The 288,358-nt window shown below is 38.1% G+C and overlaps 1 protein-coding gene across 1 annotated transcript; it reads left to right on the forward strand.

Moving 5' to 3' along the window:
- Nucleotides 1-77,437: 77,437 nt before the first annotated feature.
- On the forward strand, nucleotides 77,438-218,705 carry NXPH2 (neurexophilin 2). The gene is made up of 2 exons (XM_056117653.1): nucleotides 77,438-77,689; nucleotides 217,173-218,705. Exons 1-2 carry the CDS (start codon nucleotides 77,639-77,641, stop codon nucleotides 217,917-217,919), a joined length of 798 nt encoding a protein of 265 aa, XP_055973628.1. The 5' UTR covers nucleotides 77,438-77,638; the 3' UTR covers nucleotides 217,920-218,705.
- Nucleotides 218,706-288,358: the final 69,653 nt, after the last annotated feature.

The raw sequence follows: 288,358 nt of genomic DNA on the forward strand, positions 1-288,358 counted from the left end.
ATATTCCAAGAGTAAACCACCACATTTGATAAGGTTTAAAGTAGAAGGCAAGCAATATTAAGGGGAAATGTATTTTAAATATATATTTAAATGTGCATACAAGGCTCAACCTTTAATAACATGTTACTAAACTCTTATACAAGGGCTTAATGGCCCCTGTTGAAATAGAACAATCTTCACATTCTTTCCTCTAAGGATGCTTTTTTAATAGCATTTTCAGCAGTTTTTTATAATGAACAATACAAAAAATTATTTTGGTTCTGCTTTGGGGCAGGATGAAAACATCTGAAATATGGTGGTGGGAAGGTGTAATGGTGGTGGTATTCGTGTTGGAATGTTAAATGTAATCAATATTGTGAACTACTTTATAAAAATAAAATAAATTTTTTTAAAAAGAATAGATACCACCCCTCAATGTCAAGCAAATACAAGAATGTTGCAGAAAAGCAGTCGCAACAACTGCTTTGTACTCGAACAACTTTTCAATGCAACAAGAAGTTGTTTACTTTGCATCTACATAAAGGCACAGAGAACAATAAGAATTCACTTTTTAACCATTCTTAAACGTGTCTCACATCATCTTAATTTCACAGAGATAAATGTAATTTTATAAGTCTGAAAATGTTGAGTTATATAATACTATGAACAGCTGAGTTCATTGTAAATTTAGCAATAATGCAGTTTAAAGTGGGATATGGGATTTCTATTTGCTTATTTTAATCGACCAAATTAGCAAAAATTGAAAATCAAATTCAATATTCAAGGGGATATTAAGCTACTTTTTATAAATTATACTCGGAAATACATATTAATTACAGTCATGTAATACCAAAAATTAATAATATTGAAATGTCTGTCCTTTGTCACAATAGCTCCAAATTTCTAGGAAATTTATTCTTAGTTACATAAAATATGTGTATGAGAATGTAATAAATAATTGTAAATACAGGGCTGGAGCGATAGCACAGCGGGTAGGGCGTCTGCCTTGCATGCAGCCAACATGGCCGACCCGAGTTCGATTCCTCCGCCCCTCTCGGAGAGCCCGGCAAGCTACCGAGAGTATTCGATATGCCAGACACAGTAACAACAAAGTCTCCAATGGAGACGTTACTGGGCCCGCTCAAGCAAATCGATGATCAACGGGAGGGCCTTTACTTTACTTTACTTATTTATTATATCAAAAATTTTAGAAGACCTACGTGTTAGATAAGGGAAATGAGTATTATAGCTTGACACACCAACTGTGGATTTTATGTAATTAAAATATATCTATAAATAACTTTTAATAAAAAAATTTATACTTCATAAGTAAATAATAAAACCTTGATACAAAAATCATAGAGAATAATCCTAAGTATATAATGAGGGAAGAGTGAGAAAGAGAGGAATTCACAACCTCTACCCACATGGGCCACCCAGGAAGTGTCTGGGGAAATCTAGAACTGAAAAAATTTTTCTATCAAACTCCTGCATAGTAAGTACAGACCACATGTCTCCCCAGCCCCATGAGGCAGCCATCAAGCTGCACCTGAAGTTCACTTGTGCACAGCAGAGGAAATGATTCCTGTAATTCCGCCGGATTTTGCAAAGAGCCATGGACTCAAGACTGGAGCAAAGAATTGATCACTGCAGGAAAGGAAAGTTAGTCCTAAACCTTACCCATGCTGTTTTGTTTATGTTTCCTCACAGAAAATTTGTTTTCAGGAGGAGACAAATAATAAAGTGAAAGCTTTATTTTGAGAGTCTGAGGAAGGGAACACACACACACACACACACACACACATGTACATGCATGGGGAGCTGGGAGGGATGAGAGAGAGAGAGAAAGGGAGGGAGGGAAAGAGAGAGGGAAAGAGAGAAAAAGGGAGAGAGGGGAGAGGGAAAGAAAGGGGGGGAGAGAAAGAGAGAGAGAGAGAGAGAGAAAGAAAGTGGGGAGAGAAAGAGAGAGAGACAGAGAGATGCAAGCTGTCTCCAGAATGGGGAGGGCTTCTGCTTGCCTTTACAATATGTTTTATCCCACACTGACCCCACATGGGCCTTTCTACCTAAATAACTTCTTCACTTATCACTTAACTTCCCATTAGTCGTCGATTTGCTCGAGCGGGCGCCAGTAACGTCTCCATTTGTCCCCGTCACGTGCTAGTGTAGCCCAATGGCATCTGTTCGCTCTGGGAACATGAAGAGCCTCAAACCGATCGTTCATGTTCATGATCTTGATGAAGAAGTCTGACCATCTGGTAGGTGGGTGGCCACGCAGTCTTTTGACATCTCATGGAATCCAGTCGGTAACAGCTCTAGTCCAGTGGTCGTCTTTAAATCTCATTACGTGGTCAGCCCATCTTATTTTTGACACCTTGGCAAATGAGACAGCGTCCCTGATTCTTGATCGTGGATGGATGTCGGAACTCCGGATTCTTTCTCTCATTTGAGTGAAACGTGATATTCCAAGCATAGGTCTTTCAATTCTTCTTTGGGAGACCTGGGTACCTCCACTACCCAGCCGCCTCCACACTCCAGGACGCTTTCCGGACCCGCGTGGTCACAAAGCGGCCACGCGACACATCATAAGACACTAAATACCCATCTTCCGGAATTGTCGTACCAAATTTGATAGGGTTAAAATATGGTAACACCTACGAGGGCGATTAGAGGTCACCCCAAAAGCCTCTATCCCTCTCGGAAAGACTGGCAAGCTACCGAGAGTATTCCGCCCGCACGGAAGAGCCTGGCAAGCTATCTGTTGTGTATTCAATATGCCAAAACCAGTAACTACAACTGATCTCATTCACCTGACCCTGAAGGCTTCACCTAAATAACAGTTCATTATTATGATGTTGTTAAGGAAAAGAGACTGAAACTTTTGGTGGTCCACATTCATGTCCTTATCAGTACCCTTTGTTCCTGCTGGATCTTCTCCCTGGAAGGGAATACAGGCTTCTCTGGTCCTGTGCTGGCCTCAGTTAGCATCTTATTAGGCTCGTATCCACACAGTTGGTCGCAAAATAATGTTTTAACTGCTTTAGGGCTATTAACAGTAACTTCTTCAAATCCCATCTTGGTTTTATTATGTCCCGAGATCTAATTGCCAGAGGACCTCCCTATCTAACTGTATGCTTTACTTAGATTGATAATCAAAGTGTGAGAAATAATTTTCCTTTTCTGATTTTTCTGTATTTCCAAATTTCTTAAACAAAAACTACCATTCATTTTCTTTATAGAAATAACAATGCTAAAAAAAAAAAAAGGAAAAAAAAAAGAAATAACAATGCTTATCACTCACCTTGATTATCCATACAACCAGTCAGTCCCCAGGTAGATGCCACATTAGTAAATGTAAGGAAAGGTAAAGGTAAAGGCCCTCCCGTTGATCGTCGATTTGCTCGAGCGGGCCCAGTAACGTCTCCATTGGAGACTTTGTTGTTACTGTGTCTAGCATATCGAATACTCTTGGTAGCTTGCCGGGCTCTCCGAGAGGGGCGGAGGAATCGAACTCTGGTCGACCATGCTGGCTGCGTGCAAGGCAAACGCCCTACCCGCTGTGCTATCGCTCCAGCCCAAATGTAAGGAAATTTTCTAAAATTATTTTATAAAAAAAATCCTAATGAAGTATTGGGACACTTAACACATCAGGATGTAGAGTCTCCCTCTGCAGTGGGCTCTAAATTAAAATGGTTGAAGTCATAGAACAAAAACTCCATTTTTTAAAAGTTCAAAAGCCCTATGGAGTAGTAATATAAATGGGCTTTAAATCACCAAAACACTATTTTTTAGTCTGATAGAAAATCATAAATGATTCCGGAGACTGAAAATTGTGCTGCTTTATAGAAACTGCATTTAATTTGGGTAGAACTTAGATGAGTTTCACCTGAAAGTTCAGACTGTAAAATGTTTTACGAACACATTCAAATTTATCTCAAGAAGCATTTACTTGAGAGCATGAAAATATTTTGTAAACATGTGCTAGAGAAGGCTAATGAATATGTTATATACCCAAATTGTGGGCACAGCTCTATCAATGAACCACAAGCAGGAGCAATTCAGAAAAACAAGAATGTAACTTATGTAATAGTGTTAATATTATTAATAGTAATGATAAATAATCATGAAATATTTATATTCTACTATATGTATAATAATTTATAATTGACTTTCACTTTATTTTTTATTGAATCAATGTGATAGACCCTTACAAAGCTGTTCAGTATTAGGTTTCAGTCATACAGTATTCCAACACCCATCTTTCTACCAGTGTACATTTCCCACCACCAGTGTCCCCAGTTTCCCTCATATCACATCCCCCACCCCCAGACTGTCTCACTGTCTCTGTCTCTGTCTCTCTCTGTCTTTGTCTCTTTCTCTCTCTGTTTCTCTCTCTCTCTCTCTCTCTCTCTCTCTCTCTCTCTCTCTCTCTCTCTCTCTCTCTCTCCTCTCCCTCTCCCTCTTTCTCCCTCTCTCTCTCTTTTCTTTTGGGCATTGTGGTTTCCAATACAGATAATTAATTGATTTTTATTCCTACTATTCTTAACCTTCTTACACTCCTTTCCATGGCTTCCTTTCCATGGCTGGTCATTGTATATGTATCTATTCAAAATCTCTGTTCATAATATTCTACAAAGGTCAGGATGTCCAGAAAAGATTGTACCTATAGTACAAACCCTTCAACCAGGTTGTACTTCAATTTTCACTTTCGAAAAAGATAATTCCAATGAAGATGCTGTCTAGAATATGCACAGTTTAAAGATTTTATAAAACAATGCAACTAGACTAAGGTGACAAATTGACAATTGTTGAATAGACCATTCATTTTTCTTAAAATAACTCAGCATCAAAAAGATCTTACCACACATTTTTGGTTTTAGGACCACACTGCAATGCTCAAGGGCTAATCTTGGCTCTGCACCCAGGATAAAAATCTAAAATTCTCTCAAAATTCAACCAGAGGATTCATAGGAATGAATATTTATACTATACAAACTAGTGCCTTCTGTCTATAGTCGTAAGAAACCATATCTAGCCATGTCACTGAAGAATTTTCTGTAACTGGTTTTCTGTTGGAAACAAAATCAAGGAAAATCAGCATTAAAAAATGCTGCCATTTTCAGCAAGCAACAACATGATAAGACTTTCGGGGGCAGAAGAGATAGCAGAGCAGGTAGGGTATTTGCCATGAAGCTGACCTGGGTTCAAATCCCCAGCATCTCGTATGGTCCCTCAAACACCACCAGGAGTGATTCCTGGGTGCAGAGCCAGGATTAGCCCTCGAGCATTGCAGTGTGGTTCTAAAACCAAAAATGCGTGGTAAGATCTTTTTGATGCTGAGTTATTTTAAGAAAAATGAATTGTCCATTCAACAAATTCCATTATTTAATGAACGGTTGACTGCCATTCATTCAAAATTTATAGATTCCCTATTTTTCACACTTGTTATCATTTTACATATATGCATAGGACTGTTTTTAACCAAATATGCAGATGTGGCATGCCAAACATGCAGACGTGGAATGCCACTCCACATATGGTTCCTTAAGAAATGGCCTCAGCCAGCCACACATGCTGGGGGAGAAAGCAGCTCAGATAGAGAGGGGAGCACCAAGTAAAGGATATTGGGAGGATCCTCCCAGGATGAGAACTGCATGCTGAAAATAGACCAAACATCATTGCAACTCGATGCCTCTTTTGCAAACCACAGCACCCTAAAGGAGTGAGAGAACAAAAGGGAATGCCCTGCCACATGGGGTAAGGTGGGATGGGGGGATGGGGGGTGGGAGGGATACTGGGAGCATTGGAGGTGGGGAATGGGCACTGGTGGAGGGATGGGTACTCAATCATTGTATAACTGAAATCCAAGCACAAAAATTTGGAAGTCTACCACTGTACCTCATGGTGTTTCACTAATAAAAATTTAAAAATATACATTAAAAGAGACTAAAGAGACATGATAATTGAAAACAGCATGTGAGTCAGGATTTTTTTCTGTCAGTAGAAAATGTGGAAATAAAATGTGAAAAAGCCTGTAAAAAAAAGAAAAAAAATGGCCTCAGATTTGGAATCAGATAAATTACTAGAAAAGTTCTTAATATTAACTCTTATGAATAAAAAGGAAGAAATCAAGATTGGGCGAAAGAGGAAAAGAGCAGTTTCAGTTAAATGACAGATTTGGTCAATCTTTGGTTAATTTTCCTATGTAAAGGAAAATGTAAGGTAAAAGTAAAATTTGCTGGAAATCTATATTCTGGGTAAGTTAGAGAAAGAATCTGAGAGATAAATGAGAATCTAAAAATAACAAGAGGTTAATAGATTTTTTTTAAAGGGGGGCGAGAGTTGAATCCAAACTATAGTAATTTTTGGATTCAAATTGTGAGGAACCCAAGTTTACCAATTCAATTTTAGATAGTGAACTTCAAACTTAATTATCCCATTTCATTGATTCCCTGAAGTGTTCTGCATTTCTGTCCTAATTAGAAAGGTTGCTAATTTAATTTGAACCTGCTGACCAAAAACTTCTAATAGGTATTTAAACTCACAATGTTCAGTGACAACCATCTTATGGGTTTTTTTTCTCTAGAGTGCAAAAGAATAGAAGCATTTAAAATTTCAAAATCTTTCATTAAACAATTTCTGAATCATAAAAAAATTTTAAATTTGCACAAAATATAAAATTTTCAACTTCAAATATACATTCAATAATTAACTCTAATTCTGAAGGTAGAAACCAGATGTCACATGAAGTGACACAGTGACCTTATTCTTATGAAAGGAGCATTTACAGAAAATATAAGGCCTGGGGAGAAACCCAAGATAGTATTTCTAATTATGTTATTGTCTTGTTGGTTGACCAACTACTATATTTGCACACTAATATTCAACACAAAGACCTTCCACAGACAAAGAAAAAAATAGAGTATGAGACACCACAGAGATTATTTTCAAATTGTGTTCCATGACTTTTAGAAATTATGTGAATTATTCAGGAGAGTCACAAAATAGTGAAAAAGTTGCTTGATGGAATAGGACTTCTAGCCCTTAGCAGCGTCAAGTAAAATCACTAACATAAAAGAACCCCAAGTTTTAAACATAGTTTGTAAACTATGCCCATGAAGTGGCCTAAATTGCAACTAAAGGGAAAATAAAAGAGAAGTTTATGCCATTTTCAGACACCTAAATATAGGTATGTAGAAGAATTGAGAACTCATAAATTGATAATTTATGGTAATTTAGACCTAAATGCATGATCATATTGACCTTTTCACTACGTGTAGAGAAAAAATAGGTCAGCAAAGAGAAAGAGTAGTCAAAAGGAAAGGTTTAGGAGAGTGACCCAATTTTAAGCCAGCTTTGCATATAGTTTGATACAAGTGATTATGATTAAAGAAAGAGAAATAAGACCTTATTTTTGGTCAATAAAAAGTCAAATTTAAATAGCTATTATAACATGAAATGACATATCAAGAGTATCTAATACAGGATGTATTTTATTTTACTGAGCATAACCTCTCAATCAAATATGAACTAACGATACCTAACTACGTGCTAAGCTAGATTAAAAACAATATTTTACTAACTACGATATAATTATAAGACAAAATCAGAAATATTAGATATTGGTGACCTTAATGTACCAAGAGCCCCTAAATTTAGGGGTATATAAAGGAATATTTAATCATAAAATATACTTGTATTATTGGGAAATATCTGAGAAATCCGCATGCACACATCTGAGAAATATGATGCAAAATAAAATTAAGCCCCCAAACAAAGTCAAACTGCATGAACTCTTAAGTTTCAAACTTCTTGAGAATTGAAATTATTATCCTTTCCGTCAAAGTATTTATTTTCACACTGAGATATAAAAATATTATCTATAAAAAATGTGTTTTATAGAAAAAAATGACTGATTCGCTCTTAGAAGAGTCTATTTCCCTAAAATCATATTTGAAACTTATTAAATTTGAACCTAGATCTGATCAATCCCTCAATTCTAACTTTCAGCTTGCAGAATAAATAAAATGGGAAAACTTAAGCCACAATACTACGGAGATCCAAGAAGCAATACAAAGAATATTGATAGCATTTAACATAGAAAGGTCTCTTTAGGGGCTGGAGCGATAGCACAGTGGGTAGGGCGTTTGCCTTGCACGCAGCCATGGCCGACCCAGGTTCGATTCCCAGCATCCCATATGGTCCCCCGAGCACCGCCAGAAGTAATTCCTGAGTGCATGAGCCAGGAGTAACCCCTGAGGATCGCTGGGTGTGACCCAAAAAGCAAAAAAAAAAAAAAAAAAGTCTTTTTAAAATAAAATTAAACAAAAGAAAAAATTTCAAGAAAAGAATAAAGAGCATTCTTTTTTAAATGATTTTTTTATGAAAACAATAATTCAGAATTGAAGATAGAAGACTGGTAGCTCCTCTTTAACCAACCAATTGTTTCATGTAAGACAATATAGCAACAAAATTCTCAGACCAAATGCAGGAGATAGTGGAAGGTCAGCTCTCTAAGCTCGCTCTTGATTAAGAAGCAATGTTCTGGGGCTGAAGCTATAGGCACAGTGGGTAAGGTGTTTGCCTTGCACAAGGATGACCCAGGTTTGATTCCCAGCAGTGTTCCTATGAAATCTCTCCCAAATTCAAACCGTGCTTTCTCTTCAAGACACTTGTACCCAGGTTGTTTGGTGGTCTTGCTGCTTACGTTCAGATTCAGGGAAGAATGAAGAGAGCATTCTTTGGGTTCTTAAAGCCGTTTTGGAAGAGGCAGAAGTGGATCTCACATCTGTCTGCCTTAGGAAGGGGCCACGGTGAATCTGACGTAAGCAGCAAGACCACCAAATAATCTGGGTACAAGTGGCTTAAAGAGAAAGCAGGTTTGAGTTTGGGAGAGATTCCATAGGAACATTGCTTCTTCTCTTTTTTCCTGCTTATTGGGCCACACCTGGTTATGCACACTGGTTACTCCTGTCTCATGCACTCAGGAATTAGTTCCGGCGGTGTTTGGGGAACCACATGGGAGGCTGGTGAAGCAAACCTGTCCCCTTCGTAAGACAGACAGATGTGAGACTCAGTTCTGCCAACTCCAAAAGGGTTTTAAGACCCAAAGAATGCTCTCTTTATTCTTCCCTGGCCTCGAGGTTGAGAATTAGACACACAGTGCGGTTCCTGAGCTTGAATGGGTTTGGTGGGAGCCATAAAAAACAAATTTGTTTATAAAATGGGAAATCCACCTGCATAATCCCTAGACATTACATTTTAGCTACAAGACAAATTTCTCTGCATAGATTACCATGAAGAAGTTTACTACGTTATTTATTCACCTATAGAGTGAAAAGGTGTTATGTTAATAATGGTATAGAAAGACACAAATGCATGAATCATGATATAAATGAGACAATTACATATACTGATAAAGTCTAATGCTATGCAAAGGGTTTGGGAAAGTCAGTAATTGAAGTACTTCTCCCAAGGAAAAGAGAAGAAATATTTTAGGAGATACTATACTTACATTTACTCAAAAAATATTTCTTGTAAGCATATTTTTCATTTTAGTGACAGTTTCTGCACACACAAGATATAGTAGTGCTTTATTAATTTAGCTACTGTTAGAGAACAAAAGTTCTGGTATTGGATTTTCCTGATAACTGTAGCCTGTAAAGCTTGTAAAGCTCTGCTTGTAATTTTCAGATTTATTATCTCACTTAAAATTTTCCCTTCCATATACAAAAGCAAAACTTGCTCACTGTATGAAAAATCAAATAAAGAAAGCACAAAAAGAAAAAAATGTAAATAAATTGTGTAAGTTTTAATAACACTTTTAATTACATCATTCAGATTTTTTGCCCACATAAATTAATACACATGTTAAATTATTTAAGTTAAGAAATAGTTTTTAAGTTTTGTGGTCCAATTTTGATATTGAACATTATGTAAAGAAATATTGAAAGAGATTTTTAAAGGGTATTCTTAATTAAGCAATAATATGTATTACTTTTAAAATTTTATTATTATAATCTATCTGGCTATAACTATATGCACATAGGTTTTTGCACATACATTCTAGCATTTCAATAGAATATATTTCCTTGAGGTAGTATTTCTGAATCAAGTGTATGCTTGTTTAATAATTTGATACAAATCTCTTAAAGAACTAATATACAGATCCTAACACCAGGTGAATGAGAATGATTATGCCCCAATACTGGCACCAACTTTATTTTTTTCAATTTGGATAGTCTAAAAAAAGTTGATTTGATTTCCAGTGAATTTGAATAAAATTTTGTTCCCAGCAAAGTACTTCTGTTTACTTTTTTTTAATTTTTTTTTATTAGTGAGACACTATGAGGTACAGTTGTAGACTTACAAATTTTTGTGCTTGGGTTTCAATTATACAATAATCAAATACACGTCCCTCCACCAGTGCCCATTTCCCACCACCACGGATCCCAGTATCCCTCCCACCCCCCCAACCCCCACATTCCACCCTGCCTCTGTGGCAGGGCATTCCCTTTTGTTCTCTCTCTCTTATTGGATGTTGTGGTTTGGAAAAGAGGCAGTGGGTGACAATCAGGTTTGGTCTATGGTCTACTTTCAGCATACTTCTCCCATCCTGGGAGGATCCTCCCAACACCCTTTATTTGGTGCTCCCCTTTCTATCTGAGCTCCCTTTTCCGCTAGCATGTGTGGCTGGCCTCCAAACCATGGAGTAAAATTCCTGGTACTAATCTCGGCCATTCTTGGGTATTAGTCTCCTATTTTGTTACTTTATGTTCCCCAGATGAATGCAATCTTTCTATGTTCATCCGTTTTTTTCTGAGTCATTTTGCTTAACATGATACGTTCTATGTAGGACCACTTGTATGTAAATTTCATGATTTTGTTTTTTCTAAGAGCTACATAGTACTCCATTGTGTAAATGTACAAAAGTTTCTTTAACCACTCATCTGTTCTCGGGCACTCAGGTTTTTTCCAGATTCTGGCTACTGTAAAGAGTGCTGCAATGAACAAACAATTGCAGATGTCACTTCGACTATACACTTTTGCCTCTCTGGGGTATATTCCCAGGAGTGGTATTGCTGGGTCAAATGGGAGCTCAATTTCTAATTTTTTGAGAATCGTCCATACTGTTTTCCAAAAGGGCTGAACCAGTCGGCATTCCCACCAGCAGTGAAGGAGGGTCCCTTTCTCGCCACATCCTCGCCAACACCAGTTGCTTTTGTTTTTTTTTTTTTTTTGGATCTGGGCCAGTCTCTGTGATCTGAGATGATATCTCATTGTGGTTTTGATCTGCATCTCTCTGATGATTAATGATGTGGAGCATTTTCTCATGTGCCTTTTAGTCATTGGAATTTCTTCTTTGAGAAAGTTTCTATTCATTTGATTGCCCCGTTTTTTGATGGGGTTGGATGTTTTCTTCTTGTGGAGTTCAACCAGTACTTTGTATATCCTTGATTTCAACCCGTTGTCAGATGTGTAATTGGCGAATATCCTTTCCCATTGTGTAGATTGTCTTTGTATTTTGGTCACTGTTTCTTTGGAATTGCAGAAGCTTCTTAGTTTAAGTAGTCCCATTTGTCTATCTCTGTTTTCACTTGCTTGACCAGTGGCATGACATCTTTGAAGATACCATTAGCTTCAATGTCATGGAGGGTTTTGCCAACTTTTTCCTCAATGTACCTTATGGATTCCGGTCTGATGTTGTGGTCCTTAATCCACTTTGATCTTACTTTTGTACATGGCATTAGACAGAGATCTGAGCCCACTTTTTTGCATGTAGTCGTCCAGTTTTTCCAGCACAATTTGTTAAAGAGGCTTTCCTTGCTCCACTTCACTTTTCTTGCCCCCTTATCGAAAATTAGATGCTCTTATCCTTGGGAGGAGATGTCAGTATATTCAACCCTGTTCCATTGGTCTACAGCTCTGCTTTTATTCCAGTACCATGCTGTTTTAATTATTACTGCTTTGTAGTAGAGTTTGAAGTTACAGAGGTTGATTCCCCCCATTTTCTTTTTCCCAAGAATTGTTTTAGCTATGTGTAGGGGCTTATTGTTCCATATAAATTTCAGGAGTATTTGCTCCATTTCTTTGAAGAATGTCATGGGTATCCTAATAGGGATCACGTTGAATTTGTACAGTGCTTTGGGAAGTATTGCCATTTTGACAATGTTAATTCTCCCGATCCATGAACAGGGGATATTTTTCCATTTCCTCGTGTCCTCTTTTATTTCCTGAAGTACAATTTGTAGTTTTCTTTGTACAGTTCCTTTACTTCCTTAGTTAAGTGGATTCCCAGGTACTTGATTTTCTGGGACACAATTGTGAACGGGATTGTGTTTTTCATGTAGCTTTCTTCTCTCTCACTGTTTGCATATAGGAAAGCCATGGACTTTTGGGTATTGATTTTATAGCCTGAAACTTTACTATGCAAGTCTATTGCTTCTAGGAGTTTCTTGGTGGAGGTTTTAGGGTTCTCTAAGTATAGTATCATATCATTTGCGAATAGTGAGAGCTTGATTTGTTCCTTTCCTACCTGGATGCCCTTAATATATTTTTCTTGCCTAATCGCTATTGCAAATACTTCCATTACTATATTAAACAGCAGTGGAGAGAGTGGACATCCTTGTCTTGTCCCTGATCTTAGAGGGAAGGCTCTCAGTTTTCCCCATTAAGGATGATGCTTGCTGTAGGCTGGTGGTAGATTGTTTTAACTATATTGAGAAAGTCCTCTCTATTCCATTTTGGCAAGGGTTTTCATCATAAACGGGTGCTGAATCTTGTCAAATGCTTTCTCTGCATCTATTGATATGATCATATGATTTTTATCTTTTCTTTTGTTGATATGATGGATTATGTTGATTGATTTCCAGGTGTTGAACCATCCTTGCATCCCCGAGATGAATCCTACTTGGTTATGGTGTATGATCTTTTTGATGAGTAGTTGAATTCTATTTGCTAATATTTTGTTGAGAATCTTCGCATCGTGTTCATCAGGGATATTGGCCTGTAGTTTTCTTTTCTTGTGGTTTCTTTGTTTCCTTTTGGTATTAGAGAGATATGGGCTTCATAGAAACTGTTTGAGAGAGTTTCCGTGTTTTTCAATTTTTTTCAATTTCCTGGAAAAGCTTGAAAAGAACTGGCTTTTTTTTTGAGAAAACTTTTGATTACAGTTTCAATTTCGTTGATGTTAATAGGTCTATTCAGATACTCTAGATCTTCTTGATTCAGCTTTGGGAGATTGTAGGAGTCCAGGAATTTATCCATTTCTTCTAGGTTCTCTTGTTTCGTGGATTACAGACTTTCAAAGTAGTCTCTGATGATCTTTTGGATTTCTTTGGTTTCTGTTGTGATATCCCCTTCTCATTTCTGATTCGGTTTATTAGGGTTCTCTCTCTGTTTCTTTGTGAGTGTTGCTAGTGGTTTATCTATCTTGTTTATTTTCTCGAAGAACCAGCTCTTGGTTTCATTGATCTTTCAAATTGTATCTTTGATTTCCATGTCATTGATTTCTGCTCTAAATTTTCTTCTTTTTTAAAAAAAAAATTTTAACAGTGAGATATCATGAGGCACAGTTTCAGACCCACACATTTTTGTGCATGGTTTTCAATTACACACTGATCAAATACCCATCCCTCCACCAGTGCCCACTTCCCACCACCACGGATCCCAGCATCCCTCCCACCCTCCCATCCCCCCCACCCCCCCTCTCTCTGTGGCAGGGCATTCCCCTCTGTTCTCTCTCTCCTTTTGGGTGTTGTGGTTTGCAAAAGAAACATTGAGTGGCAATCATGTTTGGTCTATAGTCCACTTTCAGCATGCTTCTCCCATCCTGGGAGGATCCTCCCAACCCCTTTATTTGATGGTCCCCTCTTTATCTGAGCTCCCTTTTCCCCTAGTGTGTATGGTTAGCCTCCAAGTCATGGAACAAAATTCCTGGTACTAATCTCGTCTACTCTAAGTTTTATGCTCTCTTTCCTTCTGCCTGATTTAGGCTCTTTCTGTTGATCCTTTTCTAAGGTCTTGAGCTGTGACATCAAGTTGTTTCTGTGCATCCTTTCTACAGTCCTAAGATATGCTTGCAGAGCTATAAATTTTCCCTTTAATATGGCTTTCACTGCATCCTATAGGTTCTGGTAGCTCGTGTCTTCATTCTCATTTGTTTCCAGGTATCTTTTGATTTTGTCCTTGACTTCCTTCCTGAACCACTTGTTGTTCAGCATTGAGTTGTTTAATTTCCTGGTGTTTGATTTGGTTCTCCGTGTCTGTTTGTGATTCACTTCTATCCTCAGTGCATCGTGGTCTGAAAAGATGGTTGATACTATTTCTATCTTCCTGATTCTGTTGAGGTATGTTTTGTGGCCTAGCATGGTCTATTTTGGAAAATTTTCTGTGTGCACTGGAGAAGAATGTGTATTCTTTTTTGGGAGGGAGTATAAAGCCCTGTATAGGTCTTTATACCCTTTCTTTTCTATTTCTTCTTTCAAAGCCAATGATTCCTTGCTGAGTTTTGTTCTTGTTGATCTATCCAGAGGTGAAAGGCGATGTTGAAGTCTCCAACTACTATTGTGTTGCTAGCAATGTCCTCTTTAAAATCTGTTAGCAGTTGTTTTTGATATTTAGCTGTTCCCTCATTAGGTGCGTATACATTTAAGAGTGTGATTTCTTCCTGTTGTACGCATCCCTTGATGAAGAGAAAATAGCCTTTGCTGTCCCTTCTAATCTTTTTCAACCTGAAATTAATGTTGTCGGATACTAGTATGGCCACCCCAGCTTTTTTGAAAGAGCTGTTTATTTGCAGGATTGTTTTCCATCCTTTGGCTTTGATTATGTGTTTGCTCTGGCTGTTGAGATGAGTTTCTTGTAGGCAGCAGAATGTTGGGTTCTGTCTCTGTATCCATTTTGCCACTCTGTATCTCTTAAATGGTGAATTTAGATGGTTGACATTGAGAGTGATTACTGTTATGGGGTTTTGTGTCATCCTTTTGTAAGGGTCTATTGTGGTTGTAAGGGTCTATTGAGTTTGTTTTGTCTTATAGTAGCCCCTTTAGCCCTTATTTTAGGTTTGGTTTTGAGTCTATGAAGTTCCTGAGCTGCTGCTTATCTAGAAAATAGTGTACATTCCTTCAATTTTGAGTGAAAGTTTAACCGGATAGAGTATCTTGGTGAAGCATTCATTTCAGTGAGTTTTTTCACTATATCTCGCCACTGCCTTCGGGCTTGGAGGGTTTCCTCTGATAGATCTGCTGTGAATTTAAGGGGTGCTCCTTTGTATGCGATCTCCTTCTTTGACCTTTGTGCTTGCAGTATTGTGTCTCTATTGGCAGCATCGATCATTCTAACTATGATATGTCATTGAGTGTTTTTGTTAGGGTCTCTTTTAGCTGGCACCCTTCAGGCTCCTTGAATCTGAGTGGTTGCATTGTTGAGCTCTGGGAATTTTTCAGCAATGATTTGTTTAGCCATGGCTTTTTCATTGGGTTTGTTTTCCTGAGCTTCTGGTAGTCTAATGATTCTAATGTTGTTTCTCTTATAATTGTCTCCTAGGATTCTGATTCTCTGTAGAGCTATTTTGAGGTCCCTTGCCACTGTTTGTTGTTGCCTGTTGGCTTGGTGCAGCTGATCGTCCAGCTCACTAATTCTTTCCTCAGCTGTGGTCATTCTATTTTTGAGGGCACAGACTGAGTTTTTCATTTCATCTATGGAATCTTTTATTCGTGACATTTCTGTGCATAGCTTTCCAATTTCTGCTCTCATTTCTTCCTGTATTTTCTCAATTGTGCGATCCATTGTTTCTTTCATGTCATATTTCAATTTACTAGATAGCTGTCTGACTCTTTCATTGATTTGATTGAACATCTTCATGAATTCATATCTGAATTCTTTGTCAGAGAGGTCCCTTAGGTGAATAGCACCTACTGAGGCTTCTGGACTCGTTTCATCATCCTCTCTCTCTGGTGGGGTTTTGCATTGTTTCTTCATGTTTGTGTGTAGGTATAGGGGGTAGATTTCTTGGTATGAGTAAACAACCAAAAATTAGGCCACGCCCACTTCTTTAAAAGCCACGCCCACTTCTAAAGTGGCCACACCCCCATGGGTATCTGGTGTGTGTGGGGGGAGTAAAGACTGGGTGGGGGAGAAGACCAGCTCAGCTTGGGGGACGAAAAGGAAGAGGCAGAGATGCTCAGAGCTGCTTTGTCTCCCAAGGTACAAAGGACACCTGGGGGTCTTGCTGGGTGAAGTCCAAGTCCTGGGTTTGAGAAGCGCAGATAAACTGACCTGGGTGGAGAGAAGAGACCAGCTCAGCTTGGGGGACAAAAAGACTCTGTTTACTTTTTAAATCATGTTAATATCTACATAGATTTTTTCAGGATAAATTTTAACAAATATTTATAATAAACCTCTATAATATGCTTAGCAAAATTCATTCTTGTGTTTAATTTGTTTTTTACTTATAAAACCACCATATTTAGTGATATCTGTAAATATTTTTGTTCCCTTGTTCTAATATTTGTGTCATGCTCAAAAATTTCTCCTAAGAGAGAGAACAAAAGAGAGTACCCTGCCACAGAGGCAGGGTAGCATGGGGGGATGGGGGTTGGGAGGGACACTGGTATTAGTGGTGGTGGAAAATGGGCACTAGTGGAGGGATCGTACTCTATCATCATATAACTGAAACCCAAGCACAAAAATTTGTAAGTCTACAATTGTACCTCATGGTGATTCACTAATAAAAATTTTTTTAAAAAATTCTCCTAAAAGCCAAGACCCTTCAAAAGCTCATATGACACAAATAATAAACATTTCCAAATAAATTAAGGGTTTTCAAGCATTACTTAGAATGCCTAGGGCCTAAACCCAGCCAACTGATCCAGATAATTCAGTGCCCAGGCACAATCACGTGGGGTCGTATGGGCCTAGTGGTGCCAAGAGCCCATCACGAGGCTTGCAGACTATATTGGTGCTGACTGAGACTATCCAGTGCTAGGGATTAAGCCTGGGACTTTGCACGATCAAGTCAGGCAACAAATAATTTTAAATCATTTTAATTCATTTTTGTAAAGGCACAAAGCATTTTAATAATTTGCCAATTTTGCCATTTTTATTTAATGAGAAATTTTTCTTCATCAGCTTGAATGTTCTTCTTTATCATATCATCACTGTATCACTGTCATCCCATTGTTTTTCGATATACTTGAGCGGGCACCAGTAACATCTCCATTCGTCCCAGCCCTGAGATTTTAGCAGCCTCTCCTTACTCATCTTTCCCAAAGTATTGGAGGCTCTTTCAGGGTCAGGGGAATGAGACCTGTTATTATTACTGTGTTTGGCATATTAAATATGACACAGGGAGCTTGCCAGGTTCTGCCATGCGAGCAGGATTCTCTCAGTAGCTTGCTGGGCTCTCTGAGATATATACAGATAGAGATAGATAGATAGATAGATAGATAGATAGATAGATAGATAGAGCTATAGATATAGATGATATATAAATATGGTGTGTTAATTATGGAAAATGGGTAGGGAGTGTCTTATGATGTATCCAGGAATATGTTCGCTCATATGTGAGGCTCAGCCCAGCATGTGGGAAGCAGCCTCGAGCGTGACGGCAGTTGGGTAGTGGAGGTCGACTGCCGGGGCTGGGACCCTTGGGACAGGGAGGGCTCCGACCCGCCCCGCTCTGGGGCACTCCCAGTGAAAACAGCCTGGCTTAGAGTCTGGTAGCATGGTTCTGGGAGCCTCCTTTTATACTCCCAACTGGGAAGAGCAGCCGTGAGTTCTGAAGGGTGGCGAATGAGGAGATTATCTGGTGCCAGCAGGGTGTGGCTTATTGGTTATGATCCCTGGATCACCTGGAACTGGGGGAAGCAGGTAGAGAATCTCTACTTCCTGTCTAGAGTCTAAGGTCACGAAGTTCCGGGACTACCCTCCTGCATGAGGCTCAGCCCGAGCCTCCAGAAAGGGGGCTGGAGCATGGGGGCGATTGGGTAGTGGAGGTCGGCTGGCGGGGCTTGGTCCGTTGGGGCGGGGAGGGCTCTCACCTGCCCCCTTCTGTGGCACCCTAAGTGAAAACAGCCTGGCGCGGAGTCCCAGGCTGTTTTTACATACCAAATCATATTTATGTGTACATTTATTCAACATTATTTGCACATTTATAGACACATTTGTGTATTTTTATACATGTATTCTTATGTACATATTTTCCTGATTTAAAATTGGATTTTACTTTTTGGTGCTTGGATTACACTCTGTGCTATTCAGGGGTTTCTCCCAGCTCTGCTCAAAAATAACTCGTAGAGAAGCTCAGAGTGTTGGCTGTAACTGGGATCTGCCACCTATAAGGAAAGGGTCTTAACTTCTGTTATGATCCCTCTGGACTTCAAAATTGAAATTTTTATTTGTATTATAAAATGGTATAGATTGATTTTTACAATAATGTATACAGCATTTAATCTTACCATTTCAAGGCATAAAATGTGCTTATATAAACATGTTCCTTGTGTATTATTTTCATGAACACCATACAAACTATATTCATAATAGAATGTTGGCTAACCTGTTTGGGATGTTTTAGAAACTCCTGAATTTTGGAGAGTTCACTTATAACCAATCATTTTATTAGAGTATCATTATTTATAATGAGTTTCAGTATAGTCTCTTTATTTATTTCTAATTCTCTTAAAATTATTAAAATGTTTCTCTAACTTTATAAGTATTTACATGGGGGAATTACTTTATTGTGGATTCATTTTATTAGATTGCACCAGCCTAGCCAGATTATAGGATGAGTCCTTGAAGGCTGACCCTCAAGTGGCCAGAACCCTGGACCCCACTTACGCACTAGCGGGGGAGCAATGACTCGTGAATACAACGGATCTGGAAAGGATTAATATTTTTTCCCTTAGTGGCCTCGGCCTTCCTCTAACTCCTGGCAGTACAAAGAAGTGGCCCTCCTTTTCCCACACATCACAGATCTGGCTTGGCTTTGGAATGCAAACACTCTTACTTCATGCTTATTCCAGACCCCAGGTGTGAGGAGGACGTGATTTTTGAAGGCACAGAGCTACGTGCTCAACCTTGCATTCATCCCGGGAGACTGTAACCGTTCGCTTCAGTACAATGTACTTTGGTGTCATTATGAGATATGTTTAGTCTGTGTCCTAACATTCTGCCATGATGAAGTTAGTAAGATGCAATTGATAGAAAATAGAATAAAAGGTGGTCTCTGGCCCTTGCTCTTTGTCATGAGCCATAATCGATGCCATGAACTTCCGTGCTAATTCATTTCTCTCCCATGTCTTATTTCTGCATCTCCAACTGACTGATATCACTTCACACAACAGAGTATACATTAATATTTTGAAGAAGGAATTATTCTAAATTTCTAATTTGTCTCGTTTTCTAAAAGTCACGCTGATAAATGGAAGTACACATGGCATTTTTACTAAAATTAATAACTTTGAACTGTATTTCAATTTTACTTGCTATTCAGTCCAATCTGTTACCCAATACCTCTTAGCTATGACTATTATATTTTTTAAAAATTCTTATGATTAATTTGTGATTTTTGTTTTCAAATTGGTTACGCTAGCTTGAAAATATGCTAAAGCTTATTACTATTAATTTAATTAAGATGAACTGAAATATTCAAAATATATGATAATTACAGTATTTGAATTTTGGATCAGGATATTTCTAACACTTGTTTCCACTGGGATTTCCCTGAGTATATATTGGGATATAATTGATGAGTAATATTGTGAAAGTGTATGGTTTGCAATGTGATCAATGATACACATTTCTCTTGTGATGAATTTGCCATAGTAAGAATTATTAACAAATCCTTCACTGCATATAATTACTACTTTGTTCCAGATGTTATGGAGGCAATATTAAAGCTCTTACAACTTTTAAGTATATGATACAATATGATTAGCTATATTCACAATGGTAAACACTGATTCTTCAAAATTACTCACTTTATAACTTAAAATTTGTTTGCTTTTTTTATTGTGTTTGCATTTCCACTACTTCCCAGATCCTGGAAACAACCATTTTATTCTATTTTAAGGACTTTGGTGTATTTTTCCTTTTATGTTGTGAAATTATGCATTATGTTTTTATTGTCTTATTACGTAGCACAGCGGGTAGGGCGTTCGCCTTACACACGGCCAACATGGCCAACCCGAGTTCGATTCCTCTGCCCCTCTCGGAGAGCCTGGCAAGCTACCGAGAGTATTCGATATGCCAAACACAGTAACAACAAAGTCTCCAATGGAGACGTTACTGGGCCCGCTCGAGCAAATCGACGATCAATGGGAGGGCCTTTACCTTTACCTTTACCTTTACTTAGCATAATTGCATTGATATTCATCACAAATGGGAGCATTTTTATTTTCATGGTTAAATGATATTGAATTCTATAAACATATATATATCATAATTTTCTTTACCTTTTCACCTGTACATGAGCACAGGTTGTTTCCATATGTTGTCTATTTTAAGTTCTGTTTCAATAAAATGGGAGTAACAACATGTTTTTAAGATAGTGATTTCATTTCCTTTGATAGAAATGTAGAAATGGGGTTACTATGTAGCAGTTAATTATATTGTAGTTTTAGTTTTATTATTTTGGAGCACCCCATGATGTTTCCAAGTTGATATATGAATTTACAATTTCATCCAGTATACAGGGTTCATTTTTCTCTACATCCTTGCCATAATGTATACTCTCTCCTGTTTTAAGGCTACCTCCAGCACTACTGGGGATGGGCAGAATCACTATAGCTCTGCTTCACCTAGTAGTGCGGGGTTCAGAGTTCACTACAATTACTCATATTCAAGAGCCATTGGGGTCTTCTGTGGTGGTGTTCAGAGGGCTAGAGTCATGTGGTGCTGGGTATAAGACTTAAAGCTCTGCATATGCTAGTGATGTGCTCTAACTCGAGTTATCTCCCAAGTTCCTCTCATCTTTTTAAATGAGTCACTCTAATGAGATTTAGGTTTTCATTTGTATTAGTAATGTAAGCACTCTATCACTATTTAGTGGATAATTGTGTAAGTTTGGGAAAATGTCCATTTTATTCTTCTGACTGTTTTAAAGTTAGACTTTTCTTCTACTGTCTAATAATATACTCTTATACACTTTGGGCATCATTATATCAGAAACTTTTATCAGCAAACACAATTTTACTTCTTCCTTTTTGATTTGGTACTTTGATTTCTATTTCTTCCCTAACCTTTCTGCGAAGTATTTCTAGTACTATGTTGAATAAAAGTCATGAGGATCAGCACCTTTGTCTTCTCCTGACCTTACAAAGAAACTTTCATTCTTTCACAGTTCAGTTTGCTATTCTCTATGGCATCCATTGTGTTGAGGTTATATTTGATAGTTTGTTTTTTTTTTATTATTCTTGGATAATCTTTTGTGAGAGTTCCTGAGTGCTAGGATTTTCTTTGTTCATTGCCAGCAAGAGAATGTGTCTACTCCATTATCTACCAGATGTCTGAAAGCACTACAAGAAGTTAACTTCCCAATCCATTTTAATGGATAAAAGCTCCTTGAACAACCAAATTACAAAATCTTAGAGCTGAATTCCCTTTCTTCTTCTTTTTTTTTCCTGTGTCACTCAAGCCAGGGTAGCTTGCTTTTCAAATTAAGGTATGGAGTTGAGTAATGTCTACATTTTTCACATTCAATAAGGAAATGATACCCAGATAATTTGATTTTTAGTTTAATTTAAAAAATCATTTCAGCGTACAAGGGTAGCACAAATATTATATGGAACTTAATTTTGCAATATCAGGATCTTTATTGGTTTTCTTAAATTAAAATTTAACTTGTGTTCCTATCATCTATCTAGCAATCTTAAAAAATGTTTGTCTGCACTTATTGTGGCAGTCATTCTCCCACAATCCTTGGGTCTTCCCTTTTCTCCTCTTGGCAAGACAAAGAAATAAATTTGAGTATGTTGCATGGGCAAATGACTTGGGTAAATGTCTTATTTGTATTAACTTCCTCAAATTGCTGTGGTTGCTAGCAATTCCCGCCTTAGCTTGTCAATGTTTTTACAAACTTGGCTTTTGCTTTAGGTGACTGTAATGGCTTTCACCCAGCATTTCTTGTCATTTAAGTAGGAGGATTGACCTGAATAACTTCTTTGGGCATATCTGAGAATTTGGCAAGACTGTTTTCAGTGACTTCTAAGCAATGTGCATTGTAGTTACCTATTAAGGATGTGAAAGCAGGAGTTCTACAATAGGCATATCTTTTTCAGGCAGATATTTTCTCATACTTTAAGCATTAGTGAATTGAAATGTAAAACTGGAGCTTTCATCCCAGCTGGAATTAATTACTCTTTCCTCAGGGCTTTTAAAGCAATTTGTAACTCTAATATGGCACTAAAATTTCCTTTGTATGTACACATCTGCTTTTCTTTTTTGATTGAAAGCAAATCATCAAATCATTTGATGATGTGGTTTTCTGTTCTCGCCTTCAGAGCCCAACCAGTCCTCAGGATGGTGAAGGCTGATATGCTTTCAGCACTAAAGCAAGTTGTGGATAAACTATATTGAATGAAAGAGAAATTGGCAGAGACTTTTATCCAAAACAGGAAGTATTAAACATTCAAATTTTTTTAAAAGAAATATGGGCCAGAGCTTGTAAAATATTTGCCTTTTATGTGCCAACCCTGATTTGGCCCCACCATCACACATTGTCCCTAGATCCACGCCAGAAGGATCCCTGAGCAGAGAGCCATGAATAATTTCTAAGCACAGTTGAGTGTGCATCAAAAATCAAGGAAGAAAAAAAAAGAAATGGAAATATGTAAATAGGCAAAATAAGGCTGAGTAAATCATTATATGTGAATATTATCTAAGAAGGACCACAAAGATAAATGCTATTGACGCTAATTTGACAATACTTCAAATTCATTTGTCAAATCAGTGGCCCAGTAGACCGGTCCTTGATGAAGTGACAATTTGGACAAATATATGTTAATGATGATGGAAAAGGGGGCCTCCCTGGAACCTGAGAGATCATATGACCTATTGTAGAATCACAGTGAGAGACTCTAAAAAACATGGGACTACAGAAGAGAGATAAACTAAGAAGTAAGATGAAATAGTATGCAAGGGTGTATTGAATTGGAAATAAAAACTAGAGTTTTTATTTCACTTTCAAAATTTGAATTATTCCTAATTTATATAAACATCTTCAGGTAAGTTTCTAATACTGGCAAGTAGAAGCAGAGAAGAAAGTTGCTATAAGGGAAGGAGTTTCAGAAAATTTTAGATTAATATAATCAGTATTTCTCTTCCTGTCAAGAAATTTAAGTCCTGGGAACCTATTTGCTCAGTCACCTGTAAATACCTCTGTGATAACAGTAGTATTTTTTGCCATTTGTTAGATCTGCCTTGATCAGGGTTGGTAGCAAGTGGTGTTTGAAGGTAAACTACTGCTTTAGGCCCTCAGAGATTAATATTAGATGCCTAACTACTGAGTTTTGATAAAGAGATGGACATTCTTTTGACCTTCTCCATCAACTTCTTTCAGGTCCATAAGTAAGAAGCAACCATTGACCTATCTTCTACCATTATGGATTAAATATCTCCTTTCTAGAATTTCAAATAAATATAATGGTTTATGCTCTTTGAGTCCTGTTTCTTGAACTCTACCTAGTGACTTTTCTGATGAGCTTATTTTATGTTTATAATTTGTCCTTTCACACATGCCATATGTAAAGAGTTTGGTCATTCTTATTACTGAGTAGTATGCTATTTTTAGATAAACCATATTTGCCTATCTACCAGCTGATATTCATATAGGTTTTAACCCCTTTTTGGAGCGTTTAAGAAAAAAATTGCTATGAACCTTTGTGTGAAAATCTCTATGTGGACATACAGTTTCAATTCCCTTGACTACATAGAAGTGGGATGGCAACATTATATGTTGGTTGTATTGGATACATTTAATGAAACTATAGCACAGTGGTAGGGCGTTCGCCTTACAAGCGGCCAACACGGCTGACCCGAGTTCAATTCCTCCGCCCCTCTCGGAGAGCCCGGCAAGCTACCGAGAGTATTCGATATGCCAAACACAGTAACAACAAAGTCTCCAATGGAGACGTTACTGGGCCCGCTCGAGCAAATCGACGATCAAAGGGAGGACCTTTACCTTTTACCTTTATCAAACTTTTGACTGTGGTTAGAAGACCATTTCACACCTCCACTAGCAAATCTTAAGATCTCTGCTGTGAGAGTCAGAGAAATAGGAGTTACAGTGCTTAACTTGCATACTGCCAACTCTGCTTTGATCCCCAACACCACATATGGTACTGAGTACCTCCAGGCGTGACCCCTGAACACAGAGGTAGAAAGAGCCTACGAGCACTTCTTTTTTTCTTTCTCATAGTAATTTGCCTTTTGCTGGTTATCCTATTTATAACACTCATATATTGATGTATTTGCTATATTCTTAGTAGAATCAATACTTTATATATGTATATACATATATGTATATATTTATTTATATGTACATGTGTTAATTCATTCAAACATCTGTATAAAGAGCAAAAAATTCGGTCTATAATTACAAGCACTTAAATTAAGGTTTATCATCAAAGTGCTGCTTAAACATTTGTCTGTTTTTTCTTTTAATTTAGTTGTAGAAATGTCTTTCAAACTTCTCTATACACAGGACATTCAAATCAATCATAGAAATCAAGGAACACAAATAAGCAGTAAAAATGTCTAATTTTTTAAAAATCTGCTGATGTATATTTTCGAGGATAGCCTTATATTATAAACAATAGGAAGCAAACTAATATCCGCTCCATTATGTTTTGTGTCTCTTAAGAGAGCATGCAATGCAAAGAGGAAATTGAAAATTCCCCATTGCCCTCCTCTCCTATTCATGATTTATTTGCATTACAAGTATAACTCTTAGTGCCTCCTTAGGTTTTTACCATAGCATGGTCAGAAGCACAGTATGACAATCTACTGTACAACTGAGCCTGAACTCTGATTAAGAACAACAATAATAAAGTCTATTGCTCTTAATTATGGTTTCTAGTGACTTAATTTCATATTTTATTTTAGCCTGCCAAGCTACCAAGAGTATCTCACCCGCCCAGCAAGGCCTGGCAAGCTACCCGTGACATATTCGATATGCCAAACACAGTATCAGAAGTCTCACAATGGAGACATTACTGGGCCCTCTCGAGCAAACCAATGAACAATGGGAGGACAGTGCTACAGTGCTACAGATGCTGGGAAGAAGATCAATGGAAAAGTTGTGACAAACAGAATATCTAGGGTAGACTCTAAAGAATTCTGGATTTCCAATGTTTGGGAGATCAATTCTACACCTTAATCAATAGGCAAAACAGCAAATATAAAGTAAAAATAATTTTAAATTGCTGTCTTTCTCTTCTTGCTCTCAGAAGTATGTTAAATCAAGCCATCTAAGTGATTTCCAACCAGATTTTACTCCCTACTCCTTACTTTCTAGTACATTTGAAGTGTGCTATTGTGGATCTACGGGTAACAAAACATTTTTAAAAATTAGACCAAGAATGGGTTACAACAGTGTAACCTGTTTATTTTTTTAAAAAAGTGAAAACATATTTCTGATGACTCTTGGGCCAGGTTTTCAAAATTGAATTCACCAAGTACTCCTATTCATCTCTAATTCAAGATGGCCCATTTTTATTCCTTTCCACAAACATTAGCTAATGTCCTATGTCTCTTCATGTTATTGTGGACAATGGTGTACATACACAAGTACACCAGGCGATGTTTTTGCCAGTATTGCCTCATTCACCTAAAACAAAGTATCTATGTACATAAGGAGAGTAGAATTATGAGCTGGTACCAGATAGATTTATCCCCATATAAATCATCAATCTAATCACTTATTTCATGCATGATTTCATAATGATCCTTTATCATTATGTCTAATCATTGGATAAAGGATCATTAGACATTAAATTCTTCAGTATGTCACTAGATTTTTTTCAAAAATTTCCTATAAATGCTTTTGGTCCACAATTATATAAGATAAATGGATATTTTAAAATTAATGGGATTTTAGGATAAGAATGAAATTTACCCTAATAATGGAGAAGTGGGAAAAGAGAAAAGACAAAGAAACAAATAAAAAAGTCAAGTACTGTTTACTTGTCTAAGTTCAGTATTTGGGTAACATGCAAGTGATTTGGTCATTCTGAAATATTGTTTGGGGTTAACTGTAAAATAGCTACACTAAAGTTCTTCTTCCTTTTTATTTTTATTGTTTTCTACTCATTTGCTTGTTTCCCTCATGTAAGTCTCATTGATTCATCTCTAACTCTTTGTTTTTTATCTCTTTTTCTTATTTTCCTTCCTTCCTTTTTTTACAGTGATAGATAACTTTATTTGATATGAAGCTTCTTGTTTCTCATCTTTTTTTTCCTTAAATTTTTATTAGTGAAACACCATGAGGTACAGTTGTGGACTCACAAACTTTTATGCTTGGGTTTCAGTTATACAATGATCGAATACCCATCCCTCCACCAGTGCCCATTCTCCACCACCACCAGTCCCAGTATCCCTCCCACCCTCCTTCCCCCCACCCCACCCTACCACTGTGGCAGGGCATTCCCTTTTGTTATCTCTCTCCTTTTGAGTGCTGTGGTTTGCAAAAGAGATATTGAGTGGCAATCTTGTTCGGACTAATAGTCTACTCTTATCACGCATTTCCCATCCTGAAAGGAACCTCCAAACACCTTTTATTTGGTGCTCCCTTCTCTATCTGAGCTGCCTTTTCCCCTAGGGTGTGCAGCTGTCCTCAAAGCCATAGAGTAATTATGGCTATGGTACTTATCTCGGCTATTCTTGGGTGTTAGTCTCCTATTTTGTTACTTTATGTTCCCCAGATGAATGCAATCTTCCTATGTCTGTCCCTCTCTTTCTGACTCATTTCACTTAGCATGATACTTTCCATGTAGTAGCACTTGTATGTAAATTTCATGACTTCATCCTTTATGACATCTACATAGTATTCCATTGTGTAGATGTACCAAAGCTTCTTTAACCAGTCATCTGTTCTTGTGCACTCAGGTTTTTTCCAGATTCTAGCTATTGTTAACAGTGTTGCAATGAACAGACAACTGCAGATGTTGCTTTGACTATACTTTTTTTACTATACTTTTTTGCCTCTCCGGGGTATATTCCCAGGAGTGGAATTGCTGGCTTCTGCACCTCAAAAGAAACAGTGACCAAAACACAAAGACAGTCCACAGAATGGGAAAAGATATTCACCAAATACACATCTGACAAGGAGCTGATATCAAGGATATACAAAGTACTGGTTGAACTCCACAAGAGAAAACATCCAACCCTGTCAGAAAATGGTGCAATGAAATGAACAGAAACTTCATCAAAGAAGAAATCCAAATGGCTAAAAGGCACATGAGAAAATGCTCCACATCATTAATCATCAGGGAGATGCAGATCAGAACAACAATGAGATATCATTTCACACCACAGAGACTGACCCACATCCAAAAGAACAAAAGCAACCAGTGCTGGTGCGGATGTGGCGAGAAAGGGACCCTCCTTCACTGCTGGTGGGAATGCCGACTGGTTTAGCCCTTCTGGAAAACAGTATGGACGATTCTCAAAAAAAACTAGAAATTGAGCTCCTTCCTTCCTCTTTCCTTCCTTCCTTCGCTCCTTCCATTTTTCTTTCCTTTTTTCTCCCTCTTTTCTTCTCTCTTTTCTTTCTTCTCTCTTTTTCTCTTGATGATTGCTTGTTTTCATCTTTTTATCCTTATTTCCATTATTTCTATCTTTTGAAAATTAAAATATTTTATATACGTGAAATACTTATGTCTATTTTGCATGTATTTCTGAGTTTCTTTGTCATGGTGCTCTATCATTTTACTTTTCATACTGTTTTTTATCTCCTCCTCTTAGAATTTTTTGATTAATAACATCAGCAAATTCTTTTTGTCAGTCTCTTTCTTTTCCCACCTGTTTCATTGTCCAATCAGCAAACATAGATATGATGTTATGAAAATTTCTACCCAGCCTTGTGTCTCAGTAAATCCTTATACTTTAAATGAGAAGCATTAAATAAGCTAAATAGACTAACATTTGTATAAAATTATGTAAATGTATTAAAATGATTGCATTATAAAGAAACAATCACTTTTCAAATGACAGTGGATTGTCTAAACAAATTTATATTCATCATATTTTCTAAAGTTGACTGCAGGAGGAAATTCTCTTTATAGTCCTGTAACATAACTAAATATTCACGGCTTAATTTAATAGACTCAGTGTATTTCATTAACAGTTAAGTGACATCCATTTGATGTACACATCACTCATTGATCATTTTTTAATCCTGAAACTAAATTTGAATTACCTGTGGATCATTTGGGAACTTCAAAAATATTCATGTATTCTATTCTTGCATCTTTCAAGTCTTAAGAAGATCAAAGAGATGTGTTCAACAGTGAAAACCTTCTTAAGAGCTTTCTAAGACTATACACATCATACACATTTCACATATCAGACAAGACAGGATAATTTGGGCCACAGGGATATGAATGTCACATTCATTCACTTAAATACAAATAGTATATATTCTTCTATTACAGCCTTGATCAATTTTTGTTTTTTGATGACATACAGACACACACAGCCTATTCACGGAGGTTAGAGCTTAGTAAAGTATGCCAATATGACTAATTTAGGGAACTAAAGGTGAGAATGTAGAAAGGTAAGGGAGAAGAGAATTCTAGATAGAGAGTTTCCATTTAAATAGTATTTTAAAATAGACTATCTGATGATCATTTAGCACAGTCACATTTTCTTTGGCAAATGAGAAAATTAAGATCCAAAGTTTTGTGGTGGCTCACCATCTTCTTGCGTTTCTTTTTGTAAATTAGGATATCACCCATATCATTTAGTATATGCTACAAATTCCTAAAAATTAACAGTCTGTGTTCTACGAGGCTGAAAAACAGGCTGAAAGCAGGGAAAATTTTCACAGCTGGTGAGTTTTTGCTCTGCAACTTGAAAAGAATTGCCTGGCTGAACTGGACTTTAAAACTGTGGTTTTTATTTGTCCAGGCCTATGATTACATCCATATTAGAACATGAGAAGCATAACCCATTCACTCAGACCAGGTGGCATGTTTCTCAAAATGACATGGTACCAAACATGTATTCATAACTTCATGTATAACTCTTTGACTTTCTATTGTTGAGGGATGCAATAGAAACTGTTAAAGTTTAAGCCCTTGCTCAGTTTTCTGCCCCAAGTATGGGGGGTGGGGAAGTAACAATTTAAAGAAATCAGGAGATGTCAGAACTTAAAAGGATCTTCTTATCTATTTTCTCACCTGACTAACATAACTATTCAGGCTTTCACACTGAAAAAAAAAGCACTTGCATTGACAAATGACAAGGAACAACAAAACATGTTAACAGTTATAATACCTCTATGTTATGGTGCTATATTGTCATTGCAACAGTAAAAATTCCCTCTCCCCAAGACACTTGTATCAAATCCTTCAGGATACTGAGGATTCACATGTTTTATGTAATGACTTCCTGCTGAACCTGAGTGCCATGTTTAAATTCAAAGCAGAGGTCTTCTTTGCAGAGTGGCTGTTAACAGTTTCTATGTCCACCCACCCAGTCAAGTGAGGTATGAATCTGAGTGGTTTTGGTGACCGAAATCTTTGGCTAAGCAGAATAAATGAGATTCCAACTTTTTTTGTGTCTGTATAGTCAACAAAACTCAGTAAACTGGAACAAATTAACATATGTACCAATGAACAGCTAAGAAAGGGCAGAAATCCTGAGATAATCGGCATTTATGAGAGAACAAGGAAAGGAGATACATATAAGTGAAATAATCCTCAAGAGTCCCAAAAGAATCCCAGATCATCTACTGGTCTATGAGCATGAGAATAATGAAGTCAGATTTAGAGGTTAGCCCAAGAGAAGGACTTAGCCAACTTAGCCAATGATTTGTACATCTGAAGAAAAAAAAGCATGATGGCAGTGCCTATGGTTAGAATAACTAAATAGTGCCATGAAATAAAATGACATTCACAAGATGTCATTTTATTTCCCTTTATGTCCACGTTTTTTATTAGAGTCATTTGATCTCCTGCTTTGAATAGTAGGTTTTCATAGTTTAGGGTTGTGAAGGGAAGAAATTTTCACCTTACCCATTGAAGTAGTTGTTGGTTTTGGCTTAGTTTGAGGAACTATTGCCTCCTCTTTTTCAGTATCACAAAAGAAATCTGCTGTTAGGAATGAGTTTGTGTAAGGGATTTTTAAAGGACTATTAATAGTTTCCTTGGGTTTGTCCTAATACAGATAAAGCTAACATCTGATCCTAAGGATACTGGATTTCCTGGTATAGTTCAGCCAAGTGTTCTTTCAGGATCTAAATAGTTTCCATACCTTTCCAGAGGAAGTAGTGGCCACCAAGCAGCTTGAAGACGGTGCTTAATTCCCAGGCTAGCTACTGTGACCTGAGAGATAGCTATCACAGAATATAACTCACTGTCACTCTAAAGAGATCTGGGGAAACTGAATAGGGGATAATCTGTTTTCGAAAGACCCATCAACATTGCTGGAGAGTAAAAGCATCTATACCTCAAGTACAGGTTCCATGGAAGTCCAGGCTATAACTCAAAGTATTAGCACCATAAAACAAGTGTTGGCATCATGCTTTTCACTTAAAAGACCTGGATTCAATTCCTAGAACTGCATAATCCCCTGAGCATCTTCAGGAGTGATCTCTGAGTAATAGGTTTGTGGTAAACTAAGCACTGTTGGATATGGCCCAAACAAAACAAGAACAAAATCAAGTTTTCCATAAAAACTAGCAATTGTGAATAACCTGCATCCCTCATCCTGAGTGGTTATGTCAGTCTACTTTAGACAGACTACACAGTCTAGGTGCTATACACATTTGATGACAGGAGAGGCCTAAGTTTGAAATTTAAGATTATTCGGAAACAAAGCTCACAGAGTAGCAACTGATCAAGTCAGGATGGAAAAGTGGGGTCTTAGGAAGTTCTTGAGAGGCTCTTTGCTAAAGTAATTGTTATTTCTAAGATTCCCTACCAGTTTCCAGGTCATAGGGATGTGAGGAAACTAGGATAATATTTCTCTAGTGAGTTTGAGGTTTTTTACCACCATTTTGCTTCAAAGTCTACAGAGATTTTTCCCTATACCATAAAGCCAGGGTATTAAGTCATCCATGGTAGTGAAAAGAAGTCAGTTTTAAGGGTAAATTTATTGCTTTTACTAGTCTGAAGATGATATCTCAGTGTTAAATAAAGAAAGAATTAAAAATTATTATCCTTCTTCCTTTCCACGCCACTGGCATAGAGGATAATGAAAATATACTTAGATTCAGTATAAACATCGATGTTCATGTCATTTTCTCTCCCTAGAGCACAAGTGAGACATAGGAGTTATGTTTTTCGAGACTAAGGTTCTGACAATATCCCATCACTTTGCACCACCCCAATATTACTGACATTAATATAACCTGCCCGCCATATTTCCAAAAATACTTCCATCAGTATATCAAGTAGGGGTGTCCTCAGGGTCTGAGTGATCTAACAGGTCTATGCAGGTGGAAAATAAATTTTTCTCTATTTAACACTGAGATCTCATCTCATCTGATGTCACTCTGGTGAGTGACACTAGGTTAATAGCTTGACAGGCCATAAAGTAAATGTGAGGGAAGTCAAAAAGAAGGGCCTGATAACTAATCATGAGGTTTCCTGTCATCCACAGACTCACCTGGGTCATTTGAGAGGGGATACGGACTCTCATTAATTGACTCACAGTAACTTTAGAAACCTTTGTTAACAGGTGATGGTAAACATAGGTGTTTTAGCCATCCCTACCCACCTCCTTCTATTATTTAGAGAGGATGAAGGAGATCTGGAGCGACAGCACAGCAGGTAGGGAATTTGCCTTGCATGTGTCTGACCCAGGTTCGATTACTCTGTCCCTCTTGGAGAGACTGGCAAGCTACCGAGAGTATCCCACCCACACCGCAGGGCCTGGCAAGCTCCCTGTAGCGTATTCGATATGCCAAAAACAGTAACAAGACTCACACTGGAGATGTTACTGGTGCCCACTCGTGCAAACTGATGAACAGTGCGAGGACGGTGTTATAGTGCTACCAAATGATAGTGCTCACTGTGAACAGGCCCAGACATGTCCCCGATTTCATGGAGTTGCCATTAAGTTTGTGGCATGAGGATCTATTCCACTAATGCTTGGGTATCAAACATTATTCTTTCTGTATTAATAATGAACCCCAGATACCTGACTTGAGTTTTACAAATCTGAACCTTTTCTGGGGTTGCTAATAAAGGATACCTATACTGGGTCGAAAATTTTCTACTTAAATCCATGACTTTTCTCTATATACTGGTCATAAAAAATTGTGCAATATTAGCAAAGTGTGGCTGATAGTGAGAGAAAGTAAAACGTAGGACGGGCTAGTTCATGGCAAACCCATGGGGGAACTGGGAAAATATGGGTACAGACCTTTATCTCAGATGCTTAGGGCAGAGAGAAGGTAGAAATACAACTCCAGCGTAAAAATATTCAAGAACCACTCAAGACCATGGGAAAACTAATTTATTATCTCTTTCTGCCTCTTTCCCACCCAAAAAGACACCTTAGTAATGATGCTTAGACTAAAGCAACCTAAGACAAGTGAATGGTGCACTTATTTGGGCTTCAGTTGCTTTTGCAAATTTCCCAAAAGTAAGAACAAGTGAAAGAAAGAAGAAAAATAATATAAATTAGATTCACGCTGTGGTCTTATGGATGTCACTTTGAATGATACTATATAACTAATGATACATTATATAACTAATGTAACTCAAAATTTCATACAACCGGGTGTTTAAGCATCACAAAATACTTCCTTTGGGCAGATAATATGCAAAACAGGTTTATCCTAGCCACTTGCTAGCCCATAAAGGTTGGTGGAATCTCATCCCTGTTAGAAGTGCCAAGAGTCCACCAATTCATTCCTTCCAGAACCATACCGAAACTGAATACCCAAACCAAACACCATAGTGTAGTGTAGTCTGCCACAAATCAGACTAGAACCAAATCATCAATGAAGTTCCAATTATCCCCCTTGTCAGCGCTTCATAATCCTATAAAGAAGGAATGCAGTAAGCAAAAGAAAATAGAGTGAAAGAAAGAACTACATGTGCAGACTAATGGACAGACAAATTCTATTGGCTCAGAAAAAGGCAGCAGAATTTCACTGATGTGAGGTGCAGATAGAGATTCAGTGTCGAGTAATCAGCTAAAGGTTTTTGCCCTCCACTGAGCAGCAAATTCATCAGTGGAAAGTACTTTCACAGATACTTTCTCAATATTTTCTCACTGGACTCAAAAGCTTGTGTTTTATTTCTCTAAGTTTTGAGTTACATAAACATTCAAATAGAAAAAGCCCAAACCTTTCACCAAAATATTAAGGCAGGTTTCTCAAAAATGACATAGTATTATAGGACTTCATTACATCTTTACTTGGGATGTATCCAAGTGGTGATACTGGGCTTAGCATTTTATCGACTGGGGTGAGCTGGAGACTGGTGGGGGAAATGGAAACTGCTAAATGTAGTCTTTGTTCAGCTTCCAACCCTGAGGATTGTGGGGGGGGGGGGGGGAGATAACAGTAGTCAGGATTTTAAAAGGTCGTTTCATAACCTTTTTGTCTGACCAACACAGTCGTAATTTCACTTTGAAAAGGCCCCTTGGCACTGACTCTCAGTACATAATAAAGGACAACAGAACATGTAAACAGTTATAACATAATAAAATAATAATAACACTACCAACTCCTTCACCTTATTAAATCTCAAGTCAACATACTTTTATTCTTGTAAGAAAACTGAGTACCTTAACAAATAAAGTAAAATTATGAACTCAAATCAATCTCTAGATATCTGATAAATAGAAATGCAGAAGACATATATGTGCTCAAACATATTAAATGAAAACCATGGATACAAAGCTAAATACTTCCTTATGCAGAGGCTCAATGAAGCAGGATTAAATAATGAAAAGTAAATAGACTCTGACATTAACCATACTATCAAAAACAAATGAATTTTAATATCTAATCTAACTCCTAATGGTTTTATGTCATAGAATAAATAATATAACAAAGTTGACCCTGTCTTCTCTCATGCTTAAAGTAAATATGCTAATGTCTATCTTAAGCAGCTGTAGTGAAGATTATAAATGATAATTTGGAAAAACAGTAAAAATCCTGGCATATAAAGTACAAAATCAATTTTACTTATAATTTTTATTACTAATGTCATCATTTTGTATCTTTGTCAATTACAATATGGTTGACTTGTCTTAGAAAATCACCTAGTCCTTGCAGGACTTCAAGCCTCATTGTTTTTCCACTTAGAAAATGACAAGTGATTTAGATATTAGAATATTAATCTTTTAAGTTAAAATAAAAATTATCTGCAAAGAGATGGTATCACTAAGTACATAAGATATACCAAATTATATATCAAGCCATGTTTGATAAGTAGTTGTGCAAAACGAACTGGAAAATGATAAATAGCAAGCCTCAATTGGATGTTTATTATGCGTGGCCCAGTTTTCTCACATGATTTATACAAATCATGAATTAGGCTCTACCATTACCTCCACTTCAGATACAATATGAATTGAGGCAAAAAAAATCAGTGTCTTTATCTTGTTTTTTAAATATATCAAGTAACATCCAAGAAGCTGAACACAAGCTTCCCACACCATTAACCCACACATATATTTACTACATTTCCAGTAAATAAGATACTTGAGAAAATATTTGCCTCATCTATTAGTTATGATATGGACTATAAAAGAAAACAGAGATTGAAAATCATAGTGGTTCTTCAAAATTATTTTATTTTTGAATTATATGAAAGTCCTTGCAAGTATACAAGTCTGATACTGTTGTACCATTATCATCAGGAATACAGCCCCTTTTTCTTATTATTGACCGGAAGTGCATAGACTTTCCTCTACATATTTCTTTGTACAATACTACAAGATGATTGTTCTAATTCCCGCCTGCTGGTAAGAATAAGGGGATTAAAGCTCAGTGCACCAAGTGCAGAAAGATGAAAGTCCCAACACAAAAACAGAGAGTGAATTCTTACTGACCACCTTTGCTCTACCCAGGCCTCAACATGCTGGATGAGACACACAAATAGAAAAAGTGATCTGCTTTACCCAATCCATCAATCTAAATGTAATGTCATTCAAAAACATTTCACCTAGAAATTTAGTTCACCATGTCCCAGTCAAGTTGACATTTAAAATTACCCATTTAAAAACTAGGGATATATCGGGGTGCAAAGATAAAAGTAGAAATTCTCATAAGGTAATTTCTAGTCTTTGCTAAAATGTTGAGAAGAGAAGGCAACAATATCTTAAGGACTAAATCTCCTGGATTGCATTCAAGAATCAACAATCTGTGCACTGATGAGATAAGATCCAAAGTCAACTCCTAACCTTTAGGAGAAAGAGACCTTTTCTTTCTAAAATAAAAATGTAACAGTTAGTAAGAAAAAATATGACAAGTATAAAACTGTTCTACTCATCCTGGATTATTTTCATTTTTTTCTTTTTCTTTACTTAGGCAGTATCTATCACAAATTCATAAAAAATATGTCTAATGTCTCATGATAATAGATTTCAAAGTGATCAAGTTGTCTCATGTTCTTTAAGCCAGTGGTCTTCAATCTCAAGTAAGTCCTTGAGTGTAGAAAATTGAAAACTACTACTTTGGTCGAAACTGCCAGTTCATGGGCTAACAGACAGGACTGATTCCCCTCTCTAGGTATTAAAAGGTTCAATAATGGTCCTTTAAGCTCTGGGAACTGAGAGAGTATCACCACATTCATAGATCAGGAATTCTACCTGTAGAGAATTTAAAGGATCTAAACGCATTATCTCTAACAAGCAAAATTTACTTAGTGACTTCTCATGTTTACTCCTATAGTCAGCAAACAATGCAATAATCTCACTTCAGTCACATCATTTTTAGCTAAAAATCAAATGGAGAACTAAGCAATACCACTACAGACTTTTGAACAAAATAACAGGGACTCTTGACCTCACTCTATGTAGGGCTTCAAATATCCCCGTTATGTTTTTCAGAAATAGAATTAAACATTGCTCGGTAATAATCAATGTACTTTCAGCTCTCCAAAGGCAGTGCACTTATAAACAAAATGTGGAATGACACATAAACTGGGTCTAACAGCAACCCCAAAAGAGACCTGGGAGTGTCCCCAGTGAAAGTTTCCTCTGGCCTAACTAGTGTTACATGTACCCCATAGAAGAAGAGGAAAACTTTTGGGCAGATTATCCCCCTGAAAAAGGTTGCCACCTGTACTGGCTTTACTATAAGAATTGTGCATTTTCAGAGGTTTTCTTAAGGCTGCATAAAGGGACATCGTGTACTCAAAAGGTTAATATTTTTCATGGCAGATGATAGACCCAGAGGGAAATGGCAGTGCCATAGATAAATGAAGATACAAGTAGTCCTTGCTGGAAGTTGACAGCAGCTTGACACAGTCTAGTCAATTGTGGCGAAGAGATTATTTTATTGAACATAAAGGAGAGTGTCAGTTTAACGCCCTTGGAAACCAAATTACCTGGGGACTGGGATGCTGTGGCTTATTGGATTTAGGTTATCTGAAATATTTTTATATTTCAACCTGGTAGTCCTATTATTTGAAGTTGGAAGAGTCAACTTCCAATTTGAGTACATATTTTAGAATTATAATGAAGGTAACTGCACTTGACAATGGGAATTTGGCATAGGTTCTTGAATAGCTAATAGTAATGGATGAGGAACTAATGAAGAATTGTCACTAAGAAATACTGACCTCCAAACATACACCAAAGGCAATTGATTCATTAAATAAATAATTATTGAATATTCCCTGCCATACCTAGAGAATATGCCTGCATAAGCATAGGAAAGGAAATTGACAAAATATTAGACAAAAAAAACTATAGACCCTGTATTATTTTTTTTAAAAAAGAGAGAAATTGACAAAACATAGTGAAGTCTCATGATTTATAGATCATTAGGGAAAACATATTGCTGCTGATCCTTAACTGAGTTTTAACAGAAGGTATAGTACTCACAATGATTTTTGAAGCAAAAATTCTGATATTTTCAGTTCTTTTGTATAGCACGGTAGCACTGTCCTCCTGTTATTCATCGAGTTGCTCGAGTGGGCCCAGTAACATCTCCACTGTGAGACTTGTTACTGTGTTTGGCACATTGAATACGTCATGGGTAGCTTGCCAGGTTTTGCCATGTGGGCAAGATACTCTCAGTAGCTTGCTTACTAAAAATCAAGTCATACAAATTTTAAAACATTGAGATCCCATTTCTACATTTCATACTGAGAATGACTAAAATAGGCCTCCAAAATACAATATATAAGCTTATACCTTTTTTACCATTGTCAAATCTTGTATTCAAACAGCATATTTTATTAGATAAAAATGGTTTCAAATACTATATTTGTTTCAGTTTGTATTTCTGATAGTGGAGCTGAGCATCATTACAAATATTTATTGGCCATTTGCATGGTCTCTTCTGAATACCCTGGGTATAAACAGCATTCATATTTATCTTTTTCAGATATTATTTTTTGAGGTATTGTGATTTATAATTCTCTTAATGGTAGTTTAGTTTCAACATCATATCCACCACCAGGATACCTACTTCCCACAATCAAAGTCCCAAAGCTAAGACCTGTGAAACAGTTCTCCATTTCTGTTGACTTTGGCCATTTTTTTTCTCCCTTCACTGTAAGTCCAACATATGAGAAATCATTTTCCATCTATCTATTTCTTCTGACAGACTTTACCAATATGATAATCTCTAGTTCCATTGATGCTAAGGAAAATTGAATGAGTTTTGTTCTTTTTTGCGGCTACATGGTATTCCATTGTGTATACGTACAACAGCTAATTGTTCTACATGGGCATTTGGGTTGCTTTCATATCTTCTCTATTGTACTAATTACTATAATTAGTACTGGTGTGACTCAGAATTAAACTTTTATTTAATGTTTTGAAATTAATTTTGAATTAATGATTTTTGTAATTTAGAGGCAGTTGCCAAAAATAATATTGCTAAGTCATATGAAAATTCTATCCCTACTTTTGTTGAGAAATTTATTGTGTTGCTTTCTATAGAAAATGAACCAGATGACATTACCACCAACAGTGAATGAAGGTTCCTTTCTCACCACAAAACCACCAACACTGTCTGGTCCCAGACTTTTTGATGTGTGCTATTCCCACTGATGTAAGATTATATCTTGATACTGTTTTTCTTTTCCTAATGATAAGTGACAATGAGCAGTTTTTGATATGCCTAGTTGCCATCCATGTCTTATTGGGAAACTGACCATTCATCCCTTCTCCTCACTTTTGGAAGTAATTGTTGGACTTTTTTATTGTTGATCTTTAGAAATGTTATAGATCTTAGCCCTTTGTCTGGTATTATGTTCAGATATTTTCTTTCATTCAGTAAGGTGTCTTTTTATTTTAACTTGTGATCCTTTTTTTCTTCCTTGCAGAAGCTTTTTAATTTGATGTAATCCCATTTCTTTATTTTTGTTGTCTTTGCCTGTGTGGTCATCTCATTGAAGGTATCTCTGAGGTCCACTTCCTGGAGAGTCTATCTATGTTTTCTTCAATATATTTAATGGATTCTGGTTTGCTCTCAATGTTTTGATCCACTTTGAATTTGATTTTGTGAATGGTGTGAGGTATAGTTCAAACTTTTCATTGCTTTACATGTGACTTTACAGGTTTTCCAGAAACAATTCTTTAAAAAAATTTTCTTTATTTCAGTTCACATATTAGCTTCTTTATTGTTGAATATCTTCCTGTAAATAGGTTTGTCTCAGGACTCTTAATTCTTTTCCATTAGTCTGAAAGTTTATATTAATTTCAGTGTCAAGCAGTTTCAAGTAATATAACTTTGTAGTAAAATACAAAATTTTCAATGCAATACCTTCTTTTTCTTCCTTAGTGTTGCTTTGACGATTCAGCCTACTGTTTCCACACAAATTTTAATAGAATTTGTTTCAAGTCTTGGAAGAACATCATTGTAATTTTAATGGATATTTCCTTGAATCTGTAAAATGCTTCGGTTACAAAGGTCATTTTACATGTTTATTTGTCTTATCCATAAACTTAAAGCATCTCTGTATGTTATAGTGTCCTTATCTACTTTTTAGCAATTATTCACTGTTTGCACTGTATGTCTTTCAACTTCTTTTTCTAGATATTTGACTTTTTTGGAAGACTATTTTAAAAGAAGTTCTCTTGTTAATTTATTTTACTTCCAGTTTATTATTTGCACTCATAAATGACATATTTTTGCATAACAATTTTGTAACCGACCAGAGTTCAATTCCTCCGCCCCTCTCGGAGAGCCCGGCAAGCTACCAAGAGTATTCTGCCCGCATGGCAAAGCCTGGCAAGCTACCTGTAACGTATTCAATAAGCCAAAAACAGTAACAACAAGTCTCAATGGAGACCTTACTGGTGCCAGCTGAGCAAATGGATGAACAACGGAGGACAGCGCTACAGTGATACAGTGCAATTTTGTAACCTGCTGCAACGTTACTGTAACGATTGTTTCCGAGATTTTTTTTTTGTTTTGTGGTCTTTAGAATTTGTTATTTAGGAGAGCTTGGGGTTATATTTTCATAATCTTATTTCCGGAGGAATTTTATGATCTAGGGATTTTATGAAGCTTATGATCTGATTCAGTACTGCATCAGGTATTTTATTTCAGTGCAAAACTTCTAGAGTAAGTAAAGTAAATGTTGAAAAGAAAGTGATTGTGTAGCAAAACTTCTCTTTGTGATAATTTTGACTTGAGATGATAGTCTTATGCTTACTTATCCAGAACAAAAACACCTGTTCTTATTGTTTCCCTTTCTATTTTTCTGTCCGGTAAATAATTCCATTTTACGGTTTCAAATAAATTTGCAAAACTGCATCGTTTCTTGAATTCCAGTAGATGGCAGCATAGAGCTACAGTTCCTTCAGGGATACACTTTAGGTTCTTCAGAGCTCAGTAAAGTCAAACAATATTTGGTCCATAATAGAGAAACTGAGGTGGGTGCGGAAGCCAAGTCAAACCCAATTAACAATTATAACATCACCAAATTTCCTTGGATTAGTTAATAGCCACTTTTTAGACAAGAAAAACAAATGCTTCTTACATGCTGTTAGTTTTACTGGTCTCATTTGTAAAAGTACTAAGAACATTTATGAATTTGAATATCTTTCCTATGCAGTTAGAGAAAAGGGACTAGCAGCCTACGTACTTCCTCTTATTACTATAGTACTAGAAGAAAAATTAAGGATGCTTGCATGTGTGCTGCTTTGATACAGGACTCCCAGTCATCAGAAAATGATCAACCACAGGATGCATAGACTGGTCCCCATACATGTTTGAGGGCTGATACTCATGTGGCATAGGAGAGTCCTGACTGTCATCCCCAAGTCTCCTGGTTGTCACGAGACTTGGGGATGGCTCCTGTTTTGTCCTAATAAGTTCCTTTCCTGAATCTCAATTTCCTCACTTGGAAAAAATTATTAATTGATTCTCTGTTTCTCGATATAACTGTGAAGTGGACTGGAAGAGAATAAATGCACAATTTCCAAGTCTAAAGATAAGATGAAGCATCAGAACCTGGTAATACCAGGTTACCTTGTAATACTGGGGCTCTACAACTGCTGACTGGGGGACTTGAACTTATCTTCATTTCAACTCTGAAGAAATGACTCAGGCTCTGTAAACCTCTATAAGTCTACAACACACTGTAATAGAGGTCTAAAATAACTAGTTTGTAAGGTTGGGATATATTGAGTTTGTGTTCTTTACCCAGTACATTCTACTTTTTATTAGGAAACAAATATGAATTGTCTACAAGAAAAAATCATATGTAATTTGCCACTATGTGGTTGGAATTAGAGGATATCATAAGAAGTGAAGGTAGTCAGAAGGAGAGGCAGATATTCCACACAACTTATGTTGTGTCCCATAATATGGGACAATAAGAGGCAAAGACAGCAGAATCTGAAAACTCTTTTATAGAGTTGAGTTCACTGAAGGTGACTGTGGATGGGGGTGGAAAGAGTAAGGGGGGAACTTTCAGACAATGATGGAGGGAAATGGACATCCAGGTGGGGATGTGGTGCTGGATCACTATAACCCTGTCCACTGTCCTGTAGCACTGTCCTCCGTTGTTCATCGATTTCCCCGAGCGGGCACCAGTAAAGTCTCCATTGTGAGACTTGTTGTTACTATTTTTGGTATATCAAATATACCACAAGTAGCTTGCCAGGCTCTCCCATGCAGGCGGGATGCTCTCAGTAGCTTGCAGAGCTCTCCAAGAGAAACAGAGGAATCAAACCCGGTCAGCCGCATGCAAAGCATGCAACCCACTGTGCTACCGCTATATGTATAAAATCCATTATATAAAGTATTGGGGCTGAAGCAATAGTAGAGCAGGTAAGGCATTTGCCTTGCACACAACGGACCTGAGTTCAATTCCCCAGTATCCCATATGGTCCCCCAAACACTTCCAGGAGTAATTCCTGAATGCAGAGCCAGGAGTAACCCCTGAACATCACTAGATGTGACCCAAAAAGCAAAAAAAAAGGACTTTTAACCATGGTTTTATATATATATAAATATTTATATATATATATAAAACCATGCTTAAAATATATATATATATATATATATATATATATATATATATATATATATAGTTCCTGGAGCAAGCAGACACCATTGGGCTATAGTAGCATACAACAGGGACAAATAGAGACGTTACTGTCTCCCATTGGAGCAACTCGCTGAGCAACAGAATGACAAGTGATACAAGTGATATATATTTTTTAAAAAGCATGGGTATGACCTCACCTTGTCTTTAGCTGTCTATATGGTCTATATGAACTTGGGTAAATCACAATGCCCTCAAATTCTCAGCCTCCTAGTCTCTAAAATACAAAGGCAAATTTTATATGAACCTCTATACGTATCTGATTAAAATATGTTGCATATACATTTTTATTGAGTCACCACAAAGTAATTGATAGTGAGTTTCAGGCATACAATATCCCAACATCAATTCTATTCTTAAATTGAAAAGCAGCAATCAAGAAATACCATTATAAATGAGAAATACCTATACTACACTATGTGGAAATCTGGAAAAACTGGATCAATTTAGCTCTCAGAGGTTTTCAGGAAAGTCGCTAAATCAGAGACTCAGCAGTGAATCCTGCAAGACAGCAGATCACTGGAGATCTCTCTGGGCCCCGTAGATCATCTCTCCGGACCCCGTACTTAACCAATTCCACCACGGCACCTCAGGTAGAGTGGATGTCCCCTCTCTGCCCATGCCTGATGAACCCCTGGTGGCAACATGTTTCCAGAAGGAAAACCTAGAATACACGGAAACTGGGACTAAGACCCCAGACCATAGGCGCAACAGAGACAGGATTGGCCTGCCCATCTCTCTGCTGGCTTGGGGTCCTGGCTGTCACACCCACCACCTGCCTCCTCGTGTTATCTCAGTGCATTAACGGTCTTGATCCAGAAACTCACAAATGAATATCAAAGTGGATTAACTCCCTGCAGAGATGTCTCTGGACCCCACTCATTTACAATTTTAGAATTCCAGAAGTGCACGACCACAAAAGTGACTGTGCACCCTCTCATGATATTCATAATAAGCAAAAGAAAATAAATTATCTAGCATCTGCCCCTGGTAGGCAGACTTGAATGGTGGTGGAAAAATTTGAAATAATGGTGGTGGGAAGGTGTGATGGTGATGGGATTGGTGTTGAAATATCGAATGTAATCAATTAATGTGAATAACCTTATGAAAATTAAATTTAAAACAAAAAAAAGAAAGCAGCTAAATTTTGGATTGAACTAATTGGTGGCTCATTCTCATGGTTTCTTAACAGCTCAAGGTAGTCAGAAGACAACCACTCAATCAAGGATATTAAACAGTAACCCGGGGCCGGATAACACCAAAAGCAAATAAGCCTTAAGCATGAGCCACAACTGGTCCAGTTGGCCTTTGAACAGCCTCAAAACAGTTCCTGAGTTGAAGAAGTCTTCCATGCATTCCTACTTTAACCACCTATACTTAGAGAAGACCGTGTCATAGACTTTGTTTCAATTCCATAAGTGTTAAACCCTATTCTTACCTGGGTGGGTGAAGGATAAGGATTTGCATTATTCTCTCTTTCTCTTAAAATTAGTCCCATGTGTTGACCTGGGATATTTACAGCTCAAGTGTTGAACGTATCAAGGTTTTGTGGCCTTTAGCATAAAAGAAATGGACAAGAGGCTGAGAAAAAATCAGATTTTATTTATTGTTTGTATGCATGTGCATGAAAGAAGCAGCATGTGATAAATTGCCATGGTTTGTTCCTTGAACAAAGGATCAGGGGAAGTTTTAAAGGGGTAGATGTGGGAAAGGAAAAGGAGTGGTATCTAAGGATATATGGGCACAGATAAAGTAAATTGGATTTGTAGGTTGAGTGGATAGGACATGGTTCTTTATAAATCCCTTAGTTCATAGCATACTAAACCTCCAGGCCAGAACATGATTTTTGGCATTGAAATTTTTCAAAGTATTAGCAATGGGTCAGCACTGGGATCTATCTTGGCACATGCTCTCTGAGTCTGGCTTTTCAGTTGTGGTAAACACACTCCCTCTGATTCTTCTGTAGCACAATGCTCAGAGACATAGACTTAGCTTTTCATTTTGAGGTGACACTCAAAAATACAAGATTTGTAACTGCAACAGAAAAGTGAAATCCCAAACAAATCTCCTAATCTCTATCACAGGTTGTACTCAGGGCGAAACGCACCTCTTAATTCTGCAGACAAGCAAAGCTGGATGGCCTTTGGAATTGCTGGAGGATTTCTTGTTATCACTTCACAGGTGCTCCAGCCTGAGAAAATATCCTGCACCATGAAAGGGCATGAAGCAGAGATTGGTGGACACCAGCGGGGAGCTTCAGTTGTGTGGAGGAAGAGAACACCCCTGGCAAGTACAAGGGAAATTACTCAAGATGAAAGAGAAGCTGGGTCAAATGGCAGATCAAATTCTAATTTTTTGAGAGTCGTCCATACTCCTGGGAATAGATCCCAGAGAGGCAAAAAGGTATAGTCGAAGTGACATCTGCAATTGTTTGTTCATTGCAGCACTCTTTTTTTTTTTTTTTTTTTTTTTTTTTTTTTTTTTTTTTTTTCTTTTCCCTTTATTTTATTTTATTTTTTTTAAAGTTGTAGATTTACAATTTTTTGTGCTTTGGTTTCAATTATACAATGATCAGATACCCATCCCTCCACCAGTGCCCATTTTCCACCACCATGGATAATATCCCTCCCACCCCCATCCCCCCATCCCCCCATCTCTGTGGCAGGGCAATCCCCTGTGTTCTCTCTCTCCTTTTGGGTGTTGTGGTCTGCAAAAAGCACTCTTTACAATAGCCAGAATCTGGAAAAAACCTGAGTGCCCAAGAACAGATGACTGGTTAAAGAAACTTTGGTACATTTACACAATGGAGTACTATGTAGCTGTTAGAAAAGATGAAGTTATGAAATTTACATACAAGTGGTACTACATGGAAAGTATCATGTTAAGCGAAATGAGTCAGAAAGAGCGGGATAGACACAGAAAGATTGCATTCATCTGGGGAACATAAAGCAACAAAAAGGGAGAGTAACACCCAGGAATGGCTGAGATTAGTACCAGGAATTTTGCTCCATGAATGGAAGGCCAGCCACAGGCTCTAGGTGAAAAGGAAGCTCAGATAGAGAAGAGAGTACCAAATGAAGGGTGTTGTGAGGGTCCTCCCAGGGTGGGAGAAGCATGCTAAAAGTAGTCGATAGACCAAACATGATTGCCACTCAAAGCCTCTCTTGCAAAACACAGTACCCAAAAGAAGAGAGAGAGAACAAGGGGGAATACCCTGCCCCAGAGGCAGGATGGGACGGGGGGGGGGGGGGGGGGGGGGAGGGGGGATGGGGGGGGGATGCTGGGACCCATGGGGATGGATGACGGGCACTGGTGGAGGGATGGGCACTTGATCATTGTATAACTGAAACCCAAGCACAAAATTTGTAAGCCTAAAAAAAAAAAAAAAAGATGAAAGAGAAAATAAAACTCACCAGCACTTGCCAAGACTGCCTAGTTGAATCTCTCAGCACTAGTGTTAAAGAATTTAGTGATCATCTAAGGAGATGATTGAAATTCCTGATAAAACTGATCAGAGTTGATCACAACACCCAAAAAGAGAGAGAAAACAAAAGGGAATGCCCTGCCACAGTGGCAAGGGGGGATGGGGGGAATGGGGGGGGAGGGATATTATCCTTGGTGGTGAAAAATGGGCACTGGTGGAGGGGTGGGTATTTGATCATGGTATGACCGAAATCCAAGCACAAAAATTTGTAAATCTACAACTGTACCTCATGGTGTTTCACTAATAAAAAATAAATTCAAAAAAGAAAAAGTTTGGCATGGGATGGCGTTAAATGTGAATTAAATGTTAGATGTTCAAAGAGAGATGTTAGATAATAAACTGAAAATAAGAGCCTTGAAAAACAAACCAAAAAACTGATCAGAGTTGTTAGGTTTCAGCCAAGAGCAAATTTCATTTAAAAAAAAATCCTTTAAAGAGCTTAATAAACCCAGAAAGCTTTCTAAAGAGTGTTGCAATGAGAGCATAGAAAGACATCTTACATGGCCCAGGCTAGGATGTTGAGGGCAGCAGCACCTTACCAAACCCTCCAGGTCCCATCACTGAGGGACACTTGGTCTCAGCAGAGCCCTACCATACAGCATCAGTTCATGAGGGTGTGGCAGGGGGAGGCGGGGGGGGGGGGGGGGGGAGAAGAACTTCTTGCTCACAGCCAGTAACACATCAAACTGTAATGATCTTCACTGGTGATCAGCTTCTTGCTCTTCCCCGCATTCTTTCTTACATGCCACCAAAGACATTTTCCTGGATTTAATCTCTTATTAATGCTAGGAATACTTTAGGAGTACTTACAGACCATTAATATTTATTTACTTAATCCTTATAGCCACCCTATGAAGCAATCAGCCCCATTTTATTTACTGTTTTGCTTTGTGGGTCACACCTGGCAATGCACCTGGTATACTCCTGGCTCATACACTCAGGAATTACTCCTGGTGGTGCTAGGTGCTCAGGGAGTCATATAGGATTCTGGGAATTGAACCTGGGTCCATGCAAAGAAAATGCCCTACCCACTGTGCTATGGCTCCAGGCCCAAGACATATTATTAAAATAACTTGTCCAATGAATGTTATTGATCTGAAAAAAGATCTGAACCCATAGACTTATTCTATAATCAGCCCTTGTCCTTAATGCCACAAAAAAGGCAACAACAAAGCTACATCTTATGTATAAATTAAGTTGAATGTTGATATTGCAGTTAAATGCATGCTTAACATCCCGTCACCCAGTCCCATCTTCACTCCTCTACACAGTTAGACTCTGAAAGTACACAGTTATCAATCTAATTATTTGTTTAGTTACTAAATTAAGCAACAAAAGCAAAATCCTTTGTCATACTGAAAGCTTTAAATATTGATATGCATGATGTTCACTCAAAGTCAACAATCAAGGTATGAAATCATGTTTTTATTTCATTCCAGAACTACCAAATGATAGGGGTATAATAGTGATTTTGCTCCAAAAAGCATTTGTTTCCTCGACTTCAATCCCAGTTGCCCTTACATCCTAGTCCTCAGAAAGCAGGGTCCCGACTAGGGACTGGATGCACCCAGGGCAAGCTAGGAGCTACCCTGGAATCAAAATGGGCCAAGCCTAAGAGGCATAATACTTAAATATAAGTTAAGAGCATGGACATGGACAAATTCTGTCATGATTCCAAAAGTCACAACTGATTTAGGACCATGCTAGGGTTACATAAAATTAATCTGGCTGAGCACTGTGGTCTGAGATTTATAGCGAGATGCTCCCAGGAGAGCCATGCTTATAAGCTCAATGTATCTCTTACTGTGTCCATAGAAAATGACTAATATTAAGAAGTAGAATTAAGATGAATGTCTAAATGGTTATTGGACTAAGAAAAGCAGAAAAACCCCAGTTGGTAATTCACCCTTGAGCAGATCTCCTGGTTGCAGGCGATTAGGAAGGGTTTTTCATATGTTGACTGTGTTACCCTGGTGCTGTTGCTATCACCAAGGCTGGGAGTTGGGAGAGACTAAAGGAGAGATGAGAACAGCAAGACAGAAAGTGGAATGACTAAGCAAGGGGGACAGTGAGACAGAGAGTGGAGAGACTAAACAAGGGGGACAGCGAAACAAAGAGTGGAGGGACTAGCAAGGGGTCAGGAGGAGATGGGAATGAGGGGCAGGTTAAGACTGGAATGGGGAGTTTAGTGAGACTGGAACAGGCAAGTGGGGACAATGGAATAAACGGAAACTGATCACCAAAAAGCCTGGCCCTCGTTTCCTCCTTCATCCGCCCATGGCTTCAGCCATTCTGGACGAGAGAGCAGCCCAAGACCACAAAACACAGGTGGTGCTAGAGAGTCGAGGTTTGTTATTCATTTTATGACTACACAATCATCAAGGGTTAACTATTTTTTTAAAATTTTATTGATTTTTTAGCCCTGTAACGCAGAGCTAACTTCTGGCTCTGCACTCAAGGATCACAGAGAACCATATGAAGAATAAATCTGGGTCGGCCATGTGCCACGTAAATTCCATATGTGAGATAGTTACAAGCTTTCATGTTTGTGTTACAATCACACAATGATCAAATACCCATCCTTCCACCAGTGCACATTCCCCACCACCAATATCCCCGGTATACCCCCCCCTTTCCCAACCTCCCCCTGACTCCATGGCAGACATGACTCCCCACAGTCTCTTTCTACTTTTGGTCGCTGTGGTTTGCAATACAGACCCTGAGAGGTTATCATGTTTGTTCCTTTATCTACTTTCTGCACACATCTCCCATCCCGACCGATTCCTCCAGCCATCTTTTTCTTCGTGATCCCCTCTCTATTCTAGCTGCTTTCTCTCCTTTGATCATGAGGTAGGCTTCCAGCTATGGAGCAATCTATCTGTCCCGTGTATCTACTAAAGTTTTGCAATTACACAGTCATAAACTAGGGTCCTGAATATGAAAGAATTACAAAGATACTACCCAAAAAAATGTAATAAAATGATGAAAAATTACAGAATATAGTACAGATACATGTATGTCAATGACAATTCACTCTGGTGGGATAGACAAAGAAATCCTGAAAATGAAGCAAGGATGCAAAGTTAGTCTGAGGCTGGATCAAGTACAGGATGAAGTTCAGCCTCCAGAATCAGAAATTTTATTTGAAACATGGCAGGACTGCAAAAGACATCAACAACTTAGTCCTGAGGGTGATCCTTTATTAAAAGGATGGAGAGAGAGTACACTGGGTAGGGTGCTTGCCTTATACGAAGTCATTCCAGGTTTGATTCCTAGAACTGCATATGGTCACCTGAGCATAGCCAGGAGTGATCCTTGGGCACAGAGACAGAAATAATCCCTGAAAAACCACCATATATGTTCATAAAATAATTTTTTAAAAATTATTTTTAAAAAGTCAAGGGGAATGACTAGAACTCAAGACTACATTAGAAAGTATCTTATGCAACATATCCAGGACCAATTCTTAGTCACATCATTTTCTTTGATGTTATTTGTTTGGGCTTTGGGCCCACACCCTGTTACTCAGGGCTAACTTCTGGCTCTGCACTCAAGGATCATAGAGAACCATATGAAGAATAAACCTGGGCCGGCCATGTGCCAGGTAAATTCCCTACCCACTGTACTATTGTTCTGGAACCACACATCTTAAAAATGATCTTAGCAAAGACTTGTATAACTTGTATTATGCACAACACATAAGCATTCACATTTGCCTCAACATAAATAAAAGAAAATGCATGCATTATCTTCAGATATGAATACATGAAAGAATTTCCAGATTTACATTGTATGACTAAAATGCAATCATGAGCAATTTTGTAATGCTCTATCTCAAAGTGATTCAATAAATTTTTTTTTAAAAAAATAGGGGCTGAAGCGATAGTACAGCAGGTAGGGCATTTGCCTTGCATGTGACCAACCCAGGTTCAGTTCTCAGCATCCCATATGGTCCCCCGAGCACTGCCAGGAGTAATTCCTGAGTTCAGAGCCAGGAGTAACCCCTGTGCATCGCCGGGTGTGACCCAAAGAGAAAAAAAACATTTTAAATAATAATAATTTCCAGGTTTTTTATGGATCTGAATAACAATATGTAAAAAATACTTAAGATTACAGTCCTCTTAGATTTGTATATTCCAAAGAAAACTTTTGGACATAATTAGGCACAGTATTCTGACAACTTGGTTTTACTAATTTCAAAGCATTAAGCTAATTTTTTCATGTAAAAATATCTTTTGTTGCAGGTAAATTTTATGAAGTGGGTAAAAGAGAAGTGACAGCCTTGAGGTGGGAATCTGCCACCTTTTTCTTTACCACATTGATCATCTGGGAAGTTCCTGGTAGGTTTAGGATTGATAGTCTGCTGTGAGCACCCACATGACACAGACCTTGAATCTCACCAGTTCCACAAGTCAGTTATCAAACTCCTCTGTTTTCTTCACAGAGCACACTTAACTTAGACCACCTGATTTCTTGGAGAGCTGTGGGCTTGAGCTGGAGTAAGGAATTGCTCTTTGCAGAAAAAGGTAAAAAATAAACCCTGTTCTCTGTCCCATCTATCACCCAACTTGTCAGGAAAGAACTTCAGAAAGCAGATGAAATGTGAGACAGGAAAGTTTAGTTAGAAAACAGGAGTTAAAGAAAGAAATGTGTATCTTAGGTGGAGATGTTGACAACCCCAAGATTGAGGAAATGAATGCCATAAAGTAAAAGAAGACACATCTCAGAAAGAGTTATTGGTAGTAACCCCCTCACACACACCCAGAAAAATGCACACCTTTTTTTCTGCCATGATTTTACTATATAGTTTTCACAAAGTCTACAGGTAGGGTGCAGTCAAGGTTCAGAGCTTGGGACAGTTGAAGGTTTTTCTCTTATACTCTTATCATAATATCTGTTACAGCATTGGAGCCTCTCCTCCAAGACAGTTTAACCAGTTCTCTAGACCTGGAATTCTGCATCTTAAAGGCTTTCTGGACTCCTTGGATGGAATTGGCATGTCAGAGGCCTTAATGCCTTTGGGCTGGTTCTGGTTCCTGACAGTTTTTCTTCCAATTTATCTATATCCAAACCCTATATCTCTACCTCCAACATTTTTATAGTTCATCAATTAGTATATTATTAACTTTAATATTACTAAAAAAAATATTACTAAGTTTTAGAATCATAATAAAAACTACAACTTAGGAACCTACATAAATGACTACTGATAAGTGTATGACTAGTTGAGGGGTAGGTAATTATACACTGAATTAGTGAAGCAGTGTAATTGTGAATCTCAGTCAATATAAAATATTTTATAGGAAAATAAATGAAGCTATGGGCTGGAGAAATAGTACAGTGGGTAGGTAACTAACATTACGTGTGGCCAACCCAGGTTCAATCCCCAGCACCCCATATGGTCCCCTGAGTCCCACTATGAGTGACCCAAGCAGAGAGCCAGGAGAAAGCTCTGATCACCACCAGGTGTAGCTATCACACAAAGAAAATAATAAATAAAGCTTACAAGTTAATCAAGTGAATTGGTTAAAAGGAGTCATATTTGGCAATACCTACAAATGTTTTCCTCAAGTTCTTTCATGATATTATGCAAAGTAAATATTCCTCTGCACCAATTTGTTCTTACCCTAAAATGACATAGTCTTTTATCCTATCTTGTGTCTTGACATATTGTTTATATACATAGAGCTAGGAAAATTTGATTGAGCTAGGAAAACTTTAGATAAAAGTCTCCATTCTCCTGATTTGTGTTTTCCAATACAATTATAATAAAGTGGGCTAACAAGATAGCTCAAAAGGGTAGAGCACATTCCATACATGCCTAAGGCTCGAAGTTCAAATCTTTATATCACATATCACCCCCTCATGATCCCCCCATAACACACACACACACAGCCCTGGAGTGGCCATAGGTTATAATGTTTACCAGAATTGCCAAACCCAAACTTGAGTAGCACTGCATTGGTCCAAAAACCTAAGCCTCAGGCATGGCACCTCCAGAATAGTTATCATCAGAAGTGAACCCCTGGCCCCTTAGCACTACTAGAGCAGGTATGAATATGAATTTGATTATGTTCACATAGGTAAATTTCAATTGTATAATAATCAAATTTAAAAAATAGAGGAGTTAAGTAAAATTTTATAAATACTTTTGACACCCAATGTATCCAAGCTACTATCATTTAGCATGGAAACAATATGACACCAATTATCAAAAAATAACTTGCATTTTTTTGTACAAGACTTTGAAACCTATTGTATTGTTTGCTCTTATTTTATCTCAATTCAAATAGCCATGCTTCTAATGTCTACAGGCAACATGTGACAAGTTTTTGCTCTGGTTATCAGTGCAGTTCTAGCTGGTTTAAGATGAAAACTTTCTGGTTTATGAAATTTAAAAGCCATCTCAACATGAATTGTGCTAGTTTTGTGCCCACTCCTAACTCACCATCTTGTATGAGAAACATAGATATTACCAAATTAAAGACCTTTTAAAGATCTAATGACTTACCTACTATTGTAATTTCTGAACATAAATTATACAGAATGTGAAAAAATGAGAAACATAAATAAGGAAAGATAGACACCTTAGAGTATGATGAAAAATTAAAAAAATAAATAAACCCTAACCCTATGGGAAATATCACATTGATGTTAAAATAATTGAACAATAGAAATATTGAGTTTAGTTTTATTCCTCTTTTTCTTGTGCTTTCATATGTTTTGTTCTTAACTCTCCTTTTTATTATAAATTGTCCTCTTTCTACATTAAAAATGTACATTTTTTTAATCCTACTATCAAGTTAGCAGCTGTCCAAATATCAGTTTATTAGCAGGAGGGCAGAGAAACACAGCCAGGACCTGGCATTATTGTATATTTAAATACTTCTAATGATCCAAATGTAGGCCTGCCAGAGTCTTCCAGCTGTTAAGAAAGGCAGATGCCAGGTTTATAAATTCATCTACCCTGGATCAATTTATTTTGAGTAAAATAATTTTTCAATGAAATAAAACACCCTTTATCAGGACATACTTAAATATGTCCTTGTAGCATATTTTACTTTAACAAATATATAATTCAATAAATTCACAATTTTGAAATAACAAAAGTGGGGAAATACATTTAATATTAAGTAAATTTAGAAAAAATAGATCTAGGAGAAAACTCAGAACATTAAATTACATCAATAGATAAAAATGAGGACACACTAAAGAATCTCAGAACTGAGCAGCTTGCTGCAGAGATGCCTCCAGACTTTGCACCAGGCTGATTTGGCTGAGGTCCCTCAGTTGGGAACAGGCATCGTCCCTCCACCTGCCCCCTAAGAATCCCGGCGGCCACCAATTTTAGAACCCAATGAGAAGAGCAAGTACACCGGTTCAGTGAAGGCAAACCCCAGCCCTCAAGGGAAATGGGATGACTAGGTCTTTGCATCTCCTCATTCCTATGGGACCCTGGAGGTCACACCCACAAACTGCCTCCTGCTGCTATTTAAGCTCCTTAAAGGCCATGATCCAGAGATACACAAAAGAATCTCAGAACCAAGCAGCTCCCTGCAGAGATTTCTCCAGACCATAATCATCTAAAAGTTTAGAATTCAGGGAGCATCTTATGCTATTTATCACAAGTAATACAAAAGAGAGTATGGGGGAGATTGTCTGCCATAAAGGCAGAGAAAGGGGTGGGATGGGGGGGATACTGGGGGCATTGGTGGTAGATGTGCACTGGTGGAGGAATGGGTGTTCGATCATTGTATGACTGAAACTCAAACATGAAAGCTTTGTAACTGTATCTCACAGTGATTCAATTAAAAAAAGAGAGAGATAAAAAGGAAAATAGGTCAAGTGAGTTAGAGGTGGTGAGGGGATAAGTGACTTATTTCTAGCTAATATCATAGAAGATAAAGTGTACCCAATGGTGACAAATTCAGCAAATACTAAATGTTTATCTTCACTGGTGCCTCCTTGCAGCTAGGGAAAGCACAGACTTGGAAGTAGTGTGCAAGGGAGTGTTATTGACCATATTTGTAGCAGGAAACAGAGTTCTGTTTCTAAAATGCACCCTATCATCAGCCAACAAAGCCACTCCCTGAACTGTGTGGTGAGGCACGTGGAGCCAACTTCTCTCACAGCCAACTCCTCGCCATGATTTATCATAGTTGGCTTCATATTTCTCAGTCTGTTCTAGCACATATTTGACCTGGCTTTGATTGTGCATTTAAAGACGATCTGTTCTGACTAGGACTCTCCAGCTGGGCAGAAAGATTTCCTGGCAAGTGTCCATGCAAAACAGGCATCTCTGCTAACAGACCTTCCGCAATTGTTTCACCATGTAGATGAAAGCAGGGAAATCCTTGCAGTGGGGTTTCTCCTTTATGTTTACTGGCTCCTAGTGTTTGAGGCAATTGTTCATTAGAACAGTTTTTGAGTCATTTCTATTATCCACTGCAATTAGCTAGACAAAGAGCTAGTCTGAGACTCATTTTTATGAAATTTACCATCAGCCTTACCTCTTCATAAATATTATATCAGATCTATCTAATCACTTTATTTAATATCACTTAACTATTGCACCGTAGCACTGTCCTCCCATCGTTCATCGATTTGTTCAAGCGGGCACCATTAACATCTCCATTATGAGACTTGTTACTGTTTTAAGCATATCAAATATGTCATGGGGAGCTTGCCAGGCTCTGCCATGAGGGCAGGATACTCTCGGTAGCTTGCCGGGCTTTCTGGGAGGGATGGAGAAATCAAACCTGGGTTGGCTGTGTGCAAGGCAAATGCCCTACACGCTGTGCTATCACTCCAGTCCACCCTCATACATAACTATTATAATTTTAAAATACTTGTTAATGTATGAAATTTCTTTGTATCACCTTTCTGGGCTCTTTAAATTTTACCTCTTCTTCAAGTGTTGTATGCCAAACAAGAAGCCGCCCTGGAATTTCTTGTTCTGTTTGCCCTGCCCAGGTTTTGAAGTCATTGACTGAGAGGAAGTGCATTATTTTTATGACTAAGCAACTCCTATTTTTAGTATATTAACTTCCTCTTCTTTATTTCCTTAAGTTCCCCGATATTTAGTGTACACAGTACACACAGGCATTGCTTTTAAATTTTCAGAATGATTTAATAAAGTCCACCAATGACATGCAATAACCAGGAACACAGGGAACCTTTTGGAAAAGTAGGATCCATGAGAATTTATTTAGTGAAAATGACTGTGACCTGCCTTCAGAACATTCATAGCATGTTATCTAATAATGCAAGTTTATGTGAAGGGATTCATTCCTTTATCCTAAATCAGAATTTAAGGACTACTTCAGAGGAAGGAGAAATCTTTTCTTAAACCTTGCATCTTCATTTCTTTTTATGCTAGATTTTGATCTGGTATTAAGCACCAACAACGCTAACAAGGAAAATCCCAAACACTCTTTTGGACTTCATGCAAAACTAAATCTGAAAAATAAAAGCCCTAAATTAAAAATGAATGCCCCTCTTTGTAATGTACTAGAAGTATCAGATTTTATTTATTTGGGTTTTTTCTTGTTGCTTTGTGACCTGAAATGTCTTCAGTCGGGAGAAGGTTTAAGGAATAACACCAATCTTCAGGCAGTGTGGCAAAATGTAAGAGCAACAGAATTAACTGTTTGAGTTATAGAAAGCAATATTTGAAGGTGGTAGTTATAGTATTCTACCTTCACATATTCTCTAGGCAGAAACAACAGTTTAAATCAGACTGAAGGAAGTTCACTCTAGCCCACCTCGAATACAGAAAAGGAACAGAGAAGGTATGCCAAAAAAGAAGAAAAAGGGATAAAGATCTCTTTTCTTTTATCTGCAATACAAGTACTATAGCACTGTCCTCCCATTGTTCATCGATTTGCTCGAGCAGGCCCAGTACCCTCTCCATTGTGAGACTTGTTACTGTATTTGGCATAAACAGTACATCACAGGGAGCTTGCCAGGCTTTGCCATGTGGGTGAGATACTCTCGGTAGCTTTCTGGGCTCTCCAAGAAAGGCGTTAGAATTGAACCCAGCTGGACTGGCTGGCTGCAGGCAAGGCAAATGCCCTACCCCTGTGCTATCGCTCCCTATTAACATCACATACAAGGAAACCACACTGTAAAATAAAGTCCTCACTACTCACATAAGGACCCACCACAGCCTGTGATGCTGGATGCTTCATGGACTTTCTACCAGGATCCAATGAGAAGTGATGAGGTGCATTTTCAGAGTGCTTGGAGCAGAGAAGTAGAACCAAGAAGGCCAAAGAGTCAAACCCTTAACCAGTGTTTTCTCATGAATATGAACATTGCAAAATTTTAAACAATAATAGGATCTGGCCCAAGGATCCCTCATATGGAAGAGTCCCAAAACTCTTAGTCATGAATTCAAGGAATGAAGAAAGACTGCGTGAAATCAAAGAAAGCAGCTTGGTAGCTGGAGGAGGAGTTTGGAAGCTGTAGGACACAAATCTCAATTGCAGGCTTCTAAGGCACAGAATGCTGCCCTGGGAAAGAGGAAATGTACTCTGAGTTCCCAACTACCTAATTACAGAGTTCTATTTTTGGACCCTCTGAAGGAAAGACAAGAGACACAGATATCAGAGCCATCATCACTTTTCAACTCAGTTGCCTCTGGCAATCTGGATTGGAGACCCCATTCCTGAGGAGAACCCCAACCATCCCAAGCCAGTAGTAGAGCATGCTGAGTGGCACTGCTTAGTCTAGTCAAAAGATTCTTCCCTTTATAGACCATAGGTAACTGCTAGCAAGCCAGCTTCACGTCCCTTAGCAATTCAAGTTCACAAAGGACCCTTTCCTGCTGTGCAGATATTCAGCTCTGGAAGGCATGCCTGTGATTTTGGCTTCTCAGTTGCCTCTTAAACCCACCCTCAGCAGGGTTGCTCAAAGACTGCTGGATTCTGCAATCTTGAGTCCCTAAATGCTACTGCTACTCATTGACTTTTAGCATACATATTCAGATGCCTTGGCCACTTGTAATCTGAAACCTAATGCCCCAAAGCTGAACCAACTTGACACAGGTGATCTTTGGGTATTTATAAACCTTGTGACTGAAATTTTCTAGCAATTATCAACATCCACACAAATAGTCACTCTCAGTTTGGTCATTCTGATCCCCTGATGCTAATCAATCTGGCTTGTTTCAATTTTACCCTTTGTCATATTAAAGAAATGGAGACATTTACTGACACAAAAAGATCTAGGTAAAAGTCAAAAAAAATGACCACCCCCCCAACACACACACACACACACACACACACACACACACACACTCACACACACACACACTCCAGAATTTTGTAAATTCTTCAAAACAGACATCAAAGCAATATTCTTATCAATGCTCAGAGAAATAAAAATAAAAAGAACTACAATTAGAAATTACTTTAGAAATTTCTAAGGTTTTAGAAATTAGAATGGACTTAATTGGGACAGAGAGAGCTTGAAAGAAAATCTAAACAGAAATCACTAAAGAGATGGTAATTGATGCAACAAATTCTGGTTTGATCCCTGGCATTACCTATGGTCCTTTGAGCACTACTAAGAGTAAATCCTGAGCACAGAGACAGAAATAGGCTAGAGCACTAGAAAGTTAAAGTTGAAGACTTAACAGTGGAATTTAAAAATATATATATTTTGTAAAAACAAATCACAGGAATAGATGTAAACACTGTAATCAAATATCTACCTCTAAACAAATGTCCAGGGTCAAATCACTAACTTTCAAGGACATAATGCTTACCTTTTCAAACTCCTACAAAAATCAGAAGGAAAATACAATTACTTTTAGACAGAGAAGTGGGAAGGAATGGTTCTCAAGAGATGCTTGGAGGCAAGGGCCTCACCAGCAGTGCTGTGCCAATGGAGTTGTCATTTCACTGCAAGGCTAGGATATCATGTCACTTGGGTCCTGCAGTGCTAGACATAAAGATGCCAACCAATGATAATGTGGACGTCCAGGTGTCTATAACTAGGGTTCATGAAGTACTAAGAATCAAAACCTTGGTCATCCACCACCTAGCTCCTCATAAACATTCTATAAGGCAAACATTATCTGATTCCAATAAGAAACCCAAAAAGTAAGGCATAACAAAAAAGAAAATTATATACCAAAGTCTCTAATAAGTACAGATGCAAAAATCCTCAACAAAATCATAGTAAACAAAATTCACCAGTATAGAGAAAGAATTATATTTCATAAGTAAGTGGACCTTATTCCAGAGATGTAAGGATGCTTCAGTATTACAAATTAATTAATGAAAAACATCACTTCAACAAAAGAAAAGATTTTTTAAAAATCATGATATTATAAATAAATAAGATTTAACGATTTTTATTTATATTAATACATTTTATTTATATTAATAAATTGGGAATGAGACCCGTTGTAGTTACTGGTTTTGGCATATCGAATACACAACGGATAGCTTGCCAGGCTCTTCCTGCATTAACATATGCCTCAGAGACCTGGGCCCTATGCAAACAGGTTGAGAACGCTATTCAGGTCTCCCAAAGAAGAATAGAAAGAGCTATGATTGGAATATCACGTTTCACTCAAATGAGAGAAAGAATCCGGAGTTCCGACCTCCATCCACGATCAAGAATCAGGGATGCTGTCTCGTTGGCCAAGATGTCAAAAATCAGATGGGCTGGTCACGTAATGAGATTTAAAGACAACCGCTGGACTAGAGCTGTTACCGACTGGATTCCACGGGATGTCAAAAGACTGCGTGGCCGCCCACCTACCAGATGGTCAGACTTCTTCGTCAAGATCATGAACAATCGGTTTGAGGCTCTTCATGTTCCCAGAGAGAACAGATGCCATTGGGCTACACTAGCACGCGACAGGGACAAATGGAGATGTTACTGGCGCCCGCTCGAGCAAATCGACGACTAACGGGAAGTTAAGTGATAAGTGATTAAGAATAAATTGGGAAAAGAAAGATCATACCTCAAAATAAAAATGTCGTATATGACAAACCCCAGCTAACATTGTACTCAATGTTATAAAGAAAATAGAAAACTTTTACTTTAAATTCAGAAATAAAATAGGAATATTCAACCTCCGGTATTATTCAACACAGACTTGGAAGTACAACCCAGTGCAATAAAACAAAAAAAAAATTACAAAAGAATCTTACATATTGGATTAGAAATAGTAAAAGTATCAGTTTATAAATGATGATAATACACATAGGAAACTCCAACTATTCCACAAAATACTAAAATTATAAACATATACAATAAAGTGGCTTGATATAAACTCAGCTAGAGTCTACTTCATTTCTATATATTATGAATTATATGAAATAGGAATTAAGAAAGAAAATCTATTCAGAATTGCATCAAAAGGTCTAAACTATCTGAACTTAACAAAATACATAAAATACCTACAGGTGGAAATAAGATATAGAAGAATATGAGACAAAGGGAGAAAGAAGACATACCATGTTCACAGTTTGAAAAAATATTGCTAAGATGTTAGTATTACCTTAAATGATCTATATATTTGACATAATCCTTAACAAAATTTTAATGGCACTTCCCAGGAAACAGGACAAACAATGCTGCAATTGGTATGAAAACATATAAGACCAAGACCAGCCAAAGTACTCCTGATAAAATAAAAGAAAAATGGAAGCATCACGCTTTCTGGCTTCAAACTATATGAGAAAGCAATAAAATGAAAATTATATGATACTTCAATCAAAAATAAACATGAAGGTAGTTGGAATGGTTCCTGTATTCTACAGAGACACCAGTAATAAATTTACATGTGTACAGATATATAATTTATGGCATAAAAAGCCAAGATCATACAGCAGGGAAGCAAAGGCCTTTTTAACAAGTAGTGGAAAATCTGAATTTCGCAAGAGAAGAAAGGGATAGAAGCAGAAGGAGGAGGACAGGGGAGGGGAAGAGGAGAACAGCACAGAGGAAGAAATGTAGGAAGAAGAGGTGGAAAAAAAAAGAAAAGTGTTAGCATGTATATAGAGAAAAAAAAAAACCTCATGCACACTATTGATGAAAATGTTAATTGTTGCATTATTTATGGAAGACTATATGGAGAGTCCTTTAAATTTAGAAATAACATTTGATCTAGCAACACTACTCCTAGGAAAATGGTATGAAGAAACCATTTTAAATAATATTTGGACCACTGCTTTATTCTCCATAGCCAAAAATGGAGTTATCCTTAATATCCATCAATAAATGATTGGGAAAAAAATAGTCATGGGATATATACTCAAAGGAAAACTACTCTATTATTTTTTTAAAAAGTTGAAATTGCACCTTTCATGAAAACAGGTAGAACTTGAGATGATTATGTTTAGTAAAAAAAAAATCAAGAGAGCAAGAGCCAAACACCAGATGATTCTGTCCATATAAACAAAATATAAAATAAACTAAAGAGAAAAAATAGTTGACAATACATATGTAATGTTTTTATTGACCTTGTGAAAAAAAATGGCTATTACCAGAGTAAATAACAGAGGTGGGTGGAAGAAATTAGTGGGGGAGGTAATTTTTTATGGGGTGATGGACCGAGAACCTTGGTAATTAGTGTAATGAGGATTAACAGAGGTGTGAAGTTTTATTCCTTAAATTTTAGTATTGTAGACAATGGTAAGCCAATAAAATTGTCTGAAAAATATTTTAAAAGATAATGCATGGGGAGGTTAAAATTGATCTCTTTCAATGTAGCTCTATATACAAACTTTGGGTATTGTAGAATCTCTTTCCTGATCAAAAAAATATGATGACCCAACAGACAAAATCCAAACTGGAAAATTAAGATTTTCTTACCCTAAAATTTTCATTTGTTCACTAATGATTCTTTTAGTTTTTTTTTTTAAATCCCCTCCCGTTGATCATCGATTTGCTCGAGCGGGACCAGTAACGTCTCCATTGGAGACTTTGTTGTTACTGTGTCTGGCATATCGAATACTCTCAGTAGCTTGCCGGGCTCTCCAAGAGGGGCGGAGGAATCAAACTCGGGTCGGCCATGATAGCACAGCGGGTAGGGCGTCTGCCTTGCATGCAGCCAACATGGCCGACCCGAGTTCGATTCCTCCACCCCTCTCGGAGAGCCTGGCAAGCTACCGAGAGTATCTCGCCCGCACGGCAGAGCCTGGCAAGCTCCCCGTGACGTATTCGATATGCCAGACACAGTAACAACAAAGTCTCCAATGGAGACGTTACTGGGCCCGCTCGAGCAAATCGATGATCAATGGGAGGGCCTTTACTTTTACTTTTTTTTTAAATCCACACCTGACTGCTCTCATGGGTTAGTCTTGACTCTGCACTCAGAAATCACTCCTGGTGGTTCCTGGGGGACCCTGTGGAATAGTGGGGAATCAAACCCTGATCAGTCACATGCAAGGAAAGCACCCTCCTCACTGTGCTGTCTTTCTAGCCATCACCAACGATTCTTTAACTTTTACATCTGGAATACAGTTGGTGTTTGTGTAATATTTTTAAATTAATTCATAAGTATATTAATTACTTCTGAGAAAATGCTGCGTGACTATAATAAGATTAGAATGTGAATATCAATATGACTAAAAGTAAATGATTTTGGTGAATTTTATCTTGATGCAAATTTTCTCCAGAAACTTCTAGAAAAGTAAAAGTTAGCCGGATAATAAATGAGTGGGTACACAGGAAGCAGAGGACCAGCACAAGAAAGAGGTTATAGTGTTCTTTGTCTGAGGAAGAGAACTTCCAGGCCTCTCTGTGCTTCAAGAGAACAGAAAAGAACTGGAACAAACTGAATGAGATATAGCCTCCTAAAGAGACATCCTGAGGAACTAAAGTCAAGTGACTACAGTTTGTCTAAGAGAAAAGATGTAAGTAATTGGGGGTATTTGCATTGCAACTATCAGTAAGAACATTAAATACCATATAACTTAATTTTTTGTTTTGGGGTCACATGTAGTAGTGCTCAGGGCTTACTTCTCATGTTGTACTCAAGGCTTACTCCTTGCTTTGTGCTCAGAGATTACTCCTGGAAAGACACAGGAGACAATATGTGGTTCCAGAACTGAAATCAGGATGGTTACATGCAAGGCAAGTGCCTTACCTGCTGTACCATAGCTCCGACTCCAAAACATGAAAATTTAAACAAACAAAACTGTGGATCAATTACCTCTAGAGGTGAAGGGAAGTTGACATTGGTGCTGTGATCAGGGATGGGGCATTGTCTGTCAAAACCTCAACTATGAATAACTTTTCAACTCATGGTACTTTAATAAAATAATTATTTTATTTTTAAAAAAAGGAAAAAAGTGTAATTTTAATATAACCTAGCAAAAAAAGACTACAATATTCATAAAGCTATCAAGAAAATTTAAGGTTTTCATGTATCTATATCAAAGAACTAGTAAGACAAGAAATAATGAAAACAGGCCTTAGCTTTATCTCCAATGGAGGACGTTGATAGAAAAATCCTTCTATAGAAAAACTAAAAAAATTCAATGCAATTATTTTATTTATGGATTAGAGAAAATGGGATAGAAGCAAAAAAATAGAAAAAATAGTGTGAGGAACAGCCCAAAATGGACCACCAGAATTAATCTAGCTTAGTTTAACAGGAACCCACATTGCAAAATAACTGGTTTTTCTGCCCCTGAGCAAGGAATTCAAATATAGCTGCCCCAAGTTGCAAGTCACGAAAAGGGGGAGGGAATCAGACCAGATAACCAGATGTCTCTCACAAGACCCAGGACTGTACTAAAAAACCAGGACGTTCCTAAGTACTGACACAAATGCTGATCTTTAAACTATAGGCTAAGAAGTGATGTACCCTTAATTGGATTGGTTAGGAAAGTATCTGTTATTACAAATCTATTGGCTATGAAATGCGTGGGCTCTGCTGTAATGGTCAGTGAAGGCCTATATAAGATCTCCTTTGGAGAGCTCGGGATCTTTACCCAACCTGCCCGACCTGCGTGTCTGTGCAGGCGGTTGGACCCTGGCTAGCCAGTCTTACAATAAACCCTGCTTGCTGTTTGCAGTCTCTGGGGTCTCTTTGTCGTTAAAGGGAAATTCCAATCCGCGTGCTAACAAGAGTAAAACAGAAGAAATCTAATAAATATAAATGCTAAATACAAATGATAAGGTCAGAATATAGGCTGAACTGTTAAATATAAGTGCTTGGCATGCATGAAAGATGGGGCTAGTCTTTCTTTAGCACTACCAATAAAAATGATAATAAATAACACATTTATCAGACAAATATAAATTGAAGCAATGATGGGGACCAGGTAGATAAGACAAACGATATGTATGAGATTACTTATAACAAAACAAAATACCTTACAGACTCTGAGAAAAACATGATTATAAGATGGAAGAAGGTTGCAGGGGATGATGAAAGGGAAAAAAAAGAGGAGGTCAAGTTGAGTGCAGTGAGGTCTATATACACATCAAGGTATAAACCTGTTTCTGCAAGACATACAAAGTATTGTGAACCGATAGTAAGTCAGTAATAATTTTAATTCATTTTGGGAAATGTGTGGTTTGAGGCATATCGAATAGGGTTCTGGGATTTCTTCTGACTCAAAGTGGGGCGTAAGGGACCACACGTGGTGCTGGTGATTGAATCAGCTGCATGCAAAGCAAGTATCTTAACCCTTGTCCTATATGTCCAACTCCAAACATAAAGTAAAATATAAAGTATAAATATCATTGAAAAAGGTAAGACAGAATTTTGAGACGATATGGAGAACGATATTTGTCAGCTCCCTTGCTGTCATTCTCTGAATATATTAGGTGAAAGTTGGTCACAAGAAACAAAAGACGTGACGTAAAAACTGCATGCTGAAGGTTGTATGTTTGCGGGACTTGGGCTCTCTGGATGGCTCTGTCTCACCTCCGGCATTCGGTGCTCTGGATCCACTGTGTGTGGCCTAGATCTGGCCGGCTGTTGGGCAAGGGCAGAGGAAGGAAGGGAGAGACAGGCTGGTTGGTCTTAGTTGCAGTTTATTCCAATCCTCTCTTCATTCACTCCTGTCTCTACTCTTATCCCCCTATCAGGTAGCTCAATCAACATAAGAAAGCCCTTCATGAGGGTCCACCAACTTCAAAGGGAACACTACCTAAAAGGCATTCCAAGGCCCTTCCTGACTGCCCAAGGGCAAAATACCTCCGAAGGTCTTTTTCTCTTTTCCTCAGTCCGATAAATATCAGCATATCAATACTAGCTATTTTTGTATGGACACAGTAAGAGATAACATTGAGACTTGTAGGGCAGCTCTCCTGGGAACATCTTGCCACAGACTCAGACTACAGTGCTCAGACCAGATTAATCATTCCTAACTCTAGCAGGGTCCAAATCTAGTTATTACTTTTTGGATCATGACAGCCTTTGTCCATGGCCAAGCTCTTAACTTAGAGTTAAGCATTATGGTGCTTTGGCCAGGACCATCTCCCAGGGTAGCACATAGACTACTGCTTGCCCTGGTTCCACCCACTCCCTCTTCGACCCTGCTTTTGGGAGTGCTAGGATGAAAGGGCAGCTGAGGCTTAGGTGAGAGAACAGATGCCCAGGAGGGAAATATCACTGAGAGTCACATTACAAAAGCATTTTTGTGTCCATACAGAAAGGACATTGCTCTGAATAAACTATGCAAAGGACTTAAGGAGAAGAGAAAAACAATATTTACAAGTCAACAGAGCACAAAGAAAGAAGTTACAAATAAACACAAAGAAATGGGAGTACTGTGATGGGAACAACCCAATATACCTAGACTACCTGAGGCTATGCAGGAAGGACAAAACAGTGTTATCCTACAACATTAGATAGTGGTAGCACTTTTACCTTGTACACAGCCAAGCCAGATTCCATTCCAAGCACCACATATAGTCCCTCCAGAACTGCCAGGAGAGATACCTGAGCACAGCACTAGGAGTCAGCCCTGAGCAACATTAGGTGTTGCCCAACATGCTCTCCACCAAAAAAAGAAAGAAACAAAAGTCATTCCCTGCTCTAGAGAAGAATCAATGCATTGAGTCTGACCTTTCAGATAAGGTTGTTTGTTCAGCAGCTGCAACTGGCTCTATGAAGCAAAAACCACAATGATCATCGAAAGGAACAGAACCCAGAAAAGCCCAGGCACTCAAGTGCAGGAAGTGTCTCTGATTGTGAAGAAACAAGCCCTTTTCTAAAATCTTCAACTCCATAGTAACTAGAATGATGAACTTCTTGCTAATAGAGTTGGACCATATTTAAAGTGTCAATGGAAATAACACCAGAGAGAGTGTTATGAAAGATTTCACAGTGCTTCTTGATTAATTGGCTATAAGGAATCAGGACAGAAAAAGTTCAGCAGAATGCTGTGAATGCATAAATATATATTTGCTTAAACTATAAAATGCTTTACAAAGTGCAAATGCATATCATAAGTCTCTAATTCTTAAGGCAGGCTCTGAAGGACAGGTGAAAAATGCATGAGATGTGGAACAGAAAAGATAGTGCAGAGTATAGGGGATTTTCTTTACACAAAGCCTTCTGATAGCCTATGTGGTCTTCTGTGCTCTGCCAGCAGAGCTGGCACTGAGTAGAGAGTAAGACCTGAGCACTGTCAGGGGTGGCTCCAATCCCCCTAAAAAAAAGCAAAAAAGCATTAATTGTAAAATAAACCTCTTATGAATTTGCTAGATGTTGAATTTTCTCCATTCTTGTCTTGTCCTCTCTTATAAAATTTCTAAGGCTATACATGCCAGCAAGTCATGGTACATGGTACAAGAGACCAGGTTTTAGAAGTAGTCAGATAGATATTCAAACGTCAACTTTACTACTTTATCACTTTAAAAAAAAGTTCTTTAAATGATCTCTGCTTCTGGAATAGAGAAGGGACCACTAAGTAAATGATGCTTGAAGGGGTCATTTGGGATGAGAAATGCATGCTGAAAGTAGACTATGGACCAAACATGATGGCCACTTAATATCTGTATTGCAAACCATAACACCCAAATAGAGAAAGAGAGAGTAAGAGGGAATGTGCCTGCCATGGAGGCCAGGGGTGAGGGGTGGGATTGGGTGGGGGGTGGCAGGAGGGATACTGGGAACATTGGTGTTGGAGAATTGGTACTGGTGGAGGGATGGGTGCTCAATCATTGTATGGCTGAAAAGTAATTATGAATGTATGTCTATAACTGTATCTCATCGTGATTTATTTAAAAAAAAATGTTTCTCATGTGTAAAAAAAAATCATCTCTGCTTGTTCTTATGGGGAAAAATTGTAAGTAATACCTAAAAGCTAGAATACTCTAAAGAATATTGAGAAAATTTGTATTAATCACATAATACTATCTCTGACATACAGAAAATGTTAAGTAAACAATTCCTATTACTATAGTATTAAGGAAGTATTATTTTTTTAAAAGGGGGAAAATACTAATATGCCCAACGTGTTCCTCATGTTCTAGAAATAACATGTATGCTTTTATCTAAACATCATAATTCACTCAAGGTCACAAAGATGGTAACTGGTGGAGCTTGGATTCAACATAGGCCTACCTCACTTCAAAAGCCTTGCACTTTTCACTGAAAATTCCTAACCTGAATTCTCTTAGTCTATCATCAAAGTTAAACTATCAGATCAAAATCCTTTCTCTCTTTCTGATCTCCACACATCGCTTAGAAAGAAAGGGACCTTTGAGGACACAGTACAGCTGAGATAAAGTGTTTGATCAGAAGAATGAAATAAGCAAAGCCCCAGAAGATGTGTCCCTATGCAGAGGATCTAACATAGGGGAGCCCCAAGTACCTGATGTGCTCACCAAGAGTTCGGTATAGTGAGCAGATGAAAAGAAATGAGAAGATAATAAAAGAGATAATTTAGAATGATGGAGATAAATTACATAAATGTCCCTACACAAATTTGATCAATTCCCAGGCCAAATATTTAAATTTGAAGTCGTATCGGGAGTCTTAACAATTTATTATTAGGGAATCAAATTTGTTCTTTGTTGATATTCTCTAATTAATACTTAGGGATATTAGTTATGTGCATTGTGTACTCTCATTCCCGTAGAAAGAGAAAACAACATAAATGCAGTCTGTAGTTTAAGAAATTAGATGAAGTAGTACTTTTGGGCTGGGCTAGAGCGATAGCACAGCGGTAGGGCGTTTGCCTTGCACGCAGCCAACATGGCCGACCCGAGTTCGATTCCTCCGCCCCTCTCGGAGAGCCCGGCAAGCTACCGAGAGTATCTCGCCCGCACGGCAGAGCCTGGCAAGCTCCCCGTGACATATTCGATATGCCAAACACAGTAACAACAAAGTCTCCAATGGAGACATTACTGGGCCCGCTCGAGCAAATTGATGATCAATGGGAGGGCCTTTACCTTTACCTTTACCTAGTACTTTTGATAAAATAGTCTCAGATTTAAAACAGGTGGTAGAGAGGTGAGGTTTATATATACATATGTATATAGATATAGATATATATGGGGCGGAGGGGCTGGAGCAATAGCACAGTGGGTAGGGCGCTTGCCTTGCATGCAACTGACCCGGGTCAACCCCGGGTTCTTCCGCCCCTCTTGGAGAGCCTGGCAAACTACGGAGAGTATTGCGCCCGCATGGCAAAGCCTGGCAAGCTAACTGTGATGTATTTGATATGCCAAAATCAATAACAAGTCTCACAATGGAGACATTACTGGTGCCCGCTGGAGCAAATCGATGAACAACGGGAGGACAGTGCTACAGTGCTACAGTGTGTGTGTGTGTGTGTGTGTGTGTGTGTGTTTGTGTGTGTGTGCGCACATGCATATATATATTCCAGAGCCAAAAACAGTATAAACAGCAAGCCCAAACATCATTAAACTTAAAAATATGACTGCCAAGAAGGCAGGTTGTTGTAAGCTATAATGCCCAGGAGAGAGAGAGAGAGAATGGGGGAAGTTGTCTGCCATAGAGGTAGGGGGAGGGTTGGGATGGGGTGAGGGGGAGATACTGGGGACATGGTAGTAGAAAATGTGTACTGGTAGAGGGATGAATAAAACTCAAATATGAAAGCTTTATAACTGTATCTCACAGTGATTCAATTAAAAAAAAATAAAAAGAAAAAAATGAAGACAGGTTGGATGGTTGGACAGAACCTGATAACACTGGAGGCGGGAAAATTTATAGTGGTAGTGGGGATTCTTCTGGAACATTGGTTGTGACCCTTAAACAAACAAATAAATCAATAGATAAAATTTTCAAAGAAATAAATTTTGCATTGCTTAATCATAAGCTGTTCATATTATTCATCTTAAATTAAGTACCTTAATTTATTAATATAAAATTAATAAATCTAAGTATCCTGAATGTAAAAATGCAATACCGTATCATAAAAGAAATAGATGACAGAAATATAGTCAACTGATATTTTACTTTTAAAGAGGAATGTTTTCCAAAGACCTTAGGCCTTCTGGATCTCATGCAACTTTAAGACCTTCCGCCAACTCTAACACAGAACTATATAGGGAAATATAAAAATGAATGTTCACCCAGCAATCTCCATAAATGCTAAAACTAGAGAACCTAGATAAACAAAGCAGGGAAAGGAATATTGGGAAATCTAGTTCAGAGCTGAAAGAAATTCACAGAGAAATCTACCACAATAGAGCAGTTATTAGTGTAATGAAAAAGTTAAAATGTATTCCCTTCCTGTTTGAAAAAGTATTATTAACATGATTCAGATTTTATAAGCTTGTTATAAGATGAAAACAAATACATGTAAGCAAAGTGTGTCAGTCACTTTGCCAAATTCTCTATCTGTCTGTCTGTCTGTCAGTCTGCTCTCTCTCTCTCTCTCTCTCTCTCTCTCTCTCTCTCACACACACACACACACACACACAATCACACATACACAACGAGGAGTTTAGACAGATCTGGGGCTTTACACAATGTGTAAATTGTACAATTAGAAGTTGTACAGTTAAAACAACATTGTGTAACTGTTAGGACAAATATCAAAAGTTTCGGGTCTAAATCATAGATTTTGTCCCCATAAAGCTAAGTGACCTCTTGTGAAATACTTATTTCTTCTCTCCTCAGCTTTCACATTGCAAATTTTGGTTGATACAAAACTTTCAGGGGTGTTGTAATGATTATATGTGATAATATATGTACAGCACCTGGGGTTAAGAAAATAGAATGTTCAATTTAGGAATGATTGAAAATAAATATTAGTGAGATTCCTGCTTATGTCTATAAATAGAATTTTCAAAAATACTCTTGCTGGAACAGAATGGTTTAAATTAGTAACAGATTTTAACTTGCTTAGTATTTCTACGTTTTATCAAAATATTTATACCTGACATTACTTAACAACATGCATATAACGAAATAAGTTACAAACATAATCCTATATGTAAAATGTTCAATTTTATTATAATTTTAAATTAGAATGCATGGTCATTAATTGACATAATGCCAAATAACTGAATAAAAAAATTCTTAAACAATAAACTTAAAGAAAGCATCTTTTATTTTAAGAACAAAAATTAAGACAGCATTTTATTCCCCTCTATATAGTTAAATCTATATGTCTGCATATAGTTCCTGTTAACTTCAGCTTTAAAATATGGAACTTTGCCTAAAGTTAATGTCAACACATAAGGCTTTCTCTTCATTATTTCCTGATAATTAATAATGATCTTCTGCCTTTGGCTATTCCTTTATCGACATTTGTCCTAAATAGGACCATTATTCATCTTGCTACAATAAGTAAGATCCTGCAAATCATTGCTCTGTCTCTCAAGTTATCAGGCACGACTTACCATTGTTCAGTTTTACACTCCCTCCTGTTAGGCTCTTTTTAAACTAAAGTCCTGACTAAAGTGAAACTCTCTTCTCCAGATAATTTATAAGATAGTTAAAAAGGAAAAATGCTGGGCACTAAACAGTTTGATAAGCATAAACCGCATGCATATAAAATAAAACTGAATATAAATTCACTTAACAGATTTTTTTTCAACTTCGCAGTCATTCTGTTTGTACACATGGAGACATAGAAATATTGATTGATTTACGTAGCTCGTTTTAAAACATAGCTCATATTTATCCATTTACAATACTCAGCAAAGTGTAAATGAGATTTATGTTCTCAATAGTCAAATAGTTCATAAAGGGACAGAGGGCATCTGCCTACAACTTTCTTATAACTTGGGTAAGTCCTAAGCAGATAATCAATGACTCCCCAGTTTAAAAGGAAATTAATGATATATATGTGAAAATTATATAATCCAAGAAAGCAACATCAGTTAGCTAAAATATTCAGCTCTTAGTTATTATAGTAGCCATGGTAATAGGCTGGAAGCACAATTTTTCTGAAGCAATGCCATATATCGTCAGTAGATGGCGCTCATGACTTTTCAATAAACAAAGAGACAGCATCTTGGTGCATTATCCGTCTTCCCTGGGAAACATTAGACAAGTTCATTTTTGATCAGTGGAAGGAAAAAATAAATGCCCCAGATGCTTAGAAATTTTTTTACCATATCCCAATTGCCTCTTAATATAAATCTGCAATTTATCTGAGTAGAAAATTAGCACACTTGTTTTCTAACAATTTCTGTTTGAAGTCAGGAAAAGTACCATTCATTTGACACAGACTGAAATAAATCATGAAAACAGCTCTTGACTGGTAATACTGAGGTCCAAAGGGACTACAAAGTGAAATATCCTAACTGTGTTTTTCAGAAAAAAAATAAAGAACTCAAAACGCAATAGCTTGTAATACTCAGCCATTCTGCTAATGAACACAGTTGAAAAACAACCTATAGATCAAAATATAAGGTTTAAATAACAGATATCCTGGCTAGAACGTAAAAAAACTAAATAATAATTGCTTGAGGTTTCTAGAAAGTGCCTTGGTGCAATTAAATCTAGTGCTCTAAGCGGTTATGATAAACATGTTTCTATGGACGTAAGGAGCAACTCCTGTTCGTTTAGAGGTAAGAAGTGAAAAGAGAGCTACTCCCGGGATTTAAATCATCTACCACCTGTTACTACCTCACTTCATCAGATATAGTAAATACAGGTCTGCCCTTAAAAAAATGTAATCAGTATAAAGGTGCTGTTCAAGCAGATCAGACACCTTGAGCATGAGAGGCAAAAGATGAAAGTCACTCAAGAACCTATCAAGAAAATGTAAGAAGCACCTGCAAGGAAAATCTTTATTGAGAGAGAAGAACATCTGAAAAAATAATCAGTGAAAAACATTAGAGACAAATTCAAATGTCTTCTACAAAAATATTGGCAATGGCTTAGAAATAGCCAGGCCCTTATGAAAGTCTGCTCCTAGAAGACAGGTTTCTCTGCTCTCCAGAAGGTAACATTAAGCCTTCTTCAGCAGTAATTCCCATTCCACATTAATAGTCTTAGAAACTCAGGACAGCTGATCCAATGTCCTGAATTGGATACTTGGCTTCAGATGTTTCAGCAGCTAGATGAGCATTTACATATAGTTCTGCAGTAGTTGTTGGACTTGACTGAGTTCTATTTGTGCACCTGCAACCCAAAATACCTTAATAATATGCAGAGGGGGAGGCAGGGGTTCACTCTAATCTCTTTATATCCAAGATTTCTATCTTTTTCCTGGAAATGTAAGCATGCACACACAAATTGGAAAGGTTCCATTTGTTTATCAACAGAGCTCTGTTAATGTGTTTTTCCTGTTAATGTGTTTTCCTTTCTGAATCATTGTGGACAAAATAACAGGCACACCACAGTTCAACATACTCCATGGTGATCCCAGTAGATCAAAAGAGTCTGTGGCACTGGAATTTGTAACTCTCTTCCACCTCGATCTCTGTGTCTACATGCCCCTGAGAGCATTATTTTCTCTCTAAACCCCAATTTATGCAAGTACCAACCAAGAATCTAGAACTGGAGCAATAGCACAGCAGGTAGGGTGTTTGCCTTGCACGCGGCTGGTTCGATTCCTCCACCCCTCTCGGAGAGCCTGGCAAACTACCAGGAGTATCCCGCCTGTTTGGAAAAGCCTGGCAAGCTACCAGTGACATATTCGATATGCCAAAAACAGTAACAACAAGTCTCACAATGGAGACGTTATTGGTGCCCGCTCAAGCATATCAACGAACAACGGGAGGACAGTGCTTCAGTGCAGTGCGACAAACTAAGAACTTAGGCGAAATATTTTGTTCTGACCTTCATTGTCTCTGTCCATCTACGTTCTTTTCATATATAAAGCAGCATCCACAGTAGGAAAAAGTAATCTCTCAGTAATGACATCCATCATATTTGCCATACAGGTAGAAAAAGGTGATTGTTTAGCTAACCAATCACTTACACATTGACACAGCACGGGAAAACATAGATGATTAAAGGTTTAAAGGCAGGAACAAGCTTCTCCCTAAGTGCTGATGTCACAGGTCTACCAAATTAAACTGATTTTTATAAACCTTTAATCAGTTTAATTTGTAAAAGTCAGTTTAATTTGGTAGATATAGAATATCAGCACTCAGAGAGAAACTTGTTTCTGCCTTGTTAGTCTTGAATGACATTCTATTTAATTGCCCACCCCTATGGTGCCCACTAACCTGCCTCTCTTTCCTTCTCTCTAGCTTTTATTCTTGGCTGCTATATCATCAACCACTAAAAATCATATGGTAGAAATTTTTATTATCCATATAATGAGATGGTGAAGAGATCATTCTATAGCTGCCGATGGTGAGGCAAAACCAATTCTATTATTGAGCAATATTTTTTATTGAACCTGGAGTTCATATAATAAAACTTTTTATTTCCCTCAACCATGCCCAAATATCTACAAAGAAAATTTCTTGTTCTATTTTATAAAAACTCCTAGTGAAAGTCTATAAATAGGAACTGGAACAAAAGCACAGTGGGTAGGGACTTTGCCTTGCACACGGCCAACCCAGGTTCGATTCCTCCATCCCTCTCGGAAAGCCCGGCAAGCTACCAAGAGTATACCACCTGCACGGCATAGCCTGCCAAGCTATGGTGTATTCGCTATGCCAAAGACCGTAACAGCAAGTCTCACAATGGAGACGCTACTGGTGCCCACACGAGCAAATAGGTGAACAGTGGGAGGACAGTGCTACAGTGCTACAATATTATCCTATTAATGTCTGAGGGAACACCAATTAAAGGAGCTATAATTGGGAAGAAGGAAAGGAAAAATAGAAGAATAGGTGCATTGAAAGGGAGGGCAGGAAGGAGAGAAAAAAAGTGGAGGTAGGATAGTAGGACTCAAACACAACTGATGTTGAAGTCTTCCCGATAAAATGTATCAGGCCAAAGAGATAGTATAGCAGGTAGGGCACTGACCTTGCATGTGGCAGACAAGGGTTCAATACCAGAACTTCATATTGTCCTGATATGTATTGATCCCAGAGTGCAGAGCCAGGAGTAACCCCTGAGCACCACTGGATGTGGCCCCAAAAACACAGGAAGGAAGGAAGGAAGGAAGGAAGGAAGGAAGGAAGGAAGGAAAGGAGGGAGGGAGGGAGGGAGGGAGGGAGGGAGGAAGACATTATTAAGAACCAAGTCTGCTTTAACAGGTGTTAAAGTTTTCCATGATAGTCTCTGCAATCAGAGTTGAATGTCAGTATAATATAGCATCAACTTTCTTAAATTGATAACAATCTATGTGGAATCTAGAGATTCAAGAATAGTTGATGACTTCCTGAGAATTTCCTCCATCCTTGGGGTAAATGGTGCATGATCTTGATTCCAAAATCACAACTCCCTGAGAGTGGCCTGGAATCCCTTTACCAAATCATTCTCCTTCCCTTACACCTTCTAAAATTATTACCAGGTTAAGACTTTGGGCTGAGTAAAATCAAACCTTTTTTTCCTAATAATAAGATTGACCCTGAGTCTTTTAGCATCTGTAGATCATTCCCACAACTCTTAGTAGATAAAGCTATATTCTTTCACTATATGAAAACCTTTATAACTCCTGGCTAGTTGAAAAATACCTGAGGCAGAGTAATGAATTGGAAATAGTACTGCACTGAGAATCTAAGGCACTGAATTAAGTTTCAGGTTTGCCTATTTCTACAGATGACCTGAAGCAAGTCACATAACCTTTAGAACTTCCGTTTCCTTAAATGTAAAGTGAGAAAGTCAGCGAATGTTTAATATCGATGGCAATTCTGAAATGCTACACTGCATATTATCTTCCTATCTACTTTCTGGTAACCATACTAATGAAGAGTAATGGATGAGAAAGTTAATGCAGAGCAAAAACACAAGAAAAAAGTGCTAATGGTGCAGATGAAGAACAAGTTGACTACTCTGCTCTCAAAGCATTGAAAATATTCTAAATTTCTTTTTTAAGATGACATCCTATGGCAGTAAAATTTGGTAGATTCTGCGTTCTGATACTTCTCTGTAACAAAAGACCGTTTTCATTCCCCTCACACTGTAAAAACGTTCTTACAAAATAAGAAAGTAGGGGCTGTAGTGATAGCACAGTGGGTAAGGCATTTGCCTTGCACGAGGCCAACCCGAATTTGATTCCTAGCATCGCATATGGTCCTCTGAGCACCGCCAGGAGTAATTCCTGAGTGTAGAACCAGGAGTAACCCCTGAGCATCGCCGGGTGTAACCCAAAAAGCAAAGAGAGAGAGAGAAAGAGAGAGAGAGAGTAATGATTTTGTTCTTTAGTTGTTAATTTTTCTCTAAGAAAATGGTAAGATTTTAAAAGATTGCTTAATATGCCATGAAAGTTTTAAAAAATTCCTACTTGGGACCAGAGAGATAGTACAGAGGTTAAGGCATTGCCTTGCTTACAGAAGACCTATGTTACATGTGCTGGCACAGAATATGGTCCCAGAGCACAAGAGTGATTTGTGAGCACAGAGCCAGGAGAAGGTCAGCACACAGCCAAGTCTGATTCTAAAAAGAAACTAGTTAGTTTCTTAAAAAGAAAATTCAAAGTACAGTTTACTGCTTTATCATAGTTTTAGGACCCAAGTTTTCCCATGTTCCTTTCCTTACAACTATCATGATCATCTCCTGTGCCCTCCTAAATTTCATCTTGCTTGTTACCACTAGAAAGATCTTTATGTCTCTTTATGTGGATTTTCTTTCATTCTCCCCAGAGTTTATGAGGATTTCCTTCCTGAATGTAAATCTAGGCTGTTTGTCCTGGCATTCCCAGAATGCTACACCTTAGCCCAAAGTTTACCTTTCCTCTCAACTGTGCTGAACATATTTCCTCTATTCAGCCAGGTCTGCTTACAGTCCATCCCTTGCTTATGTCTTAGGGAGTTCCTCCACTTTACTCTGCCTTTGCTCAGGCCATTCCTCTCCTTGGGAATAACTTCTCCATTTTCTCCTAGGAAGACTAGTCTAGGCTATTCTCAGAAGCTGAGCAAGCTCACACTCCATGAATGATTCATACTGGCCAGTAGTAAATAATACTTTCTCCAATTGTACCAGTCAGCACTTAAATCTATACTTTCTCCTTATTGTCCAATTTGCTTTAATTATTTTATGTTTCCTGTCGAGACTGAATATTATAATGGACTGAGTCCATTAAGTGCGTCCATGTATTGTGATGTTTGTCTCTCTCACTTGTTTTCTTCCTTTGTCTTCCCATACTACATACAACAAAATTCAAAGAATAAAGTAACTTGTCTATTCATAAACAGGTCATACCAGACTTCAGTCAGTAGGGTCTAAGAGGTGTTTGGTGTTTCTCCTAGCTTTGGGCTGGGAATTAAGTATCTCTTACTACACCTCTTTGTGATTTATTTGATTCTACTAGGAAACACGCTCCAGTTTAGCTCCCACTTATAAATTTTGTTTGTTTCCCTAAATTAAAAAATATCCCAAGAAATATGAACAAATTGTGAAATATTCCAAAAATTAAGCCACGTACTGCTTTATTTTTATAGTGAGATAAGATATGCACTTTTAATTTAGAGAGGAAACGAGTGATAATAGGATTCGAAACTACTAAATCAAGAAGAACTTCACCTCCTAGCTCTACAGATGAAATAGCCAAGGCTTCCCAGAAACAGCATCTATATAAGGTACTGTATCGTGCAAAGCTGTTTGTCTTCCTTTCTCTCCTGACAGCATCTCTCCAAAAAAGGGGTTCTGCTCTATTTGCCAGATCCTTTTCCAGGAAGCCCCTCTTGTTTTGCAACGAGTGTCTATAAATGAAACACAATCCCAGGGGCCTGAAGTGGATCAAAACTTCTACTCTCAAAACTGTCCTCAATATTTGGACATTGTCTCATTGATGCTTTTAGAATAAAATAATGGGCTTCACATCTTAGTAAAGAGAACTTTTGTAGAGGTAGGGTAGAGGAATTTTGTAGAGAAGGGATGAATGAGCTTTAGGTTTAGAGAAACAAGTTGTGACTTTCTTTGTATTTAAGAATTGTCTTTGCTATTTGTATCAAGAAATAACAAAGGCTGAGCACTAGAAAAAAAAATTAGCCATTGCTGTTGCTTCCTATTCCAGAGGGCCCCATAAACTTGAACCCCACACCCCACAACTTAGGCTCCCCTGACTTGACTGGTTCAGAAGGGTGCGTGGCCCACTGTGGTTTGTCTTCCTCTGCACAGGGAATGGAGTTGTATTCAGAGAGATCCTACACTTACAGAACCTATATCCAAAGTCATACTGGGAGCCTAGAATACTCTAGAATAACTTCCCTCCTGGTCTGTATAATCTTGGCTCACCTTGGGCAAGAAAAGATAAAAGCATGGTGTGTGATGGGATAGAGATCCATGTGCTTCAAATGTATCCCTCGACCTTTTACTCCAACACTCCTTCATGTCTATTCTGGAATGGAAGATTGTGAGAGAAGAAAACATTTCTGCCGTATAATCCCAATCCAAACTTCGCTTTGGGTTGTCTTTTTTTTTTAACCAACAGTCATTCACAATTCCAGCCTCCACATGTTTTCCTTGGGGAAGTGGAAGCTTTGCATTTAGGGATGTGGGAAACAGTTTTGCCCTGAATGTTCTGTTTAGCGGTTGCCCCAACCTCATCCCTAGAGAATCAATCCTCCCTGGATCCCTGAGTTCACCCCTCTGGACTTTCAAACTCCCGTCTGGTCAATGAGTTGATCGACAACCTATATAAATTCTCATCCAGCCTAAATATTGCAAGAGTTGACTGCCCAATTGCCCTTCTGTTTGTCCACTCTGAGTGTTCCCCAGAGAGACAGCCAAAAGTGAAGGATCTCTCCAAGGGAGTTGCTAGCATGAGGGCGAGGTTTGTGGACGGCAGCCTTGCAGCCTCAGCAGAGAAGAAGGAACCTCTTCTCCTGATTTCCCCATTGGGAGGCTCTGGCGGGATTCTCCAATCTTTATTACTCTGTCTCTCGCGGCCGGGTGGAAGCTCCCCGCAAGTTCATCCCTGTGGGCCTCCGGGGCGCCGACACCCCAGGAGTCTATTCCATCCTCCCACCCGAGGAGGCCAGGACCGCCCAAGCTCGCTGGGTTCCCCACAGCCCAGCTTTCACCCCTCCAGGAGATCCCTCTCAGCGCCCACCACTTTCCCTCTCCTCATAAGCCTCCCCGTCGCGCCAGCCGCACTTTGCGCTTCTTGCTGCCGCGGAATCCGGAGCTCCCGGGCAGACATCTGGGGGTCCTCTCGCACCTCGCACCCCAGCCTTTCCTTTCCCCACACCCCCTACCCTCAATCTCAGGACCCTTCCCCTGCATCCACACTGGGGGCTCCCCCAGCGCACACCCTCCCGCACTCCTGCAGAGGAGACACGCTCCCCGGATCCCCCACCTCCCCAGCCGCACGGAAGCAGGTCGGGGTGCGGGGCGCCCAGCCCAGCCCACCCATCCGAACCAGCCGGGGCTCGCTCTTTGTGGGGCGGGGACCGCGGAGCCACCGGACCTCTCCGGGCTCCGACCCGCAGCTGCACTGCGCGGGGGGTCAAGAACGCTCCAGCGGCTGCGCTCCTGGAACCCGGTCCCCCAGCGGCTGGCGTCGCAGCCGGAGCCCGGGACTCCGAGCGGGCGCTGGAGCGAGTCGCTGCGGGTCCGGGCGCCCGGGGTCCCGCCGCGCGTTCCTTCCCGGCCCCCTCCGAGGAGGGGCGCGCGGGGGCCGCCCCGGCACCTCCCGCCCGCCCTCCCCGCGCCGCGCTCGGATTCCGGGAGGGCAGCGGCGCGCACGGTGTCCCCGGCGTCCTCCGTCCTGCCCCCCGAAGTGGAGATGCGCGAGAGGCAGGCGAGGGCGCGCAGCTCGTGAGCCCCGTGGCAGCCGGCACCATGCGCCTGCGGCCGCTGCCCCTCGTCGTGGTCCCCGGCTTGCTGCAGCTGGTGAGTGAGGGGCCGGCCCGGGGCTGCTACGGTGGCGGGGCGCGGGCAGTTGGGTGGTTTGGGCTGGGGGGGCTCGGAGTCAAGGACCCCTTCGGACAGGTGAGGAGTGTAGCCGGGATCCGGGTCCGAGGGGGCGAGCGCACGTCGCAGAAAAGTGCTGCGGGAGTGGTACCCGGCGGGGAAAAGCAGCGTTTATTCGGAGCGATTGGGCACGGGAAAAAGGGGGTCGCGGGAAGAGAGGGGAGCCCCGAAACCAAGGCGCCAGCCCGGACTTGGGGTGGCTTGCTTTCTTTTCTTTTCCTTTCTTTCTTTTTTTTTTCTTTTCTTTTCACTTGCTGTTTCGCCCAGATGTCAGCACTTCTGCCCCAGAGCGGCACCGTCGCTTTCTTGCTCCCAGGGCTAAAGAGGGGCATCCCTGCTTGGAGAAAACTTAGGCAAAGGCCCATCTTAAGGGGGCGACTGGGTTTCTGTTCGCTCTGCCAGTGTCGAGGGGTACGGGGAGGGGGTTTTCGGATGGCGGGGACGCGGGGTGTAACTTTCGCTCCCGGGTCTGCTCCTCAAGGAGATCCTTCCTGGCATCTCTAAGCAGTCGGTTCCCCCTAAGACTGCCCCGGCCGCCGGGTCCGGACTGTCCCGAGGCTGAGGATTGAGAAGGGGATTAGATGATGCTGGGGAATTCGCCAGAGACCTGAAATAGGAGGGCCTTGTTCGCCTTTGGAACTAACTCTTCTTTCTGCGTTCGCTTTTCCCGCGAGGAGCCGTGCTCTCCGCCTTCTGATGTGCACTGCTATACTGCATGCTTAGCTGGCTAATGTTTGAGGGAGGCCGAAGGAAGTCCATCAAGAAGTAACTTCCAAAGTAAAATTGTAGAAAGGGACTACTTAGCTCAGTCGGCTGTGTGATGATCTGACTGCTGGATCTGACTGCTCTCTCTTGGCACCTATTGATATGGCGCCGATCAGAGAATTTTCTGCAGATGCGAGGGTTTCTGTGGCCCTCTACTTAACGTTACCCAATTCTCTCTAGACTACTAAAACAAGACTTAAAACCTAAGCAATTTAGTATGGCAATCACTGTCTCCTTCCTTCCTTCCTTCCTTCCTTCCTTCCTTCCTTCCTTCCTTCCTTCCTTCCTTCCTTCCTTCCTTCCTTCCACGTTTCTGTCTTGCCCCTATTGTTTTTAATGTGTCTGTGTGTGGGAGTAAAGAAACTTATGAAAGTCACTCTTATGTAAATGATATTGTAGAGAAAAGTAATTCCCAAATTTTGATGATGGAAGGGACTCTGAAGGGTCTGAGTGAAGGGGAGAGGGCACCCACGGTCCAGTCCATTCTTGCTACAAGTAGAGGTAAGCATCACCTGCACATTCATAAATTCTTCACTGTACCAAGAAGAAAATGCAGTGTTCTCACATGTCCTTGAATTAGCCAGCACACATTGTCTGTATACAATACTCCAATTTAAAAATAAGATTTGCATTTAAGACATTATGCGTGCAAAAGATATGTAGGCACATAATCTTTACTATTACTTGATTTTTTTAATGTCTAATCTGGTTTCCAAGAAAGGGTGATCTGATTAAGCAGCATTTGTATGTCATGTGTAAGCACAAAATTCTGCTTGGGAGGGGGAGATAACGCCGGTGAAATCAGGTACAAGGGTTGAGAGGGAGCGGTATCTTCAAAATATCAATATCTTTTGGTTAGTTCGTTTAATATTGTGCTTAGTTATCATGAGCTGTGTATCAGTTCCATAAGCATTATGTTAATCACTTATAGAGGCTATATATTTAGGCACATATTAGGAAAAAGTTCTATCGGCTGCTTGTTGAAAATGGTAATTTTTTTCACACTATATACTCGATAGGAATGAGAAATCCATCTTGAAAGGATTGTATACCCTCTTTAAGAGCTAGATTGTAATATTACAGCCAGCATGGATTGATTGATTAGTATTTAAGGAAGTGTATGTCAAATTCTAATCCATTTTTGGATTGCACTTGGGTTGTAATGTTTTTGTTGTTGTTTTTTCCCTGGAGCACTTTATCACTGTAAGTGAGGTGGAGAGCTGTGGCGGTGTGATAAGCACACATTCCTCTCACTGCCATCCTTTTGGACAATGAAAGGCTGTTTACATTCTCCACATTCCTAGAGCTGTTTCCAGCCTTATAACACAGGGGGTTAGGGTGTGAAAGGACAGCAGAGTAGATAAGCTGTACAACCATCCCCCAATCTCACTGGGCACCCTACTCCAGCAGGCATCAAAATGGGTAGATCATAATTTGGCCCTGCGGATGGTTCAGTTTCATTTTACTTTTTAAAAATCTTCAAATAAAGTCATTTGGTACCCCCCTCCCCCCAAAAAAAATCCGATATTCAACTTCTTTGTCAAAATTCAACTGCAAATTAATGAAACACTTTCTAGAAACCAGTTTTAATTTTCTAGGATGTACTTCACACATTTGCCCTTGGTAAGGGCCTGGGAGGTTGAAAGGGACAAGTTTGGATGTTGTCAAAATTGGATTTTATTTTTCCATCTAAACTTCCTGCCTGAACACTGTACTGTAAAAATTATCAATATTGCTAATATATAGTAAATTTATTTGAAAATAATGAAATTTTAAATTTTGGGAAAATTCCCTACTTTATCTGAAAGTGAGTTGGGTGAAAATAAGTCATTAACTACAAAACACTGACACATAAATATAACATGTTACAAGATATAACTATAACATGTTACAAGAAAACAGTAAGTTGGTTAGTAAATCTTTTGAGTAGCTAATGAGGTAGGTGTGTTTGTTATTTATCCTTGCCCAGTTTTTCTGGCCTCGTTCAGTGTTTATGACAGGTCACTACATCTATTTAATAGAAATAGTGGGCATTTGCACAATTTAATATCAATTCAAATGTATTATGTTCCTTGAAATTCTTACTTGGCAATGTATTTTTCTATAAAATGCATTAATGGTATTATTATGTCTTTTCTACAGTCCAATGAAGTTAAAATTAGCAATTGAAATTAATATAATATAATTAGTATTATTTCATGACATCATGCAAGGTAAAGACTTTGCCAGCTGACAACTTTGTACAAATTTGCATGATAATTTATTTCTGTAGTAAGTGTGATTTTTGCCTTAAAGTAAAATGCAAATTATAAAATGACTAGATTTTAATTTAAATGGAAGATTAGCTTGAGTTTAAGATTAAAATAGGGATAATTTTTAAAACAGGTGTATTATGCATTTTGGCTGTTTTCTTTCTGTGACGTAATCAATTTATAGAGTAAAATATAAATTAAAAGCAATGCTAGTTAGCAAACTTTTAGAATCCTATGCAATTAGAGTACTGTGTTGCAAGTACAATTTTCTTTTGTTTTTTTTTCAGTTTTACAGTTTTAAGTTCATTCTCATTATGTACTGTTTTCTCGCATGGATTTATAATGGTCTTTCTGCTTATCTTAAACTAATTTTAATAATGTTGACTGTAGTATTCATCATATATATATATTCACTACAAATTCTGAATTAAAAAAATTGCTCATAGCTATCTTTCATTCAAAAATCACAATTTTCTTTATACAGTGTGATCAATAAACATCAGAACAGTATTTCCCAGGCTAAGATCAATAATTGTCTGTTGGCTGGATGACAATACAGAGAAAAATATCCTCCATTTCTTAGATCTGACTTGATTTGGCTGGGCTTGAAAATGAACTCATTAGATGCTTTATTATCTTGCGCTTTTTTTAAAAGTGTGAATTAAAATTAGACAATTATGTCCTCTATTTGAACCACTTATCTCCCAGTAAAAGTTGTGTACCCTTGGCCTATTCAGAGATTGTGTTATTTGGTTTAATTTCAGATGCCTTCCACACAAGAAACCAATTTCTTTGGGGAACTTATTTTATAGCTTAACACTTATAAATGGAAAATAAAATCTTATTAGTTGTGATTCTCTATTTTTTCTTAATTTTATTATTTTTGATTAGTGATCAAAATGTAGAATAAAGCAGAAGACATTTTTGGAAAAGGTTTTTAAAGGTTTAACGCTGTTAGCTTAAAAGGTATACCTTTTGCAAATCGAATGAATTAAGAAATGTTGATTTTTTTCTAACATGTTACCCACCTTTTATCTATTAAAGAGCTAATCAATACATTTTGAGTTATTTGGTAATTTAGTACTAGTAATGAAGGAGGAATATAAATGTGTCACAGGTTTGTGGTTTTGTTAAAGCTCTAGGACTGTTTCTTACTGTTTACATATTCTGTAGACTTCTTTACCTGAAGCTTTGCTGGGTAAGATTTGAAAAAAGAATTATAGCCACACACTCAAGTGCCTAAAGTTACGGCTGCGTCAGCATTTCTGTTAAGAATCTCATTTCTATCTTAGCCATAAGCATTATTGTCACTTAAATGCTGGCATTTAATATCTTTATTTTGGAACCAATTATTTTAAAGCTGCTTCAAAAATTAATCTAGATAATTTTGAGCACTCATTATGTGAGATTATAGTATATAGAATGACAGTTTGGCAAACAAGTGTCTACATTATTCTTTTGTAATTGAAATTGTAATATGTCCAAATCATTTTCAGTAACTTTTCATCATTTAACCTATTTATTGCTCTGCTGTAAAATTTTGTAACACCATTGAATTGCATTTTTAACTGTGCCAAATTCACATGCTCTAGTCAGTGTTTGAGTCTTAAATTTTTTTGTTACTGTATGCCCATTTTTGTTGATGACAACTCCATTCTTTATTTCAAAATCCTGCTAGATAAGAAAAGAATTCTAATGGACATAAAGTATAGATAATTATGTTATCTAAAAAAGATTATTAGCTTAAAATAATTTTAAATTGATTGAATATTTCTATTTTACATTATTTTAATCTATGAAAACATGGATTAACCCACTCAAATAAGTGTTCAATTAATCTGCATGATTCAAACATAATTTGCTTCCCTTGTAGAATTATCTATAAAAATGGAAATTTTGTTACTTGATACAAAAGCTACAGAAAGAATTATCCCTTTTTCCTAACCAGCTCGTTAAGGAAATTTAAATAATTGTCTTTAAAATTGCCATTTTTATCAATCTTGCTTTCTAGATATATGGATATGTATATGGATTTGTAGAAGAAGTACATTTTATAAGTTTTGACTGTAATAATCGCTGTATAAGTATGTTTTAGATGTGTACTGCTACCTGTTTTCAAGTTTGTTAACAGTTTACTCCATTCCACTCTCCCTGTAAGACTACAACAGAGAGGACATTTTAAATGAACTAGAAAGAATAATTTAATATCAAAAGAACTGGATTATTTTAAAGTAAATTTCACATTGGGCATATCCTAAACAACATTTTTGACCCAGATTTTTCACTGCTATTAAAGCAGACCGAGGACATATAGGCAAACAAAATAGAGCAGGTCGAGAATGTTAATACATGAATGTGTGGGTGTTCAGGCATGCAGGTATTGTCTTCAGTAAGTCATGAAATAACCTCACATACCTCATTTACAAATGAAGTCATTAATGAAGTGTACAGACACGACTTTTAATATCCCTTTCCTCTATTTAGTATATCATAACAATGACTGATTTTTCTTTTTATGGTTAGCATCTCTGGTCCTTCACACAATTGTTTTTAAGTATGTCACATATGACGCATATATTTAGGAGTAGATTAAGAATACTAAAAGACTGCTTAATTCCATTTCTACTATGTAGAAGAAAACTTTCTTGAAACTAGGAAAAAGGAATCTGTAAACCGTATATGGTCATTTGACACATGTAATCAACAAAATCAATAAAATTTAAAAGAAAATAGTGCATTTAAGTTCTTTCTCCTCTACATCATTTTAAAATTGTGGACTATTAGTAACTAGAATCTAGTCATTGCTTTAATGTAAATAAAATGTAAATTGGCTTTCAAGTAAATTCTAATTTTTTATGACAATAGTGTTATAGTTTAGCTTTGTACTTCAATGAGAAAACTTGCCTGTGGCTTTGTGCATCTTAGTAGTTTCCACCATAGATGATATAGATAGATATAGATATAGATATAGATATAGATATAGATATAGATATTGATAGATATAGATATATATTAGTTGTGTCAATGGTACAGGGCTAGAGCGGTAACACAGCAGTTGGGCGTTTGCCTTGCAAGCCACTTGCCCGGACGAGTCAGCTTCGATTCCTCCGCCCCTCTCGGAGAGCCCAGCAAGCTACGGAGAGTATCTCACCCGCACGGCAAAGCCTGGCAAGCTACCCGTGACGTATTCGATATGCCAAACACAGTAACAACAAGTCTTACAATGGAGACATTACTGGACCCGCTCGAGCAAATCGATAAACAACGGGAGGACAGTGCAGTGCAAGACAGTCAATGGTACAAAAGAGTTTAAAAGAAGACAAAACTTTGATATGTGAGACCTATCAAAAATGGAGGAAATTGTCAATGGTCCTAAAGTTAGGAGACAAGCCAACTTGAAACAGACTGTAATGAGTTCTATGGTTTGGTCCAATTATACTTAGACAATGTAAATGTTTCGGAAAATAAAACTTGTCTTTGTGATACTACTGTTTTTTTTTCTTTTTTTTGTTAAATAAAATGATTCTCAGATTATAAAAATACTTGTAGTTTGCTTTTCCTGAGGGGATATGGGCGATTATGATTTTTAAGTACTGTCACATGTACAGAAAATTTTAAAATGTCACCAGTTATGTCTTAATTAAGAATATGTTTATTTCTTCACTCAAACCAGGAAATAGTTTAGGAAATAATAGATTATTTGATGGGAGAACCTCTATGAGTAATGTGTAAGACTGCTAAAATTTTAGTTAATTTTGAGGCTGGAGCCATAGTGCAACCAGATTTGATTCCTAGAATCCACATGGCACCCCAAACTTACCAGAAGTGATCCCTGAACATAGAGCCAGGAATAACTTTGATCACCCCTTGTGTGACCTCACAAAACAAAACAAACAAAAAAATTTCGGGCAATTGTTTTACCAGAATTTTCTCTTTGTATCTTTATATCACGGTTCTAGCACGGTTCTCCCATTGTTCATCGATTTGCTTGAGAGGGCCCAGTAACGTCTCCATTGTGAGACTAGTTGTTACTGTGTTTGGCACATCGAACACATCACGGGGAGTTTGCTAGGCATTGCCATGTGGGCTCTTTATATCAAATTAGTCAAAATGGTTGATGGAATATGGTTGATGGATTCTGTTATTTTACTATATTTTTGGTGCCAGAACTTGAATCCATAATATCAAACTCATTTGTACATTATTTTGAAAGGCATATCTATCTAGATCTATTATCTATGCATATCTCTATCTATATCCTAAATAGATAGAGATACAGGGACATACATATAAATAGATATGTAACTGTATATATCTGTATGCATATGTATCTGTATATATCTACATCTCTCTATATATGAGAGTGAAATTAGAGAATTAGGAATGTAGAAGAACCATTTGATATTTTCTAGTAATAATTTTTGTATTTATAAACGGTTTTATTTGTGTAATTCAATCTGAAGACAATTGCAAGTGGTAAAAGGAAGATTCCTGGGAATGTGCCATTTTTATTTACTACAGAAATAAAAAAAGGGTAAACAATTCTCAAGGCATGCTTTCCATAGTCATAAATTTACCCATTGTTCTCTTCTTGGTCAATATAAACAGGAAAGTCCTAAGCAAGTGTTATCCAACATCCAGGGCATCAAATCTGGAAGTTATCTCCCCTCTTCTTTTTTAATATCTGTTATTTTTGTGTGCAGACTACTGACTACCTGGTTACAAAGTTCTTTCATATAACTGGTCTCATGTTTCATCGTTGCATCAATTTTGTCAGATAAACTGAGCAATAGTATTGCATCCAAACAAACAAAGCAGATCAAAATAAAACAACGAAACAACTGGTAGTTTCAAAGACTGTAGACCACATAAAGCTGAAATTTGACTGCCCACCCAGACCAGCCCTCAGATGGTGGTGACATTCTTTTTGTAGAAGATTGCGAGAACCATCATTAACAGTTAGAAAGATGGGCTTGAGGTACATTTCCAGGAAGCATTCTCCTCAGTCATTCTATTTTCAGCTTTTCAGTAGAAACAGAAAATTTCCAGTGGGAAAATACTAAGAAAATTTTGGCATGAGGTCAAACAATTTAAACAGAGTAAACGTTCTTGAATAATGTTGCAATTGAAAAATCCTGTTTAGAATTAAGTTTCATGGTTTAGTTGCCAAGTTCTTCAGCTTTTATGATGCTGTAGAATTAAGTTGGTAACTGAGTAATATTCTGAGTAATGGCTAAGTAGGATCTGGGAGGATTTGAGAATTTCTCTAATTTCTCAAGATCTCCATCTGTACCACTTCTGTAGCACTGTAGCACTGTCTTCCCGATATTCATCAATTTGCTCGAGCGGGCACCAGTAACTTCTCCATTGTGAGACTTATTGTTACTGATCTTGGCATATCGAATATGCCACGGGGATCTTGCCAAGCTCTGCCGTGCGAGCAGGATACTCTCGGTAGCTTGCCGGACTCTCTGAGAGGGATTGAGGAATCAAACCCAGGTCGGCCTAATACAAGGCAAATGCCCTACCGGTTGTACTATCGCTCCAGTCCATCGTACTGTATCACTTGTACCACTTCAAATTATAAAAATGAAGATAAAAGAGAAAGGATCACTTTGGTCTTGGTTTCCTAATAGAGTATAAGGTGTGTAACAATTGATTTATTAGGCAGGTGGCATAAGGGAGAACCACTGTCGTCCTTTATGGAGGAAAGGGTGTACACTGGTGATGATTATGTTGCTAGAATTATGTGTATGAGAAACCATTATTGACAGTACTGTAAACCACAAATATCAATTAAAAGTGTGTGTGTAGTGTGAGGGGTGGGTGGGGTTGGGATACTGCCACAGAGTATTGACTCTTAAATTTAAACACATTTTTATATATTTTGCTTTACTACTTGCATACTTACTCTTGCTCCCTCCTTTCCTTACTTATATTAAAAAAAATATGAAGGGGACATACTGCAATAGAGGTAGTTGATTTTCCACCCAAACTTTGAGTTTCTCTTCAGCGTTTCTGTATCCCCAATCCCTATTTGGTTTTCATTCTAACACTGTCAGGGATTAGAATGAAAACAAGCCTGTAACTATCCTTAAGAAATTCTCCCAGATGTTGCCATTGGGAAACACAGAGCCAGAGCACTGTTTGCTTTCCCTGAGTTCTTAAGAAGTAATAGACAGGTGCTAGAGTATGCGTAGTTCAGTTCCTTACTCTATGGGGGACCCTGTTGAACTGGCTAAAGCTGCCCCCTTCAGGACTCTGCCTGAGATCGCATATATCCAGAGCTTTCTTTTCTCTGACCCGCTCTCCCACTGCCAGTTTTTCCCTTGGCATTTCCATATAAATCAGTTGAAATCAAATACTTGTCTCAGCTTCTGTTTCTGCTACCCAACCTGAAATTTCTGTATAAACTTAACAATAATAATTTAAACCTATTTCAGTTTTTTAAATATAAAATCAAATGTTTCAAATTTTTGATATAAAATGATTAAAGTAACCATAGCCTGTTTTCCTGTTTTCTCACAATAAAGGAAAATCACTATTAGGAGTTTAATATGAGCCTAATGTCCATCTTCCCAGAAATGATGTTTGTGCTGTTATTGTAATGAGAGCAAGCACTATGTCATAAACTATAACCTGCTTTGTAAAACTGCAATAATATATTGTGGACATTTTATATGATATTAAATAACTTGTATTTTTAAGAATTCATAGTATTTTGTGGCTTTACTGTGTCATAGCATGTTTAATAGTATTATGTAATATTTTTATTATTTTGAAAAAATTAATATATTTGTGGTTATATCTAACTGCTAATGCTGGTCAATGCTGGAAATGCACAACACAAATTTTGATAGATAAATTAGTGCAGTACTAATTAAAATACAGAACCAGTCACAATTTTGGTGCATGACTGTCTCCCTACCTAGATCTGATATATTTTAACTTTGGCCAATCTATTAGAAATAAAGCACATTTTTAATGTTACTTGTTAGGAAAGTAAAGTGCATATTTATATTGAATAGCTATTTTACTTCTTACTTTGTGATTTCCCTCTTCTAAGTAGTTAATTGGTTAGTTTGCAGGCCACAGCCCAAGGTGCCTAGATAGTGCCAACAAATTGGTACTCCCAATTTGATAATAGAGGCGGTGCTTGGGATCTAACTGGACCTCAACATAAAGCATACACTCAGCCCCAATTTTTCTTTTAAAACAATTCTCAGCATCCCATATGGTCCCCCAGGACCGCCAGGGGTAATTCCTGAGTGCATGAGCCAGGAGTAACCCCTGTGCACTGCCGAGTGTGACCCAAAAAAGCAAAAATAAATAAATAAATAAAACAATTCTCTATTTTCCAACTATTTTTTTCTATAGCCTTTTTACATTTTGCAAATTTCTCTTGCACAATTGCATATGTTTCAGTCTTGAAATTTCATTTTTATGAAAAAAATTGTTGAGAATATTGTTCTTTTGTTATTATTTCAAAATTTATTTTGATATATTTACACTTGTATCAGTTCTATTTTCGAAGTGCATTAGTTTTAAAACTTAAATTGCTTTTCCTGAATTATTTGTGTACGTTATCATATTATCTATAAAAATATTTTATTTGGCTTCTATTGAACTTTCATGCTTTCTGATTAAAATTTGTGTGTATTGGGTACAGCTTTCAGGCAATTTTTGAGCAACAATGTAAAAATGAGAATTCATTTTCTTATTTGTATTAGACTTCGTATTTCCTATTACTTTTAAATGTTCTTTACTAAATATAAATTTTATGTCTAGATTTTAATTTTCTAACAAATTATTTGTAGTTTATGACAGTTGTAAAATTAATAATATTGTAGTTTCATATTTAATATGAAAATCGATTTATGTTTACAGTAGATGTTTTCAGCTCTACTTTTAGAATCTGTCAAAGTTACATGTTTTTACAAATGTTAACTTGTTTTTATTTCTTGGTTATGAGTAAACTCCTTAGTACTTCCCTCTTAGAGAGTCCAGCAAGCTACCGAGAACAAGCGCCTGGTGGCATATTTGATATGCCATAAAAAGTAACAACAAGTCTCACAATGAAGACGTTACTGGTGCCTGCTCGAACAAATAGATGAACAATGTGAGGACAGTGTTACAGTGCTACTCCCTAGTACTTATGTTGCTTAAACATAACTAAGTTGCCCATATTTTAGTTTGCCGATTTTTTTGTTGGTTTTTTCAGGAAATATGACTATTCATATCTAAAATATTGAAAAATTAAACATGACAATTTTACATCAGAATTTTTCTATCATCATAATTATAAAGACTTAATGCCATCCTTGTAGCTTTAAGAGAAGTTTAAATTACTGCGAATTATTTTTGCCATGGAAATGTCTTGGAAATTATTTTTATCCTTCTGAGCATTTTTGTTTTTAGGAGAGGAGATCATTTAAAAACTATTCGCTTCCTTTATTATTGCTTATCTATCCATGTTTTTTCTTCAACTTTTTATTAAATTCTTTTTATAAGTTTCAGATGTTTCATTTTCTTGCTTTATTTAAGATGTCATGTTTGAGAGAACCAGAGTCAGAGTCAGAACCACAACTAAATTCTGTTTGATTTGGTCAAGTTCTTTGGTTTGGAAAATATGAAGGACAGTTTGAAGAGCAGTTTCACACATCCTGTATAATCTACTCTGTATATTCCTCTTAGAGAATTTGCAATCAACACGGCCACAGAAGTTAGAGCCCCATTAATCAAAGAAATTCAGACACCTATAAACAATCCATTCCTGGACTTGATATTTAATCAACATGAGTCTTTCACTCATTAAGAGACATACACAAAAATCAGACTTTTAAGAGAAGTCATAGCAAAAATTTAAATTAAAAAGGACAAAAAGAAACAGAACTTACCCTGAAGAAAACATAAGACAGGAACAAATTACAGTTTTGAAGATTCCTAATTAGTATTCTCAGAAAGATAAGAGAATATTGCATCTAGCAAATAAAAGCAGACTGATGTGAAGAAAAAATAGGTAACATGAAAGAATTATTGGAAATGGAATATATAACTGACAAATTAATGAGTCAGGAACAAGAGAACAGGTATAATGATACTGTTGCTGAAATAGAAAGGCCTAGGAAAGGTCTAGAAATTTTCCCTTGCTAGAGTCAAAAGGAGAAAAATAAGAAATATGAGAAACAAGTGATACAGAGGATGCATTGGAATGTCCAATAAGGAGCTCCAGAAACACGTAACAGAATCAGTAAGGGAAGGGAGGAGAAGCAAGTACTGTTGATTGTGCTAGTGAAAAGAAATATCCTGGTGTATTTTTTAATCAAGGGAGAAAATAGATAATTCTAAGAACTTTGAGAAGTACCAGGTTATTTATTAACAACAACAACAAAAAAAACCCTGCTATCTCCTTAAGTACCCTCAATGTTAGAAGCAATGGTAGATCTTCAGAGTTCTGAGGAAAGAGATATTGAATCAGTAGGCAAATTATCAACCAATTATGAAGGAACAGCAGAAGCATGAGAAAGGGAAAAAATAAGAAAGAATTTTAAAAAGAATCTGGGATATGCAACGATCTTTTAGAAATTTAAACATTTCAAGTGATAATTCCTCAGGGGTGCTTCAGTGAAAACAGAATCTGGAACATACCTAGAATAGCCCCCAAATTACAAAACCATTAAATTTGAAAAAGAATATACACACTGGTGTTCATTGCAGAGCTTTGTATGATAACTAATTTATGTAAACAAGCAAATGCCTAACCACAGATAAATGAATCAAGAAGTTGTGCTTTATATATATATATATATATATATATATATATATATGAGTGTGTTTGTGTGTGTGTGTGTAAACAAAAGAAGACTATGAAACTCTAAGAAAGACAAAATCATGCAGTTCGCTATTACATGGATGGAACAAGAGGATATCATGTTGAGTGACGTCTATGAGAATGAAGGGCTAAACACAGAACGATATGTGAAACTTAAAGACACACATTCAAGGAGAAACAAATGCCAAATTCAACAGAAATGAAGAGTTTCTTGATAGAACTTAGCTTATGGTAGAAGAGGGTATATTATAGAAGGGGCATTTGGGACCTGGGTAAGAGAAGTAGTTACCCAGGTGGTGGGGTCCAAATGATATATGCATGAGACTACCATTAACATTATCGCAACCAGCAATAATGAAAAATAAAACAAAGGGATAACAAAAGGCAAACTAAAGGATAATAAAAACAAAAGTTGCAGAGATATCTGAACATGACTCAGTAATGCAGCTAGAGAGTGATCTGGTAACACTTATTTGAAGAAGTCAAGCGTTCATTTCTTCTCTGTGAACTTCACATTGTGGCTCCTGAGGGAAATCTGTTTTAGTTCATTCAAGAGATTTTTTAGACAAAGAAATATTAATGAAATTAATATGACTCAGTGGCAAAGCTAGGATAAGAGGCGAAGACAGGCAAACAGGTGAAAAGGTGGTGGCATTTTTTTATCTTTCTAATGAGAACGTAGAACTATTTAATGCTAATAATATAAGATAGATATGAAGCCATTTATAAAGTTGCAGCAACTAGAATCCTCCTAGTCCATATCAGCAAACTTTACCGTGATACAAAAGTAGACAGAGACTTCACAAAAAAAACATTTATAAACCTATATCCCTGATGAACATAAGTGCAAAAATCCTTGAAAAAAAATTAGCAGCAAATCCATCAATAGATAAAAAATATCATTTAGTAGGATTCTGAATTTCAGGGATGCAAGTGTGGCTTGATACACACAAGTTGATCAGGGGTGACATATCATATCAATACCATTTAAAAAAAATCCTATGATTATATCAAAAGACATAAAAGTATTTTTTTAAATAGGTGCCACCTTCAGTCATGTTTGAGGCCACTGGTCTGCACTTGGGGGTAGTTGGGGTCTTGTAGCACTGAAGATCAAATTCAGGGCCTCAGACTTGAGCTACATTCTGGCCTAGAATACATTTTTAATTAAGCTTCTTCTTTAAGGCAGTTGTTAATTAAAAAAAATAAACAGAAAAAAAAAACAAGAAAGGAGACATCTGTGAGAGCTTCATCTACTCTCTTAGGAGTAAACATAGTAATAAAAAAGCAAACATCTTCCCTGCTGGTGTTAGAATTCGAAATATAACACATTTTGATGAAATCACGACTATGCATAAATAATGATTTTACTTGTTGGAGTGAAGTCTGAAAACAATAGCAGACTACAGCTCATTCGCTGCCCTTTTCCCTATACATATGGAGGGAAAACCTCTGCATAGGTTCTGCTGACCTTCCCAGCGTGTGTGTAGCTGGCACACTTGGAAAACAAGCATTTTCCTGCGCTGAATTTGTATGTACACAGATATATCTTCCTACTCAACTTTTTGTATCACATCAAATGTTGTATTTTTTCATTATCAGGATGCGGTCTTCTCTCTACCTTGAAGTTAGCTGTATTTTACTACTGACACTAACTGTAGAAATTTGAGCAAATCATAATTTACTTATAAACTCCTAATCTGAAGCAAAGATTAATGTAAGAAATGGCTATGGGAAAACATTTTTGGTAACCCACATTCATATTTTCATTCAGTTCTTAATTTAACAGTCTACTATAGGCATGACATTATACTAAACATGAAACATATTTAACAGAATATATTCCTAGAGACTGCCCCCAACATTCCTGATAAATCCAAAAGTTCCTTTGAGAAAAGCAGAGCTCATTTGTAGCTCATATGCAAATAAGCTCAATTTTCTTGATGTTCTCTCCCTCATAATATTGTCCTTGATCTTGTTTCTTTTACAAATTGCTTTATTATGTATGACCTATATAATAAGACTTGGAAATGCTTTTTGAAAAATATTTAGGCTTGCATGTAGCACTGATTTGGTGAAATCATTTTAATTATGTGGGTTTGAGCTTTCTAGAAACTTTTCCTTCAGAAAATTGATGTGTTTGGGGTTGGTGATTCTCAAATGCTGGTCTGTAGGCCAGATGCAACAGTCACAGAGAGGAAAGCTTTTAGGAGCTCCCAAGCTTGTTTCTCCTGGACTGGGGCCAGAACACCAGGTGATGCTGGGGCCCAGCCAGATTTGGCAACCTCCAGACCAGATGATTTTTCACATGTGCTTTGGCTCTATGAATTTATGGTGCTGTTGGAACTTTGGCTTCTGGATTGTGGAATATTATCTGTCACTTAGGAAAAGAGCTATAGATACACTGATTAAATTGCCAGAAATTCACCATAAGGAGGAGAAGACTATACATTCCATGGGGGATTTCTCAACTTTTGCAGATACCCAATGAAAGGATGTTAGAGCCTTTTTGTGAACACCCATACTCCCTGTGTACCCATCCAAGTACTTGATGGGTCGGCAATTTTTGGTGCACATCTTCGTATAGCACTGCACTGTAGCACTGCACTGTCCTCCCATTGTTCATCGCTTTGCTCATGTGGGCACCAAAAACGTCTCCATTGTAAGGCTTGTTGTTACTGTTTTTGGCATATCAAATATGCCACGGAGAGCTTTCCAGGCTCTGCTGTGTGGGCGGTATACTCTTGGTAGCTTGCCGGGCTCTACGAGAGGCACAGAGGAATTGAACCTGGGTCGGTAAAATGCAAGACAAACGCCCTACCCACTGTGCTATAGCTCCAGCTATATATATATATATATATATATATATATATATATATATATACATATATATATATATTGATCCTTGAGTGCATCCTCAGCACCCAACTTGGCCTCCTGCCAGAAGTGATCCTTGAGTGTGCATATATATATATATATATATATATATATATATATATATACACATCGGGAGGGATTTCATTTAATTAAGTAATATAAATAAAGATATTAAATGAAATCCCTCCCCATGTAGAATGGGAATCTAATCTCTGCCATGTCACATCCAACCATAGAGTAGGCATTCATTAAATGAGTAAATAAATGAGCGAATGAGTTATTGAGGGAAATCACTCAGTAACCCTGATAGACTATTACTTAAACTAAGTGACTAACTATCCTTTGACAGATTGCAAGGGCAGGTTGGTGGCATACGTATTTTGCTAATCTCTTAGTGTCACTGACTTCCTCCCTGACATCGGGCTTCCAACCCTTTGTTGGGAAGTTCTGAATTCATGTGAGAAAAAGAAACCTAGTTCATTTTTATTTTTAACGTAATAACCATAAGATTATTTAGGGAGCAATAACTTTATTCTCAGTGGCCAGAGCAGTAGTACAGTAGGTAGAACACTTTTCTTGAATGTGGCCAACTTGGGTTTGATCTCCAGAACCCCATATCCCTGAGCACTGCCAGGATTGATCCTTGAGTGCATAGCCTCTGTGTGGCACCAGACTGGGCACCTGGATGTGGCACCCATACCAAAAAGTTTTTTTACTTAAAAAAAATTTTTTTTAAATTAACTCAGGTTAAAGTGTGTCTCAAAGACTTATTTGCTTGGATTTTCTCAAAACTTCTATTAAAACAAAGAAAGAATAGTTTCAGTTATTTTTTGATAGACATTTATTTATCATTCTAGAAGTAGATACAGATAACCATAAAATAAAATTTCATATTTCATCTGGAACATATTTCTTTGATTGTTGACTCACATTGTAATTTCATGTGCTATGAAGTTGTCTTTTTAGGACATAGGCAGATACATTAAAAAAGAACAGTGATTAACAAGAAGCTTTATGCCCAATGTTTATAGTAAATTATTTAATAGGAGAAACATGACAATAAGGATTCAAACATTAAAAAAATTAATTTGTGACTCATATGTCATTATAAAATCTTATCTAGTTTAAATTATGATGTTTAGTGCTTTTCTTCATTAATCTTGTTTGTACTCACACATGTTTGTGAGAGAACAGATTTAACTTGTTGGTATTATTAGTCTAAGAACATTGTATTAACGTAGCTTAGTTGACTCTCTTTTCAAGTTGTAATCACGATAAGATTTTTATCTAGTACTAATTAAGGTAATTATTTCATGATTAAGGTTAAAAAATATTGAGATCCAGGGCTGGAGAGATAGTACAGTGAGTAGATCATTTGCTTTGCAAATCTGGACTGACCTGGGTTTGATCCTCAGCACCCAACTTGGCCTCCTGCCAGAAGTGATCCTTGAGTGCAGACCCAGGAGTAAGCCCTGAGCACCACTGGGTGTGCCCCCCTCCCAATTTTTTGAAATCCTTTTCATTTAAATAGTCATCACTATAAGTACCAAAGAAGCACTGTGACTTAAAAAAAAAAAGGAATATTGAGCTATCATCAAACTCTTCATCTTATTTGTAAATAAATGTAATTTAACATTAATGGTGCATAAGAGTCGGCAAGAAGAGACCTGAGAAACTTAGCAGATGTTTATAAAAGTGTTTCTTCTCATTCTATAGAACAAGCATCACTGTCCTGTCCTTCTGTTGTTCATCAGTTTGCTCGAGTGGGCCCAGTAATGTCTCCATTTTGAGACTTGTTACTGTGATTGGCATATTGAATACATCACGGATAGCTTGCCAGGCTTTGCTGTGCGGGCGAGATACTCTTGGTAGCTTGCCAGGCTCTTCAAGAGGGGCGGAGGAATCGAACCCTGCTCGGCTGGGCTGGCTGTGCACAAGGCAAACGCCCTACTGCTGTGCTATCGCTCTAGCCCAGAACAAGCATATTTCCGCTAAATAAGTAAATAGATCTACTATTGAAAAGTGTTTGTTTGATAAAGGCTTTCTCTGCTTATTGACAGTATTCAGCATAGACTTTTGGGGAAAGTGCTTGTTTGTTTTCATCCAAGATCTTCTTTCTCTGTGTTCATAACAGCAAAAAAATGTAGATTATGATAAGCCTTTCTTAAATATTTACATTTGTTAGTAAAATATCCTTGACATAGCAAAGACAATTCCTTTCCTGAAATTTGGTTTTGATTTGTTCAGCTGTGGATGTAGAATGAAGTTATTACATAAAATGCTTGCAATAAAAGAATAGTATTTTAAAATTTCTGAAGAAGGCAAAAACTGCTATCTTTGAATGTGATTAATGAAATACTTGAAGACTTTTGTTTAAGAATTCTGGAATGCTAGAGGTTTCTGGGTAAAATGCGAGCCATGAGCAGACATGTGCCAGTGTTGGTATAAAATCTAGTTCCTTTTATGATACAGCACTGTAGCACTGTCCTCCTGTTGTTTATCGGTTTTCTCGAGCGGGCCCAGTAACGTCTCCATTGTGAGACTTGTTGTTACTGTGTTTGGCATATCCAACATGTCATGGGTGAGATACTCTCGGTAGCTCCCAGAGGGGAGGAAGAATTGAACCTAGCTCAGCCGGGCCAGCAGCTTGCAAGGCAAACGCCCTACCGCTGTGCTATCACTCCAGCCCATATTCATGATGTAATAGTTACAGTAGTTTTTGGACCACTGTTAGGTCAAGTTGACTTATTAATGATATGAGAGTATAGGTCAAACTTCTCATCTCTAGCTCTGCCAGTGATTTCATTTTCATTTCATTTCATCATCCTGTTATTCGTCAATTGCCTCGAGCAGGCCCCAGTAACGTCTCTTTCATCCTAGCCCTGAGATTATATTCAAGGCTCTTTAGGAGAATGAGACCCATCATTGTTACTGGTATTTGGCATATTTGGTACGCCACGGGGAGTTTGCCAGACTCTGCCCTGTGGGCAGGCTACATTTGATAGCCTGCAAGTTTGTCCAAAGTAGGAATGAGACAATAAGATGTCATAAAAAAAAAGTTCTGATAAGATGTCGCGCGGCCTCGAATGCGGCCGCGCGGTTCCGGAATCTGGATTTTATAGTCTCTGAGTCTTGGCCGCTGATGGGATTACACGGCGCCAGGGGGCCAGGTGGTGGGTGTGACACCCGCCTACTGGAATTTGGAGGATCTGGGTGGAAGATGCTCGACTCCAATTCGAGTAGGCTTGGAGGTCTCGGCCCCGGAACCCGCGTGGCTTTGTCCCTCTGCCAGTACCTTCATGTGTGCGGAGAGTGGGCTCAGCATGGTGGCGGCTGGTCTTGGAGGTCTTCGGCTGCCGGAGCCCTGGTCGGGGCTGGGAGGAAAGCTCAACCTGCTCCCCTCCAAGGGGCCCCTGGAAGGAACACCCAGGTGCGGGGGCAGAAGACTGCACTGTTCTCGTACGGGATCTGGATTTTATAGTCTCTGAGTCTTGGCCGCTGATGGGATTACGCGGCGCCAGGGGGCCAGGTGGTGGGTGTGATAGGCTACAGGATATGCTTTGAATAAAGTAAAAGTCAGGATTTTGTATTCACATCTACTATTGTCTTTCTAGATGTACCTTCTGCTTTGAATTTGCTTTGTACAGAAATTCCTGCTATGCTCTTTCTGTATGAGCTCACATTGTCCTGGCCTCTTCTTCTGCAATAAATTACATTTCTCTAATCCAAGAAAGAAATGCTAAATTTAAGTGTGTCTGACTCTTGTCTACTCTGGATTTTAACAGGCCTAATTTAGGATCTTCACCCCTGTCCTCCTTACTCTCTGAAGTGTGACAGTGTTTTGTATGTTTAGTACTACTCCCATGACATTCTTTTTGAACACTTACAAATGCTTTAAATGGTTAGCTTCAGAAGTCTGGCTTTTAATTATCTAAAGCTCAGAGCGGCTGGGGTTCTTTTTAGTTGCATATGCTAGCCTTCCTTTTCATCTTCAAATAATACTTACATTTGAATGTGTACAATGTATTTTGCTTCAGAAATGTACTTGGATTGAAATCTTTGAAAGTTAAAGATACTTAGCAAGCAGCCGGATATAAGAACTTTATTTATCCAAATTTTATTTTAGTGAACTCTGAGTTTGAGAGTGGAGGAAAATGTACTTGGTTGGGCTCTAGAGCCAGGATCTTCCTTTCTCAGCTTCAAATGGCACAGGAAATCCCCTTTAGATTCCCAACATAGTCTCAGAATAGCATCCATTCTGTGCCACAGAACATGTTTCAGTTCCTTGCTGAAAACCAACAGGAGGCATGGCAGATGTATTAGTAAATCATAGAAATTTCAAAACCATAAAGGATTTTAGTCAAATACTATTAACTGTCTCTATGCATAAATGAGAATAGAGAGGGAAATGTTCCCTTACATTAGCCAAGAAACCAAGTGCTAGTATCTCCCTGTGGCTTAAAGTAATTGCCAACCTGAGGTTGCTGAGATGCCCTGTAGGGATAAGAGAAGATGTTTTCATAGGGGCTAGCCAACATTAGCTGTACATCCTTTTGGAGATTATACTGGTCAAAGAATTGGGTTTGAGCAATAGCATAGCGGGTAGGGCATTTGCCTTGCATGCAGCTGAACCAAATTCGATTCCTCTGCCCCTCTCAGAGAGCCTGGCAAGCTGCTGAGAGTATTCCTCCCGCACGGCAAAGCCTGGCAAGCTACCCGTGATGTATTTGATACGCCAAAAACAGCAACAAGTCTCACAAGGGAGATGTTTTTGGTGCCCGCTCAAGCAAATCGATGAACAATGGGAGGACAGTGCTACAGTGCTACTGATCAAAAAATTAATAGAATCAGGCAGAACAGAGAAAATAAGCCTGCAATGACTGGTTTAGGCTCAAAGAGAGGATCGGGACAGAAGTTTGAATAGGCCATTTATGTGGACAAAACTCTGGAGCTTTTTAGATGTCTGAGTTCCAGCTTCATAATCTTAAAAATCCCTTTAGGATAGTTGTTTGCCTGACAGTGGTATTAATCAGTTGGAGGCTTGTCCATGCAGAGCTGTGCTGAGTCAGACAGCTGCCCTTAAATGGATATTTGTGCTTGAAAAGAGAGTACAGTCTTTGTTCAGACCTCATTTCTGGAAAAGAATTGAAATTATTGTTCTTCCACTAGCATTTACCTTCAGAGGGAAGGTCTAATTTCACTCCAGGAGAGTTTAGTATGGGTGTAGTAGTTAGTGTTCAACCCAACCCAACAAGCAAAACCAGACAGTACTTATCTACTAGATAGGTAGTAGAACATGTAGTTACATATGCATACACACCTACATATACATAGAAACACATGCACATGCACACACATATATACATATAACTATGTACACACAAGTATAGATAGATTGTTAGATGAGAGAGGTATTCTATCTCTGTATGTGAATCTGTTTGTATATATGCAAATGGAATCCTTATGAATTTGCTCTTTTTTTCCTGCAGAATATTTGCGAACTCATTGTATACTCAATTCATAAATCTGTTATATTAATCTAAGAAGGTAGTTCTCAAGTTTTACTTTGCAGCAACCTGGGAAGAATACTTATAATGCTAAAAGTTCTCTGGTTGCATCCTGGGAGATAGGCTGGGTGGGGTTAAGGTATTTAAGCCAGGAGACTAAACTTAAGTAATATTTAAGTTTTTTTTATTGCAGTGCTTAGATAGGCTTTGAGAAATAGTAGCCTAAAATAACCTGATTCTACTTTTCTTTAGAAAATAATCTTCTAGATACATTATTATTTTAATGATGTAATATCATCTAAGAATTCTGATGTATTACTCCTCCAGAGCAGGAATCAAAACCTTTATGCAGTGGAGCAGATGACGTTCCCATTCTCTCTATATAATTTATCAGGATTTAACCATTGGAGAGCTTGTTCTTAACAGTTATTTCTGTTTGGAAGGTCACACTGAAATGATAGTTTCCGAGCAGTAGTTATAGTCCTTCTTATTAATTATTTGACTAGATATTGGATACAAATTTAAGAGTATAATTGGGCTTGTTAATTTTCAGTTGTCTTTGAAAATGAGCACTTTCATACTTAAAGAAAATCTTAACTTTTGGATTTGGAAAAATGTTTTGAATGGGTTATGAATTTGAAGTTTTTTAAGAGAATGATTGTAGAAATACTATAAAATAGTGGTATTTGCTGAATCACAATTGCTAGGTAACATTTTTATTCTTTCTAGAGGTTTAGCTCAAGGTATCATTAAATAAAAGTATGGCAGATGCCATATGAGTGGAACTTTACCATGTGCTACTTCCAGGGAATCCTTTTATTTGAAATTAAAAACAAGGATAATTTTGTCTATTATGCCTTTTGCCCTTTTATCCTTTGTCCCCTTTAGATTCCTAACTAAATGGGACAACAGTTATCTAATAAGCAAGAGGCAATATGATGGACTGAGGGTCTCCTCTTGAGGATGGTAGGACATAGTAAAGTAAAACATGGAGCCTATGACTTTGTCTAGCCTATGAACAAGTCCTAGTGTTCCTGCCTTGGATTTTTTAATAGTCATTTTGGTGTTTGCCTACTTGTCTATTAAACTTCAAGTCCGACTACTAATCTTTTGTTATTTGAACCTACTAACAAGTCTAATCAGGGTAGTAAAACCAATTTTCAGAATGTGCCATCTTAATGAAATTACCCACATCAATGATTGTTCTAAACCACTATGGCAAGTATGTGACTCTTACAAGGTTCAAATGGAGTTTCAAGTGACTTTCAACTGACACTCTATTTGTCCACCAGCATACATGGAACAAATTGCTTTATATCTTGAAGTGCATTATAAAAATGTCTTAGGATCTGAGAGGTTGTTTTCTGTATCTCAGTGTAACTAGAGGAAATACTTTTATAATGTGAAAGTATAATGATGTAAAGATTGGACCAGTTTTCATCCCCTCAGAATGAGAGGAAAGGATGCTTTGGGAATCACTCTGATGCTATAGGAGAAGCATTTAGTATAAGTAAAGTCCATTGTCTCTGTATGCCCAAACAGAGCAAACCAGTGGCAATATGGATCTATAAGTCATAATCTCTGATTATGAGTTTTTTTTAAAGAGTAGGTTTGCAAATGTAAGTGTATTATTTAAAAGACTTAATATGCTTGATAGCAGAGGTTTCAGCCTGAGTACTTGCATCGAGAGTTCATAGGATTAAACTTCTCTGAATATATCCCAAGAGTGCAAAGAATCACAGTAGAAATGATATCCGCACCAATAGGTTCATTTCAGCACTGTTCACAATAGCCAGAATCTGGAAATTACCTAAATGCCCAAGAACAGACGACTGGTTAAAGAAACTTTGGTACATCGACACAATGGAATACTATTCAGATGTTAGGAGAGATGAAGTCATGAAACTTGCTTATAAGTGAATGGTAATGGAAAGCATCATGCTAAGTGAAACGAGTCAGAAAGAGAAGGACAGACATACAAGAACAGCACTCATTTGTGGAATATAAAATAACATAATATGAGATGGACACCCAAGGACAGGAGACACAAGGGCCAGAAATATTGCCCCCATAGTTGGAAGCCTGCCTCATGAGCTGGGGAAGAAGGCAGCTAGAATAAAGAAGGAATCACTAAATCAATGATATTCAGGATGGGAGATGTGTGCTGAAAGTAGATAAAGGACCAAATATAATAAACTCTCAGTGTCTGTTTTGCAAACAATAATGCCCCAAATTAGAGAGAGTACAGGGAAAATTGTCTGCAATGGAGGCAGGGGAAGGGTTGGAAAGTAGGGTATACTGGGACATTGATGGGAGGGAATGTGCATTGGTGGAGGGCTGGCTGTTTGATCATTGCATGATTGAAACTCAAACATGAAAGCTTGTAACTGTATCTCACGGTGATTCAATGGTAAAATTTTTTTAAAAAGAGTTCATAGGATTGAATCAAGTGAAAACACATGTAAGGCAAAGCAACTGTTCCATGTTGCATGGAAAATCTAGATTCAAGGCAGGAAACCCAATTTAAGATTCAGCCTTTCTTGTTGACTAGCTATATGGCTGAATGAGTCACTATATTACTAATCTTAAGTGTTTCTCTTGTACTTAAACTTCAGTGATCTTTCATAAATATATTACATGAACTTTAAAATTTTATATCAAAAATAAAACTCCATAATACTAACATGGGCTGAAGCTATAGCACAGCGAGTAGGGCATTTGCCTTACAAGCGGCCAACATGGCTGACCCAAGTTTGAGTCCTCCACACTTCTTGGAGAGCCCAGCAAGCCACTGAGAGTATCTTGCCTGCACAGCAAAGCCTGGCAAGCTCCCCCTGGTGTATTCTATATCCCAAACACAGTAACAATTGTCACAATGGAGACATTACTGGGCCTGTGCAAGTAAATCAATGAACAACGGGAGGACAGAGGAAGTGATATTATACTAACATCACAAAAATAGGGAAATATGAGCCTTTGGGTAAGAAAAGAACACTACATAACATTTTAGTAATTATAAATAGTATTGTTGATAGAGCCCTGGTGATAATTTAAAGTCAGTCACCAAGTACTTCAAACGAGTACTAATTTTTATTTTTTTATATCTCCAGATATTTGTCTTAAAATTGGCTTTAGTCTTTTTTATGAGGGATTTATTCTAGATATATAAGATGATAGAAAAATTACCTAAAAACTTGAGTTTGAGAGTCTTATTTATTTCTCTTTGGTTCATCCTGTGTTTCTTTAATTCTGTCGTCACACAGCTTGTTGGAAGTTTCATCTTGGTAATGATACTGTTAGGTCTACCATTTCTTTTACTTAGAAGCTTGACTCTGATGAGCTAAATAGATTCACAGCTTTATAAAGTTGAACTCACAATACTACACACAAATATACACAAATATGAATAAGACATGCATATATATACAAATGAATATGAACGATATGTGTGATATATTTATATTAATCTATACCAAATAAAATTATTATGAAAATTTGACTTTATTCAGTCTGCTGGTTGCAGTCTCTGTAAGATTGTTGTCTCTGTATTTTAATGATGAAACTTGAAGTCCATGGGCAAGTTTGTTAGAAATGGTACCATTAGCAAGTTAGAACTAACAGGCATGAGCTACAACCTTGTAGCAGTGGAATGGAACCTTCCTTTCCTAATGTTTACTTTGACTTTGGTTGCAAGGATGTCCTGCAGACTCCACAAGTCATTGTCATATAACTAAACACACACACACACACACACACACACACACATACACACACACCCCACTCTGATAGAGGAGTCAGAAAAATTGGACAAAAATCCAAGAGAAGAAGAAATGGTTACATGTCCACTTGCTAAACATGTCAGTGCAGCAGATAAACAACATTGCTTTATGGCTTGGAAGCTGGTCTCACATGTTGGGGAAAAAGGCAGCTCAGATAGAAAAGGGAACACCAAATAAAGTGTGGTTGGAGGACCCTCTTGGAATCGAAGATGTACACTGAAAGTAGACTATAGATCAAACACACGATGGCCACTCAATACCTTTATTGCAAACCACAATACCCAAAAGGAGAGAGAGAACAAAAAGTAATGCCCTGCCACAGAGATGGGGTGGGACGGGGGGTGGCGTGGGGGTGGGAGGAATACTGGGACCATGGGTGGTGGAGAATGGGCACTAGTGGAGGGATGGGTACTCGAGCATTGTATGACTGAAACACAAGCATGAAAGTTTGTAAGTCTGTAACTGTACCTCATGGTGATGCACCGATAAAAAGTTTTAAAATAAAGATTTATAAAGTAACTGCTTCCTATCTTAGTCTTGACAGTATATTTTGTGGCTCATATAAATTAATTTAAAATAAAAAAAATTTCTGAGGAATATAATTACTTCTATCCAAATTTACTTGTTATACAGCCAACATGATGGGGAATATGAAAAGAATGTATAGTATTTCTTGCCTTATATAACTTTGTAGATTGCATAAAATAAAGGGAGATCTCTATAAAAAGTGCTCACTATTGTAAGATAACAATTGACTTGTCCTTTTCTCCCTTGCCACAAGGAGCTTAGGTTCATTGAGTTCACACCCATCACAGTGCTCCCAAGTCATTCCCACTCCTTTGTTTGTCTGTAACCACTTCTTTGTGCTCTCTTCCCCAACCAGTTAATCAGCTCTTCCCCAATCAGAATCTGTTAGTTTGTAAATTCAGATCCTTCTAAGACACTGAACTTGTAAGTTAATATTGCCTTTCTCCTCTCCTTATATTTTTTTCAATATTTCAATGCAATGTCCTTTTTTTATAGATACAGGAAGATAGTTAATATTATGCTTTGTAACTTAGGATTTAAGTGATTTGAATATTATTCATTCCCAGGCATCTGTTTTCTCAATTTAAGCCTCAGTTGCCTGTTAGGGCACGGATTGAAATCTCCCTTTAACGACAAAGAGACTCCAGAGACTGCAGACAGCAAGCAGGGTTTATTGTAAGACTGGCTAGCCAGGGTCGAGCCACCTATGCAGACACGCGGGTCTGGCAGGATGGACAAGATCCCAGCTTTTCCAAAGAAGATCTTATATAGGCCTTCACCATTACAGCAGAGCCCACGGATTTCATAGCCAATAGATTTGTAACAACCCACACTTTCCTGACCAATCCATTTTAAAGCACATCACTCTTTAGCCTATAGTTTAAAGATCAGCATTTGAGTCAGTGCTTGGGAACGTCCTGGTTTTTAGGGCAGTCCTGGGTCTTGTGAGAGACATCTTGTTATCTAGTCTGGCCCCCACCCTTCTTGTGGGGTACCTGTATCTGAATTCCTTGCTCAGGGGCAGAAAAACCAGTTATTTTGCAATGTGGGTTCCTGTTCAGCTAAGCTAAATTAATTCTAGTGGTCCATTTTGGGCTTGTCCCTCACATTGCCCTCACTTCCTACCGCCCCAAAAGCAGGGTCCAACGAGGGACTGGATGGAACCAGGGCAAGTGGTAAGCTATGTGCTACCCTGGCATCGAGATGGGCCAGCCCAAATTGCCACAATTCTTAACTATACGTTAGGATTTTGATCATAGACAAATGCTGTCATGATCCAAAAGTAACAACGAGACTAGGACCCTGCTAGGGATAGGAAAGACTATCTGGCCTGAGCACTGTAATCTGAGATCGAGATGGCCCTAGGAGAGCAATTCTATAGCCTTAAATTATTTCTTACTGTGTCCATACAAAATGATTTGTATTATGTATGCTTATATGTTTCTTGGACAAGGAAAGGAGAAGCACACTCCGTTCTAGGGTGGGTTGATCTTCTAAGTGAGAATCTGTCCTAGAAGCGGCTTTCCCATGTGTCCTGACTAGTTTGGATGAGGCTGAACATTTCTCCCCTTCAAACTGCCTTCAGTAAATAATTTCACTATATTGTAAGGCAGTTTTTCTTTTCTCACAGAAACCAGGCTGGTCTTAGACATGCAGATCTCAGGTGCTAGCCAGGCCTGATCTTTGGGGTATAGTTTCCAGGCTCTAGCCAGATTAGTCTTTGGAATGCAAAGCTCAGATACTTGTCTTTGGGATGTAGATTCCAAGCTCTAGCAGACTTCAGGAGACAAATCCAAGTAGCCCAAGAAATGTTTCAGTTTCGGTTTTGTATCTTCTTTCTGGAGGCCAAAATTACCAGCCTGTGGGTATAAAGAAACAATGTATGTTTTGCTGCCTCAAAGTTCTTTCTGTAACTCCTTTTGATGACATCACTGCATTGCACCCTTTAGAGGTACTATGATCAATATAAGGAGATTTGGGGGCTCTCTACGGGGAGAGGTCTGAGAGAACCGGGCAGAAACACCATGGCATAAATTTCTTTTATGGGGCATAAATGAGACTGTAAGAGAGGGCTGAGAGAGGCAGAGGAGAGACAGGAGTGAATGGAGAGAGGATTGGAATAAACTGCAACTAAGACCAACCATCCTGGCCCTCGTTTCCCTCCTTCGCCCACCCATCACCATAGACCTCCCTGGAGTGGGAAAACTGCCTGAGACTACTGAACGTGGGCGGCGGGAGAGATAGTCTGCTGCTGTTCTTTTGTGTTTACACAACTATAATTTTTTAAACTAATAGTCCTCTTTCCAAGATAACCTTATATTATACCGGACTAAAGCTTCCACAAAATAAAAAAAAAAATTCTGTACTGCCAAAGAAAACAACCAGAATTAAAAGGTGCCCCAAAGACTGGGAGAAAATATTTGTGTATCAGTTTTCCTACAAAGCTTTAATATTCAAGATATATAAAACACTTTTAAATGTCAGAAACTCAGACCCTTTTCTCATGAACAAAAGTCATTTAAAAATGGGTTACCGGCCTTGATATCAGTCCTGAATCCTTCAAGTATAATGGGAAAAATATATGCATATTTCTTCCTGATACTGAATCTTGAGGCATCATCAACAATTTGCTGTCATTGACAAAGCGAACAGAAGCAAATATAAATATGTGAGACTACAGTATTGGTAGCGGGGGACTTATCTGAAGCCTCAGGAGGCAATCCAGGAGTATTTCAAGTCAGGGTAGTCGGCATGGTTTCACCCCACAAGATTTGAAGACAGAAGCCAATACCTCCCTAACAAGTGTGTCTAATTGAGTACAGGCAGTCACTCAGACTTAGAGAGAAGAGCTTATTCAAGAAATAAAGACTGGATCCATTGTACACAACTGCTCAATTCCAAGGACTAGTATCATGGGACCAAGTTTAGGTACAGTAAACTATGAAGATAGGGAAGCTATACTGGTTTGTACTGAAAATCTCAGTAATGATCAGAAGCAGTACAAACTCAGATTCGTAGGCTCTAGGTAGAATTGGTAAATTTGAGCTCTAAACTGTCACCCGGATTTGCCCCAAGCCAGACCCTCACCCTCTAAAGAGAAATAGTTCGGGATTTAAGGTGCTTGACTTGCATGCTGCAGATCATGACTGAATCCTGCATCACATATGATCTTCCCAAAGAACCCCTGAAATGATACCTAAGAACACAGCAAAGAGTAGCACTGAGTACTGCCAGGAGTTGCCCCAAAACTCATCCCTCAAATTAAATGAACAAAATATAGCTCTCATTATTGAAGACATACAGATGACAAAATATGGGAAGATACTCAAAAATGTTTGTCATTCAGGAAACCTAAATTAAACCAATTATATTACAAATTCTTACACATTTATCAGGGTGCATCAGGGTGTATAAAATTAAATAAATTTCTGTGCCAATTTCTGGTAACAGAGAACAATAAGAGCTCTCATTATGGCTTATGGGAATTCAAAATGGTGCAGACACATTAGAGGAAACTTCAGCAGTTTCTTATAGCGTTTAAGGTAAAGGTAAGGTAAAGGCCCTCCCGTTGATCGTCGATTTGCTCGAGCGGGCCCAGTAACGTCTCCATTGGAGACTTTGTTGTTACTGTGTCTGGCATATCGAATACTCTCGGTAGCTTGCCGGGCTCTCCGAGAGAGGCAGAGGAATCGAACTCGGGTCGGTCATGTTGGCCGCTTGTAAGGCGAATGCCCTACCCGCTGTGCTATCGCTCCAGCCCCTATAGCGTTTAATACATCCATATTATATGATTCAAAAACTGATCTAGAATTTACTCTGAAAACTCGAGAAAGCTGTTTGCATACAGAGACCTGCAAGTACATGTCTAACTTTGTTATATGTAATCATCCCACACTGTAAGCACAATTTCCTTCAGTAAATGAAAAATTCAACTATAGCACATCTATATAGTAGAATATAATTTAACGATTAAGAAAGTAATTATTCTAGGTGGTTGTTCTGCATGTGACCAACCCAGGTTTGGTCTCCAGTAATGCAGATAGCTCTGTGAGCACCATCAGGATGACATCTGAACACAGGGGACTAAGCCCTGGACACTGCTGAGTGTGACACCAAAACAAAAACAAAAGAGAGAGAGAGAGAGAGAAAGCAAAGGAAAGAGACTGATAAGGGGAAAATGAGATGCCTAGAGACAAGAGATAGTACAGGGGTTATGTCATACATCTTGCATGCTTCCAATCTGTGTATTCCCTTGCTGCAGCACATGGTCTGTTGAACATTGTTAAGGTAAACCAGATCACCCCCAACACCACCAGACGGCAACAGTAACTCATCTTCAGGTTCTTGCATTGAACTACTGCCCATATGGCTGAAAATCATTGGAAAGGACACTCAGGCCTTCTGAACACTGGGGGAGCCCCCAATTTTTGAAAATATATTATTTTAGAGATCGCACGTCCTTCTCTCTGGGCAGTGAGCATAACATGATGCTTGCCATAACTCTGCCACCGGACCCCAAGCCAGGGTGTTTCACTAAGGGCGCTCCAGAGGAAGATGAGTGAAACACCTCCCCACCCCAAAGGACCCAGCCCTGGCAGCTGCAAACCTCCAGAACCCAGCCACTGCCATGCTCCTGGCCACTCTCCAAACGCTCAGGCAAAGCATTACCCAGGAATGCATCTATTCCTGGACCAATACTTCAAACCATACACCCTACTCATACTCCAAGTTTACCAAGATTACCACACCACAGTTGATAGGGCTAAAAGTAAAAGACAACCAATCTCAGAGGAAAATATACATTTTTTACAGATATAAACATAAAAAGCACACAAGGCTCAACCTTTAACAACATGTAAGTGATCTCTGATGGCTTAATAGCCCTGGGTGAAATACAAAAGTCTCTACACTCTTTCCTCTAAGGATACTTTTCGTTACATTTTCAGTGGTTTTTCATAACAAACAATACAAAATATATCATTTCAGTTCTTCTTTGGGGCTGGGATTGGGATTTGGGATGGAAACATCAGAAATGTGGTGGGAAGGTGTAATGGTGGTGGGATTGGTGTTTGAATCACTGTATCACTGTCATCCTGTTGTTCATGATTTCCTCAAGCAGTAATGTCTCCTTCGTCCTAGCCCTGAGATGAAGCTCTTTCAGGTTCAGGAGAATAGTGTTTGAATATTAAATGTAATAAAATATTGTGAACTATTTTATAAAATTGAAAAATTATAAAAAAGAAAATATATTATTTTAAATATATGTTCCAAGTGAAAGATGGTAGGATAATGCCATAAATTCATGATCTTAATCATTTGACAATTGGGAAGGCAAAAGTATACAGACAATCAAAACCAGTGAATATCAAACATTCAGAGAATGGAAAGGGTTTGAACGGTAAAGCATTAGAAACATTATAGGGTAGTGTAGTTCTTCTGTAAGATGAACTTTTGTGGAGTTGCAACATTTTGTGTTTGTCGAAGCCCATAGGAATTTGAGGCAGTTTGTTTTTGTGTATATAAAGCACTGTAGCATTGTAGCACTGCCCTTCCATTTTATTCATCAATTTGATCCAGCGGGCACCAATAATGTCTCTATTGTGAGACTTGTTACTGTTTTTGGCATATTGAATACGCCATGGTAGCTTGCCAGGCTCTCCCTATGTGTATATAAAGTAAAAGTAAAGTAAAGGCCCTCCTGTTGATCATCGATTTGCTCGAGCGGGCCCAGTAATGTCTCCATTGGAGACTTTTTTGTTACTGTGTCTGGCATATCGAATACTCTCGGTAGCTTGCCGGGCTCTCCGAGAGGGGCAGAGGAATCGAACTCGGGTTGGCCATGTTGGCTGCGTGCAAGACAGACGCCCTACCCGCTGTGCTATCGCTCCAGCCAAACTTAGAGAAAATTTATAAGATGACTGGTGGAATGCACAATGAAGAGCAGAAATTCAAAATCAGTGTTAAAGATGTATGAAACAACCTGACTAAAGAGGATGGGGAAGTGAGTGGTGTCTATAAAACTGAAGGCACGAAACAGTACTCTATTTGAATTTTATCAACTCTAGTTGATAAAAGACTCTTAAGGAATACATTTTATTTATTTTATTTTACTAAATTAAATTACTTTTATTGAACCACCATGAGATAAACCATCGCAAAGCTCCTCATGTTTGGATTTCAGTCATACAGTATCCCAACACCCATTGTACATTTCCCACCACCAATATCCAGTTTCCCTCCTGCCATCCATCCCCTCCGACTGCCTCTCTCTCTCTCTCTCTTCTCTCTCTCTCTTTCTCTCTCTCTCTTTCCTATTGGGCATTATGGTGTGCAATACAGGTACTTAGAGGTCATCTTGTTTGTTCCATAATCTCTTATACAAGAACTTAATGTCTCCGTGATGAGATACAGCAATTTCAGTCCATGGTTGGAAGCCTGCCTCAAGAGCTGGGGGAGAAGAGAGTTGGGATAGAAAAGGGATCACTACAACAATGGTAGAAACAATGACTCTAGATGAGATCTGTGTACTGAAAGTAGGTATCGGAGTCAATTTTAGTAATTATTGTTTAATAAATTTTGGAGTTTGGGGCCATACCCAATTGGTGCTTATGGACTACTTGTGACTCTTCCCTGGTGGTGCCAGGAGACCATGTGGTTCTAGAAAATTCAATTAAGAATTAAAAGTACTTATACCCCAATACATGTATACTGAGATACAGCAATTTAGTTCATACATAACAGTGATGAGAACCAGATTTCTCACTTTGGAAATAAAATTGATAAGTAAATGACGGAGGTTAGAATAATTCAAGTGCTGATGGATTTCAATAGGAGTCATCAGTATGAACTTATGTAGTTTCTATAGATACAGAAAAAAATTATAAATAGGTATATAAATATTCATGAATACTACACAAATACATCCCAGGCTTTTCCAGCTGAAAGGATCTAGATGCAACAACCCAGTAGTAGTAAGCAATGTGACAACCAAATCTTTTTTTATATCATTTTTCAATATAATGATATAAAGATTATTGGAGAAATGACTAATGATAGAACTGAGGCAGTAAATGTTAACTTGGAGCATATTCTTATAGTACCTAATAGGAAGTGCTCCAAGATATCCCTGATAATGACATAAATATGTCTAAAGGACACAAGAATCAGTCAGAAACTTCTTTCTAATGGTCTAAGCTGGGCGAAGTTAAAACGAAGTAAGTGGTGTATTTTAAGCCAAAATTTAAAATAATAAATGTTTCTTACTGCTGCAATTGAAGAAATGAGTGAGAGAAGGCAAAATTTTTATGTAGGAAAATTTCAAAGGATTTACATAGGGGCAAGAGAGATAATGTAGCAGTTAGGACTCTTGTCCTCTTGCTAGTGACCTGAGTACTATCCCCCATACCACATATTGTCTTCCTGTGCCATGCCTGGAGTGATCACTGAATACAGAGCCAGAGGTCAGCCCTGAGCACAACCAGGTGTGGCTCAAAACACCACCACCACCAACAATCAAATGATTTATATAGATACTACACCTTCAAAAAATAGAGGAACATGGAACATAACTCCACTCTTTCAATTTAAAATGCACCATAGAACTTCCTCCTAATCTATGGCTTGTAGGGGGAGGAATTGACTTTAATGGAGAAACCTGGCAAACATTCTCTCAAAAAATTTTTTGAAGTTTGATTTAGTATTAGTATCGTGTTGATAGTATATTACTTTCTTGATATAATAAGATGTAAATGTCACTTAAACTCCATGGTCTTTCTGAAAATTATTGTCTAATGGTGAGAAAAAGCATCAGCAGTGGAAGTATGGTGTTTCACAAAATTTCTAATTAGGCCTCCATAGAATGACTTGGGTCATCAAAGATGCAGAAATTCTGAGAACTTATCACAGTCAAGGGGAACGTAAAGAAATCTGACAGTAAATGTACTGTATATCCTGCTTGAATCATAAGGGAAAATCAAGCAAATATTAACAACATTGGGCTTTGTCTAATCATATTGTATTAGTATTCATTACATAATTACAACATATATACATACTGAAATACAATGTTAATAATAGAAAAAATCAATGGAGAGTCGGGATTTGAAAGTTCACAGTTTTCTGTAAAATGTAAACAGATGTTGGCTGCATGAAACTATCATTAATAAAACTGTATATCATACTACCTCAGTAAAGATAAAATAATTAAAGAAAATGTTTATAAAAACATCCAAGTCATTGTGATATGCAATGTGCTTGTCTTGGATAAAGATGTGTTGTTCTGAACTAGCCGAGTATCAGGCTTAATCTCAGTAGATAACAGACCATCTCCTGATACCTCTGCCATTAATTCAGTATGGGGAATTCCACAGATGCCTTACTTTTATTATTTCATCCAGTTCTTACCAGAGCCCCACAGGGATCGTGTTTTTCTTCCAATCTCTGAATAAGGAGACTGATGCTGTGAGAAAATATGGGCTTGTCAGAATCCTGGGTGTCTCGTAATAAGATTTGAGTGGAAAAGAAATCATATGTTTACATCTTCTCTTTACAATTCATTTTCACATTGCTATATACAGAAGGCCTTTTAAACCTGTTTTTAGCTAGGATTGAATCATTTTTTATTGCTCGATTTTTTAAATTTATTTCTAATCCCTTCAGGCCTTCACTCCATAGTTTAATATATCTTTGAGGCCAAACTCAAAGTAATTTAGGCATCTCAAATATTCCTAAAGTTATCTCCTCACAATCTCATTGATGTCTCTTACTCAATTTAGTAATGTGTATTTCATGTTGAGTATTCAATTTAATATTTAGTATTGCCACTTAAATTCAGTATTTCTCAGAACCTTTCAAGTAAGAATGTAAGATGACCTAGAAAGAAAAATATAGTAAATTAATTTGAAAAAATATAAACAGAATTATGAGAAGATAAACAAATATTTTAATCATAAAAGTTTTATAGCTGTTAGATTTCATTGTGTAAAAGCTACTATTTTATCTGGTAGCCCAGGAAAAAAAACAGGGAAATTTGATAAATTTTATATCTTATTTGAAGAGGGAACATACCAATTTCTTTGAGAGATAAAACTTTCCCTTGTGCCAGATTCTGAAAGAATAATTTAAGATAATTCAAGGTGGTAAAAATAGTTGTTCACAATAGTTTTAATAACAATATGGAAACAAATTTTATATGGTTGTATGTCACAAAGACTAAAAGATTGAAACTGTAATAAGAAATGGCAATTCAATTCACACAGATATTTGAAATAATACTGTAACATAGTCTACATATACCACAGAATATTCCACATTCTCGTTCACTTTGAGAACATATTAAGACAACTAAGAATGATAATATAGATTGAATTATTCTAGAATTAACTTTCATATGTATTATCTTATTCTATAAGTAGCTGGTTTCTGTGACATCATGGTATATTTCCTAACATGTGATCTATACTATTCATTGTTTCCTTGTGCAAATATTTTTCCCAAGTGCCTTCTTTGTCCCAAGTTATTCTAGTTCATCTGGCAAATATACCTCCTCTCATGAGCATATGTTCTAATGGGGAAAATAACAAATAAATAAACCATCAGGAGATTGTCACACAGTAAAATGTGCAATGCGGGAAAAATAAACAATAGGATAATGAAAAGGGGGCTGGATACTCAGCCAAGAATCTAGTTTTACAGAAGGTAGAAACAAAAGACCATTCCTAATATCCCTTGAAACTGAGACCAGACTAAGAGATGTCAGACAAGAACTGTATTTCACTGTAGCACTGTCGTCCCATTGTTCATTGATTTGCTTTAACGGGCACCAGTAAGACTTGTTAACGTTTTTGGCATATCGAATATGTCACAGGTAGTTTGCCAGGCTCTGGTGTGTGGGCGGGATACTCTTGGTAGCTGGCCTGGCTCTCCGAGAGGGACGGAGAAATCGAACCCAGGTCAGCAGCGTGCAAGGCAAATGCCCTACCCTCTGTGCTACTGCTCCAGCCCCCAGACAAGAACTATCTAAGGAAAAATCATTTGTTCCCTGGAAGAAGTAAGGTGTACTGATGACCCCCTTAGGTTTTCAAAAAACTATTTCAGGTGTCTGTCAGTTTGATAGCAATGTTAGAATAGTGTGATAAAAATTTTAAAAGAAAGATGCTAAGACTTCAAATAACTGGAAAATTATTTTTCTGTTGTTTCAGAGGCATGCAGAATAATCAAACAAGGGTTACATTAAACAAATAATTACTTTCATTAAATATTTTTAAACAAATGTTTTCTTACTTTATTTTATGATTTGCATGAGAGGTACACCTGTGTGTCATTTAAGAGTAAGTTAAGCACAACACAATTATATTATTTAACATTAGTTTGTTCAGAAAGAACCTTATCCTCCCCTGATAAAAGTAGGATGGCAGTGTTAATATACAGTGTAGCTTTTCAATAAGTAATTTCATAAAACATGTGCTTGAACAATATAAACTATATTTATAATTTTCTTTTTTTCTACTTTATCTTTATAACATAAGGCTTTCATCTGGCTTCTTACGGAAGTGTGGGGTTAAAGCATTTATCTTTCATATGCCTGACCATGATTCAATCTTCAGCAGTGCATATGATTTCCCTAAGCACTGCTAGGAGTGTGTGTTCCCTGAGTTTAGAACCAGGAGAAAGCTCTATGTACTGCTGTGTGTGACACTCCCCAACCCCCCAAAATATATGTCCATATAAGAAAATATGTTAACATGAAAGCTATTTAAAATGAACTAAAAGGCCTCCTAATATTTTTGTGCCCACTATATTATTTCTCTGTATTTCCTGGAATTCAAAAGTATACCTTAGGCTCTTGATTCAAGCTGATTTCTAAGAATCAGGAAATGCTTACTCTGATCTTAAGTTGAGAAAGGCATGTTTACTCATTGAAATTCATCTCATGAAAAAAGAAAACTCCGATTGGTGTTTTTTATACAAAACGAATTTCACAACAGTGGAACTTATTTTCCATTTTAATTTTAGAATTTATTTTCTACAATTACAAAAGTTGTGATCAATTATTAACTACTTGCAATTTTAAATGATAATTTTTCTCTGTATTTTAAACAGTCTTTCTCAAAATCGCAAATGTTTTTAAATTTTTATTTAAAACAAGAAGTGGATCAAAGATTGTGTCGGAAAATCTCTAGTGCTTTAACTTACATAAAGTATTTTGCTTTTTAAAATGAATTATTCCTTTAAAATGTGCTCAGGACTCATTATTAAAAATGTTTAAGAACTTTATTAATAAGTGTATAAAGTAATTTGCTAAATATAAATACATATGTATCATCATTAGTAATAACTTTCTTGATCAAACCTGAAAATTTAGGGCTGGATGAACAAACTGATGCTATTGGTAAAAGAAGTAAAGGAATTAGAAGCAAGAAGACAAAGCTTCTTTTATTATAGCCTATTGTTTTATATCCATAGACTATTCCTTAAGTTTTCTAATAGTTGATTTTCTATACTCATTCCTTACACTGTGTATTGATTCCTCTAATTCTTAGCTTTGCAGTACTATGCCATCTTTTATTTCTAGAAGAAATCCAATAGGAAATACAAGCTCCTCTTTCCGCTATTTAAATGCAACAATTTCTTCCTTCTCTCATAATAAGTACATTTTTCCACAATACTTTAGTATGTATGTGTGTGTGAAATTGCAAACACATTTTTATTTCTAGTCCAGTTCAATTTCAGTTATAAATCTTTCTAGCTGTTACCATAATTTTTGTATGCTTTATTGTCATTTTTATTGCGTTTCTTGCCCAACGATTAAGCCATGAGGAGGAGGCAGCTGAGAAAGGAGCTTTGTTGAGCAGCAGGCTGTCTCATTGTGGTGCTGACATATTGAGGATGTTCGTGATGACTCTATGCTAATGATAAATGAGCTCTCACTCTCAAACACAGTGAGTTTTATAACTAGTCTCACAATAGTCCTCTAAGATCAATAGAACGATCTCATTTCTGCATTTCAGGTAAGCATTTTGAGGTTAGCAAGGATAATCAGATGTAAATTGTTCATCATTCCTCTTCCTTCCTCTGACAACCAGTCCTATCATTTGTACTTACTGCAGTATATCTAAAATACTTGTGGAACGAATACCTGAGTTACCTTGTCCTAGTAAATGACACAGCCAGTTGAGGAGACCATAATATTTGAATCCAGACTTGTTCTCTAACTTCAAAAATCACGTCAAAGAGAAGCTGTTCAACTCATTTTAGAGAAGTGACTCCAGAACTGATATTGGAACAAGACTCTTGACAGCAAGAGGATTAAAAGCTCAAGAAAGTATGGAGAGAAAATCAGCTTAAACTAGGGTAAATGAAAACAGTAATTTGAAATTGGAGAAAAAATAGGAAAGTTGATATCCACAAATGTATTTTATGAGTAGTTGGCATAAAATTTTGAGAGTAGATTGGGTTCAAGTCAAGCAAAGAAATGCCCATTCCTCGGGGCTGGAGCGGTAGCACCGCGGAGAGGGTGTTTGCCTTGCATGCGGCAGACTCAGGTTCGATTCTCAGCATCCCATATGGTCCTCTGAGCACTGCCAGGAGTAATTCCTGAGTGCAGAACTGGGAGTAACCCCTGTGCATCACTGGGTGTGACCCCTTCCCCCCAAAAAAACAAAGGTCCACTCCTCAAGCACTACTTCCTGGCCGCACTCAGCTAGTTTACCTGATTTTTGATGAAAGGTCCTAATATGCACTATCTTCTGTGCATGTGGTGAGACTGATGGTCATTATCTGACCCTAATGGTTAGTAAAGAGGACATTGCAGGACCTCTAATACCCCAGTGGTACTGTATTCCTGAGAGAATCCATAAAAACCTCGATGGTCTTAGAACTGTGGGGAAGAGTAAAGGTCACAATCGGGAGCCAAACGTACTGTGTGGGGCACCTCAGCATTTAGAATTGTGGTACCTGCAGTTCTTTTCACACATTAGTCAATTGCAGTCTCAGAACTGCCCTAGCGCTCTCTCTCTCTCTCTCTCTCTCTCTCTCTCTCTCTCTCTCTCTCTCTCTCTCTCTCTCTCTCTCTCTCTCTCTCTCTCTGTGCACCTCCTAAGAAACCAGGAGCTCCTTGATCTCTGCCAAACGGTAATCAGCCCTTGGAGGTCATTTGAACAAGATTCACCAGGCAAGGGCAGACTTTCTCTCATTTTCATCGGCCTTAATAGGAACTGAATTGTCATAATCAGCTAACCCTGTGAACATTAGGTGATGTTCATGAGCATCCATCATGATACAGTTTATGATAGTAAATAATTAAGAGAAAAATGAATATCTGTCAATGGGATAAATCACCACAGTGGAATGTTTAACACCGACTGAGCAGGAAATATCATTTACTGATGAAACTTTGGATTGAACCTATATATTTTAGGGGAAGGGGTTTTTTTTTTTGCAAGGTTTAAATGAAATGAATTATGCAGACAAGACACCACATCTTTTATATAGCCACTTGTCTTTGGAGTCTTCTAGTGTAAAACTACTGGTTTATCTTAGTTTTTGTTCTGTAGGCTATTTAGTTGGAGGGAAAATGAAAACGTGTGATCTTGCTAGAACTTTTTGTGGAATAAAAACAATAGTAAACACATAATTTTATTGTGAAATTGATGTTGGTAATTATTCAGTGATATGCCGTCTTGATATTTTAAGTAAGCGAGGTCAGGGAAAAGTAGTATATGAACAAATAATCTTTCTTCCATTTTGTTGATTGAAGTATTTTTTACAAAGAATACCAAATATCCTGGGATTAGTAAAATTCTAAGGAAAGGGCAGCCTTGGGTGGGTGGTTTAGCTGAGTTTACTGGGCAGTGCTTGGCTATCAAAACTTACTTGATGGTGCTCTGATTTGTCTCCAAACTGCCACAAAAGGACTCTCAACTCAAATACAGGAGATCAACTGGATGCAATGAGAAAGTCTTGGCCATTTTTTTTCCTTAAGAGAATCTTAGTCGTATCCCAGGTATTTGTAGACAAAGTGAATGACCTCTAACAGTACGGGAGTGCCTCTTCCATCTACTAGATTGACTTTCTCGTGGTTCTTGATAAAGATAAGCAAAGGCAGATATCAGATAGATTTATAGGGGCCATAAAGCCATGAAGGTTTCTCCATTGGTTGCCAGAGGAATCACAGTTAGTATGTCGCAATGAGCTAGACTGGAAAATTTGGTGGGTTTATGTGCCATAATGGGCATTTTGTGAAATATACCCTTACTTCTTCCAAAACTTAGTCACAGGTGTCAACTTAGCTCATTAGACAGCGACACAAGGAGGAAGTCAGTTGTGTGATTGCACCTTCATGGGTTACCTCCTAGCTCCATAGTTCTCAGAACCATCACAAAATTTCAGACTGTGTATGTGACAATTTGACTGTATCTTTTGCCACTGACTGTCCTATTTGAGTAGAATGCCTATAAATCATCAGTTGTGAACCGTTGTGAACTTTAATTCATTCTGTAATTATAAAGTCTATAAAAGTTATTAAATAAAACATTATATATAAAGTTTTTTCCTCCTACCCCTAGCCCCTACACTGTATTTTAGTTACTTGGTACTCTATTTCCTACCTCAGATTCAATATTTTTGAAGTTTTAGAATAACTTTTCTTGGTGCATTATGTCTTAATACATAGAATACACTTATTATAATATTTAGGAGTATTTTAGTCCCTGTATTAAAAAATGTGCATAAATTACTAAACATCAATTTGCAAATTTAATGTTTGACCCTACTTAGGTCTTCAAATATTTTCCATTTTGCTGTTGTAGTTGGTACTACTATTTTAGTATGTTCTAATTTTGTTAACCATTCTCTTTTAGATACACTTTCATGTTTCTCTTAAGCATTTTACAATTAACATACTAGCTTAAGAATTTTTTTCTTTTATTACAAGTAATTTACTACAATGAACAAAAGATAAAATTAACACACTTGTATAACATTTTAAATCATAAGAAGTTCCAATTTAGTTCTTTTTAACAGTGCATCTACATAATGCAAAAAAATAGACATTTCAACACATTCGAAAGTATACACAACCTCACTAATTACTAGCCACGAGCTAAATATTCTGTTCCATTTTCCTCTGTGCTAAAGTATTATGTAAGCAGACACTATGCACTACCAGTGGAGTTATAAATTAAAACAACTTTAGATGGCAACTTCATGTTATCAAACACAAACACTATGATCTTCCTGGTTCTGTTTTATAAAATAACCTCCACTCAACTCCTTTATAGTCTAAGACAAGAATGATTATTCATCCCCTTTTTTCCCAGTACTTTGCATCCCTGGCTTACCTAGTAACCAATCAATGAGCGGAGCAGTCTTCAAGTGTTCTATATTTATCTTTGAAACAGTAAGAGCAGAGGTCATGTAATTTTCACAGCAACTGCAATTTTCATAGTTTTTCCCAGCTTTACCTGGAAAGGTGATAGCTGAATGAATGTCTTCACATTGTACCCTTAAAGCTGACATCGAAGAAGGAAGTCAAGGGAAGATGCCAGGAATTTTAGGTCATCAGTAACTGGGGATGATCAGATGGATATAGACATCTCTTCTCAAAGCACTAAGCTAAGCAAATGAATGGTGATCTTGGACATCAGCAAGAATAGGTTAGAAAAATCCTTTAATGTGAATTAGCAGGGTTAATGCCAAATATGACAGTAAGTTACTGTTTATTTTGCATCCAAACTCCGGAAAGTCTTTTTCCACAATTTTACATTCTTTAAAAAAAACAAAAATTGATCCATATTAAGCCAATAATCAGTTCACAAAAAAAATAGTCACCTATTTACAGAGAAAAAATTATTTTTAGAAAGAACTTCTAATAGTCATAAAAAATCTATTATAGTTTATATAGTAAAAATAATTAATACTTAGTATGACCAAGTTATTCCTCTACAGTAGTTCTGTTGTTCATCGATTTGCTCGAGCGGGCCCAGTAACATCTCCATTGTGAGACTTGTTGTTACTGTGTTTGGCATATCGAATACGTCACGAGTAGCTTTCCAGGCTTAGCTGTGTGGGCGAGATACTCTCAGTAGCTTGCCAGGCTCTCCGAGAGGGGCAGAGGAATGGAACTCAGGTCAGCCAAGTTGGCCTCGTGTAAGGCAAACGCCCTACCACTGTGCTATCAGTGTAGCCTCTACTAAGAATGTTAATTTCAAAAGTAGTATACTTAAAGATATGCTAAAAAATAAAAAAAAGTAGAAGATAGTGTCAAACATTTTATAACAATATTACTGATATAGTTCATGGATAATAAGCCTTTTTCAAATTCTACAATTTTAGTATGTTTTAGTGTATTTATTGAGTTATGTAACTATCAGTCATCATGGTCACGGTCACGGTTCTCCCATTGTTCATTGATTTGCTCCAGCGGGCCCAGTAACGTCTCCATCGTGAAACTTGTTGTTACTGTGTTTTGGCATACCGAATACGTCACGGGTAGCTTGCCAGGCTCTGCCGTGCAGGCGAGATACTCTTGGTAGCTTGCCGGGCTCTCCGAGAGGGGTGGAGGAATCAAACTCGGGTCAGCCATGTTGGCCGCTTGTAAGGCAAATGCCCTACCACTGTGCTATCGTACTGATTATATAATGATTTACTTAAGTCTCATAGAAATACCATGTCTGTAAATGATAACTGTGTTCTCCCTCCACTTTTCAGACCCAAAAAAATCCTAACTTATTTTTCCATAGATTTAAATTTTATACTAATGGAACTATTTTGTGTGCATTGATTACATACAATCATTGTTAATAGAAATAATATGTGGTTACTTGTGACTGATGTTTCCTCCTTAGCATAACCTTCTCAAGGTTCATCCATGTTGTAGAATATATCAGTAATTTTTTATTATCTACAATATTCTATAATGTGACTACTCCATATTTTGTTTATTTATTGACAAGTTGATTAGTTTGTCTCTTGAAATAAGATGTGAGTCCTGACCAGATGTCCATGCCTTCTAAAACAATGTAATGTATATATGAATTATTTATATAAACTATAATAAAATGGATTATATAAAATTAATACATATCACAAGTTGGGTGATATGTCACATTCCTTGTCCTCAGAAAACTATTCAATCAATGCAAGTTAATTTTGTCACAGTTGAAAGAACTATTTTGACACTATTATAACTCTCTTAAATAAGTTTAGATAATGTATTTCAAAATAAATTCTTTTAGCAAACTTGTGAAATGTGAGTCACAAAAAATTACTTAAGGGAATAACCCTGCAAGTAAAATCCACACATATCATGGATTTTGTAATGAAAATTTATGATGAAATATTACTGTTTGCCATATCCAAGATCAAGCAATGTTGCCATATCTCAACTGTGAAATAGAGATAGCAGACTATCTCTATTTATAGAGATAGAGACTCACATTGCTCAAGATCAGTTACTATGTCTTCCTAGATTTTTGGAACTTAATCTTCAAAACACTTAGTTAAGGTAATAAGTCTTGAGTCAGAATTTAAAATTTGGTCAGTTTCTTTTTATCTGATTTCATAAAGTCTTGTTCTGGATGCCTGCTTGCTGTGAGATAATACAGATTCAGACAAGTGGGGAATTTGTATTGCTTATCTATGTGTTCTGGTTTCTTCTACTGTGATAGCTCTCACTCTCATGGGATCCACTGTTGGATAGTCATTGAATGCCTAGGAACCTTCAGGAGAAATCTTAGATTTCATTGTATCTGATGGAATCACCAGATACAGTCATCCCAGGGATTTTTGAAATGAATTAGAAAATTCAATGATGCTTTCCCATTAAAAATATCCTTTATTTCATCAAGAATCTATCACTGTTTTATTTAGTATGCTCTATTCAAATGTCCTCACATCATCCCAGAATTCCTCAATACTTCAGGTGTCAAAAAATTCCACTCTCATATCTAGAATATAGCCCCTTACCACAGAGAGCAACAGAAGTTAGAGTTCATCCAGTATTACCTCAGAGGTATCTCACATCTGTGAAAATGTCAGATACCTTGTTAAGAAGTTATTGGGGACAAATGAAAGTCTAAATACTGAGAGCAAGACTTACTATTCCAAGACTGATTATTCCATAAAATAATACCTTTGTAATGAAGTGGTTCTTTTCCTGCCACATTTTGTGTTGATGTCTTTCATTTGGAGTACTGAAAATTGGCGGCAGTTATGGACAAATGATAACAAGCAATTAACCTTGCAATCCCACTGAATAGAGAGCAATATGCACGAGCTTTTGATGAAGTTGGAGCCATGTGGTAGTGTGTCTTTCTATGTCACTCCCTCTACTCATGCTCGAATTGAGTGACAGGTGATGGGCTTTCTCTGCTATGTGATCTTCTATTTCTGTCTGTTCTGCTTCTGTCTAATCATATGAGGCAGGAAAGAAGAAAGCAAATGTAGTTGATGTAACTTTGTTATAGTAATTTTCAACAATCTACAAAAGAATTAAACGTGCCCACTATAGAAGTGCATAATATAGTATGTTGCCTTCTCATTATATTTTTGCTACGTTTGTTGCTTTAATCCATTATTTTCCTAACTAAATCAGACCATTAGCATCTAGGTTATTCCATTTTAGAATTTCTAGTAACTTATGAATGGTATAGCTTCTGATAAAAAAAATCAGTTAAATTACATGTGAGAATCAGATTATTTTCGTATCTTTTTCAGAAAACCAGAAATCTGGAGGATTTAGTTATATCATTTTAGAATATTTTCTGAACCTTTTGAATGAGAAATATGAAAAATAAAAAGCCGGGATGGTTTCCTGTTTTTTTATAATTCTCATAAGTTCTTTCAAAGAAGAGGCAAGCACTCATAAAAATAATCTGGAAAATTCTATTCCATTAAATAATTGATGTAATAGTCACAAGGTGGGTAACTATGTGAAAGAGGCTGAGATGAAACATTATCAATGTGACAAATGTTAAGAAAACAAAATTTTACAATGAATTAAATTGAATTAAACTAACTTATGGGTAAGAGGTGGGAGAGGGAAACAGGGAAAGGAAGAGAGAAGAGATAGATATCTATTTAAATGGAATACAGTGTATTGTGAAGACCTATTCATGGGGAAATTGGAATACTATGTAATGGACCTGATTTAAAAACAACACACATATACACACATTAAACACAACCATTAATTCATGGCACTCTTTAAAAACTTTATACTGTAGCACTGTGCACTGTCCTTCCGTTGTTCATCGATTTGTTCGAGTGGGCACCAGTAACATCTCCATTGTTAGACTTGTTGCTACTGGGTTTTTTTTTTTTTTGGCATATTGAATACGTCACGGGTAGCTTGCCAGGCTTTGCCGTGTGGGCAGGATACTCTCAGTAGCTTATCAGGTTCTCTGAGAAGGGCAGAGGAATCGAATCTAGGTCGGCCATGTGCAAGGCAAATGCCCTACACACTGTGCTATCACTCCAGCCCAGAAATCTTATACATTTTATGATCATTTTAAACCTAATAACTTTACTTCAAAGAAAAAAAAACAATAAACAAAAATAGTTCTTAGGGATTCCATTTTTTATTTTTTTAATATTTTAAGTATTTATTTATTTATTTATTTAGCTTTTTGGGTCTCATCCAGCGATGCACAGGGGTTACTCCTAGTTCTGCACTCAGGAATTACCCCTGGCGGTGCTCAGGGGACCATATGGGATGCTGGGAATTGAACCCGGTTCAGCTGTGTGCAAGGCAAATGCCCTACTTGCTGTGCTATTTCTCCAGCCCCATTGGATTCCGTTTTTTAAACTGCCCAGTTCTCAGCCATGTCTGAGCAGCTGACTGAACGATTATGTGCAAAGCTGTGTACTGTTTCTTGGGCCATTGCTTTCCATGTCTCTGCCAACACTATCTTAACCAGAGATAATGACTCCCAATGAACATCACATAGCTGTGGACTATTTCCCTTGCAAGCTTCATTCATTCCTGCTTACAACAAAGCCTCAACAACATCCATCAAGAATCAAGCCACGTCGTTCAAATTCAAAGGTGTTTTCATTCTCATTTTTCAGGAATCCTAAGTGAATTTCTGTTCTGTTATATTTTAATTTTTGTTTTTGTTTGGGGGCCACATTTGGCAATACTCTGGGATGACTCCTGGCTCTGAATTCAGGAATCACTTTTTTACTGCTCAGGTGACCATATGGGATACCAGGGATTGAATCTGAATGGGCTGCCTACAAGGCAAGAACCTTACCTGACGTACTATATCTCTGGTCCTATCTTCTGTTACATTTTAAATCTTCTCACCAGAAGTTGATGGAATGTCTGTGACTTGCAAGGAAAATATTGAGGAGGAGGCAGGAAGCGTGAGTGTCTTCACAACATGGTTCTCCACTTGAAGAATCTATTTCAAGGTATACTTTCCCCCACCCAGTCCTCATTCATATCTCTTCATATATTGACAGTTACAAAGTTACAGGAAGAATCAAAGCTTGTTTCTAACACTACTTCCAGCAGAATTTGCAATTTGGCATCATGCTTACCAATCACTTCAGGTCTATAGCCTCCCTCTCTCTCCTAAGACCTTTTATGAACTAACTCTTTGTATAATCTATAAAGCAAGCAAGAGACTTTAAACTTTACAATGCAATAAGAATTAAAATTTTGGATGATAAAAGTTACTACACATGAGTGAGTTTGTCTCTCCAAATTGGAGAAGCAAATTAGGTTCCCTACTTTGTAGCATATGGTATCCTCAGAACTGCCTTCATATAATTATAACTCTGTTTATTAAAAAGAATTATGTAACAATATGGTTGATTTATTCTGATGTGATTGGCTTAGTAGCTTAATTGGACTAAGCAATATACCCAAGATAAAATTAATTTAATTAGCTGATTCAGTTCAGGATGACTAGAACCCCTCATCACACTTTGATTGTCTTCCGAAAAGGTGAGCAAGCAAACAAGCAGAGTTCAGGAACAATTCACCACCTGTCTGGCATACTGATTAAGAGGAGGAACAAAACAGTACGTGCCATATCGTTGAAAAAGGCTTTACCTCAAGCAGTTCTCTTTTGCAGGGAAAGGCATGCCACCATTCCTAGACCTTACTTCAGGATTTGTGCTGAGAGACAACTCCTGGATGTGCTCAAAGGACCATTTGTGGTGCCAGAAATTGAACCCAGTTTTCACAATGCATGCAAGAGCCCTACCTATAGTACTTTCTCTCAAACTCACAGTTAATTCTTAAAAATGAACTTTTTCAAAGATTTTAGTAGTTTTAGGAGTATCTTTCTTCTTAAGATAATTATAACCCAATAACTTAAAGAAAGTAATTCCTGACCCTTATCTACCTTTTCTACTGCAGTATTTCTATAGTACTTTTTAGCTGGCTTGGTACTTCATGTTCTCAGGTCTCTAATGTAAAGCCCTGAGCATCAACTTGAACAAAGAATGAGCCAATTTGTATGATTTTCTTACTCTGAATATAGAATTCCATTGTGCATTGGGTCATCTCACACAACAGGATTTTTCTTTGGGGGGGTGAATGGATATAAATGAAATTAATGTACAACTACCACAACTGTTCTAAAAAAAATCTCAGATTTAAGATAATCTAGAATCAAAACTTCAACTTTTTCACCTGATTCTACCTTTTATTTTTTTTTAATTTTTCTATTCTAATTTATTTTGTATGGAGCCTAATGGATAGCTTATTTATGCATTTCTGATTTCTCTATGTAAACATATGGATCCTGCCTTACTCAAGAAAAAAAGGGCCTGAGGCAGATGCACCACTTTTGGTTTAATCTTGCACTGTATCTTTGATCATATGTCATATCCCTACTTGAGAGCAGATGGCTTTCATTAACTAAACTGCAGAGAAAAGTCGCAATTCTTCAACCTGGCATCCAAGTTCCTTTTGTAACCAAATTCTCCCATGTTCTCTGGCCTTGACTAATTTGTCCCACTATGAATGCCCTTGTAGGCAGACATTTTGTCCAATTGTCTGACACATTGTCTTGCATTTCATCCATCAGCCATTTTCTTCCTCTTTCAGGATATTCTCCATACCTTAGCTCATCCCATATTCTATTCCCAGAAGAGTTATCACCCTATTTTATCACTTTTTTCCTGACCAACATAAACAAAAATTATTATTTTGTCTTCTGAATGTGTGTACATATGAAATTTTAGTACCAAATATTGATATAAACTCTCTGCTAGATTCATTTACACATGTGCAGTGGAATTCCTTTACCCCACCCCCACCCCACCTCCTAATAGAACAGTCTTGTATGGAGTCTAGGATGGAATTTAGTGATCTATTGATACATGAGTGAAAAAAATGTAATTAATAACATAATCACTGCTATTATTGTGGTGGTGGTGATGGTAGAGGCTGTGCTTAGTCTTACTGTCACCCCTATATTTTTTTCTTTTTGGGTCATACCTGGTGATGCTCAGGGGTTACTCCTGGCTCTGCACTCAGGAGTTACTCCTGGCAGTGCTCAGGGGACCATATGGGATGCTGGGAATTGAATCTGGGTCGGCCACGTGTGAGGCAAATGCCCTACCCGCTGTGCTATCTACTCCAGCCCCTGTCACCCCTATTTTTTTATCACTGATTAAAGCTTTGTAATTTCTGCCTTGTAGCAATAAAATATCGGCCTTGGTAGCAAAAATTTCAGCATTATTAACAAAGGTAATATGTGAACTTTTACCTAAGGAGTTTCTCCTCCTTAAAAAATAGGTTGTTTCCAAGGAGTTAAGTAATTATTGGAGACATAGAGTCTCAGGATTTTTTTATTTCTATTTTACCTTCTAGTGTATCTGTGAGTTGTAAGGAGATCAGGTCTCTATGATAATGTTATATATGTCTGTTCACCTCAATGACCTTATGAGTAACAAAATTCCATCTCACCTGATTCTGCTCCTTTTGATACTGCAGCACATGTGGTATGAGTGGTAACATACTTCCCACAAACAGCACTAACTTGGAAAAGCAAAGAAGCAAATTCAAACAATCTCCTCAACCTGACTCTTTGTTTCAGTTAGTTAGATCAGTGTTATACTGCATCACATTGAACTTTGGTGCTTTGATTTCCTTTGTTGTAGGAATAAAACTGCAAAGGAGAGAATAGAACAGAGGTGCTCTATAATGAGTATTGAAGTGACCAAGGAAATCTATATTGGACAAAAGGCCCATTTATCAGTGCCATGACAATCCTCTGAATAACCGCAGTATTTTTTCTTTAAAATCTTTTGTCCTGTAGATAAAGGTAATAGGTATATCTCTGAAGACTAAATATTTTTGCACACCATGAGCAGAGATGAAAACATGCTTTCCAAAATAAAATTAGATATAGTAACACTGTTTTCAGGTGAGTCCATTATGTTATCCTTTACTTCAAGTGTTTTATTTTGTAATTGTTTAAATTATAATGATGACTCCAGAAGCTATAGTTTTTCTCATTTTATAGACAAAATAAGTTTTATAAAGTAATTAATTCATATTTGGAACCCCAAATATAATCGAAACCCCGATCTTTTTTCTACTGGACCGCAATTATATGTGGCAAAATAGAACAACTCTTTTGTATCGACCATTGGGTTGTTTGCCACAAATTCAAATGGTGTTCTCTTTCAAAGGATGACTCCCAACATAATGATTAGAATAAGTGTTCTACCTTTTATTTATCTGAAATACTGTAGGCATTTTATAGATGCTGATGAGATGCCAATTTCAGGGACTCCAGAGTTTATCCTCTCTGCCTAATCCTAACACACTGCTCTTCATCTGAGAAGCTTCTAGAGAAGCTGAGGCTTTTATTTATTTATTTATTTATTTATTTATACTTTCGTGGGGGGGGGGGTGATCATACCCAGAGATACTCAGGGGTTCCTCCTGGCTCTGTGCTCAGGAATTACTCCTGGAAGTGCTTGGGGGACCATATGGGATGCTGGGGATTAAACCCAGGCCAGACGCTTGCAAGGCAAATGCCCTACCCACTGTACCCGCTGGCCCCAGAGCTGAGGTTTTTTAGAGACAAATTGACTCTAAAATATACATGAAAACATGTAGGGATTAAAGAGAAGCAAAAGTCAAAAACTTTTACAGATTCTGAGATCCATAGTAGGGTCTAAGATGTCCTATGTAGCTGGAGAGATAGCATAGTAGGAAGGGTGCTTGCCCAGCCTAAGATGGATCTGGGTTTGATTCCCATATGATCCTACAGGACTTGCTACTGACTTCACAGTTATATTGCCATTTAAATTGACGAAACATATGCTGCCACACTGCAAATAATATCACTCATAAGGTAACCCCTAAATATACATTCTGACCTTGAACATTTTTCTGTCTTCCTTCCTTCCTTCCTTCCTTCCTTCCTTCCTTCCTTCCTTCCTTCCTTCCTTCCTTCCTCCCTCCCTCCCTCCCTCCCTCCCTCCCTCCCTTCTTTGCCACACCAGGCAGTGTCAGGAGTTGCTATCAACTCTGCACAAGGTTCACTCCTGCTAATACACAAAGAACTATGTAGGAATAATGATCCAGCAGGATCATTATCACTTGCATAATGCCATGCAAGTGTCTTAAAACCTATACTGTCTTTCTCTTTACCCCATACAAAATCCTTGATCTTCACTTATCTCTGAAAACACCTCACTTACCTGATTACTCCTATTTGGTAATGGAAACTTAATCATCCAAAAACCCAAGTACAAATCCCTAATATCATCCCAGATATTTTTTCTTCCATCCTTACCTTTTGCTGTTAGCCATCAAGTCATATCATTCTGCATATTTATATATTGTCAAACTACTGTCATTTCCCTTTGGCTCATTCTGTCACCTCCCCAACTGATAGTCACTCCTTCTATTTCATAGTCCATCCTACTACAATTATATACTACAAGTACATACTCTATTTTTATAATAAGCTTAATCATACTCTGTAGAACTTGCCTAGTTTTACTATTCTGTTCTCTCTACCCCAGAGCACGTTAATTAGTCTAAAGTAGGTCACTATCCTCTAAAATGAAGTTCAGAAGTACAGATTGAGCTCTATTTATCTTTGTAATTCCAATACTTAAAGACTATGGGAATTAAGATTTTATTACTGAGCTTAATGTCCCTACATTTATTTAACCAAATTACTTCCATACATTTCAAACTTAACCTTTACAACTATCCAAAATATATCAATATTCTTTCAGTCTATATTTTTTTCAAATATTTACAAAGGACATTCTTGCTTTCTCCTAAGTCTTATCTTTTCCTGGTGTTTATAACCACAAATATTTTCGCTTCTTACTCTATAGTTTTATTGATTCTGATAATCATAGTCAGGAGACAAGTTATTGTGCAACACATCTTTGTAGAATCAAATATGAGTGTCAAGAGGTTTGGTCTTAGTTGCGTGAGTATAGCAACTTCCACTTGGTCACCCTAAGAAGCTATAAAAAGAATACAATTCAATATTGTGAGAGTTTTCTTAAATGTCATATCCATTGCTGGTTTACTTATAGAGTAAGTCAATATTTTTGCATAAAATAACTATTTCTGAAAAATATTTTTCTAAATTTAAGTATAATTTAAATATAGAAATTTTCCTCAATTTTAATTCTTTATTCCCTGCTTCCAAGACTATCTGGATTCTTCGTTCTGAAATTCAATATATCATGCCCTCATGGTTTCTTGGTTTTGTTCAGTCATTACTTCATAGCATTGTTGAAGAAAAGTAAATGTTGAAAAACTTAGAATACAACTGGTCTAAGGATCTATTTTGATAACAGACGTAAAGTTTCAGGAACCTATGGATGATTTGGATTGCAATTTCAAGATTTGCCAAACTTTAAGTCACCTGCAGATTTAAAAAATTTATTTTGTTTGATTTATTATCAGTTTATAACATTATGGAAGTTCATTATGGAAGTTCAAGGGCATAGCTTCATACCTCAAAATGTGTTTAATTCTCAACATCCCCACTGCCATTTTTGAGTTCCATTCCACCATCTACTCATTCCCCCTTTCCCTCTACTCACCATCATAGTTTTCACTGAGTCTCGGAGTTAATTTTGTTCCTTTTTGACAGTTTCCCTGATTTAGTTAGTTATATTTTGCATATGATTGAAAAGATCTGGTTATTATTGCTTTTTTTTGTCTATATAATTTAGCCTGGTCACTCCAAGATAAATCCTCTTTTGGTTCAAAATAAGATGCCAGATAGCACAGCAGTAGGGCGTTTGCCTTGCGCACAGCCAGCCTGGCTGAGCTGGGTTTGATTCCTCCTCCCCTTTTGGAGAGCCCGGCAAGCTACCGAGAGTATCTCGCCCGCACGGCAAAGCCTGGCAAGCTATCCGTGATGTATTCAGTATGCCAAACACAGTAACAACAAGTCTCAAAATGGAGACTTACTGGGTCCCCTTGAGCAAATCGATGAAAAATGGGAGAACAGTGATACAAGACAGTGATCTTTTATAAAATAAAAGGATTCCATTCCATTAATGTAGATATCATAGCAGTTTCTTTACCTAGTTATCTGTTCATGTATAAGTTATTTGAATACATTATTTGTATGTGTATGGACAGAGGTCACGTCCTCTGTAGCTTGAGAGCTTATAGGGCTCAGACAGTCGATAGTGTGCTAGTGATCAAACAAAGGGTGTCGTAGGCATAAGCATCCATGGAAGGGACCATGTTTAGTTTGTGTGAATAATGCTACTATGAAGATAGGGATGCAAATATCTTGTTAAATTCATATTTTTATATCCTTGATAATTGTGTAAGTGTTCACTTTTAGATTTGTTAATAGTTTTTTATCTATAAAAGCAGTAAAATATTTAAATATTCACTTGGTCTCTGCTTGTCAGAGACTGTTTTCAAGTATCTATAACTTTCCATTAACTTTGTTTCAGTACCCCCAGCTAACTAAATTCCCTTGTATTTATCTTGATTTCTTTACAAAATGGAGCCCTTCTATCTGATTTTTTATCATTGTATCATTCATTCTGAAGAATCTTGTTATTTTTATAACCAATAAAAATATTTTAAGAAAATTCTTCCTTCAGATAAATTTATTATAAGCAAGATGTATTGGGAATGAGAAAAATATTTTGAACATATAACATAAATGGTTTTGTAAATTTACTTTTCTCAAGTTCTCAAAGAGACAAAAAAAAAAGCCACTGTACAATATTTGAGTGATTTATGCATGTCCAGCATTTAAATGATTGCTGCATGTCCAGCATGACTATAGATGATTTAACAGCAACACACACACACACACACACACACACACACACACACACTCACACACACATTATAAAGGGGATGGTATCAGTTTCTTATGTTTACCTTGTACTATACCGAATACTACCTCAGAAGTTTTTCTTTGAATATGGGCCTTTTCCACCCAGATCCCACCATCTTCCAGTAGGTAGGCGTCACATTTTATTTTTTTCTTTGGAGAACCTGGCAGGCTACCAAAAGTATCCTGCCCACACAGTAGAGTCTGGCAAACTTCCTGTGTCATATTCAATAGGCCAAATACCAGTAACAATGATGGGTCTCATTCTCCTAATCCTGAAAGATCATTGAAATGGCTCTTTTAAAATCTCAGGGCTAGGAAGGAGACGTTATTGGTGCCTGCTCGAGGAAATCAGTGAACAACAGGATGATTGTGATCGTGATCGTGATGGGAATTTTAGCTTTAGGTCAATTGTACCATAATGTATATAATCAGTAACAGTGAACGAAACTCTAAAATAAAATGTAAAAAATATTTAACAGAATCTGGACACTTACTAAAATTGGACTCCAAATTAAAACAAACAAACAAACAAACAAACAAAAAACCCTAAAGCTCCCACTACTATAAGACTAACAGAGAAATTTTTGAAGACCTTAAGCTCAGAAAAATGAGTCAAAAAGAACCCAGTATAAGCTTGTAAAGCCAAGATTACAAGTCAGGACCTGACGTGAAAGTTTGAGGCACAATAAACGGAAGGCTGAACCCACATATCTGAGATGTCCAGTTGATCTCTCCTGAATTAGAAAAAGATACATAGGCTTGAGACTAGCATACAGCATTAGAGGAGCGCTTCTGATGAAGCCCCACCCCCCACCACCTTAATAGTGTAATACAGGGTTTTAACTGTTTACACTTGTCTGTATATTTTTCTACCATTTGGGTAGAGAGATCAGAGCTGACAATTCTTGGGAGCCAATGATTAGACTGTTGGTATCTAGAATTAAACCCTGGCTCCCAAAGGTAAGATATGTGCTCTAGTTCATTAAACCATGCAGTTCTCTTTGTTGATTTAATTACTTGTGTTGTTATCTCAATTTTTATTGAAAAACAAAGTATATTCACTTTTAAATGTCTATAAAACCACATATAAATTAGTGAAAATTTTGGAATAACTGCTTTGCTCAGAGATATCTAATGCAGTGATTTTTTTAAATTATAAGTGAAACATCATGAGGTACAGTTGTAGATTTACTATTTTTTGTGCTTGGGTTTCGATTATACAATGATCAGATACCCATCCCTCCACCAGTGCCCATTTTCCACCACCATGGATAATATCCCCCCACCCCCATCCTCCCATCCCCCCCTGCCTCTGTGGCAGGGCAATCCCCTGTGTTCTCTCTCTCCTTTTGGGTGTTGTGGTCTGCAAAAGAGGCATTGAGTGGCAAACATGTTCAGTCCATAGTCTACTTTCGACATGCATCTCCCCTCCTGGGAGGATCCTCCAAACACCCTTTATTTGGTGCTCCCTTCTCTATCTGAACTGCCCTTTCCCCTAGAATACCCGGCTGGCCTCTAAGTTATGGAGTAATCCTCCTGGTAAATGCAGTGATTTTTATAACTTGATTTTATTCAGTGAAAAACAGATGTGCATATTATCCCCTATCACCCTTTAAAAATCAGTGTTCAACATTATTTCATTGTCTTTTAATATTTTAATATCTGGTATTCTGGAAATATCAATTATGTCAGTTGGATTTCTTAAGGTGTTTAGTTTACTCTTATTGTTTTATCCTTTAACTTACATGACATCCATTGTTCCTGTAAGTAGAATTTTTTTCCTAATAACTTATTTGTTATGCAGCAAGCTGATTATATCTGCATAACAGGTCTTACATTTAAGTAGTTCCTGACACAATGTTTTCCCTTTTCTGATTTGTGTTTTTCTTTGACGTTTTTCATTTTCTCATGCATTGACAGGTGAGGAAAAGGCTTAAGATATATATCTGTTTTGCCATAGATTGAATTTTCCTGAGTACACTTCTCATTTTTTTCTATTCTTATTTTTCTCCTATTAAATTGTCCACACCAAAGATGCAATTACACATTGCACTCTGTTATGACACTATGCATATGGCAGGTTATCTAAGAAGCTTCCTGACCCCTCCTTTTATCTGTGACATTCTAGGGAAATTGTCTTCATAGGAGTCTAAAATCATTTTTTATTTCTTATGATAATTATGTCCTAAACATAGAGCCCTTGCTGTTCAATATCACATTTATGAGATCAGCAAACTTGGAAAGCAATGTAGTCCATAGTTTCTTATTTCCAGTATGATATACTCTATTTTTAAACCAAGAGATCTGGGGGATAATCAGCTAGTTTCTTAACCTACTTTGCCATGTTAGCCACATTTTTCTCAATTTGGTTTTCTCCTAATCCATATATCCATTCACACCTTCCCACTTACAGCAGCCTACACAGACATTTTGTCAAAGGCACGGGCATGCAGATTATAGGTTGAGACAACATATAACTCATGAAAACTAAAATAGATTGAAATAACGATGAAACTGTTGGTGGGGGAGGACAGTACTCTTTCATAAAGAAGTGACTTCTATGGACTTATGAAGATCTTATCATCTCCTTTTTTTTGTTTTGCTTTTTGGGTCACACCCGGCAATGCACAGGGGTTCCTCCTGGCTCTGTAGTCAGGAATTACTCCTGGAAGTGATTAGGGGACCATATGTGATGCTGGGAATCAAACCTGGGTCGGCAGCATGCAAGGCAGATGCCCTACCCGATATGCTATCGCTCCAGCCCCTCACCTTTTCCTTTTGATGGTTGAGTTCTCTGTAAATTAGAATGCTGGCATTGACTCCAGTATCTTCAGTCTTGGCCTTGACCCCTAAATTAGAATTCTTACGCAGGTTGACCTCACTTGCTTCTAAGAGATCTATCTATAAATTTGCTTACGTCCTTCACTTTTAATGTCCTTAGGCTGTTAAAGGCTCAGCCTCATATTTAAAGTAGAACTTGGAAACCTCACTAATCAAGGGCAAAGAATAATGACCTAAAAGTTTAGCCCAATAGTGTCATCTCTTCTGACTTATACCTAAAATTGCCAAGGTCCTGCACAGATTGTGCCATCATCAGACTATTTCTGAGTTGCCACAGTGCTTTCCTCTAGAGTTTAAAGTTCTCTTGGTCAATATTAATCATAGGTTTCTAAGAAGAACAAGTTAGGAGTGAGTACCTGATAACATAACACTGCCTACATTTAATCAAATCTATTTCTAAATATGTTAGGTTTATTTTCAGTGACTTCCTTTCTTCTTCCTCTCCTTTCCCCATCCTTCACCTTCCTTTCTCTTTTTAGTGGTGCAAGGATAAAACTCAGGGCCTTATACAATCAAGGCATATGCTCTCCCATTGACTCACTTACCAAGCCATCAGTGATTTTATTTTCATGAAGAGCAGGACAGGATGCATCTCATAGTCACTCATTTAGCAAATATAGCAGAGTCTTCTATTACGAGTACATAGAACATATCCTATGTAAGGCGAACAAGTGAGAAATATTTTCTGTTCTTAAAAATGTGTGCATCATAGCATCACATAAAGACGAAAGTTGGACAATAACACCAAGCAATTAAATGCTGTTAAATGTTTATAGATTCTCTGAAGGAGAAACACAGTAATTAATATTAATGAAAAGGGCCATTACATTGGTAGAGAAGCACAGGTAACTCTAAAATGAATGAAAATGAGTCAATTTGCATTGATTGTTGCCTCCAAGGAGGTGATGCTGGAGAGCAGGCTAGAATAATGAAAAGCTACAGAGAGAAGATCATGGGGGGAGGTGAGCAGTGAGCATCCTTGATGTCTCCCAAAGATGCCATTGAAGCAATCCCTTTCTGTGCAACAAAATATCCCAAACATAGTGACGTAAAACACCTCATTTTATTGCTCATGGGTCCTATGAATCAGATATCTGAGTAAGATGACTTGTCTCTATCTACTCTGCAAAGTGCAAAGATTCAAAGTATCCAGATGACTTGGATGGCTAGGATCTAAAATTTATAGCAGTTTATTAGAATTTTACTCCCGTTTTACTCCTATTTCTGTCTAGTGTTCGGGGTAGCCTCAGCTGGGGCTGTGAATATGAATATGTACATGTGGCCTATATAATGTGGCATGCTAAATTATGCCTCATAACATGCACATGTTGAAGTCCTATATTCTAGTACCTCAAAATACAACTGTCTGTACAATATTTTCCTTGAAAACTCAATTTTCAAGTGTATTAATAAGTCTGCTATAACTTCTATGAGAAAATGTCACAGAGACTATGTGGTTTAATCAATAGAAATGGTGACTGCAGCATAGTTTACTGATGAGATTTTTCTTCCTCCTTGTAAATGCTCAACTTCTACCCTTGTACACAAAGAGTGAGAAAGATAGCACTGGCATCTTGTCCTTTGTTTACAAGAACATAAGATTACTATGCTGTTTTTATGACTTCATTTAACTTTGATCACTTCTTTACTCTTGCTTTTATTCTCCTATGTACATTCTTCATCCCTCTGGGAGAGCCTGGCAAGCAACCGAGAGTATCCCGCCCACACAGCAGAGCCTGACAAATTCCCCATGGCATATTTGATATGCCAAAAACAGTAACGATAACGGGTCTCATTCCCCTGACCATGAAAGAGCCTCCAATACAGCGCTGGACATTGGGAAGGACGAGTAAGGAGAGGCTGCTAAAATCTCAGGGCTGGGACAAATGCAGATATTACTGGCACCTGCTCGAACAAATCGACAAACAACAGGATGACAGTGATAAAATGATACCTCTTTAACGTCTCTGTCTCCAAGGATATGGAGAGATCATACAACAAGTGCATGTGGATGACCCAGGTGTGATCTCTAGCACTCCACATTGTACCCTGAGCCCATCAGGAGTGATCCCTGAGTGCAAAGTCAGGAGATAAGATCTGAGCACAGCTTTGTGTGGCTCAAAAACCAAATACAATAAAGAATCTCCCAAACAGACACATTGGGAGTTAGGGATCTAATATATGAGTTTAAGGAAACAGATTACTACCCATAGCAGAAATATTTTTAAAAGATCCCAGTATCACATGCCTCCGCATGTGTCTCCTGCCCCCATACCTGACTGTCCTCATCTGGGCCCCTTGGAGGGGGCAGGTTGAGTTTCCCTCCTTGCCCCGAGCAGAGCCCCGGCAGCCGAGGACCTTTAGAACCAGCCACAGCCATGCCGAGACCACTCTCCACACGTTTGGACAAGTTTCGTTCATGAGGGAACCGGCAGAGGAACCCAGGCATGCGGGTCCCTGGGCTGAGATCTCTAAGCCTGCTCGGATCGGAACTGGGCTTCTCCACCCAGGTCTCCCATCTTCCAGTAGGTAGGCATTACACCCACCGGCTGCTGCGGGCGCCAGATGGTTCCCATCAACGGCAAAGACCCAGAGACTATAAAAAGCTCCCAGAAGCGTGAGTCCGCATTTGCAGCCACGCAACATCTTATTATTTCATTTTTACTTTGGAGAACCTGGTAGGCTACCAAAAGTATCCTGCCCGCATGGCAGAGTCTGGCAAACTTCCCGTGTCATACTTAGTATGCCAAATGCTGGTGACAATGTTAGGTCTCATTCTTCTAGCCCTGAAAGAGCATTGAAGATGGCTCTTTTAAAGTCTCAGGGCTAGGAAGAAGGAGACGTTACTGGTGCCTGCTCAAGGCAATCGATGAAAAACAGGATGATCTGATTGTGATCGTGATCACATTCCCAGAGAATATGAACCAAGTTTGGATTCCAGGAAACCTGATTTCAGAGTTCCAATTACTATTTATATTTTTACTCATTTTGCCTAATATAGTAACATCTGTCTCTGTGTTTCAGATATCTTGGCAGAATACATGAAGATTAAAAGTAAACAGTAAACAAAAATGTATTTGGGTCAAATAATGTGAAAACAGATCTCACATAGTCAAGCAGTAGCATTTTTTACTGTGTTGGAGGTGTGTGTGTGTGTGTGTGTGTGTGTGTGTGTGTGTGTGTAGATGACTCTTTTTTATTTCTTCATGTTGATATAAATTAAACAACTTAGTTCAGTATGGATAAATATTTTAAATCTTCAGAATCCTGAAATAAGCAGAGCAATATAATAATCATCTAATTCAGTAATTTCAATAATATTATTTCTAGATCTTGGTTAATAAGGGGGAAACATCTTAACATGAGTTAATTAAACACTAAATTGGTCATACCTTGGGAGATGTTATAACTAGTGTGAGGAGAAAAAGTAAAGATGCAATGATTACATTATCAGCATATAGTCAGGAAATTGTAATACAGGCAAGACAAATAAATCTGAAGCAATATAAATGGAGATAATGTGAATGTCAGTAAAAACTAAAAAGAGAGCCAAAGAAATACACAGTGGTAAGGTATTTGCTTTACATACAGCTAACCTAGGTCTGATCCCCTATACTGCATGTGGTCCTTGGAGCTGATAGTAGTGATCCCTGAACACAGAATTGTACTAATCCCTGTACACAGCCGGGTGTGGTCCTAAAACAAAACAAAAATGCTCGAAGCAGGCATAGTGGAGCAATGATAATGCTTAAACTATATATTTAAAAATTCTTTATGCACAGTAAATGGGTTATCTAATATAAAATATAAAATAGTATAAAGATCTGTTAGAGAAAGTCATTGATCATTGAATCCAGAAAATAAAATTCATTGTAGAAGTCTATTTGAAATACAAAGCACACATGGCTTAGTGGGAAAAAATGTTGAATCAATTCAAGAACAGAAATCAGTGTATCCACAAGGAAATATTATGTCGCATAACACTATAACATTCTTTTGCTTCAGTCTTGAATTAAAACTACCAGTGTAGATAAACAACATACATTTCCTTGAAGATTTACAAATGGACAGTAGGGAAAGGGGTCTTTGAAGAGGGAAAGGGTTGATTGCTGATTATTATCAAGGTAATGTAAAGCAAAACAATAATGAGAGATTATTTCACATCAGTGAGAATATGAAATTGACTGGAAACACAGCGCTGGTAGGAATGCAATGAAAAAGGAATCCTCATTTAGTGTTGGTGGAAAGGGCACATTTTTCAGTTTGTATAGAAAATATGCAAATTCCTCAAGAAGATAAGATTTAGTGGCTAGAGAAATTATAGGGATTAAGGTATTTGCCTTGTATGAGCCAACCACATTGTGATCCCTAGCACTGTCTGGGATCCCCCAAGCACTTCTAGGAGTGATCCCTGAGAACATAGTCAGAAGTAAGCCCCGAACCCTCCTGGGTGTTACCTCAAAATCAAGAAAAAGGAAAAGAATGGAACTCTTCTAGGACTCACTTCTTGACATTTACCCTCATAACACAAAACCATTTATTTCAAAAGACACATGCAAAACTATGCTCACTGCAATCTTCAGTAAAATTTCTAGGATGTTAAACAATCGAAAAGTCCAATGACGAATGAATGGACAAAGAAATTGTGGCATATATACACAGTAAAATACTAAGCAGGTATAAGAAAACATGAAATCATGTAGTTCGCTGAAAACTGCATAGAACTAGAAGGCATCATGTTAAGAGAACTAAGTCCAAAGGATATGAACAAGTACTAGATATAGCAGATCTATATCTGTGATATACAGAGACAAAATAAGAGAATAAACAGTATTCAGTAATGAAAAACCCCTGACCTTGTGTTATTAAACAGAAGGGTAAGTATGAGGAGTATGAATGCAACAGAAGGTCAGTGATACTTGGGCACTTTGATAAGAATGGGGACATGAATGCTGTAAATTTTAACAATATTGTAACCATATTACATAAATATAATGATTAAAAAAACTGCCTGTAACAAAATTTTATTAGTTACCTTAATAAATGAGTCACTGTTCGCATCTGCTGAGCTATTTGCCTTCAAGTCAGCAAACACTAACACAGACAGTCATATCATAGAAGTCACAGCTTCATTAATTTATTTTTTATTTTTATTTATTTTTAAATTTTTATTAGTGAAACACCATGAGGTACAGTTGTGAACTTACAAATTTTTGTGCTTGGGTTTCAGTTATACAATGATCGAGTGCCCATCCCTCCACCAGTGCCCATTCTCCACCACCAATGATCCCAGTATCCCTCCTATCCCCCCAACTTCCCCATCCCATCCCGCCTCTGTGACAGGGCATTCCCTTTTGTTCTCTCTCTCCTTTTGGGTGCTGTGGTTGGCAGAAGAGACATTGAGTGGCAATTATGTTTGGTCTATAGTCTACTTTCAGCATGCATCTCCCATCCTGGGAGGATCCTCCCAACACTCTTTATTTGGTGCTCCCTTCTCTATCTGAGCTGCAGTTTCCCCTAGCGTGTGTGGCTGGCCTCCAAGTCATGGAATAAACCTCCTGGTACTTATCTCAACTATTCTTGGGTGCTAGTCTCCTATTTTGTTACGTTATGTTCCCCAGATGAATACAATCTTTCTGTGTGTCCCTCTCTTTCTGACTCATTTTGCTCAGCATGATACTTTCCATGTAGTACCATTTGTATGTAAATTTCATGACTTCATCTTTTCTAACAGCTGCATAGTACTCCACTGTGTAGATGTACCAAAGTTTCTTTAACCAGTCATCTGTTCTTGGGCACTCAGGGTTTTTCCAGATTCTAGCTATTGTAAACAGTGCTGCAATGAACAAACAAGTGCAGATGTCACTTCGACTATACTTTTTTGCCTCTCTGGGATATATTCCCAGGAGTGGTATTGCTGGGTCAAATGGGAGCTCAATTTCTAATTTTTGGAGAATCGTCCATACTGTGTTCCAAAAGGGCTGAACCAGTTGGCATTTCCATGAGCAGTGAAGGAGAGTCCCTTTCTCGCCACATCTGTGCCAATACGGGTTGCTTTTGTTCTTTTGGATGTGGGCCAGTCTCTGTGGTGTGAAATGATATCTCATTGTGGTTTTGATCTGCATCTCCCTGATGATTAATGATGTGGAGCATTTTCTCATGTGCCTTTTAGCCATTCGGATTTCTTCTTTGAGAAAAAAATGGGGCGATGAAATGAACAGAAGTGTCATCAATTTGAACATTTTCTTCTCTCCCTGCCTGCCACAGGGAGCTCATATGTATCCCAAGTTATGTAAAAATCTGAATTCAGAGAATTGGCAAAAATAAAATTTTTTCTAGAAACATAGTGTTCATTATATATATGTATATATGTATATATCATCAGATTATCACTGTCACTGTCACCCTGTTGTTCATCGATTTGCTCGATTGGGCCCAGTAACATTGTGAGACTTGTTACTGTGTTTGGCATATCGAATAAGTCACGGGTAGCTTGCCAGGCTTTGCCGTGCAAGTGAGATACTCTTGGTAGCTTGCCAGGCTCTCTGAGAGGGGTGGAGGAATCGAACTCGGGTCAGTCATGTTGGCTGCATGCAAGGCAAACGCTGTAGCTGCTGTGCTATCACTCCAGCCCATCATCAGATTAAAGATTCTAAAGTCATTACTTAGGTAAATATTTGTATGTATTATATCAAACACCTGAATGCTTTTTAAATGTGTAGAGCTTTTTACAGTAGAATAAAATATTATAGTATCTATTAACTGGGCTCTTTAATCATCTGTCACATAATACACATTTCCCATATTTATAGTTCAGATGATATTTTCAAAGGAAATAGAAATTATACTTGAATCATACTATTTCTTTTTATCCCACTATTTTTATGTTTTAACATAAAATAGTTAGCCATCTATAATTTGGGACACCAAAAGCTTCTGTGATAGTGATAGTAGTGGTGACATCACAGCAGCTTCAACCATTGGTATATCCAGGTTTCTGTTCATAGTTTGACTTTCAACTATTATTAAACATATTGTTTTCAACAATTATTAAACATATCGTATTAGTTCTGAAGTTTAAAAAGAGCCTCATTTCAAATAGAACATGAAATATAGTGTCAGTTGCATACTAAATACTCTTGCTATTTATGTGATTAATAATGTAAGTCTTCTTTAGCCACCCACAGACTAATTTGGACAATAAACACACAAAAGTACTCCTGAAATATGAGTGGAGTTTTGACATTTTACCTAATCATTTTTGCAATGAGAAAATCATATATCATCGGCTATTTGTTATCATCTCCATCAGTTATTAAGGGAAGTTATGATTTCCCTTAATGCTAAATAATAGCAGTGTAGCACTGTCCTCCCATTGTTCATCGATTTGCTCGAGCGGGCACCAGTAACATCTCCACTGTGAGACTTCTTGTTACTGTTTTTCCCATATTGGATATTTCACAGGTTGCTTGCCAGACTCTGCCATGTGGGCATGATACTCTCGGTAGCTTGCCTGGCTCTCTGAGAGGGATGGAAGAATTAAACCCGTGTCAGCCACGTGCAAGGAAAATGCCCTACCCTACCCACTATGCTATCACTACAGTATGCTAAATAATATCATGGAGAAACAGGTAGGATTATAGGAATAGATATCAAACAATGAAGAGCAGTGCTGTATCTGACAGTGAAACAGAAGCCAATTATAAGTATACCTACATACTTGAACATCCTATCAACCTGTTTGACAAAAAATGATCTGGTTAAGTTAGATTTGAAACGAGCTCATTGCTTCCTATAATTTCATCACATACCAAAAACTCTGAAGACATAGTCATGATCGGCAGTAAGCAGTTCATGCTGATTTTGATGCTTAAATGTTGCATCTACCTAAAATTTCTCCTAATAAAATTGTTAATAGGGAACCAAGTAAATAGTACATAGGTTAGAGCACATGCCTCGTTTGTGTCTGATTACATGCTTCTCCGTGCATCACTGTGTGTAGTCCTGGAGAGTTCCGAGGTCTTCAAGGGTGACCTAGATGGTCTCTAGCAATGCAGGCCATAAGTAGCACATAATCCTAAAACCCTTGCCTTGAAATACCAACCAGTTGTCAGAGAATTACCAGAATGGCCTGTTGGGTCCTCTGAGTACTGCATGGAAGCATTCCTCTACCCTAAAACAAAACTAGTAGACCTGGAAATGTTTAAAAAAATTTAGGCTTGCTGGTGAAATAATTGGGAGAATATTCAGTCATAGAGGATGTTCTTAGAGGAAAATTTTCAGAGACCAAAGAGGAGAGACCTTGGACTCTCAGGGAAATCAGACTCCAGCTTTGTGATTTCAGAACAGGGAGGTTTGAGGCAGCTGAGCAGCATCTCTTAGTCTTAACTATCATGTCTGGAAAATGAAAGCTATTATAGTCAACCTACAGTGGCAGTGTGAGGAAAAAAGAGTGCCAAGGACTTAGCCATTGTAACGTGGTGGCTAAGCAGGGGCGGATGTCATGCTCACTAAAAACTGAAATTCAATAACATTGGACATACTAAATAATATATTATCAATATTGTTTTTTGTTTCTATAGTAGTTACCAGCTGGTCAGCAAAATATTTCTCCTAATTTTCTTGGGTCCACAAATGGAAAAAAATTGAAGAAAAGTTCTGTTTGTGTTTTCTTAATTTTTTATATTTTTATTAAAACTTAATTCAAAAAGTTTTAAATGTGTAATGCTAGGAGAGGACAAAGCTCAAGTGTGCTATCTGCATACTGCTTAAAAAAAAAGATTTTTCTATGAACAGTTGACTGAAAGTAAAACCCCGTCTAAACGAAGGCTAGAGCAATAGAACAGCAGATAGAACATTTGCCTTGCACACATGCCTTGACCTCGGTTCAATCTCCAACACTCTGTAGGGTCTCTGAGCCCTACCAGGAGGGATCCCTGAGTGCAGAGCTATGAATAAGCCCTGAGCATTGCCAGGAGTGTTCCATGAATAAGCAACAACAAAAATTACCTAAACTTATTAACATAGCATTAAAAAGGGACAGGTTTGAGTCAGATAGGTTGATTTCACCTTAAATGCTACATCCTCTGCTGGAAGAGGATAATTTTATAATGACTCTTCCATCCATTTTCAGTACTTACAATGCTCAGTTTCTTTTTTTGGCTTGTTTTGTTTTGTTTATCCCTTCTCTAAATTTCCACCACTTGGTGGTTAGTCTCTTGGATTAGGGTTTGGATCCTTGAGAAATACTTTCTTTGTTTATGTTGCTTGGCTATGCTTTATATCAAAGCCTACAATGAATTGCCCCTGTGTTACTCTGAGTAAGAAAATTTTCCAACCAGTTCTTGTCTCTGCTTGCCCCTGTGATAGATGAAAAAATAACCTTTTCATTACGTTCACCCAGAAAACAGGTAGCCAAGGACACAGGGGACAGTGGATAATAACAGAGAATGTACTCTATCAGTTTTCCCTTTTTCCCCCCCTTATTTTGATCTTTGCTTCCTCGATCGTGTATTATTTGGACCTCTCTAATGAGAAGAGCACTTCTAGAGAAGAATCTCATCTCAAATCTGGTTGACCTGGGATTTCATTCTGATGTTTTGTTCTCCCTTTCTGTGTACAATGAGCAACTAGAGAGGCTTAGGAACTTCAAAGTAAGGTGAACAGGAACTCATGAGTTCAAAGAATCAAATTCCGGGCATCTTATGAAATTATTATTTTCTTACAAGGCCAGTTAAAATTCCTTGAGCTGAAAGTTATTATACTTTGATCAAAACCATCAGCAGGCCCTGTGAGGAATATAAATGTATTGCAAATATATTCAGGTTATCAGCACCCTACCTGCAAGTTCTGGTAGAAAACAACTTCAGGTCTCTGCTGGAACTAGTGTCTTCTCACTATTGGAAGGATCGCTGCTCCTGAAGCCCCACGCAGTCTGTCTTCCACTCTGCACTCCTAGTGATTCTCAGGCAAGAGAAATTGTTCCTCTGCTTCTCTCAGCTTCACACCCCTCTGATCATGCAGAGCAGATGCTGGCCTGCAAGCCTCTCTGTGCCTTCTGGGTGGGTTTGCCTGCTGCCCGTGAATCCTCTGAGATTTTACTTGCAGTGCCTCCTGTTCGCATGTCCGCCACTTTTCTATCATACATGTCTCTTTGTATTTCTTCATCCAGGCCCGGATTGTTCCACCACAGGACCTTTGTATTTGCTCTTTCTTAGGCCTAGAATTCTCTTTTCCTGAAATACCTTCAAGCTTCACTTAGTGTATGTTTCCACTCAAATATGCCTTTCTTTTGAGAAGGAAGGGGGTGGAGGTGTATGTGTGTGCACTAGAAATCACACATGCAATTTGTATGCCCTACCACTGAGCTGTATCACTAACCCCTCAAATGTAATTTCATCGAAGATGCCATCGCTGATTATCTGAAAAGCAATTCTCAGTTCCTTACTATCCCCATGTGCTGCTATCTTCCTCTTTTCTACGCGTGCCATCTGTGTTATATATAATTTTTATCACTGTCCTATCTGCTTCAACTAGTGTATAAATTGTCAGAGAGAAGCACCAACAGATGATACTGAGTTTGTGAGAGAAATTGACTTACTTACCCAGAGCATAAGTGGAGCAGCCAGGGCACAACCTCTCCAGTCTGGCTGTCTCTGCAGCCTGAGCTCTTTCTGCTAAATCAAGCAGCTGACTTTGAAGCAAAAATAGATATGCCCCATCAGCAGCAACTGCTGGTCTGCACATTCAATAAAGAATTGAAAAGTACATTGCACTTTCATATCTACCTGCTGCATCTAAATCCTGCAAGTTTACAGGTGTTATCCAGTAGCTTACACAGTTCCTCAGTCTAGGGAAGTGTAAGCCTGTGTCGGTCTTGGGTTTTCAGGAGGGACAAAAGAGGTAACAGAGCAAGATAGAGCCTAAAAAGGAATTCTGTGACCCCCCAGAGTTTGTCAAGCCTCTATTACTCAACATACTTTTTTTTAAACTAAGCTTTGTCTTTTTTTCCTGAGCACACTCTATTTTATTTCTGCATTACAAAAATGTTTCTTTGGGAATACAATGATCATTCAACCTACAGTGTTACTGTAACAAAACCCCACTTCCAACTTCCTCCAGGACATCCTTTGTATTTTCTTCAGCTGAGTCTTTATGAATGTGAGTATCTAATTCCATTTTTAAAAATGAAATAGCATCCTAACATGTAAATCATGATTTCCTGATTTATAACACTTGCAGATAAGTACTTGTTAATAGAGATTCTAACAATTTTTTATTAGTTGGTTTTGGGCTGTAAGGAGTAGCATTCCAGGGCTACTCCTGGCTCAGTGCTTAGGGTCACTTAAGGTGGCATTCAGGATGTTATGTGGTACCACGAATTGAACCCGGGATGCCTGAATGCAAGGCTTGTGTTCTCTAGCCCTTTATATCCCCAGCCCAAAGTCTCCTTTCAATTGAATTCTTATGATCTTTAGTCTTCTAGTCATCCTCTCCGTTTTGAGTTCCACAATACAAATATATTTAATAGAACCCTATATACATCATTCATTTTTACAAGTAAACATTTTGACTCCAGACACTCTGAACCACTCTCTTCCCTGACCTGCACCTGTTCATTGTACATTTCTGATTATCGTCAAAGCTTAACATGAGAGTCACCTCTGTCTAGCATTGCTGGAGGTGCTTTTCATATTAATAAGGCAATTCTTCTGCTTCCTACTCCTGTTCCTTTCCTCCTCCTTTTTCTCATCATCTTCCTCCTCCTTTTTCTCCTCTTCCTCTTCTTTCTTCTCTCCCGCCCCCCCTTTATTTCTTCTTCTTCCACTTCTGGAATATTCTGAGCCAGGCTAGTGGTTCAATGCAAGGGTCTGATGATGAGATGCTACTCTGGATCTCTGGAGCTAAATGGCCAGTGCTCAGGGGACCAGGATCAGCTTCATGCAAGTATACACTAGTCACCTATTTTCTCTTCACCCCTACTCACATTTGTATCCATATACTGCAGATACGATGAAGAGACTGAAATTCGGAAAATCTAACATCCCTTGGGTAGACAGTGAGAGAGGAGAAATCTCAGCTGCACTTTCTTGCCAGCATAGGTGGCTTTTGCATCATACTAGGAGCTGCACATCTGCCCTACCATTTTGCCTTCTCCAAGAGCTCCAAGTCCCTTACAGGCAGAGCCTTTTCATTGTCTTGATAGCTACATCAATGTTGCCATTAAAATTTTGCGATTAGTTGTGAAATGAACCATGATGGCAAATATTTTCACACCAGACTTTTAGCCCTTGCCCTAGGTTATGTGGCTTTGAACCTGGTCAGCCAGTAAACATTAAGGAAGACATGCACGTCCTTGAAGTAGATTTGTTCCATTTATGAAGACCACAGAACCATGAGTTCTGACATCCATAAGCACTCATTTCTCTTACAGCCTGCCTGTGAGAATCCTCAGGCATAATTTCTTCACTCTTAGTTAGGTTTTGTTGTAAGTATGAAAATCCAGTTCTTTAACTCTCTCTGCAGTGCTCTGCATAAAGTCAGTGGGAGACCAACTTTGCATTGTCGTTCTCTGCCAGAATGGCTCTTTCACTTTTCAAAATTTTGTTACAATAAAAATGCATGTTGGGCTGGAGCGATAGTACAGCAGTAGGGCATTTGCCTTGCACGCAGCCAACATGGCTGACCTGAGTTCGATTCCTCCGTCCCTCTCGGAGAGCCCGGCAAGCTACCGAGAGTATCTCACCTGCACGGCAGAGCCTGGCAAGCTACCCATGATGTATTCGATATGCCAAACACAGTAACAACAAAAGTCTCCAATGGAGACGTTACAATGGAGACGTTACTGGGTCCGCTCGAGCAAATCGAGCAAATCGATGAACAACAGGAGGACAGTGACAGTGACAGTAATGCATGTTTCATGTAATCCTCATAAATTTTAGTAATTATTTTTTTCATACTGGACTGAGTAACTTGAAAGTTCATATGAAAAAATAAATGTAAAAAAATTTTAAGAATATAAAAAAGAGAAAGAATAATTTGGAGTCACAGGTACCTACCATATATTAGAATTTACTTTGAAGCTAATAGTTTTAAAAGGTATTTTCACAGAAAAAGAAAATAGAGCAGTAAAATAGAATCAAATGGAGAAATGTGTAAGTAAACGTATAAGAATGGTACCCTCTGATAATGAGAGTGCTTTCATCATGGACTATAGAAAACTTATTCAACAAATAGTATTGGCATTATTCGACTATAAAAGCAAAGATACAGTATGAATTTTAATATACTTAAGGTTTCTAAGTAAAAAAATGTCAGTAGACATTTATAAATTTACATTAGTCTTTTCACAGCACATAACCTTTTATTGCCTTTGTAATATAAAGATTAAAATTTACTTTTAAAGTACTTACATATATTTTATATTTCTAACATTAAAACTGCCCAGAAGTTTTGAAGTAAATACTGAAAAGTTCTTTCCTTCTTATGGTACCCTCAGCATATAGTTTTTTTCTTATTGATCTATTTAAAGCTGAATCGGGATAGCTCTCCATTCTTTTTTCCCCCCATTTCATGTTTTATGTTATACATATAAACTGTACAATCTTTCATAAAAATAAAAAAGATTTAAAAAATGCCCTTCCTTTCGGTGCCTACACACTATTCTTCTAATATGATTCTGTTTCAACTTCTTAAAAGCATTTTTTACTAATATCCAGAGATAAGCACATAACATTTGTGTTGTAGTTCTTCAGTTACCAGGTAGTTTCAGTTACATTTTCTTATTTCTGTATGTCAATTTAATTAATTTATTTTTGGCTCCGCCTGCCTCTTCTTGGGGCTATTCCCAGTGCAGTTTTCACTCAAGAATTGTTTCCCATGATACTTAAGGGTCTCAAGTGTGTCAGGGATCAAAATCAGGGCTCCTAATTACAAAGCATACTTACAAAGCATAGCACTTTCAGAGTATTTGTTGACTTCCTGACATAGAAACTGTACAAGTAAGTGAATGTTAAACTACTTTTCTAGGGTCAGAAAAATAATATTGGGTAAGGTGCTTGCCTTGTAAATGGCCAACTCGGGGCCACTGAGTATGGTTCATGGAGCACCATCAAAAGTGATATTTGAGGGGCTGGAGTAATAGTACAGCAGGTAGGGCATTTGCCATGCATGTGGCTGGCCCGGCTTCGATTCCCAGCATGCCAGGAGTAATTTCTGAGTGCATGAACCAGAAGAAACCTCTGTGATCCAAAAAGAAAAAAAAAGTGATATTTGAGCACAGATTCAGGAGTAAAGCACTTCACAACTGTGTGCTCCACTCTACCACTCCCAACTCTGCAAATAAAATAAAAATAAACAATGTCTCTTGGTTCCTATCTATCTTTCATCTGGTCTTCTATTCTGTAACTGTGAAAATGAATTCCATGTTTAGTTTATAAGCTAACAAAGAGCTTGAAATCCACATTTCAGAGGCACTAATGAGAACATACCCTTGTAAACTTTTGCTACAGGAAAAGTTACACTATTGGATTTGGAAAGATAGAAAATCTCTAGTCGAAGGGCTTTGCTCCAAGCAGAAAGGGTAAAGAGTGTTTTGGCTTTTAATATATTTTAATTTTCTTCTCTAAGTTCATTTTAGCTGTATGCTTACAGTTCATAGTGGAATCTTTTATATTTATTTATTTATTTACTTATTTATTGCTTAATCTGCTAGAGTACCTGACAGCAATTGTTTGGGGGGAGTTTGTGAAAGTGATAAACTTTATGAAGAATTTGTATGCTTAAAAATGTTACATGAGGGGGCTGGAGCAATAGCACAGTGGATAGGGCTTTTGCCTTGCATGCTGCCGACCTTGGTTCGATTCGCAGCATCCCATATGGTCCCCTGAGCACTGCCAGGAGTGATTCCTGAGTGCCAAGCCAGGAGTAATCCCTGTGCATTGCTAGGTGTGACTCAAAAAGAAAAAAAATGTTACATGATATATTACATATAAAATTCTAAATTTATAGTTATTGCAATGGGAAAATTACTTGCAGTCTTATTCCTCTGAATTTATTGCCTAGTATCATTGATAGAAAAATATGTCAATTAGATTAATTTTCCTTTCAAGATGGCCCTTTATTTTTCTATGAAAAAATTTTCAGTTGTATTTTTAAATGTTTCGGTAGAGCATGTTTAAGTTTTTTTTTAATATACAAAAATATTTTAAAGAGCCCTTTATGTTTTTTAACCTTAAAAATCTTACTTTTCTTCAACCAAGGGCATTTTTGAATCATTATTTCTTTCATAATAATCTCTTATTCCCGATTTGTTTTCTTATTTTATAACTCATTTTACTCAACTATTGAGCCTCCTAGAGCTATTCTCCATATTTTTTAAGCTTTGAAGAGACCCTCCCCTTCCACTCCCCCCCCCAACACACACACAAATGGATTTTTCATAGTTCAGGAAGTTTAAAGAAATTCTGAACAAAGCAGGGTAAGAAAAATTTCATCTGAAGAAGTAAAAACAGTTCTTCTCAAGGTAGCTTCCAGAGAAACTCCCAAGTACAAACTCAAGTAGCACACAAAGCAAAATTAGGTCATAATAATCCCAAATTAAGAATTAAACTGAGAATAACCGGCCCAACCCTCTCTAGGTCTCACCACCCCCATCAAACACAGGCTGGCATTGGAAGTTTCTGTTCTTTGTGTTGATTGAAGGATTTTTGTTCACTGAATAGATGGCCGGTGAGGTTGTGAAGAAGTCCAGTAAATGCTCTAGACATGAGAGAAATTAACCTGAGATTTCCATTCAGAGCATGAAAATAACCTGAGAATTTCACATCAGAGCAGGAATTCAAATCTCAGGAAAACAAATCTTTTCAGGAGTAAAAGGAGGAGAGCCCTCCTTCATTCAATGTATGGTTCTTCCAACACCAGCCATTGTGGAATTCCCAGGCTTCTGCATCTACAGTGATCACACATTCAGAAGATTGATAGTTCTAGAGAGAAAGCTTTTGGTAAGCAAACAAAAGACATATTGCTCTGTTCGGTTACAGTTTTGGAAAATTTGTGCAATATATGTGTCATAAAGCTCTTTAAGAAACTGTAAGTTGCAACAGGAGTTGAGAAACCCTGCTCTTAACAGTTGAATAGTATTATGAGTCTAGTACAAAATAATATCTGTTCTTTTTATAGTCATAAATCAAAGTATAAACCTTAATAGATTTGTGCCAAGAGAGCTATTACAGTCAATAATAGTAAATATACAGGAATTCAAGTAAAAACAAAATTACTTCAGGGGATCTATAGTGAAATAGAATTATTTCCAGTGCATTTGGGTAAACATATCCCGTGTCTCTATCATTGATGAGTTACCCATATTTTGTTTTAGAGTTTACTTCTCTTTGTGTTCATTTTTTTACCTTTGATGTGTCTAATAGAAATGTTTAATTGTCCTCTTTGAATTATTATCTACAGATTAATACAGTTTTTCAGTTACAGAAAATTGTCAGGCATTATTTCTTCAAGTACATCACTTGCATTCTCTACCTTCCCTCCTGACATTTTAATGAGACATGCTGAAAAATTTCATTCACTCTATATTTTTAAACCTTCCTTTTGTATACCATATATCTCCTTGTTTCTCTATGATGATATTTTGTCCAGACCTATGTCCACTAATATTCTCTATAGCAGTACTCAAGTGACACTTTTACTTTCTCCTTCCTTCACAATATGTCCATTTTTAGAGTTTGTCTTTGATGCTTTTACAAGTTGACAGCCATTTCAATAATTCCTTATTTTTCACTTGCCTTTTTGATTCCTTTGTAATTCCTTCAAATTTTCCACACGAAGCTAGTCTGTATTCTTCACCTGTCCACTGCAGACTCTGCGGTCCTTCAAGCACATCTGTTTCTTGTCATTTTCTTGGAATCTGCCTTGGATAGCTTTTGCTTACTCTTTGTTTGGTAGTCTTGGAGCTTTTAGTTTGTTCTTAAGCTGAAGATCTCCTAAAGGGTTGATTTACAGAGATGAGGGAGCTGTTTCTTCTATGAAATAGGAATTGGCAGCAACCTGGGATCTGCCCTGCTGAGAGTCACAATCCAGCATAGGATCTGCAGGTCCAGGATTTTTATGTAGGTGTGAACCCATAGCTCAATATCTAACTCAAAAGCTGAATTACGGATCTGTACTGGCCTTCAAGGAAACCCTGCTTTCCCGCTCTTGTATCTGTTCTGAAAAGCAAGAAGTGTGGGTAGTATGATCTTCAGAAAGCAAGCTATAACTAGGATCCCCCATAGCACCACCTGCTCCATCAAAATTCTGGAATCAGTTACTTTTATGAAGTATTCTTAGAAATGTTCCGGGAATCTTTTAGTTATTGTGGCCCATGTAAATGAGCATAGGATGAAAGAATTTTTTTGTAAATTAAAATAAATTATGATCATCTGGTTATCATATTAATGTAGTGAAAATAACTCTCCCTGATCACTTTTGTATTAGTGAAGCATCTCTATAATAACATCCCAAATTAATTCCTAAGCTAATTTTTTTTGTGTGTTGCAGTGATTTTCATTAAAAAGTGTGAGAAAAATGTGCTAACAAGCTTTTTAATAATTTTGCAAGTGAGTTACTGGCTCTGTTACAATATGCAATGCCTTTTCTGATTTTTCTGATTTTCTAAATAATCACAAAACCAGTACTAATGGGCATCAACGATTTAAAAAAGTTATTAGCATATATCATATCTTCTTCCCGTAGACATGTTATGCCTTAGGTATTATATTTGGTATGTAGTCAGATCATTTTTGTATACAATCTAATTTCTGTCAGGTGTTAGACTTTTGTTCTTATGTTATTTGCATAAATCTATTAAGCAAATTAGATAATTTGAAGGGAGGACATTGTGGAAATAAAAGAATTCAATTGAATTAACACCATTATGCCAGAAGGTGGACCTAGTTCTTTAGTACCTTACTTCTTGTTATTTATCAGACCATTAGCAGCAATGTGTTTTATTTCTAATTTGTGAGGAAATGAACAGAAGCTGCTTCCTGTCTGTGTTTAGAATAATTCAAAAACCTCTCTTTGCATATGATCTTCAAGAGAACTCCTAAGGTAAAGAGAACAGAGAAGTCGTATTTGTATAAGAGGGTTACTCCGTTTCCAGTGATTCAAGGAAATTCAGTATATGAAGATCAGTTACATAAGTATACATCCAGTGGCAAGAAGTGCAAGAAGTATATCAGAAACTTATTAACCATTTGTTGAATGAATTTTGAAATGAGTTAATAAATAATATTCAGTAATGCAAAATATTATACTAGTGATGATCTGATGGCATGATTTTCTTTGTCCTTTCTTTTAGTATGCCCCTTCTACCTGTCACATACATATACATTGCAAGAGAGAAAAGCACAAATAAAAATATATATATTGAACTTATTTCAGTATAAATTTTGAGGCCAGAGATAATGATTAAATATGATCAAAGATAATGATCTGTTGCAAAAGGACATATATTTAAGCTCCTACACTTTTATAACAAGCCAAAAGGATGAAGCTCTTCTGTTGATTTTTCCAAACCGTTATGTTCTGTGGACTGCAGCCTTAAAAAAAAAAACACTTAATTTGAGAGTGGTGCACTGAATAGAAATGTGCCTATAGAAACTAAAATTTATCTTGTGAAAAGATAGAATCAGTATCTGGAGGATTGTTTAGTAATTCACACTGAAAATAGAAAGGTTTGATAAGAAACACATTGGAGTCCCCTGATGGATACATTGTGAATCTGTGTGAAACAAAAGATCAGGAAGAGTCCCCTGTGCCCACAGTCCTGTCCCAGTCCTATTGTCTGGGTCCACAGCCTCATCACAGAGCACACATTGTGAAAGCATTTCTCTTGAGATACTGGACAAATGGAGAGTTTGCTTGCACCAATATTCCCTCTTTCTTTTTTCTAATGAAACAGTTCTACAGTTGACTTTAAGTGCAGCTAGAGACAGCATTTAGAAAGGGTTTTAGGCTTCTCATGTTCTCCTTTCTTATTCACTCCATTCTCCTCACTGAAATCAGGAGATGAATAGTGACCACAATGGATAACCCAGCACCATGTAGTAATACTGTGAAAGATACTATCTTTGTTATTTATCTCTTTTCGTTTAGAGGATCTCTGGGTGGTAAAAGGGGAAAATAATATGTGAATCTTAATCTTAGAGTCTCTCTTAACACCGTCTCTCTGGACACCCTGATCTGTAACTTCTGAAACTTGCTGTGTGAATTGAAAGGGACACATCCAGTCAGAAGGGCAGCAATCAGGGACCCACTCCTAGCTCCAAGTAAGGCAGGGGTGGAAGCAGATCTCTAATGGACTCCTAATCCAATGTTCTCAAAGAAAACTTCCTCACCTTCCTTGAATTTAGCAAGTACTGTCTCTCTACAGTCAGCTATTTAAAGCCTGAGGACACTGATGATTTATTTACACTACACTTTCAATCAGAGCATTCTTATGAACAGCCAAGATATAACATTGCCTCAAGACAACTACTAATGGTAGACATAGCTGAGAAACAGATGAATTGATGGGAACTGATCGCGGAATATTTAATAGCATGGTCTCTCTTGTTCTTTTTTCTAAATTATATTGACTAAATGCCTACAAATACACATATGTTCTAGGCATTACGGGTATAGGAACACTTAAGAGTTTGACCTATTCCTTAGGTTCTTTCACTTACGTGTGGTAATAAGGGCTGAAGCCTTTTAGAAGGCAATGTCTTAAGAACATTATGCTTAGTGCAAGGAATAAACTGTACACAGTAAAATGATGAAGTAATAGCTAAAAAGGGTGTGGGGGCGTGGCAAAAAGCTTTGTATTCTGTGATTAAAACACAGAAGTTACACTTAGACATATTCACAATTAACATTGGTTAACATTGGTGAGTGGACAAACCAAAAACAGTAGGGAAAGGGAAACTGTACTCAGATGTGTCTGAACAGATCACTCTGTGTGTGTGTGTGTGTGTGTGTGTGTGTGTGTGTGTGTGTGTGTGCTCATGCCTCATGCCTGCACCTGTGTCTGTGTCTGTATATTGGGTTAGGAGACAGGATAATATGGTGAATTGTAATTAGGCTGTTGAGTAAAATTGTTAATAAGGAAATCAACACATCTTAGTTCAAAATGGCGAGAACTTCAAAGTCCATTATCATTTGGCCTGAGGAAATGAGCAGTTCAGATCAGACCCTGTGAAAGAAAAATCTCCATTTTGGCTCACTGAGCAGTAGCCTTCTTTTGATTCTATGTTCACTTCTATTCAGAGTGCAAAATAGTTATATAGTTCAGTTCTGTCCATCAGGAAGTTACTCTTCTATCCATGTGACATTGGTGAATGTCTCAGCATGGCTTTATTGAGTCCATTTGGTACCAACTATATACCCTCTTTTATGACACTTTACTTGGTTGGATGATTTTCAATTCAAACTAAAAAAAAACATTTTTCCTGCTTGTAGAAATTTTAGAAATTAGCAGAGATTATGTATTTAACTAGAATACTCACAGGAAATATCCTTTAACAAAATATAGAGATTTGTTAGGTAAGATGTGAAACTAAAGGCCAAGTCATGATTCTTATATGGAGATACAGGCAAAACAGGAATAGGCAGGACCCACCAGGATATGACAGCAGATAATGGTAAAAGTAAGTGGAGTATCATGGGTGTCCTGAATTGCTAGAATCAAGTGTTCTTCAGATTGTGTGGAAACTAAGGAACAATTTAAGGGTTTCAGTAAAATCATCTGAGCTGTAAGAGATAATGAATACTATGATTTCACTTTACAAGTTAGGTTCAACACAGGTACAGTCAGAGGCAAACAAGCGTGGGCTAGCTTGAAGGTTGTTCTCCTGAGGTAGCTATACTGTCAACAAGGATTGAGGTAGGTAAGGTAAAGGTAAAGGTAAAGGTAAAGGCCCTCCCGTTGATCGTCGATTTGCTCGAGCGGGCCCAGTAACGTCTCCATTGGAGATTTGTTGTTACTGTGTCTGGCATATCGAATACTCTCGGTAGCTTGCCGGGCTCTCCGAGAGGGGTGGAGGAATTGAACTCAGGTCGGCCATGTTGGTCGCTTGTAAGGCAAACGCCCTACCCGCTGTGCTATCGCTCCAGCCCGAGGTAGGTAGATGACTAAAAAAAGTGTATGTGCTAGAAAAAATATCTAAGAGAATTTCTATTGGTGTTATTGATATGTTCATTAATTGGCTTCTTGTGACTAAGATTTTTAAATAGAACCATGTCAGTTGTAAATCATAATTGTGTAACCACCCAAAAGGAGAGAGAGAACAAAAGGGAATGTCCTGCCACAGAGGTGGGGTAGGATGGGGGGGTTGGGGGGGTGGGAAGAATTCTGGGAGCATTGGAGGTGGGGAATGGGCACTGGTGGAGGAATGGGTACTCAATCATTGTATAACTGAAACCCAAGCACAAAAATCTGTAAGTCTACAACTGAACCTCATGGTGTTTCACTAATTAACAAAATAATAATAAAAAAGTCATAATTGTGTAATAATAAAGTCAATAATAAAGTTACATCCTTTTAGTATTAGGAAGCTGGTCTTAGGAAGATTACTGTAAGAGTCACATTACCTAATGAACGTGAGCATGAAGATATGGAATAGTCCAGTAAAGTCTAAAGTCGGAAAAAAAGGTAATGTGGGCACCATCCTGAGCTAAAGCTGGGTCTGGATGGTTTATGGGTGTTTGTGTCTAGATAAAAAGAACTGCATTTATGGACTAGGGGACCAAAACATAGTGAATTAAGGTCTAGTGGTAAAGTAATCAGACTGAGGCATTCAAATGGCAGTCTCAATGAGGGGAACTCCAGTGAAAAACTCTAGTTCTGGGACTATACATAATAATAATTTAAATTTACCTTATAATTCTGACATGAAGGATATCAGATAATTTCAAGGCAACACTCTGCACTAACCATTCTTCTTGGGTCTTAAGATAAGCTGTAAATTAGAACTCTTTGTACTGCTGGAGGAAATGTAAAATGATGCATTTGCTGTGAAAAACATTTTTGTGGTTCCTCAGAAAACTAAACATAGAAATACCATATTATTCAGTGCTTCTACTTCTAGGTATTGAAAAACAAGAAAGGCAAAAATAATTGAAAACAGGAAATTAAACAGATGCTTGTATGCCAGTGTTCACTGAAGCATTGATACATAATAGTTATAGGTGGAAACAACCCAAGTGTCCCTCCACAGATGAATGGATAAACTAAACAAGGCATATGCATACAATTGAGTATTATTCAGCCATAACAAAGATAAAAGATTATATATATTATACAAGATGAATGAATCTTTAAAACATTAAGTTAAAATAAGCACAATATCAAAAGACAAGAATTATATCAGTTCACTTAAATAAAATGGACATTTTTAGAATTTCTAAGTAGCAAAATAAAAATGAAAAAGATGATTACAAGAGCCTTGGGATGAAATGATTAATTGTTACAGCACTTTTATTTGGTATAATTTAAAGCTTTTGTAATAAGATAAATAGTTGCCCAGTAGTTGTAATGTAATTATTATCACTGAATTTTACACTTAAAATGACAAATGGTGGGGCCAGAGAGACACAGTTCAGGCTTAAGCACTTGCCTGGCATGTGCCCTGCTGCGGTTTAATCTCTGGCACTGCATAGGACCCCCTCTCACTCTTCTTGAGCACAGAACTAGAAATAAGCCCAGTGGATCATTGGTGTGTTTCCAAAGCAAAAACCAAACACAAAAAAGATTATATGCTAAATGACATGCTAGATAGTTTTACCTTGACTTAATATTTATGAAAGTGAGAAGTTGCAAAATCTGATTATGGAGAGAGAAAATAAGGTTGAACCCCACAAGTTTCGGAGAAGCCCTCCCTCTGGAAGTTTACGGAACCATAGTCTTCCCTGCTGCTCTGTAAGGATGGGAGGGCTACTGTACCACCACAACCAGAACTGCCAGCCCATATCGTGGCTAACCCCTAGTGACTCCCAGAGTCATTTCTGTGATGTCTAATAGCTTTGTCGTTGATTAGAATTAGCTCTGCTGCCAGTGTCCCTACTGCTAGAATACACATGGGGATCAGGGGAATATTGGAAGTGCTAGTTTCTGCAGCTTTTTACTTGGTAGAATGCCAAAGAACACAGCTTTTGCTGTCATAATTGGTCTAAATTTAAATGCTCACTTGTTTTTGTTTCAAATTGGTTTGTGTGTGTATGTGGACAGAGCCTCAGTTTGTGGGCATAAAGTATATTTTGTCAACATGGAGAGAGTGAATCAGAGATTTTTTGTTCTCTGAAACAGGACTTGTTTTCTGCCTTCATTCTCTATGCGTGGTAAATGTCCTCCAGCCGTTGAGTCAAGGAGAGGTTGGAATCCAACCACTTAATTGGAGGTTTTCCAGTTCACAGTAGTTAACTTTTCCACAACTTGTCTTCTTAATTTAGAACAACATGCAAAGAATAATAAGCACAATACCTCACATTAGTTTCAGCCAATTTCTAGACCGCTATTTAGAATATTTAGAACTAAAAAACATCAAATATTTTAAGCGTTTTCACTAAGATATGAAAGAAAAGATGTTACCTCAAATTTTATTGGTGATATTCAATCAAATTCTAAATGGGCAGTTTAACATTTTTCACTGAATGCAGCACTAATTTGCATATTTAATTGTATTACATCTGCCTCCCATAATGAAATTATTTTTAGCTTTAGGCAATCAATACAGCATTTTACAGTATTTAAATCATGGTGGAAGAAAGAGTGCAGGTTCAATTGTACATTCAGATGCTTTCTAAAAGATATTAATGCATCCATGTTTTCTTCTCACAACTTTAAGTTCATGGCTTTGGTGATAAAGTGGTGAGAGTGTATGTCTGGTGACTAATGACAATAAGCAGGTTCTTTTGAATTTGTGTGTATTTTTAATGTATTCCTATAACAGAAAAATAAAATTCCTTGATTTAAAATCATTTTTTAACTTCTTATCTATTAGGTTCAATGTATTTGGGGATAATACAGACAAAATGCTACCAGGAGGTTCTGCAAGAAGACAGCCTGGCATCTTGGGACAACCAGAGTTGTGACTGTAATCTCAAACTGTTTCTATGAGAGAGAAATGGAAAAATGTATCTGTAGTGATCAGCTTGACTACCCAGGGACTCTTCTGACAAGGTCAGATTTTAAAGGGCAGATACAAGTCTTACTTATTAAATTAGCTGATGACATGAGACCCAGAGAGGGAAGTGAGGAATATGTTGGCAGGCAAAAGTCAGAAAGATCTCAGCAGGCTAGAATGGTGAACCAAATCCACAAAGGCAATCTTAAAAGGGATCATTTAAGGTCTAGCACTTGGATACAAAAGGAACACTACCAACAAAGGATACAGATATCTGGTTACAAGTATGAAAAAGTTTAGGTGAAAATAAACTAAATTTGTGAGTCATCAATATGGCGACAGCTTTCCAAATGTGCATAAGCTTTTCAGAACGCTTATGCAAGCCTAGACAGTATTAATAGACTATGGTATTTAGTAAGAAAAAAAAGTGATATATCATAAAGAACTTGCAGGCAATATACACAGATGTTAAGCAAATGTTAGTTGGGGTCAGAGAAGTATTTTTCAGATTCCACCTCCAGATCTTTATGGAGTAGAATGTCCCTCCAAGCAAATCCAGAAATGAGTCATAAAAGTGTACAGTGAACTTCTTAACTCTGAATAGTTATTCTTGTTTTAAATTGTTTCATTGAAGTAACATTGAATGATAATAGCATGTAATTTTCAGATATGCAGCATTATAAATCATCATCTGTATGTAGTATATTATGTTTACGACCAAAAGTCTAGTTGTCATCTTTTACCATGTGGTTGAGACTTATCACCTGTTTATCCATCTCCCAGCTTTGTCTTCCATGAAAGTCACATGGCATTTGTATTTGTCTAGCTTATTTAACTTAGAATACTAACCCTGTAGGTCTGCCAATGTTGTTGGAAATAACAAATTTTATCTTTTAATATCCACATAATATTTTATTGTGTATGTATACTTCATCTTTTTTTTATCCAATTATCTGTCAATGTATATTTAGGTTGTTTCTAACACTTGACTATTGTAAACACAGCTGCAGTTAAAACGGGCATGAGAACATGTCTCTTCAAATTTTTTCAAATAACTTTTCAGGTAAATATAAAATAAAGGAATCCCTATATGGTATGAATTTTCTCTTTTTTAATTTGCTCATAGGGATCACTCCTGAATAGGCCATGGGATTCTACTGTCCAGAAGTGTTCAGGGGTTGCCAGGTCTACACCTAGAGGATCTGAGAATGACGGTGGGGTATGAGGTGTCAAATCAAACTCAGGATCTCACATGCTAGTCAACTAAGCATGTGTTCTACCATTTGAACTATGTCCCCTAATTTTAATTTTTCAAGAAACTGCATACTTCTCTCATTAGGACTGTACCAGTTTATATTCCCTTCAATGTTTTACAAGAGTTCCCTTCACTCCATATTATTTCCAGCAATTATTGCTTCTTTTCTTTTAGAAAGTAGCTATATTTGTTTGTTTGTTTGTTTGGGGGCCACATCTGGCTGTGTTCTGTGCTCAGAGATCACTCGTGGAGGCCTCAGGGAACAGGGTATCAGGCTTGTCAGGAATCAAAACCAGATTTGTCTCATGCAAAGCAAATGCCCTACCCGCTTCATTCTCTCTGGCCCCCAAAAGCAGCTATACTTATAGTTTTTTTTTTTCCCCTTTATTTTATTTTATTTTTTTTAAAGTTGTAGATTTACAATTTTTTGTGCTTTGGTTTCAATTATACAATGATCAGATACCCATCCCTCCACCAGTGCCCATTTTCCACCACCATGGATAATATCCCTCCCACCCCCATCCCCCCATCCCCCCGTCTCTGTGGCAGGGCAATCCCCTGTGTTCTCTCTCTCCTTTTGGGTGTTGTGGTCTGCAAAAGAGGCATTGAGTGGCAAACATGTTCAGTCCATAGTCTACTTTCGACATGCATCTCCCCTCCTGGGAGGATCCTCCAAACATCCTTTATTTGGTGCTCCCTTCTCTATCTGAATAGCCCTTTCCTCTAGGATACCCGGCTGGCCTCTAAGTTATGGAGTAATCCTCCTGGTGCTGATCTCAGCTATTCTTGGGTATTAATCTCATACTTTGTTACTTTATATCCCCCAGATGAATGCAATCTTTCTATGTCTATCCCTCTCTTTCTGACTCATTTCGCTTAGCATGATACTTTCCATATTGTACCACTTGTATGTAAATTTCATGACTTCATCTTTTCTAAGAGCTACATAGTACCTCCAAAGAAACAGTGACCAAAATACAAAGACAGTCTACAGAATGGGAAAGGATATTCACCGAATACACATCTGACAAGGGGTTGATATCCAGGATATACAAAATACTGGTTAAACTCCACAAGAAGAAAACATCCAACCCCATCCAAAAATGGGGCAATGAAATGAACAGAAACTTTCTCAAAGAAGAAATCCGAATGGCAAAAAAGCACATGAGAAAATGCTCTACATCATTAATCATCAGGGAGATGCAGATCAAAACCACAATGAGATACCATCTCACACCTCAGAGACTGGCCCACATTCAAAAGAACAAAAGCAACCGATGCTGGCGTGGATGTGGCGAGAAAGGGACACTCCTTCACTGTTGGTGGGAATGCCGACTGGTTCAGCCCTTCTGGAAAACAGTATGGACGATTCTCAAAAAATTAGAAATTGAGCTCCCATTTGACCCAGCAATACCACTCCTGGGAATATATCCCAGAGAGGCAAAAATGTATAGTCGAAGTGACATCTGCACTTGTTTGTTCATTGCAGCCCTCTTTACAATAGCCAGAAACTGGAAGAAACCTGAATGCCCAAGAACAGATGACTGGTTAAAGAAACTTTGGTACATCTACACAATGAAGCAGCTATACTTATAAAGACGAGGTTGTGCCTCATTATTGTTTGGGCTTTCATTTGTATAATAATGAAAGATAATGGGAATCTCTTTATGTGCCTTTTAACACTTCATCTCCTCTTCTTTGGTGAGTAGTAATTCTTTCAGAACTCTTTTGGAACAATTCTATTCCTTCTAGAGTATCTTCACCCTGTATTCAAAGGCTTAGCCATTACTGTGAATTCTAACTGCCCTCGATTTTCATTTGCTAGTACATATTCTGATTAATTGTAACAATATTTGAAATATGATCTCTGCGAATATGGGTTCTTAGAATAATTTTTAAAATTTTCTCTTTTAGGTAAACATTATATTTACTCAATAACATTACTGGCCTCCTCTTTTTTAAAGAGCACAATGAGTACCTAAAAACATTTTCCAATGACACTACATATTTTTATAATTTCTAATTGTTCTCACATTTTATTCTCTTACAAGTTTAATTTCAACAGCAATACTTGGCGGCAGGAAGGGGAGGGGGGAAGTTGTTCCCAAGCAGAGCTCAGGAGATCTGAGCATCTCATCAGAGTTCTCCACTGATTCAACGCAAACACCTGGGGATGTGATGCTGCTTGTGCTGAAGATCACCAAAGCAACCATAGGTCACCAGAGATACACCAAGCAATGTTGGAGATTGGGGAAACATGTGGTGTGAGGAATCAAACTCAGACTGAGTGCTTGCTCAGTATGAACACTAACTGCTGTATTATTTCCCAGCTCCAACAGCAATATTTTAAGAATCTGTAACAGCTCTCTTCAAGCATTCAATTTAACTATCATATATATGTATATATATGCATGCATACGTAAGTATGCATATATATGTATATATATGATCATTTTCCTTCCTTGCTTGTGTTTCATTAGATAACATAAATTTACTAAATTATGTCATTAAATATCCAATATAACTGAAATAAACAGGATGGGAACAAATAACTGTTTCATATGGAATTCAAGACTCGTGGGTGCGGTCTGAGAGATAGTACAGTGGGCAGGGCTCTTGCTTGCAGGAGGCTGGTCCAAACTCAAACCCTGGTACCACATATGGTACCCTAACCCACCACTAATGATCCCTAATCACTATTGTACTCCAAAGTCACAAGGATGCATTGAACTGAAGGCTGCCTTACCTTGATGCAAGTGGAGACATATAGTTTGAAGATGGATTGATTTTGTGATAAGAACATCCTCAGCTATTTAAAGGTTTCTTAGGATACCAGAAAGAGAGATTGAGAGAACTAGGACCACTGAGTAATGTTTTAGACAAATTCCAGCTCATCCTGTATGAATTTTAATAGGGAAGTTAAAAATGAAATAGGCTTTCTTGGGAGATACTTCTCACTGGACATGTTTAAACACAGACAGGATGGCCAATTTGGCAGTGATGCACGCTTAACAAATTCAGTATATTTATGGAATTTAGTTAGATAGTAACAATTTTCATTGCATTGTAGTGGCAATGCAGAAAAATCAATACTTTGGGAAAATCTATAGAGGTAGGTGAGGAAGCAGACAGACCTTCATTTTTCAGACTGGTAAAATCCAGTCCTAAATGATGTGGCATCATCTCAAGTTTATAAATATATTGTCACTGTCACTGTCACTATCTTCCCGTTGTTCATCGATTTGCTTGAGCGGGCCCAATAACGTCTCCATTGGAGACTTTGTTGTTACTGTGTTTGGCATATTGAATACATCACGAGTAGCTCGCCAGGCTCTGCCGAGCGGGCGAGATACTCTCGGTAGCTTGCCAGGCTCTCCGAGAGGGGCAGAGGAATCGAAATTGGGTGGGCCATGTTGGCTGCATGCAAGGCAAAAGCCCTACCCGCTGTGCTATCGCTCCAGCCCTATATAAATATATTATCTTTTTAAAATTATGGTGATTGTCTTTAAAGTTGATATTTTATTGTCTTAAAAAGGAAAGGTCTGCATTTTTATACTATTTAAGCCTTCAACTGAATGACCATAGTCAATTCACTTTGGGGAACACAGTTTAGTTGACTCAGTCTGCCAATTAAAAAAGTTAATATTATTCAGAATATAGCAATTAACCTCATGTCACAGTCAAGTTGAGCAGAAAATCAACCATTACACCATAATACAGAGGAAAATATTACATCTCAACCAACTATGCCATATATCAGATATTTTCTAAGACTGCAGAAACAAGGAGATTTAGAATCCAGATATTTTCCAGGAGTAATCTCCCATCAGGAAGGGTCAAGGGGGACATACAGAGCATGCAAGGCATTGGAATGTAGTTTAGTAAGCAATGTACTAAATCAGAACAGAATCATGACATGGAAGCCTAAAGCCACCGAGAAGTTTTTAAGTTTAAAATAAGATCATTTATATTGTTTTATTTTTTTAAATTAGTGAAACACCATGAGTTACAGTTGTAGGCTTACAAACTTTTGTGCTTGGGTTTCTGTTATACAATGATTGAGTACCCATCCTTCCACCAGTGCCCATTCTCCATCACCAATGAACCCAGTAGCCCTCCCACCTCCCACCCTATCCCCTCCCGCCCCACCCCATCTCTGTGGCAGGTCATTCCCTTTTGCTCTCTCTTTCCTTTATGGTGTTGTGCTTTGCAATAGAGGTATTGAGTGGCCATCATGTTTGGTCTGTATCTACTTTCAGCACGCATCTTGCATCCCGAGCGAGTCCCCCAAACTTTACTTGGTGTTTCCTTCCCTATCTGAGATATCTTTTCCCACATCATGTGCTGCCAGCTTCCAAGCCATGGAGGAGACCTCCTGGTAATTATCTCAACTATTCTTGGGTGTTCGTCTCCCATTCTGTTACTTTATATTCCCCACATGAGTGCAGTCTTTCTAAGTCTGTCCCTCTCTTTCTGATTCATCTCACTTAGCATGATTCTTTCCATATTGATCCGCTTGTATGTAAATTTCATGACTTCATCTTTTCTAACAGCTGCATAGTATTTTATTGGTAGATGTACCAAAGTTTCATTAACCAGTCATCTGTTCTCAGGCACTTGGGATTTTTCCAGATTTTGGCTATTGTAAACAGTGCTGCAATGAACATAGAAATGCAGGTGTCATTTTGACTATACTTTTTTTTGCCTCTCTGGGATATATTCCCAGGAGTGGTATTGCTGGGTCAAATGGGAGCTCAATTTCTAATTTTTTGAGAATCATCCATACCGTTTTCCAAAAGGACTGACCCATTCGTCATTCCCATCCGCAGTGAAGGAGGGCCCTTTTCTCACCACATCCGTGCCAACACCAGTTGATTTTGTTCTTTTGGATGTGGGTCAGTCTCCGTGGTGTGAAATGATATCTCATTGTTGTTTAGATCTGCATCTACCTGATGATTGGTGATGTAGAGCATTTTCTAATTGCCTTTTAGCCATTCAGATGTCTTCTTTGAGTAAGTTTTCTGTTCATTTCATCACCCCATTTTAAAAAATTTTTATTAGTGAAACACCATGAGGTACAGGTGTAGACTTACAGATTTTTGTGCTTGGATTTCAATTATACAATGATCAAATACTCATCCCTCCACCAGTGCCCATTTTTCACCACCACGGGTCCCAGTATCCCTCCCACCCCCCATACCCCCATCCCACCCTGCTTCCGTAGCAGGGTATTCTCTTTTGTTTTCTCTCTCCTTTTGGGTGTTGTGGTTTGCAAAAGAGGCATTGAGTGGCAATCATGTTTGGTCTATAGTCTACTTTCAGCATGCTTCTCCCATCCTGGGGGGATCCTTCAAAGACCATTTATTTGGTGCTCCCTTCTCTATCTGAGCTCCTTTTTCCCCTAGCATGTGTGGCTGGCCTCCAAGCTATGGAGCAAACCTCCTGGTACTAATCTTGGCTGCTCTTGGGTGTTAGTCTCCTATTTTGTTACTTTATGTTCCCCAGATGAATGCAATCTTTCTATGCCTATCCCTCTCTTTCTGAATCATTTCACTTAACATGATACTTTCCATGTAGTGCCACTTCTATGTAAATTCCATGACTTCATCTCATAAGGTACATTGCAGACAAAGTTGGCAAAATCCTCCATGATATTGAAGCTAATGGTATCTTCAAAGACGACACGCCACTGGTCAAGCAAGTGAAAATAGAGATAGATCGATGGGACTATCTTACACTAAGAATCTTCTGCACCTCAAAAGAAACAGTGACCAAAATACAAAGACAGTCTACAGAACGGGAAAGTTTACTCGCCGAATACACATCCGACAAGGGGTTGATATCAAGGATATACAAAGTACTGGTTGAACTCCACAAGAAGAAAACATCCAACGCCATCAAAAAATGGGGCGATGAAATGAACAGAAACTTTCTCAAAGAAGAAATCCGAATGGCTAAAAGGCACATGAGAAAATGCTCCACATCATTAATCATCAGGAAGATGCAGATCAAAACCACAATGAGATATTTTTCACACCACAGAGACTGGCCCAGATCCAAAAGAACAAAAGCAACCTGTGTTGGTGCAGATGTGGCAAGAAAGGGACCCTCCTTCACTGCTGGTGGGAATGCCAACTGGTTTAGGCCTTTTGGAAAACAGTATGGACGATTCTCAAATAATTAGAAATTAAGCTCCCATTTGACCCAGCAATACTAGTCCTGGAAATATATCCCAGAAAGACAAAAAAGTTTAGTTGAAGTGACATCTGTAGTTGTCTGTTTATTGCAGCACTCTTTACAATAGCCAGAATCTGGAAAAAACCCAAGTGTCCGAGAACAGATGACTGGTTAAAGAAACTTTGGTACATCTACGCAATGGAGTCATCACCCCATTTTTTGTTGGGATTGGATGTTCTCTTCTTGTGGAGTTCAACCAGTGCTTTATATATCCTTGATAGCAACCCTTTATCGGATGCATATTGGGTGAATATTCTTTCCCATTCTGTAAATTATCTTTGTATTTTGGTCACTGTATCTTTTGTGAGGTAGAACTTCTTAGTTTAAGATAGTCCATTTTTGTTTATCTCTTTTCCACTTGGTTGGTCAGTGGCATGTCATCTTTGAAGATGCCATTAGCCTCAATATTGTGGAGGATTTAACTGACCTTGTCTTCAATGTACCTTATGTATTCTGGTCTGAAGTTGAGGTTTTTAATCCATTTTGATTTGACTTTTGTGCATGGTGTTAAGTCGAGGTCTAAGTCTATTTTTTTGCACGTAGTTTCCATTTATGCCAGCACCATTTGTTAAAGAGACTTTCCTTGCTCAAATTCACATTTCTTGCTCCCTTATTAAAGATTAGTTGTTCATACATTTGGGGTTGTGTGTACGGATATTCCACCCTGTTCCATTGGGCTGCAGTTCTGCCTTTTTTCCAGTACCATGCTGTTTTATTTATTGCCGCTTTGTAATAGCACAGCGGGTAGGGCTTCTGCCTTGCACGCAGCCAACATGGCCGACCCGAGTTCGATTCCTCCACCCCTCTCGGAGAGCCCGGCAAGCTACCGAGAGTATTCGATATGCCAGACACAGTAACAACAAAAGTCTCTAATGGAGACATTACTGGGCCCGCTCGAGCAAATTGATGATCAACGGGAGGGCCTTTTTACTTTAATCGATCTAGTAGTTTGAGGTTTGGGAGGGTGATGCCTCCCATCGACTTTTCCCCAACAATTACTTTAGCTATTTATGGGAGTTTGTTGTTCCAAATGAAACTTAGAAACTTAGAAACTTAGAAGATCTATTTCTTTGAAGAATTTCATGGGTATCCTTATAGGGATCACATTGAATCTGCATAGTGCATTGGGGGGTTATTGCCATTGTGACAATGTTAATTCTTCCTATCCATGAGCAGGGGAAATGTTTCAATTTCTTCATGTCTTCTTCTATTTTGTGGAGTAGTGTTTTATAGTTTTCTTTGTAGAGATCCTTTACCTCCTTAGTTAGGCTGATTCTGAGTTACTTGATTTTCTGGGGTACAATTATGAATGGGATTGCTTTTTTTTCATGTCTCTTTCCTCTGTCTCATTATTGTTTATAGGAAGACCATATATTTTGGGGTATTAATTTTGTAGCCTGAGACTTTACTGTACAAGTCTATTGTTTCTAGGCAATTCTTGGTAGTGGCTTTAGGATTCACTAGATAGAGTATCATATCATCTGCAAATAGTGAGACCTTGATTTCTTCCTTTGCTCTCTGGATGTCCTTAATATCTTTTTCTTGCCTAACTGCTATTGCAAGTACTTCCAGTACTATATTGAACAGAAGTAGTGAGAGTGGGCATCCTTGTCTTTTCCCTGATCTAAGAGGGAAGGCCCTTTTTTCCCCATTGAAGATAATGCTTACCAAAGGTTTGTCGTGGATGGCTTTTACTATCTTAAGGAAAGTTCTTTCTAAGCCCATTTTGGTGAGAGTTTTCATCATAAACAGGTGTTGGATCTTGTCAAATGCTTTCTCTGCATCTATTGATATGATCATATGGTTTTATCTTTACTTTTGTTGATATGATGCATTATGTTGATTGATTTCTAAATGTTAAAATATCCTTGCATCTCGGGATGAATCCCACTTGGTCGTGGTGTATAATCTTTTGGATGAGTTGTTGGATTTTATTTGTTAATATTTTGTTGAGGATCTTCACATTCATGTTTATAAGATTTATTGTCCTGTAATTTTCCTTGTTGGTGGTGTCTTTGTTTGCTTTTGGTATTAGGGACATATGTGCCCCATAGAAACAGTTTTGGAGAGTTCCTGTTTTTTCCAATTTACTGGAAAGCTTGAGGAGATCTGGCAGCTTGTCTTCTTTAATTGTTTGGAAGAGTTTGCTGGTGAATCCATCTGGGACTAAGCTTTTGTTTTTGTAAAGACTTTTGTTTATGATTTCAATTTCTTTGATATTAATGGGTCTATTCAGGTATTCCAAAACTTCTTGTTTCAGTCTTGAATGATTATACGAATCCAGGAATTTATCCATTTCTTCTAGGTTCTCTCGTTTCGTGGCATACAGATTCTCAAAGTAGTTCCTGATGATCTTTTGAATATCATTGGTTTCTGTTGTGATGTCCCTTTTTTAAATTTCTGATTCAGTTTATTATGATTTTATCTCTCTCTTTCTTTTTTTTATGTAGGAGTACTGCTATTTATTCAGCCACTGATTAGCTGATTGAATTGTGCATAAACCCCACCTTACTTTTTAAATTTTTTTTATAATTTTATTTATTGAATCACCGTGAGAGCAGTTACAAAGCTTTTGGGTCTAAATCTCGGTCATATAATGAAACACCCATATCTTCACCAGTGCCCATTCTGCACCACCAAAAACCCCAGTATACCCCCATTCTACACCCTCCCCCTACCTGTGGGGCAGATGACTTCCACATTACTCTCTCTCTACTTTGATCACATTCAATATTTTGACACCAGACCCACCATTATTATTTTTCAGATTTTACCCCACACTCAGATCTGCTGAAAAGGCAACAGTAGACAATTTGTTTTCTCTTGCTGGTTTTAAATAACATATGATGTCACGTGGCTGCAGTAGTGGCCACGAGATTTTGAAATTCTGAAATTTTAACACTTAAATCTGGAGGGATTTCTGCCAAAACCTGCTGGGTTCTGAGATTTGCTCCTGAGTCTCTGGGATCATGGCTGTTAAGCAGCTTGATCAGGAGCCAGAAAGGCCATTCATGGGTGATGACTTGGGGTCTCATTGGGGTGGGGAGGACAGGACCGGCTCCACCCCCATCCCATGAAGCCCCAAATGTCTCGTTACTGTGGGCCCAAACCTGACTGTCCAATGGCCTCTGAAGGATGATGGCCACCGAGCCACCAGAGGGAAGCAGGCAGAGTGACAACACCCTTTCCTCCCGAGGTAGCCTGGCGACAGTAATCTACTGCGTGGTCCAGACGCATTTCTGCCAAAAGCCACTGGGTTTTGAGATTTGTTTCTGAGTCTCTGGGATCATGGCCTGATCAGCAACTTGATCAGGAGCCTGAGTGTTCATTCATGGGCGATGACTTGGGGTCTCATTCATGGGCGATGGACGGGGAGGACAGGACCAGCTCCACCCCCATCCCGTGAGGCCCAACAAGTTTCGTCAATGCGGGCCCAACCCTGACTGTTCAGTGGCCTCTGGAGGATGACAGCCACTGAGCCACCAAGGGGAAGCAGGCGGCGGGACAACATTCATCCCCCTCGCCTCCGGGATGGCCCGGCGACAGTAACCTACTGTGGGGTCCGGACACGTTCCTGCCAAAAGCCACTGGATTTTGAGATTTGTTTCTGAGTCTCTGGGAACATGGCTGTTAAGCAGCTTGATCAGGAGCCAGAGAGGCTGTTCGTGGGCGATGACTTTGGGTGTCGTTGGAGTGGGGAGGACAGGACTGGCTCCACCCCCATCCCGTGAGGCTCTACTTGTCTTGTCACTGAGGGCCCAAACCTCACTGTCCAGTGTTCTCTGGAGGATGGCCGCCACTGGGCCACCAGGGGAAACAGGCCAAGGCATGAAACCTATTCCCACCTGGGTTGACCCAGCACCAATAACCTACTGCAGAGACCGGATGCATTTCTGCCAAAAGCCGCTGGGTTTCAAAATTTGTTTCTGAGTCTCTGGGATCATGGCCATTAAGCAGTTCAATAAGGAACCAGAGAGGCCATGCCTCCAATTATATAGCTGAGCTGGAGGTGGTTTGTGGGTGTGTTTCCCACATACGTAACTTTTGGCCGTTTACTTTCTTAGTAAACTTTACCCCAGGTTTTGGGGGTCTGGCCATAGGCACAGCAGCAATTTTGGGGTATCTGTAAGTCTGAAGGCACCATCAGGCTGCTGATGCACTCACCTCACAGGTACAGATTGACCTGCTGGCGGCACCATAACCCCTTCTCTCTTTCTTTGTGAGTCTTGCTAGTGATTTATCAATTTTGTTTATTTTCTAAAAAAAAACAGCTCTTGGGTTCATTGACCATTTGGATTGTTTTTTGGGTTTCCATGCTGTTACTTTCTGCTCTAAGTTTTATTATTTCTTTTCTTTGGCAGGGTTTGCATTCTGTTTGTTAGTCTTTTCTAAGATCTTGAACTGTGAAGTCAAGTTATCTATGTAGGCCCTTTCTTCCTTCCTGAGGAATGCTTGCAGAGCTATAAATTTTCCTCTTAACATGGCTTTAGCTGCGTCAGATAGGTTCTGGTAGCTCGTGTCTTCATTCTCATTTGTTTCCAGGTATCTTTTGATTTCTTCCTTGAAATCCTTCCTGACCCAGTCATTGTTCAACATTCAGTTGTTTAATTTCCAGCTGTTTAATTTGGTTCTCCGCATCTGCATGTGATTTGCTTCTACAGTGCATTGTGGTCTGAAAAGATAGTTGATACAATTCCTCTTTTCCTAATTCTATTGAGGTATGTTTTGTGACCGAGCATGCGGTCATTTTTAGAAAAAGTTCTGTGTGCACTTGAAAAGAATGTGTATTCTTTCCTTTTGGGCTGTAAAGCCCTTATAGGTATGTAAGCCCTCTCCCTTCAATTTCTTCCTTCAAAGTCAGTGTTTCCTTGCTGAGTTTTATTCTTGTTGATCTATCCAGAGGTGATAAGGTAATGTTGGAGTCTCTGACTACTATTGTATTCCTGGCAATGTCCTCCTTAAAATCTGTTAGCAGTTGTTTTAAGTATTTAGCTGGTCCTTCATTAGGTGCATATACATATAAGAGTATGATTTCTTCCTGTTGTGCTTACCCTTTGATAAATAGAAAATGGTCTTTGCTGTCCTTTCTAATTTTTTTCAACCTGAAATCTATGTTGTTAGATACTAGTATGGCCACCCCAGCTTTTTTGAGGGAGCTGTTTGCTTGCTGAATTGGTTTCCATCCTTTAACTTTGAGTCTGAGTTTGCTCTGACTGTTCAGATGAGTTTCTTGTAGGCAGCAGAATGTTGGTTTCAGTTCCTGGATCCATTTTGCCACTCTGTGCCTCTTGATTGGTGCATTTAGGCCATTGACATTGAGACAGATTATTGTCATGGGGTTTTGTGCCATCTTTCTGTAAGGGTTTGTTGTTCTTATGGGTGTTTTCCTTCTTGAATTACAGGAGCCCTTTTAGTCCTTCCTTTAGGTTTTGTTTTGAGTCTATAAAGTTCCTGAGCTGTTGTTTATCTATAAAATGGTGTATTGTTCTATCGAGTTTGAGTGAGAGTTTAGCTGGATAAAGCATTCTTGGTGAGGCATTCATTTTATTGAGTTTTTTTCCATATATCTCACTATTATCTTTGGGCTGGAGGGTTTCCTCTGATAGGTCTGTTGTAAATCTAAGTGGTATGCTTGTATATGATTTCCTTCTTTGATCTTGCTGCTTGCAGTATTGTGTCTCTATCCACAGCATCAGTCAGTCTGACTATGATATGTCTTGGAGTATTTTTATTAGGGTCTCTTTTAGCTGGCACCGTTCTAGCTCCATGGATCTGGATGTCTGCATTCTTTAACTCTTGGAACTTTTCAGCAATGATTTCTTTCACTGTGGCTTTTTCATTGGGGTTGCCTCCCTGTCCTTCTGGTTCTCCAATGATTCTAACATTGCTCTTCTTGGCATCCTCCCTTAGCTCTCTGATTCTCCTTATAGATATTTTGAGGTCTTTTCCCATTTTTTATTGTTGCCTATACTATTTCTGCTTCTCATCTTCAAGCACAACGATCCTGTCTTTGGCTGTTGTCATTCTACTATTGAGGGTACCCACTGAGTTTTTAATTTCATCTACCGAATCTTTTATTTGAGATACTTCGTTTTGTAGCTTTTTTATTTCTGCTCTCATTTTTTCCTGTGTTTTCTCAACTATCTGATCCACTGTTTCTTTCACTTCTTTCTTTAATTTTCTGGATGTCTGCTCCATTGATTCTTTGAGTTCCTTGAACATCCTCAGCATTTCGTCTTGGAATTCTTTATCAGAGAGGATTTACTTGTGGGTAACCCTGTTGAGGATTCGTGACTCTTTTTCTTCATCCTCTCCTCTTAGTGGAGATTTGCACTCTTTCCTCATGCTGTTGTGGTTGTATAGAGGTAAACCCTTGAAGTTCACTAGCAATTTTCCCTCTTACTACGGGAAAGGATTCTGAATAAGCCCAGTTGATGGTGGTCACCCTTCTCCCCTTCTAGAACATAACTTTCCTGTCAGAAATTATTCTGTAGCTTATGATAGGCATCTAGTGAGGTATTGGAGTAGGTGCTCTTTTATATTGGGTTTGTACAATTTCTTGAGTACACTGGTCTTTTGTTGGAATTGGAGAAAGCTGGTGGATTATTGTTGTATTGTGTTTGTGGCCAGGACATTTTCCACAGAATTAGGTGATGATGGGTGGAATGTAAATGGAGAATGCTGGGAGTGGGAAATATAACTGCAGCCATGGTATCACAGTAGGCCACGCCCACTTTTGAGAAGGCCACACCCCCTACCGTGGAGGCCCGTCTGGATGCTGGTCCACATTTTGAGAGGGATGTGGCTAGTTGGGCTGGCACTTGCTGCTGAATTGAAGGTAGGTGCCCCCAGGCCGGGTTCCCTGTGGCTGGTGTTGAGGTGTTGAGGGGCCGGGGTCTGGGTGGGGAGGGGTTGCACAGAAGCAGGCACAGAACTGTTGGGAGGGGCGGAGGCTAATTGTGCTGGTGCTCCTGGTAAAAGTCATTTATATTGTTTTAAAGGTGAATGTAAACGTATCCCCCATCAGAATCTATCAGCATATGATTTCAGTTAGGACATTGCTTACCATGTGAGTTTTCTTTCTCCTTTTTTTCCTTATAGCTGTAGCATCACGCTTACATTACATTATGCCTCCATTACAATGTACATATTCACTGTTATTTTGCATTTAATTATATTGTCCCAATTTATATTTAATCAGACCATGCCCCTAACATTGTGTTAAATAAGAGTAGAAACCTTCAGACTCCCTTATGTCAGAGAGTAACAGTAAATGCTGTTTTTTTAAATTTTTCTTAACCACCTTGATTTATAATTTTTTCAATACTTTCAATAGTAAGGTTTCATGCATACAACATGCCAATATCAGACCCTATACCACAGTGCCTGATTCCCTCCACCATTGTTTCACATTCCCCCTACCTCTATCCACCAACCCGATCCCCACAACTAAATGCCTTGGTAAGCTCTGTTCTGTAGACCAATTCATAGGTTCTGTTGCTTTGGGCCATCTGCTGTTCCATAATAAGAGGACATCAGTAAAAGCTGTTCTTATTTAAAATGGTAGTGTGCTTAGAGTCTGTTACAGGTTTCAGATGTATTCCACTCAGATGCCTACTGGGTTGCTAAATATTCACCCCCAGTGTCTGTGTTTCACTTGTCTTCAAGTGGCTGGAAATAGTTTGCTGTGGCACCTCTGCCTTTCAAAGGCACTGAGGACTTATTATTTTAATCCTTGTACATCCTGATTTATCCCTTCAAACATCTGTCAGCTGTGCTTTGTCTTGAAATTGGTACCTATGCTGCTACTGATTTTTTAGCAGCTGCTGGGAGACATTCATTAGATTCTCAGAGGGTGTGTATGGATGTAATATTTTCTTTTACTAATGATCTCCAAAGCATTAAATATTATGCATCCCATAACTACAGGAAATCTTGAATTTTTATTTCCCTGCCTTAAGATTTGAAACATTAGATTTTACTCAATTAGCTAAATTATTAACATACCAGTCCCTGGGTCCTGGAGATATAAAAGAAAAATAAACTTTAAGTTCCTGGGTTAGATGGCTGTCATATAATACAAGATAGAGAACATGGCCCATTCTCTGCAGTAGATATAAGTGAGAGCAAAACGATACTTTTTGTGAATGATATTTAAATTCATCCATTGATAAAACGTTCCTTGATTCCACTCTCATTGTGCTTGATCTCGCTTTCATTTGCTTTACCATCTTCCTTTGCTTTACTACGTTTCCCACTTTTCCTTTGCATTGGCCATTTAACAAAGCTCTTATTAGTCTACTCAAAGATTTGATTTTTTTACTTTGTTTGTTCTTGGCTCATTAGCAACTTCTAAAGAAAGTATCAGGTTATACTGTGAAGCACTGAAATAATCTGCCCTGCTACTTCATCGTTAATCTGCTTTCGTCATTAATTTTCCGCTCAGGAGAATTTATTCAGGATATTTTCTGGGTGGAGAGAGTAGAGAAGTGATTCAATTCATGAAGAAATTGGAATTTTCTGCAATTCTGTTGGTGACAGCTGTATGCAGAAACCATAAGGTGATATGATGCATTGGGATTACTTTATAATTTTACACAAGTCAGAGCCTGAGTCTGAAATATATTAAGAGATACAGAAGATCTAGAAAATACCTAAGTGCCTCTGTGCAGACAATTGTCATACTATTCCTCCACACTTGTCTTATTCTAAACCAAATTCACAAATTGTGTCTCTGTCTCTCTTTTCCTCTGATGGGCATTTGTCAAGAGCTGCTCCCCATGAAAGCTTGGTATATACTATGTAGTATTCACATTACAGTAAATTTCCCCCAGATCCCATAAAATAGTCTCTATAAGCAGACCAATCCGCTCAGCTAGGTAGGACCTGTTTATATAGCATAAACATGATAGTGTTAATGGGTTGTAGAAAAGGTCTTTGAAGGGAGAACTTATACTTTCTCCTTCTCTGTATCTCTGAAACATTGAAATCTAGCATCATGCCATGATAAACCATAGATGATGGAGTGAAATAGCCAAGATCTAAACCTAGAATCTCATTTCTCCAAATATATTGCCTCCTCTTTATATGCAGATAATAGCCCTCTGACCCTCTCCATGATTGTTTCGCTAACCTATTCAATTGGAGGGCTTTACCAAATTCTGTTTCCCTCTTCCTCAGTAATCCATGAAAGGCAATCATCTCACTTTGCAGATAATCATCAAGCATATAATAAGCACTCAGTGAATGTTTCTTCTTTTTTAATTACTCCCTGCAGAGATGGGTATATTTGTTGGTCAAAACCAACTTTTGTGTGTGTTTTTATTTCCTTGTGTGTGTTTTTATTTCTCATGATTTATTCCTTTTCGATCCATCATTTTATTAAGTGCTCAGACCTTACTTCTGTCTGCCCTCAGGGACCACCCCTGACTGCATGCAGGGAAACTTATGCTGTGCCAGGCTTGGAATCGATGCCTCTGCATGCAGTGCAAACAGCAAGCACCTTATTCAGTCCACTATCTCCAGCCCCAATTTCCCTTTTTTTCTTTCCACTTATTTATACCTTGAAATTGAGAGTGGTACTCAATTTCACCAACCAACAAGCATTTCCATGTCTGATTTATGCCATTTTAGGGTAACTATTATTGACCTTTATCATAAAATAAGAAATAACTCATCCCACACTCCTGGGCCAGTATTTTGAACACATTTCAGGTTTTATCAATAGGTTTTCATCTGCTGTGCATCCCATTTAACTGCTTGTTTTTTGCTCCAGAATGTATTATTATGAATAGTTTTACAATTCAGTCTGTTAACCATATTTACAGCTCTTCCCTCCCGCCTTTGTTTCTTTTAAAGAAAAAAAGAATAACATAGTTCTCTATATCTCTTTCAAGCTGCCTCCTTTTGAGTGCCAAGGTAACTCTTGCTTGAGGCACCAGGGGATGAGAACAGATGTGAAATTTTCCTGCAGTTAGAAGATATCAGCGCCACTGTGGTTCAACCACCGATATGAACCAACAGATAATTACAGTTTAAAATTAGTATTTTAATGAACCAGTCTTAGTAAATTTAAAGTGAAATCTCCCAGGCATTCAAGAATTGAGCAGGAATGGCAGGGGAGGGGTCGCATATTAAACAAGAAGAGTCCAACAGACGGTTGGTCAGCAGGTGCTGCTCAGATAGTCGAACATTTTGCTTTTATGTGCTATACATGGCAGGAAAAATTCTATATTTAGGAGTAAACAAAAATGTCTAAAAGAGCATTGTCAAATTCTAGGCAATCATATCTGAAGCTTTTAGTCAAGAAGACAAATTAAATACTAATGCAAAATGTAAGGAAATAATTCCTTATCCATTTAAACCAAATATTAAGGGTTTTTTCCCCTTTCAGATACTAATGGCATCATTAAATATTTATCGGACATTCTACCCAGCAGTAATTGTTAGTCATATATAAACTGCTTCAGCAAAATAGAAATGTTATGAACCAGATGTTAGCAGGTAAAACAATTCCAGGATTGTTATTTTTTAAATGTTTGTACTGCAAAATATGCAATTTTATTAAAGACTTGGATGCTGTACAATCTAGTCAATTAAAGAAAAAGCTGTAAATGATATTAGAAATGTTTTGAATGCTGAACTAAAATGGAGCATTAGATGCATCCCTGTAGGAGTTATTAAAGGAGCTTGGCTCCATTTAGTTTCCAGGGCTCACTTACTTGGGCAACGTGCATTAATTGCTTCAACTCTCTGTGCCCTGATCGCTCATCTGCAAAGTGATATTATTGCCATTTGCCTCTCATGGATTACTGAGAAAAGGTAAACCGGATTTGGTCAAGCCTTCCAATTGAATAGGTAAGCATAGGAACATGTCTGGTATGTGAGTGGAGCAAGGGGTACAATTACGTGCAATGTGCATAGAAGATACTCACCACATGTTAGCACAGAAGCCTCGTTTTTTTCTATCTTACATGTGTTTGGCATCTTATATAATTTTGAATTAAAGGTTACTATTAATAAGAAAATAAACATAAACTTCTGCCACTGGGGCTAGCTATATCCCTCAGCAGGACCCTGTGTGTAACCATATATAAAACATGCTCACAAAGAGTTTTGACAATCTATCCCTGTAGAAAATACCAACTCAAAAAAAAAAAAAACAAAGAAAATACCAACTCATACTAATATTATCCCACTCAGAAACCAAGCACAGGAAGATATGCCTACACTTCTACTACCCACTAGTCTAGTTCCAACAATTTACTTAGATCTTGTACTGTTTCATCTGTTCCTGCTGCTGTCTAAAGCAGCCATTGGCTACTATTCTAACAGGAAGTAGCTCCTAGAAAAATCAGTTAAAAGGGAAATGCCCAGGCTGGAGCGATAGTACAGCAGGTGGGGCATTAGCCTTGCACACGGCCTACCCGGGTTCGATTCCCAGCATCCCATATGGTCCCCTGAGCAGCGCCAGGAGTAATTCCTGAGCGCAGAACCAGGAGTAACCCCTGTGTACTTCCAGGTGTGACTCAAAAAGCAAAAAAAAAAAAAAAAATGGGGGGGGTGGAGAAGGAATGCCCTTCTTTACTAAAAATAATCATTCTTTTTATTTCTAACATGATTATGCTTTAGGGTAACATAACTAAAATTGTGCAATGTTTGTGGTTTGGGTATACACAATCACTGTATCTCACGAACACCAAAATGCACAAGACCACTACCACAGTCCTATGTCACTTCTAGTCTACTTCTTTATTCTCCCCCCACCCCCACCCATGCTCTCGGCTTGTAATCCAAAATCAAGGGATTACATTGCTCATTATTGCCTATTCTTTTGTTTTGTCCCTTTACACAACAGATGAGTAAAATCATTCAGGAACTGGCTTTCCCACTCTTACCTTGTTTAACATGATACCATCCAGTTCGCAGAAAACTGCAAGATTTCATCTTTCTTACGTAGTATTTCTTTGCATATTTATACTATAATTTCTCCACACATTTGGGTTGTTTCCATATCCTAGGAATTTTATTAAGTGCTTCCAAATATGCGTGTGTTTGTGTGTGTGTGTATGTTGACTTAATGTTTTTGTGGCTGATAGGGGTAGATGTAAGGAGTGGAATGTTGGTTCATATGGAAGCTCTATTTAGTACAATTTTGAGAAATCTCCATGTTGTTTTCCATAGAAACTGAACTAGACAACACTATTACCAATAGTTGAGGAATCTTATTTCAGTACGTCCCCAGAAACAGATTGTCTTCCATCTTTTTGAGATATGTTGTTCTCATTCTTTTCAGATATCTTATTGTCATTTTGAGTTACATATTTATGATTCTGAATTATAATTAGACACTTCTTTATATGCCTACTGGCCATATGCCCTCTTCCGTAAAGTGTACATTAATCTTATTCCAATTTTTCTTGGGGTTAGTGGTTTTGTGAGATTTCTGAACTTAAATGTTTTGTACCACTACTACTACCACCATGTTAAAGAAAATCATTGATATGCATTTTAGGTTTGCCTGCTCTAGAAATTCTATAAAATAAATAATACAGTATATACTTGTATGTGGGCATACAATTTTTTAATGTAATAGTTTATATAGGTATTGTATCACTGTATCACTGTCATCCCTTTGTTCATCGATTTACTCAATCGGGTGCCAGTGATGTCTCCTTTTGTCCCAGCCCTGAGATTTTAGCAGCCTCTCCTCACTCGTCTTTTCCAACGCTGCTGTATTGGAGGCTCTCTCAGGGTCAGGGGAATAAGCCCGATATTGTTACTGTTTTTGGTATATTGAATATGCCACTGGTAGCTTGCCAGGCTCTGGTGTGTGGGCAGGATACTCTCGGTAGCTTGCCAGGCTCTCCAAGATGCATATATAATATATATTTCCCTCTATGATTTGTTGCCTACTGTCTGAACCCCATCAAATATGGTGTGGTAATTATGAAAAATTGGTAGGGAGTATCTTATGATGTGTTGCTGTCTAGGAATATGTTCACTCATATGTGAGGGTTGGCCCGAACTTGTGGAAAGCGGCTTGGAGCATGGGGTGGTGGTGGGGTAGTGAAGGTTGGCTGCCAGGGCTGGTTCCCGTGGGGAGAGGAGGGCTCTCACACGTCCCCCTCTGGGGTGCCCCAAGTGAAAATAGCCTGGTGCGGAGTCCCATATAATTACTAGAATAATACACACAAAAAATTCCATTAGAAGAACTTATTCATTTATATTCCTCTGTAGAATATTACTTTATAATCTTTTAGTGTTATTATATTTTAAACATCAGAAACCATTATTTTCTATTTGATCATCTTATATTATTAAATAATCCTTATTTGACAATTATTTGGACATTTGAAATGATTTTTATTTTGGGACTATTATGAACAAAGCAACTATAGATATGCAAAAATGTCTTAACAAAAACACTCTTTTCTCTTACACAAAGGCCTAAGAGTGAAATTGTTGAGACTTAAAATAAGTATGTCTTTATGAAACTACCAAGATCCATTTCCAAATTGTTTTTTAAGTTTTAATTTTCTACCAGTAATGTACAACTTTTGTTAACCTACTTCTTCACTATTATTAATTACTGTAATTCTTTCTCATTTTAACCGTTCAAGTGGATATATAGTGTTATACCATGTGGTTTCAATTTTCATTTACCTTAAGATTAATAGGATGGAAGATTTTTTAATTTAGATTTTTATTAGTGAAACCCCATGAGGTACAGTTGTAGATCTACAAATTTTTGTGTTTGAGTTTCAGTTTTACAAAGATCAAATACCCATCGCTCCACCAATGCCCATTCTCCACCACCATGGATCCCAGAATCCCTCCCACCCCCCGTCACCCCCATACCACCCTGCCTCTGTGGCAGGGCATTCCCTTTTGTTCTCTCTCTCCTTTTGGGTAATGTGGTTTCCAAAAGAGGCATTGAGTGGCAATCATGTTTGGTCTAAAGTCTACTCTCAGCATGCATCTCCCATCCTGGGAGGATTCTCCCAATACCCTATTTTGGTCCTCCCTTCTCTATCTGAGCTGTCTTTTCCCCCAGCGTGAGCGGCTGGCCTCCAAGCCATGGAGTAAACTTCCTGGTACTTAAAACATGGTACTCTGCTATTCTTGGGTGTTAGTCTCCTATTTTGTTACTTTATGTTCCCAAGATGAATGCAATCTTTCTATGTCTGTCCCTCTCTTTCTGACTCATTTCGCTCAGCATGATACTTTCCATGTAGTATCACTTGTATATAAGTTTCATGACTTCATCTTTTCTAAGAGCTACATAGTACTCCATTGTGTAGATGTACCAAAGTTTCTTTAACCAGTTATCTGTTCTTGGGCGTTCAGGTTATTTCCAGATTCTAGCTATTGTAAAGAGTGCTGCAATGAGAAAACAGGTGCAGATGTCACTTCGACTATACTTTTTTGCCTCTCAGGGATATACTCCCAGGAGTGGTCTTGCTGGGTCAAATGGGAGCTCAATTTCTAATTTTTTGAGAATCGTCCATACTGTTTTCCAAAAGACCTGAACCAGTCGACATTCCCACCAGCAATTAAGGAGGGTTCCTTTCTTGCCACATCCGTGCCAACATGGGTTGCTTTTGTTCTTTTGGATGTGGGCCAGTCTCTGTGGTGTGAAATGATATCTCATTGTGGTTTTGCTCTGCATCTCTCTGATGATTAGTGATGTAGATCAGTTTCTCATGTGCCTTTTAACCATTCAGATTTCTTCTTTGGGAAAGTTTCTGTTCATTTCATTGCCCCATGTTTTGATGGGGTTGGATGTTTTCTTCTTGTGGAGTTCAACCAGTACTTTGTATATCCTTAATATCAACCCCTTCTTAGATGTGTATTGGGCGAATAAGATTAATAGGATGGAACATTTTATAAATATTTTAATCTGTCTAGATTTTTAGTGAACCTTTTTTGTTCGATATTTTTTTTATTTTTAAAAATAGACTTGTCGGGGCTGGAGCAATAGCACAGCGGGTAAGGCATTTGCCTTGCACACAGCTAACCCGGGTTCGATTCCCAACATCCCATATGGTGCCCTGAGCACCGCCAGGGGTAATTCCTGAGTGCAGAGTCAGGAGTAACCCCTGTGCATCACTGGGAGTGACCCAAAAAGCAAAAAAAAAAATAGACTTGTCATCTTACTATTAGTTGACTGAACTCTAAACTATATTCTGTTTATTTCTAAGATCAATGTATTTTACCTATTATCCTAGTCTGTGACTTGCTTTTACTTTCTCAACAATGTCTTTCATAGTACTTTGGTAATAGGAGCACTGTCTTAAATATATGCATGATTTTAAGTCTATATTCCTGAAATGTGTAAAACTATAAGCCAGTGATTAAAGTACAAAGCAAACTTTGTTCATTTTGATGGCATAGAGTTTTATCAAAAATTATTATTCTAGTTACAATTCTAGTTCCTGGAACACCGTGCCAGGCTGTTTCACTCGGTGTGTCCAAGAGGGGTGTGGGAGAGAGCCCTCCCCACCCCAAGGCACCCAGCCCTGGCAGCCAACCTCCACTACCCAACTGCTGCCACACTCTAGGCCGCTTTCCCGATGCTCAGGTCAAGCCTCATGCAGGAGTGAAGTCCCACAGAACCCAGGTAGTGCAGAACTTTGTGACCTTGGACTTTGGACTCAAGGGACCTGGGAGCAGAGATCATCGGCCTGCTTCCCCCAGTATCCTGTGACCCAGGGGTCACGCCTATAAGCCACACCCTGCTGGCACCAGATAATTTCCTCATTGACCACCTTCTAGAACTCACAACTGGAATATAAAAGGAGGCCCCCCATAACCATGCAACCGGACTCCGTGCCAGGCTGTTTTCACTCAGGGCGCCCCAGAGGGAGACAGGGGAGAGCCCTCCCCGCCCCAAGGGACCCAGCCCCAGCAGCCGACCTCCACTACCCAACTGCTGCCATGTTCCAGGCCGCTTTCCAGATACATCATAAAGCGTTCCTACCCATAGACCGTAATTACCGCACCATATTTGATGGAGTTCAGACAGTAAGCAAAAAATCATAGAGAGAAATATATATATATATAGATATATGACTCTCGAAGAGCCTGGCAAGCTACCAAGAGTATCTTGCTCACACCAGCAGAGCCTGGCAAGCTCCCCGTGTTGTATGCGATATGCCAAAACCAGTAACTATAACAGCTATCATCACCCTGACCCTGAAAGAGCCTTCAATCAATGGGAAAGATGAGTAAGGAGAGGCTGCTAAAATCTCAGGGCTGGTATGAATAGAGACATTACTGACGCCTGCTCAAGTAAGCAGATGAACAATGCGATGACAGTGATACAGTGTTACAGTTCCAATTTTTTACATTGCATCTTTTTAAAGAAATTCTATGTTTAAAAATGACAATAGGAATAGCTTATATCATGGGGGGTGGGAGGGATACTGGGATCGGTGGTGGTGGAGAATAGGCACTGGTGGAGGGATGGGTACTCAATTATTGTATAACTGAAACTCAAGTACAAAAATTTGTAAGTCTACAACTGTACCTCATGGTGTTTCACTAATAAAAATAAAAAAAATAAAAGAAACAATGAAACTAAAAAAGTCCAGAAACAGTTTTTAGTTAAGCACTATGAATAAGAATAATTGGCTAAGACTTCCAAAAGCAGCAGTTCTGTGAGAACTCCTATTGCATCCGTACAAAGAATGAAATAAACTGAGGGGATCTTGCTGAGCAAATTTAATAGGGAAAGTAATTGTTATCCCAGGGAAACTCAGATTTGTGAAAGAAAGAAAAGAAAGAAAGAGCTATAGAAACATTGAGAGTGGCGAAGCACTTTCTTTGCAGAGGAGACGCAAAAGCCAAAAAGGGAAAAAAAATACTGACAAGCTAGTACCAGACAGAAATGAAGTATTTAGGGTGACATGGTGCAGAATACAAAGGACTTACAGAACATCAATTTTACATTGGCGTTTACTAACTCCAAAGCAGACTGAAAATAAAAACAAACTTGGGCATTGTCAAGTCCCAAATCATGGGTTTCCACTTCCAGCATGGGCAGGGAGCAACTACTGCCCAGGTTAGTCCAGAAGAATTGTATTCTTGGCTCTGTCCTGCAGGCTTGCTGCTTGAGATGACTGATACATCTCCATTCAACCTGATAGTGTTGAGGTACTAAGTGTTTTAGTTTCTCACAGACATCATTTTTTTGTATGCGAACTTGGGAGTCATGGTATCTCAGAAATTGCTAAACCCAACAAAAGATGTGACCAAACCTGTCCCAGACTCAGTCATTCCCAAGGTAAGTCCCAGAGACAAAACAAATAATGTCATTAAGGAAGAGGAAATATAAGAAACCTTTCCATAAATAAAATTTAAATAATAGGTGATAAGAAGAGAAATAACTTCTAAATCACTGGTATTCTAGAAGGAAAGGAAACAAGGAAGGAGGGAATAATGGCTAGTGGAAAAGCTCAGAACTTTCTCAGTCTGAAGAGGAAGGTGGTGCACTGATCCAAGGGGTCCCCAAAGTGCAAAACAAAATAAACTCAAACAGAACACTAGTCAAAATGCAAGAACCAAGGAAATAGATCTACTACTCAGCAGCAAGACAGAAAAGTCTCAAATACTAGAAAGACAACAGAAAACCAGATTTCTCTAAAGAAATGCAACATGCTAGGAGGAAAGGGAATGATATGTTAAAAGTGCTGAATATAAAGAATGTCCAACAAAAAAATTCTGCAAGAATATCACTCATATTTGAGGAAATGGTAAAAACATTATGTACAAAGAACAGCTGAAGACATTTGTTGCACCCAAAACAGTTCTGCTGGGAATATTGAATGGCCTCCTATATAACCACAGATGTTATTAACATTTGTTAATAGCAAGTGTGAATGGCAAAAAAATAACCAAAAATCCCAATAGAAAAATGGCAAGAAGGGGACAAAGCAGTAGTAAAGTTGGTAGGGTGCTTGCTATGCACTTGGACAACTCAGGGTAAATCCCCAGCACCAGATTCTCAAATGAATCTCAGGATAGAGCTACACACTGCAGAGATATCTCTCCACCCCGCCCAGGTTTATTTCATCCGGGCAACTTGGTGTGGGACAGGTGTTGTGTCCCTCTGCCTGCTCCCAAAAAGCCATGGCAGCTGCAAACCTCCAGAACCTACTCACCACCACACTCAAGCTGTGACTTTCACAGGCTCACCTAGAGCCTCTGATGCATCAGATTGAATCCACTGACAATCCCAAGTATGTGATATTTGTGACTGAAATCTCCAGTCCCATCTGGAGTCAGGAATGAGCCCTTCTTCCCATCTTCCTGTGTTTCCAGTTTCCCAAAGTCACACCCTAAACTGTATCCGGACAGCATTTAGGCACATTAATGGCCGTGATCCAGAGACTCACAAATGAATCTCGTAAGAGAACAGCACGCTGCAGAAATATATCCTCACCCTGCACCAAGTTGATTTTATCTAGGTACTTCAGAGGGGGAGAGGTGTGTCCCTCTGTCTACCACAAAAGAACATATAGCCAAAATCTTGAAACAACCCAAGTGCCCTGGAACAGATGACTGGTTAAAGAAACTTTGGTACATCTACACAATGGAGCTGTCAGGAGAGATGAAGTCATGACCTTTGCTTATAAATGGATAGACATGGAGAGTAGCATGCTAAGTGAAATGAGTCAGAAAGAGAGGGACAGATATAGAAGGACTGCACTCTTTTGTGGAGTATAAAGCAACATAACATAAGGCTGACACCTAAGGATAGTAGATACACAGGACAGATAGATTGCTCCATAAATGGAAGCCTGCCTCATGAGAAAGGGGAGAAGGCAGATGGAATAGAGAAGGGATCACTAAGTAAAAGATGGCTGGAGGAATTGGTCGGGCTGGGAGATGTGTGCAGAAAGTGGATAAAAGACCAAACATGGTAACCTCTCAGGGTCTGTATTGCAAACCATAATGCCCAAAAGTAGAGAAAGATTATGGGCAATCATGTCTGTCATGGAGGCAGGGGGAGGGTGGGAAAGGGAGGGTATACCGGGGATATTGGTGGTGGGGAATGTGCACTGGTGGAGGGATAGGTGTTTGATCATTGTGTGATTGCAACCCAAACATGAAAGCTTGTAACTATCATGGTGATTCAATAAAAATTTTTAAAAAAAGAATTATTCTCAAAGGCAAAAATAATACCAAAAAATACCAGCAGCCACAAACCTCCAGAACCCAATTACTGTTACGCACACAACCAGACTTCACAGGCTTGGAGAAGCAGAAGCAGCAGCAAAAGCAGCAGCAGCAGCAGCAGCAGCAGCAGCAGCAGCAGCAGCAGCAGCAGAAGAAGAAGAAGAAGAAGAAGAAGAAGAAGAAGAAGAAGAAGAAGAAGAAGAAGAAGAAGAAGAAGAAGAAGAAGAAGCAGCAGCAGCAGCAGCAGCAGCAGCAGCAGCAGCAGCAGCAGCAGCAGCAGCAGCAGCAGCAGAAGAAGAAGAAGAAGAAGCAGAAGCAGAAGCAGAAGCAGAAGCAGAAGCAGAAGAAGAAGAAGAAGAAGAAGAAGAAGAAGAAGAAGAAGAAGAAGAAGAAGAAGAAGAAGAAGAAGAAGAAGAAGAAATATATATCATACAAGACTCAAACTCTAACAACATGTTAGTGATCTCTAATACAGGGCCTTAATGGCTCCAAGATGAGATACAACAATTTTCACACCCTTTTTCTAAGGAAAACTTTTGGGATCATTTTTAGTCAATTATTCATAACAAGCAATGCAAAATAAATTATTTAGTATCTGCCTTTGGGGCAGACTTGGGTGGTAGTGTGAAAATTCTAAATAGTGGGGTGGGAAGGTGTAATGGTGATGGGATTGGTGTTTGAATACTAAAGGTAATAAATTACTGTGAACAACTTTATGAAAATGAAATTTTTAAAAAATCCCCAGCACCTTGTGTGTTCCCCCAAATCCCACTAGGAGTGATCCCTGAGCACAGAACCATAAGTAAGCCTTGAGCACCACCAGGTGTTCCTCAGGAAAACAAAGTAAAGATAAATAAATACAAATAAATATCATATATGGAATACAAAAAATAGCATACTAAAATGGCCAAAGTCACCCAAAGTGAATATTTTCTCCATAGAACTCAGCTTATATGAGGGCTAGTGGTAAGGGTAACTGGGAGTGGCACTTAGGACTTTGGTGGAGGGAGCCGGCACTCTGGTGATGGGTGTGTTATTGGAAAAATATATGCATGAATCATGTAATAAAAAGTGTAATTAAATGGGCAGAAACTCTGAGGACACTGGTGGTGGGATTGATGTCGCAACATTGTATGCCTGAAACAATTCTAATGTGAACAGCGCTGCAAACCATCTTGTCTTCTTTTTCTTTCTTTCTTTTTTCCTTGGCTTTTTGGGTCATATCCGCTCAGGGATTATTCTGGTTCTGCTCTCAGAAATTATTTCTGGCAGTGCTTGGGGGACCATATGGCATGCCAGGGATCAAAAACTGGTCAACCTGCCCACTGTCCTATCACTTCAGCCCCCAATCAGTGTCTTAATTGAAAATACATAAATATTTCAAAAAGCATAATTATTGTAAATCCAAATATTCAATAAAAATGTGTTTAAAATTTAATAAAATATTTATAAAATAAAGTATTATTTTTTATCTCTCTATAGCTACAACATGTATATTTATACCTGTTATCTAATAGATGTCATAATTAGATCTAGATCAAATGCATCTAATTATTTTACAAGGTTTAAGGGTTCATATTTTTCCATTAATGTGTGTGAATGTTTCAGCATAATTTTTTAAAAAGATTGCTCCCCCATCCCCTTTCCCATTTAATTATTTTGGCACTCATAGAAAATCAATGGATTTTCATGCATGTAGGTTTATTTCCATACTTCTATTTTATTTTATTAATGTCTATGACTTTCCATATGACACTACTTTGATAAGCTTGCCGTGGGGTAAATTTTTAAACATGAACTATTTGTTTCAAGGGTATAAGTTTTTAAGAGTATTGATTTATTTGTCTACATTTCTCTCTAGAAAAACTGCATGTGATTATTTTTCCAGACATCTTCTCAACCTTCAGCATTGATTGACTTACTTTAAAAAATTGTCGGAGGTTTTAGCAAATAGTGTATCATCATTTTAAAATGGATATTAATGTTTATCATAGCATCATTGGCTACTTGCATTTCCTATAAATTATGTTTTTATCCTTTGTGTATGTTTTCACTGTGATTTTTATCTTAGTGATAATTAAAAATTTTTACGTGAAAAGAACATGAAGATTTATCATCATATTTATTCTAAATAGTTAATTGGTTTCCTAACATCTACAAGTGTTTATTGCTTTATTTTTAATGGACTTGAGGACAACATTTCTGTTTTCAGAAAATCTGTTAGTAGTTTTAAATCAGAGCATATAAAATATCTACATTTATCGAGACAGAAATAATATCTTTATGCTATATTTTTTCAGTGATCCTTATTATATACCTGTATGTACTTAAGAATTCCTTTGTTTCTCTTGGTAGAGTTCTTGAAATTAAAACACAGAAACGCTAGACATTTTCTATTAAGGGTACTTCTACATATGTTAAACTGAATGTCGCTACTCTAAACAATATCTTTTATCAATTACATATTAGTCCTGTTAATTACTATTAAAATTAGAACACGCAAATACTCCCATACTTGCTTAGTGATCTATCATGATCTATTAGTCCACTTTTCTGGACTAATATCAAATTGGATTTTTAATTTTATTTTCACTGATTTTCCTACTTATTTTTCTCTTTCTTTCTTGGAAGTCTGAAGAAGGTTTCTTCCTGATCTCTTTTAGTTTCTGGCAACCCTCAACATTCTTTGGGAGCAGCATAACCCCAATTTTGTCTCCATCTTCAAAGACTTTATCTCTATCTCTGATTTTACATGGTATTTTCTGTGTTTCTTTTTCTTCTTTTTTATAAAAGTTAGATTGAAAGAGGATCCATACCAATTTCAACTTATTTTCATCTACAACGATGTTTCTAGATAAGGTCACAGTCATAGATATTGAAAATAGTACTTCAGTATACATTTTAGAGTATGATAAAAATTCAGCTCATAAATCTGTCAGAGAAGCAGACTATCCATTGATAGACAGTCCTCATAGTTAGAAATCCTGCCTTTTCACTAAGTCAGAGCACCCCTGCCTCATGCACCTATGCTCAGATCTCAAGCAAACCAATAGAGATCTCACACAGCTTCTGTTGTATAGCTCTTCAGATTGACCAAAACTGATTTCAGTGTTTATAGAGAGAACTATATCTTTTGCCACCCAATGCCTTTCTTGCAAACCACAACACCCAAAAGGAGAGAGAGAACAAAAGGGAATGTCCTGCCACAGAGGCAGGGGGGTTGGGGGGGAATGGGGGGTGGGAGGGATTCTGGGACCCGTGGTGGTGGAAAATGGGCACTGGTGGAGGGATGGGTATTTGATCATTGTATAATTGAAATCCAAACACAAAAATTTGTAAGTCTACAACTGTACCTCATGGTGTTTCACTAATAAAAAATTTTTTAAAGTAAGCTAATTAATTAATTAAGATTATAATAAAATTAAGAAATGATTACACTCAAGAATCTGTATTACCTGTCAGCCACATACCACCAACTGATGGAGGATGCTTCAAGAGAAGCTAGGTTTCAGAATTTTAAAACATCATCAGCTCCTTCAGAAGTCTGCCCCTAATTCTAATGACTCACAAAACATTTGAGTTGATCTTTTTACTGAATCCAACCTTACCAGAATTCATCAGTATATTCTTAGCCTGACCAAAGGCTAGTACTAGAGACTCTTACCCTTGATTATAGCGAATTGTCTCCTACAGGTGATTAGGTGGTGATCAAAATGCATAATCAGCATTTCTATTTTTTTAACCTTCTTTTAATTGACCATGGAGTCCAGAACAGATGGCTGATCTGTTTCAGCTACACTGACAGATATACAAAACGAAAAGCATATGTACATTCACAGGACAAACCATGAAGGCCAATTAAGTAAAAACTTTAAAAAATAAATAGGGTCAGAGAAATACAGTGGAATAAGTACAGTGGAAATAAATGCAGAGAATAAATACTGTGGAATAAATACAGAGAAATAAGTACATTGGGTAAGGCACTTGCCCTGGACTGGATTCATTCCCCCTCATCCCACTGAATCCCTGCACCATTTATGGATCCCTGAACCTACCACAAGTGATCCCTGATTGAGTTCAGACCCCAGAGTAAACTCTAAGCACCATCAGGTATGGCTAAAAAAACCAAACTAAATAATAAATAAAATAACTTAAAAAAGTAGATAGTGTGGCAAATAAGGCAAGCAGAGCATACATGTTAATAATAATTAACTCCTTGTTTGAAAATTATTTTAGGAAGAGAACAATGCATGAAATGTAAATAAAGCTTACCTTAACCATTTAAGAATGAGAATATTTAATTTATTTTTAAAGACTTTTTTTTGAGGTTTTGACAACTTCACTTTTGCCAGTCTTTTTCAAATTATTTTTTTCACTATTGGTATAAATCCCTTATAGATATAGCAAATCTCCAAGTATTCCCAAGTAACCAATTTAAAATTTTATCATTCAAAAATGTAAAGTAGTATAGATATCAATAAAATATGTTTTGCATAAAATAGTGTATTATGAACATATTTAATTAATAAAAACCAACAGTGATGAATTTCATCTGATGCTTTTTACCTGACTTAAGTACATATTTGTTTATTTTAATCTCTTTAAGAGGTCATTCAGAAATAAACTTTAATGGCAAAATGTGCATAATTAAGATTTGAGATAGATAAATTCTTAGGCAAAGCAAAACAGAGACAGTTACTTAACAAGAGAGTAGTTTCAAGATTGAAGAGATATGTATAGATTCTCTTATACATATCTTGAATATCATTGATTAAATTAGCCAAAATTTTACAGTGATTAATGGGGAACTACCACTGCTCCCCAGATAGCTTAATTATAACCTTAGAACCTTATGGAACTCGTATCACAATCTAATCTCTGGGGATCAGGTTCAAGGAAATCTAGAGATTGTACCTATAAAGTACCTGCATCCAAGACTGAAATCTTAGAAGTAAAATTCAGGCAGATTTCAGGTCTCTGTATGGGGTCCATAAATAAGAATAAGTCTGTGATGAATCACGCAGGCTAATTCAGTTGGTCACTCTAAATATAGGATAACTTGCATATAGCAAAATATCCGATAATTTCTGTAACTAATCTCTTTAACCAACACATTTTAATTACTGTATCATCTAATGACTCATGCCTGCCAATTTTGAGTTATTGACTGCATTTTTAAAAACCAAAAGCACTCTTCAAAATGTTGTCTGAAAGAAACAATCATATTATTATATTAATTCGGACAGGGTTTACTTGGTTGGTTTTCCTTTTCTGAAAGGCATTCACTGGAATCACTTATGGGTACTTGACTGGCAGCTGAATTGAACTGAACAGTTCAAGATGACTTTATTAACATGACTAAATTCTTAGAAATCATGGCATAAAGTTTGGATTTTACTGGCTCATTTCCCTCCTTGCATTATTTTTTGGTCCCCCCACCCCACCACGCAGTCCTATGTCTGCTCAGGTTCCAAGAGTGTATATGTATAACTAGGTCCACCAGGAGTGAAGACTAGCTTATCTCATGTAGAAAACATAGAGAATAATTAGACAGAAAGGAGTTTGGAGAAGAGGAAGGCAGCATTTAAACAGAGAGCAGTGTCTACTTTGGAATGAAGATAGACTTGGGAAAGCTCTTAAGAGCAGAGACACTTTTTGATAAAGATTGTCAAGTGTTATATTTGAATTATGTTCAAACTGTACATGATCGAAGCTGGCAAGGTCCTCTTTAGATGCTAAATCATTGCATCTCAACTCCTTTCCTGGTTCTTCATTTGTATTTACAGTCAACATTGATCCTAGAAAGTGCCTCCACTGGGGATGTGGAGACCTCAATTCTAAATTATTTTCTTCATTTTAATGGGCTCTATTTCTTCATCTGCATTTTTAATTGAATTGTACTAGTCTCGTGAAAACTCAACAAAATAATTATTACAAGTGAAACATTCAGTTAGGTGCCCCTGTGATCTGACCCCAACCTGTGTCTTCATTATCTATAAGTGCACTTTCCCCTAACCCACTCTTTACCCTTATTCAGCTCTTAGAATTCACCTTTTCTTTCTCAGACTTCTCTCTACCCATAAAACTCCTTCTAAACCCTCCCTAGAGCAAACTCTGATTAAAATATACCCCCAGGTGATTTGAATTCGACCTCCTTGTGGTATCACCCTAAAGTCATACATCCTATTCTCTTACCTGTGAATCTCTTAATATATTTTCTTCTGCATTCACCACAGTTTATTTTTATTTTGAAAATGCATTTCTTGAGATTTTCTGTTATTGTCCTCCACTAGATATTACATTCTATAAACTAAGATTCATGACTTTATTACTCACTATTATATCCCAATACCCAATACAATGACTGGAATGCAAAAGTGTCCATAATAGCTGTGTAAAATACATATTATATAAATTAAAATAACTTGCAGTGATAAGAGGTAATATGCAGTAGAATACAAATGTGCCATAAGAGTGCCATAAGCATTGCTGTCTGGTTATTACTAAAAGGTATTGTATGAAATAACCCTCCAGCCCCATCAAAAATGGGGAAAAGAAATGAAAAAAAGCTTCCTCAAAAGAGATATACATATGGCCAAAAGCATATGAAACAAAGCTGTGCATCACTAATCATCAGGAAGCTGCAAGTCAAAACAATGAGATATCATCTTACATCATAGAGACTGGCACACATCAAAGAGAACCAGAGCAACCAATGCTGGCACGGATACAGGGAGAAAGCCACTCTCATTCACTCTTGATAGGAATTCCAACTGGTCTGGCCATTTTGGAAAACAATATTTGCATTCCTGAAAAAAATAGAAATTGAGCTTCCATATAACCCAGAAATACCACTTCTGGGAATATATCCTGTGGGTGAAAAAAAAGCACAGTAGAATGATATCTGCACTTGTATGTTCTTTGCAGCACTGTTCACAATAACCAGAATCTGGAAATAACCCAAGTGCCATAGAACAGATGACTGGTTAAAGAAACCATGGTACATCTATACAATGGAATACTATGCAGCTGTTAGGAAAGATGAAGTCATGAAATTTGCTTATCAGTGGATGGACATGGAGTATATCATGCCAACTGAAATGAATCAGAAGGAGAGAAACATATAATAACTGCACTCATTTTTGGAATATAAAATAACATAGTATGAAATTGACACCCAAGGACAGTAGGGACAAAGGCCAGCAGGAGGATTGTTCCACAATTGAAGGCTTGTCTTATATTTTAGGGGAGAAGGCATTTTGGGATAGACAAGGGGTCACTGAGTCAATTATGGTTGGAGGGATCGCCCGGTATGGGAGATGTGTGCTGAAAGTAGAAAAAGGACCAAACATGATGGCCTCTCTATATCTATATCTATATTGCAAATGCCCAAAAGGAGAGAGAGAGTAAGAAGGACATAGATAGGTGGTGTGGAGTGGGGATGGCAGGAGGGATACTGGGGATATTGGTGGTGGAAAATGTACGCTGGTGAAGGAATGGGTGTTCAATCCTTTTATGACTGAAATTCAGTTGTGGGTGAAAAAAAGTTGTAACTATCTCACATGATTGATTAGAATATAAAAGGTAATTTGGTAAAGGCCCTCCCGTTGATCGTCGATTTGCTCGAGCGGGCCCAGTAACGTCTCCATTGGAGACTTTGTTGTTACTGTGTCTGGCATATCGAATACTCTCGGTAGCTTGCCGGGCTCTCCGAGAGGGGCGGAGGAATCGAACTCGGGTCGGCCATGTTGGCCGCTTGTAAGGCGAACGCCCTACCCACTGTAGAATAAATAAATAAATAAATAAATAACAAAAGGTATTTAAAGAATGTCACTGAAAGCTACTGCATAGGACTGAGTCAGGTGCATGTTCTAAGAATAGTAGCCAGGAAAATCTTATTTACCATTTGAGTTTAAATTTTATTCTTAGTGCATTGAAATAACTTAAAGCATTTGAGCAATAAAAGAACAAATGGTAACTACATAAAGGTTACTCTGGGGAATAAGAGCAGATTAAAGGACAAGACTGGGCACAAGGAGTTTTGAATGTGACCAGGATAGAGATTACATAGTTGAAAGGGGAGATGATGGAAGTAAAGGAGACAGACAAATTTAAAATAGATTTAGGAAAAGAATATAGGGCTTAGTGATCCATTTACTCTTGGAGGGAGGTAAAGTAAGGCAGGTCTAGAGAATAACCCAAAATTATAGGTTACAATATAGAGAAGTGAAGAAATATAGTAGAAGAAAGTGGCAAAGGAGGAAATTTTACAATTGCAAAAGAGATATCTAGAAGACTGTAAGAAAAAGTAGCCTTTGCTGTCTTAGGAGGTATAGGCATTGTCGAAGACAAGTTTACTTTTAGCAGTTGATTTTCAATGTATGTCTCTATTGCTTTGCATTCTGACCAATTCTATCTGCTACCATTTCCAGCTATGTCTTGCACAGAAAAACCATCCATTCTTCTGCAAAGTCTTAAGGATCTTAGTCATTTGATCTATACATGAAATTTATTCAATAAGTAACAATATAAACTGAAATTTATTACCTGGTTTATTGGTTCTTATTTTAATTCTTCTCTATACATAAAGATATAGTGAATCTGTCTTGTTCCATTCCCATGGCACATTAAGAAAATTTTTTCATTGGTTATTAAGTATTCTGCATTATCAGATTGTTAAATCTTTCTGCAAAAGTCAATTGGAGTACAGTGAGAAATGGAACTTATTCCTATGATATTTAGGTCCAGAATTCTTATAATTCTCTGGAGGATATCCTCCCATGTAGTCTTCAGTGGACCTGGAGGGCACTACTGAAAATTCTCGGGTAACAGGCCAACTGCTTGTTGGCATCCAAAATGCAGAAACATAGGCCATCTCCGTAGTGCGTGGGTCCTCCAGAGCTGCATTCATTGATGCTTGGGGGATAATGTGATACCAGAGATGAAACCAGATCCTATGTGAGGTATGTGAATTGACCCCTGCTAATTCTCAACATTCAGAACTCTTTTAGTGTAAAATAATTAGATCTCTACTCAATAGTGACATAACTGAATCATTTTTTACTACTTTATTTTGTCTTTTACTACTTTTAGGGGAAGGCTTACTCTTTCATTGGCAAATTAAGTAGATACTGTTGTTTTTTCTTCCCCCTTTCTCCAGGGTCTGAAGAAAGACACTATTTAAAGTACTCCTTTCCTCCTTTCTGGCTTAAATAGGACATGAATTTTATACCAAATAATTTACAAATATTAAATGGCCATTTCTATACAGGCCAGAAATGACTTTTTAGTATATAAAATCTTGGAGATATACTTAAGCAAGTTGTTTAGATAAGACTAAAATGAGGGCTGGAGCAATAGCACAGCAGGTAGGGCATTTGCCTTGCACGCGGCTGACCTGAGTTCGAGTACCAGCATCCCATATGGTACCCTGAGCGCTGCCAGGAGTAATTCCTGAGTGTAGAGCCAGGAATAAACCCTGTGCATTGCCGGGTGTGACCCAAAAAGCAAAAAAAAGAAGACTAAAATGACTTTAAAGTTTTATGAAGAAGTACAGTTTTTCAGCAATTTGTGTTTCTAAACATGTTTATTCATTTTAGACACTGTAATGGGACTTGGGTCACACAACCAAACATAAGAGACTTTCCCTTTCTTTAAGGATTTCAACCTAGCAGTTTGTAAGCACCACAGGATAATAAATGTAGGAAGTGAGTAGGATCCTCAGATTGTCAGTTCTCTTTATAAAGCAGATCGATGCTCCTATAAGCTATTTTGAATTTGATATGACTGCAACAATATTTTATTACATCCGAGTTCGAGGTTCACTTTTTGTTTTAATATCATTTCTCTCATTTGTGAAGCTCCTAATAATAATTGTTAAAATTTAGCTCATATAATTTTCCATTAATGAATGGCACTGGTATCTCTTGTAAATGGATATTCTCCAAAAGCTTAGTTGAAGCAGGAAATCACTCTTTGGCCTCGAATATGTGAGGACACTGCAATAGGAAATCAATAATTACTTAATGTCTTACAATCAAATAACTATCAGATCTTAGAAAATATCATTGAATGAGATGTGTAATGGATGTGGCTTACCAAGAAATCTTTTCAAACTCAGAAATTGCCGATAGGATTGAGAACCGCAGCTGCCCAAAAGAGGAGTGAAGTGGGGTGGGGAGAGAAGCTTTTGTGATGGAGGGGCAGTGGGTGGGGTTTAGAAACACTGTGAGCCCAAAACAGTAAAGAGCAATATAAATATTACTACAAATTATAACATATTAAAATATTGCTGAAAATAATATTAGAAATATTGACAACATAGAAATATTGACAACATATTTGGGCTGAAGCAATAGCACAGCAGCTAGGGCATTTGCCTCGCATGCAACCAACATGGCTGACTCGAGTTTGAGTCCTCTGCCCCTCTCAGAGAGCCTGGCAAGCTACCGAGCGTATCTCGCCCGCAAGGCAGAGCCTGGCAAGCTCCTCATGACATATTCGATATGTCAAACACAGTAACAAGTCTCACAATGTTACTGGGCCCACTCGAGCAAATCGAGGAACAACGGTAGGACAGTGAGAGTGACAGCATAGAATATGACTGTGCCCTCAACTATGATTCTAAACTATGTACTAATTTCAGGACTGCCCTGTTGAACTCATCTAGGACTTCAGGACTGATGTGGAAAGAAAGAAGGGAAACTAAGGGATTGCCAGAGAGGCAAAATAAAAAAAACCTATCTTTGATTTTCATCTTTTTTGCAAATGAGTGCAGATGTCAAGAAAGTAACCACAATCTTAGTCAAGTATCAAATAACTGAAAGAGTGCTCCCAATTATGTGTAACTAGGAAGCTGTCTGTTAATAAGGTACAGAAATTTGTGGGATGATGCAGGCAGGTCAGCTAGTAGTATTTATATAATGAAGTGTTGCAGTTAGTTGAATTATAACAAAGAGCCTGTGGAGTTCTGTTCCCCTCTCCACATTCTTACATTTCTCTCTCCCATTTCTAACTAACAGTTTAATATACATTTTAAACATTAACTATCACAGAGGAGTCATACTGTGTCTTACATGTGCGAGATTGATATTGCCTTGTTCTTATGGTTCCATTAAAATGACAATGTCCATTAGATAGCTAGATGTATAGATATTAGACTTCAAATAGTCTGCGATAAAAGTAGAGCTCTATGAGTCATTATCAGCATATTGAATGGTGCATGGAGTTAGAAATGATTGTCCTAAAAGAAATAGAATTTAGGAGAGATAGTACAGTGGGTAAGGCACTTTGCGGACCCAGGTTCTATTCCTGGTACCACATGTAGTGGGTCTCCTGAGTCCTGCCTAGAGAGATCCTGTCATGCAGGATCAGAATTAAGCCCCAGAATTAAGCCTCTTATAAACTACTTGATATCAAGTATCAAGTAGTTTATAAGAGAAAGAATACCTTAGAAAATGTTAATAAAATGAGAGAATAATGTGACAAGTGCAGAATTCTAAATTTCCATGGTTTACTCTTGGGAAAATATGGAAACATTTGACTCTTTATCTGAAGTTGTGGTTAAGTCATGCTCAAGAATCCCTGTATTAGATTCTATGGAGAAGATAGAATAATTGAATCATAAAACTAATATATTCACATGACAACATAATAATCAAAATCAAAAGGCGTTACATGACTGCTCTATGGTATCATAGATGATAAGACGTATGACTAGTTAGATGGATAATTATATAGATTGTTTCTTAAAGAGTTCTATTGCAAGGGATTGACTTTTGCAGTTGTGACTGGCAATTCCAGCATTTATTGACAGGCCCCAGAAATTCAGGGCAACGTTCAGTGTTGCTTAGTCTTTTAGAATTTCTTCTTCCTCAGCATAACCTCAATTTTGCTTTTCAATTGATTAAATAAGGTACACCCACATTTATCCCTCAATTAGTGTCAAATTGATTGTTTGGAGAAAACACCAAAGGTGGTTCTGAACAACTCTTGCTAAGTCATCATATTTGTATCAGAGGAATCCAATTATGCAACTCAGCAGAAACCTGAAACAGAGATATGATCCTCCAGAAAATGTGTATGGGAGATATTATTGCTGATGGACGTCACTGCCCTGCATATGCGCATATGTACATGCAAACACACAAACACATGCATATGTACAAACACACACACAAACACACATACACACACAGAGACACATGGTGAATTACATAGATTGACAAGGTTTCTAGAACCTTATGCCATCAGAGTTTTGCCAGCCTATACTGAAAGACCCTGAGAAAACAAACAAAATGAATCATTTTGAGGGTGGAGCCAAAGAGCCAATCTGAGATTTTCTTGGGTCACAAGTACAGGGCTGCAACCCAACAGCCAGAAGACACAGAACCTATTTGTGCCTATACAGAACAATCCAAGATTCTTTTGGTTTGTGCTGTAATAAAATACTTATAATGTCCTTCAAGATCTTCGGAGGTGGCTTACAAAAATTGGTTCATACATAACTTTTTATTGTACTCTTTCTTCCACAACTTTTGTCCTATGAATGTAATATATTTTAAATAAACATTATATATTAAAATATATTCACTGTATCACTGTCATCCCATTGTTCATCATTTGCTTGAGCTGGCGCCAGTAATGTCTCCATTTGTCCCAGCCTTGAGATTTTAGCAGCCTATCCTTACTTGTCTTTCCCAACACTGCCGTATTGGAGGCTCTTTTACTGTCAGAGGAATGAGACCCATTATTATTACTGATTTTGGCATATCAAATATGCCATGGGTAACTTACCAGGATCTGTCATGCAGGATTAAAATATATCATTTGTGTTAAATATTGGTATGGGTACACATTTTATATGTCATAAAAATAGATATAGAGGAAGAAAATAGAAATTAGTATTGAAATATTGTTATCAGGGCCAGACATATAGTACAGTGGGCAAGGTGCTTGCCATCAAGTAGTTGACATGGGTTCAATCCTCAGCACCACACGTTGTCCCCTGAGCATAGTCAGATTTTCTCCCAAGACAAAATAAGCCAATTAAAATATTTGCTTAAATATTTTTATTATTAATTTTATAATTAAAATCACACTTTGATTTTCCTCAGTTTTCTTCATCTTATTTTTCTAGAAAAACTTTTGATTATGAAATAAAAAATCTAATACTGAAGAAAAAGATAATTACTTAAATTATTTACATTATACTGATAGTTTTTTTTCCCTTTTGTGTGGAAAAGGCAATGACTTAATACAAAAGACCTAATTTTTAGATTTAATGCTGATTCTCAATCCAGGGACTTTAAACACATCTTTAAAGTTCTCTAAGGCTCCTTCTTGTTCTCTCTACCTCCAAAATAGTTTTAAGAATCAAATAAGTTTACTTCCAAAGGCATAATTTTTTATATAAACTGTAGCACTGTCCTCCCATTGTTCATCGATTTACTCTAGCGGGCCCAGTAACGTCTCCATTGTGAGACTTGTTACTGTGTTTGGAATATCAAATACTTCACATATAGCTTGCCAGGCTTTTCAGTGTGAGTGAAATACTCTCGGCAGCTTGCCAGTCTCTCCGAGAGGGGTGGAGGAGTCGAACTCGGGTTGGACAGGTCAACCGCATGCAAGGTAAACGCCCTACCTGCTGTGCCATCGCTCCAGCCCTTGATATAAAGAGACATCAATAATAGATATCATTGAAACAATTCTACAAGTTGCTAGTTTTATTTATACAAGTGATTTTTATTTATGTATTTTATTAAGTAGGCTGTCATAGTTTGGAAGCCATACCTGATTTGCAAAACATATTCAAAGTGACTCATAATGAGGCAGCACACTGATGTTGGATCCAATAAAAATTCCAATAAACTGTGAATGTTTATTTAAGTGAAATACCATACCATGTAACTAGAACAGTTTGAAAAATCATTTCAAATTAACAAATGTCAAGTTTGGTGAAAGAATGTAACCAATAAGTGCTGACATTTTGAATTGAAAAAAACTGTCAAATAACTGTACGTTACCACGTCAACAGAATACCTCCCCAGCAACATCTAGATTAATGTTTTAATAACAATTTTGCAGCTCAGCCAAGATGACACTTTGAACAGACCTGTCAATGTATGATAATCACCGAATTAATAATTTCCAGAAACTGAAATAACAAGTGGATGTGATGGTATAAAACAAAGCCATACATACATGCAGTTCCTTCTAACCCTTGTCTCCTGCCTCCCAGTCTCTCTATGTTTCCTCATTCCTCATTGAAACTGTGCCTAAAAGAGCACAGAAATATAATATCTGGCATTTCCATTCCTCACTCCCATTACAACTTTCTATTTAAATGTCAGCTTTCAGAGGTCAAGGAACAGAATCCTGTCGTCTCTCCCAGGGCATTATATTTCAGAAGTATTTATGTGTTCCAATCCTGTGAAACTCTTATGTCTCATTCAAAACTTGGATGGGGTTTATAAGTGCACAAGGGTGAAAATAGACTTTGCCATTTGTCGTGCTGACTCATTTATTCCTCAACAGTGAAGAACTGCCTCTTATATTATCAAAAGAATATTTTGTTTGAAAAAAACGTGCACGTTTTAAGTCTTCAATATGACACTATTTTCCTTTGTGTGGACATATCATAACACTTATCAGTCACAAACCATAAAATATCCTTAACATTCATTGTTTATTATTTGCTAAAGAGCCCTTTCATTCATCTTGCTAATATAAAACGAGACCTAAGTTTTCTTTCATATCGTTCCTCTTGTCTATAGAAATTATAGTATGTGCGTGAACATGTGTGTTTAAACACATGTGTACTGTTTCCTTATGTCAGAATGTATGTGTATGACTTCATGCAGAGTTTGTGCCATTGATTTTCCAGATTACTGTCATCAAGATAAAATAAGAATTGCCATATTTAACCTTAGCAATTAAACTGCTGCCAAGTACTGCAATCTAGCTTTTTGGCTCTTACTGCTAAGAATTCTGTCTTCACATTTATGTTTCCTGTTAGTTCCTGTATCAATTTAGAAAAATGTAAAGGGTAGGCTATTAAAAGACATCTGGAAAGTAAAATGAATTTGCTACCCTCAGCAGAAAGGATGACCACTGTTTTACTTTATTTTCCTAAACAATCACTTGTTTTTCCACTGCAAAGTAAATTTTGAAACAATGCCACATTATGCCACAAAATATTAATAGGTACAATTAATACTTTGATATATGTTTGATACTGTCATCCTTCATTTTGTTTATGCTGTCCTTCTTTTAATCAGCTGTGACAGGTCTGTAATGGAGCACCAGAAATATGACTTCAGGGCAAGCCTTACTACTAATCATCAATAGAGCTTTGGATGTTGTCCAGTAGCTACTTGATTCTGTTTCATCAGCAGGGATGCTAGTCTGTAAAATTTCTACTCAGAGAAAAGGCTTTCCCTTCTAACCTTCTCTTACAGACAAAAAATTTAATGGGATACTGAGTTTGATCGTGGCATGTTTTGTTTTGATTTGCTTTTGTTCCTCTTCCTGCAGGTTTAGTTTCAACCAGAGTACAGCACAGAATTGTTCAAGCATTCCAATTATATGAGTTAATATGAGCAACAAAGATGAAGCTTTAGACCTGCTTTCATTATTGTTTCTGCAATTCTGCAGTTATAGTATGACCTGCAAACCACCTCCTAATTGTGTAATTTTAGGGGTTCTTGGCTTAAACAGTTACCCCAGTGTAACACTTTATGGCTAGCTATAAGGATTTCATAATGAATAACATTATAAAGAGATTCATTAAACAAACTGGTTGTTCTTCAAAATTGGCACTGAACAATGATTGTCATTCTGAAAAAAAATTAATAAATGCTTCGAGTGTATCCACAGGGGAGTAAGCCAGATGCTTTAAAAAAATATTTGTACAGATTTGTATCATTGGATCTCTTGTAGCATATGCCAGTCCTTTTATTGAGAAAAAGCCAACTGTCCCAGCTTGTAACAAATCTACAAGTTGAAACATTCAGCTCATTCTGCCTGATCCTGGAAAATCATGAATTTTTAATATGATGAATAGAAAACTTAATTTTTTTCCTATAAAATAAGGGTGTGGCCTTCCTTGTTAATAGTATGTGATATGTATGCCATCTATGTACTGTATATTAATTACAAGTTCAAAATGTGTTTTTTGGTAAACTGCTGTAATCTGTAAATATTATATATTTTGTGTAAATACTGAAAACTGAAAGCATCCGTGAGATATGATGCCTGTTTAGTATTATGATTATGAAAAATTATTTAGACTGTTTTAGAATATTAATCAGTTTTCATAGGAACTGATTAATAGCGTTAGACAGCTTTCTTGCCCATTAGCAGACTTTAACATGCCCATAAAACAGACCAACATTATAGTGAAATAGTCTTATCATCCAGAAAATAGTTGATTATTAGGTAGCATTAATATATATATGATATTGATAATATGATATCTAGCAATTAGATAAGAAATCTTGTCAAAGAATTGTGCCAGAACCCAAGAATATTGTTATAAATCTTCAGCAGCTCTAATTAGGCTTAAATCTGAAAGACAAGGCCTGCTAAAGTTGTTGCCACCTCACATAGGATTTCCAAGCTAAGAACTTAGCACATATTGAACATTGGGGCTTGTGGTGAGGAGATAAGAACTTGTACTTTAGGTACAAGATGAAGAAGTTTTGAGAACCTCTACAGAGCATGGTGCCTATAATTGATGACACTTTATTCTATAAATTGAAATTCACTAAAAGTAATGCTTAGCATAAGTGTACTCATAAAAATATAAGGTAACTGTGAGTGAGGTGATGGATGTGTTAATTAACCCAATGGTGGGAATCTATTCACAATGTAAATGTGTATCAGATCATCACATTGTACATTTTAAATGTACAATAATTTTAAGATTCTAGCAAGATGATGAACAAGATGAGTTTCTTTTTCTTTTTGCAGTCACCCTGGTGATGCTCAGGGTTTACTCCTGGCTCTACACTGCTGGCGGTGTTCAGGGGGACCATATGGGATGCCAAGGATAGAACCCAGGTCAGCTGTGTGCTCACCACAGAGTCCGCTGCCTCGCATCAGCACCAAGAGCACCTGAACAAAATGTGGCCTCCTCTTGCCTTTTTTAGATCCCCCACACACTCATCTGCCAGTGACTGTGGCCTGCAAAAGTCCAAAGTCACAGTTTGTACATCACTGTCCTCCTGCTGCACCTTCTGGAAAAGTGGTTGGCAGGATCTGCACCAGATCAGGACTAGCCTAGAGTGGAATGATCAGTGATCATCTGAAGCAGCAGGGGAAACCTGGACTGCAGTGAAGCCCAGAGGGAAACAAGGTCGTAGATACCTCTTTACTGCTCCACGGCTGCTAGCAGCCTCTTGAGAAACAAATACATAGGACCTTCTACAGCAGTTACCTTTCTGCTATTTTAGCTTCCACCAAGGTACTGGGCCTCTAATCCTTTGAACAAGCATGGGTATGTCATATATAGAGCATCAGACACCTGGGTAAATAGCCTTGGATTAACATTCTGCAGTCTAAAACCACAGAGCAAACCAAGGGAAGACAGCCACTCAAGTCAACCCACAGTAGCTAATACTAACAATAAACAAAAAGAGGAAACAGAGGAATTTGCCACAAATGATGAAACCAAACAAAAAGCTGGGGGAAAACTCAAGTGGAGTAGAACACAGTAACTGCCTAAAGAAGAATTCAAAACAAGTTTTAAAAATGTCACATGAAATGAGAAAAATGATCAGCAAACAATATGAGATTTATAACAAGGACAGCAAAACTATTAAAGAGTTCAAACAAATAATGGATTTAAATATATTGCCATTTCTACTTGACAATTATGCCTCAATAAGACCAAGTGGAGAAAAAGGAAAGGAAAAATAACCCTTTGCTAGAAAATACATAACTATTCTCTTATAATGTTATCACACTCTCATTAGTAATTATGAGCAAATCAATACACAATTTAGAACAAGGGAGTAAAAAGAATTTAAATGCCAAGATTGATTCGTTTTCTTGTCAGTAGTTCATTTGTTACTACTCTCAACCTGTAAATCTTGGAAATTTCATTTCTGTGATCAGAATGAATTGCTCAAGTCTGTTCCCTCCCTGAATCACCAATCCCCTGTTCCCATTTAGAATTAGCACTCCCTTTATTCTCATTATTTTAACACAGTATGAAGTCAGGAGATAGAGATTCCTGTATATTTCCAGGACCTATGACGACCATAAGTCAATAGAAAGTTATGTATGCCAGACTTAGTGTCTTTCCTTTGTTTCTGTAAAACTCATGCAGATAAGAACTGTCCTGCCCTTTATTGCAGTGTCCCGGACCTAAGAATGGTTTTGAAATGCTAGTCCATGTACTAGTGTTTGTCTACGTATTTGTATACCCACTGATCTCTGTAGTGGTTGGTAAATGCTTGATCCTTGGACCAGTGCTCAGACAGCTGCTGGTCCTTAGGTGTTAAAATGCTGAAAATCATTGGTCTAATACAAATGCTATTCTGGGAAAGTGTTTGATAAACCCTCATTGACTTGATAATTAAATATGAATCAGATTTTCAGTCACTGTTCAGTGTTATCTGACTCTTCTCAAATACTCTTTTCACTGTTTTGGGGTACCTGTCCACACACCACTTCACACCTCACTTCCATTTTTTTTCTTCTTCCTTTCTTTAAAGTATAGATCTATCCATTTTGGTTTTTCTTTTTTTTTTGATTCACTCTTTTACTATTAAAAAAACAGGTTCGGGGACAGTTTGCACAGGGTGGTACAGAAAGTACCACAGCAGAAAGTACCAGATTTCTATTTCAGTACTACTAAACTCAGCTCACAGTCAAAGCCTTACTATTTCCATCTCCCATTTTTCCCTGTTACCCTTTTATTTCTGCTGGTTGATTGCCCTTTTCCAGTCATTGCTTCTCTCAGTACAATTACTTTTTATTAATTAATACTAGTCATTAGAGCAGTGTTTTTGTCAGAATGGGTGATACTGCCCCTGAGGAGGAAGATCTGAACCAGACAGGGTGCTGAATGTGTAGGAACATCCAGTATAGACAGGGAGGTGCTTTCTATGGACTCACTCATAGAAGGTAGATTTCCATGGAGAAAGAAATAATCTTTTTTATTGAAAAACAAGTTTTTCTAGTGTAAAAAACCTCTGCAGGCGGCCAGGAGGAGCCCAACGGATCTCCCCCTCGACACCTGTGTTCGGGGTGGTCTGGGCCCTCCCCCAGGCAGGGCTGCCCGGGTCATGGGGCAGAGGGCAAAGGAAGCCAGGAAAAAGCAGGCTGATTGATCAGATGCCATTTATTCCATTCTCCCCACGCACCTGCCCCAGTCGCTCTGAGCCTCCCATTCTAGTCTCCCTTGCTCCTCATTCCCGTTTTTCTCCTGTCTCTCCCGCACATCTCTCCATGTTTCATCTCACAGCCTGGGCTCTCTCTCTTCATGTGCTTGCTCCTGTATTCTTCTACATTCTTCTCTCTCTGTCCCCCTTGCTAATCTCTCCACAGTCCATCTTGCTGCCCTGCATGCTCTCCTATCTTGAGCTCTCTAACTCCCTTATCTCTCCAAGCTGACACTGGCCCCAGTCAGGTAGCCAAATCAACATAAGAAAGCACTTCCTGAAGGCCCACCAAGTTCAAAGAGAACACCATCTAGAATATTCCAAAGCCCTTTCTGACTGCCCAAGGGAAAAATACCCCTTAAGGTGTTTTTCTCCTTTTCTCGGTCCAATAACTATCAATATATCAATACTAGCTATTTTTGTATGGACACGCTAAGAGATAACATTGAGATTTATAGGGCAGCTCTCCTGGGAACATCTTCCCACAGACTCAGACTACAGCACTCAGGCCAGATTAATCATTCCTAACCCTAGCAGGGTCCAAATCTAGTTATTACCTTTGGATCATGACCACATTTGTCCATGACCAAGCTCTTAATTTATAGTTAAGCATTATGGCACTTTGTCCAGCCCATCTTGATGCCAGGATAACACATAGCTTACCACTTGCCCTGGTTTCATCCAGTTCCTCATCAGGACCCTGCTTTTGAAGGCACTAGGAAGTAAAGGCAGCTGAGGCTTAGGTGAGAAAACAGATGCCCAGGAAAGAAATATTACTGAGAGTCACATTACAAAAGCTTGTCTTCTTGTGTCCATACAAAAAGGACATTGCTCTGAATAAACTATGCAAAGGATTTAGGAAAAGAGAAAAACAATATTTACAAGTCAACAGAGCACAAAGAAAGTTACAAATAAACACAGAGGAATGGGAGCACTGTGATGGAAGCAACCCAATAAACCTAAACTACCTGAGGCTATGCAGAAAGGACAAAACAGTGTTATCCTACAGAACAGTAATAATTAAACCAAGTTTAAGAGTTTCTGCATTATAACATGTACCATCCTATTCTTATCTACGTACATGCCTAATTAACTTACTCCATTTTCTCCAGGTCTAATAGTTGCAAGTACAATGTGGATGTAGAAAGTGGCATTCATGGGCAAATTGCAAGTGCAGGCAAACATATATATACATATATATGCATATATATGTACAAATATATATGTACAAATATGCATAAATATACATTTGACTATGGTTTTAATAAAATACATATATTTGTATAACTATTTCTAAGCTTTTTCAGGATTACTAGTGTTTTAAACAAGGTGTATGAATATTATTTAGTCTCTTCTTGCTATAATGGAAAAACTAGATTTAAAGTGCTAAGTTTCAATTAGGAAACTTAAACAACTCCTCCTCCTTTGGTGCCATATACAGAAATAATCAATAAGTGCTAAATAAATATGCCAATTAGAATTGTTAAGTGTTGGTCTAGATGACAGCTAGACTGATAGTTTTCTTCCATGTGTCTTCAAATAAGAAAAACACCACCCATTAGTCTTGTTATACACTGAAAATACCTAATGGTAGCTATAACTAATGGCAAGGTATATTTTTATGGATTTGGAATTCGAAAAACTGAAAATTTTAGATATCTTTTACTTCTGTCATTCACTTACAGAATATCCTTTATTGCTTGTGTATCTCCTACATTCCTGAAGCCCAAGCTTCACCCCCTTACCCAGCTACAAGGGAGAGACGAAAATAAATAAGGGTGCAGAAGGGATGTAGAAAAAGATTGCCCCTAGGACAGTCAACTGATTCAGCTCTATGGGAAGCAGTATTGATGCTTCTCAAAATATTAAGATTTAACCACCATATTACCCAAGAATTCACTTTTTGACATCTCCTCCTAGAGCCCAAACATACCATTTTTAAAAGATATTTGTCCTCCTCCGTTAATTGCAGCACAATTGAAAATAGGAGAGATCTGGAAATGACCCAGTTGTCTAAGAGCAGATTAACTGTAGTATATATGTTAAATAAAATACTACCTGGCTAAAATAAAATTATGCACTTTGCCACTATGTGGATGAAACTTGAACATATTATGCTGAGTGAAGTCATTCAGAAAGGGAGGGTCAAATACAAAATGATTTCTCTCACACATGGGATATAAAGAAACTTGCAGAAAAGATAGTGTAATACGGCAACTTGCTGGCATGCAGCAGACGGAATTTATCCCTGGCACCACAGGCGTGATACACTGAACACTACCAGGAGTGATCACTGCCTGCAGAGCCAATAGTAAGTCCTGAGCAATACCAGGTGTAGCAAAAAGGACAACAACAGCACAAAAGAATAAAGGAACTTACTCAGGCAATTAAAAATAACTAAAGATTATAGAATCTAAGAATTGACCTCCAGAACTGAACTTGCCAATGGGAAGGAGAAGGAAGGGAGGTGACTGAGAGATATTGGTGAACGGAAGTTGACACTCTAGTGGTGGGTGTAATGTTAATCACTTAATCCTTAATCACTTAATCACTTAACTTCCCGTTAGTCGTCGATTTGCTCGAGCGGGCGCCAGTAACGTCTCCATTTATCCCTGTCGCGTGCTAGTGTAGCCCAATGGCATCTGTTCGCTCCGGGAACATGAAGGGCCTCAAACCGATCATTCATGATCTTGACGAAGAAGTCTGACCATCTGGTAGGTGGGCGGCCACGCAGTCTCTTGACATCCCGTGGAATCCAATCAGTAACAGCTCTAGTCCAACAGTCGTCTTTAAATCTCATTACGTGACCAGCCCATCTGATATTCGACATCTTGGCAAATGAGACAGTGTCCCTGATCCTTGATCGTCGACGGATGTCAGAACTCCGGATTCGTTCTCTCATTTGAGTGAAACGTGATATTCCAAGCATAGCTCTTTCTATTCTTCTTTGGGAGACCTGAATGGCGTTCTCATCTTGTTTGCGTAGGGCCCAGGTCTCTGAGGCATATGTTAATGCAGGAAGAACAGTGGAATCAAAGAGATGTGCCCGGAGCCGGAGGTTCTTCGTCCTCTTAGCTATTTCTTCAACGTTCTTGAAGGCGTTCCAAGCCGCTCTCTTCCTCCTGCGCAGCTCGGGTGCCAGGTCATTTCTCATGTTGACCTCTCGACCTAGGTAGACATAGCTGTTGCATTCGGAGATGGTCGTTCCATTGAGAGCGAATGGGGCATCAGGAACAAGGCTGTTTCTCATAAACATTGTCTTCGTAAGATTCAGCTGTAGTCCTACCTTTCCACACTCATGGTCAAAGTCGGCCAGCATTTGTGCCGCTTGGTTGATGTTTGGTGTTATTAAAACAATATCATCAGCAAAGCGGAGGTGGTGTAATTGCCGACCATCTATCTTCACTCCCATTCCTTCCCATTCCAGTCGTCGCATGATGTTCTCGAGGGTGGCACTGAAGAGTTTCGGTGAAATGGTATCACCCTGCCGCACCCCTCTCTTGACATCAACGATCACTTCTTTGTAGAATGGTGAGATCCTGGTAGTGAATTCGCAATACAGCTCACGGAGGATCCTGATGTATTGGGCTTGAATGCCCTGATTGGCTAGGGCTTCAATGACCGCTTCCGTCTCAACAGAATCAAAAGCCTTCTTTAAATCAATGAACGTTAAGCAGAGCGGCATCTTGAACTCCTGAGAAACCTCAATGAGCTTGGTTATCGTGTGGATATGGTCGATGGTGCTGAATCCTTTGCGGAACCCTGCTTGCTCGCATGGTTGTCCTTCATCTAGTGTTCTGCCAATCCTATTCAGGATGACTCGAGTGAACAACTTGTAGATGACAGACAATAGGCAGATCGGGCGATAGTTGCCAATGTTATGGATGTCTCCCTTCTTGAATAGTAGTGCGGTCCTGCTGGTTTTCCATTGGGACGGAACCTTGCATTCAGACAGGTAGCGAGTGAAGAGCCGAGCCAGTGTATTGATGAGTACTGACGGCAGGTTCTTCAGGTGTTCAGGTATGACCTTGTCTGGGCCGGGTGCTGTTTGTTTCTTTACCGATGAAATGGCGTGTCGGATTTCGGAAGGGAGAACGTTGGGAACGACATACCCATCCTGTGGAATTTGGTATGTCGGCAAGTGGACATGGCTATCGAAGAGATTTGAGTAGAAGTCATGGATAATCTTCTCCATTGCCGTTCTGGAGGATGTGATGGATCCATCAGGACGTCGGAGGGCAGTCATCTTGGTCTTATATACATGGAGCTTCATCATTAACAGTATTGTAAAAAATCGTGCCTCACAAAAAAGTACAGTCAAAATGACATTTGCACTTCTATGTTCATTGCTGCACTATTCACAATAGCCAAAATCTGAAAAAAATACCCGAGTGCCTGAGAACAGATGACTGGTTAAAGAAACGCTGGTACATCTATACAATGGAGTACTATGCAGCTGTTAGAAAAGATGAATTCATGAAATTTACATACAAGTGGTACTACATGGGAAGTATCATGTTAAGTGAAATGAGTCAGAAAGAGAGGGACAGACATAGAAAGATTGAATTCGTCTGGGGAATATAAAGTAACAAATTGGGAGACTAACACCCAAGAATGGCGGAGATAAGTACCAGGAGGTTCACTCCATGACTTGGAGGTCAGATGCACATGCTGAGGGAGAAGGCAGCTCAGATAGAGAGGGGAGCACCAAGTAAAGCGTGTTGGGAGGATCCTCCCAGGATGAGAGATGCATGCTGAAAACAGACTATAGACCGAACATGATAGCCACTCAATGCCTCATTTGCAAACCACAGCACCCAAGGGGAGAGAGAGAACAAAAGGGAATGCCCTGCCACAGAGGTGGGGTGGGATGGGAGGTGTGGAGTTGGGAGGGATACTGGGAGCATCGCAGGTGGGTAATGGGCGCCGGTGGAGGGATGGGTATTCAATCATTGTATAACTGAAAGCCAAGCACAAAAATTTGTAAGATCAACAACTGTACCACATGGAGTTTCACTAATAAAATAAAAAGTTAAAAAAAATCGTGCCTTTGTAAAAAAAAAATGATAAAAGCCTGTCTCATAATTATGGCAAATGTCTGACTGTCCTGAAATTAAGAGAAATCAAATGGTCCTGCACCATTCTTTATGAGGGCTTTCTTTGTTAGCTGCAGTCCCTTTGGTAAATAGGTTGACCTGCAAAAAAAAAAACCCCATATAAAGATTTACACTGACTTGCTGTATACACACAATAAAGCACTATGAACTTGCTCTAAAACTGAAAAAAGGTATATTTAAACTGAAAAGGTTAAAAAATAATTCCAACACTTTGTGAGTTCACTTTACAATAAGCACATCTTTATTATGTTATCAATAGTTAAATGGGCTATTCACAGTTACTTTAAACAAAAATTCATAATAATGGCATAAATAAATTTATTATTATAGATGAATCTAATATTGTTTTCTTAAACAACTAAGGTTATTTTAGATAATTTAGTGATATGACAAAGTGTTAGAAATTCTTCAGTTATTTAAAATCAATTAACACTAAACCAATAGTATTGAAATAAATTTAAATTTTTCATTGCTTATGATGACAAAAGTACAACAAATGCCAGTGAAAATTTTAAAGCAAACTTTGAAAAGGACTCTTCTTTTCCTGAACCAAAAAAGGTTAAGATTAGCATCAAAAGTGATGTATGTACTTTTAAGAAGAAATAATGAAAATAGCACCTTGACTCTGTATGTTTCCTAGACAACCCCATAATCCCAGTCTAAAAATGACAAAAACATTAAGCAAGTTACAATAAATGGACAATTTACAAATGTTTAATCAATAGTCCTTAAAACATTCAAAAACATCAAAAACAAGAAAATTAGTCCAGTCAAACCAAAGGATTCATAAAATATTATGGAATCAAAGATCCATTTACTCTCTGCTCATAGGCAAATAAATATTTCAGAGCTAAGAGTTGCTTCAAGGAGACTTATTATTGGTAGCAGCTTGGGAAGACAGTGATTTATTCCCAAACCATCTTCCACATGAAGTGGGATTTGGGGTTGAAAGAGGCTGGTGACAGCATCCAAAAGGAGTGAAAGAACAAAAAGAAATGCTCTGCCACAGAGACAGGATGGGATGGGGGTGTGGGGGATGGGAGGGATACCAGGATCAGTGGTGGTGGAGAATGGGCACTGGTGAAGGGATGGGTAATCGATCATTGTATAACTGAAACCCAAGCACAAAAATTTGTAAGTCTACAACTGTACCTCATGGTGTTTCACTAATAAAGAGCAAAAAGTAAAAAGTAAAATATAAAGAGGCTGTTGAGGGGCCAGTGAAATAGTAGAGCAGGTAAGGCACTTGCCTTGCATACCACTGACCCTGGTTCAATCCCAGGAACCCCATATGGCCCCCCAATCCCTGCAAGAATGATCCCTGAGTGCAGAAGAGAGCTAGAAGTGAGCCCCACGAAAGTAGGCTGAAATAGAAAAGGGCAGTGAGCTGGTGGGGGTGGGGGTGGGGGTGGGGAAGGAGTCCAGTCATGTAGTATTCAGTAAAAGCTATGTCAGTGGTTTGATCAAGTTCTGGGACAAGTCAGAGCATTCTTTGTAAACTTTAAGCAACACCACTGTGCAATGTTGGCCTTCACTGGTCTATTTCATGCCGTCAAGATCTATTTGTTCTTTTACTCACATTTGTGATCATGTTATAATAATAAAGCCACAGTTTATGGAAATATTTTTTAGCTTTATAGGGAAGACAGAAAACAAGAGGTGAGTAAAAGATTTCACATTCTTTCAAATATTTGAAGTTCTGTGTAATAGAGGTTTTAGTACCTGCTCACTTATATAAAGACAGAGTGAAATATGGCATCCAAGATGGGCTCCTGGAGCAGATAGCTAAATGCATGTTTAAACAAGGAAATTTGAATAGATTATGTATTTTTATTACCAATTATGTATCAATATTGGTTAATTAGTGTGAGCAGTGATCTATAATGTCAGGTGTGGGATATATGAACATTCTTCATACTAGACAATTTTTATAAGCTAAAATTTAAAATAAAATGTTGAGAATACATAAGAGACTGGTGAAAAAAGGATAGCTAATATAATATTTGCAGAGGAAGATGCTTTTGAGTTTATAAATTATTTCCATAACTCGTGACAGTTCTCACATCTGCTACTATAAAATTCATTGCAGCTTCTCTGCCTGTTGGGAAAAAATGCATTTAATTATCAGTAAAATTCAACTCCGGCTTGTTATGATGAATGATTTGAACCTGTCAGCTTATTTCCCCCCCTAAAAACAAAAGAATTGAAATGAATACAGTCTTTTTATCCTCTACCCCCTTCCTTCCACCTGCTTCTTTTAATTGATGAAGGTTTAGGCTTTTATTAATCTTTTTGAGCTCCTCTGTAAGATGCAGAAAAAGCTAATATGATATCATTGTATCTTGCTAATGTGTGTGCTTTGTGAAATTGATACACCCTGCCAAGATATAAATTACTTAAGTTTTGATAAATGTGTTGAAATCAGGGTATGTTCAAACAGATAAAGCACAGCAATTCCTCTTTTCTCTTTCTTTTTAGCTCCATTTCATGCTTGCCACTAAATGTTTTTGCATTAAGATTGCAATATGATGGGACAAAAGACAGCAGTAATCCTGATACTAGCATAGAGAGCCCCAGTAAGTACAAAACTAACCAGGAGCATATATCCCTATATTTTGTAGATAACATCTAACAGCTCTGTCTTGGACAGTGTAGTTTGCCTATAGGTGCAGAGTGATGTACAGACCTCGCCAGCATATCACGTCACATAACTCATTTAGGAGTCAGGGTGCTTGCCAGATACTTTGTGTTTCAGCAGTCTTTGCTGACTCATTTCATAGATCAGAATCAGAAATCTACAGATTTCTTTATCTAAAGGAGAGTTCACCTGTGTCTGTGATCTGAGTATGACTCAGAATCCAGAGAGAACGGAAACACAGAGCCACATTTGATTAATGTTCTGGGGTTCAGAAGGTGGCTGTCTACTTAATCATTAATTTATAATATGGCACTGAACAAGTTGCTTGATTTACTCTTAATAAGATTTCCTGAAATCCAAAGGGTTCACATAATACTTTGAGAACACTTCTTGAATAGGAACTATGGGGCTATCTGTTCGATCATGCAAGAGTCATCAGTCATTGTGTGTTTTTCACCCCAGGGATTAGACTCAATAATTTTCATCCATTCTTTTATTTAGTCCTCCAAAACACCAAAAAAAGGTGATAGGAATAAGAAAGGTGTGGTCCATGCCCAGCATTTATGTGAGGAGTTATTAAGAATACATTGCTAAGCATTTTCCAGTAAGCTGTTTTCATATTAGGAGAACAGAGATAAAAGAGGACAGTGACTCAGCCAACAGGATTATGATCATCCAACCCCAGGGGTCTTCTAACGTTATTAGGTCAGACATCCATTTTTGTAGAGTTAACAAAGATAGGATAATATCTCCACAGTGATGTATTGAAGAAAATATACCGAAGGGCAGAGTCTTCTGGCCCCCACCTGGCTGTCCTCACTGGACATTGGAGGGGGGTGGGTTGAGTTTCCCTCCTCGCCCCGAGCAGAGCCCCAGCAGCTGAGGACTCTGGAACCCAGCCACAGATATGCCTAAAACCACTCCCCACATGCTCAGACTAGCCTCACGCATGAAGGAACCAGCAGAGGAACCCAGATGTGCGGGACCCGGGGCTGAGATCTCCAAACCTGCTCAGAAGAGGACTGGGCTTCTTCCACCCAGACCCCCCATCTTCCAGTAGCTAGGGAGTTATACCCACTAACTGCCCCAGGCTCCGTGTATTCCCATCAACGGCCAAGATCTCTAGAGACTATAAAACCAAGATCCAGGAAGTGACCTTTATTTTCTACTTCTCGTTCTCAGAGAACCCAGCAGGTTATCGAGAGTATCATGCCCACACTGCAAAGCCTGGCAAGCTCTCGGTGGTGTATTGATATGCCAAAACCCAGTAACAGTGATGGGTGTCATTCCCCTGACCCTGAAAGAGGCTCCAATGTGGCACTGTTGGAAAGGACGAGTAAGGAGAGGCTGCTAAAGTCTCAGGGCTAGGACTAATGGAGACGTTACTGGTGCTGGTGCCTGCTCAAGCAAATCGATGAACAACGGGATGACAGTGATACAGTGATACAGTGATACTGAAGGGCCAAATAGGGTATCAGATATGGCACTTGCCTTGTCATACCGGTTTTATCCATGGAACTGCAAGAAGGTTCCTTGAGCCAGCTCAAAAGGATCCTTGAGGGCAGAGCCATGAATATGAGAGAGAGAGAGAGAGAGAGAGAGAGAGAGAGAGAGAGAGAAAGTGTGTGTGTGTGTGTGTGTGTGTGTGTGTGTGTGTGTGTGTGTTTTAAGGAGCTCTGATCCCCATACAGTCAGAAATGCACAGATAACTTATCTTAACTACTCATAGGCTGCTCTTGGCCCCAAACCTTACACATAATGTAAATGGTCATTAGCATATTTTATAAGCTATATGTATTACAAACTGTATTCTTACAATAAAGTGTTATTAAGAAATCATTAGAAAGAAAAATGCATTTGTGACACTGTACTATATGTTTATTTATCTTTTTACAAGATTCAATTCTGTTGTCACAGGACAGCTGTATCCTTGGAAGCAATCCTACCAATATATCACATGAAATGTTTGAGATTTGGGCTCACATTTGTAAATCATTAGTTTTGAGAGGTATTCATGTATTTTGAAATAAACAAATGAACTCAAACATAGTTTTTCTCAACATGGGTGTATGTTGTCAAAGTAAGTTGGAAAATTGATGGTCTCAGGCAAAGCAAAAAAATTTATTTTGTAATATAATTTCTATACAAGCAACTGTCAGCGATTGTTTTCACTGGATAAAGTACAATTATATGTCTGTGGTATTAATTTTTGTTATTTTTAGATAGACTAAACTTAAACTCAAGGACTCCTTGAGCAAGTTTGAACCTGAAGAGTAATGTGCTAGAAAATGTTTTTAGAGACAAAATTTTATTCAAATTAATGCGTAGAATATTTTCTAAGGACAGTTTGTTTGTTTTGTAACACTGTTGTAAACCACTGTGCCAAAAGTGCCAAAAATTATAAAAATATAAGTGCCTTTCATAGAAGCAGGCTGGCTGATGGATAGGGGGAACATGAGGGTCAGCAGGGAGGTGGTACTTAGGAGAGAAATGAACACTGGTGAAGTGATATAGGTGTTGAAACATTGTATTTCTGAAATGTAATCATGTATAACTTGTAATTTATGGTAAATTAATTTTTTAAATTTTAAATTAAGATATTTTTTGAATTGAGATAACATCGATTTATATGATTATATATGATTCAGAGTGCTGATTTTTTTCCTTTTCCTCTTCTTCCGCATGCCTCACCTCCTCTTCTTTTCCTTTTCTCTTCTTATTGAATTTTATGCGCTCTATTCGCAGTGCTTATTGTTGTGTTCCTTGTCAATGTGTGCTGTGCAAATATTTTCTCATCCAATAGAATGTCATTTTGGGGTTTTTTTTATAGTTTTGAAGAGCATTTCTAAAAGTAAGTAATAACATGCAATTTATGCTTTTGATAAGCTTTGATTTTCACTTGGTACTCTTATTTTAGGGTTGTCAGATGTTTTGCCCAAATGCTACAACATAAAGTACTCAAAAATTGTTGAGCTTTAAGTTTCAGAAAGTAGCCAGTAATCGTAAAAAAAGTAAAGTAAAGGCCCTCCCGTTGATCGTCGATTTGCTCGAGCGGGCCCAGTAACGTCTCCATTGGAGACTTTGTTGTTAACTGTGTCTGGCGTATCGAATACTCTCGGTAGCTTGCCGGGCTCTCCGAGAGGGGCGGAGGAATCGAACTCGGGTCGGCCATGTTGGCTGCGTGCAAGGCAGACGCCCTACCTGCTGTGTTATCGCTCCAGTAATCAATATTATTATTATTACTATTATTATTATTATTGTCAGTAGTCTCAGAACCATTACAACAGATTTTTTAAAGAAAGGGATTTCACAGTTTCTGTTATTATGAAATACGAACTAGTGAGGGTTGTATAGTTAAATGCACTAAAACCAGATAACAAATTCTATATTACTGCAAACTTGCTTGTTATTAATTTATTAGTTCAATGTTTAGAGGTTTTTTGGGTAAAATAATATTTTAAAAAATTTTAAAGCAGGGGTAAAGGGGAAATATCTAAGAGATATTCTGTTTAAAAAAACAAAACAAAAAAGAGAAAAATTGGCAATAGTGAGGAAAGATACATGAAATTTCTACCAAATATGGGAGTAGATATCACAAATAATGAAGTTTATGTACCCCAAATATTTTACCAAGTAGTCATTCCTGTCAGTATTGGTCAAACAAGAAATGATCTCATTAAATTATAGAAAGAAGTGAAAAGCAGACCATATCCAGTGGGAAACAAAAATAATAATCTCATGGAACAGAAATTGAACCTTGGTTAGTGAGGGGCATATTTTCTGCACATGAATTTATGGTCCTTTTGCTGGAAAGAGGCCAGGACATATCAAATGAGCCTTGTTATGTCAGCAGACTTAAGTTGTAACTGGAACCAGTAGTGAACAACATGGGCCGTTATTGCTAATTGACGTGAATGAAGTTTGTGCATATAGAAAATTGAAAGATAGTCATAATATCAGAAGTACCTCAAATATTTTGGGCTGAAATTAAAAGTAGTGATCCTTTTTTTCCTAGTGAGTATGCTAGCTATTCAGCACAGAAGTATCAACTCAGGATGAATAAACTACTAAAAAAAAAATAGTAAAGATTCAGGTTCTCAAAGAACTAATATAATATTTTGTGTTTCCCTTTAAACAAAGGAAATTTGTCCAAGTTAATTAACTTGATGATAAAATAAATTTTAAACACAGTAGAAATAAAGTGATGGAATTCTTCAAGAATCTGGGGTCTAAGGAAATAATAGTGGTTTAGAGAGCTTGCAAGATAGCACAAGATTTCTGAGATGTACAGCATACATGTTGTAGTCTGCAAGAAGAAGAAAACACTCATACATTTACTCATTTAAGTCCTCATATTCATATGCAAACATGATCCTGGGGACAAGGTATAGATTAAAACATTTTTCTTTATTAGAACTTCTGGATTTTTGTGAATGCATAAAAAATCTTGTTATTAAACCGTATCATGTATAAATTATAACATAGCTATAAAATAAGAAAGGTTCATGTCTTACTTTTTCAAAAATTGATTGAAATAAATAATTTTTGTAATAATCTGAAAATACTTTGGCCAGATGCTTTGCCAAGTTTTAAAAGGTTGTAAAAACAATACATATACACAGTATCACTTCTTTTTCTTTTTTTCATCATGCTGACAGTGTTCTTGAGAATTTTTACAATAGTAATTTGTACCATTAGCGATAAGAGGCTATCTGTATTCCCTCTAGATTACTCTATTCTCCAGACTTTGTAACTCATCCATAAACATTCACTCTAAGCAAGTTTTGTATATAAAGATTATCTCTTTCAAGATCCATATTAACTAAACTAATTTTAGCAATCATGGAACTTCAACACTACAAAAGAAATACAAAGAAAAAAGAAATGCAAATAATTTTCTCTATTTCAATTGGTATGTTTGAAATAAATATGTGAGCACTTGAAAAAAAACTTTTAACAATTCTTTCAAAATATCTATTGCAATAAAATTTACTAAAGCAAATGGCAATCAACCATTCAAAATATAAATTTATTTGTCTCTATAACAGAAAATTAATTTGAAAAGATATATTTCAAATAAAACATTTTTATCCTTTAATATTTAATATGTTTCATTTAATTAACTTTGAATTTTAAAACTATAAATTGCAAGTGGGAGTCATTTAAAATCAAGCAAATTTTAAATTACACATTTTAACTAGAACTCTGGAAGAACTTTCGTATACCATTCATGCTTCTTTTTTTGTTGCAGAGTTTGAGGATGGAATTATATAAAGATACATGAAGTTATATAATATAAATATTTAACTATAATAATATCCTGAACATTTCTAAATATATTTAGTATACTTCTCTTACTCAAATGGTTTTACTCTCCTTTGTAGAAACCTTCAATATTCTAGACTTGTCTTCCACTTGAGAAGAAAACTCAAGACTTTCCCTAATCTGGAAAGTAAAATTATTCTTTAAATTTTAGAAAGATAACAGAGACAGACTAAATCCAAGCAACCCATTAAAAATAAAACTATCTTTTATTAATCTCATCATTTTAATTTTTAAGCTTAAAGTTTTACATTGTTTGAAATAAATTCACCTTTTAATTTACTCTTGGGCCAAAAGGTGTGAAATATTCTTTAGCAGGAATAAAAATAACATCTCAGTCCTTTTCCTTATTCTTTAGCCTTAAGATGTGTGCACTCAAAGTCTAACCTAAAGTTTCTCTTCTTTTCAAACAGCTATTTTATAGTGACAACAAACAGGTGGTGCATGCCACAGAAGGGCTGGATTGGGAAGACAAAGATGCTCCGGGAACATTAGTTGGAAATGTGGTTCACTCAAGAATCATCAATCCTCTGCGCCTGTTTGTGAAGCAGTCTCCAATACCAAAGTCTGGACACCTGGCTTACGCAGACAGCATGGAAAACTTTTGGGATTGGCTGGCCAACATCACAGAGGTTCAGGAGCCGTTGGCAAGAACTAAACGGAGGCCAATAGTGAAAACTGGAAAATTTAAGAAAATGTTTGGTTGGGGTGACTTCCATTCCAATATCAAAACTGTCAAACTCAACCTTCTCATCACGGGGAAAATTGTTGACCATGGAAATGGCACCTTCAGTGTCTATTTCCGACATAATTCCACAGGCCTGGGCAACGTTTCAGTGAGTTTGGTACCCCCCTCCAAAGTGGTGGAGTTTGAAGTTTCCCCACAGTCTACCTTGGAGACCAAGGAATCCAAATCTTTCAATTGTCGTATTGAGTACGAAAAAACAGATAGGGCAAAGAAGACCGCCCTGTGCAACTTTGACCCGTCGAAGATCTGCTATCAGGAGCAGACTCAGAGCCACGTGTCTTGGTTGTGTTCCAAGCCCTTCAAAGTTATTTGCATTTACATTGCCTTTTACAGTGTTGATTATAAACTTGTGCAAAAGGTCTGTCCTGACTACAATTACCATAGTGAGACCCCATACTTATCATCTGGCTGAATCTTTCCACAGCATCAGAAATGAGAGACAAGTGTATATTTAATTAGAATGACCAAGAACCAAGCACAGTTCTTCATGGTAAAAGATCCTGTTTATTTCTGGCAGTGAACTGAGTGTCCAACAAGCTTTTCATTTTAAAAAAAAAAGGAAGAAGAAAATGAGTATCTTTAAATGTGAAATGTGTTTGTTTCCATCATAAGTACCTTAATGTAACCAGAGTGGTTATGAAGGCATCACTTACAACCAAGATGGCTAAGTCTTGAAAATATTTTTGTTTCTCCAAAAGATGCATCAATGGTAGCAACACAAGAAAACAGGAAAGATTTATGCATGTGAAAAACATTGCTCTTGAAATGAGCCTGCCTTTGAAATATGTATTGGAAGCTTACTTTAAAAATAGCAGTTTCAGTAAAGTAACTGAAAAGATCGTATTTGATAGATGAGTCACATTTCTGACATCAAATTCTTTTTTTATTGCTGTCTTTTCCCCTACATCTGTGCTGTTATTGATATGAGAGATGAAGGGGTAAAATTTGTTTCAAAACTTGTGTGTTAAGCTACAGTGCCACGGTAGAACTAAATACATTATTATTTGAGCTAGAGTTGAATAGAATGTAATTTAAACACAGCCCTGTTCTTGTCACCATCATCAAGATTATCATCTGAATAGTAATTTTGGTATATTGGCAAAGCAAATCTGGATATGTCAGTTCAACAAAAATGAAGATTATAATACCCTTAGATTTTTTTTGCCAACTGCAATGCTATAAGAGAATAAAGCATATTTTATATTTGTTTTTACCTTATAACTCCCTTTTATTCATTTGATAGTGTGATTTTATGTATCTGTATGGAATAACTCTGAAATTAAAAGGGATTATTTCCTAGGCTAGAATGGGAGGAAAAATATAATAGGAAATGTGAAATTCCACAATTATAATTCAAAAATTTTAGCTTCCAAGATTAAGTTCTTCTTGCATTAACTATTTGAGTAAGGGATAAAATAGTACATGAAAATACATTAAAGATTAATAATCATTATCAGGCGCTTAAAACCAAGGTAACTAAATCACCGAACTCAGACCTCCAAATTTAGCATTGCTTCTTAATCAGCACCTTTCCTATCTTCTCTGAACGGAACTGTGACCCTTTTGGTCGAACATAATGATATTGACATTCACTAGGAAGAAGGTCTGACCTACCAGCAGAAAGGTTTTTAGAACCTGTAAGACTCATGGAGCATTACTCTTTTTTACAATAGATGTTAACTTTTTCCTCTTGTAGGTATAAAGCATCAAAGTGAAACATTTAAGGACTAAAAGAAAACCAGTCCTAACAATCAAAAACTCTCATACCATAATGTTTAGAAAACCAACTGCTCTAGTCTCTATTCTACATTTCCATTCTTTGCTTTTATGGTGATACCTACAGTGTTTGAGTTTGTCTTTTGTAAAAATTGTACTTGGCTTAGTGTGTGGTAGTAGAGGTAGTATTGAAATTTTTGCTCTGAGTTCATCAGGTGCTTTTGTAATTTTGTGGTTGGTGTGAAATACTTTGAGACATCTTTTTACTTTCACCTAGAAAAAAAGGTTAAAATGCTGTTTATTTTAAATTATGTGAGAACCATACATGTATATAAACTTAGAATTTTCTGTGTACAGGGAAAGTATGTGTACACATTTCTATGTAAATAAAAATGATTTGCTAAATCTGTCACATGGCTTCAGGATGAACATTTTTTACAGACTTCTTTACTCTAAAAGTTTAAGATGTGTGTATGCATAATGTCAACTTGACATTAAAATTTTCCTTATGTAAATATTAAAGAAGCTTGCCTATGAAAATTATAGGGTAAAGTACTTGGCACATAGTGCCATCTAATAAGAACTCAATGTGAATTATTCTTATTACCAGTCATACTATACATTGAAATGAGATATATAACTATCTAAGGTTCAAAAATTGAGAGATCCAAACATATCCGCACAAAGAATGAAGTACTGTAAATCAATTTACATGATTCTTAGATGTTAGCAGTTTTATGGAATTAAAGGGAAAAAGTTTCACTAGGCATATTTTTAATTGGAGTAGAACATATGCCACATATATTTTAAGTCATAATTTCATTTCAAAGCCCACATAATTGTCAGTAATGGTACATGGCACAATATAAATCAGATGCCATTTAAACATGCACTCATTTCTACAAAACCATTTTTGTCTTTGTGTAGTGTATTTGAAGAAAAGGACATTTATGGAAGCTAATTTTTCATGCTCATTTAAAAAAATAGACCCTTTCTTATCTGAAAACTAAACTAAGTGTACAATGAAGTAAGAAAAAGTAAGCAATCCAATATCCACATATAGAAGGGGAATATTTCAATGAGCACAATCTATACGATATTCTAGTCCAACCTCCCTCATTTGTCTGAAAAATAAAACAAGATCTTTTAGTAAAATGGTCACTTGCCCTGCAGCAAGTGACAGACACAACTGAAATAGAGATCTGACTCCTACTCTGAGCTTTATGTCACAAAGCTAAGATAAATTAAAACCCATACTCAAGGAAAAACAATTTAGTGATTTATAACACCACCTGATTCATAAACCAAACTAAATATGAGGTTATTTATTTATTTATTTATTTATTTTGCTTCTTGGGTCACACCTGGCGATGCACAGGGGTTACTCCTGGCTCTGCACTCAGGAATCACCCCTGGCAGTGCTCCGGAGACCATATGGGATGCTGGGAATTGAACCCAGGTTTGCCGCATGCAAGGCAAACGCCCTACCCACTGTGCTATTGCTCCAGCCCCAATATGAGGTAATTTAAAATGCTTCATACCTCTACCACCACCCTAGGGGGTAAAAATATTAAGTGCTGAAATTTATTCATGAAAACAAAATTTTTTAAAACGATAACTACAGTTTGATGATCATGCAGGACAATATCTGAGGATTAAAAGTAGGTAAAGGGATATTCTTGATACCTTTTCAGTATCAATATTGTAAACCACAGTGCACAAAAGAGAGAGAGAGAGAGAGAGAGAGAGAGAGAGAGAGAGAGAAGAAAATGCCTGCCATAGAGGCAGGAAGAGGGGTGGGGGAAGAGGAGTGGTGGGAGGGAACCTGAGAACACTGGTGCTGAAAAATGTACACTGGTGGAGGGGTGAGTGTTGGAATACTGTATGAATGAAATCCAATCATGTATAGCTTTTGTAAGGGTCTATCTCACAGTGATTCAATAAAAAATAAAGATTTAAAAAAGAACTAAAACTACAGAGGGGCTGGAGTGATAGTACAGCCAGTAGGTCATTTGTCTTGCAAGTGGCCAATCCAGTTCGACACATAACATCCCTAGTATCCCCACCACCCTGCCCTGAGCCCATGGGAGTGATCTGAGTATAGACCCATGAGTAAGCCCTGAGCACCACCAGGTGTGGCCCAAAATTCCCCTCAGAAAACCCCATAACTACAAAAAAATAAAACCAGGATATTCAATATTATATTCAAAGATAAAAGTCCTTGTAAAATTGGAAGTGTGACTAAAAATGAACAGAAATGGAACATTATCTTTGACAGAATTTTCAAATACCTCTAATACCTGAGAATATATTTTAATAGGTATGTATGTAAATTGTATGAAATACCGTAATTCCATAAAATTCTGATTTTACTTGATAAAAATCTTAATTGATTATGGACAAAGATTCATCCATCAAATAAAGGATGGTGATATTTATTTTCACTTACAGAAAAACTATAATTACCTCAAAGTTAATCAGAACTTTCAATGAATAAAAATCTTAATATCTCTAATTATGAGACCAACAGCATAAAATTTGGTATTCTTAAAGGTTTGTTTTCATAAAAAGTCATGAATAATATTATAGTCATCTACATATTCTGTCTCTTATGTGTGGAACCTCAGTAACAAATTCAATTCTATCTGGATTTTTTTTTTGCCATATCCAGTAATGCTGAGGACTTATCTCTAGCTCTGTACTCAGAAGGTACTACTGGTGATAGTCAGGGGACAATATAGGATGCTGTGAATCAGGCTGGGTGGGGCCATGTGCAAGGCAAGCACCCTACTTGTTCTGCTATCTCTCTGGCCCCAATTCTGCATTTAAAAAAAAAATCTTCCCCTTTCTTCATTCCACTATGATTCCCCCATAAACAGTATAATCCATTCTCAAAAAGAATGAATTAACTTTTTTTTCCTTTTTGGGTCACACCCAGCAATGTCAGGGGTGACTCCTGGCTCAGCACTTAGGAATTACTCTGGGCGGTGTTCATGGGACCAGATGGGATGCTGGGAATCAAACCCGCATCCGCTGCATGCAAGGCAAATGCCCTTACCCACTGTGCTATCACTCCAGCCTCAGAATGAGTTAACTTTTTATGTCCTCTCTCAGCACCTGGCATTTAGTAGATATTTAATCTGTCCTAACAGTAACCTTATTTCCCACTTGATTAAAAAAAAAATTCCAGTGTAATACGGGGATTGTTCCCATACACATTATACCCCCATAACTTACTGTACATCATTTCAAATGATTATAACTTACTACAGCTGAAAATAATACCTATTGAATATTAGCTCTCAGAATTATACTTAGGTAAAAATTTAGAATTTTCTAGAATAAATTTTATCATTAAAACATGGAAACATTTTGTGCTTAACAGTCCGTTGTTCTTATTAATCCTCCAGCCTGGTTAAGGCCATTCTTTCTCTTCTTCCGCTATCATTCATGGTCCATATTGGTGACAGAAATTGCACAACAAACAGTGAAGGAACCTTCTTCCATTGAATGAATAATCAAGAGATTGCATGTCCCTGACACTAGTTCAGTAATGGGTGGATGCCTGGTTGTAGAGCTATTGTCAACGGACTGTTCTGTATCACTGTATCACTGTCATCCCATTGTTCATCGATTTGCTCGAGCAGGCGCCAGTAACATCTCCATTCGTCCCAGCTCATGTTTTTCTAACTCCTTTCCACTGGCTACCTCAGATACACTGGAGGACCTAAGACACTGCACAGCAAAGAAAACAAAACGGGCTGGAGCAATAGTACAGTAGGTAGGGCATTTGCCTTGCATGTGGCCAATCGGGTTCAACTCCCAGCATCCCATATGGTCCCTCAAGCACCACCAGGAGTAATTTCTAAGTGCAAAGCCAGGAGTAATCCCTGTGCATCACCAGGTGTGATCCAAAACAGAAAAAAAAGGAAGCAAAACAATGCCCATAAGTATGCCTTCCTTTCCAATCACAGAAGAGAGACACCAAGTAAACAAAAATTTATCTTTAGATGCTACATGACTAGAATGGAAATGTATTTTTAACAACCAAATTACTAAGATCTATTTATTGCCATATGATCTAACTAATACAAACATTGTGTAAAACCTCTATGTGCTCTAATGTATTTGAAATCTGATACAGTCTATTGCTTCTTTCAGTCAATACAAGGCATTACAGAAATAACTTCATATGCAACTACTTTCAACTTGCATTATTGTTTATAGTTCCTTATGTATTCTATCTTCCAGAAAACATTTTATAGCCCAAGATCACAGAGTTCATATTTTATATACTTTTTGTTTAGTGGTCTGCTATGTCCAGACAAATCTATTGCCTTTTAAGTCACATAAAGTTGATATTAAGTTGCATTAAAGCAGAGGAAGTTGCTCACTTTAAAACATTTGTTTTACAAATGAGGAAACAAAATAGAGATGTAAGATACTTAAAAAATAATAAGCAAGAAATTGAAGATTGATGGAAATTATACTTCACCAGTAAAAACAAGGAAAAGGGGGCTGGAGAGATAGTACAGCAGGTAGGAGGTTTGCCTTGCACATGGCCGATCAGCATCTCATACTGTTTCCTGAGCACTGCCAGGAGTAATTTCTGAGTGCAAAGCGAGGAGCAACTCCTGTGCATTGCCGGGTGTGACCCAAAACACAAACAAACAAAAAAAAAACAAGGAACAGGAGTCTATATATATATATATATATATATATATATATATATATATATATATATATGTATATATATGTATACCTATATATATGCACACATATATGTGCATATGTATGTGCATATATATATTTGTGCATACATATGTAAGTAACATACTTATAAAGATTTATAATACCAAAAATAACAACATGGTACATAGCAAGAAACCTCTTCCCACCCTTTTCTTGTAACAACCCTGTTTTCTTTTCCACATTAAAAAAAAAAATAGTAAAAATTTTTGTGTATCCTGGCAGATTAAGTAACATGCAATTTTAGCTTTACAGAATGCTTTGTTTTGTGTCCTTTCTAGTCTGCTGAAGCATTGTGATACATTATTTGTCATTGTTTCTTTTTAATATAAGTCTCTTCTAATAAAATTTTATATAAAAGTACTGGTCATAAAACTATTCCTAATAAATCAGTATATTTGTACCTACTTGATTCTTATTTTTAGTTATATTTAAGTACATATATATGTGCTTATATAGCACTGTAGCACCGTCCTCCCATTGTTCATCAATTTGCTCAAGCGGGCCCAGTAATGTCTCCATTGTGAGACTTCTGTTACTGTGTTTGGCATATCGACTACGTCATGGGTAGCTTGCCAGGCTTTGCCGTGGAGGCGAGATACTCTCGGTAGCTTGCCGGGCTCTTCAAGAGGGCAGAGGAATCGAACCCAGCTCAGCAGGCAGATTCGGCATGCAAGACAAACGCCCTACTGCTGTGCTATCACTCCAGCCCCAGACAACAAGTAATACCAATAAATATATATGATGGGCTGGAGTGACATATATATATATATGCTCACACATATTTAATGTTTTTTCACTTATAAACAGTATGGTAGTTCAGTAAGTATCTCATTGTATATGCAATTTTTACTGGGCTAACAAAACACAAAGAACATTTCCTGAACTATATGGGAAATCTTCTGTGACTCAATATGAACTCAAAAGTGGAATACAATTAATGAAGTGGGATTCTCTTTACTTCCTTTCTTGTCATCTATGCTATGTGTAAAATAAAAAAGTCTCATTGATTTATTTATTCAAATCCCTGGAGCATGAAACAATTTTTCAGAATGCTGTGAATCAAAAAGAAATTATAAATCTTAATTAAGAAGATTAGTCTCAGATTGCTCACCTAAAAGAATGTGAGGCCAACTTATTCCCAGAGTCCCTGTGGTATCTACAGAAGTAAATGGAGCCGATCATCATAATCCCACACCACTCGCTTTCTGAAAGAACCATCCAAATCACATATTGTTATAGATGTGAAATAATCCTTATAAAAAATAAAGAACTAAAATTTTTGTTTTATATAAAACTTTTTGATTTATATACCATGGGTCTGACACCATCTAGATACTTTATAAATAAGCTCAAAGCTCATTCAAGCTGAATTTATATATGAAATATGTCATTTAATATATAAATTATGTATGATTTGGGGCTTTATTTTTCATATGAAAATTGCATTTGTAAAACCTAGTTCACAGTGTTGTTGACATGAAAGTATCACAGATTATGAGCACTAAGGAATTATAAGAATTTGAAAAGACAATACTCATACTTTTCTTTATTGCTTTCAGCATTTGTATGCTGTATAAACACAAAAACTTATACTTTATTGTTCTTATTCAGAATACCTTCTAAATTACCTGGTGTATAGGTAAAACATCTTTATTAGAAGGCTCATATCATATATAAGTAGATAGGTAATTGAACTTCAGAGGTAATTTTAGAAAGACATTTACTTAAGTAGTCTTTTCATATTTTTGAGAATCTAAAGTTAGAGTCTTGCACAGAGAAAATCACGATTAAAAGACACAAGAGATGAGTGAGTCCATACCACAAAATTCAAAAGTCCTTTAAGTACAGAATAATCAACCTAAACCCACAAGTTAAATGAATTACACTAAATCTAAAAGTAAATTTTACTTAGGGGTAGGGCATTTACCTTGCACGCAGCCAATATGGCCAACCCGAGTTCAATTCCTCCACCCCTCTCAGAGAGTCCAGCAAGCTACTGAGAGTATCTAGCCCGCACGGCAGAGCCTGGCAAGCTACCCATGGCTGGCAAGCTACCCGTGACATATTCAATATGCCAAACACAGTAACAGCAAGTCTCACAATGGAGATGTTACTGGGCCCGCTCAAGCAAATTGATGAACAACAGGAGGACCGTGACCATGACCGTGACCATGACCATTCAACAGATTAATTAAAAAATCACAAAAACAAAGTTCCAATGACAAAAAATGTGTCCAAATGTTGTGAGCACCTAGGAGAGGATCTTCCCAATCTCCTTTCCTTGTCAAGTTCATTCACTATAATCAATGTAATGACTTTACTGGAGCCCAGCTATTTGTTCAGTATGGCCTTCTTCACTGTATTCTTTTCAGTGCTTTCGGAATGAGCATCTTCTATACGTTTGGCAAGTAAGAAACCTCTAGAAACAAAGAGTCAAGGCCAATTAATCATGTAAAAATATACTAGAGATTGTTTGGTTATTTTTTCAGCACCCGATAGTGAAGAAACAAATGAAACTATCCTGCAGAAATATGTAGAGGGAATAAACAGAGAAGTGAGAAAAGCCAAGAACTAGAAGTAATCAAAGTTTCACATTCTGGTTCTTTCCCAGGCGGTTTTGGTGTTTGGGTCCTACACTGAGACTACTCTGTATATCATGTATAGGTATAGGAATATTTGATATAAAGGATACTCAGTCCAGAAGTAATAATGTTTCCACTTACTTGATGGTGTATAAGCTTTGCAACGTGTTTGTGAGTACTAATCATTGTCATTCCCTTTATCTCTTGTCTTCTACTTTCTATTTACTTCCCTCTTTCTGTAGAACAGCTTCATATGATTCTTTGGTTTGGGATTTCTCTTTTTGTTTTATGTTGTGAGAACAACATGCTCAGTCTGGGATCTAGAACCAGAGAACAAAATCTGACTCACAGTCGCCCTGTTAGACAAACAAAAGCTTTAATGTCTATTGTATTAAGCTCCTGAAACCTTATAGTTTTTGTTTTAACATTAAGATACAACAAATATAGGGGCCAAAGTGATAGTACAGAAGGAAGGGCATTTGTCTTGTACACAACCAACCAGGACTTAGTCCCCAGCACCACATATGGTTCCCCAAATTTGCCAGGAGTGACCCTTGAGCACAGAGTCAGGAGTAAGCTTCGAGCATTGCTGGGTGTAATTCCAAAATAAAACAAAAAATGTTTAAATGTATAATAAAAGTGGTGAATGTCCTACAGATAAGTAAAATCTGGAAGTATTACGTATACAACTGAGAGGTAAGACTGAAGTAGTGAAGAAGGCAGCCTAGCCAAATTGGGGCTATAGTCAAAGAAATGTAATCACCAACCAGAGTAGAGGAATGACATGATCACTTTCCTCTTGTCTTTAGAGCATGCTACACCTCCCATGCAGAAGTCAATGAATAAGATGTTCCAATTGTCAGAGTAGCTCACAGAGCTTGGCATCCTAGATCATAGAGAGCAGCACAGTAGCAAACCCCAGTCACTAGCCAAAATAGCAGTGAATGGAACAAAAGCTGCAAGGACTAATATAGTTTAACCACATAAAGCATCTCAAAAATAATATCATGTTACATGCAAGCAGACATCCTCCCAACATGCAAGTTATGTTTGACTTATGCAACAGCGATCAAAATAAACAATGATTTGTGAAAAATATTCAATAAAAAAAGAATTTATTGACCATATGATAAAAATAGACTATAAACTTCAAGTATCAGGAAACACTTCATAAGAAGAGGAATCACATTTTATTAATAAGATTCAACAGTATCTGGTGTTGTTCTAACCAATCTGTTTGTTATATTATTACTTGATCAGGACAATAGTGTTGCTGGTAAATTGATTTGTTTCTCTTCTAGAATTAATTTAATAGTTACAGTGTTGTTTTCTGATAATACAATGTAGGCGGGAAGTTTTACTAGCGTTCTCAAAGATTTTAGGTAAAGAAAAATGAGGAGTATTATTTTGCAAAAGACAACCGTGAGCTGTGGGATTCTCCAAGAGATTTATTCTGCTACGTCACAGGAAAATAAATGCTCCTTCCAACTGACTGGGACTCTTTTCATTTGTCAACTATTGATCCCCGCCCACAACCTCTCTTCTTAGCTCCATGATTCTTCCAGAGGTTAAACCAATGGAGCCCAGTTCCATCTATTTTCTCCTACTTTATGTTGTGGTATCACCATCCATAACTTCAGAGCAGCCAGACACATATTCAGGTAATAGCACTGAGGCAGACACTAGCTTGAGGGAAGATTTTTGGAGGCTGCTTAGGAATTTGCTTTCAGGGCACAATAAATTAAATTAAATTAAATAATAAAGTTAATTAAATGAATTAAATCCTGAATGTCACTATGCAATGCACATGTTTAATTTTTTTTCTTTAATATTATATGCCTTTGTAATACCCCTCCATTTGCCAGTCTAATGAGAAAGCAACAAGAAACGTTACAACGGTCATGAGCATGGTATTATACAGTAAATAGGACTAAAGTGGGTCAAAAAAGAAAAAAGGAGAGAAAAGGACGAAGTTGGAGATTAAAGGAAAATCTCCATCCCAAATACTGTGCTGCTAATCATGGACATCTAGGCTCCACAACCAACGCCTCCCCCCCCCCCCCCCACCAAACACACCATAGTTAGTTCATCAAATCCTGCTGCAGAACTTCTGAAATTTATTTATCATATTATAATATTATGAAATGTTAAGAGTTTATTTTTACATCTCTAGGTGCATAGAATATATTCATCAAATCTACCACCAGAGCTCTGGTGTGATATCACCATCAAAAATACCTCCTGTTCCTGGATGCTTTGCAAGAAACTGACCCAGGTTTGATGCCTGGCACCACTTAATGCAGTCCCCAAGCTAGTGAAGTGTGGTTTTTGAGTACAAACCCAGGAGCAAGGCCAGACCACCACTAGCTGTGCTTCCAAACAAACAAACATACAAACAAACAAAACCCTCTGATAATTTCTCTAAGCTGCTATAACCTTTTCCTCCAAAATCTATCAACTTTTTACCAAGTCTGAGTTATTTTTTGCCCTTCTGTTTTCTTCAGTTATTTCATATATATATTTGTATATATATATATATTCATATATATTCAGTAATTATCCTTGTTTTCTTATTTATTAAACTAATTCTCTTCAACTACTTTTGCTCACTAATTATTTGTACTGTTTTTGTTTTGTTGTTTTTACACCATACTTGAGAGTCCTTGGGGGCTACTCCTGACTCTGTGCTCAGAGTTCACAGTGGTACTCAGGGGAGCACATGGTACAATGGATTAAACTGGGGTAGGTTGCACGAGTCTTTAAACACTGTTCTATCTCTCTAAAATGTTTACTGTTTGAAATTAATGAATGACTACTTTCAAATTCTAATCAATTATTTAAAAATCCTCATCTCCCCTTAACTTCTCCCAGTTAAATCAGCATGGTCTCAGCACACCCCAAGATCAAGATTCCTCCATGCTTAGAATACTCAAACACTGTTCTAGAATGCAGAAACAAGCAAAATAAAATGTATTTATCTAAATAATTGTCTCAATAAATGTTGATTCCTTTAAAAGAGCATTGATTTTTGCATGTGGGGGATATCATCGTTTGAATAACTTTAAATTTTACTATATAATTTTAAGAGAGCTATAATATTTTCCAGTCTCTGAAATATTAATAGCAGTTGTCTGCCCTTAGGGGTGTTTGACAAATATTATTAAAGTTACCAATAGTTGATCTGTCTATCTCTATATTTTTCTATAACTTTTCCAGGAAATTATTTGAAGTTCCTTATTGGAATAGAACTTTTTTAATAAAAAAATACCATAAATCAAAAGTGGTAAATGAATTTTATGCTGCATGAAATGTTACTTAAGGAGAATTGTTTGAAAAACATTTACATTTATTTGGGTGCTCACTAAGAATGATTGACACAATCAATTAGCAATATCTACCATGAGTTTGGCAGTGGAAAAACAATTGATATGTCATCTTAGATTTTTTAATTCAAAACAAAAACCAAGTTTTGAATGAACCAAGTGAAGGTTTTTCCAAATAAGGTGAAAAACACAAAATACTGATGAAATTAATGATTGAATTTTTTTATATTAGAAAAGAATACAAAAATATGGAAAGAAAGGAAAAACTGAAAAATATTTGGTGACACTTGTTAAATAAGGTATTCATACCCTTTATGTTTGAAGATCAAGAAAGAAAATATAGTTTTTCACAATTCACAATATAAGAAGAATCTTCGCTTAGTGGGTATCTGTAGAAAAATCAAATGAAAATAGCATAAGCAAGACTGGGTTTCATCGTCATGTAAAAATAAGTCAGAAGGTCAGTTATTGGGCCTATTGTAGGTACAGCAAGATTTTACAGCAGGTTTCTGGTTCTCAGTACTGTGCATTCCTAGTCAGCTGCATTCATCTCCTTGCCCATAGTAGCAAAACTTGCAGCAATTCATTCTCAAGCAAGCAGGGGTAAGAAGAATATTATAGACCAAAACCAAAAATGAAACAAGCTGGCTTATTTTAAAGAAATTGCCTCAAAATTCCACCTAACAACTTCCACATCTTTCTCATTAGCCAAGACCATAGCATAGGGCCAACCCACCCTGCAGAGAAGATTTAGAAACACAAATTTAGGTCGTGTTGTTTTAATTTAATTTGGCAGATCACAGCCCTGAATAAAATTAAAATTGTTTCATTGAAAAAGAAGGAGATAACGTATGTTATGAGAGCCAATTACACTGTCAGCACAAGCATAAATCAATTCAAGGAAGTCCAGAAGAAGAGAGGGACAAAGAGAGAAGGAAATTAGTTCAAGAGACAGAGAAATACTTGGGAAAATAAACAGCTTTTGACTAGATTTTCATCTTGCTCAGACCGTGAGTCTCTTGTTCATTATGCCTCCCCAGCCCTTACTGAAGTATCTGGGCTCCAGAATGTAAAATAACATGTGTTTAATTCAATTGAGAACAAGAGACAGCAGGAAAAAATAGTATAGTAAGTAAGATGCTTGCCTTGCACATAGCTGATTTGGGATGGATCCCTGTCATCACATAAGGTCCCCAGAAAATTACCAGGACTGATCCCTAAGTGCAGAGCCAGGAGTAAGCTCTGAGTACAGCCTGGTATGCAACCCCACCCTATCCCCCTCAAAATAATTAGGAAGAGAGATGAGAGATATTTTCTTCTGGGCCCATCCATTCAAGGCCATAATTGCAGAATTATTAAAAGTCCACCTTTTAGAATGATTTTTTAAAAGCTTCAGTGATCAGTGAGTATTCTAGCTATTAACCAGAAGACGCCCTGAAGAAGTATTTTGTAGGAACTATTTATAGAGCAAGCTACAAGAATGAAGGAAGTACCAGGAGATGTTGGGGCAGCAAGAGGAGGTATCAGTGGGGAATCCTCTTAAGGCTGTGCCTGAGGGGATCAGGAAGGAAACAATGCACGGAGACCCAATTGCTGAAACAAGAACGTTTATCAAGAACTGGAGATGTAGAGAATGAAATCAGAGAGAAACTTAAGCTAGAGAGCAGAGTCACCAGCTTATCTCTAGCGGCACCTTTGTTTTTCCAACAGTTATTCCAAATTAAGGTCGTACAATATGCACAGACCAGATTCTAAGGACACAAAGCAGAGCAAAGAAGAGATTGATTTGGGGTGGCAGACCAATCAGCACGTTGAAAAAACTGACTTCTAGATTTTTTTTTGTACTTGACGTGTATTATTCAGAGTCTAAGGAATAATTAATAAGATTAGATCTTAATAAAGACACTTTCAGGTGTCGACCATGGGTCTAGATTTATTTTCTCTTTTTATTCTTTTTCTTTTCTTTTCTCTTTTTTCTTTTTGGTGGGGATTGAATCCAGAGCCTCAGACATGCAGAACAAGAAAAGTAGGCAACTGTTCCAACAATGAGCTACCTCCCTGGCCCATGGGAATGATTTCCTCACATTATTTACTAGGTCCCATGTCTTTATTACTGTCTCCACTAAACTTTGAGTTCTCAGTAGGATTCACTATATCTGCAAAGAAGAAATTCATAACATGCTTTTAAAATTTCCAAAATTCGGGGGGCTGGAGCAATAGCACAGCGGGTAGGGCATTTGCCTTGCACGCGGCCAACCCAGGTTCGATTCCCAGCATCCCATATGATCCCCTGAGCACCGCCAGGGGTGATTCCTGAGTGCAGAGCCAGGAGTAACCCCTGTGCATCACTGGGTGTGACCCAAAAACAAACAAACAAACAAACAAATAAATAAATAAAATTTCCAAAATTCTCTGTGATTACTTCTATGAGTTACAATTTGGTTTTAGGGGTGTGTGTGTGTGTGTGTGTGTGTGTGTGTGTGTGTGTGTGTGTGTGTTTTGACTGTTCAACTCTTCAGTTACAGAGACTCCTCAATAAAATCAGGGCCTGGAGCAACAGTATAGTGGGTAGAGTATTTGCTTTTCACACAGCCAACCCAAGTTTGATCCCAAGCATCCCATATGAGTACCACCAGTAGTAATTCCTGAGTACAGAGCCAGGAATAACCCTTAAGCACCACCAACTGTGACACAAAAAGAAAGAAAAAAAAGAAAAGGAAAGAAAAAGAAAGAAATCAGGCAATGGTATATTAAAACCATATTCATTGAGATGTTGATTACTAACCAGATAAATTGTTGTTTTTTAAATTTGACCTCACACAGTCATTAAGGGAGGTGGGGTTGGGGTCATTTATGGTGAAATAAAATCTGGGCTGTGAACATGACAGATTGCGCTCAAGACCATAGATCTTGGGGCTGGAGAAATAATGTAAAGTTTAGGATGCTTGCTTTACATATGCACATGCAGGTTTGATCTGCAGAACCCCAGGAGTGGGCCCTGAGCACAGAGCCAGGAATAAACCCTGCAAAGCTCCAGGTGTGACCTCAAAAACATAAAAAACAACTAAAACCAGCATAGAGCTCAAGGAATGTGGTGCCAGCATCAAGATTAATGTTTCCTGCATTCCTGACATCGTGCCACCTCTTTGAGCAGCCTCAAGTAAATCAGTTTTAAATTTTTGTTTCATCAAAAGAGAGGAGGTCTGGCAGGGAGTGTGACTCAAATGGTAGAGTGCAGACCTCTATATACATGATTTTTGGGTTCCATAACCAGCACTGCAGAAAACAACATGAACAAACAAACCAATAAGAACAAGGAAATGCCAGAAAGGAAATTTTTTCTTCTAGGATCATCAAGTTTTATATCATCATTAAGTCTGAATATCTATAAGTGCGTCCTACTCAGTAGCAGCTTACCCTTCTTGGAGTGCTGCCTACTCGATTTTCTCTAACAATATCCAGGACTAAATCAAAAGGCACACCTTCCTTAAACAAGTATTTTTGACAGCCTGTGTATCATCTCCATGTGGATGCCAAAAGAAGTATCTCAGAACTAACAGTTCCAAGTAGTCTGCTAATCCTCAAAGCTGCCCTCTCCTGCAGGCTTCCAACATTATTTCCAGCTGCTCAGGCCCAAATACTTTGATGTCACATTTGACCTTTCTGTTTTCTCACATCTCAAATCCAGACCCAGTGCAATTTCTGTTGGAGCTGCCAGTTTAACTCCACTGGCATATTCTAAACCACATCACTTCTGGTTTGAATTATTGCCTGCTAATTGGTCCTCCTCCATCTCCAACAGGCTTGTGACAGTCTCTTCCCATGTAGCTGGCAGAGCTATCCGTCGAAGTGTAACCCACATCACACTACTGTTCTACCCTCCAAGATCATCTTCTCATTCAGAGAAAAAAGCCAAAGTCCCTACCTTCACTCACCCCTCACCATCTGACGAGGGAGTTTAAATTTTATTTTCTCACTGTGTCTTCCCATGCTACTCCATTGCTCACTCCACACCAAGTGTATCCTTCCTCCTATTCTGCAAACTCAACAAGCAAGCATGTGTATTAGGATTTTGCCCTCCTCTTCCCTTTGGAAGGCTTTTCCTCAAAGAGCCGTTCGGCCCTTCACCTCCTCCAGGACTCAGTTCAAGCATCTTTCTATCAAGTGAAGCTACTTCTAATCACCTGATTTTAAATACCCACTCTTTCTGTCATCTTTTTCTGTTGATTTTTCTTTATAGCTTATATAACCACCAACATTTTATTGCTATAACTCTTGTTTTAACTTTTTCTCCCCGCCACTATTTCCTCACTTCCACAAATAAAGCTTCAAGTTCATAGGAGCTTTTTCTAGAAAATTCTCTGAACCTACATACTACAAACTGAACCTACATACTACAAACCAATGTACACACTATATGCTATGGCATATAGCATGTACTTGATAAGTAACTATTAACTGAAAGACTGAATGAATAGTACTCACTGCAGTAGTACTGATGTGAACAGAATTTTATTAGATTTGTATCCACTTATTTAACTCCTCAAAGTCTATTGAACATTTTTTTGAAATATTACTTTCATTTAATCAGTTTTTCTCTCAAATAATGTCATATTGGGAAGTAAGGTTTTCAATTCAGTTTCTCTCCATCAGGAATAAGAATTTTTTTCCTTAAATGGCAAGACAATAAATATTATTATGTTTGCAGACCAAAGGGTCTGTTACATATACCCAACTCTACTATTGCTAAAGCAGGACGGGCAATGCTAAATGAATAGAGTAGCTATGTACCAATGAATCTCTATAAAAACAGGGTGCAGACCAATTTTGGAAAACTACAAAGTTATATAGCTTGCCAACCCTAGTCTAGATGAAATCCCAACTGATCTGAGATATATATTCCTACAAATACTAGGTCTTCCCAAAGTTGCACATGTAATCAAGTTTTTAATACAGTAACTCAATAGAGTTTGAGGAGAAACCAACTTTATTTTTTTCTCTAGCCTGCTTTATGAACTGTTTTCCTTCCTCAAAGATGAAATCTCGAGCTTGTTCCAAAACTTTTTCAATCTCTCTGAGATGAAAAAATGTTTCTGCTTACTTTGAGACAGTAAAGGTCTAATATAATGCTTTAATTATGTAATTACATTACCAAATTATACTCTTCTCTCAGAGAAGTGCTCTCCCTACGGTATTTCCTGGTCATTACAGCCTATAGAGCACTCCCCTCACCCTACCCTACTCCCGCTGAAGTGTGTGTAATAGTTAGGGCTACTAATTTTGTTAACATATCTTGCCACACAGTTTTATATTTCTTTCGATGTTGAGATAATTTCTAAATCTTATAAACCCCACCAGATTCAGAATTCTTTGTTTTTTTCCCATCCACTTGAAAGTCTAATTGATTTCGTTTATGTTGATTTTGTTTCTTTGTGGTGCTTGGGTGGCATCTGGAGTCTCCTGGCTCTGTACTTTTGAGTCATTCCCAAGTATAGGAGATCATGCCATACCCAAAGTTGGCTAGCATACAAAGCAACATTAACCTTTCTACTACTTCTCCCATCTTTGTTTAGTTAATTTATTTATTTTATGGTTCTGTTTTGTTTGCTTTCTAAGTAATGATTAGGAGGACTGGTGATTCTCAGGCAAATAGATTATTAGGATCAAATCCAGGCAGATGCATGCAGGCCATGCACATTAACCACTTTACTGTCTCTCCAGCCCTAGTCTAATATATTTTACTTTTAAATAGTCCAACTTCACTAATTTTGTCATGACCCAGTGATCTCCACTACTGCGTGCATTGTCCTGGCCCTACATATCTATCATAATCACTCTTCAATGTATTCACGACTCTACAGTGAGAGTAATCTTTCTATTTCAAATATAAGTAGCTACTAAATTTTTGTGTTCCTAACATTCTCTTTAAAGCCTTGTACAAACTAACTTGTACCAAAGAGAAAATACAGTGGGTAGAGGATTTGCCTTGAACACAGCTGTCCCTGGTTCAATCCTCAGCTTTCTCTATGGTCCACAAAACACTGCCAGAAGTGATCCCATAGGGCAGAGTCAGGAGCAAGTCCTCAGCACCTCTGGATGTGGTCAAAAAAACAAACCCACACAAAATAAAATCCATCACTAATGCCATTTGCACTGAGAATTAATATACAACTCCCCAATTAACATAAAATAACATCCTAATCCCCTTAGTTTATCTTTAATAATTCCTTTATGTTTTACACCTCATTGTCACAGTTCCTCAAGTCAATCTTGGTTACTTATAAGCCAAAACTTTCTGGTAATTCTGAATTTTGTATTTGTAGTGAGTTACTTGCTTTTCTATTTCCCCTATAGCCCTTTCATGTTTTACTATAAAGTTCTTCGTTTAAACACAGAAAGACCCCGGGGGCTGGAGCGATAGCACAGTGTGAAGGGCATTTTCCTTGCACGCAGCCAGACCCGGCTTCGATTCCCAGCATCCCATATGGTCCCCCAAGCACTGCCAGGAGTAATTCCTGATTGCGGAGCCAAGAGTAATCCCTGAGCATCACCGGGTGTGACCCAAAAAGAAAAAGAAAAGAAAAAATAGGAAAAAAAGGAAGAAAACACAGAAAGACCTTAATGTTATGCTCTTAATGTTTGGGGAGTTGATTGATTCTGAAATATATTTACTCCTGGGCATCCGTCATAATTACTTGACTCAGGCTTTGGTTGCTGTAGTTCCCACACCCCAAAAGGGAGGTCCCACCTTGGGATTGGGATGGACCTGTGGCAAGTGGCGAAACTAGCCAGTCATTGAAATGGGATAGTCTAGAAAGCATAAATGCATGGCCTTGATGCAAGCTGTTATGCCTTCAGAGACAGGACCCTTTGGGGAAGGACAAGCTGAACTGACCTGAGGACTTCGTTTCGGATTTACGGTAAAAGTCTCGCTTGCTCTCTTAAGCCCAGAGAACCAAGTTTTGGGATCCTTACCTCTTACTCTGTTTTTCCAAATGACTGCAAGTATTGGTAAGAAGTAGAATTAATTGTTTGACTAATTGATATAAATATGACTAGAGGGAAAGAGAAAAGTCATATAGATATCCTTTAGTTTATCTCCCCCAGAAAATTGCCTCTATTGGAGCATTTTACCTTTGTAAATCACATGCAGTCCTATACCTCTGACCCCTTCAGATGTTCTATAAATATGCTAGCAGCTCTGCATTAAGTAGGCATTTTCACTATCAGGCTGTGGTCCCTGATGCTCTTTCTCTGCTGGGAAGGCCTGGGGAGGATGAGAGGAGTCTCTCACCCACCCAACACATGTATCGTCATGCAGCACCCACAGATAATTTTGAACTCACAAGTGACCTCCCCCCATCTCCCTGTGCTTCCAGTAGCCTGGAGATCACTCACAAACTGCATCTGGCACCATATAAGCCTATTAACATCCATGATCCAGAGACTCACAGACAAATCTCTCAGAAGAGAGGAACATGGGAGCAACTAACCTCAGCTCTATCCTGGTATTTAAATTTTTAGAATTCCTGGAGCATGTGGCCACATTTGTGACCGTGAGACATCTCACACTCGACACCACTGATGTACTAAACAAGGGCCTGCTTGCTCCATGGTGAAATACAACAATCTTCACACACTTTTCTTAAGAAAGCTTTTTTGGGTTACGTTTAGCGGTTTGTTCATAACAAGCACAATACATAATAAATTATTTAGATCCTGCTTCAGGGGCAGGCTTTTGGGGTTGGGGTGAAAACATTCAAAATATGGTGGTGGGAAGGTATAATGGTAGTGGTATTGGTGTTGGAATAGTAAAAGTAATAAATTATTGTGAACACTTTATAAAAATTAAATTTTTTAAAATTAATAAATAATGATTGTGAGGTAGAACTAACCCTTGAAAAGGGGAACTATGAGCACAGATTGATAGAAATGAATGAGAATCACAAATCACAATTTGACAGTGTCTGGTTCACCACTGTGGAAAACAGATGGCAGATAGATGGGGTTATTCTCTCTCCCTTCTTGGGAAAGTTCATCTTTCTCTTCACTGTGTGTACTTTATTTCTCATTCTGGATATTTTTTTGTCAGTATCATTTATTTTTCCACCCTCTTATAGTTATTTTTCAGTCCTTGAATGTGACCTCTTTCCAGTTGGTTAAATGAGACTTGTTCCTCCGGGCTACACTACCATTTTCTCCCATACGCGTCCCTTCCATCATGTGTCTGCCTGGGTTCCCTCATCTCCAACTACACCACACCCCAACTAAAGAGCTCTTAGACAAAGCAAAATCAGATTAACTTCTGGCTCATGATCTAAGGATAATGCATGCTGTTTTCCCCTCCTTCAACAATTCATGCTACTCCCCCCAACACATACACACACACACACACACACACACACACACACACACATATACACACACACACACAATTTATCTGGTAACTATTTCTAGTAGTATGTGCAATTCAGTGTTATTCCTCTCAGTTCCATTTTGAAATAATGTGAACATCAACTCATACCCATTCTTCCATCCTTTCATGAAATATAGAGTACACTAATGATAAAAGTGAAGCACCCTTCTGAGTGTCAAACAGCCTATCCAACATGCTTTACTCCTTTTCTTGTTCTTTCATCTTAAGGATTTCTGTCTCTTGTCTTTCACTACAGGCATCATTATTTTGACTGGAAAATAGATCAAGAATTAGTTGGCAAGTAGCCCACTACTGTAAATTTTTGCAAAATTATGTGATGATTAGTGAGAATTTAATCATTTGACTCTTTGATTCTTCACTGAAAAAAAAAAAGCTTTCAGCTCTGAAGAGGATAAGGTGCAAATTTCTCCTGTCACCCTGAATCCAGACTCATCTGAAATCAGTTTCCTCTACCATGCTGTTCAAAGTCAATCCAGATCACATCAAAGTTGTGTATAAGGTATACCAGTGGAGTAACTTAGTGCTACATCTGCCTTGCCCTCCATGGTAGCTTACCTTGGTTTTTCTTTCATAAAATTCTGGTGATGGCACCTCCAAGAGAACTGGTGTTTGGAGGGGTCAGAGAATCGCTGTGAAGAAACAGGTCTAGATTGCAATGACACTCTCTGCATCAGCCCTTATCATCAAAGTCAGCAAGGAACTGCCAAGAGACAGGGAAAAAGCAGCACATTGCTTCTGGTAGTGCATACAGTCCCCTCAGCACAGTCAGGAAAATCCATGAGCACAGATTCAAGAGTATGCTCTGAACACAACCAGATGTAGTCTGAATCTTCATCCTCTCATTTCTACAAAAATAAGTTTTAATTAAGGACCTTATTTCTGAGTATCTGAGCCTATGATTGGAGTTTTACATATTGGTATGCTCCTTAGCACTATCCTCAAAACCGTTCTTTCCTCTCCTGACATTAGGTGAGTCCTAAACCTTCTTGGTTTCATAATCAAAAATGCTGAAGCCACCTATCTGTAAAACTTTGGCTCCAATACATCCGTTATTTCCACTATGAGCTTCCTATCCATAACTACCTATTTGGTATCTTTACTTGGTTGCTCAATTACAAAAGAAACAGATAGAATAGAATTCTTCATTTCTATTCCCTTCTTTTCCATCTCAATAAATCTTACAACCAATTAGCTTTTCGGGCACAAAAAAAATTGCAGTGAACTTCACTGATTCTTATATTTCTTTCACATTCTATCCAATATAATAGTAACTCCTGCTTTCTTTCTCTTCAAAACTATATTTAATCAGATCCTTCTCAGAACTTCACCTCAGCTATGACCTATGCTGGCTATTACTGTCTCTCCTAAGAATTATTACGATAGCCTTTCTTTTCTTCTACTCTATTGTCTCCAAAGAGATTTGTGGAAAGACATTTATCATCTCTAAATTTATTTTAACATTGAAATCCAAACATATCTTTCTTTCTTTAAAACCTTCCAGTAGCATTCCAGTAGACTCAGAAAAATAATAGAGTTTTTAGTAAGATCCCAAACCTTACCTACCCTTTAAGAAGCCTATCCCTCAAAGTTCTTCAGTGTCCTCAGCAACAATCATTTAAGCTTCTTACACTCTATAGATGGGCCAGAGTGATAGCATAGCGGGTAGGGCGTTTGCCTTGCACGCTGCCTACTGGGGTTCAATTCCTCTGCTCCTCTCAGAGAGTGTGTCAAGCTACTGAGAGTATTCCACCCGCACAGCAAAGCCTGGCAAGCTATTCGTGACGTATTTGATATGCCAAAAACAGTAACAACAAGTCTCACAATGGAGACATTACTGGTGCCTGCTCAAGAAAATCAATGAACAATAGGAGGACAGTACTATAGTGCACTCTATATACATGTTATAAAGAGTATGGCTAACTGCTTACCAAACCTGGATCCTATTACTCAGAACCAATTGCTAGGTTGTATTTCCAACCTCCCTTTATGTCAGGGGTGTCATCTGACTAAGTTCTGGTCAGAATAAGAAAAATAGTGACATATACCAGTTCCAGACCTACCATGCAAAACCCTCCCTATATCATTTCCTTCATCTGTCAATGGGATGAAGATAGTTACAGAGGACTCAGGACATCAGGAATGATAGGCCATCCAAGGGAGGAATTCTGAATCCCTGAAATAATTCTTGGAAGCACATTCATTAAATCCACGTGATCTAATGAACAAGATACAAGGTTTTTGTATCTAATCACTGAGTTTCCATAGTGAGATTAGAAAACGTGCATTTAACCTAAATATTTTATTTTTCCATTTTGTTGTTTATGTTCTTAAATTTTCTAATTTATTTTTCTGCTAAAACTGTATTATTTTGAAATTGTACTATTGTACTTTCTTTTCTGTAATACTGATGTGGGAATTTATACTATTAATTTGATAATTTTCTTTTTAAGTTTTCCATCTCCCTTCTCTCCTTTTAATTTTTCCAGTTGTTATTACAAACACTGGGGGTTGCATGTTTTCCTAACTATGTTACTTGCACAGTTGTAGTGCTCATTGGAGGTCACACATTATGTTTGTAGCACAATAGACCACGTCACTCATTGAGATTTGCAATTCTTTCATTGTGGTGGTTGCACACGTGTTTGCTGGGGGTTGTACTCTTAGTTGAGACAGGCAAGTCCTAATTTTAGTGCTCACTGGAAATTGTTGTGGTTCCTCTTTGGTGTTTCTTACTCACCCCTGGCTATGTTCTTGGGAACTCTGGTGAACCTGGCTGAAGTGCAGCCAGATATTATTTGTTAGCTGTGCAGACTAGTGTTCCTTTTTTAAAAAAAAATACAAGCATCTGCACTTTGAATTTTCTATAAAAATCTCATTCAGGGGGCTGAGAGATAAAACAACAGGTAGGATGCGTGTTGTATGTGGCCAATTTATTTATTTATTTATTTATTTATTTAGATTCAACTTTTTTTTTTTATTAGTGAAACACCATGAGGTACAATTGTAGATTTACAATTTTTTGTGCTTGGGTTTGATTATACAATGATCAGATACCCATCCTTCCACCAGTGCCCATTTTCCACCACCATGGATAATATCCCCCCCACCCCCATCCCCCCATCCCTGTGGCAGGGCAATCCCCTGTGTTCTCTCTCTCCTTTTTGGTGTTGTGGTCTGCAAAAGAGGCATTGAGTGGCAAACATGTTCAGTCCATAGTCTACTTTCGACATGCATCTCCCCTCCTGGGAGGATCCTCCAAACACCCTTTATTTGGTGCTCCCTTCTCTATCTGAGCTGCCCTTTCCTCTAGAATGCCCGGCTGGCCACTAAGCTATGGAGTAATCCTCCTGGTGCTGATCTCAGCTATTCTTGGGTATTAATCTCATATTTTGTTACTTTATATTCCCCCGATGAATGCAATCTTTCTATGTCTATCCCTCTCTTTCTGACTCATTTCGCTTAGCATGATGCTTTCCATGTTGTACCAATTGTATGTAAATTTCATGACTTCATCTTTTCTAACAGCTACATAGTACTCCATTGTGTAGATGTACCAGAGTTTCTTTAACCAGTCATCTGTTCTTGGGCATTCAGGTTTCTTCCAGTTTCTGGCTATTGTAAAGAGTGCTGCAATGGATGAACAAGTGCAGATGTCACTTCGACTATACATTTTTGTCTCTCTGGGATATATTCGTATGTGGCCAATTTAACTTCCTGGTATGTATTCAGAAAAATTTGTGGTATTTTACTTTCATTGTTTTCAGTTTAATTCTACAATGATTATAAAATACTTTGTAAGAATTATATTTTGATAAAACATAAAAATAAATAAATACACTCAAACTGGAAGTTCAGTAATTTAATAATCTATCCCTGCTTCTATCCTTAACATCCTTTTATCTTAATACTAATTTTCTTCAAGTGCTTACTTTTTCTTAATATATTTATATTTATTTATCTATTATTTCTCTCATATTATAAGACCCATGGGGACAATTTTAGCTATTTCTTTATTCATTATTGTATATTTTATGCTATTACAGCCCATTTCAGAATAAAAACTATTTCAGTGTTTGAATGAATGAATGTATAAACTTATAAATGGTATGTTTTGGTTATCACTACAAATTCAATTTATTTTCACATTCCTAATTTTCAGATGGAGTGCAATATACATCTCAACATTCTTCTTAAGTTACATTCTGACACAGCCACATAGTACAGGAGATAAGACATTTGCCTTATATAAATGTAGCCAAACCCAGTTTGATCCCTGGTACCAAATTTGGTCCTTTAAACACTGCTAGAGATAACACCTAAGTAGACAGGAATAGCTACTGAGCATGGGGAGGTATGTCCACTCTTTTGCAAACAACAGTTACTACTACAGTTAACCTCTCACTTTTTTTTAATCTTAATAATTCCAGATAAAGTCATAAGCCTTCTGTCACAGGCTTCAAAAGTTAAGAGAAGTAAAAGAACAAAAGTGATCTCCAACAATGAGAATCTATAACAGTTATGGGGTATGATGGTGAAAAATAAGAGCACGGCAACTCCTGGACGTTTATTTGAGATTATCCCTACATATAGTCACTGTCCAGCCCTGCTTAGGTAAGAACATTTTTTTTGGCAGGGGAGGCTTTGTGGGTCACACCTGGCGATGCTATGGAGTTAGTCCTGGATCTGCATTTACTCAGAATTTAATCCTGGCAGTGCTCAGGGGACCACATGGGATGCTGGGAATTGAATCTGGGTCTGCTGTGTGCAAGACAAATGTCCTACTGGCTGTACTATTGCCCTACTCCCCTGTGAGAACTTTTTTAGTGGCTTAAACTTCCAGTCTTCCAACTCCTGGAAGGCTTTTTGTCTCCTATGTTTTAGACTTGAAATCTCCAGGAAAATGGTGGTACAGTTCAGGCTCAGACAGAGAAGACCAAAATCCAGTCTCTCAAGATCACTATAAAAATGGGATCACAGTCAATAATTCAATAGTGATGCTGAATGCAGTCACTATTATCAAGTCTTTTCTTTGAACAGCACTATTTTAGCAGTCCTATGGAAAAACATTTCTAGCATTAGTATCTAGGGTGATACCTCGAGGAGCTTGTAATCTGGTAGTAAAGATTGTATAATTACCACTGTGACAAGCTCCTTGAGGCAGGAAAAACATGTATTTGTATATATATATATATGCATATATACACACATACATATATATATACACATACACATACTATATATAGACACACACCGTACACATACATATATATGCAATCCATTTATATAATGCATATATACATATATAATGTATTTATATGACTGGCCTAAAATACAAGGGATGAAAAATTGATAAAATTAGCAGCCAGGCAAGAGATAGTAAGAGTGTGCAGGTTGAGCCGGGGTGGTGCCTCAAAAACATCACAAGGTGGACAGCATACAGTGATTAGAGTGAGGGAAAATTGGTAAAGAAAGGTGAGAATTAGATGCCAATGTATCAAGGGTCAAATTTAGATTTGGGCATGCTTCTAAGAGCAATGAGAAGTCATTAAAAGACTTAAGCAAGGGAGAGAGGGTAGGCCATAATCAGCTCTGCCTTTTGTTAAGAATTGCGCAGATTTCTGTGAAAAGAATGGATTGCTGGAAGGCAAGCATGGAAAAAAAAAGTCAACTAGGTAGTGAGCTATTGCAAGATCCAAGTGAAAAATAATGTTCCTTCGACTAAAGTGTTAACAATAAAGATGGAGAGGAGCAGATGGACGTGAGAGATATTTAGGAGGGAAAATCAATAAGACTCCATGATAGATTGAACAGAGCCAGGCAGTGAGGGAGAAAAAAATGCAACCAGGTAGACTTCAAGGTTTCTCATTTGAACAACTGGGAAGAAGCTGCTGACATTCACTGAAAGAAGATTCATTGGCAACAAGACGGGCTGGGGCTGAGGATCAGAATTGTGATTTTTGATAGAGTGACTTTTCAGTGACAGCAACTTACTGTCTGAGTCTTGACCTCATGTATACAATAGTGAGAACAGGACTGTCCTAGAGAGTAATGGTGATACATGGAACAAGACCCTGCAGAGTAAATTCTCAGCACTGAGTTCCTACACACTTGTTTCTCATCTCTGGCCCTCATTCATTCTTTCAATGCACGTCAATCATTTTCTAAGTACATGTGTGAACTCATTATTTCCCAGTTCTTATGTTTTATTTTCCCCTAAGAGGTAGATAGATAATCGAATAGGCAGTTCCATGCTCTGTTTAATGCTAAAAAGGTGAATGGAGTGAGGGGAAGAGACAGAGTTGCTGAGGTGGTGCACTGTTCCACATAAAGAAGCTAAGAACATCTCTCAAGGGTGACATTTAGGCACAGACTAGAGTAGTGAGGAAGCAAACACTTCTTGCAGAGGCGCTAAAGAAGAATGTGGACAGATTGAGTGAAAAAGGTGTTGTTTGCTTGACTTCCTTGAGAAGCAGCACTAGGATTTAAGGGACTGGACTCAACTGAGCAAGGAGAGCAAGATAGAAGTTAATGTCTAAGAAGCAACCAGAGTTATAGCATGGAAGATGAGTACTTTGGCTTATACTCTGAGATGAAACCACTGAAAGACTATGAGTTAGGGAGTGAAAAAACAATATGCTCTCTAACACTGTAGCACTCTCCTCCTGTTGTTCATCGGTTTGCTCAAGTGGATAATGTCTCCATTTTGAGCCTTGTTGTTACTGTTTTTGGCATATCGAATACGCCACGTGGAGCTTGCCAGGCTCTGCCGTGTGGGCAGGATACTCTCAGTAGCTTGCCAGGCTCTCTGAGAGAGACAGAGGAATTGAACCTGGGTCGGCCGCATGCAAGGCAAATGCCCTACCCGCTGTGCTATCTGGGTCCATGCTCTATAGCCCAGAATATTTTAGCACAAACCAAATGCTTTTGTTGATAGTAAAAACTCTCTATCTCTGTCTCTCTGTCTCTCTGTCTGTCTCTCTGTCTCTGTCTGTCTGTCTGTCTGTCTCTCTCTCTCTCTTTTTCTCTCTATTTATTTGCTTTGTGTGGCACATCAGATAGTGAACAGGGGTTACTCCTGGATACCCTCAAGAATTACTCCTGGTGGTGCACAGGGGTCAAAACCGGGTCTAGTCGCCTACCTACCGCACTATCACTCTGGCCCCAACATTAAAGCTACTACCTCAACTTAGTCAATTAACTTACAACAGTTCTAGAATGAGATCAATTTGTAAATGACAGGGAGCATTATTATAAATCTTTTCTAGAAATTTGCATATGTTGCAAGAAGTTCAAGAAAGTGAATTAGAGCTTACTTTCCTTGTCCTATTGCAGAGATCAGCCACACTGGTAACATGCTAATATACTCTTTCCTTTGGTGTTCAAGACCTAAGAAGTGGAATTTATTGCCTCAGCTTAACCTGTAAAAAACTGAGGCTCAGAGAAGTCAAGGAACTTGTATACAATCACACAGCAATAAGTAGTAGAGCCAGCATCCACTCACACGTGCCCAGAATTTCCATACTGTCACCATAGCTTCCTGACAAGCTCTCTCAGAAGCACAGAATTTCTTCAACCTGTTTTATACTGAAAAGAGTAGATCCAAAAATAAACTGAGAAATAACACATGAGGGAATTCATATTCAAAACTATTTATAAAAGAAGTATCAGTTTACCAACTGAAAATTTAAAAGTACAGCAAAAAAGTCAAGATGTAAATAACATAAGACTGGTCCTTTTCCACAGATAGTTTGAGGGACACTGGCTTGGTAGGACTTATTATTTACAAACACTTAAACTGAGCCATAGGAATGTTCTATGACTTGTCCAGAGATTAGCAAGTGGATATATTGTGGAACAGTTATAAAAACCCAGTTTTATAGATTTTGACCTAATGTTCTCTACTTTCCTCCTACTGATAAATTTCTTCCCTTTATCAGGGAAATATATTGTGCTACTTAGTTTGTACAGGTATGTGAGTTGTTGAACTTTTTTGATCAACAAATTATGGATCATTTTAGCAGAGTCATGAGTGTTTCTATATAGGTGACTGACAAAGAACCTTCACTTTGGATATTTTTCCATCTCATCCTCCAGTGCAACAAATGACCGTCCAAAAACTGTGCTGAAAGAGTGAACTTCCATTTCCTGTGCTTTGAGCAAAGGCCTTATTTTCATTAGTACTAAATTTGCTTACAAAGTAAACATGCTTACTTAGTTTTAATATACTGAGCCTTGCTACTATTTAGAACTAGATTAAGCTGTCAATCATCTAGCCTGTATTTCATATTGTTTCCTCTGGGCAGAGGCATGTGTGATGTTACACATGTCTCACCAATAAAAGAGCCCTCTGGATTGAAATCTGTTCAGGATGTATAGCAAGATGTCAAATTAATTGTAGTGAAATAATGAGTTAGCACCAAATGCTAATTAAATATTGATGAAAGTCATACTTTCAATTATCTTCATTATGGCCCCATGTTTTATGTAGGCTTTAAATGCTTGCAGTATGGCTATGACTGGTAATTAGCTTTGCATGATAAAATGAAAGTCCAAGTTATTGGCCTTCATATTAAATGTACTTAGAAACCACTTGGAAAACAAGGACTCTGAGAAGCAAAGCATTCCTTTTCTGAAAATATTTGAAATTCAATTATTTCTATAGTTCCTGTATGTAGGATCGGATAACCTTGTGTTGCCTGAAAAGATTAAAAGTCAGAGAGCCCTTCAAGTTCCTACTGAGTTCTGCTGAGTCGGGACTTTTCCTCATCAAGTTAACTTTTGTAGCCTCCTCTCCATCACCTGCACTGCCTTTTACCTATTCCTGTCTATATGTCAGCTGGCTGCCTCTGGCAAACATGCCCATGATTACCATTCATTGAGCAGCAATTATGATTGTTTTCAGAACACAGTTACTACACCCTTTATACCAGAATCACTGAGATTACTACTGTATATGCAGATTTCTCAGCCACCCTTGAGGTGAGTCACCAAAGGAGAAATAACCAGAGATGTGAGTAGCTAGATTTGACAATAAATTTCATAACAAATTTTTAAAATGCAGCATTTTAAGTTGGGTTTACGCAGTGTTTTCATTTTTCTATTTGAAACATAAACTTAATTTCTCTTAAGTTGAGCCTCAGTAGATATGCATACATGTAGGGGCACCACAGACACACAGACATACACTCAGACACAGACACACGCACACACACACACACACACACACACACACTCTTGGGTTTTCTGGAAGTATAGTTAAGATGGATAACCATTAAAACAGGAATATTAATGCCTGAATTTGGTTATCCACAGCTTTGTAAATAAATTTACAAAGGGTGAATAAATTTCAAAAATAGATTAAAATAAAATGAGAAAAAATCTATAAAATAGTAGGCATCCTTTCTGAGGACTTGGAAGCAAATTTACGTGAACATTTGGCAGTGACAATTTATTATGATGTTATAAAATATGATTTTTTCCTGATAATACTGTCACTTCCTATACATTTACAATACAATTAAGTGAAAGTACAGATTAATGACTGTAATCTTGTTTGCTCAAAATGAGTAGAATTTGAGCTCAATATTTATGTACATATACTACATGGAAAGTATCATGCTAAGTGAAATGAGTCAGAAAGAGAGGGATAGACATAAAAAGATCGCATTCATCTGGGGGACATAAAGTAACAAAATAGGAGACTAACATCCAAGAGTGGCCGAGATTAGTACCAGGAAATTTGCTCCATGGCTTAGAGGCCAGCCGGGCATTCTAGGGGAAAGGGCAGCTCAGATAGAGAAGGGAGCACCAAATAAAGGGTGTTTGGAGGATACTCCCAGGATGGGAGATGCATGTTGAAAGCAGACTATGGACCGAACATGATTGCCACTCAAATGCCTCTTTTGCAGACCACAACACCCAAAAGGAGAGAGAAAACAAAAGGGAATGCCCTGCCACAGAGGCAGGGTGGGATGGGGGGATGGGTGTGGGAGGGATACTGGGATCCATGGTGGTGGAAAATGGGCACTGGTGGAGGGATGGGTATTTGATCATTGTATAACTGAAACCCAAGCACAAAAATTTGTAAGTCTACAACTGTATCTCATGGTGTTTCACTAATAAAAATATTTTTAAAAAATATTTATGTACATAAAAATGGTAAAATTCCTTTTTATTTCCTTAATAATCTTTTTTAGTTTAAGTTTGTCATATATTCAAAGGGGAACAGAAAAGCTATACTTTTCAGAACTAACAGAAAAAAGTGTATAAGATTAGTGAAAGATCAGGCAAAATACCACTGTGTGGTAATATATCTCAGAACAATCAATATATTGATAAGTTCTAAATTAGTATATGTTAATTTGTTAATTTTAGTTGAAATACAAGTTAATAGTTGATCAAACATGAAAAGAACAAAGGAGGAAAAACAAAACAAAACCAAAAAATGAGGAGACAGAACTAAGCATACACATTCAAAAAGATCTATGGATAACAACAAAGAAGTTTTCCTCATTAATGAATAGCAGAAAAATTACATTCAAAATAACATTGAAAATCACCTTACTCTATGAGAACAGTATATATTTAAAATACCTAGAAATGACAAGTGATTTGATGATATAAAGAAATAGGAACCCTCATTCACTCTTATAATAGGGATTGTAAACTGCTTTGGCCTCTAGGGGAAACACTAGGAAGATCTCAAAAAATACAAAGCAGAACTAATATGAGATCAACAATTCCACATTTAGGTATTTTATCCCAAGAACATAAAAACACTATATATACATAAATATACATATATATATGCTTATGGTCATTGTAGCACTATTTACAACAACTAAGATATGGAAACAACCCAAATACTCAAGCAACATAAGAAATTGTGATCCCTATACACAATGACATGTTACTCAGCAATAATAAACAATAAAATATTGCTTCTAACTACAACATAGATGAACTAGAGAATATCATAGTTGGAAAAATGCATAATAAGGAGAAAGACAAACACCAAATAATCTTACAGATAGGTTGTAAGCAAACAAAGCAAGGGAAGAGAAACTTTTATGACCATCCTAACATGTCCATTAAAATACACCCTTAAACAACAGAGCTGAGGTTATCAAGTGTTGGTGTGAGTGGACAAAAGGGTTCTATAGAGGACTATTGATAGTTCAAAAGTGAACCTAATATGGTAATATTGCCCGCTGTTTGCTGAATACTGCACAGAAAATCCAAATATCTCTCTCCAGTCATACAGAAAAGGCAATTTGTAAACTATTCAGTTCCTACTTCGAGGATAGAGACTTATAGGAAGGCAGATATTTTTCAGGGAAACTTCATTCCTATAAAAAAGACAAATATTAGGGCCAGAGCAACAGTACAATGGGTAGGGTGTTTGCCTTGCAGGAAGGCTGATCCGAGTTCAATCCTTGGCATCCCATGTGGTCCCCCAAGCACTACCAGGAGTAATTCCTAAGTATAGCTGGGTGTGACCCAAAAAGCAAAAAAAAAAAAAGAAGTATTATATAAAACATAAAATTATATTACCTATAAAGAATATTAGTTTACTGGTTCTCATTAATATTGATCGGGATTGGACCAACGTCTCCTTCGTGCAAAATTCTACTTCACAGAGTGGGAGAAAGGGCTGCAAAGTTTAAGAAGAGAACTCCCAGAATGACCACCAACTGGGAGCTCTTTGGCACTATTGCTGCAACATGGGAAGATGCCATTGTTGACAACATTGACGAGAAATACGATCGACTGGTTCAGCCCCTCCATGATTGTGCGAGGAATGCCAAGAGAGGGATAGCCACAAAAAAATGCCTGTCTTTGAAAACTCTTGAGCTTATTCGCCAACATGGTTTGGCGCATGCCTCAGGCAACCACAAGTGAAGGTCTGAGCTCGCAAAGCAGTGCAGAGATGCGATCAAGGAAGACCTCAAAGAGAGAAGAGCAGAAGTGCTAGTAGATGCAGCAGAAGCTGAGAAAAGCATTCGTAATGCCCGCCTGTCCTTCACCAACTACAAGACCGAGATGACTGCCCTCTGACGTCCTGATGTATCTATCACATCTTCCAGAAGAGCAATAGAGAAGACTATCCATGACTTCTACTTAGATCTCTTCAATAGCCATGTCCACCTGCCCACATACCAAATTCCACAGGATGGGTATGTCATTCCCAATGTTCTCCCTTCCGAAATTCGACACGCCATTTCGTCAGTAAGAAAACGAAGAGTACCCAGCCCAGACAAGGTCAGACCTGAACACCTGAAGAACCTGCCATCAATACTCATCAATACACTGGCTCGGCTCTTCACATGCTACTTGTCTGAATGCAAGATTCCATCCCAGTGGAAAACCAGCAGGACTGTACTACTATACAAGAAGAGAGACATCCACAACATTGGCAACTATCGCCCAATCTGCCTGTTGTCTGTCATCTACAAGCTGTTCACTCAAGTCATCCTGAATAGGATTGGCAGAACACTAAATGAAGGACAACCATGCGAGCAAGCCAGGTTCCCCAAAGGATTTAGCACCATCGACCATATTCACATGATAACTAAGCTCATTGAGGTTTCTCGGGAGTTCAAGATGCCACCCTGTCTAACATTCATTGATTTAAAGAAGGCCTTTGATTCTGTTGAGACAGAAGCAATCATTGAAGCCCTAGCCAATCAGGGCATTCAAACTCAATACATCAGGATCCTTCTTGAGCTATATTACGGATTCACTACCAGGATCTCACCATTCTACAAAGAAGTAATCATTGATGTCAAGAGAGGGGTTCGGCAGGGTGATAGCATTTCACCGAAACTCTTCAGTGCCATCCTCGAGAACATCATGCGATGACTTGAATGGGAAGAAACGGGAGTGAAGATAGATGGTTGGCAAATACACCACCTCCGCTTTGCTGATGACATTGTTCTAATAACACCAAACACTAGCCAAGCAGCACAAATGCTGGCCGGCTTCGACCGTGAGTTTGGAAAAGTCAGACTACAGCTGAATCTTACCAAGACAATGTTTATGAGAAACAGCCTTGTTCTTGATGCTCCATTTGCTCTCAATGGAACAAACATCTCCAAATACAACAGTTATGTGTTCCTAGGTCAAGAAGTCAACATGATGAATGACCTGGCACCTGAGTTGCGCAGGAGGAAGAGATTCCACTGTTCTTTCTGCATTAACATACGCCTCAGAGACCTGGGCCCTATGCAAACAGGGTGAGAACGCTATTCAGGTCTCCCAAACAGTAATTGAAAGAGCTATGCTTGGAGTATCACGTTTCAATCAAATGAGAGAAAGAATCCAGAGTTCCGACCTCCAACCACGATCAAGAATCAGGGACGCTTTCTTGTTTGCCAAGGCATCAAAAATCAGATGGGCTGGACACGTAATGAGATTTAGAGACAACCGCTGGACTAGAGCCATTACCAACTGGATTCCATGGGACATCAAAAGACCACATGGCCGCCCACCTCCAGATTGTCAGACTTCTTCATCAAGATCATGAAAGATCGATTTGAGGCTCTTCGTGTTCCTAGAAGGAACAGACGCCATTGGGCTACACTAGCACGCGACAGGGACAAACGGAGACGTTACTGGCTCCCGCTCAAGCAAATCGACGATTAACGGGAAGTCAAGTGATCAAGTAATCATTAATATTGATATACGCATAGTGCTATTTCAATGTAATTAATTTTTTGAGATTATAGTAACTGTGCTGTGACACCTGATATTTTCTCAATCAACTAAAACTGTAACATTTATGATGTGAGGTACTTTGAATTATTTTGATGTTCAAAGAGAGCTTGCTTGCCCAAAGGAACATAGAATGTCTAGTTGTTTAATGCCTTAAATAGTGTGAAGTTATCAATATATGATAGTAAAAGGGCTTTAGATAGTAACTTAAAACAGTGATTCTTAGTCTTAGCTGCATACTCAAGTTACTAGGGAACCTTATATAACCCAATGCCAGTTATACTCTAGATTAGTTAAATCAGAATCTGTAATGTAAGACACCAACAACAATGTATCTAAAGCACATACATTTTCAACTTAAATTTCTTTAAAAACTGAAAATATATACATGGTAAAATTTCTACTCATTAACAAGATATACATAAAATGCTATCTCTTCCCTATTTCTTGCAGCTTAACCTAGTAAATTTAATAAATAATACATATGAAGTAAGATATTATTATAATATAAAATACAAACAATCATCCCTATCAAACACATGCTGGACTACTGAGTATGTGTAGATGTAGCATAAAGTTGTGTGCCCACAGGTACACAACAATCCAAGCTGCTAACCTAAGCACATTATCAGTTGCTTCTAAAATTTGCATATTTCTTTACTCTATGTTCATTCATTTTGCCATCTGTTAGCTCTCAGTGATAGACAAGCAGTAGTAGACACCAAAGGCTAAGAATTTCTTTGGAAGAAATGTAGGATTACATTGGTTTGTCCTTCCTGCATAGCCTTTATTGAGTTGCTCCCATCACAGTGCTCCCATTGCTCTGTGTTCATTTGTAACTTCTTTCTTTGTACTCTGTTGACTAGTAAATATTGTTTTTCTCTTCTCCCTACGTCCTTTGCACAGTTTACTCAGAGCAATTTCCTTTTTGCATGGGCACAGGAAGACAGTAGTAAATGCTATGCTTTTGTAACATGGGAGTCATTTGACTCTAAATGATATTTTCCTCCTGGGCATCTGTTCTCTCGATCTAAGCCTTAGCTGCCCTTAACTTCATAGAACCCCTAAAATCAGGGTCCCAACGAGGGACTAAATGGACCCAGGGCAAGTGGGTCTATGTTCTACCCTGGCGTCAAGATGGGCCTGGCTAAAGTACCTAATGTTTAACTATAAGTTAAGAGCTTGGTCATGGACAAATGCTGTCATGATCCAAAAAGTAATAATTAGATTTGGACCGTGCTAGGGTTAGGAATGATTAATCTGGCCTGAGCACTGTAGTATTAATCTGTGGCAAAATCTTCATACAAAAATAACTAATATTAAGATGTTAATTAAGATATTAGGAGAAGAGGAATACCTCTAGCTGGTGTTTCTGCCCTTGAGCCTGATGGGCAGTCAGGAAGGGCTTTCTTATGTTGATTTTGCAACCAGACTGGGTGTAGTTGTGGACCCAGAGGGCAAGGTGTAGAGAGACAAGTTGGGATGGAGAGAAGAGAGACAAGTGTGGGAGAGGGAGAATCCAGAGAGCTAGGGACGAGGAATGAGGAGCTAGGAAGGAAGAGAGAAGAGAGAGTTGGAGGAGAAGAGAGATGAGAGAGAGCAGGGCGGCATGATGGAGTGTGGAGAGACTAGCAAGGGGGACACAGAGAGAAGAATGTAGAAGATGAATACAGGAGCAAGCACGTAGAGAGAGAGAGAGCCCAGACTGTGAGAGGAACCCGGAGAGATGAGTGGGAGAGACAGAAGGAGACAGGAATGAGGAGAGTCTGAAACTAGAATGGGAGGCTCAGAGAGACTCTAGCAGGCTCGTGGGAGAAATGGAACAAATGACAACTGATCAACCAATTGGCTTGGCTCTTGTTTCCTCTTCCTTCTGCCCCATGGCTGGGCCACCCCGGCTAGGGGAGTGACCTAGGCCCATTCAAACCCAGGCGGCAAGGAGGAGAGCCATCAAGCCTCTCCTTGGCAGCCTCAGAGTTTATACAAGAGTCATACAATTAACTTAAATTCCATGCCACTGTTTGAATTTTAACCTTGAAACCAGGTTAAGAGGCATCACCCTGGGGGCCTGGAATAGTGCTTAGAGTGGAAAAGACAGAAAGACACTATGGAATGGAGAAAAAAGTATTTGCCCTGACTGAAGCTGTTTAAATATGCAGACCATACCCACCTCAATCCAGAACACCACCAACAGAGCTTCCCTGGAGGTGGTGCTGGATTCTGCAGCACCACTGAGATCAGCCCCTCCAAGAAAATTTATGACATAGGCCCTTAAAAAGGGCTCTTGACATGTCTTTATCTTTTCATTTCTTGTCTTGGAGTCCCTCCCCCTTAATAACACACAGTGCTCTGTGTCCCAGTATCTTGTCACCGGTGTATTTTGATTGCATGGCATGTATTACATGCACCATGCAATAGGACAGCAACTGAGCCTTAAAGAAAACACACACACACACACACACACACACACACACACACACACACACACACACACAAATTACTGCAGCCCTGCTAACAAAAGCAAGTGTTTGTTAGTAGTGTGAGTGGTTGGGCATGAGGTACAGGGAGAGCCACAGAGGCACCAAAGAAAAATATTGCAAAAGTTTTCTAGAACAAAATAATTACCATTGAAATCAGAAGGTCTAGGCTCATATTCCGATGCCAGAATGATCTGTGTAGTATTGTCTTCAGCTGGGCAAACTTTGTAAATTTTGGACCATGTCTTTTGAAACCTGGACTTCCTTGAAGAATGTAAGGTAGATGGGAATTATTGTGAGGAATTGGCTATGTGTATCAGACTTGAAGATCATTTCACTCAGAGCAGTTGTTTTTATATGGTTGTTATTTTATTTTATATTGTCATGGCTTCTCATAACATCTTGTTTAAAGAAAGTATCTCCTTGATCTAAATTTAAACTTATAGACAGACCATGTCTGAGATTTTTTCCAGCTAAAAAGTTCTAAGATTCAAGCATCTCTCGATTTAGAAGTCATACAATTAATATTTAAGGTTCTGGAATTTCAAAATTCATCTCTTCTTTGACATGGACTGAATAATTTCCTAGAGGTGCTATCTGAAAAACAGTGACATTCTCATGTAGGCGCTCGTAATACATTTAGATATAAATGCATTCATGACTTTTTTTTTCATTATTACTCAAGAAAATTAATAATTTCCTTTTCTGCTCAGATTTGTAGAACATCAAATAGGATTTTCTAGGACTGTGAGTGGCTCACAAAGACTTATCTCTTCCAGTTAAAATTTCCAGTGAAAATGAAAATGTGGGAAATACTTTTCCTTCCCCCCAACTTCCCACCACACTGAACAGGAAGCACCACTTTTCTGATAGCTCCCGCTTCACTTCATTTAAAGATAACAAATGAGAGTGACTCTATCCTAATAGGAATCAGAGGCCTGAAGGATTAATGATTTTCCCTATAGCTGACTGCCCACCCTGCCTGAGGACAGATTTGTGGTCCCAGGGTCTCTCCCACATGGCTGATAATGTTTCAAAAGCAGTGAAACAGTTGCAACTGCACTCATCGTTCTAAAGTTTTAAATTCTCAGTGCTCAATACTTAGAAAAACTTAGGTTCTAGAGTGTAATGAGTAAGGAGTTGGACTTTCATCTAGAAAAAAATAGTTCTGGGCTTGGGTTAACTGTGTCAGTTTTGTGTCTCAGATATCTTATTGGAGAATGATGACCCTTTTGTACAAATCTCAAGGGATCTTTATGAGACAAGATGCCTCAAGCTTCTTTGTGCAAGAAACTTCCATAAAGGTTTAAATAACACAGACTTCTATAATAAAGTTCCAGAGACTGTGTCACTTAGAAATCAGTCTTTGACATCTCAGAGTTCTGAGTCTTTTGAGTCCAAGATTCAAGTTCTCTTCTGGCTTCAGAAGACCACCTTCTCACTGTGACCTCACATGCTTGAAAGGGATTTCAGGGGAAGTGAAAGAGAAAAAGAAATAAAGGAAAGAAAATGAGAGAGAATCAGACAGATACAGAGATAATGACAAAGACAGAGACAGAGACAGTACTAAATGATAGAGACAGGACCGTGAGAACAAATTTGTTTTTTCTTAAAATAAATTAGTTCCATCAAGGGACCTCATCTAAATCAAATCACTCATCATTCCCCAAAGTCACATTTATTTGATTTGTTAGGGCCTCAATATATAAATATGAATATGTGGGTGAGAAGGTCACAAATAACCAGTCCAAAACCAAGGAAAAACACTATAGAACACTATAAACATGTTATAGAAACTAACAATGTATTAGAGAGTGTGTAATGATCTAATCACTGTTTTATTATAACCTCTTCCTAAAAAGCAATTATTTTTAGAATACAGTGTAGAGCCTAGAAGTTAAAAATGACTTTTCTCATACCTTACCTCTGATAGCCAAGGTATGATTTGGATATTTCCACCACATATCTTTCTGAGAGATTTGAAAATGGAATTGGCTGAAGTGAAGAGCCCGGGTATAACTGGTTCCCTATGCCACTGAAGCGTAAAACCTGGTGATACTTCTGTAGTGGCAGTCCCTAGACTCCAAGAGCAGTTTTGTTATTGTGACTAAAGCAGCAACACCTGTTCAGTGTTCTTCTGTTTAGTGGGTTTGGAAGAATAACCTGTAAGCCCAGCCTAAGGTTGGTGCCCTTAGTTTTCTCAGTGAGTCTATTCAATATCCTATTCTATGTACCTCACTGTCCTCCCATCATTCATCCGATTAGTTTGATCGGGTACCAGTAAGGTCTCCATTGTGAAACTTGTTGTTATTGTTTTTGGCATATCAAATAGACCACGGAGAGCTTGTCAATCTCTGCCGTGCGAGTAAGATACTCTCGGTAGCTTGCTGGGCTCTCCAATTGGTGCGGAGGAATCGAAACCAGGTCAGCCACATGCAAGGCAAACACGCTCCCGCTGTGCTATCGCCCTAATCCGTCTATTTAATAATATGTTACAAATCCCCCTTTAAATTGCTTAGGGTCTTAAGATGTCTGTTTTATTCCCTTAAGTATAGCTGCAGAGGAGAGACAGAACCACAGAGAGAGGTGGGAACACCTCTTCAGCTTGATATTTAGGAAAGGTAAAAAAATATGTGTGAATGAAAAACAGCTTGTTTCAGCACAATGTGACAAGAGAAGTAGATTGAGCAGGTGATCTGTGGGAAATTCTTGAAGGTCCTTGTAGATCATGCTCAGGATAGTCTACATTATTTTCAGGTGGCAAAAAACATGTTATCTATGTCTGAGTTTCTGAACAATCAGAATAAACTGGGATTCACAAATTCCAGTGTCTTAGTGGTCTATACCTGGGAACATGTCTCAATCATTCTTTTTACAGGTTTGATGCAATTCAACCAATGTTTGTTTCATTGTCCTTATTTTAGGAGTCACTAATGAAGTTACTTTTATGGAGAACATCACAGGTTTTGTGGCAAAGGAAAAGAGAAGTTAGAAAACCACAGATAACCTGGGACAATATGGATAAATCTGGAAGACATGAAGCTAATATAAACAAGTCAAAGAAAACCAAATATGCATAATCTCAGTATACATGGAAAATTTAAAATTTGAATACATATAATAAAGTTAAAAATGGTTTCTAGAGCCACAGAATAATGTCTGAGAGAAAGGACATATTCTAGAAGGGGAGAAGGGTGACCACCATAGACTGACCTTATTCAGAATCCTTTCCTGCAATAAGAGGGAACAGTACTAGTGAACTGGAAGATTTTACCTCTATAAAACCACAACAGCATGCAGGAACAGCATAAGTCTCCACTAAGAGGAGAGGATAAAGAAAAGAGTCCCAAATCCTCAACAGGGCTTACCCACAAATACGATCTCTCTGATAAAAAATTCCGAGATGAAATGCTGAGGATGTTCAAGGAACTCAAAGAATCAATGGAGTCGACATCCAGAAAATTAATGGAAGAAATGAAAGAAACAGTTGAATGGATAGTCGAGAAAATACAGGAAGAAATGAGAGCAGAGATAAGAAAGCTACAAAAAGAAATGTCCCAAATAAAGGATCAGTAGATGAAATTAAAAACTCAGTGGGTGGAGCTGGAGCGATAGCACAGACGGTAGGGCGTTTGCCTTGCACATGGCTGACCCAGGTTCGTTTTCCAACATCCCATATGGTCCCCCGAGCACCTCTGGGAGTAATTCCTGAGTGCATGACCCAGGAGTAACCCCTGTCGATCACCGGGTGTGACCCAAAAGGAAAAAAAATACTCAGTGGGTGCCCTCAGCAGTAGAATGACAACAGCCGAAGACAGGATCAGTGAGCTTGAAGATGAGCAGCAGAAATCATATAGGCAGCAACAAACAATGGAAAAGACCTCAAAATAGCTCTAAGGTGAATCAGATACCTAGAGGATGATGCCAAAACGAACAACATTAGAATCATCAGAGTACCAGAAGGACAGGGAGGCAACCCTGATGAAAAAGCCACAGTGAAAGGAATCATTGCTGAAAAGTTCCCAGAGTTAACGAATGCAAACATCCAGATCCAAGGAGCCAGAAGGATTGCAGCTAAAGGAGACCCTGATAAAAACACTCCAAGGCATATCATAGACAGAATGAGGGATGCTGTGGATAGAGACACAATACTGCAAGAAGCAAGGTCAAAGAAGGAAATCACATACAAAGGAGCACCCCTTAGATTTACAGCAGACATACCAGAGGAAATCCTCCAAGTCCAAAGACAATGGTAGGATATAGTGAAAAAACTGGATGAAATGAACGCCTCACCAAGAATGCTTTATCCAGCTAAACTCTCACTCAAACTCGATGGAATGATACACCATTTAATAGATAAACAACAACTCTGGTACTTCATAGACTCAAAACAAAACCTAAAAGAATAACTAAAGGGGATCCTGTAAGACAAGAAGGAAAACACCTATAAGCACAACCAACCCCTACAGAAAGATGGCACAAAACCCCATGACAGTAATATCTTTCAATGCCAATGGTCTAAAGGCACCAATCAAGAGAACACAGAGTGGCAAAATGGAACCAGAAACTGAAACCAACATTCTGCTGTTTGCAAGAAACTCATCTGAACAGTCAGAGCAAACGCAGACTCAAAGTTAAAGGATGGAAAATAATCTTTCAAGCAAGCAGCTCCCTAAAAAAAGCCGGGGTGGCCATACTATTATCCAACAACATAAATTTCAGGTTGAGAAAGATTAGAAGGGAGAGCAAAGGCCATTTCCTATTTATCAAGGGAAACATACAACAGGAAGAAATCACACTCTTAAATGTATATGCGCCTAATGAGGGACCAGCTAAATACTTAAAACAACTGCTAACAGATTCTTAAGGAGGACATTGCTAGTAACACAATAGTAGTCGGGTACTTCAACATCACCTTATCACCTCTGAATAGATAAACAAGAACAAATATCAGCAAGGAAACATTGGCTCTGAAGGAAGAAATAGAAGAGAGAGGGCAAATAGACCTATCCAGGGCTATACACCCAAGAAAGAAAGAATCAAATTCTTTTCCAGTGCACACGGAACATTTTGACCATATGCTAGACCATAAAACATGCCACAATAGAATCAGGAAGATAGAAATTATATCAACAATCTTTTCAGACCATGATGCGTTGAAGATAGAAGCAAATCACACACAGACACAGAACCAAATCAAACACCTGGAAATTGAACAACTCAATGTTCAACAACGAGTGGGTCAGGAAGGAAGGCAAGGACGAAATCAAAAGATACCTGGAAACAAAAATGGTTTCAGAGACTGGATAAAATGGGGCAATGCCAACAAGAAACATGAATTTTAGTTTATAATATGACTAAATTCTGAGGCTATAAATCCAGAATGACAAAAATTAATGGTATTGCACTGTGCACAATATTGTTTTCTTATACATAAACTTTAATAAGGAAAGAAAGTCTTAAGTGTCCTACCACATACATTCAAATTAAAGAAAGAAGAAAGAAAGAAAGAAAGAAAGAAAGAAAGAAAGAAAGAAAGAAAGAAAGGAGGGAGGGAGGGAGGGAGGGAGAGAAGGAGGGAAGGAGAGGGGTAGGGAGGGAGGGAGAGAGGGAGAGAGGAAGGAAGGAAGGAAGGAAGGAAGGAAGGAAGGAAGGAAGGAAGGAAGGAAGGAGAGAAAGAAAGAAAGAAAGAAAGAAAGAAAGAAAGAAAGAAAGAAAGAAAGAAAGATAAAGGAGAGAAGGAAAAGAGAGAAAGGGGGAGCAAAGGAGAAAAGGATGCATGTTGTTACAGCTTCTGTTTGAATAGGTCGCAAGATATTTTCATTTCATGAGCCAAAGCAAATCACAGCCAAGCCTAACCATAGATCAAAGAACAGCAACTCTCCAGGGGGTATGGACAAAAACATTTTTTAACAATAAAGCAGTTTACCATACCTGCAGAAAAAAGATTAGGAATGTACCATAATAAAAATGAAATTTTATCCATTCATTTCACAGTACCGTGCAGTTCTATGCACCATAGATTCTGCTTTGCTGGCACCAAGAATGAACAATGAGGTATTGGGTTTCATGGAATTCTAAGCTAGAACTTATTATGTGACATATATTGGTATAGACAAACTTATATGATCACATTTAATCCTCATGTTATTACCCCTGGTTTATAGTAAAATAAAGCTTTGAGAAGTAAAATAATTTAACCAAGTCCACCCAGAATCTTGAATGTATATGATATAGAACTAGGCAGCGTGAACCCCAAACTCCATGTGCTTAATTTTCATGGCTAAGGATCACTCAGCTGAAATAGTCCTAACAAAACACTATCACTGTCACTGTCCTCCTGTTGTGCATCAATTTGCTCGAGCGGGCCCAGTAACGTATCCATCATGAGACTTGTTACTGAGTTTGGCATATCGAATACATCATGGGTAGCTTGCCAGGCTTTGCCATGCGGTGAGATACTCTTGGTTGCTTGCTGGGCTCTCCGAGAGGGGCGGAAAAATCAAGCCCAGCTTCAGCCAGCCTGGCTGCATGCAAGGCAAATGCCCTACCACTGTGCTATTGCTCCAGCCCAACAAAACACTATAGACCTGTGAAATGAGGTCAATTCTCAACAGATAGAGAGCAAGGATATATACATATACTTAAATACAGAGTAGTTAGGCATATCAGATAAGTTGAAATGCTTAGATAATGAGTGAATAGCATGATCTTTAACTAATACAGGCAATTTAGAAGAAGCTATTTTGTAAATGGAGATAGTGCGATTTTAAATACCTATGAGATGTACTGATAAATTTTGAGAATAAAAGGGTATCAAATCTAGGAATGGATTGAAGAATTAAAGTATGCTTATACAATAAAGGATGTTCAGGGCTGGAGCAATAGCACAGTGGGTAAGGCGTTTGCCTTGCATGTGGCCAACCTGGGTTCGATCCCCCGCATCCTATATGGTCCCCTGAGCACTTCCAGGAGTGATTCCTGAGTGCATGAACCAGGAGTAACCCCTGTGCATTGCCGGGTATGACCCAAAACGCCAAAAAAAAAAAAAAGGATGTTCACTGATGTCATGAAGTGGAAGAATTTGCATTGGAGTTATGGATTAGCTTAAAAGATTAAATAGTCAGTGTACCTAAGAGAAAATATACAATCATGCAAATTGTAGAGTAATTTAGTGGATTATTCTGTATAGTTAAAATTGCATTTTCCCTGTCAGAATTCATCCAGTAAAAGGCACTGTAGCACTCTCCTCCCGTTGTTCATTGATTTGCTTGAGTGGACACCAGTCATGTCTCCATTGTTAGACTTGTTTTTACTGTTTTTGGCGTATCGAATACACCACGGGGAGCTTGACAGGTTCTGCCATGCGGGCGGGATACTCTCAGTAGCTTAGCGGGCTCTCCGAGAGGGACAGAGGAATTGAACCTGGGTTAGGTGCATACAAGGCAGACACCCTACTCATTATGCTATTGCTCCAGCCCCCAGTAAAAGGCAACCAGATTAATCATTTTGCCAAGTGTGCATTAAGGGAAAGTAAATCTTTTTTATGTTTCATAATTGCATTTACACTATAGGCAGGAAGAACTGATATAAAAAGGAAGATAAAAAGAGTTGACACACACTCTGTATTAGTGTCAAAATTAGATAGAAAATTTCCAACATACGAACCCTCAGTTCTGAGGCAATCAACTAAATATCTGTGCACATAAAAGAGGGAAATGTGATAATCAACACTTCTGATAATCAACAGGTATTGAGCTAGACTTAGTTTAACAGAACAAAAGGGAGTGATTTCTTTGAGCCACTCCTTATGAACTTATCTTTTGCACTTATCCTTCATTTGGATGAATATGAGTTACACCAGAGGCAATAAAAGATTTTTTTTTTAATTTGGAACCTCATGCTGTGTCTTATATGAAAATTCTGTTTGAGGTTGTTTTCTTTTTTGTTTTTTTTTCTCAGTCTAAAAACCAGAATTTGTCGTTGTGGCAATCCTGAATATGTTTTTACTAGTCTTTCTTCCTATTTTTATTCTACATCACTATTTTTATCATTTTCCTGGTGTTCACACTTTGCATTCAACAATTACCTATAAGTTAAAAAGACTCATGTTATTTATATATTTAGAGCCAGGCTATTAATGCTGTATTCTAGGATAAAGCATCTAAAATTAAAAAATGGCTCAATAGAATACTGAATTATCTTCCAGGAAGCAGGCTAATACTTGAAATATAAGACTTATGTAAGTTATAGTCATAAAGTTATAAATTGCTTGAGGTTTTCTACTCAGATCAGCCTATATTTTTGCTAACTATTTGTGCTCTTTCAGGGTCAGGGGAATGAGATGCATTGTATTTACTGTTTTGGGCATATTGAATATGCCACGGATAGCTTGTCAGGCTCTGCCATGCGGGCAGGATACTCTAGGTAGCTTGCTGAGCTCTCCGAGAAGGACAGAAGCTTTTAGGGTGGCCTCTAGTCACCCTTGCAGGTGTTCCCATGGTTCAAACCATATTTGAACCCCATCAAATATGGTGTGATAATAATGAAAAATGGGTGTTTAGTGACTTAAGATGCGGCCTGGAGCATTGCAGCGGCTGAGTAGTGGAGGTAGTGGAGGTAAGCCGATGAGGTATTTATCTGGCTCCAGCAGGGTGAATCTTCTGGGTGTGATCCCTGGGTCGCTGGAGATTGGTGGAAGCGGGCAGGAAGGAGGAAGAGAATGGCATGGGATGCCTTAAAGAGCTTTGAAGAAATAGCTAAGAGGACAAAGAACCTCTAGCTCTGGGCACAACTCCTCCACTCCACCATTCTTCCTGCATCAACATACACCTCAGAGACCTGTGCCCTATGAAAACAGGATGAGAATGCTATTCAGGTCTCCCAAACAGGAATAGAATGGAGTATCATGCTTCACTCAAGTGAGAGAAGGAATCCGGAGTTCCAACCTCTGTTGATGATTGAGAATCAGGGACACTGTCTCGTTTGCCAAGGCATCAAAAATCAGATGGGCTGGACACGTAATGAGATTTGGAGACAATGGCTGGACTAGAGCCATTACTGACTGGATTCCTGGATTCCCAGCCATTACTGACTGGGACATCAAAAGATAGTGTGGCCACCCACCTACGAGATGGTCAGACTTCTTCATCAAGACCCTGAATGATCAGTTTGAGGCTCTTCATGTTCCTAGAACGAGCAGATGCCACTGGGCTACACTAGCACGTGACAGGAACGAATAGAAACGTTGCTGACACCCACTCAAGCAGATCAATGAGTAACAGGATGTCAAGTGATCAAGTGATTAACTATTTGTGTGTCTCTCACTTCTTAACAAACAAATCTGGCAAGCCAGAGGGAAATATAAGGGGAAAAATCATGCTTGGATATCTGAAAACAAACTTATTTATACCTTAATTAGATGCTTCCCTGTTGTTTGACATTGAAGATGTTGACCAAACTTTTATTTCCCACTTATGTAAAACTCATATTGTTATAGAGACATTAAAGAGCTTTGAAGTGTTAAAGAGCTTACTAATGAAAAAAATTGATTACCTTTTAATGTGATTGTTATAGATTATAATGGTCCTGATGGATTGAGAAGTGGGAGTCATTGAGATGAAGTAACTTAATTTAAAAAAAAAAAAAGAAAAAAGCTACCTGTCATTGATAAAACACCCAACAGATACAAACATAGATTAAAAATTTAACCGCGCTGGAAGTCAACACTAAATTAAAATAAAGTCACCCTGAAATTATACCTTTGACAAAACTATTAATATAGAGACAACCTGCAGGATCTCCAAACCCTCTCAAAATTGTGGTATCTAGCACTTTCTGTTCTTCCCCAATGTGCACCTGGTTTTTTTCCCTCTCCTAGGTCAGTGAATATTCGAACCCAGGACTCGCCTCCCCCTCACCTCCAACCCACCCCAAGTGTTTTCTGGGACCCTGGGCTGCCCACCATCCCTGAGCCCCTTCCTATTCATCCCCAACGCTGCGCCGGATTTTCTCCCTCTCCCAGGTCTGTACCCCGCCCCCACACACCAGGTAGCCATAAGGGGCGTGACCTCTGCAGAAGTGGGCGTGACCTCAGCAGAACTGGGTGTGACCTCTGAGAAGTGGGCGTGGCCTGTTTTGGAGCAGCAGGTAAATTACCCACACCCACCAATCTCTTATAACATCTCAGTCTCCATACCACCACAACAACATGAAGAAAGAACAATGCAAATCCCCACCACGAGGAGAGGATGATGAATAGAGTCCAGAAGCCTCAATAGGTGTTACTCATATAAGGGAGCTCTCTGATAAATAAATCAGATACAAAGTAATGAAGATGTTCAATGAACTCAAAGAAACAGTGAGACAGATATTCAGTAAATTAAAGAAGGACATGAAAGACACCATCGAGAAAATACAGGAAGAAATGAGAGCAGAAACTGGAAAGCTACACACAGAAATGTCACAAATAAAGGATACAGTAGATGAAATAAAAATCTCAGTGTGTGCCCTCAACAGTAGAATGGCTACAGCTGAAGACAGAATCCGTGAGCTGGAAGATGAGCTGCAGGAAACCTACAGGCAACAACAAGCAATGGCAAGATACCTCAAAATAGCCCTAGAGCAAATCAGAGTCCTAGAGGATAATTCTCAGAGGAACAACATTAGAATCATAGGAGTGCCAGAAGGTCAGGGAAACAATTCCTATAAAAAAGCCACAGTAAAAGAAAACATTGCTGAAAAGTCCCTAGAGCTGGACAAAGCAGGCATCCAAATTCAAGGAGCCCAAAAGGGTGAGAGCTAAAAGAGACCCTAACAAAAACACTCCAAGACATATCATAATTAGAATGATGGATGCCATGGATAGAGACAGAATACTGCAAGCATCAAGGTCAAAGAAGGAAATCACATACAAAGGAGCACCCCATAGATTCACAGCAGACCTATCAGAGTAAACCCTCCAAGCCCAAAGGCAATGGAGGGATATAGTGAAAAAACTCTTTGAAATGAATGCTTCACCAAGAATACTTTATTCAGCTAACCTCTCACTCAAACTCGAAGGAACGGTACACTATTTTCTGGATAAACAAGTCTATGAAGGCTCAGGACCTTCATAGACTCAAAACCAAACCTAAAAGAAGGGATAAAGGGGCTACTGTAAGACAAGACAAACCCCACAAGAAAAACAAACCTTTATAGAAAGATGACACAAAACCCTGTAATAATACTATCTCTCAATGTCAATGGTCTAAATTCACCAATTAAGACATACACAGAGGCAAAATGGATCTAGAGACAGAACCCAACATTCTGCTGTCTACAAGAAAAACATCTGAACAAACAGAACAAACACAGACTAAAAGTCAAAGGATGAAAAACAACCCTGCAAGCAAATAGCCCTCTCACAAAAGCTGGAGTGACCTTATAGTTTCGGACAACATAGATTTCAGGTTGAAAAAGATTAGAAGGGACAGTGAAGGTCATTTTTTATTAATCAAGGGATATGTACAGCAGGAAGAAATCAAACTCCTAAATGTATACACACCCAATGAGGGGCCAGCCAAATACCTACAACAACTGCTAACAGAGCTTAAGAAGGACATTGCAAGCAACACAATAGTAGTTGAAAACTTCAACACCGCCTTATCACCGCCTGGATAGATCAAGAAGATTAAAACTCACAATGGTTCTGAAGGAAGAAATTGAAGACAAAGGGCTAAGAGATCTATACAGGACTTTATATTCCCCCCCCCCAAAAAAAGAATACACATTTTTTCCAGTGCACATGGAATATGTTCCAGAATAGATCATGTGCTGGGCCACAAACCATACCTCAACAGAATCAGGAAGATAGATATTGTATCAACTATCATCTCAGACCACGATGTACTGAAGATAGATATTAATCATGGACAGATGCAGAAAACCAAATCAAACACCTGGAAATTAAACAACTGAATTTTGAACAAAGATTGGGTCAGGAAAGAAGCCAAGAGAGAAGTCAAAAGATACCTGGAAAAAATGAGAATGAAGAAATGAGCTATCAGAACCTATGGGACGCAGCTAAAGCCATGTTAAGGGGAAAATTTATAGCTCTGCAAGCATTTCTCAGGAAGGAAGAAAGTGCCCACATAAACAACTTGTCTTCACAGCTCAAGATCTTAGAAAAGGACCAAAAAAAAGGAGCCAAAACCACACAAAAGGAAAGGGATCATAAAAGTTAGAGCAGAAATCAACAACATGAAAACCCAAAAAAAAAAAAACAATCTGAAAGATCAATGAAACCAAGGGCTGGTTCTTCAAGAAAATAAACAAGAAAGATAAATCACTAACAAGACTCACAAAGAAAGAGAGATAGAACCTTAATAAACCGAATCAGAAATGAGGAGGGGAATATCACAACAGAAACCAAAGAATTGCAAAAGATCATCAGAGACTACTTTGAAAGTCTGTATGCAAAAAAACAAGAAACCTAAAAGAAATGGATAAATTCCTGGATTCCTATAATCTCACAAGGCTGAATCAAGAAGATCTAGAATGCCTGAATAGTCCTATTAACATCAAGGAAATTGAAACTGTAATCAAAAGTCTTCCCAAAAACAAAAGCCCAGGTCCAGATGGATTCACTAGCAAATATTTCCAAACATTTAAAGGGGACCTATTGCCAGTTCTTCTCAAGTTTTCCAGGAAATTGAAGAAACGGAAACTCTCCAAAACAGTTTCTAAGAAACCCGAATCTCTCTCATACCAAAAGGAAACAGAGACACCACAAGAAAAGAAAATTACAGGCCGATGTCCCTGATGAACCTGGACGTGAAGATTCTCAAAAAAATACTAGCAAAAAAAATTCAACAACTCATCAAAAAAGATACATCCCAGGAATGTAAGGATGGTTCAACATTTGAAAATTAATCAACATATTTCATCATATCAACAAAAGAAAAGATAAAAACCAAATATCATATCAATAGATGCAGAGAAAGCATTTGACAAGATCCAGTACCCGTTTATGATGAAAACCCTCGGCAAAATGGGGATAAAACGGACTTTCCTCAATATAGTTAAAGCCATCTACCACACATCTATGACAAGCATCATCCTCAATGGGGAAAAATGAAGAGCCTTCCCTCTAAGATCAAGGACGAGGCAAGGATGGCCACTCACATCACTGCTGTTCAATGTAGTACTGGAAGTACTTGCAATAGTGGTTAGGTAAGAAAAAGATATTAAGGGCATTGGGGTAGGAAAGGAAGAAAAAGAACTCTCACTATTTGCAGATGATATGATACTATACTTAGAGAACCCTAAAACTTCTACCAAGAAATTCCTAGAAACAATAGACTTGTATAGTAAAGTTGCAGGCTATAAAATCAATACCCAAAAGTTCATGGATTTCCTATAGCAAATAATGAGAAAGAAGAAAGTGACATGAAAAAAAAATCCCCTTCACAACTGTGCCCCAGAAAATCAAGTACCTAGGAATCAGCTTAACTAAGGAAGTAAAGGACCTGTACAAAGAAAACAGCAAAACGCTACTTCAGGAAATCAAAGAGGACAAAATAAAATGGAATGATATCTCCTGCTAACAGATCAGGAGAATTAACACTGTCAAAATGGCAATACTAACCAAAGCATTGTAAAAATTCAATGTGATCCCTATAACATTCTTCAAAGAAATGGAGAAAACACTCCTGAAACTCGTATGGAACAATAAGGCCCCATGAATTGCTAAAGAAATTCTTGGGAAAAAGACAATTGGAGGAATCAACCTCCCTAACTTCAAACTCTACTACAAAGCAGTAATAATTAAAAAAGAATGGTACTGGAACAAAAGCAGAGCTGCAGACCTATGAAACAGGGTTGAATATACTGACATCTACCCTCAAGTATATGATCATCTAATCTTTGATAAGGGAGCAAGAAATATGAAGTAGAGCAAGGAAAGCCTCTTTAACAAGTTGTGCTGGCAAAACTGGACAGCTACTTTCCAAAAAAGTGGGCTCAGATCTCTACCTAACACCATGTACAAAAGTAAGATCAAAATGGATTAAAGACCTCAACATCAGACAAAATCCTTAAGGTATATTGAAGACAAGATTGGCAAAACCCTCCATGACATTGAAGCTAACAGTATCTTCAAAGATGATACGGCATTGGCCAAGCAAGTGAAAACAGAGATAGATAAATGGGACTATTTTAAACTAAGAGGCATCTGCACCTCAAAAGAAACAGTGACCAAAATACAAAGACAGTCTACAGAATGGGAAAGGATATTCGCCGAATACACACCTGACAAGGGGTTGATATCAAGGATATACAAAGTACTGGTTGAACTCCACAAGAAGAAAACATCCAGCCCCATCACAAAATGGGGTGACAAAATGAACAGAAACTTTCTCAAAAAAGTAATCCAAATGGCAAAAAGGCACAAGAGAAAATGTTCTACATCACCAATCATCAGGGAGATGCAGATCAAAACAACAATGAGATTTAATCTCACACCACAGAGACTGGCCCACATCCAAAAGAATAAAAGCAAATGGTGTTGTCGCGGATGTGACGAGAAAAGGACCCTCCTTCACTGCTGGTGGGAATGCTGCCTGATTCAGCCCTTTTGGAAAACAATATGGACGAGTCTCCAAAAATTAGAAATTGAGCTCCCAATTGACCCAGCAATATCACTCCTGGAAATATATCCCGGAGAGCCAAAAAAGTACAGTTGAAATCACATCTGCACTTCTATGTTCATTGCTGCACTGTTCACAATATACAAAATTTGGAAAAGACCCGAGTGCCCGAGAACAAATGACTGGTTAAAGAAACTTTGGTACATCTACGCAATGGAATACTATATAGCTGTTAGAAAAAAATGAATTCATGAAATTTACATACAAGTGGTTCTACATGGAAAGTATCATGCTAAGAATGAGCCAGAAAGGAAGGGACAGACATAGAGTGATTGCACTCATCTGGCGAATATTAAGTAATATAATGGGAGTGAAACATTCAAGAATAGTTAAGATAAGTACCAAGAAGTCTTCTCAACAGCTTGGAAGCTGGCAGCATATGCTGGGGGGAAAGGAAGCTCAGCTAGAGAAGGGAAGACCAAGTAAAGGATGTTTGAAGGACTCACTCAGGATGCAAGATGCATGCTGAAAGTAGACTATAGGTCAAACACGATGGCTACTCAATACTTCTATTGCAAACTACAACACCCTAAAGGAAAGAGAGAGAAAAAAGGAATGCCCTGCCACAGAGGCATGTTAGGGTGCGGGGGATGGGGTGGGAGGGCTACTGGGATCATCGGTGGTGGAGAATGGGCACTGGTGGAGGGATAGGTACTCGATCATTGTATAACCTGAAACCTAAGCACAAAAGTTTGCAAATCTACAACTGTACCTCATGGTGTTTCACTAATAAAAAAAATGGTATCTAGTACCAGAGACTATGCCAATAGAAGCATCATTTCCACACACACCCATTCCCCACCCCACCCCCCACACACGCACCCCCACCCCCACTACTGCTACAACCCTGCCAGGAGCTGACATTATAGTCACACCTACCTCTGCTGCTTTTGACACTGATATCTTAGGGTTTTTTCAGTAGTCTTTTTGTTGAATTCTACTCTTACAGTATTTTAATTTGAAATTCTTTTAATAATGTCATATTACAATGATATGTGATGGGTTTGAGTAGTACATGAAACCTCTCCAATCACTGAGAATTAGTAGTTTGAGAACTGTAATTTATGGGACCATTTCTGCTGACAGAAATTTGAAATGTGTTGACCTGAAATTCCATGATTCCACAAAGCTGTTGGCTTTCCCTTGTGTTACTTAATACAAATCTTAAGCTATATTTATACAATAAATATTTAACTTTCAAGCCATTTTTATGATACTTATCATAATTTTTGTAAGAAAATGTTGAGATACGTTATCCAGGATTCTCAGGACATAGAACCTAAGGGAAAATTGCATGATCCCTATGTTTATATTTGTCAGATGGTGCAATTCCATGGTGGTAGGGACTGGAAGACTGAGTGAGAAAAATTAGGAAGAGGCACCAAAATGATTGCATTTCAAAGTACAACAGACTAGAAGGTTTATAAACAACTGAGAGTCAGAATAGGGGAGACAGGAAGAAGAATGTCTTGCTCCTTACTTTCATTTCTCAATAGCCAAAATTTCCCCTCTCAAATGTATCTTAAGTTGGCATTTCTTTCAGAATATCAGAGAAGATCAAGCACTCTAGACTACAATAAGGAGACTTCAAGCAACAACTGAATCCCCATGGTCAAGTTAAAACTTGTGAAGTCAGATGGAACAGCAGCAATCAGAAGCCTAGCAAGTATGAAAACATCCTCATAAAGATACGGAAGAATTAGTCAATCTTAAATGTTGTTTAAATGGGCTTGGCTTCAAGTGAGAACCATCAGCAGTGATCATTGTGGTTCCAGTAGCACTGAGTCATCTGAGAACTGAACTCTGGTCTGGTGGACTGAGTACTACTGGGAATGGCCAATCCTTTTGTTCTTTGCTTGAGAGCATCAAATCCTTCAAAATGGGGGGGGGGGGGGGGACGGAAAGAAAGAAAAGGAAAAGAGATCTTGACGCAAGACGCAAGACATTTGTTCAGGTATTGCTTTACTAAGCAAAAATGTGCACTTTATTTTATATCACTTTCCAAAAAGTGAGAGAAAATTTATCAAAAGGGCTCACTTGAATTCTTGAAAGCAGTATAGACATACAATCACTTGATCACTTGACATCTTTTTACTCATCGATTTACTCAAAATAGCACCAGTAACATCTCCATTCATCCCTGTCGCATGTTAGTGTAGCCGAATGGCATCTGCTCAATCTAGGAACACAAAGACCCTCAAACCGATCGTTCAGGGTCTTGACAAAGATGTCTGACCATCTTGTAGGTGGGCGGCTATGCGATACTTTGATGTCCCATGGAATCCATCTCCAAATCGCATTACATGTCCAGCCCATCTGATCTTCAACGCCTTGGCAAATGAGACAGTGTCCCTATTCTCGACCCTCAATGGAGGTCAGAGCTCCAGATTCTTTCTCTCATTTGAGTGAAGAGTGATACTCCAAGCATCACAATCACCATCATCCTGTTGTTCGTCAATTGCCTTGAGCAGGCACCAGTAACGTCTCCTTCTTCCTAGCCCTGAGATTTTAAAAGAGCCATATTCAATATTCTTTCAGTGCTAGGAGAATGATCCCTATCATTGTTACTGGTATTTGGCATATTGAGTATGACACGAGAATTTGCCAGACTCTGCCATGCAGGCAGGATACTTTCAGTAGCCTGCCGGGTTCTCCAAAGTAAAAATGAGACAACAAGATGTCGCACAGCTGCTAATGCGGCCGCATGAGTCTGGGAGCTGGGTTTTACAGTCTCTGGGTCCTAGCCATTGATGGGAGCTCCTGGCACCGGCGGCAGCTGGTAGGTGTAACGCCTACCTACTGAAGATGGGGGATCTGGGTTGGAGAAGGCCCAGTCCCGATCCAAGCAGGCTCGGAGATCTCAGCCCCAGGACCCACATGCCTGGGTTCCTCTGTCAGTTCCTTCATGCATAAGGCTTGTTCGGACGTGTGGAGTGTGGTCTCAGCATGACTGTGGCTGGTTCTGGAGGTCTTCAGCTGCCGGGGTTCTTCTCAAGGCAGGGAGGGAAACTCAACCTGACCCCTCCAAGGGACCCCAGTGAGGACAGCCAGGCGCAGGGGCAGGAGACTCTGCCACTCCAAGCATAACTCTTTCGATTCCTCTTTGGGAGACCCAAATAGCATTCTCATCCTGTTTTCCAGAGGCATATGTTAATGCAGAAAAACAGTGGAATCAAAGAGATGTGTTCAGAGCCAGAGGTTCTTCATCCTCTTAGCTATTTCTTCGACTCTCTTGGAAGTGTTTCAAGCTGCTCTCTTCCTCTTGTGCAACTCAGGTGCCATATCATTCGTCATGTTGGCTTCCTGACCTAGGTACACATAACTGTTACATTCGGAAATGTTCATTCCCTTGAGAGCGAATGGAACATCAGAAATGAGACCATTTCTCATAAACATTGTCTTTGTGAGATTCAGCTGTACTCTGACCTTTCCACACTCACGGTTGAAGTCGGCCAGCATTTGTGCCACTTGGCTAATGTTTGGTGTTATGAGAATGATGTCATCAGTGAAATCTATCTTCAATCCCATTTCTTCCCATTCCAGTCATTGCATGATGTTCTTGAGGATGGCATTGAAGAGTTTCAGTGAAATGGTATCACCCTGCCGAACCCTTCTCATGCCATGGATGATCACTTCCTTGTAGAATGGTGAGATCCTGGTAGTGAATCCGTAATACAGCTCATGGAGGATCCTGATGTATTGAGTTTGAATGCCCCTATTGGCTAGGGCTTTGATGATTGCTTCAGTGTCAACAGAATCAAAGGCTTTCTTTAAATCAATGAACGTTAGACAGAGCAGCATCTTGAACTCCTGAGAAATCAAAATGAGCTTGGTTATCGTGTGGATATGGTCGATGGTGCTGAATCCTTTTAGGAACCCGACATGCTCGCATGGTTGCCCTTCATCTAGTGTTCTGCCAATCCTACTTAGGATGACTCGAGTGAACAGCTTGTACACAACAGACAACAGGCAGATCAGGCAATAGTTGCCAATGTTGTGGATGTTTCCCTTCTTGTACAGTAGTACAGTCTTGCCGGTTTTCCACTGGGACGGAACCTTGCATTCAGACAGGTAGTGTGTGAGGAGCCGAGCCAGTATGTTGATGAGAACTGAGGGAAGGTTCTTCAGGTGTTCGGGTCTGACCTTGTCTGGGTCAGGTGCTATTTGCTTCTTTACCCATAAAATGGCAAGTCGAATTTCGGAAGGAAGAACGTTGGGAACATATCCATCCTGTGGAATTTGGTATGTGGGCAGGTGGACATGGCTCTTGAAGAGATCCAAGAGAAAGTCATGGATAATCTCTCCCATATGAGTGCATGCAGGGAAATTTGAAAAATAGAGTATGTTTGCATAATATCACTATCTCCTCACTAAGGTCACTAAAGGTACAAAATCAAAGAAAGAAGGTGATGCTTATGGGCCAAGGAGCCTTGACTTTTTGTTCCCTATTCTCCAACCACCAACAATACTGATAGACACTGGGCTTCTCATACAACTGTCACTGTCACTGTCCTCCCGTTATTCATGGATTAGCTCAAGCAGGCCCAGTAATATCTCCATTGTGAAACTTGTTACTGTGTTTTGGCATATCAAATACATTACAGGTAGCCTGCCAGGCTTTGCCATGTGGGCGAGATACTCTCGGTAGCTTGCCGGGCTCTTGCAGAGGAATCGAACTTGGGTCAGCCATGTTGCCCATGTTGGCCGCTTGTAAGACAAACATCTTACCCTCTGTGCTATCACTCCAGGCCTCATACAACATGTAGAGCTAATTGGAGAGAACACCTGGCTGTGTATGTCATTTTCTTCTATATTCTACCACCATCACTACCTTCTATCCTTGGCTCTAAGTACAAACTGTTCTTGAAGTCATTGCCAAAAAAAGCTAACCTGAAATATCAATGTTCTGCAAAGCAGTATAAAATACTCTTATGACAAGTTCTGGAAATAGACCCAAAACATGTTCAAAAGTAATCCATTTTAGCCATATGTGAGATGGCTGCAAACAAAACAATTTTATTTTATAGTTTGCTTAAATTCAGAGGAGATGGGAGTCACTATTTAGTATCCCATGAAGGAAACAGGAATCTGGTATCATCCCACTTTTCCAAGGATTCTTTGGAGAGTGCAACAAGCTCTGCAAACTACAGAAGACACTCCTCAGAACCCTGCTTCTATGGCTGAGGGAGCACAAAAAAACAAAAAAAAAATATATTGCTTGTGTGTATGTGTGTTTGTGTGCATATGTGTGTGTGCATATATACCTACTTGTGCATTTGAATGTGTGAATATTAAGCATCACAGTCTTCTATTCTTTTGACAATGCATCCAGTAATATAAAGTAAAGTAAAAGTAAAGGCCCTCCTGTTGATCATCGATTTGCTCCAGCGGGCCCAGTACCTTCTCCATTGGAGACTTTGTTGTTACTGTGTTTGGCATATCGAATACGTCACGGGTAGCTTGCCAGGCTCTGCTGTGCGGGCGAGATACTCTCAGTAGCTTGCCGGGCTCTCTGAGAGGGGCGGAGGAATCAAACTCGGGTCGCCATGTTGGCTGCGTGCAAGGCAAACGCCCTACCACTGTGCTATTGCACTAGCCCCTAGCATCCAGTAATATACTGCTAAAAATTAAGGTGATAAACCCTAATTGGAAAGTTCTGGAAAAAACAAATTGGTTTGGGGTAAGGGCAGAAGTCAACAAATTTTTCTCCTCCTTTCTCAGGAATTCTCAGTGCCTTTCATTCAAATATTTATAATCTCATTCATTCATTCATTCATTCACTCAGTCAGCTGGAAGTCAAAACACTAAAGGTCAGTGTTAATCTCTCTTAAATAAACTGAGCAATCAATGCTCACCAAAATTAACACAGCTCTTGCTACAGGGCACGTTCAGTCTAGTATGAAAAACAGTAGTATACAAATAACTCCATGAACAAATACAGAGCTTCCTAACTATGGGCCTATGCTTGTTGTTCTCAGAGCTATTTTCTGCTCTTCCAAAATCTGTTGCATTTTTTTTATCCTTCTGGCTTTCTAATCAGTTTAGCTAACAGAAAGCACTGCAGGATTAGACGAAGAAGTAATGGAGAAACATGAGCTATTTCTCCTCTCTCACTACATTTTCATTTGATGCCTAGTGTTGGATAACATTGGGTTGTCCTTGCTTCTTCCCCAGGGAGCCTGAAGTTTATTGAGCCATTCCCACAACAGCACAACTGAGGCACACCAATTCCATCAAGCACTAATAATCCTATAATCCTTTTCTTTTCCTTTATGTCATTTGCATGGTTTATTTAGCAATGTCCTTTTTGTATAGACACAGGAAGACAGTTGATGCTATGCTATGTAACGTGGGAGTTAATTGATTCCAAAATTATATTTATTCCTGGGCATTCATATTTATTTGACTTAAGCCTCAGTTGCCCTTAGTTCTTAGCACCTCAAAAGCAGGGTACCCATGAGGAACTCGATGGACCCAGGGCAAGCTGTGAGCTACCCCAGCATCGAAATGGGCAAGGCAAGCACCATAATACTTAACTGTATGTTAAGAGCACAATCATGGACAAAATCTGTCATGACCCAAAAATAAGTAACTGAATAAGGACTCTGCTGGGACTAGGAAAGACTACCCTGGCTTGAGGACTGTGGTCTGGAATATATAGTGAGATGTCCTTAGGAAGAAACAAACTTAAAGCTTAATATATCTCTTACTATGTTCATACAAAATGATATTTCTAGAAATATTGTAGCACTGTAGCACTGTCCACTGTCCTCCCATTGTTCATCAATTTATTCAAGTGGGCCCATTAACGTCTCCATTGTGACACTTGTTACTGTGTTTGGCATATCAAATACATCACGAGTAGATTGCCAGGCTTTGCCGTGACGGCGAGATACTCTCGGTAGCTTGTCAGGCTCCCTGAGGGGGGCAGAGGAATCAAACTCTGGTCAGCCAGGTCAGCCGCATGCAAGGCAAACGCCTTACCCACTGTGTTATTGCTCCATCCCTAGAAATATTATAAAAAGTAAATTTACTATGACTATTTAAATGGATTGCTAGCTGAAGAAAGGAGAAAGCAATACACTCTGGATGAAATCCCACCCTTGAGTGGATCTCCTAGTAATCTGGGGTGCTGAATCATCAAATGAGATTTTTGTCCTTAAATTAATCCCCTGTAGGAGTGGTTTTACATCTCTTTGTTGTTATGAAAATGTTCAATGCCACCTCTGTAACCCCACCTTTCATGATTTCTTTCTAACTATGCTGTAAGGGGGACTAGAAATTAGGGCTGGAAAAGATGAGATATTGAAGATGTTGGGGACTGGATACTGAAGACTAGATGTTGGTAAATGAGATGCTGAGGAGTAGGTGCTGAAGACTAACACTGAGGACTAGACATTGAGCACAAGAAGGTCAACTACGAGATGTTGAAGATGAGGAGAACTGAGACTTTGGAGACTTTGGGAAAAGAAGAACCAGATGATGGAGAGAGAGGAATTTAAGTCTATGTGGACACTAGGATGATGGAACTCTGATGACTGATTACAGCCAAAACTATGACTATGATTGCATCATAAGGGGGAGATTGGACTATGCTGGGGAAAAGAGAGAAATAAGCCAACAACCAACCGGTCTAGGACCGGTTCCTGCTTCTCCATTCCCCTGGTCCTTCGCCCACCGTCTGGCCTGGGAAGACAGCTCTTAGCCATCAAATACTTGAGTCCCCTGTGCTCGTCCATGCACCTACCCCTTCTTTTTGGAAACTTACAGCCTAGGAACTCTTTTCTCTCTCCTTCTGTGACTCTATCCCAACAAGATTCCAGCAGTCAACAATCATGCCTGACTCTTGAGTTCTAATAACACTCTCCGTATTGTTCCTTCTGGCTTGGAATGACAGTACTATACAACAGTTGCTTTCTACATGCACAGCAAATGTAAAATCAATTTCCTCTTTAAGTTTCCTCTACTTTAAATTTCATCCTAGAAAAACCGCTTAATATTAAAAACTATGGCAAGGAACGAATTTATTTTGTGCCAAGTGAGTATATAATGAGCACTGTCTTATACTCATCAGGATCACGGAAAGCTTCTCTAAGCAGTGACATAGGAGCTTAAATATGAGGTTGAGTGAAAAAGAACATGAGTAAAATGATTCATAGAAGTAAAAAGAGTATGGGGGTAAAAGTCCATGAATAAGAGTATATTTGAACTGTCAAGAGATTTAAAGAAGGATAGTGCTATCTAAGTGTAGGAGTCAGGAAGAGAGCGTCTTAGAATAGTGCAACAAAGGTAGAAACAGATAGAATCTACAACCCACATCAAGGACTTTGATAGCTATCATGGGGATAATGAGAACAACTGAATTTAAAATAATAATAATTGAGCTGAAGATATAGTACAGGGTAATTAAAGTACTTGCCTTGCAAGCAACTGATCCCTGTTCTATTATCCCCACCCCTACATGGTAACCTGAGCATCAGTGGGTACAACTCAGGAGGCTCCCTAAGCACTGACAGGGTGTCCATAGGGATTTATGCACTGCAGTCTCAGACAACACAGCATCTACAGATCCTTACATTAAGCCAACAGCCCAATTGGCAAAGTTGCCGGGAAAATCCCTCAATCCCTACCCCTGGGCATCCTGAGCACTGCTTGGTAGACCCCACCTCCACAAAGAAAGAAGAGTGTGACATGGATTTTAAAATGATATCTTCAGGACAGTGCAGTGGGTAGCACACTTGCCTTGCACATGGCTGACCAGGTTCAGTTCCCAGAATCACATATGGTTCTGCAAATTATTAATAAATGTATTTATTATTTATAAATAAGTAATAATTCTACCCTAAAAATGGCATATGAAAATTAAGGGTAGTGACTGAGAATTTTGAACAGACCAGTTAGGAAATACTGCAATAGGTCCAGCAAAAGGAGATGACAGATGTAGTAAAAGATAATGACAGAAACAGATAAAAATGGATGAATACAGATGTACATAGGAGAAAAAATAGCAATAAAAAATTGACAGATTAATTAAGGATAGGTGATGGAAAGAGATAACTAAGAAAGAGTTCTGGGGTTTGGTTTAGTCAGCTGAGTTGATGGCTTGTGATGTCTTTCACCAAGTCGGGAAACACTGGAGGAGGAATAGTTTATGCTTATAAGTATGAGATCAGAAAGGGACTCATCACAAGTTGAGTTTTTCTTGTGCTCTAAAGTGGTATTTCACAGTTGTTTTCCATACACAGCCCCTTTCCAAATTTGTTTTTGTTTTCTTATTTCTTCTTTTTCTCTTTCTTTGGTTTAGGGATTTTGTTCTGGGGGCCACAGCTGGTAGCGTTCAGGGATCACTATTGTCTATGTTCATCATTCTTGGTAGTGGGGGACCATATGCAGTACTGGGGATTGAACCAGGCTCTGCTGCATGCAAGGAAAACACCCAAACTCCTGTACTAGGTCTTTGGTCTCTGTCCTTAATTACTTCCTGTACTTCCTGCCTAGCACTTGAGCCCTTTGTCATGTGCCTTGCCACCCTCATCTCCATTTATGTGAATATCCTAGGGACCCTCTGGGGCCATATGGAATCCAATTAAGAAACACTGCTTTAGTGATAACCAAAAGTGCCTTTCTTTCCAGTAGGCAGCTGGATCTATAAAAACTAGCATCATTGCTCCCATTTCTTGACTATGAAAGAATTTTACACCTACCACCTGTATTCCCATTTTTTTCCAATAATTTTACAGTGACTTCCACCAGTAGGAAGAACAGATCCACTGATCTGTCATTTTCTTTGATCTTACTGTATTAGTGGATGAATTGAAGGAGAAATATTAAGTATGCTTTCATGTTTGAATTGTTCTCTTTTGTTTCTTTAAAAAGTGTCTGTGTGCATGTGTGTGTGTTTGACTTGTTCTCTTATATTTTCTCAATTTTCTGAGAGAAAGATCTATTTCACATTGTCGCTAGTTCTCAAGTTTAAGTTTCAGAATAAAGACGTGTGTAGCTGATCTGAAAGTTTTTAAGTTTTTTAATGTATTAGAAACCAAGGAATACTGCTCATAGGAAACAGCTAAATAAAAGTATTAAATTTTCAAATCACTGACATATAAATAGCTTTCCAACCATAGTACAGATGAGACTCACAAGGATTACAACCATGATGGAATTTTAGGATAAGGGTGGAATTTTTTTTGTCTGTAATGATCACTCTGCTACCTGGTCAATGGTTGGCCCAGGTAATTCCTTTTTTTCAGTATCTTTACCTTCTTCATATACTACTCTCCAATCAGACTCTCCAATTTCTGATAATCAGAAATTCAGGCTCCAAATAGTGTTTATAGTGTTTACATCACTCTCCCTGGAGAATGCATTTGTCTGGTGCATTATAACTTTTTAAGGCTTTGAGTAGCAGTTCTTCATGACTCTCAAACATTTACCTTTTAAAATTAATATTTTATTGTTACTGAGGCAATGTGCTTATGATAGTGATAATGTTAATGCAACCCAAATTCCTAATAACAGAGGAATGATAAGAAAGTTATAATATACATACACCCCAAAATTCTATTCAGCTGTAAGAAAAGATAATCTCTTTGCTAAAACTTGAATGAAACTGGAGGATGTGATATTAAGCAAAACAAGCTAAAAGGACAAGGAAAGATATTGAATGATCTCACTCTTATCTGATACATGAAGAAATAAAGCAAGGAAATGTGCAGTATCCACTGAAAACATCTGCTTTTAAAATGGTTGCTTCAATGTCTTGGGCATAAATCCACAAGATTAATAGACAATATTGGTAAAGGTAAAGGCCCTCCCGTTGATCGTCGATTTGCTCGAGCAGGCCCAGTAACGTCTCCACTGGAGACTTTGTTGTTACTGTGTCTGGCATATCGAATACTCTCGGTGGCTTGCCGGGCTCTCCGAGAGGGGCAGAGGAATCGAACTCGGGTCGGTCATGTTGGTCGCTTGTAAGGCGAACGCCCTACCCGCTGTGCTATCGCTCCAGCCCTTGATATTTTTGACAGTGGAAGCCTCTAATACCTTTGACTATTAATATAGAACTCTGTGAAATTTTCTCCAAATACCAGTGGAAGGCCTTGAAACAGAATCTTTCCTGAAGTTCAGTTTTGATTTCTTGACAGGAGAGAGAAAAGGTGAATTTTGGTGAATATATACATGGTGTTTCTTATTCATCCAGTTAAGGAGTTTGATTATTTTCACCAGTTTAGAATTATCTTATACTCTTTTCCTTTGTTTCTTACTCAATTTTTCCCTGTGTACATTTCTCTCTCTACTTATTCACTAATTAAAACTCATTTTACGTATGTTTGGCCAGAGCAATAGCATACTCGGTAGGGCATTTGCCTTACACACAGCCAACTCGGATTCTATTCCTCCGCCCCTCTTGGAGAGCTTGGCAAGCTACCAAGATTATTCCACCTGCACAGCATAGCCTGACAAGCTACCTGTGACATATTCAATACACCAAAAACAGTAATAACAAGTCTCACAATGGAGACATTACTGGTGCCCGCTCAAGCAAAGGAGGACAGTGCTACGGTGTCGCTTATGTTTAAATAAAGGGAACATTTTCAAATAGTCAGGTAGAATTCAGAGAGACAGTATAGTGGTCAGGGATCTTACATTGCATGCAGGCGATCCAGATTCAATCCCCTGCACTAAATAGGGTCTCCAGAGTGCTGCCAGGAGAGGCCCTTGAGCACACTGAGTCAGCACTGAGCAGAGCTGGTTGTGACTCCAAACCAAAAAAATGTATTTTTTATGTAATCCCTTTGCTTTATTCTCTGTGCATTTATTTAACTAAAGCCACTGCCAAAGTAGAAACATATATTCATTTTCCTTCGTTGCTCTATTTCTCTTTCTATTTAAATAATTGTCTCTTATGTTCATTGCATGCATGCTGTAATCAAACTCTGGTCCATTACCAAGTTCCTTCATCTTTTAGGAGACTGTTTATAATGAATGTTCTCTCTTCTCCACTTTAAATCAAACTATAGTGGTGTGAGAGTTCCACGGAGGTAACTTTTTGTCCCCAATTTTACTGAGTCACAGTGATTTGTAACATTGTTAATGATAGTTTCATGCATCCATCACTCCAACATCACAACCACCACAGACTGTCTGCTTCCCTCCACTGTAAAGATTTCTCCCATCTCCCAAGATAAACTTAGTTCTTAATTCTTTAGATAGTTCAATGCACAAATGGATGGTGACAGAGGTGGGGGACCCATGGGGAATTTAGAGCTTCTTCACTGAGTTTGTAAAAGATCAGGTTGTGTTTGGAGTTCACCTGTAGCTCTTATACTCAATGGTTTATCCCTTCCCCCAGGGAGCATTTTCTAAATTTTTGAGATGAAAACAGTATCATGCTTTTTACTGAAGGTTATTGTTGACCCAATTAAACAGAGTTTAAAATTTCTATTATGCAGAATATTGTGCACTATAGCTGTAAGGAGTGTTACTGATTTCCCATCTCTATCCCAACTTGATCCAAAAGTCAGCAATAAAATGTACGCTTGAATAGTAGCCTTCTATTTGCATCTGAAATTTAGCCATATGATATCTTGCTGGAATTCACTTTAGACTCTGATTTATAGACAATATCAAACTCTCCCATACATTTTGTGAAGAAAACTGCCATTCCTGACTTTAGTGATCAGTTCTGATAAAGTAGTTAGTAAGCTCATCAGTACCCTGTAGTAGTAACTTGCCAAATTCAATTTGAAAAGACAACAGCTTTATAGTCATTTCTTTTAATCTTGTTTGTAATATTGCCCATTAAATAGAAGATTTAGTAGACCAAATCTGTTCATTATAAAGCAAATTACAGGAGGTGACTAAATTGTGCAGCAGGCCAAAGAATCCAGTGTTTCACCAGCAAGACCACAACATCAGACATCTGCCTTTTGATAAACTGACAGATTCAAAGAATTGAAACTTGATGAATCTTAATGCTGTCTGTCATATACCACAATGTTCTTCAATTATTTCTTTAAGAAAGAATGACTAATGATAATTCCTACTAGAGGATAATTTGCATATTTAAGCTCAAGTGTTGTATACAGAAGAGAATGTCAATTTGTCGAGAGGGCAAATGCCTTCCCTCCAGATTAAATCGCTTCTTTCCTACACACTGCAACATTAGGCTTGCTATTGAAATCCAGGGAGAGATCAAATAAAACTCTGGAACAGAATCCAAATTCATCTTTTTCATTTCCAAGAAATACAAAACCAGGATTTTTTTCTCATATTTTGGACTAGATCTTTCAAAAACGTGCTCTGCAGCTGCTATTGTTCATAGGGGGGAAACAATCTGGATACAATTGGCCCAATCAACTCTTAATCTGAGAGCATAAGTGGATGATTACACTTAGTGCTACCCATACATACAAGCAGCTGCTGACACCAGGGTCTGTTTGAAAATTCTATTCCTGACATAAATGCCAGATAGGTGGCACTGGAGACTTCAGAACTCAGAGGCTCAGAGGGGAATTGAGCCACTGAATCTGGTAGACAGCCAGCAGAGCCAAAAGTCTCCCGTATTCTTCAAAGAAAGTGGTAAGATACCTCTTACCTAGACCCTGAAGAGCAGCTGGTCAAGAGTTCCACTTTCCCAAAGAGTGGAATTATGAGAAATCAATTACTATTGTTTAACAAATTTCTAAGTCTGGTTTAGTAAACAATCTTGATATCAAGAACATATCAGGAGGACTTGGTATTGCTATGAGATGCACATGGCTATTTCTAATTGGCGGGGAAAGACAATAATATGATTCAAGGCTGGAAGCAGCCACTTCTTCCTGACCAAGTTTTCTTTTTAGCTCATATTCTCTTACTACATACAGTCAAGCCTCTTCTGGGCTGTCGGTAGTTTGTGCCATGAATAGGAAGCACCCAAGAGAACATGTTGCACACGGTATTTATGGTAGAAAGAATCTGCTGAGTTTGGTCCTCAGGCTTGAAACTCCATTACATTTGCATACAATTCCTGGAGCAACCATAATAAAGAACTGCTGAGTTGGTGTCTTAGAACTATGGGAATTTATTGTCCTTCCAGTCTGGAGGCTAAAGTCTAAAGCTATAGTGTCATCAGAACCATGTTCCCTCTAAGTCTGGAGAGAAGATTCCTGTCTAGCCTCTTCCGGACTCTAGTGTTTCTGGTTTTCCTTGGATTCTGATAGTATATCTAAAGTAGCTGTCTCAGCTATCAAATCCACTGTGTCTCTAATAAGTTCCTTTTTTGTTTGTTTGTTTAGTGGAAAACGATGACATAGGCCATTACAAAGCTGTTCATGATTGTGTTTCAGTCATGCAGTGTTCTGACACCCTTCTTTCACCAGTGTACATTTCCCACCATCAGTGTCCCCAGTTTCCCTCCACCAATGCCCAACTCCCTCTCTCAAGCCTGCCTACATATCATATACTTTTCTTTTATCTCTCTTTCTCTCTTTCTCCTCCCCCTCCAACCTCTCTCCCTCTCCTTCCCCGACCTCCTGTCTCTCTTTTTGGGCATTGTGTTATACAATGCAGATACTGAAAGGCTGTCATGTATAGTAATAACCAGAAGTTCCTTTTAAGGATATTATTCACTAAATTTTGGGTCTATCCTAACACAGAATGACTTTATCTGCGAAAAACTTTACTTCCAAATAAGCTGACATTAACTTATACAAAGATTTAAGACTTCAAAGTATCTTTTGGGACACAATTTAACCCACACCATTGGAACCTAAAGAATGCATAGAAACTATGTAAGTGAATTTTAGAGTAGATGGTATCTCTCATAGAAAAAATCTGATGAGTCCAGTGTAGAAATTTGAAACACAATTTTTTTGTATTTCTTCTGCAGAAAAACAATGCACTTGATTGGTTTCCATTTCTTACTTTCTTCCCTTTACACCCCTCTTTCTCCTATTCCTTTAAGACCTATAATAAATATCTGATCATTGCCTATATAGGTTACCCATATAATTACATCAGCCCACCCAATACAATCTCAGGGCTCTGGATATAAAAACAAATGGAGACCAATATAACATATGTTTAATTATTTCAAAGTCATGGTTCATGCTACAAATTGTTAATTAAAACTTGTTCTGCTCTCTCATTTTGACAAATATACCTTGATTTCTACAAAACTTTAAAAGAAATTGGAAAGCTATGGACTTGATTTAACAGAGTTGGAAAACTATAAAAGATAATCTGCCTGAATATTCTGTTGAAGAGCTGGTGATGTTAGAATAAGTAATAAAATATATACATAATTCATAAATTAACATATATTTATTCCATAGAATTAATTTTTTCTTGTCTTAATTTAGAAAACACACTAATTATGCTGTTATCAAGCTTTTCACATAACACAGTTTATTGATAGTATTGCCAAATTAGACCAAATTTCTTGAGTGATTTTTGTTCTTAAGTACTTTTGCAAATTTTAATCTTAAGAAACTTTACTTTGCAAAATCAAGAAAAAAATAGTAGTTTAAATAAAATGCTTAAAGCAATGACTAGATTCAAACATGAGCCACAAATTTATGGGCCATATTTCATCATTATAATTTACTTATCAAAAGTTATCATAGCCATAGAAGAGGACAATATATTTTATTTCATTATAATAATGCTGGGCTGGAGCAATAGCACAGTGGTAGGGCGTTTGCCTTGTGCTCAGCCAGCCTGGCTGAGCCAGGTTTGATTCCTCTGCCCCTCTCGGAGAGCCTGGCAAGCTACCAATAGTATCTCCCCTGCACGGCAAAGCCTAGCAAGCTACCTGTGACATATTCAATATGCCAAAGACAGTAACAACAAGTCTCAAAAAATGGAGCCCACTTGAGCAAATCGATGAACAATGGGAGGACAGTGTTTGACAGTTTGTTAATAATGCTGGTACTTGTCCTTTTGGTTATTATTGAAAAAATGATATAAAAAACATTCCATTGTTTGGTGGCAGTGCTATCAATCGAATTAAGGACCTCATGGAAGCTAGACAGGCACTAATGCATCAAGCTACAGTCCCATCCCATTTTATATCTCTTAAGTTTGACTTCCTATCACTTCAACATTGACAAACTTTCAGAGAAAACTGAAAATATTAGAATGTAATAAGATTTGCTCAAAATTCAGTCTTTAAACACAATTTTATCTTAATCTAAAATTGACAAAAATAAAGGTCTAAATAAGTTTCAAAATGATTTACACATGTTTCATCTGAGTTTTGTTCTAATTTCTAATTTATTTTCTTATATTTTAGTGATACCACTTTTTCTGCATAACTCTTATAATTTTTTAATTATAAACATCCTATAACTTAAATATATAGATAGACATGTATGTGGCATAAAGTATTTAGGCTATTTTGTATATAAACTCCATATTCCTTCTCTCTCTTGAATGAAGCATGATACTCCAAGCATAGCTCTTTCTATCCCTCTTTGGGAGGCCTGAATAGCTTTCCAACCTCGGTCACTGATCAAGAATCAGGGACGCTTGCCTTCTGCAGATGAAATCCTGGCGACCACGAGCTTCTACAAGCATGGCTCCGGTATGTGGGGACCAGGACTATTTCTTCAAACCGCATGGGAGCACTGGAACCAGGCAGTCCCATCCCATCCCGGCTTCCAACCCGCCCCTAATCCTGGAAGTCATGCCCTCAACCCGTCACTGGCGCCATATTGCTGCACTCAGCAATGAAGAAACCTGACAGGCACCACAACACGGGAGAACTTTCTGTGCCCCAAAGCAAGCCGATAACACCAGGGTGCCCCAGATGGAGCAGGTTCAGTCTCCCCGCCTTCTCCAGATGGAATTCTGGTGACCATAAGCTTCTACAAGCATGGTTTCATTATGTGGGGACCAGGACTATATCTCTGAACCACGCAGCCACTTACACAGCCATGAGACCTTTCCTGAGATACAAAATGAGCAATGGAAAATAGATGATCTAGCATCTGCCCCTAGAAGGCAGGCTTGAATGGTGGTGGGAATATCCAAGCAAAATATAATGCCCTAAACTATAGAGAGAGCATCTGAATAAGTGTCTGCTGTAAAGGCAGGATAAAGACTGAAATGGAAAAGGAGAGAATAATGGGGATATTGGTGGTGAAAAGTTTGCAATGGTGGAGGAATGGATGATCGATCATTTTATAGCTAAATATCAAAACATGAAAGCTTTGTAACTGTATCTCACGGTGGCTCATGCTTCTGGACTGTGACTTAAGCTGCAGCCCCGCATCACTCCCGGGGGGTAAAAGGCATTGTCCCTTCCGCCTTCTTCCCCTCAGTGGCATGGTGACCACGATCTTTCAGAGCCTATTGGACTGAGAGGTATGCTCCTGCAGTGATGAGACACTTGGGGCCTCACGGGATGGGGTCTGGAACTGGCCCTCTCCCCACTCCCATGAGACCCCAAGTGCCGCCCATGAACAGCAACTCTGGCTCCTTAATAGCCATGTTCCCAGAGGCACACAAACCAATCTCAGAACCCAGCAGCTTCTGGCAGAAATCCCTCCGGACATAATTACTAAAATATCAGAAATCCTATATGCTCCTCATTATCAACAATAGAAAACAAACTGTCTAATGATGCCTTCTCTGAAGGTCTGAATGTTGGGAGAAAATTACAAATAATAGTGGTAGGTCTTCTGTCAAAAAATTGAATGTCATCAAAGTAGAGGAGAGTAAAGTGGAAATCATCTGCCACACTGACAGGGGAAGGGTTGGGATGAAGGGTATACTGGGGTTCTTGCTGGTGGAAAATGTGCACTGGTGAAGGGATGGGTGCTTGATCATTGTAATGCTGAGACTTATACCTGAAAGCTTTGTAATTATTCTCACGGTGATTCAATTAAAAAAATTTTAAAAAGGAAAAAAAAATAAGGGTTGCTGTCTTGTTTGCCAAGGTGTCGAAAATCACATGGGCCAGACACGTAATGCAATTTGGAGATAACTGCTGGACTAGAGCTATTACTGACTGGATTCCACAAGTCATCAAAAGAACACGTGACCGCCCACCTAAAAGATGGTCAGACTTCTTTGTCAAACCCTGAACAAACGATTTGAGGCTCTTCATGTTCCTGGAGCAAGCAGATGCCACTAGGACACACGTGACAGGGATGAATGGAGACTTACTGGCACCCCCTCCAGCAAATCTATGAGTAATGGGATGACAAGTGATACAAGTTATATATTATAAAATGTGATTACAACGTGCCAAAGAGATAGTACAGCAGGTAAAGTGTTTGCCCTGCACTCACTTAGCCTGAGTTCAGTTGATGGCACCTCATATGACACCTCCCTACCACCTCTAGGAATGATCCTAAGTGCAAAACCCAGAGTAAGCCCTTAGCACAGCTAGGTATGCCAACCCACCAAAACAAACAAACACTGTTATTTTGACACCAGGTGAAGTTAGTGTGATTTGTGGGAACCTCCTGAAATACAAATTTGAACACAAAGAAAAATAAGAAATCCTAGATCTTAGATGCTAAAAGGATAAGGCACTTGACTAGGCAAAAATCTAGAGCAGGGCCAGAAAGACAGCTCAGTGGAATGAAAACTTGCTTTTGCATGCAGCTGTGAAGGAGTCCTGGGTTTAAGCCCTGACACTGTGTGGTTCCCCAGCACCTCTAGGAGTGACCCTAAAACACTGAACCAGGAGTAGCTCCTGGGCACCATAGGTCTAGTTAAAGTGCTTAGCTTGCATGCTGGAATCTGATTTGATCCTTGGCACCATAAGTCTAGCCCAAAACCAACACACACACACACACACACACACACACACACACACACACACACCACACACACACACACACACCAAAACATTCATGTTATTTTTTAAAAAGGAAGATTTGATCCATTACTTTACCTCTTCTCTCATTAAAGTGTTATCACAACCCAAACCCTCCTCTGAAAATGTATTTCTTCAAACTTGTAGTGACTTAATCTCAAAATCTTGTCAAATAACTATTCTTTCAAGGATAGGGACAAAAATGCAAACAAACAAACTGGGACTTTGTTCAGTTGGCTTTTAGGCTCAATAACCTCAGAACTTGACAGACAAGAGTAACCATTAAAATCACATCCATAGAAGCCAAAGAGATAGTATTAGGGTTAAAGTGCTTACCTTGCACAATGTGGAACCTG

This window comes from Sorex fumeus, unplaced genomic scaffold, assembly GCF_029834395.1.
Source record: "Sorex fumeus unplaced genomic scaffold, SorFum_2.1 ptg000035l, whole genome shotgun sequence".
NCBI classification, from domain to species: Eukaryota; Metazoa; Chordata; class Mammalia; order Eulipotyphla; family Soricidae; genus Sorex; species Sorex fumeus.

Excerpts from the sequence above, each read along its gene's own strand:
- NXPH2 (XM_056117653.1), top strand. The coding sequence starts at position 77,639 with ATGCGCCTGCGGCCGCTGCCCCTCGTCGTGGTCCCCGGCTTGCTGCAG. Across the intron at positions 77,690-217,172 it reads TCCCCGGCTTGCTGCAGCTG|CTATTTTATAGTGACAACAA; the intron begins GTGAGTGAGGGG and ends CTTTTCAAACAG.